At 40.5% G+C, this 288,358-nt stretch overlaps 6 protein-coding genes across 10 annotated transcripts; 3 read left to right on the top strand and 3 right to left on the bottom strand.

Annotated features, from left to right (window-relative positions):
- Positions 1-28,729: 28,729 nt before the first annotated feature.
- Positions 28,730-51,844, top strand: YWHAQ (tyrosine 3-monooxygenase/tryptophan 5-monooxygenase activation protein theta). Its single transcript, XM_059828783.1, has 6 exons — positions 28,730-28,840; positions 30,028-30,412; positions 46,535-46,658; positions 49,049-49,212; positions 49,587-49,682; positions 50,771-51,844. Exons 2-6 carry the CDS (start codon positions 30,119-30,121, stop codon positions 50,828-50,830), a joined length of 738 nt encoding a protein of 245 aa, XP_059684766.1. The 5' UTR covers positions 28,730-28,840; positions 30,028-30,118; the 3' UTR covers positions 50,831-51,844.
- Positions 51,845-76,278: 24,434 nt separating this feature from the next.
- Positions 76,279-112,101, top strand: ADAM17 (ADAM metallopeptidase domain 17). The gene is made up of 19 exons (XM_059830237.1): positions 76,279-76,375; positions 88,617-88,749; positions 90,218-90,351; positions 91,254-91,342; positions 93,409-93,577; positions 94,393-94,523; positions 96,281-96,370; positions 97,468-97,581; positions 98,119-98,263; positions 98,799-98,887; positions 100,799-100,951; positions 101,814-102,013; positions 103,020-103,123; positions 103,806-103,940; positions 104,909-105,039; positions 106,077-106,155; positions 107,337-107,425; positions 108,099-108,155; positions 110,082-112,101. Exons 1-19 carry the CDS (start codon positions 76,279-76,281, stop codon positions 110,430-110,432), a joined length of 2,490 nt encoding a protein of 829 aa, XP_059686220.1. The 3' UTR covers positions 110,433-112,101.
- Positions 112,102-113,812: 1,711 nt separating this feature from the next.
- Positions 113,813-122,247, bottom strand: IAH1 (isoamyl acetate hydrolyzing esterase 1 (putative)). The gene is made up of 6 exons (XM_059835578.1): positions 122,167-122,247; positions 120,500-120,552; positions 119,899-120,047; positions 118,893-119,054; positions 114,878-114,996; positions 113,813-114,137 (listed from the first exon to the last, which is right to left on the bottom strand). The coding sequence occupies exons 1-6, from the start codon at positions 122,245-122,247 to the stop codon at positions 113,970-113,972; spliced, it is 732 nt and encodes a 243-aa protein (XP_059691561.1). The 3' UTR covers positions 113,813-113,969.
- A 1,221-nt stretch (positions 122,248-123,468) lies between these two features.
- Positions 123,469-145,943, bottom strand: CPSF3 (cleavage and polyadenylation specific factor 3). 4 transcript variants are annotated; one of them, XM_059829213.1, is made up of 18 exons: positions 145,861-145,943; positions 144,883-144,946; positions 144,120-144,217; positions 143,067-143,195; positions 141,940-142,117; positions 140,196-140,285; positions 138,840-138,990; positions 136,394-136,569; positions 135,853-136,011; positions 134,936-135,082; positions 133,757-133,909; positions 133,256-133,364; positions 132,393-132,491; positions 131,192-131,286; positions 130,461-130,548; positions 126,714-126,783; positions 126,022-126,118; positions 123,469-123,778 (listed from the first exon to the last, which is right to left on the bottom strand). In XM_059829213.1, exons 1-18 carry the CDS (start codon positions 145,929-145,931, stop codon positions 123,677-123,679), a joined length of 2,076 nt encoding a protein of 691 aa, XP_059685196.1. In that variant the 5' UTR covers positions 145,932-145,943; the 3' UTR covers positions 123,469-123,676. The 4 variants fall into 4 exon arrangements, with proteins under 4 accessions (XP_059685196.1, XP_059685212.1, XP_059685219.1 ...); XM_059829229.1 differs by lacking the exons at positions 144,120-144,217; positions 144,883-144,946; positions 145,861-145,943 and having other exon boundaries at positions 141,940-142,085; positions 143,067-143,170; XM_059829236.1 differs by lacking the exons at positions 144,120-144,217; positions 144,883-144,946; positions 145,861-145,943 and having other exon boundaries at positions 141,940-141,989; positions 143,067-143,170.
- A 162-nt stretch (positions 145,944-146,105) lies between these two features.
- On the top strand, positions 146,106-154,991 carry ITGB1BP1 (integrin subunit beta 1 binding protein 1). Its single transcript, XM_059831978.1, has 7 exons — positions 146,106-146,132; positions 147,717-147,817; positions 148,684-148,762; positions 149,482-149,618; positions 150,823-150,915; positions 153,746-153,895; positions 154,624-154,991. Exons 2-7 carry the CDS (start codon positions 147,746-147,748, stop codon positions 154,693-154,695), a joined length of 603 nt encoding a protein of 200 aa, XP_059687961.1. The 5' UTR covers positions 146,106-146,132; positions 147,717-147,745; the 3' UTR covers positions 154,696-154,991.
- Positions 154,992-155,286: 295 nt separating this feature from the next.
- On the bottom strand, positions 155,287-254,106 carry ASAP2 (ArfGAP with SH3 domain, ankyrin repeat and PH domain 2). Of its 2 annotated transcripts, none has more exons than XM_059829828.1 (28): positions 253,981-254,106; positions 230,154-230,226; positions 226,018-226,163; positions 216,488-216,562; positions 214,860-214,909; positions 204,383-204,512; positions 202,181-202,266; positions 200,715-200,790; positions 200,129-200,215; positions 194,351-194,454; positions 194,165-194,234; positions 188,097-188,184; positions 186,180-186,228; positions 185,904-186,070; positions 184,433-184,566; positions 183,600-183,694; positions 181,717-181,906; positions 181,191-181,276; positions 180,874-180,989; positions 180,329-180,396; positions 177,770-177,883; positions 170,205-170,460; positions 167,593-167,742; positions 166,531-166,699; positions 164,714-164,790; positions 162,948-163,003; positions 158,910-159,032; positions 155,287-157,933 (listed from the first exon to the last, which is right to left on the bottom strand). In XM_059829828.1, the coding sequence occupies exons 1-28, from the start codon at positions 254,104-254,106 to the stop codon at positions 157,859-157,861; spliced, it is 3,036 nt and encodes a 1,011-aa protein (XP_059685811.1). In that variant the 3' UTR covers positions 155,287-157,858. The 2 variants fall into 2 exon arrangements, with proteins under 2 accessions (XP_059685811.1, XP_059685803.1); XM_059829820.1 differs by having other exon boundaries at positions 162,948-163,060; positions 164,723-164,790.
- Between the last annotated feature and the right edge of the window lie 34,252 nt (positions 254,107-288,358).

Genomic DNA, 288,358 nt, shown 5'->3' with positions numbered 1-288,358 from the left:
ATTTATATAGAATTAGTAGGATCAGATAATGCTGAGTTTATCTTTGCTTTATAGCTTTGTGCCTGCTTTTGTCAGTTTTGGGAAAGCAGATAAGAACTGATCGGCCACAAGGTCCCCGGTGTGCTCTGTGGTCCCTGGGACAGCGGCGTCCCCCCCCAGAACCTGCTGCTGGGGCCGCATCCTGCCAGAAAGGACTGCTCCCAGCCAGAGGGGAGGAGGGCTGGGGCCAATATAAAATATAAACATATTTTATAAAATATAGAGTATAATATAAAATGTACATTTAAAAAATAAATAAAACGTAATGCTTCAGTGGTCTGTCTGAGCACCTGGCATGCCCCCCAGATGCATGCTCTCTGTGCCAGCTCTAGCAGGGCTATAAGCACACCACTGCGCTGGAGGAAAACCTGCCTGCTCCAGGTGAATGGCAATTGAGATAGAGGAACATAATTAAAAACATATATAGGGCACACAGTGTAAACGACCTCTGAGCAAACAGAGCGAGCACTGCCTCCAGCAAGCCTTGCTTCGTCAGATCTGGCTGCTTCCCAGCTGGGGGAGCAGGAGGAGCGGGAGGCTGCTTGCTGGCCCAGCACCTTGCTTTGGCCACCCAGATGTGCAGGGGGACGCAGAGGGACACAGAGGGATGCAGACAGATGCAGAGGGATGCAGGCATAGGCAGGAGGTAGGTGCTTACAGGAAGCAGAGGCAGCATGGGCACCCCCAAGGGAAAAGGGACACCCCGCTGGCATGGAGCAATGCGACACGTGGAGCAGCCACTGGCCAAAGCTTGCTCCTAGTGCGTTGTGGGAGCTTATGCCCTGTGGAGAGGGCAGGGAGGACCTTTTGCACAGGGGAGATGCTCACATGCAGTGTCAGAAGGAAACCTTTATTTACTGATCTGTGCCCCTGTTAACCAGCAGAGCCAGGCAGTGGCATTTGCCTGCAGGATGTACAGGGAAGAAAGCATAAAGAAAGCCTGAAGAAATGGGGTTAATCAATTTAATGAAGAATAGGAAAGTTTAGTAGCCTCCTGCAGGAGTGAGGTCTGGAAGGAGGAAGAGCCCCCACCCCATGGTCAGCTGCACTGTCTCTGGATCACCACTCCTATGGGGAAAGCTGCTGCCCAGCGCATGGGGAAGCCATTAGCAGCATTACCTCATCCCACGGGAGTGACTCCGATCAGCAGTATCACCTCTGCATGCCAAACATATCAGGTCAATAAAATTGTTTCAAAGTATGGAGGAAGCAGGTCAGGTATGTAAGAACCCCTCAAGGGAAAAGGAACGGACACAAACGGTAGGGAAAGGCACATTATTATACATTCTTGTACATCATCCATCCATGTAGTAACACGCAGAGGTGATCGACATCTATCAGCTGTGATGCTCTTCCTTCTCTCCAGGAAGAGTGCAGCATACTCATGCTTCAGGTGTGTATCTTCCCCATCCCTGCTGTGCACTGTTATCAGTGAAGACAGGTAACAAAGTTCATCAAAGAAGTTCATCCAAGTTTGGAGCAGACAGAGACACACTCCTAAGGACTTCTAGAGCTGGTTGCACAATGTTGAGCTAGTCCCTGAAAAATCGCAGCTAAGGAAAGAGCCTGTATTGCACTATAAATATTCATCATCGCATTTACAGATCAGCTCTCACGCAGCAAGACCCTTGGGCTCTGTTTGCAGAGCCTGCTGGAGGCTGGGAAAGAGAAGCAAGTCTGATCACAGAGACCCTTCTGGCCTGGATGCAAGCTGGAATGGTATCTTCTTATATGGGAAACTACTCTCTAGCTATCACATAAAAAGCGTGGAGCTGTGCTTTGGGAGTGATGCAAGGAATAGGCTTCAGCTTGCCTCACCTTCTATGGCTTCAGGTGGGAGAAAGCTGTGTCAGGAGAGAGACAAACCCCAAGCCTGATCCCACCCTGACTTTATGCATCAGGACCCCACTGAGCTGCGATCCACGCGTGTGGCACCATTTCTAAGCCGGGGTCATCCCCGCACAGGTGCTGTGTGTTGTCCTCCACCAAAGAAAGCAGAAGGGGACTTTGGTGCACTTTCTTATGGCGAAAGCAGGACTCATGTTTTAACATTTTTACATATAGTAAGGCACTGGTCAAAACTGGCTCAGTGACAGTATAATTTAACATGCTTTTCCTTAAAAAAAAAATAAAAATACAGCTCTCCTGTTCAATGATGGGCATCATCTTATCTTCGATTTAAACCTACCAGAACCCTAGGATGCAGGAGGCAGATTTCTGACCTCAGATTTCAGCTGTTGAATTTTCATATAACTAAGTTGGGAGGCAGAAGCTATTTCTTGGTTCATCTTTATTCACAGTGTTTTCAGCGGCTTTAAAAGACATTTTGCACTTCTTTCGAACCTAGGTTTTCAAAGGCTTGCATACACTAAAGCAAAACCACAGGATTTAATTTTCTTGATGGAATAAAACCAGGATCCTGTATATTTAATAATCACATGAAGAGTACCCATTTTATTTCAGTTTGCCTTTAAACAGAATAAAAAGGCATCGACTCACCCAAAACACAAGCACTACAAACAGCCAAGAGTGGGCTCTCCTCACTGCTCTGTCCCCTGACAATATGACAACTTTTTTGCCAGCCAGATTGAGAAATGGAAGGGGGAATCATTCTGGTTTCTAAGGTGTAGCAGGTCATGACAAACAACCAGGAGAAATGGCCCCGGGGCTAAAAGTCAGTCCTTATTACCAGCCGGAGCTCAGCCTTCGTGCAGAGACTTGAGCAAGTTTCTGTGCGTACGGTTACATCCTATTGGAGCTGATAAAACTAACCTGTCTCATGGGGGAAGATTTACCGAATTCACTAATTCTTTTAGAAGAAAAATGTTGCTTGATGGAGTGAGCCCAGGACTGGGAACCAAGATAAAGGTAACCGCTGGAGAACTGCTCTGTGGTCTCTGGCCAAAAACCTGTCCGGCTCCGACCCTCTCCGATTTCTTCCATTGGCATCAGTGGGGCCAAGATTCCATTTTTTGTACCAAGCACAAATAAACAAGGATGTAAAACTGGGAATAGTAATGTTTACTGAACACTGTCCACTGCTTTGAGGTCTCAGGGATGTGATTACAGCACCGACTTCAGGCTTTGCCCAGCCCTGGTGCAGCAGCACAAAGGACATTCCTGTTAAAATGTCAGAAATAAGGTCCTCTGTTTGGGCAGCTCATTAGCAGCAGACTCTCAACAGAAGTTTAAAAAGGCTGCGAGAAGGATTAACACTGCCTTGAACCTGACACTAACCACGGATAAGGGGAATTACACCGGTATAAAAGAAGGTGTGAATTTAATTAATCATGCTGGCAACCTAATTCCCCATGTGAGCATTTCTCTTCCAATACGAACCGTGGCCATTTTCAACACAGTTGATATTTCTTAGAAGTAGTTTAAACTAAGCTGAAAAAAAAGTCACTCTTTATCCTGTAATAAGAGGATCCACATGGGAGATTATATGGCATAACTGCAGCAATATATCTCTAATTACAGTGGTCTGACTTCCCATGCAGATGAGCCCTGACTCTGGCAGAGTTACTGATTTGTGCTGCTGTGTGTGAGAGGGGCACAAGCCCATTGTGTCCAAATTATCCTCTCTGTATGGCCAAGAAGGAGGACAACAATTTTTGGTAAAGAAGAAAGAACAGAAATTTCCTTTCTCCCCTTTTCACTTCACAACTTCCAACAAAATTATTCGATGTCAAGCCACTTACTCTGTAGGACAGTAATCCTCCCAAAATATCATTTGATTTATGGAGGAAAAGGAATACAGAAACAGGTCGCTTTTTATTTCTCATTTTTTCAGGCACTAATGCAGTCATTTTAGATACTAAACCATGGGAGAAGAGAGAAGCTGTCCCCACCTTTTCCCCCTGCAGCCAAAGGTTAGACGGGCTGGCACTGTAGGCTGAGCCTGGTTTCATGACATCTTCTCTGACAGCTCATTCTCAATCCCTCATCCAGCTGTCCCTGATCACAGGTACATTGCATCAGACCTACAAGCTCACTGGCAATTTATCAGACTACAGAGAGCATACTGTATTCCTATAGACTGTACTCTATATGTAAATAGCATAACATTAAGTAAGTCATATGTAAATGTCTAAACACAGCCTGAACCACCATTAATTTCCATATAGACATATCCAATACGGGCACAATGAACTAGATGTATCAAACGCAGTTTACCCCAAAATAGGATCTAACCCCAAATGCTTGTGAAGTTCAGTGCTGCCTTTGGTAGGACCAGGTTTCATTCCACATGCAGGGGACAGTCCATATGGCAACTTCTAATTATTTGCATAAAAATTTGGCCAGGATATTAATATTAACAGCACAACTTCTGCAAAATAGTGCCACGCACAGACTTTAAAGGCTGTGGACTCTGGTCTTTCATAAAGTCAATTTATGAACCAGTTTCACTACTCTTCTGATCAGGGTCACGGCCAAGTAAATGTAATGACTTGGGCTGAGAGACATTTTGTCTTGGCACATTTACTCTCAAGCAACACTTTTCACCTAAGCTATCGTAAGTAAGCTCATGAAACCAGGACTGCCTGTTAAAACTCTTTCCTTGATGAAATATTTAATACATTTGTTAATTAACAACATACATCCTCCTTATCTTCTTAAAAGAAAAAAAATGTTCTCTGCACAATGAATGAAAATCAGAAAAGGCAAATGGTGAAGGATCGCAGAAAGTTTTATGAATGGAAAACACCGCACTCTTAAGATATTTAAGAACAGGTCTTCCACTTTCTGTGCAAGGTGGAAATGCCTGGCCAAGGACTGCACAGTGGCAATGCAGGACGCTGTCTTTGGAGAAGACCTTTTCTCCTTGCCTGGCCTTACACAGCACACGGGTCACACAGAACATCCATGGTGGACAAGGGGCAACAGGCAAAACCTGGGCCAACTGCGAAGCCAATGAATTCCATTTCCACAGGCAATGTACAAGTGCCCCACAACATGGTCGGGGACCTGAACCATGGTGGCCATGATGATGCCCTGCCCTGGAGTAGAAAACACTGTTAGGGAAAGCAAGATCCTAGGGCAAAGCAAGATCCTAGGGCAAAAGCAAAGGAGGACTGAAACTAAATGGCAAAACACTTTTGGAACTGGGAAGAAGAAGAGCGAGCACAAATGGCATGTTGTGTAGATCACCTGGACCATGTTAGTACATGAGGACACAAGCAAACCCAGACAGAACAGTGCAAGATGAATGTTGGCGTTGTGACTTACTGGGGGACAAATTCCACTCCTGCCATGGCAGGGGGGACCCATGAAAAACTCCCATAAGGAGAATCTTGAGACCATTCTTTCTCCTCGTTTGATCCTCTCGGGTGTCTCCTGGAGACTATATTCCTCCCTTTCTTGTTTAAGACCTGCAGGCTCTCTCTGTTGCGTAGGGGAGCACATGCTGTGCACAGAGGTGCTTTGGGTCAGGCCAGGGTACAGACCCATCGGTGTACTTGCTTTGCAAGCACAGTTGTGTCAGTGACATGAAGCAGGTCTGCAACTTTAGCTGGTCCACTGCCTTCCAAGGACCTCCCTCTGGGACCTCCTCCTCTGAGAGAAGGATCCACAGCAGAGGCAGGGATGACTGATGTAGTTGCATGATTTTTGAGCTGAAGACTAAAGGCAGTAAGCAATAAATGAGAATTTGGTCCTGTCGTGACTGCTGGGCCACATGCACTGTCCTCCCTCCTGGAGTCTCAGCAGGGATGCTCAGTGAGCAGAGGGGCTTGTGTCCCTCCTTTCCTGGGTGGGGTGCCAAGGCTTACACTAAGCTGTGACCAACTACAGCTACTTCAGCTCTCCCAGAAAAAGGTTTGCTTTCTGCCAGTCGATTGCTATGAATCTGCAACTTCTACCCAAGAAACCTTTTTAATGCATCCCCACCAAAAATCAAAGGGACACATGGCCAAGGTATAACCCCCCAGGCATGCACATACTTCTCCCAGCATATTCCCTTACCTACATGTATCCTCCCTGTTCTCAGCCCAGCCAAGTCCCGTTTGCTCATCCTCGGGGGTCGCAGGAGCAGCTGGCATCACTCGCAGCCAGCTTCCTCCATCTTCAGCTTCCCACCAACACACCCCAGCAACCCCCAGCTCCCTCCCTTGCTGCAGGGCTCCTACGCTCGCAGGTCAGCTTGCCCCCCTCTCCCCAGCCTTCCCAAAGCAGCCAGGGGCTGGAGCACAGGGAATCCCTCTTCATCCCTCTCAGCCTGGTTATCTGTTTCTGTCTGGGGGAACATTTTTTATCCAAGCCATTGTTTTCTCTTTCCTGCCTGGCTTCTTTAGTAATTCCAGCACTGCCTCCTTTAACTCTGCATTTCCAGGTAGCAACACAGAACTGAGCTGGGAAAACAAGTCGTAAGGGGTAACCAATAAAAACCACCAAAAATATTTTGGGTGCTTTACCCCTGTTCGAAAAACTATGCAGAAATTGGTGTGCATAAAACCGCAGGGATCTCCTGCCGAGGTGCGGAAGCCCAGCGGGGAGAGCGGTAGAGGCTCCAGCGCTGAGTCAGGCTGGTAGGCAGGGCGCTGGGGAAGGCAGCCTCCCCTGAGGTTTAGGCTTTTGTATGTTTTCCGAATAATCGGACATGTTGAATCCCACAAAGGGGTTAAGTTCAAACCTTAAGTCAGTAGGCTCTGGTGGGAATGAGTCACAGGGTGCTTCACCATCCCTCTACTCCTTGCTCACAGCGAACTGGCAGACTGTTTGGGTTTTTCCCTGGAAACTGCAAAACCACTATTACGCCTTAAACTCATGCCGCTGGAGAGAAAAAACTATTTATAGAATAAAAAATTGAATGAGTTTGCTGGACCTAGTTCATGTTTGGTGACTTCAACAAGTTATATAAGGGCAGATTCACCTTTGGAGAATCCTCAGGCTTTACCCAGTTTTTCTGTTATTTTGCTCGCCTCTGCTGATTAGAGCTGGGCACCATTCTGCAAGAGTATTTTAACTGGTATATTTTTGTTGTTCTCTTTAGGTGAGGGTTCTGCTGCTGTGGCCTGGCCTGGCCTGAGCATCTTGCTCAGAGCCTCGCTGCAGGCAGTGGGATCCAACAGCCTCCAGAAGTCAAGGTGTAGGATTCCCCTGTAGTCTACTCATAAGCCTGACTGTGTGGCGATGATCTTGGAAGGAATGGAAAATGTTTCCTTCCTTCAAATTGTTTAGCATTTACCAAAAAGCAAGTTCTGAATAAAATATTTGGTGTAAAAAGCACTGCAATATAACTTGACCTATTGTTAACAAAAGAGCTTTATTAAAAGATATTTCATGGCTTGCATAACAAATGCAGGATGAATATCATAGTTAAATACATAAATTGAAACTCATAACTGAGCTGACCAGGAATCACGGATGCTCAACGCTTCTGAAATATTAGTTGTCCTCAAAATTGAGATGCAGACAGCTACATTGATAAAATATTGACCTTTTCAGTAACACAACTCTGAACATGGAGACCAACCTGAGGACACAATTTATAATCCAGAGGAACAAAGAGACCTGCTGTCCCATTGAAAACAGCTCCTGCAAACTTCTGAGAACCCCTCACAAGATGGTATCAGCCCCAGCTGCCACTGAAGCCAAAGTGCTTCAAGGGCTCGTGCAGCATCTCCACGAAGCGGAGCTCTAGTTTGCAACCGGTGGGAAACAATCCACATTATAAATAGGGCAGCGTATCCGTATCAGTGTGCAGCACCACTTTCAACTCGTCAAGAAGAAGGATTGCTTTTCTTATTTCAAGATGCGTCACAGAAACACGTAACCTTTGGATGGGACAAGGGGCCTGGTGGGATCTTCAAAAGCATTGCATTGCTTTTTTACATCTCAGTGCCCGGGAGCTCACGTGCATTAACAAGTGCTGCAGCTTTTTACAAGACAGAGCAGCAGCCTAGGGATGGTTTTGGCATCTCTGCCTACCTCAGGTCTGTGTGGCACGTTAGAAAGCAGTTTCTCAGGTCACATGGAAGGTGTGTCTTATTTCCTCTGGTTAACGGAGACAGAGAAGTACCCCCTGGGGACTGTGTGTTAGTTGCAATATTTCCTTTGTTGTAAACAACAAGTTGTGCCCTAGGAAAGGACCTGCTAAAAGGATCTGGAGGGTGAAATGTGCTTCGCTTGTGGCTTGGCTTGGCTTGGCTTAGCTTGGCTTTCCCTCCTGGCATCAGAGTACATCAGCCAGTGCGCCTGAGTAAGTGCCCAGCTCCCACAGTCTTTAATGATGCTTTTGAGGTATTTAACAAGGAATTAAGAGTCTAAACTGCATGACATCTGCTAACACAATCTCTATTTTTTTCATAAACCAAGGCAGTTGTAACATTTAGGAACTTTAGATTTGTGGGCGAAAGCTGAACTTCTGAAACTTGAAAAGGAGCTGAGCAGTGTTTCAGGCCTAAGGCTTAACTAGTGCTTCAGGGTTCCTAATGATTTCAGCTAAAATGATGAGTTATAAACCAGTCCTGGGCTTGCAGTTTAAATATTTTAAATATCTGTCACACCACAATCTCAATCATTTAAATATTGTGTGGGCATACACCAAAAAAACAGGCGAGGAAGTGGATTTTAAACAAAAGCAAGATGCTGCATTAAGTGCAAAAGGAAAGAAATGAAACAAAGTGTTGGAATATAACTTAGATGTTTAATGTTCAGTTTTAACAAGCTCTCAAGCAGTGCTTGAAGCAGGGGTGAAATCTAATTCATGAATCAGACAAAGCTTGAAAAACTCCATATGAGAAACGGAAAAATTTCTTTACTGAGAGAGTGGTGAGACACTGGAACAGGCTGCCCAGGGAGGTGGTGGAGTCACCATCCCTGGAGGTGTTCAAGGAACGTGTGGACATGGCATTGCGGGACATGGTTTAATGGGCATGGTGGTGTTAGTTGATGGTTGGACTTGATGATCTTACAGGTCTTTTCCAACCATTGTGATTCTGTGATTCTGTGATTCTGTGATACTTCTTTAGGCTGGAGGTTATTAGCAGCACATAAGTGACATCTAGGCAGTGGAAGATGATGAGAGCAGGGGCTGTTTCCAACAGCCTCCTGTATCTGCAGCTACTCAGGGTAAGCAAAGCTTTCCCGTGTGCACAAATGAAGCGCTGTATTATGCTCCAAACACTTCTTCAGTAGAAAGATCCTGATGTCCTCCCCAGCTTCTGTAACTCTGGAAAGGGCTGAGATGGAGGCATGGAAGGGACTAAATAAACAAATACAACAGTAATCGCATACCTACAGGGATACTCCCTCTGATGCGCCAAGTACAGTCACAATGACAAAGTGATAGGAGCTTCTCGAGGATACTATGGGCAGAACATCACTGCCTGTTGCACAGCAATGGTTGAAAACACACATGACTCCACCTCACATTATTGCCTTTAAATTGCTTATAGTCTCTTAACAGCTAACTGACACATCTGGGAGAGGCAGGCACGCTTTCACCACCAAACTGCGAGTTTTAAGGTGGGCTCAGCCTCCCTCACGATGCAGAATGAGAACAGAAGGAAAATAGCCAGGGTACTTTGTAGCCAGGGCAGCACAAATTAGTGTGCCAGTTTTGTTACCAGGATTATAAAGCTACTAACAGGCACGATGCAAATCCCTGAAATGCTTTGACAGAGATTAGATTTCAGCTAAAAGTCCTGATTAGTTGATGTCCTTCAGTTTTCTATTCAATTAGGTTGATACAAAAGGCTACGAGGCTTCTGTTTCACTTTGCTTTCTTTGAGTAGGAAAAAAGCAACATTCCCAGCTTTATTTTCCCTAATGGTGGGATGCAGTGTTTTGGCCATATTGCTCCTTTCAGCTCAGAAGCTGGCTTGGAGCAGGTTGCTGTGGTTTCTCAAGCTGTCCTTTGCTGGGTATTACAAAGGAAGTGTCTCTTTTGGACAAATGCTTTAAAGGACAAATGCTTGGAGAAAGCAAACATCATTCAGAGCAGACCATCCTGGCAGATGTATACCTGTATTACCACAGGAACTAAGCTACTCCCAAATATTTGGCAGCAAAAGGTTGCAACCAAAGCAGGAGTGAGCCCATTACTGTACATATAAGGCATACTGCCTGTTGTGTACTTTAAAATATGTGTCACATCCTCCTGGAAGTGTGCTAGGAAGCTTCTGCCCAGATTTGGGGGAGCACAAATGGTACAATTCACATGGAAAGGCAGATAATATGATGTCCTGAGTTCAGGGACCAAATCTACTACTGGTCCTGCCTTTTTCACTGGGGTGAGGGAACCTCTCATCTCCCCATCATTGAAAGGGAATAGATTTGAACAGAAGATATTTGTCCCCAGTGCTCCCTCTCTTTTGCAGACACAGATCCCTAATCCTTCAGTGGAAAGAGTGAGATGCTCCACCTAAGGCACACTCCCCCTTCTCCTGCAGGTGAACATTTGCTGAGGTTCATCCCTGTGCCTCAGGCCAGTGGCTTTGCAGGCGACTCTGCCTGGTTCTCGCTCCAGACCCAGTCCCAACTGCGAAAGAATGCAAAGAATGTGGGGAGATGGAACAAAAGTGGTCTTCTACAGTGAGGGATGAGTCAGGAGAGGGCTTTTTGTCTTCCCCTTTCCATTCCTAACTCCACCTGGATGGATGTCAGAGGGACAGGAGTTATGTATAGTGCTTTTCACAAACTTGCTCTGAGTTTAATAGCACTGAGATGAACACTCAATACACAATAATAACCGTGTCCAGCTGGGAATGGCAATTCCTTCTCCAATGCACTCAGAGATTTGCTTAAGCCTGATGACTAGTACAACAGTGGAACTACAGCTTAAACACTAATACAGGAATGAAAAAGGGCAATACTGCATATTCAGACATGGCTGAATATGGATGGATGCTTCCACATCCATCATAGAATCATAGAACCATTTAGGTTGCAAAAGACCTTCAAGATCATCAAATCCAACCGTTAACCTAACACTGCCAAGTCCACCACTAAATCATGCCTCTGAGTGCCACATCTACACATCTTTTAAATACCTCCAGTCATGGTGACTCCACCATCTCCCTGGGTAGCCTGTTCCAATACTTCACCACTCTCTCAGGAAAGAAAATTTTTCCTAATATCCAGTCTAAACCTCCCCTGGTGCAACTTGAGGCCATTTCCTCTTGTCCTGTCACTCATCACTTGGGAGAAGAGACCAACACCCACCTCTCTGCAACCTCCTTTCAGGTAGTTGTAGAAAACGGTAAGGTCTCCCCTCAGCCTCCTCTTCTCCAGAACAACCCCAGTTCCCTCAGCCGCTCCTCATAAGACTTGTGCTCCAGACCCTTCCACCAGCTTCGTCGCCCTTCTCTGGACACGCTCCAGCACCTCAATGTCCTTCTTGTAGTGAGGGGCCCAAAACTGAACACAGTATTTGAGGTGCAGCCTCACCAGCACTGAGTACAGGGGCACGATCACTTCCCCAGTCCTGCTGGCCACACTATTTCTGATACAAGCCAGGATGCCGTTGGCCTTCTTGGCCACCTGGGCACACTGCTGGCTCATATTCAGCTGGCTGTCAATCAACACCCCCAGGTCCTTTTCTGCAGGGCAGCTTTCCAGCCACTCTTCCCCAAGCCTGTAGCGTTGCATGGGGTTGTTATGGCCCAAGTGCAGGACCCGGCACTTGGCCTTGTTGAACCTCATACAATCGGCCTCGGCCCATCGATCCAGCCTGTCCAGATCCCTCTGCAGAGCCTTCCGACCCTCCAGCAGATCAACACTCCCACCCAACTTGGTGTCACCTGCAAGCTTACTGAGGGTGCACTTGATCGCCTCCTCCAGATCATTGATAAAGCTTGTTGCTTCCTCCTCCACTGAGCTGATTGCCTAGATGAAGGGGAATTACATCAGTCAAAGAAAGCCACAGCTAAAGAAAACCACACCAGTTGGAAGGAAAAGTTCTTTTATTCTAACAGTGCTTGCTGAACAAGGGGGAAAAAACTTCTAGAGACATGTTGCTGGCTTACAGTTTAATTGATGCCCTCAGCTTTGAGCCAGTGTAAATTATTATTATGAGGGAAATTGCTGAGCTCAGGCTACACAGACACTTGCCAAAGGAAAGCAATTCTGACAGTTGCTATAGGGAATTCTCTGCAGCTTTCCTGTCATTTTGCAGTGTACTTCATGCTGACCAGCTGGAATTAAATGAACTTATGCCAAAAGTACTGCTCTCCCTTAGCATGGAGACGGTGCATCAACACAGCTTTGTGGTGGTGTTCATACTGGGAGGCAGTGTGCTTGTGTCTAATCTGGGGCTAGTATTCTGGAGGAATAGGATGTATTTTTCCTGCTCTGTCCTTACCCTCATTAAAAAAAATGATTTTGCCTGCTGGCAACAAGCTTGACAGTGACATCCTTCAAAGTGAGGACAGCTCTAAAGGTGTGCACTTACTAATTTGCTTTTCATGCACTTTGCTACCCCACACCAAAAGTAGCCATCGACCCTCCCAACAGAGACACACACCCTCTGAAGCCTCTCTCCAGTTAATAGCCTTCTGCTCTCCTCTTCCTTCCCTGGGTATCTAAAAATCCAAGCCGTGTTTAATAAATTTCTCCTTGAGTTACCAGAAAAGCACTGTCTTTATACAACAGGCCCAGGGGACCAGCAAAAATTTGGGAAGATGAAATCCTTGTAACTTCAGATTTGTTTAGGTCTGGAAAGAGTCTGTGAGAATGAAGACCCAAACCTAAGGAAAAGGCAAAATGACATCTGCACTGGGTTAATGCCTGTAAGTTGGAAAGTAACTGCTTGTTCTTCTCCTTTGTGTTTCCCCCTGAGCTTCAGTGTAATAAAGAGAAGAGAGACAGAAGAGGGCAGGAAAAGGGCTGATATGCTACAGCACAACAGCTCTTGGGGATCATGGAGGGGCAGATAATCCTCCTGGAGCCCGTGGGTTTTAATACTCCTAACTGCTTTTCAGATGCTTAATAATGTTTTTTTGCTCGATGTTGAGCTCTATGTACTCCCTGCTATTTATTAAAAAAATCATTGGAAGTATCTTCCTATTCCACAGGAACTGCGATTAATTCTGTGCATAAAATAAGGTAAAAGGTACACATGAATCATGGTAATAGTACTCCATACACAAGAAGACATGCAATAAGCTTGACTAATGCTTTACACAAAGGCATATCTGTTTTTCACAAGTGGCTGTTTGAGTCACGCCAGGAGCACAATGCATTTCTGACTCTATGCCCCCGAGAACGTACAGCATTTCTGTGAGGCTCCTTATCTGGCTATTCAGGGCGTTCAGCTCATGTATCCACCGCCTCTTCCCACATCTGCACAAGACCCTCTCACTTGTTTTTCCTTAGAAAGTTGCTGCAAAATGCACTCAGCAGTAAGACACTACTATTTCTGTCCTGCCTCCACCTCAACATCAGTGTTATCCATCTAACCAAGCTTCTTCCAAATCATAATTCATTGTCCTTATAAAGCTACTCAGGCCATAGGACAAGGGACTGTTTCGCTATCAGTGTGCAGGACTGAAATGAAGCAGCATCCTCTGAATAACCAGAATAACGCTACAGAAGTCACCAGGATTAGGCTGATTTGCCCTCATGAGGATCTGTGCTGTGTCCTTTGTTTATCTACAAAATGTACCCTGCACAACCAATTAAGGCTTCTTCAAGCTTGGGACCTTGGAACTGATCTTATTTAATACTTTCATTAACAACCTTGGCACAAGAAAATGAAAACATGCTAATGAAACTAAAGCATATCACAAGATTCAAAGGCTGTGTTAGTGCAGAGAAAGATCAGAGTATTATACAGGTGGGCTAAGAGTAAAACAGGCAGGATAAACTGATCATGGAGTATAAAGTCATGTATTTAGGGGTTAACACCAGGATTTCTGCTATAAGCTTAAAAGCCCATAATTTAGCAGCAAAATAGGAGCACACAGTGTTTCTAGCTAAGCACAATCTGACAACCCCTTGCTAATGGGATGCAGGGCTGAGAAACCAAAGTGTGATGCCAAGAGGTATAAGAAGAGTAATTTTCACCAGTAATAAAGTGAATGTGCTAACACCGAAAGTCCTACTGGGATCTCACTAGGATGATCTAAGACACTGGGCTTTTTGATTTGAACAACAACAAACTCAGGCTCAAGAGGTGCTGAGGCTGCTTTGGTGGATGGAGGGAAAGAGGGAGCTGCAAAGGGGCTAGCATACAGAAGGTTTAGGCTACACTTGTGCAGGCAGTATGAGTGAATCATAAGGTAGGATTGCAGCATTTGCGGCAGATGCAGCCAACCAGGCATGCTCCTGCCTTGAAACGTGCCCAGAATTTGCTCTCGTGCTTCAGTGAACAAGCACAGAGCCTTCCAGCATCCCTCCTACCGCCTTCCCAAAGGCACCCCCAGCATACTTTTACTGTTCGTAATTAAAGACAAACCTGAGAGGGGAGACAGACCTGCAGGATCAACTCCTTCAGAAGCTGCCTTAGCAAAATGTTGAGAAGTAAGTGGATCTTCCTTGCCAAATTGGACTAGATGCAACCATCTCCTTCCAACTAATGAAATGCTTCCCTTTCTTTGTTCAGATTTCTCAGCTGGGACTCCTATCCTGGTGTTTTGATATCTGATCCCATTTTTCCCCATTTGCTCACACATTCTCTCCCCCCACACCCCAACCCATTCCCTCCACAAGCTGCCTATGTGCATCTGAGGGATGAGATGAACTACAGAAGGGAATGTGTCACATTGGGCTCTTGTACTTAAACATGGGCATTAAGTAGCTCTTTTGCAATGAAGCAGCATCAATATTTCAGCAGCATCACAAGAGTGGAAAGTCCATAGCTGATTAGGAGCCAGGCAATCATTTGGGAATGTAAAAGATGCCAGGTCATCCTGTGTTGAAGCTCTGGGAATATAACATAGCAAAGAGAACAGTTTCCAGGGATTGTGGACTTCCATATTACCCTATGCTTGTTGAATGAGCCACAGTGATGACAAGCTATGTGCAGAAATACCCCTTTCTGGTAATGACTAGAGAGACTGATGGAAGAAAGAGAAAAAAAGTACAGAGAACCTTACACTGATCCCCGTGCAATCGAGTCTGCTGTGTACAATCTCCAGTGCACCAGCCAGGCTTATGCATATTGTAGAGAGCAGAACATGCACCCATTACCTTAGCCCACATTTCACCTCCCAACCAAGCGGTCAGCTGCCAACCAGTGGCAGTCTGGGGCAATTAGACTCCAGATAACAAGTGCATGGCTCTGTATGCCGTAGGAAACACTTATCCATGGACTCCACTTGTGCAACTCCTACAGATTTCTTGGAACCACCCTGAGATTCTGATGCCACCACAACTGCTCACAGCATAATTTTTTATCTAAACTGGTTCAAACTTCAACCAATGCTAAAGTCTACAGGGACAAGAAGATGTTTTTTAGCCGTCTTCTCAGCTGCATCAAGTTCTGCTGTTGTCACTGATGTAGGAAAAAAGTGGGAATACAGGTTTTACTTTTCACTCAGGCCAAAGATTAACTGCACAGTGCCTAAAGATGCAGGCTACTACTCGATGTCTTGACTAATGATCTGGAAAAGACAGTGAGCAGGGCAAGTTTACAAGTGACACAATGTTATTTGACAGTGAAAACAGAAGTCTGAGATAAGATTGTGAAAAAACTGCATACAGACCTAACAAATTCTGGTTGAATGAACAACACAAAACAGAGGAAACTCCATGTTATCGAGTACAGTTTTGGAAGAAATCATTTAAGTATTGATGTGGTCAGCAAAATAAGAACATTTGCACAGTGTTCAGCATCACTCCAAAAAGCTGACAGATATGAGGAAGCACTGGGCTGAGAAAAGTCCTGAAAGCATTAAACCACTGTCTAAATCAATATAGTCTCACCTTGCAAGCAGTGTTCAATTCCAAGTCTCCCATCACAAAGATATACAAGAAACAGAAAGTGTCCACAGAGGTATAATAGAAGAATTTCAGAAGCAAGGATGGACTAAATGAGATTGTACAAATCCTACTATGGGCTTACAAGAAAAATCTTCAAGCAATTAATTAAATACAAAAGACACACATTCACAACAGGCAGCATTTTTCTCTGATTTACATCAGACGAAAATCTGGCCTTATCCTTTTAATGTGAATCAAAGGGGGTTTGTGCTCTGTGAAAGCAAAGCACTAAATGACTCTTGATGACAATCATCCTACTTATCAGGCCCTGCAACTACTGTTCACTCAAACCAATTATACAGCTGTGTGCCAAGAATAACAATAAAACAAATTGCATCAGCAATACAGAATATTCGTCTCCACCTGAAAAAAAGCATGACTTTGAATGAAAGTATATGAGTATGATATAGAAGGGGAAAATCTAGAGAAATCAGCCCCCTAAAAAATAACACTTCAAACAGTATGAAATTTAGCCCTACCTGATGACTGCTTATGTGCCTCCTGAGTGAACATAACCTGCACATAGTTAGTATATAGTCTTTGTATTGGTCCATTAGGAGTAAACTTCAGCCATTATGAATATTCATCAAATTGCTGTCATATTTGTAGACTTTGGCTTATGTTCAACCTATTTCACTTTATCTAGTTCCTTAAGGATCTGGAAAGAGACACCTCCAGAGGCTCAGTGGGATGGGAAGAATTGTCCCCTGGAAATGCTTTCCACAGGCTACAAAGAGATGCTAGGGCTACTATGCTCAAAAATTCAGCAATTTGGAATTATGCCTACAAGAAAGAAATCCATGTCTGTCTTTCTGTGGAGTGTCCTAACAAAGTCTTGGGAAGCAGACTTGACATTTCCAGGATAACATCCTTCTATCAATCTGTAAGGGAGATCTTATTGCAGCCTTTCAATATATAAAGAGGGCTTGTAAGAAAGCTGGAGAAGGACTTTTTACCAGGCCCTGTAGTGACGGGACAAGGGGAAATGGTTTTAAACTGAAAGAGGGTAGATTTACATTGGACATAAGGAAGAAATTATTTATGACGAAGGTGGTGAGACACTGGAACAGGTTGCCCAGAGAAGCTGTGGATGCCCCATCATTGGAAGTGTTCAAGGTCATGTTGGACGGGGCTCTGAGCAACCTGATCTAGTTGAAGATGTCCCTGCCCATGGCGGGTGGGGGGTGGGGGGGCAGTGGACTAGATGATCTTTAAAGGTCTCTTCCAACCCAAGCCAGTCTATGATTGTATGATTCTGTAAGAATAAATACATATTCACTAAATATCCAAGGAAGGAGTTTTAATTATTCAATTAAATTGTTCCATAAGACTCCAAAAGGGGTTCTTGAATCCCCTGTAAACTTATCATAAAGCTGGAGAATGAATTATTTCTCAAATGATTACTTGTTGTATAAAGTCTTTGCTATTTCACATCACTACAATATAGACTATGTTTGTCCCTTCTGTGCCTAAATCTTATCTGGGCAGCTACCCAGCCAAGAACGCATCAGTTACAATATTCTCCTATGGACACAACCTTTTTAATTTAAAATTTTTCTGCCCTCAGTAATGACTACCTGCCAATTCTAAAGAATCTCAAATCCAATCACCTTTACCAAAGGACCATTTTCTCGCAAACTTATTTGGAATCAAGACAAGCTATTTGAAATGGTAGAACTATCTTACAGTTCAAAACCCTCTGGTCTGAAGAGAAAGTCGGCCCATTGTGATACCAACTCTGAAGCACAGCACTTTGTGTGATGTCCCACTAACACCATTTCCAGCAGAAATTCCAGGCCTGAGAGGTATAGCTGATGGCCACTTTCTATCTAAAAGAATTTAAAAAAAAAAAAAGAGGGAGAGAATATATGGAGAAGGGCAGAAGAAATTGACTTTCATGAAGCAAGATCTGACGCATTTGGCACACTGGAAAAAATATATAATATTTGGGGAAACAATGTGCACAAGCCACAGATTTTGATGGTTCTTAAGAAGAAGGCATTGACTATTGCCTTGAGAAGGAAGAATTTTATTAGTTTGTTCATAGAAAGTTTGCTTCTGATATGTTCTAGGAAAACGTCTTTCCAGGTTCTCTTCTCACGTAGCATTTTTTACGATCCTGATACAGATTCCAGTATGGGATAGTATAACAGCCACAATAACAGCCACAACATCTTTTTTAAAATCTGCATGCTAAGGAAAATCTACTTGCAATTAATAGCATTACCTTAGCTTTCTGCATTGTATTATATAGCCAGACGTTTCTTTGATTCCATAGTATGGGAAGGATGGAGATTTTATGTCTTTATTTTCTGGGGAAATTTTGGACTGAAGCCAGGAAACGACAGCTGGTCCTGGTCCGGAGTTATCTGCTGAAACATGAGGAGGGGCTGCTGGAAAATGAATGATCAATAAAACTTATACTTTGAAAAGTTTCTTGTGTTGGAGATAAGGAAAAGACAGGAGAGATCACCCTACATTTAAAATAACCCAATTAATTAAAAAACGGCAAAATGGGAACTTGAAAAAAGATCTGGAGCACAAGCCTTACAAGGAGTGGCTGAGGGAACTGGGGTTGTTCTGTCTGGAGAAGAGGAGGCTGAGGGGAGACCTTATCACTCTCTACAACTACCTGAAAGGGAGTTGCAGAGAGGTGGGTGTTGGTCTCTTTCCCAAGTGACGAGTGACAGGACAAGAGGAAATGGCCTCAAGTTGCACCACAGGAGGTTTAAATTGGATATTAGGAAAAACTTCTTTACTGAGAGAGTGGTGAGACACTGGAATAAGCTGCCCAGGGAGGTGGTGGAGTCACCCTCACTGGAGGAGTTCAAGGAACGTGTGGATGTGGCATTGCGGGACATGGTTTAGTGGGCATGGTGGTGTTGGTTGATGGTTGGACTTGATGATCTTACAGGTCTTTGCCAACCTTAGTGATTCTGTGATTCTGTGATCTCACATACCAGGTGAGTGCTTTGATTCATATTGTAGAAATATGGTTCTTTTTTTCATGAGAAAAGTTCTGCAACCTTCTTCTGCAGGGTAAGAAGTCTGAATTCCTGAAGCATTTGACAGAGCAGGACATTCATTTCCTACCCAGCTCTGATGACAGTGGCATGCAAACAGTAGCGCAAACTGGCCAACCAGTACTCCTCCAATATCGCACCCAGGAAAGTAAAGGCACCATCTCTCCAGGAAAACATTTGAATAAAATTGCTAAGAGCGGTGGTAATGTAACACCAGAAAAACAGAGATTTATGAAATATTTGATACATTTAATATATCATTTTATACTAAAGCTTTCCCCTTAATTATCTTATGATTTTAATGACCCATGCATAGCTTTTTAGCACAGGCAAAGATTTATAAAAACATTGCATTTAAACTTACATAAATTAGATCCATTCATAGAATTGCTTGTTCTTAAGAAGGGGAACAATGCTAACTACATAACAATAACATCTAACCTTTCAAAAAACACTTTACTGAAGGTTACACGAACAAGAATAATTTGCGAAGAACAGGAACCACTTAGCTGCCCTGGGACGAATCCCATAAAGAAGCAGAATGAAATAAATAGTGGGATTTAATTACAGCTTTTCTGTGTGTACTATTGGAACATCTCCAGTGTTCAAATACACAGAAATTAGACCTGAAAACTCCTCCCAGCATCACTATTTAACATCGTGAACATCTAGCACCCTCAGACTAAACTCCTCATGTACTCATCCATGGATCAGGTCCACATTTGAATCTCTCTATACAGAAGTACCTCCCACTGCAGAAATGGCATTACCTAACAACACAGCAAACGGCAGTGTGTTACCTTGCTCTTTTTTGGCCTGTACGTTGTAAGCAAAGCTCTTTACCTCAACAGAAGGCTCTACTCTCTCATTAGCAGCAGAACATGAGAAAAGGCAAAGGGGGGATGTCTCTCTCATTCAGGTTTCTCCAGAAGGCAAAACCTCCCGTTGGTAAGTTCATCCCACTAATGTAGGAGGCAACCCATTGCTTAGATACCTCTTTCACCAGTCTGAAGCTTTTTTTCCTGCTTGTAGCTCCATGGATGCTCATCCTGTGTATCTGAGGCTTCCTACAACATTAATGCAAGTAATTAAGTGATACAATTTGCATTAGCACAGGCCATCATTAAGCAGCTTGCTTATAATGATGGCAGATAAGTACAACAGGGTGGTGGGTTGACCCTGGCTGGACGCCAGCTGCCCACCAAAGCCGCTCCATCACTCCCCTTCCTCAGCTGGACAGGGGAGAGAAAATATAACAAAGGGCTCATGGGTCGAGGTAAGGACAGGGAGATCACTCACTATTACTGTCACGGGCAAAACAGACTCGACTTGCGGAAATTAGTTTAACTTATTACCAATCAAAATCAGAGTAGGATAATGAGAAATAAAACCAAATCTTAAAAAAACACATTTCCCCCACCCCTCCCTTCTTCCCGGGCTCAACTTGGTTGCCAATTTCCTCTACCTCCTCCCCCCGAGCAGCACAAGGGGATGGGGAATGGGGGTTGTGGTCAGTTCATCATACGCTGTCTCTGCCACTCCTTCCTCCTCACACTCCTCCCCTGCTCCAGGGTGGGGTCCCTCCCACGGGAGACAGTCCTCCAAGAACTTCTTCAATGTGGGTCCTTCCCACGGGCTACAGTTCTTCACTAACTGCTCCAGCATGGGTCCTTTCCACAGGGTCCTTCAGGAACAGACTGCTCCAGCGTGGGTCCCCCACGGGGTCACAAGTCCTGCCAGAAAACCTGCTCCAGTGTGGGTTCCTCTCTCCCTGGGACCACAGGTCCTACCAGGAGCCTGCTTCAGTGCCGGCTTCCCATGGGGTCACAGCCTCCTTTGGGCATCCACCTGCTCCAGCGTGGGGTCCTCCATGGGCTGCAGGTGGATATCTGCTCCACCGTGGACCTCCATGGGCTGCATGGGCACAGCCTGCCTCACCATGGTCTTCACCAGGGGCTGCAGGGGAACCTCTGCTCCAGCACCTGGAGCACCTCCTCCCCCTCCTTCTTCACTGACCTTGGTGTCTGCAGAGTTGTTTCTCTCACATATTCTCACTCCTCTCTTCCCCAGTTGCCGTTGCGCAGTTATTTTTCCCCTTCTTAAATATGTTATCCCAGAGGCACTACCACCATCCCTGATTAGCTCGGCCTTGGCCAGTGGCAGGTCCATCTTGGAGCCGGCTGGCATTGGCTCTACCAGACACAGGGGAAGTTTCTGGCATCTTCTCACAGAAGCCACCCCTGTAGCCCCCTGCTACCAAAACCTTGCCACGCAAACCCAATACAAACAGTGATAAAATATTTCAGTAAAGCAAAGATGCAGTTTGTTAACTGCCAAAATGAATTCAGTTACTAAAGATACATGTATAGTGTCCTGTTCTTGGCTTGTCAAAGAGCATTTCAGCCTAAAATATGTATATATGCATATATGTGCATATGCCATCCCCTTCTTCCACTGAAGGATTATTTCATTCTATATATAAATCATTATTAATGATGTACCAGGTACATAATCATAACTAGCTAGAGGTCTAACATGCACTTCACGTAGTCCTCAGATTTCTGATCTTTGTACAAAGAAGACAGTAGTGAGTCCTAATTAAACTCATAACCAAGAAAGAACCTTGTCATTACAAATTGTAAGGAAAAATTCAATACATACACATCCTACTGCCACACTGAGCTGATGGAAGAGCAAGAATGGTTCAAAAAATGGTTTGAAAAAATATCTTACCTTTAAACAAACTTCTGTGGCTTACTACAAGGTTTATTTTAGCCTATAAAGTTCACATGAGAAAGGATAGTTATATCACATCTTCCCACAGGTATCTCTGGTTAACCGCTTGACTACCTTCTTTCCATATCTGTCTTTTCTGTCCTCTCCCTTTACTTCCTTTATTCTTATAGTTTGCCTACACTGGGAATAATCTGATAATTATAGTTTGTCGCTATTGCTCCCTTAGCAGGCACTGTATTTCAGAATAAAAGTGGCTTTCTTTCTTTCTAGAACAGAGTTTCCATGTGGGGAATTACCCCATCTTACCTACAGTGTACAAGTATAATTATTCAGGATTCCTTTACCAGTCATTTTCCCTGTACAGACAAACGTTTGACCTTCAAATATCCATCAGCCTTAATATTATACAGCATAGAACAAAAAAGTATGTTTAGCTTATATAGAGAAACTACATTGGGTGCTTTCAGATCAAATGCTTGTCTATTTTTCTGACTGTTAATTCATCTAGTAAGAGATATAACCTCTCTGCACCAACTTTGCCTGTTGACATAGCTAGTCCATCCCAGCTTCATCAGTTTAGCTAACCAAACTAATCAGAGTGGCCTGCAACGACCTGCCTGTGGGACCTGAGGCTTTCTCACAACCTCACCATGCTCCTAACTACACCTCCAACGCCCCCCCTCCAGCCCCCTTGTGTAATCTGGTTGACCGATCTCCCTTCTCCCGTTTGGATAACATGCTCATATGGCAGCTGCAGGGGAAGGAGCAGAAGATAGAGATAAAAAGCAAGAAGTGCAGAGATCAAAGGCATAACAGACAGAGTTCACCCTGAATTTACTAAACAACCAGTTGATGAAGCCTTTCCAAGTACCAGTGCACCTTTACACATTTCTGTCTTGTTCCCCAGTGCCCCCTTCCCCTCCAATACTTCTCACTCCCTTAAAGACATGCTAAATGTGTGCAGGGTTTATGCTCTCTGCCCTCTGCATTTCACTTTTGCCTTGCACATCCATTCCCGCTACCTACTTTCTCATTTGTCATGATCATTGGCAAAACAGCAGAAGAGGCCAAAAATCTATACATATCTATTGCAATATAGACATTTTCTGAAATGAGCAGTCTCATAGCACCACAATAAACTGTTCACGGATGAGTGACTTTAATGGTCCACTCCCATAAATTGGGTAATTTTTCTTAGATAAAAGCAAGCCATATAATTAGAAAAGGGAACTAGTTACTTGTAATGAAAGAATAATCAAATCACCATTAAAGGGAAATTAGCTGCATTTGTCTTAATTCTAGGGGCCCCACTGTTGCCTCCTGATAGGAGACACTTCAGGAGGATAAAATTTACTTGGCAATCTTGGTGACTTTTGCCACTCCTGTTTGTTCATGCAAAAGGGGGCCCTTTATCATGTTTTGGCAGAGCAAGTTGCATTTAACTGAACAAAAGCCATTAAAAGACTATTTGCTTCATTTCCATAAAAAAGACACACCTCAACTTTCAGGGATACCATTTAGCTCCAGCTGGCTCCTCTGTCCTCCCACTTGCAAGTCACAATTGCTGGGACAGAGCCAGGGAAAACAAGAGAGAGGCCCAACGGAGATCTGCAAAAGCTTTGCGTCCAACTAGACCAGCACATGCTACTCCTGGAGAGGAATCTCCCATGGGACTCCTCCATAAGCCTCTCTTGGCTGCTGCAGCACAGGGCTTTGGAGCCACTTCGCAAGAGGTTCACTGGACCTGCCCAGGACCAGTACTGACAAACCTGGTTTTTTTATGCTAACAGCACAAAGAAGGGATCGGTTCTGTTTAGCCAGCCTCCTCCCTCCTTCACAGGCCAACAAGAGGAAAGGAAAGCTGTCTGAGGTGGGGAGATAGCTCAACGCAGATAACACAGGTTTGACTCTGCTCCCCAGAGCCTTTTCCGCTCTTCAGTACCACTTGCCACAGAAGGAAAGAATGCAGAGAAACATTGTTACGTGCAATAAGGTGATACATATTGCACCCCGAGAAAGAAGAGTGGAATTTAACATCAACTACTGTAGTGGTAAAAGGGAAGAAAAAGTGTCAGACAAAGGCTGAGATTTTACTACCAACCATGACCAGTAGCTGCTTCAGTGTATCAGACTACAGCACCATTTACGCTGCAGCAGACATCAATATTCATCAGTATCATCCTTCACCAGCAAAGACCAAACTACTCCCAGCATGGAGATACACTTATCCCGCAGCAAGTTAAACCAGACAAATGGCACTCAGCAGCAAAACTGAGGTTTGGTACCACCCTCCCACGCTGACAGTTGCCTTCCTAACCCAAGTATTCCTTGATTCCTCTTCTCCCACCAGAAGAAAACAGTTTGCATGAAACAGCACCCACCATTAGCTACACAGTCAACAACTTCCTTCAGCAGTTTGTCCTCCCTGAAGCAATTAGTTCAGTAACGAATGAGCCATGCAAGTAGTTTCAAAAATTTCATGCCAACCTCTAGCACCATTACAATATGAACATAAAATACAATAGTGTAACAAAAGATGTCCTCCTTATCCCTTCTTTCCCAAGTCCTCAAACCAAGTGTGACATAAACAAATCTAAGCAATATCTTACTTTATCTAGAAAAGTTGTGACCATTGTTTTAGTTCCTCTCCAAAGGCTTAAATACAGATCAGTCTGTATGAACACAATTAGAATGTTTTTCATGTTTCAGCTAGAATGGTTTAGCTGTTTCTCACAGGGAAAATCAGAGACAATTCCAGTTTTGCCCAGGCTAACAAACTTTTTTTACCATTTTATTGAAGAATTTCAACACCTACAAGCACCAGAGTGTCACCTTTAAACTCATCAATAAGTTGCCCACTTGGAAGTTAAGGCTTTTGCTGGTTTCATGCAAAACTACCCAAATATGAAAAACCTAATGAGAAATCTCAATTTTAGTATGCTCAGTTGACATCTTAAAATTTGCTAGCAGAATTTCCTTTAGACTCCAGCTCTCACGTAAGACTGCTACATGTCCAGTCCTCCTAAGCAAGTCCTCCTCTTTACCCAGAAGTTTTACTAGAAGTTGAGAAAAGAAAAGAAAAGAAAAGAAAAGAAAAGAAAAGAAAAGAAAAGAAAAGAAAAGAAAAGAAAAGAAAAGAAAAGAAAAGAAAAGAAAAGAAAAGAAAAGAAAAGAAAAGAAAAGAAAAGAAAAGAAGGGCAGAGGGTGCAACTACAGCAAGAATGATAGCATGGAAAACAAGATGGGGAGCGTATGGGCAGGAGCTGAGCAGAGAGCAGGATGCAGAAGGGGAGGAGATGGGATAGCAATGTAAATTAGGGGGCAGATAATAAGGCAAAAAGGAGGGCAGGAAGTAGCTTGGGAGCAAAAGAGAAAAGTCCTGTAACCACCAGAGCACAGGGCCTTTAAAAACATGAAGTACGTTCCCTCACCATTAACAAACATGACTAGTTGTAAAGAATCTCCATCCCACTCAAGGAAGGACACAAAATGAGTAAGTTTTTCTACCGCTACCCACGACAGGGCTATTTCAGATGGTACAGGAGTATGCTGCGGATCCAAAGAGCTCAGTCATACTGATGTTCAGTGGCAGCCTGTGTAAACCCTGTGACAGAAGTCTGCTTTTTGGGGTTCTTGGTTTATGTGTTTACCTTAATTCACTGTGCTATGTGTCTGCTTTATAGCTACCTTCACCTGCCATGTACCCGTTGTACAGACCATAGGGAAGGAAGCTGCTGTCTGTACCATCTCTACCTCATTTGCTACAGAGATGAAAAGCATGTGATGGAGGGGGCAGGTTCTGCTGGGAAAAAGAAAGGAGAGTCTTATAGTTCTGGCAAATAACTGAGCCTCTAGAAAACTGGATTCTAACTCTGTCCTAAAGTTTACATGTGAGTCTAAGGAATCTGCATTATTCCTCATTTTTCTCCCACACCCTAATTGAGTAATTTGTGGTGTGAGCTGCTAAGATGCTGAATGTGAGTAGGTGCATCTGAAGTCAGTGGGAGGTGGACTTTCAGTACATGCCGAGTAGCATAAAGCATTTACCGCCCTGGAAATGAAGGTCTCTGATTTAGTATTTACCACTCTGGAAATTAAGTTCTTCTATTTCTCCACATAGGTATCCAGAAGTGTTGATATTTTTCACTTCCTGGACACAAGACAATGCCAACCATTTCATAATGGTGTGACAAGGGTAAAGTCATTAATGGTTAGTAGGATGATAGCACTCCTGAAATGTTCTGAAGGAAATTAATTTTTTTTATTCAATGAAAGATAATGCTATGCAGTAAACTGTACCTTAAATTATACATGGAATAAGCAATAAAAGAAACATTAAATAGAAACACAGAATTGGAAAGCTTCTGGAGTTCAGTCTCCTGCTATCTCAGGCAACTACATCACATAAGCACTTTTATAAATTGATCAGGCTCCACTTTCAAAGTGGATGGGCTTCACAGGGAAGTTGTTGCACAGCCTCATTGCTCTGAAAATTCCAGATCTTCTAATTCACAGTCTAAATTCATTAATGTCCATTTTACACACATTTGTCTTCCATTTAAATAACAATTCTACATCTATGTTTTTTACTCTCCTTTTCAGATAACATCAAATATCTTCTTAACCTTTATTTTGCTAAACCAAACACAACAAATTCTTTGAGCCTCCTCTCATAAAAGCTCTCCAAAGAACATCATTCCTACTTAGCAATAGGGTTCCTCTGGGGAAACGAGCTTATGGCTATGCGATTAAAACCTGTATCACAGAGCAGTCTGAAGTCACATAAGCCCACAGGACCCAAACCTGAAAAGCAAGCAACTGCAGCACACTGTAGGTCTGAAGCCAGACACACAGGCCATGCAGCTGCTCTGCACATATATATCGGACTCTACATCACGCATGCAGTGAAGTCTGGATCCATCTCACAGCTCTATGCACACAGACTTCCTATGCCCAGCACTTCCCAATTTTTAAGATGGTTCTGCATGTCTTAATGCAACCTCTCAGTAGGTGGGAGAGAGATGTGGTCTAAATCATATGAGGCTAATTCTACTATCTTCCCCATTTTTGAGGGGAATCAGTGAAGGAGGTAGCCTTGATTAGGCCAGCTGTCCTTCCTCAAATAAAACCCCCTCATCCGTGCCGTATAGGTGGAATCGTTAGTTTTATCTCTGATGGAGACATGATGTTAATCAAAAAAGGTTTTGTTGTACAATTGGTGAATTTTGGTCTTTACCTCATGTAAATGAGGATAATCATTAGGGACTTTGGTAAAAATGAGAGTATCCTACTAACAAGGAAGATTTAAAAGGCAACCTAAAACTGTAGCATGTACCCCCCATTTCTGGGGTAGAGTAATACATTCCCATAATGCTTTCTGAAAAAGTTTCATTAACTTTGAAAAAGGTGTCATCAATAGGTTTTTTTTTTACAATGGAATAAGTGCTTCCCAAACTCAAATGACAGAGTGGCTTGTTAACAGCATAGATCCAATTTCCACGTACATAATCCCAGTCCCAGTCCAAACACAGATCAAGAGCTTTACAAGTTGAGACAATAACATCCTGGGGTTGATTCACGGAATTCATCATCCCATCTGGATGATAAAGTTCCTCAGCATGACTATATTTGGTGATGCTGAAACCAAAGGTGAGAAATCTCATCACTTCACACAGAGACTCGGTACTGCACAGACATCGGCGAACCCAAACTAGCCTGAGCCCTGACAGACCAGATACATTTGATCCACGTGTGGATTTTGTATGCTGAATGCTGGGACAAACAGCACAAAGCCACTGTGTCCTTACTACATCCTCTGAGACTCAGGCAGCGTGAGTGCAGACAAAATCATGCATCCACTCAGCCAGCGTTTTGGACATACATAAGTGCCTCATGCTTACCCAGTCACGGATGGATATGTTTTATTATTCGTATGTCTTAGCACAGACCCGGAATTCCAGTCTGTGTCCATCTCTGACCTCTTGAAAATTAAGGTGAAATCAAGAGGGGGAAAAAGAGTAAATATATTGATTGTTGCTTATGTGAAATGCTTGCCTCCCCCTGCGCGGGGCCTCTGGAATACGAACTCTTCAGGAACACCTTCCTGTTGCCCCGGTCCCAGGGGAGCGCGCAGCCACCCTCACTTGAAAATGGCTTTTCAGAACCTGTCGTTGGGAAAAAAAAAGGTGTCAGGAGCGGAGTCTCTGTGAAATTCCTGCCGCCTCCACCCCGGGCCGGGCCACAGGCAGGGAGGGCCGACAGGCCGCGCCGAGCCCCTCTCCTCCCCGGCCGCGGGAAAGCGGACTTTGTCCCAGCACTGCCGCTCCGGAAGAGTCCAACGGCCGTCGCCGGACATACCCGCCCCGCCCCGCCCCGCCCGAGCCACCTCAGGGGCAGCCGGGCCGGGCCAGGCTCGCCGCCCCGCTCCTGCGGAAGCTCCCGCCCGCCGGCGGCTGAGGGGAGAGGCGGGCCGAGGGCGCGGCCACCCGCAGGCGGAACACCGGCCGCTGCCCTTTCGGGGGGCGAAAGGCCGCCGGGGTGCGCGGCGAGGCTGCCCCGCCTCACCCGCACCCCCCCTCCGCACCCCGCCGCCGGTGCGGGCACCGCCTCGGCCGGCGCCTCCCACCCGGGAGCTCCCGCCCCGCCACCGCCGCCGCCCCGGCGCGCCCCCGCACTGTCCCGTGCCGCGGCCGGGCCCCGGCTGCCGGGGAAGGGGGGGGAGGGGGGGGACGGCGGGGGAGGGGAGGGGGGGGGGTTGTAGCAGCATCACCATGGCGACAGTGACGTCATCTCACCCTGGATCTAATTGGAGGAAACCCCGTGGCCCCAGCCGCAGCCCACGGGCCAACCGAGCTTGTGCCCTGCCTGCGCTCGCCCCCGCGGCGGCGCGCTCTGCTCGGATTGGCTGTCGGGGCGCGGAGGGGCGGAGCCGGGCTCCCAGGCCCGGCTGCGATTGGCCGCGTGGGCGCGGGCTGAGCAGCGGGTAGGCTTGCCTGTGCCAACGCCCTTTAGCGCTGGCTCTCGCCGGAGACGGGAGCGGCTCTTTCTCTCCGCCACAGCCCCGAGCGAGGCAGCCGATCGGGTGGCGCCCGCGGCCCGGCCTAGCGCAGCGGACTCAGGTGAGCGCGGTGCCGCGTCCCGGCGGCTGGGGCGGGCCCCGCTCCGCCGCTGCCTGCCGCCGCCGCCGCGTCCTCCATTTTGTGATCGCGGCGTGGAGCGCTCGGCGGCCCCGGGGAGCGGGAGGCGCAGCCAGCCAGCGCCGCCATTTCGCACCCGGCGGGGCCGCCGGCTTCCTCTTTCCGCCCTGCCGCCGCGGGGGCAGCGCCGGCCGCCCTCCGTCCCCGCCGCCCCCGCGCCGTCCCTGGGGACGCGGCCGCCCCTGGCCCCCGCCCTCGTCGGGGCCGAGACCCCACCCACTGCCGTGCCACCGCGCTCCCCCGCCGGCCGTGGGGGGCCGCCGCGCCCCCCGCCGCGCCGGGGGCCGCCGTCCCGGGGCCGGAGCTGCGGCCACTCCCGCCGCGGCCGCCGGGGGGAGGCGGGGAGGCCCGCGTCCCGTCGCGCCCCGCCGCCAGGAGGCGAAGCAGCCTGGGCCGCCGGCCTGGCTCCCGGGCCGCCCCGCCCCGGCCGCTCGGAGCTGCCCTGGCCTTGCTCGCCCCGCGGGGCGCGGGTGCCCGAGGGCGGCGGATCCGGGGCCCGCTCTGCCAGCCCGTTGGGTTTTAACCCCTTCCTTGCCTCCCCAGGGACGAGCTCGTCTCGCTCCTTTTATTCTTTTTTTTTTTTTTTTCCCCACTTGTCCCGGCTTTGGCATCCGCTTTTCTTCGGCTTTCACCTGCAGGGCTTGTGGCACAGGGGGGAAGGGCTTTGGGCAAGGCCCCCCCAGGCTTGGTGGTAACGAGGCATCCTTCTCCAGGTCCCTGTTAGGCAGCATATCCGTATGTTCACATAAGACAAGGAAGAAAAGCAGGGTGAGGACAAGAAGTTCGCGCTCATGGAAAAATAGCTATTTCCAGCACTTGGTCTTCAGGCTGCTGTCCCTTGGCTAGCGCTGAGCATGCCTTCCCCAGTTGGGTTTCTAGGCCGTGGTTTCCCTAGGGGAGGACCCTTGAGATGAGTGCTTCTCCCCTTAGGCCTGCGTGGAAGGGCAGGATGCTGCAGTCTGTCTCTCCGTGAGAAGCACCTGGAGGTGGGGAAAGAGAGGCGAGGCTCGCTGTGATCCTCATTTTTTGGTGGGTTGCAAAGGGTGGCATAAGATCGTGTTCTGTAGTGTTTTATCCCAGCGTCATGGTTACTGTCTTCTTTCTGGCAGGTTTTGAGGTGCATTCTCGTGTTGATAGTGTGACGTCCCCAGCTTCTCCTGCTTTTGCTAATATACTGCTCTTGCCCAACTGCCAGCCACCATGGATAAGACCGAGTTGATCCAGAAAGCCAAGCTGGCTGAGCAAGCTGAGCGCTACGATGATATGGCCACCTGCATGAAGGCAGTAACTGAGCAAGGTGCCGAGCTGTCCAATGAGGAGCGCAACCTGCTCTCAGTGGCCTACAAGAACGTAGTGGGGGGCCGGCGCTCTGCCTGGAGGGTCATCTCTAGCATTGAGCAGAAGACAGACACCAGTGACAAGAAGATGCAGCTTATCAAGGACTATCGGGAGAAGGTGGAGTCTGAGCTCAGGTCCATCTGCACCACTGTGCTGGTGAGTGGGGATACTCTTTTTTTTCTCCCTTTTTTTTTTTTTAAGAGTAATAACTATAGTATTCCTGTGTGCTGCTGTACTGGGGAATAAGACTGGGAATGTCACTGGGGAGTATCATGCAAAGTCTGCGGTCGAGGAAGTCAGTGCCATAACTTCTGCAACCATTACATGGGTTACTGTGAAGAGGAAGATCATCTGCACAATGCCATGGGCCACATATGTGTAGAAATATTTGAGATACACACTCAAAATGGAGTGTGTATTTGGAGTATGTTTTTGGATGGAGTGATCCATATGCAGTATTGCACTAGGTAATTGCAGAGATGCAGAGAATTTAGCCTCGTGCCTGTTTGTGCTGTGGTTAGGAAGTTTATCTGTTTAGAAGACAAGCTGAAAATAAAACGAGAAAACCCCTTTATTTCTTCAGATCAGAGCTATTAACCTGTTAAAAGCATTTAAAGTACCTGGGTGTGCATTTAGCTTATTTCTCGTGAAGAAAAATACACTCAAAGGGTCTTTAAGAGACATTTTGAGGATTTTTTTAATATAAAATATGATTTCATGAAGTAAGACATCGCTATTGAAGGTAGGAAATAAAGACATGTAGAAATTGGCTTTGTCAGATTCAAGCTGACTTCTCAGGGGAATCTTTAAGACGAATTTGCAGTAATTACAGAATAATGTAAAACTAAGGTGTGAAGACTGGCATGACACACCAAGCATGCATCAAAGCCCAGGAATACATTTCTCTACAAGCAGCAGAATTCCAGATGCTATCGAGAGTGAAACTCTACTGCACTGTAGTGGGAACTGAAGAGACGTGTGTCAGCAGTGTGGAGGCTGCTGGACCCTATTCTACATGACCAGGGAGTCGTGGCTGCAGGAAGCTGCATGTGTGTAACCCAACAGTAATTGTGTGGCAGATAATCTTCAGTGGTTTGTTTGCTCCTCTTAGTTAATTTTTTTTTTTTGGTGTCTAGTACTGCTAACATGATAACAGGAAGAAGCAAGTCTATAAGGAAATAAACAATTTTTGAGGTAAATATATCCTGGATTGGTTTAGGAGACCTGAATCTAAAGCTGACTCGTTTGGAAGTAACTGAATTTGCTTTTTGATTAAGTGTTCTGGCTCACGTACAAGGGAGTACTTCTTTGGATTGTGCTGAAAATAGCTATATGCTTCCATGCATGCTGCCACCTAGGGTTTTTTTTTTCCTAAATCAGTCAAAATGACTTACCTTTGCCTGAAAATCAGTTGGAAATTTGTTAGCCTAATGAATCAGTTGAGTTAATCCCTTAGCACGTTTAAGAGTCCATGTCTTCCAAAGGAGCTGTTTCTAAATTACAGGAGTAGTTGAGTTTTAAAACTTTCACCTTTGTGAAAATGATGTGACTTGTGTAGGGCACTGATTGTTGTTTCCTGTGGCAAGAGTTTCACTAGAAACTGTGTGACAGGGTGCCAGCATTTGAGCTGTTGTCACTCCTCTTGATTTCCTCTACTCAATGGCCCACTTCAGAACTAACTTCTTGGGACCTCAGAATAAAGTTCACTCTTCAGACTTCTTAATCTCCCTCTGTTCTTCTACCAAATCCAGTTCCTAAGAGAAGGTTATGCATAAAACCTCATACTGGTTGCTGTGCCATCTTGACAATGAGCTTGTGCTTCCATAGGGAGATTGAATGTCTCCGAACGATAAAGGTAGCGAGCCATTTCACATAGTGTCTATACTGAAATTATTCCAGTTGCATTAAATGGTGGACAGCAGGTAGTCTGGTAGCCGTGCTAACACAAACCTCTGATGTAGGGAAAGCGAGCTCTTCCTGTGCTAGCCGAATTTTTCCCTGCATTCTAGTCTTTCTCTGTTCTCAGCCGTGGCCTGGTTGGCAACTCTCCCCTTCTCACCTGGAAGGCAGCAGGAAGTAGTGAAGACCGAAACCTACAGCTGTGCATGCTTTTCCTCTTCTGCTCTGCTGGCAAAGATGTGCCTTCCCTTGGTAGGAGGAGGTATCAGCTATCTACTGCAAGCCTTCCGATTTTTACTCTTCCTTTAAGGGCCATGTGCAGTTACGTTCTGTTCTGCTTCTCTCCCTTTCCTCCTCCATCTACCACTCCTATGATCCATGAGTCAGCATCCAAGAGGTTGGAACTCGCAATGTGCAGGCACTACAAAGGATGAGTTTCCTAAAGCTAAGCCACAAAGTGGTTTTGACTTTTCCTTCTTTGAATGGTAATTTCTTCTTTACTAATTCTATCGTAACTGCTTGTAGCTTTTTTAGATCTCTTAAGTTGAATCTCAGATACACTATTTTAATTCTAGGAAGGCAGCTAAACTGAAACAACTGCTGGCAAGTAGTATGGAAAGGTTGCTTGTCTTCTGGAGTATTTGGATTTAGCAAGGGTGGATGTGTTGGGTGGAGTGTGACTGCTGTTAGTCATACTACTAACAGTTTTTTCAAAAGGCTTTTTTTATTACTGGTATGGCACAGCTTTTCAAAATGAAGTATATGTGCTGTTGTAGAAACCTTCGTTTATAAATACTTTTGCTAGTATTACAAAATACTGCTAATTTTTGATAAAAAGGCAGCAACACTGAATCTGTAATTACTTTTTTCCCTGTAAAGAATGCCTCAAGCCAATTAGGTGAGGCATTGGTTTAGGGCATGGTTTGATAAGGAACTTTAAATTTAATCACCACTAGAATACGATCATCCAAAATTATGTTGAGATATCTATATATAGATACATAATTAGTAAAAGTTTTACTTTCATTTATTAATGTACAACCACCATCAGTGGTCACGGTAGGATATTCCATCTCATGCCAAGCAGTGAAAACATTTCTTTAACTGCCTGTCTTGCAAGTAGGAGTAGATGTGATTTGAATGTGATCTGAACCCCTTTTAACTGTTAATTTTATGACTGGTCTTTCAGGTACCTCTTTAATGAAGAAATGGTATGACTTTGTCAAACAACTTGAATAAATGTTTTATTTGAAAGGTACGCTAGGAGGTTTTGTTGAAGTCCCTGTATTGATTGACTAATTCTTTGGTAACATAGAGAATTAATGTTGAATCATCCCTTATGAATCATAGTTGAAACTGTTCTTGAAACTCTCCTGTCATTGAATAGAGAAACAGGTTGGCAACTTAACTTTTTTCAAGGTAAAGTTGAACTATGTTGTTTCATATACTCTCTGAACACAAAGTTCATGTTTCTTTATATTCTCTTGAGTGATTTCAAGACGGGGTACTAGATAATGTAGAGGGGATGGGTGCAGCAGCAACTTTCACGTAATTAGTGAAATACCATGTGAAACTTTGGAGATGGAATGTACAGTATAAGACTAATGCTTTATTGTATATACACCCTGCTGTTCAGTGACATCAGATTTTCAAAAAAGGTAACTTTTGAGTTGGCACTTCTCTGGGGCAGCAGATCAAACTGCTGAGTTTTCTGAGAGCCTCAGTCCCTTTGCATAGTGATAACTTGTGTTGCATCCAAGCTCCTTTGTTCTTTAGAGAGAACTAGTGTAAAGGAAGGACACCAGCCCCTGCCTGGAAGCAGTTCACTCTCCACCTGCAACTTGGTTTTTCTATGTGTATTTGGTAGCGCTCTGCATATGTTCTGTTTCTAGGTCCTGATGTTGGAGCTCTTCATAGAGCAATAGAGATGAGATTTGATAACTACGTGCCCGCAGTTTAAAATTTAATGAAGATACAGTGGCTATAATCATTAGGGCTTGGAAGCAACCGTTTCTTGATGGTTACTTGCTCTTCATGTCTCTAGCTGAAACTTAAAAGTTTATTTTAATATGCTTTTAAGTTTTTGCATAGAAAAGTTACATATATGAGGCTTTTCAGTTGTTTCCAAACATCTATTTTTGCCATGTCCTCTGTAAACAGTTTTACGTTGCACTGTGTCAGGCCCATGTGGGCCAGTTTTTCTAGAAATGAGCAAGGGCATCGTGAACTTTTAAAAATGGACCAACAGTAACATTACTTGTGCTATTGATTCTTTTCTGTACCCTGTGGCATTGCCTGCAGTGAAATAGTCTTGAGCTGTAAAGTGTATCTTATTTCAATTTTTGCTGTCTTAAGGTTGAGAGGATGCTTGTAAATGTTTGATCATCAGTGAGATTGCAGTGTTAATTGTTGAAAGCATGTATTAGTGTGTTGCTTTGGCCAACTGCCCTTTCCTTCCTTCCTTCCTCCTCCTCCAAGGTTGCGATGTTACTACTTCTGCTTTGCATAATTAAGAAACAATAAATGCTAATAAAAACAAGGGTAGAAATCTGTGTCTGCTTCTGATTTGTATCCATTTTGTAGATCTAGTTCTAAAGTTAATCACTTGAAAATAAACAAAACAAAAATCCCCATACTAGAAGGTAATGTTCAAAGCAGCTTTTTTCAACAGCACAAGTTCATAGTTTCATTGAAAATAAGATGGTATTTTCTCGCAGCAGCAAATAGATTCCTCGTGTCAGCTAAAATATCTGATATCAGATGATGAATGAGCTTTGACCATAGCCCTGTTTTTTCCCTACTGTTACCTTTGGCCTACAGAAAAGTGAAACTTTGATTTATTTTTTTTTATTATACATCCAGAAATTTAGCAGATTCAGTAAGTATCAGCTTGATGCTGCTATATCAACAGTTTACTAGAGTTTCATGTCTTGTGAATCCTTTTTTCTCTGCTTTCCTATTTTCAGTGAATGGCCAGAGTTTATACAGAAATACATAGTGTGTTAGGGGTGAAACTAGCATCTGCATAAAAGGATTACAGTCTTTTGACACTGGGAACTAAGTAGGATGCTGTTTTATTCTGAAGGTTGGGCATACTAATCACTTAAGTTAATACTACTCTTGGACTTGAATTACTTGTCCCGATAGTGGTTGGGACAGTGTTTCAAGTATTACTTTTTTTACCTTTTGTAAATTCAAGCAAATGCTATTGACTCATCCTTTTTAAGTAACTAACTAAAAGGACTAGCTACTTCATGACTCAAAGCCAGACCTTAGGTTGGAAACATTACTTCTTGGCAAATCCAGAATTGTGGAGTGAATGTTTTAATTAATGTTTTAATTTGGAATAACAGTTGTCTTTTTGATGAAAGATAATATGTGGGGAGAGAGTTGATTCTCCTGTGTGTTCTTAGCACAACTTCTAGCAAATGTCAACAGATTTGTGATAAGAATTGTGGAACTTAATGCGTGAATCTTTTCTAGTGTAATATGCTTGAAACTTAAATTTAAGTTTGTGATCTGAACTTGACTTATTAATTGTTGTACCTTCTCTTATGTCAGTTTTTGCCTTTTCATTATAATCTGCTGCTGGAGTACTACACTTTTGTGCAAGGAAAACTGAATCTGTTTCTAAGAAAGGACTGACACTTGCAGAAACAAAGCCTAGAATGCACTGAGGTTCTTGAAGTGGCTGAAAACTGTTAAAGCCCAACTAAAAATAGTTCAAGGAATTCTGATGGTAGCTGAGGCCTCCATCCCATGCAGTCATTGCTTGCTGCCCCCTCCCCCTGCAACTGGATACTGAATTTCTAAAACGTACAAGCAAGCTAGTGAAGGATACAAGATAAATGGCAGCAAGGCATTCTCTCTGAGGTTCTGAAAACTTGCGCCATTATGTTATTTGTGTATGTGGTGTCATTTCCTTTTTCAGAAGCTACTGGGGTGAGTTTAGATCACTGATTTGATTTCCATGGATATCTACATCTTGAGGTAAAGCTGAGAATGGGGTTAACTTATGGCTGTTGAAAGTAGAAAAACCTGAAGATCAATGCCTTGTCTGTTATTAAAAGTTGAAGAAATGACCACCAGAGAACTGCACTTCTGCAAAGTCATAGCTCCTAACAGCTCTGAAAGGCCTGTCCTGAATGTTAACATCCTGTGAGAAGCAGGATGTGGAGTAATTGAAAATAGGAGATAGTAATACTGATGAAGATGATCAGCTGTTGAGAATGGGGCAGCCAAAGCCTCATCCTATATCCAGTGTCAAATCCATCTTTTAATGAGGTTAAGATATAGATTAACTAGCCTGGTTGTAGTCAAGGCTATTAAAGCTTTGTCTATACTATACCTCAGTCCACTTGTACATCTAGAATTATTAAATTTCCTGGAGGACATTTACTGGTTTGGTGGACATGAGAAAGTAGGATGTGCTCACTAGGTAGAACTGGACAACAAAGACACGAATTCTGTTTTCTTGCTAATGCAGTGAACCTTTGAACAGGTTTTGTAAATGACTTTTATGCTTACTTACTAGACAGTTGTCTTGCAGGGATTTCTACTACCTTAGATACTAATATGATAGATGCCTTTTTGAAGTAAAATATAGAAGGCTATATATCTCAGAGATAGAACTTGATGAGGAAAAAACACACTCGAGATTTCTTTATGATGGCACAAATTGGGGTTGTTTAGCACATTATCAAAGCAGCAGATTGTACCAATTTCTGTATGGGTGCAGAAGCTTGGTATTCTGTTTTCGGTAATGGGGGATGCCTGATTTTTCAGAGAAAGGTAGTGAGGAAAATGGTGGGGGGAGGGCTGGTAAAAATGCATGGATATACTTTCTTTGTGAGTTTGGTAGGTGAAGGTGTGTGCTTATCCTTTTTTTAGTTTTATGCTCTTGGTCTTTGAGAATGATGGGCCTAGTGCCTCTAGATGTTACTTGCTGCTTGTGTTTAAGTGCTTTTGTACTTGACCATAAACTTGAAGCTAATTTTATCACAGACTAACTAGGTAAGGTAAGTAACTGTTCTTGAATGCTGCATTTGTGGCACTTACTCCAGATAGCTCTACTGAGTTCATTGGCCTGATATTTACAGGTTCCTCCTCATCCTTTCTGCTTCCCAGGATGCCGGAACAACATGAGAATGCTCTAGCTGAGCATACAGCTAACTTGTAAGCTTGTAATTTGCTAATGCACTCTGTACATCTGAGTAACAGTTCATGTGAACTGGGCACTTAAAGATAGGAGGCAGTAAAAATCATTTAAGTGCTGAGTTTCACATCCTGTGGTTCTGTGCACCCACCCAAACATCAGATAAAAAGACCTATGAACTAGAAAATCCTGAATTAGCTGTGTTTTTTGCTTGTGCCTTTCTCTTAATTTGTTAAAGGAATCAAGGGTTTGATTTACCAGTTTCTAACATTGATAAAGGTTTATTCCTTGCTCTAGCAATCTTTATTCTGTCCTTTAATTCATACGATCCATCCACTGAAGTAGTTGGATATAGGAGTCATGTCAGGCTCTGGAAACAGAAAACTGCATTTGCTATGATAATAAATTTTCTAAATACACTACATATGCTCTTATCAGACTGACAGCCTCTTATTTCCTGGATAAAACTTCTTCAGGAAGTTCTGTTCTGAAGTTGAATACATTTTGCAAAATTCTTGTAAGCAGAAATTGTTTTAAATGGAAGTAGGTAGCAGGGCCTTAGCAAGAAAGTCAAGGTTCACTTGCTGTGAGAAGTTGTTATAAGAAGGTTATCTGAAATGTTGGCTTCTAGTTTTTGTGACTTAAAGGTTAGACTTCATTGTTGTAGGTTGTCTCATTTGGGGAATAACAAATTACTGGCACGTTCCTAATACACTGCATGATAATAATACCTTGCTGGGCTTCCTTCAAGGTGAAGTTGGACAATGCAAAAGGCTCTTCCAGCTGCACTAAGTGATGGGAAGAAAGTGCATCTGTTTTGTTATCTTTCTGGATTTCAGTGATCGCAAGCCTCTGATCTAGGGCTCCCAAACAGAGAGCAGAACTGAAGGAAGTAAAACTTTTAGGCCCTCCAGAGTTTGTTATGAAAGGCTGGCTTTAAAAATCAGTTATCTGCACAAGGGCAACGTACCTTAAACCCACATAACTCCTGCACGCTGTTGTTCATTTTGAGTATGGTTAGTCTAGATATATCTCAGTCATTTAATCGCACCTTCAGGGCTTCTGTAGCTGCAGAGCATAGAAATATTTTTAAATGCAAATTTAGACTTTATTGTTTGATTCTGTCATTATGGAAGATGAGAAGTGGAGGATGCTGGAAGAAACTTCTAAGTAGTCAGGATTTTGATGGGAAGAATTTGATGTCAGTAATGCGTGTTTATTAAGGGGAAAATAACATTTGAAGTGTTTTGAGGAATTAGAAATATGGAAAATGCAATCGTGGAAGAGTGTTAGAATGAATTTGAGATAAATCTGATACGAAGAAAATTTTCCTGAAAGCTTATGGCTGTGTTGTATGGCCATTACTTCAGCAAAAATTTAAAATTATTGAAAAGGGGGATGACATTTTTTTTTTGAAGACTTACTTCTAAATTTGGCAGGGGGAAACTGGAAAACTTCAGCCTCTTCTATAAAAACTTGAATCCTTCTTTGACTTTCACTGGATTGTTGGTTTTGTCTGATGAAAATCTATAGAAAGGAGAACTTGCATTTCCACACAATTCTAGTTGCTAACTTACGTAGTTCCTTGGGGACCACAGAACTTTCTAACTTCTTGTTTTAGGAGGAATGTAAGCAGTGAATGTAAATTCTAGATGAAATTAATCTCAACCCCAGGTGGGAATAGTGTGGGCAGATGTGCTGCAGCTCAGGCTTCCAATGCATCTGTTAAGTGAGATTCCAGATACTTCATTCAGGGCCAATCCTAAACATTGACTGCCAGTTTTTAAAACTATGTAGACAAAGACTCAGAACCAAATGGAAAAGACGAATTAGGTCACCCTCTCTGTTTCCATGCCAGGTACGTTTGTCTCTGCTTTTGACAGTGCTTTGTCAGGTCATCTTAAGGCCATGCCATTACTGGAAAGGCGTACACGTATTTTCCTCAATATATAAACTGAAATACTAATGGTCTTAAGAGGTCTGCATGAAAACTATTTAATGTTCTCCCAAAAGGGGTTGATGCATGGAGCTTGAATCCAGAAGGATGAAGAACTTACTTCTGCTGAATTACACTTTTGAAAGTAAAGTGATCTTACTGTTGCAGCAGGGGACTCTCCCTTTCCTGTCAAGAAAACAACTACTGAATGTTAAAACACACCTAGGTTGCTGTGAGTCATACTGTGGACTTTGGAATGACTGATTATACTTGAAATAGTCGAAGTCTTAATACCAATTTACTAGACGATTAAAACAGGCAGTCATTTGTGAGTAGAAGCCTTATTGAAAGGTCTGAGCCTACACCAATAGTCTGTGCTGTCAAACACTTTGGAACATTTAATGTGTTTAAATTCGTGTTTAACAGTTACATTAAGGGAATGTATTGGCCTGAGCTGCCTCACCAACTTCTTAGCTGTACTTTTTGACTGCAGTTAGGGTGGAAACCATTTCCCTGTATGTTGCTTGTAGATGGTTTTTCTCATATTGGAGCTGGATGGATCTTCAGAAATACTTGTGACTGAAGAATTTTTCCAAGTATTTTGCACACTGCAGCCCTGGCTGAATTTATGTAGTGTCATACACTCTGCACAGCGTGCCTGTTGGATGCAAGCTGCCCATCTTTTAGATGGGACTGTGACGTTGAATCCACGTTCAGGGTGGTGAGTTAACTTGCTAAAAAAAGTGGTGTTGACATGCACTGTGTGCACGTGCATTATTTTTAAGGAACCTTGTCTCAAAATAGGTCTATTGTGAAACAGTTTCTTCACTTGCATGTGATCATTTGGTTCTGTGAGGTTTGGCCAATGAGTGTGTGCTGTTATAGGCAAGTACAGTGTTAAGTAATCAGTTACTTGCTGTCACCCGTGTAACATCTGTTCTGATGGCTAGCTTCAATACTCTTTAACAACAAAGAAAAAAACCACAAGCACTTAAAAGCCCAAAGTAGGGAACACTCAGTGACAGCTTAGGAGAGGAAGGAACACCTAGGAAACAGCAATAAAACTCAATCTAGCCTCTGCGAGACCTGTGAAAACCAGTACCCTGTGGAGTGGTAGCACCTCCTCTGCTGGCAGGTCTGATGAGCACATGGACAGCAGAGAGCTTCTGAGCAGTTTATTTGAAGTTCAAGCTGGTCTCTCTTTTTTTTCATATCATTGAACTTTGCCTCCTTGCCCCATGATGGAAATATAATTTTTTTATATATATTACATGCATTGATGCTGATTAGCTTGTTCTTGTATCAGCAAAGAGTAATACTACCGTTTTTTCTTTTCTCTAGATGCTTTTCATGTCATATGAGTCAAAGCCCAGCAGAGGACTTTGCCTTAAATTACTAAAACCTGCAAATATAAATTACTTCCCACAAACTGTTACGATGTTTGCTTTTAAAGAATAACATTTAAAGTTATATGCCCAAAAGATGAAGACAGTGTTGGAATAAGATGTTTTAAACAACTTGAAGATATATGGGCCTTAGGCTCAAGAATATTGCTGAAACAGTTGGACTTGAAAATCAAACTTTATATAGACTTTATTCACAAAACTCTCTGCCAGCAATTTTGAACATTGGCACACTCCTCCTTGCTAAAGATCATGCAGCAGCTTAACCAGTTCATATTTATGGGGCAAACTTTTGGAGAGCATTGCTGCTTATGATGGTTGCTTTTACATTGACTTTTTTCCTTCTGGCGGAGCAAAAGTAACAATATACTGTACTAAGTTGGTGAGAAATGCAAATGGCAATGTAGATCAGTTTTTTAATAGCATAACATTAAATAACTTTGGTGCTGGTGATGTGACCCAAACATGTCTTAGGTGTTGGCATCTGAGTGATGGTGGCATGGTAAATATTTTGAGTTACTTCAGTTTACCACGTTGAGAACTTCTGTTGGTACCTAGGCACATGTTATCTTTAGCTTGCTTTGAAAATTGACCTTAAACTACTTGTGATCAGTAGATAATCTCTGGAGCTGAACTGGTTCATGTTCATCCTCTGGTATTGAACAGGTAAGTGTGAAGACTATATCTATTAGCTAATGGTATTGGAATATATGCGGAGACTTACGTATTTGCTTTTCTTATTGAAGTCTAATTCTGAATGGCGCAAATGCTGAAGGCAGCTCAAAGGTCAATTTGGTATTCAAGATTATCTTTTTTTTTAATTCATCTTTGCTGATGAATATGTGGGAAGAGAGAACAGCACAGATCAGATAGTGGTGGTATTTTTCTGCCACTTGAACCTACCACATAGTCAAATTGTACAGAAAGTATTTAGTATACACTGTGGTTGAACTTTGTCTCAGTCAGGTTTGCCTTTTAAAATAGACTTAGATAGGGGGAGGTTGGTGGGACTTTCTGTTTTGATGTCAGCTTTTAAAAGAAAGGGTTGTCTTGAAAACAGGTAACAGAAAGCATATGTGGAGGGGGACTGGTACATGAATTGCAGTGGATGTGTGTGGTGTATGTAAGGAGAGGCTGGCTGGATGCATACACAACAAATAATTATGAAGGAGCTGTGTCTTCAGGGAGCTGCTTTGTCTGTATCGAGCACTTCAAGTAAAGATATGGCTGGTATATTCCTTCAGGGCTTGCTTTTCATAAAGCTGGAATAATGGGGAAGTGATGAGAGCAGATGAATTAAACTTAATATTTCTGGCTCAAGTTAATTGTAGTGGTCTGATACTACAACCACATGTCCAACCCTTGTTCCTGCTTAAGCAGAGGGGAAAAGAGACTAAGAAAGGGCAGTTACTCAGTTGGCAAAACACAAAAGTAGAACTGGAGAAGCATCTAAAAAGGCAATTGAAATGTAAGTTTCTCTTGGCATGTAAAGGAATGTCTGCCAATGGAGAGAAAAATAAAAAAAAAAATAAATTTCACCTTTAAAGGGGAAGAACTAGATTGCTGCCAGGCTCCTAGCCTGCTCCCTATGGCTCCTTCAGGCAGCTGCAGATCTGTTCCAGGGACTGGTAGCCCGTTGTTGCTGGCATCTCTTTAATAGATAAATAAATAGGCCTGCCTTCTGTAGGAGGGGAAAAGAATATCATATATGAGAATGTGATGCTATTAGGACAGCAAGACTGTTAGCACACTGTGAAGGCAGAAATAAATTGAGATGGATGAGCAACACTAATGAGAAGTGGGGTGGGAAATCCTGTCATGCTACAGGAGGACCAGCGCGCCACTCGAGAATAATGTACGAGTGTGGAGGAAGTAGCAGATACCAACCACAAACTGTCACGGTGCAAACCTATTCTAATGCAACGGCACCAGGACATGAAGAGTCTGGCTCGAGGACAGTTTTGATGCCTGCGTCTTCGTACTGCTCATGGTTCTGAGAGTCACTCACCAACAGGGCAGGCCAGGATGTCGAACGTCATGTGGCTTTTCATGGCAGCGTCTGAGGCATGTTTGACGTTACAGAGCATGTAATTGCTGGTTATTCAGGTCTTGGTTTAGAAGATGATAAAAACAGTTGCAGTTCTTAATGATGGTGGCAACTGTATTTTGATACATAACTTTTTCTGACCAAAAAAAAAGGGATGGGCATATTTGCTGTATGTGAACATGGATGGCAGTCTACTGTATTGGCCGACTGCATCACAGAATCATACCTGTGGCAGTGCCTGTCTCTCTTTAGTTAAAATTTATCATAATAAATTTTGAGGTTGGCTGAGGGTCTGCTTCATTGCTCAGGGTGCCTGTGTTCATTTTACTTACTATCAACTGAGGTTTAAAATGAGGATTCCTGGCTGATTGCTGTCTGATGGAAAGGTAGAAAAGCCCGAATGGGGAAAGATAGAGAACAGATGTAGGAAATCTTGAGTTTTCCTGGCTATTACTGACTCACAACAGTATAAAGTAAATCATTTAGCTTATTGTGCTGTCTGTTCTCACTGCCCTGCCAACATTTTGTCTGTTAGTTGGAGGGTAAAACACCTTCCAAGAAATGATGATGATGTCCTGAGATGAATGGCTCACTAAGTGTATCAAATACATTATTGATTTGAAAGATAATGTCTGGATAGATAAATAATTAGCTTTACTCAAAGTCTGTTTGTATTTGGTTCTATCCTACATGATTCATAAACGAGATTTTGTTCCATTTAAGGCTATTAAAAAACCAAAACCGGATACGTAATTCAGAACGAGGATGTTCCACCCAAGCTGACAGAGGTGCAGATCTCTCCCTTACCATGTGCTGTGGTCAGGATTAGGAGGCCCTAGAGATGAACTGGGAGTGGGAGCTGCTGACTGGACAACTCAGCTCCTCCAACTGAGGAGTGCCTAGGAAATAAAGCAGTGCATGTAACCCACTCTGTGCTGTCTGAAAAGCTGCAGTTCACTCCCAGCATCCACTTTTTTCTCGAAGTTTCTCAGAAATCTGCACAGAACCCCTGGTTTTCAAACCTGCATAGTGGAGGCAGCACTTCCAGGATGCACTGACACACAGGCTGCAGTGCTATGTGCTTGCGGTAGGGCTGGGGCCATGGCAAAATCCTTTTGTGCTCCTGGAAGAAGTATGTGGCCTACCCCATCTGAAAAAAAAAGAATTGGGCATTAATGCTCTAGAAATGTAGGTTTGAGGCTCAGCTTAAATTAGACACGCTAAACTCTCCTGTAAACCTTATTTGGTGTATACTAGATTCCAGGGTGCTAGTATTTTTAAGTCATAACCAAGCCACATCAGTTACGATACTCTAATGCTAGAGGTACCTCCAAAGACAGAACTTTGTAATAAGATCAGTAACATTTTTTGTGTGTGAAGTTTACAGTAAATCTTTATGTTTTGGAAGGCATAAAAGAAAAATGCCTGTTTGTTCCCTTGTTGATGTAGTTGTAACATCTTGAAAAGTTTTATTTCAGCATTTAAAAGAAAAAATAAAAGATACGGTTTTGTCAAATATTTAAATGTTGAAAATCCCATACAGCATTATCTTTCTTGGTTGTCTGGTCAGTGCTCCTTAGACTGTGGCATAGTTTTTCACATCTAATCTGAGCACATAGATAAATCACATCTCTGCTGCTTAATGCAGTCCTAACCTTAGGATGGCCTTTAGTGGCTGGTAGTTACTCTTTGATTGTGACTGATTTAAGGAACCTTTCTAAACGTAGGTGTACTACGTGTCAGCTTTCATCATTTTGGGCAGTTTCTTGTAAAATCAAACTTCTGTGTTAAACTTGAGGTTACTGCATTGTCGTCTCTGAGACTTTGAAACTGTTTTGTGTAGTGTTGTGCTTTTATGGCTGGTGCTGACATCTGTCGTAGGAGAAAAGCATCAGGAAAACATTGAGCCAAAATGTGAAGTTTTTCTCATTGCAGAAACCTGTAGTGTGGGAACAACTCTTTCTAATATGGGAATGACTCACACAAAATAACAGTATTAATATCGTGTTGAATTACCCATCTGCCTAGTATGTCTTAACTCTTGTTTTGAAACATACCTAAGGTTTTGCTGCTTTTTCCGTAACACCTGTGAGGTGTACCATTCAATATGCTTGCTCAAGCCCTTGCATGCTTCACTGTGTTAAACCGTAATACAAATTCCCCACTTACAGAAAGTCCTAAAAATGTCTGTTTCTGATTTAGTAAGAGGAAGGGTATGTCAGGCTTGGTATCATCTTACCCTCCTGCTGTTTTCTCTAGGGTGGTAATAAGAGTGCTTGTAACTCTTTACTGTTTCTTGATGCCCTGGTATGGGGATCTCTGAAGGGAGGTTGTCTGTGGAGCTATATGCAATATTACATCCTTGGTAAGTACACTGTGTGGACGCAAAAATGCTTTTTTCACCCAACTGGAAGTACCCTACTACAAGTGTTGGTTTAAAATAATTGCCAACACCTCAAATGGACTTGGAATAAGCAAATGCTTTCAGCTGGATTGCTCTGCTACTGTTGATTATTAAAGGAAGTAATAATGGTATGGTGGTATGCATAGAGAGTAGGTTTGTGTCTAAAATTAGCTTGTTTTGTTTATAGTGCTACAGTTGCTAATTAAAATGCTAAGGGGTTTTGCCCTGAAAGCTTACAGTTCCTTAAACATTTTCGTTGTAGCTGCTTCATGAATGTGGATACGTGTTCCTGTAACAGAAATCTTGCTCAACTAGCCACCGTTTGCAAGCTTGGTGGAAGCTTTCTGCTGCTTTTATGACCTGTTTATTTTCCAAGTAACTGAATGCAGATCTTTATCACTTAAATTCTTAGTGTAAAGTTGCTCTGAGTATTGCGGGGTTTCCTTGAGTCTATTGGAGCTTATTCGCATCTTTTCTCAACTCCAGAGAACATGGGTTCGTTGTGGTTATGAGTTGCGTAAAATCACCAGGGCTCAGGGACAAGGAGGTCAGCCAGAAGCTGCTCTCCTCCTTGTCAGTTCTCTGAAGTACCCCCTTCGCTAGGGGAAAATCCTGTACCTCTCCTTTGCCTTCACCCCTATCTTGGAAGGGCTAGGAGGCCTTGCAGCCTTGGAGAGACACTTATGTCCTCTTGCCTGGAGGCTTGTAAACCTTTCTCTGTCCCTCTGGTTATCAGGTAGGAGAGCTGTGAGCAAGGGGAGCGATGTTAGCAGCCGCTCAGGGTGTGCTGGAGAGCACTGCATAGGTCTTCCAGTTCCCAGGAGCGGCAGGGCAGACAGGAAGAATGCTTCCCTGCTGCGCTGGAGCGGGTGTTACTTTACAGCCTTGCAGAGAGCTGGTACGGTTTGGTGAGGCTGGCTATCAACTAGACGGGTTCGAATCCTTGGCTCTGTCCGGTAGGTGGGCTGGAGATTCCTTATCACAAGTCTAACGAATGCAATTTATACAAAAAATAGCAGTTTTTCTTTTTCTTGTGAAGTGGAAATAAGTTCTTATTTATACATAGCTTTGAAACTTTCTGCGTAGTGTTTCATTTTTCCAGTAAAAGCTTACTCATTTGCAGCAATGTTTTTGAAATGAGAAGTGCATGTCCTGAAACTAAACTTGGTCCTGAAACTATATGCCAGTAAACCTTGTTGCTTTTTCTGCAGCCTGATTGGACAGCTGACTGATCATCCTAATGTAGTCTCTAGCTTTGTGCCTTTACACAGTTTGTTTAAAGAAGTGTGCATCTATCTAAAATGCCCTTAAAACTCCTTTTTTCCTTGTAGCAAACATTTGAGTCCATCCAAACTTTCTGGAGAGAAGAAAAAGAGATGGAACTTAGTTGCAACAATGTATGTAATACGTCAATGTCTCTTTTTGCTATTTCAGGAGCTGTTGGACAAATATTTAATAGCTAATGCAACTAATCCAGAGAGCAAGGTATTCTACCTGAAGATGAAGGGAGACTATTTCCGATACCTTGCTGAGGTTGCCTGTGGTGACGACAGAAAACGTAAGTACCTTGTGGTCTTCGGGTCTTTAATAGCTAATGAACTTCAGTTTTGAGCCATGGGAATTTTAGCTGGTGTTCCTGTCTCTTACCCTAAATTTCTGGATAGTTGTTCCATAATGCTTACTCAGAGCTTCTAGAAAACAATTTAGGTGAAGGTCTGCTAACATATTTAATGTTGTTTGTTTGTATTTCTTTGCTCACCAACTTTATTTTAGTAAGAGTAAACAGATCTCTGCAACATTTTTTACTCCATGATGGAGTCCTGTTGATCTAGAAGTTTTAACCATTTCAGTGTGAAGCAGACTTCATTGTAGTCACCTAAGTTTATAAAGAAGCAACAAAATTACTAGGTCAGTACGCTATCCAAAGAAGTGTAAACTGCACTCTGAAATGGTTGATGTTCATGGGGATAATACTGTCCCTGTAATTTTAGTTGGCCTTTTTGGATCCAGCAGAAAAGGCCTGGAAAACTTCACAGCTGGTACTGTCACTTGATACTGGGCATCCTGAGAATGTAGAACATTCCTAGAAGTTAGAACATGTGCATAGGTGGTTGTAAGTACTTCAGGAAGCTCTTCTGGGGAGGATTTTAACTCTATTCAGAGGCTGTATTGAATTCAGTATTAGAACTGTCTTGCAAGGTCCCCAGATACTGTTGTGATGTTAAAAACTCTTGGTATGGCATAAGCTAGTGATACATTTCTACATAACAAGCTAAAATTAATCCTGGAGTGATGCCGTGACACAGAAAGGAGATGGACTGTTGGAGCAGGCAGAGCGCTGAAGTGACTGTCCCTTTGTGTTGGGCATGGTAGGTGTCTGACAGTGTTGGCTAGGTTAAACCAATTGAATTGCAAAGTGGGAGGACTGAGCTGATTGTCACTTAAATAAAGACTTTGTTAGTCTCCTTGTATTGTAAGAGCATTTAAGTTGAAAGATTAAAATATACAAAATGGAATAAAAGTCTTTGGATTAATGAGTAGCATTCAGAAATTCTTAGCCTTTTGCCTGATTCGAATGACAATAGGTCCAAATGTCACAGAGACAGCTTGTCTTTGGCTTTCACAAAGATAATCTGATTTATATTTTGTCTCGAGCAACAGTTATAAATCTGTGGGCTTGTCTGAGCAGAGAAATACCAGCTTATTTTTGGCTAAAAAGACTGCATTTGAAGTGATATGCATGCTGATATGGGAGCTTACTGTAGAAGAGGGACTGATTGATAACCTTATTAGCAGATCTTGGTGTTTTGCTGGGAAGTTACAGTTTGTGTCTCACCGTGCATACATTTTGTGCTTGACTTCTCGCAAACTTCTAGGATTTTTTCTTGAAGCTTTTCTGATGTTCCACCTCTAAGCATCTGTTTATTTTCTCAGCTTCAAATATATTTTATGTACTTAATAAGCTAATTTATTTCCTGCATTTGCTAGGTTTTTTGCCTTTTTTCACCTGTTCTCAACAAATTAATAGTCCATTAGCACTCATTACAGTGTGAATACTGAAAAACCCAAGTCTTTGTTGTGACTCTTTTGAATACTTAACAGATTTTGCATACCAAACTCTTTTTTTTCCAGCACTTTCTAGAGCAATTATGGTATTAGCTCTCAGAGAGCTGTATTTTGAGCTCTGACAATGGCCTTCCTTTTCCTGCTGTCTCCTTCCATTCTGCAGGCATGTTTAGGCTGGCTGTTGGCCCTTTGGTTGTCTATTGGAAGAGAATCTGGAACAGACTATATGTAGTGCTCTTAAAGTACTCACTCTGGCCTGGTAACCTCTTTTCTCTGTGGTATTTCTCCCAGTTATTTTGGGTACGACCGTGTTTTTTTTTATCTTGACCTGTCTACACCTAGTTTTTGGAGGCAGAGTTTCAGGTTTTTCAGAAACATGCAGTACATGCCTTCCAAACTTTTTCAAGTAGTTAGTAGGGCTATAAAGACAGTAGCCTTCTGTACTCTGCACACCTGGCTCACAGGAGCATGTCCATCCTGTGTAAGGAATGAAGAAGGAGTTATGCAGAAAAAGTAATGCACAATATTTATTTTTTTTAATCCAAAGTATCAAAGGCCATTGAGGTAATATAGTCATCTTGGATGTTTGTATTTACTAACTTCTGTGTGTTTATCTGTCTCTTGAATACCTTTGCTCTGTAGTAGCTTAATTTGCTCCCTGTGTTTTGTCAGTGTGGCAGCTGTACTTAAAATGTGTTTAAAATTATTACTTTGATAAAAGTAAGTGCAGTGTTCTGCTAAGAGCAGGCTTAAATAGAGGACTGTTCTGTCTCCTAGTAATGGAGTACTTTAAATAGTCATATCTTAAAAAACAAAACAAAAAAAAATCAAAACAAAAAACCCCCAAAAAACTCCACTTAATGTTTCTCATTCTTTTAACAGAAACAATAGAAAACTCACAGGGAGCTTATCAGGAGGCATTTGATATCAGCAAGAAGGAGATGCAGCCAACACATCCAATTCGCTTGGGTCTAGCTCTTAACTTCTCTGTATTTTATTATGAGATTCTCAACAATCCTGAGCTTGCCTGCACACTGGCAAAGACAGTAAGTTACTTTTTTTTTTTTCTTCTGTATGCCTGCAGGAACAGTGAAAGAGAGTTTATGCTTACAATAATATAAAGTATTATTTCCTAGAGTTTATGCAGGAAACAATCCTATTTAATGTATCTAGCTTCCAAGCTCATATTGTTAGTGGGATTGAAGGTGTACAAGCAGGCTGTATTTACAATGTGACTTAAATTTTCAGCAACATAGCAAGCTTTTATTATGCCTTTATTGTGCTTCTGTTTCAAATAGAGCAATTCAGGTCATTAACTTCTAATGGTGCTTTTTTTTAAGCTACCTTTACTGATAGATTTAGCTTCTGGTTGTTTAATGATCAGTTAGTAGGAGGACTAAAGATGGTTTAATTATTCTAGGCATTTGATGAGGCTATTGCAGAACTTGATACACTGAATGAAGACTCATACAAAGACAGTACTCTCATCATGCAGTTGCTTAGAGACAACCTAACAGTAAGTTGCCGTTTTATGTGCTATCTGCTTCTGTAACCATGTATTTGCTTAGTTAGACTGAATTTGTGATGAAACAAAACCCTTATTTCACTCTAGCACAAAACACAGCGCTGATGCGGGCTATTTACCCTGCTATACCTTTTCATAACTTAGTTTGAATGTAGTGTAAGTTGATGTCAGCAACTTCATGCTGCATAATCTAGAGTAACAGCTTGGGTAGCTCACATTCTTCATTGTTTGCTGGCCTTTTCAGTGGAGGGGGAGAAGGTGCATTCAGCTAACTTAACATACAAGATAGGACAAGGAGTCAAAAAATAGTAGTCTGTGATCTGTCAGGCATTCTTAATCAACCTTTTTGATGACTACCTCAGAAACAAAATGTCTTTCCTGTTGTACATCCAGTGCAGCTTACTTTATTCATTTTCCTGATTTTCATTTAAAAGAAAAGATCCAGAATTTCAATGTGTTAAGAATAAAATCAGTTGATGCTTGAGTATGTATTATAATGATAGATCTTTTATTAAAAAGTGCCTAACAGAACCACTAGGTTCTATTAAAATATGTAACCAATGCAATTTTTTAGGTAATATTCTCTCTGGATAGTCACTGCATTTAAAATTATGGCAACATTTATTATTTTGCAATACTCCTTCAGTAGAAATGTCTTTTATTGGCACTATAAAATACTTAGCTTCAATAACTGAAATGGTAATCATCACTTTCAGGATTCAGAACGCTGCTTTTGAAATTGATGTTACTCATGAAGCTACCATTCAGACTTGTTGAATGATCTAGAATCGATGACATAGCTAGCTATTAGGCACAAAACTCTGGACCTGTTTAGAACACTGTCTGCTCTGCCTCTAATACCTGAGGTGCATAGCTAGTTGTGCCTTGCACACGGGGAACTATTTCCAATTACTTCTCTTCGAGCAAGTACTGGAAGACAGGGTTGTACAGCTCCAGTGCACTGGTACTTTATAGACATCCTTAAGTCTAATTCATTATCATTGCTACAGTCAATAGCTGTCCTTTTTTGAAAGTAAAGCTGTGCTTCTCAAAGCTGACACTTTTTCTCTTCTTTCTAGTTATGGACATCAGACAGTGCAGGAGAAGAATGTGATGCTGCAGAAGGTGCAGAAAACTAAACTGCACGTGGGGCGTCATTCTCCCTTTCCTTCTCAAGAAACCTTTTTACACGTCTCCATTCCTTATAGCTCCACTTGGATTTCCTATAGCAAAGAAAACCCATCCATGTGTATGGAAATCAATTTATAGTCTTTTCACACTGCAGCTTTGGGAAAACTCCATTCCTTGATTTGTGTTTGTCCTGGCCTTCCTGGTGTGCGGTTACTGCTGTAGAAAAGTATTAATAGCTTCATTTCATATAAACATAAGTAACTTCCAAACACTTATGTAGCGGACTAAAGTGTATCTGGTATTTAAAAACAAATCTGAACCAGTTCTTGCCAGTTGACTGTGTTTTGTATTACAGTAAGATATGAAAATGTAGTTAATTGCAACTAAAGAGTGTTCCACATAGCTTTTAATTCTCCACATTCCCTTCTTATTCTGCAGGGTTTCCTTTCCATAATTGGCTTTCACATGCTACTGTGTATTCTTTTCAGTAGGAATATGGAAGTATTGGGCCAGATCAAGTTGAGCATTTCTAGTTTGAAAAATGACAAATTGAGTTGCTTCCTGTATCATGTAATACAGAAGCTTGCGTGTTCGAAAACGGGGGCTTCTCATAATCTTCAGTTGCTGCTGTTTAAGTTGATATCCCTTCCCAATAAAAGTTCACTTACACTCCTGCCTTTGTAGTTCTGGTATTCACTTTACTATGTATTAGAAGCAGCATGTTACTGCCGGAGTACAGGCAGTGCTTTTTGGCAGACTAAAGTGCATGTCATTTCTTAATACACTGGAATGGGAAAACCAATTGAAGTTCACATGTCCAAGTATAAAATTTAGTACTTTTCCATGCAGGTTTGTGCACATGTGAGAAGGTGTCAAGTTTGTCCAGTGATTGTTATTTAGAGAGTTTGGACCACTATTGTGTGTTGCTAATCATTGATTGTAGTCCCAAAAAAGCCTTGTGAAAATGTTATGCCCTCTGTAACAGCAAAGTAACATTAAATAAAATTACATTTTATAAACCACTTACTGTTGACTTGTAACAATTCCATGTAATCGCTTAAGGGCTAAACTTAAATATAAGTATCTTGTGCTAGAAGTGTCTTCCTCAAATCTAGTACATACTTCTTAAAAGTCTGCTCTTAAATGAACTCATTACATATTTGAACAGTGTGCATTTTATGAGAATACCGTGGATAACTTTTCATAGTTAACCTGACATGTGGACTTCTTAATAACTAAATCTACTTGAGCTAATGGCTTCACTTTAATAATGACCTGAGAAAAAATAGCCAATTTCTTGATATTCTTCCATGGCTTGCAAATCTTCTCACCTAAATTACAGATTTTTTTTTGTAATCTCTTGAAATTCTCTGATCTGTCCTCCTGTTGTGTTTTTTCACTGGTGGTTGTCATTATTATTACAGTATTCCAGCTACACTTTTAGAAATGCAGAGGAATTCGTCCTGCTCTAGAACATTAGTTTGTGTGCTGCCACATCATAATCTGCTTTCTGTTGTTCTTAGACTGCTTTTAGTATTACTGTTTTCCCCCAATTTTTGGAGCCTTTTGTAGTAATAGATTGCTGTGCTTTTTTTCCTTCCCCCCACCCCCCCAATCACTTAAGAGTTTTTTCCTAAACCTCTACCTCTTAAAAACCCACCAACATGGGTAACTGAGAATATTTAACTCCTAATGGTGTCCTGGCTAGACAGGATTCAACATTATGAAAATAATTACTAGTCCTTGCAGGCTTCTGATGGTACCTCTTCCACCTTCCATGTTTTTGTTCATTCTTTGAGTGTGCACGATGAGTGTTCCTACAATAAAACTGTTCAGATTATGTGCTTCAATTGACATGCATTGCTTTTTTTAAAACAAAAATTGTATCAATTCCATTTTCTTCATGCAGTCACTTTGAATTGCTCTCAAAGTATTGTGTGGCAGGGTTCTACATAAACTCATATGCTTCTTAATCATGTGTTTTGGTTTCATAATTTCTTCCCCTCTCCCATGCGTTCCCTATTGATCCTTTGTTTCGTAAAGGTTTTTAACTCCTAAGTGCTCTCATTCTCCAGGAAAAATGTTTTGGTGCTGATGTGTTAGCAGTCAGCTCTATCTGCTCATTTAAGAGTTTGCTTTCTTTACTGTCTTCTGGAGTACTGTCTTAGCTTGCACTACGTTGGCAGCTAACACCGTTCTCTTGTTTCCTTCCTTTTGCAGCCTGTCAAGAGAGTTGTTAGTTTTCCTTACAGGAACGGTATTTGCGCCTTGTATCTAGATTATAGCTTAATTTATTAAATGCTCTTTCTAACGTTTATCAAGCTGGGCAAATTCTAGCTGTCTCTTGTTCATTGCATCTACATTTTGTGTGAAAAATGAGTCTTGAAACTGCAACATCAGCTCTTGAATTTTAGTAATACTGAATGCAGCAGCATCTCCTCTCATACTGTTCCTTCCAGAATTTGCCTGTTTATGTGTATTGTTTTGGAGGGGGGAGGGAATGAAAAGTGTATGGGAGTAGGATAATGGTACAAAAAAGGAAGAGACGAATTCCCTAAATGACTTTGCCTAGTCCTGCCCCCCCCAGGTAAATTCTATTATTAGTGCAACACCCAGAGTAACTTGGTGCATTTATGTGGTATTATGGTTTCCAGCTCCAGGACATAATTTGGACTTACTAATATGCTGCCCCACCTCACATAAGAGGACATGCCCCGCAGCTTGGACAGACTAACATCTCAAATCCCAAACCAAGCTTATTCCTTGCAAGCCAGACATACAATTGTCAACACAATCCAAGACACCTTAGTAAAACAATAGTGTCTTTTTAGATTAAGGATGGGTTTTTCAGATGCTGAATACGGTTGTATAGAGTAAGTCCTTTGGGGCAGAGTTACTGTCTTAACCTCTACAATGAATTTCACAGTAGTGTGTTAATCATTTCAACTTCCTTCTTAGTATTTTCAGAACATTAAGAAGAGTTCTCGCTTTTCTGCCAGATGGATGATGGTAGTAGAGATGGCATTTCACACTAAGCCACTTTCTTTTGAGGTATTTGTGCTATAACTCAATTCAGCAGCAAAAACAAGAAGTTTTGTGCTTAATTTCTCAGGATCTTTGTTGAAATGAGTAATGTCAACAAAACAGTTTTCCTCTTAAGTCTAGTTGCAGTATTCTTGGTGTGATAGCAGGCTACCTGCCATACCAGGAGACAAATTATTTTATGATTCTGTAAAACAAATAGAGCACTTGATACTTTGCACCTGACTTTCTTTTGTGCAGTACAAAGCAGTGTGGGGAGACCAGAGTAAGGTTTTTTTGGTTTTTTGGGGTCTTTTTGAAAGCTTTTGACTTAGACACACACGCTCCCCTCAAAAAAAAAAGCCAGTAGAAATACTGATTTGGGTAACCAGAATTTACGTGAGCATACAAAATATACTGAAGTTTTAAATGTCAGTGTGGTTTTCAAAGTAACAGTAACATCCTAAATATGTCTGAGAAATGGTCTCATGCCACCTAAAATTATCTTCCATATCAAACCAAGAGGGTAAACTGGGCAATAAATCACCATAGAAATGAAAAGGACAAACTTAAATTTATTCCCAAGATTATTGGAAGACTACAAACTTGAAATCCCACTTCTACAACTGAAATCCCAGACCTCTGTAACAAGAACTAACTGCCCTCTTTTGTGTGAGTGTAGCTAGATGACACGACTGCTGAAAGCTCCAGCAATTACAGCTTGGCCAGCTCTCAGATGAATAAAATGCCAGTGTGGGAAGGGTGAAATGTTAGTACCAGCTTTGGATTATCACCATATTTTCCACTATGCTGCGAAGACTCTTAACTTGCGAGAGGAATGCCTTTGTCATCTTCTGCCAGAATCCTTAAATCGATAAACAGACATGAGTACATCTCTGATAATAAAGCATAGCCTCACGCTATGTGATCAAGTGTTTTAAAACTTAAATTTCTGTATGTGCAAACTTGTTTAAAGCAAGTTTGTCTGTAGTGTAGGATCTGTGAGTGGACATCAGTGTCAGAATCCCTGAGGTGAGATTCTGTAATGCCATTAGAAGTGGCTCATAAACTCTTTTATTGCAAATTATATTCTCAGTTGTCCAATCTCTTTGCTTAGTTAAATCCTCATTCCTGCTGTTGTGGTCATCTTAATTGTAAAATCCCTCTACTTCTGGAAACAAAAGGACAGTTTGTAAAACCTGTTTGCAGGGGGAAGGGTGAGGTGTTTTTAGGTCTTGGCTTCAAATTAATGTATGGCTGCTGATCTCGTTATTGCTGAGCAGATGCTGGGTATTTCAGATTTGTTGTAAATCTGTTGGAAACAATAAAAGGGGCTCGTTATGGCCCTGTAAGAGGGAGGAAAAGGAGAGGGATAAGAGATGTTTGTTTCTATGCTCTAAATTACTTCAATTGCACTCTCCAAGGAAAACTCCTGATGTGTTACAGCCGGGGAGTGATAAAGTTTGGTCTCAGTGATGACAGCAATAGCAAAGCTGTACATTACAACATTCTTCACATATCTCAGTCTTCCAAAGAGATTTTGTGCATGTATTAGAGATACTATAGCCTCTGTAGTACAGGATGCGTGCATCAGCCTGGTTAAGTTTAGATTAGAAAATAGTTGAGTTTCTACTCACAGAACAAATTATGCCAGTGTGAACTGGGAGGCAACTGAATGCTTTGGGGCTATTTTATAAAATGGCAGAATTGAGGTTTTGCTGCTTTCTCATCCCTTTGAAAAATCCAGGCTGCCATAAAAAGCTGCTTCTACTCTGTTAGCATAATTTCCATTGGTTTCAATGTATAGGTGGTTTAAATTCCAGTTATATGGCTCATTTGATAAGTCATATTTGGAATAAATGGTCTGAACAAGATCTTCCTACCTGATTTAAAAGATTTCAGTAGCTGGTGAACTTTATTCATCACTTAATTCACCTTTAACATTAGAATTAATCAGTTTAAATACAGGACCTGGAGACTATAACTGAATTTTATAGATCAGGTCTTCAGTAGGATTTTATGAAAACACTATTAGCATTAGTTTTACAGGCACCCATGCAAAATACATTTTTATTCTCAGGCTTCAAAGTATATATATATTTGTTAATATGTAGCCATGCCAAAATGTATTAAATAAATGCTAGTGCCCAGTAAATATTGCATCAAGTGGAAACTCGGTTACTCTCGTGCCTGTTTGTTGCTGTTAAGCTTTGTCCTTGAGAGATGGTTGATATTTTTATCACGGGGAGAAACAGGAGGAACTTCTCCAGCACTACCTAAGCATCACTAGAGAAGTTTGTGTACAGTAGTACTACAGCTAGAGGCAGTTTAATCGACTCCATGTTTTTGCTGTTCCATCTTGTCTCTTCCCTCAATTTTTATCCCATCTGTGACAGTTTCAATAATACTCAGCGGGAGACAAAACGATGGCTTTTGCTAGGCCCACTCTTTAATTACTTACCAACTGAGTTCAGAACTACTCTGCTGTAAAACTTCTGTTCCTATAAACGCATTTCTAATGTACTGGTTACTCTCCTGCTCTGCTCCGCTCCAGCTGTCCTTGGCCTTGCTTTCCTTTCTACTCTGTCCTTCTAAGGGTCTGGAGTGAGGGCTGGGCATGCTCTACGCTCGGTGAAGAGATGCTATTCTTGAAGACGTGAGCGGTTCTAATCTCTTGCGCCTTGAAAATACTTACCAGAGGGATGGTCTCTGCACCCAGGTGCAAGGTGTGTAGGACCCTGGAGGGAAGAAGGTAAGCTAGATGGTTGCTACTGAAAGCGCACTGTAAGGCAAGAGAAGCGAACGGAAGAGAGCCCATAGATCGGAGCAGTATTGAATGCGAACACTACTGTGTCTTCTTATTACCTCCGAAGTGGAAAGGACTTAAAATATCTTGTCACTTAAAATAGTGATGCGTGGACGTGCAGAGGCATGAAGGTCTTTTCTGTGGTCAAGGCTGAAAAGAGGTTTATAGCTGTGTTTGTGTGGCACTCCATTCTTCAACAAGCAACGAGACACTACGTTTTCATGCTGTTCTGTAGCAAGAGTGCACGGTCACCTCTGGTGAGCGGCGGAATGTGGTTCAAAAACAGCAGCTTTGATAAATAACAAAAAAATATTAATTTATAGAAATAATAATATAAATGGTTCCTAGGGAGAAGAAAGCCTTAAGTGTGCCAACCTAACCAATTAGAGACTTTTGCTTTGAAGTGGGACAATGTATGCTGTGGTTTATGTACTTAAAATAAGACTGGAGGAGACCCCCTAGATCATCACATCCCACTCAGTCCCATCACAGGCACCACACAGCATGTTTATCAAGTCTTATATTTAGATTCTTTTCCTCCTTTGCTACTTGAAGCCTGTTCCAGGTCCTCACCCTGCTGATAGCTAGAAATCCAAATAAAAAGCTTACTCTTAGCCAGTTTATACCCACTTGTTTTTGTGTCAGTGCTGCTTGTTGGCTAAAATCCAGTAAGTGTTCTGCTGTCAGGAGGGCTGCACAGAGAGAAATCTTAGATTAATAGATCAGAGTGCTCCAGCAACCTTTTGCGGTGCACGGGGATGACAGGAATTGCAGACCTTTGATAGATCTATAACAGTAATTGGTTGTCAGAGGCAGGTCCTAATGCTGCACATCCTTTTTATCAAGGTTTTGCTGATTTTAGTGGGATTCTGTTTGTAGATGGTCTGCAACAGTTGGATTTGTATTTTGTCGATGATTATTTGGTAGAAAGGAGAGCATTTTCTTTTGGTGTGCGTGTGTGCAAATCTATATTGCAAAGGGAAAAAAAACAGCTGAGGAAGGAGGAATCTCTAAATTCTCATTTTGGTTGCCTAGTAGAATGATCTTTAACAGCATGGGCATTGACATTTGAAAGAAATAAACATTTTATTTTCTTTTTCCAAATTGCTGCTCTTTACAAAGGAGGCTCACTCGTTACTTCACTGTCTTAAAAGATAAAAGTTGTTAGTCATTGGCAGGAAATGTTACTTATCTGTCTGTCTTGATTGATGGGTCAACTGCAAATACTATTTCTGTCCAATTAGAACCAGAGGAGAAAGGGTAGATGGTTCTTTTCAAAGGCGCTTCAATTTTTAAAAGATGCTCAAGCCTTCCAAATGTAACATAGCACTTTTTTTTTTCAGGCAGATACAAATATGACATCGATATCAGCATCCTGGAACTTCATACTTTATTCCTATACTTTCTAAATTTCACTTGTTGAGACAACTAGGCAGGCATCATTTCTAATTAATAAATCACTAGAATTAAACAGTGCAGTAGGAAAAATAATGGTAATGAAAACAAGCTGACTGTTCAGTGGATTTGTAATACTGGAATTTTTTTTGTTTTCTCTAATAGTATGAAATTGCTACACCCACAAAAGCACCACAATTTAGTGTGTTCTTCTGTTAGTAATCACATCTTTCCTCATCAATTAGAATCTAGAAACCTGTTACTTCAAGAAAAGCCAATTAAAATTGTCAGAGTGGATCTAGTAATTTTTATTACAGTACAGCTTCACAACCATGCTGTGGAGAGCATTACATACACAAACATCCAGAAAAGTCATGTCCCTAGGAACGCACACCTGACATGCTAACCCTGCTTTCATGACTGATGGCTTTTTGGCAATCTTTGGTAACTAGCTGAGTGCTTCAATGACTACCTAAAACCATGGGGTAAAGCCCTAAGACCCATTTAAATTAACACAAGGTCAAGCATTATTTGTGTAAAAGAATGAAACACAGAGTGCCCTCATGCACTTCAAAAGATGAGTAGCATGATAAGAGCTTAACAATGACTTCTGGGTTTACAGTAGAGATGGAATAACCCTGTCATCTGTTTGTAGTTTTGAGTCTAATTTGCTGGAGACAAAAGGAAAAGCTATGTGGATTAATTTGCAGATTTAATAAGGCAACTGTAGAGAGTAACCTGTTTAATTCCTGAACTCAGAAGCACCTGAGAGCACTCTTCTTTCTCTGTTGGAGAAGGGAGAAAGGCGTCTTTCACCAAGAAAATCTTATGGTTCCTCTGGTGGGACATAAAAACCAACCACATGCACTTGTACTTGAGGTTGCAGTGGTTGTGATCTTTTCAGAGACGTTCTAGAGAAGAAATTACTCATTTTGTCATGGTGAGCTTGTTTCTGAACTGTTGGGTTTCTGCTGAAGTTCCTTAAATGCTCTTGGGTCCTCCCTAGTGAAAATATTGCTGCAAGGTGCAGTGCAAACAAAATTCTCCAGTGAAGGATGATGGTCTAAAAACTACAAGAACTGATGTAGATAAGCATGTGAAGGCAGAGAAGACTGAGAATTTGGTGGCAAAAGGGAATGCTATAGCAAAGCTGAGTAGAGTTTGGAGAATCCCTGCCTAACTTAAGAAAGTGAATCCTGAAACCAAACTACACGGTGGCACCTCCTGGTAAAATGAAGCAAACAGGGAAAGGAGATCAACCTATAGGGAAATGTTTGGACTGCCACTTACAAGTTCAAACCATTGGACTTACTTGATGAGCATAGTGATGTAGTCATGGGGCTAAAAGAGGGGGGTTATTCTCATTTGCAGGCAGCATGGAAGTTAGTAACGCTAAAGCTGCCAAAAGGGAAGTAGTTTGCCGTTTCCTTACATGTAGGTTCTACCACTGTTTTTCCATTTGTGTTCATTAATTTTTTTCCTTAATAAACTAATCCTGCCCTGTACAGACTGAGTGCTTGCACATTGAGATGTTCTGCTGAAGGATGGGGATCCAAGCACTTGGAGTAATTTATCAAGACAACCTGGAATACCTACAGTCAGCTAGCACTAGTGCCGAGTCTCCTGATGAGAGGCTCTGCTCAGAGCATCACGAGTATTGGCTGCTTCCTAAACTACTCACTGAACTAGTTGTTTGATTTTTTTAGCAGGAAACCTATTGTTTAATTTGTAGAATTGAGTCATAGAAACTATTTCCTCTCTGAATGAAAACAGTGTCCCCGATTATCCCAAATATTGCACAATTTTTCTATTAAAAAAGATATTACTGAGAATCACATTCTGAGATCTGCTTTTTTTTCTTTGAAATGTATTTAAAATTGTTAGCTCTGAGTCTCTCATTAAGCATTTTTGTCCAAATAAAAAGTCCTCAAAAGCTCTGGTAGTCATAGCCAAATGGGACTCTGAATTGCATTTCCATCTTACAAAAGACAGTTGGAAAGATAACTGTGTGGGAAGTGATACACTGCAGGGAACAGTCATGCCCTGGCAGTGAGGATGGACCAGATGACCTAATTTCTCTTTTCCATTAGAGCTGTCTCTGATTCCCCAGCTAGTCATGCAAGCACATGACTGACAATAAGGATAAAAAGATATGGAAAACATCTCTCCCAGCGTAACAAATAAATCCTGCTGTTCTTGATCCCATCACCTTGCAAGCAGTGATTAATTGCACGCCATATAGTCTTCTACCTTTATGTTGGTCTTTTAGATGAAACCTTCAGAACTGACTTGCCATCTGCTCTGCGTGGAATTCAGAACTGCTTTCTCAGCTGCACGAGACGTCTGCTTGATGCAGCTGATGGGTGAATATAAGCAAGATTTGAGAAGAACAGCTCAAAGAAGCAGTTGCAGGGGTATGATACTCTATGCCCTGTTTTAATAATATCCCCCACAACTCATCTGCAGCAGGATTTTGGAAGTACAGCACTGCACTGACTACTTCTACGTTATTACACCTTGTACACAAATGACATGGGCTTGCTGTGCCACCTCACACCGAGGTGTGAAATCACTGTCTGCATAGTTGGTTAAACTGGTGTTAAGACTTCTTCTTGCTGCTGTTTGTAAATCGTCCATCATCTGGCTGTCATGATCCAAAGGATTCTTTTTTTTTTTTTTTTGGCAAGTAAAATCTTCCCTGATCATTTGCCAAATTTTCCTTTCCCATCACTTCTTCAGTCAGCATCTTGCTGACTGACTGCTCCCCCTCAGCCACGGAGCCTGTGGTCTTCCAGTGTCAGATCTTATCTGGGATATTAAGAATTTTGAAATCACCATTTAGATAATGCACAACAGTATCACTGGACATGTCTTTTAAATACATGTTATTAACACGTACATGAAATTTTATTCCCATCTCATGTATCCCATCCGTATCATTCTCCATTAACATTATTCATGTTGTACCTACAAACAAAATCACCTACCGAAGGCCAAAGAATCCTGAATGTAGCATTAAGATGAGAATGGATTACAAGAATGCACTTAGAAAGCCTTGCATCTAGGTGAAGAGAGGTGAGGGTGTACAAGATAAAGAACTTTAAAAAGCAGAATATACTGACCAATAAAACACCATTGTTGTTTTGATGGAAAACTATACAAAACCACCCTATTTTCTGAAAGTGGGTGTTTACCCTTGAGATTCCTTACAACTCTGATCTGCAAATACTAGATGGATATACTAGCTCATCTAGCCAACTGAGATCCAGGAGGAAATTTGCCTCTCAGATCTATTTTGGCAGAACTGTTGTAAGTTTTATTTCCTTCTCTGTAAGAAAGAGTGGAGCAGAGTGCTTCCTGCTGGAACTTTATGTCATATACTTTCTACTACTGCAGAAACCTAGGGTCTCTGCAGTGCCCAATCTCTCCTGACCTCTTCTTGTGGCTTTTTTTTTTAATAGTTGTGGCTTTCAGTCTTCTTCTGTAGGTATTTTCTGTTACAGAATGTTGAAAACCGGTTTTGTAGCCTAGATTTATGGACTAAACGTTTTGTGGAGCCTTCTGAAGCAGATGTCTGCTACATGCTTACTTGGATGTAAAAGGTTGGACCAGTCCTGTGTTCCTTTGGCACTGGTAATCAGCTCTTTTCTCCTCATGTGAGCCAAAGAAAGAGCTCTCTCCACCCTGCCATCTACAGAGCCAGAGACAAGGACAAGACACAGGGATGTCGTTTGTTTTCCATGCCCTGCATTCCTCTTCCTAAAGTATTTTCCTTTACAGAGTGATCCCAATTTCTAAAACAGACAATGAGAAAAAAATCTTCAAGCTCTTAAGAAGTATAAATAAATATATGTGGATTATAAAAATCCTATTGGTTAATAAGAAAAGTACTCTGATAATGAAGAAAGTTTAACATTCAGAAATGAGGAATGTCTGACTACTGAGGGCCCTTTGTGGAAGAAATGACCAAAAATTCAAAATCCTACATTTAACAGCATATTTCCTGTCTGTTGCTACTTGTTTTTTCCCTTGACTTATGAAGTTTTTCCATGTTTTCCTTTTCCAAATGGAATAAAGAGATTGTTGCTGTTTAGGGAAACTGCCTCAGAGACCTACATCATTGAGACAAAAGTAACTAGTAGATGTAGTTTGATGTATTTTCTTTGGTTTTCATCCTTGTCACTCAGCTTTCATATTCACTTCCATCCACCCGTTCCCAAAACTCTTATTTGCTATTAGTAATTTGTTTACTTGGTTTTTTTTATTTCAAAGATCCTTGGCTTAAAAACACTACACGTTGCTTTTAAACAATGTTGTGGGATGAAATGTATCAGTCTGAGCCTTACAAATCAGAGCAATACAAAGGCTATACTGATTTATACTCACTGCCAGTGGTGTCTGAGGACTGTTTCATTAAATGGGAATTGCTATGGTACAAAGCTCCAGCGGCAGCCTGTGCTCCTGGGCTATGCCTCCTATGCTGACAACCAGTTCCTGCACTGGATACAATACTCGGAGGATCCCTCTGAGGCCGTAGTTATGTGGTCAATTCAGTCCAACATAAACCCACACTGCCTCCGAAACCTTCTGCTGTTTTATCTGTGCTTGTCCCTAGTGCCTCCCTTAGGCTGCCATCAGGCAGCCTGAATGTAAAACCGAATACAAAGGTGGACACTTACCACTTCCCCAACCACATGCTGACCCACACACAGCCTGGTTCTGCCACAAGAGAAATGGGTGACAGGAGAGACCAGGAGGACTACCCCTCCCCGTGGCAATGCAGATTATGTTGGACTAATGAGGCTACATAACAAAAACCTGAGTACGAGGAGTTTTTGGACTATTTGTCAGACTCAAGGCAGGTTTATTTGTCTGGTTTCCACTGGATTCTGGGTCTGGTCTTGCAATGTTTATGTTGGCTTAAAGTAAGTGATACCAGGTTCACACTCATTAGGGCTGCATGACAGGGGTCTCTTTAGGAGTAACAGTTTCCAGTAGTGAAAGCTCCCGAGCCTCAAAAGCAAATTGCACAAAAAGAAGAGTTGTATGTAAAAGACAAAAATTATGATCTTCACCAAGGAAAGAACCTTGGTATCCTTAGCAGAACAGTCAATCCAAATGACACCCTAGAAGAACACCAGCATGGTAAGCAAACGTGTCTTACTACAATTTTCATGTATTCTGTATGATCCAAGTGCCTTCCTACCTTTGCAGTTGGGTTTAGGGGTAAAAACAATTTTAAGCATCAAAAGACAAACCTTGTTTTCTGTCTTCCCGTGCTTTATTGTGTGGGAGGCTGTTTCTGTAATGTTCCAGAACGAAATGTCCTGGTACTGATGCCTGTAATTAAGGAAATGGGAGACTATGGGATTAATAAAACAAACAAGCTGATCTGATAATTATCCCCTGAAAATTAGTTCACTAAAAAAGTTTAACTGACGAAAATGAAATAATCTAGGGCAAGACTCCTATTAATTTCAATTGGGAAGCCAAGAGTATTTGGAATCCCCACATTAAATTTATAACCTAAAAGATGCACCACATTTGTGGGAAGTAAAAGGGTGGGAAAATAATAAACAGTGTGCCAGCTAGTTTCAGTTGTGCTAGTGTGTGTAAACTGAAATATATTCTTTATTTATAAATATTATATTATATTGTATATATTTTTATTTGTGTTTGTATATATGTATTTATTTATTTATGAGATGTGACCATGTCTGCTTGCAGAAGACTGGCTCATTTCATTTTGGAAATTAGTTATAATCAGATGGTAATAACTTTTGGTTACTAAGGACTTAGGCTGAACCCATGCCAGTAACTACACATAATCAACTGTAAGTCTGCAGTCCTCTGAGCAACTCATGCCTTTGCATAACTCAGATTTCTGGACTCCAATAGGGAGAGAAAAATGTTGTTAAAGTTAAAATTTTGCACCAAATACATTACTTCAATTATGGTGTCTTAGGTCAAGACTATTTAAAACATATTTGATGCAGTTATTACTGGTCATGTTGTCTGGAAAAACAGAAATAAAAGTAAAAATCCTTAATGACAGAGATAAACTATTTTCTGTATGTTCTTGTAGACTTACATAAGAATAGCAAGTTAAATACCTATTTTTTAATTAAATTTAACTATTTAACTTGTTATAGGAAATACTAAAGGCTTGTATAGTAAAAACAATGATGTAAATGTCTAATAAAGTCATACAATATAAAAACCTGCTAAGGTTTACTTATTATCATACATGCAATATCTTTGCATTAATAGGAGCAAGACAAGAAACGCACATTTAGAGATCTTATAAAAACATCTCCACGTATTTAAACTGTTTCTCTACGTTGCACAAATTGCACATGCATTTATAAACTACGGCCATTGGTTTATGGTTTTATACTTTACTGATTATAACTTTTTATAGATTAACATCACACCTGCATTGTTTTTATCATTAGATAGACAACATTGTCAGCCACTAACGCAGCAAATATTTTAATAAAAGCAGCCTAGCTTCACTAAAGCTTTAGAATCATAAGATCATTAAGGCTGGAAGGTACTTTTGGATATCACCTGGTTCAACCCTCCTCTTAGAGCAGGCCCAACTTCAAAGTTACAGGTTGCTCAGGGCCTTGTCTTTGAAATACACTTAATGCTAAATAGTCCTAAAACACTACATAGCACTAAAAACATTAACATAGTCGGTTGTTCTCACTAATCCACTAACAAACAGATACATTAGACCTTTCCTGTGTTAAAACTCAGCCACTCTACTTATTTCATCTTACATAAACAGCAATTTTGCTGTTTTTCTCTCACATCTTAACTGCTTTTATTTTTAGACTATCTTATTTTTATTTTATTTTAGACCCCTTTTTGCAAAAAGCTGATAAGTACAATTATGTTTGTATAGACAGTGGTGGTGTTCTTATTGTTGCTGAACTATCATTGCATTCTGAAGAGTGGGGCTTGGTGAATTACACTTTAGACTGCTATTACTCAGATACTAATAAAAGCCAATAATCTGTACTCTTAAGGGAAAAAGACCTGTGGTAGATGAGAAAACATGTCCAACAGCAACACACTAAAATTCAACTGATTTAATTTTGTTCTAATCACTTTAGTGTTTGTAAAAGGTTCTGAAAAGTGATGTTTTCTTTAATCTCAGCATAATTGCATCCAAAAAAGTAGCAAAGCATCCTTGCTTACACTGGCTCCAGCAATGTTTCTCATCAAAAGATGTAGAAGAACTGTCTTTTGGACCACAAGGATGGTTTAATTTGCAGGGGACAGTCTGATGATCTTACTAATTCCTACTGGGAAATGACTCCTACAGCAAGGCCTCTTACAGTACAGCTGTATGGTGGCATGTACATCTGATCAGTCTGTAATCCTGCTGAAGACACCCAACCAGAACAACCATCATTATGGGAGTCTAGAGACCTCGTGACACGTACACTGCTGCCCAAGAAGTTGTAACGAAAACAACTCCTATCTAAAAAGTAAGTGGAGGCCCACGGTATTCCATCACAAATGTTACCGCCTGTGTCTGATTCTTCTCGGTCAGCTGTCTTCGGGGAGTCTTCCAGACAACGCAGGAATTGGAACAACTGTAGACCTTGATTCTGCATAACTATTTACACCTTTCACTCCTTTTTGTTACCCATATTTGTGAAGAACACAAATAAGTGAAAAAAACAACCAGCCAACAAAATAAATTATGGATGTACCTCAGAGTACAGTGCAGTTTAATTATAAACACATACAAGGACAAACCATATTCAGCACCATTTAACTGGTCAAACTGGAACAGTTTTTGTGAAGTTCAAAGGGAAAAGGAAAGGCAGAGGAGAAGGAGGTATCAAGGGGACAAGTGCAAGAGCAAAAGCTCTGATGGCAGTACAGAGTTTGATTTTTTGTCTCTTAAACTTTTTCCTGGTCACCTTGTTGAACTCCTCATCTTTCATGGCCCTGTTTATGGCCTGTTTCAGAGTCCTTCTTTGCCCTGGTCCCATCGGGTCAACTTTTCTCAGCATCCCAGAGAACGCAGGAACAGTTACCCACTGCTGGTTTCTGACAGCAGAGTAAGTTTGATTCAGCTGAAGCCAGGTATACAAGAAGCATAAGATCAGAATCAGGCCTTCTGTGTGTGTCTTAGAGATATGAACTGCATCCTTTGAACTGCATTCTTGATGATATGTCACACATTTCCTCAGCAACTTCAAAAGAGTTTGAGTCCTTTGATTACAGCACTGTTTACCTACTATCTTAACTAACAGGCATTTGCTCAGAACAGATATTCACTCAAACACTCCCTTTATTATCTTTTTCCTCAAGTGCAAAAATACTTTCATTTACAAACAGCCACATTAACATCCCTGGTTAAATACAAAGCAGTATTCTTTTGAGATCAAAAATATTAAAAGAGTGATAATTGAGTATGAGTTTCTGTCCTAGATTTGCAGTAAACTCTGTGCCTGTGCTTTCTGCTTTAGGGACCTTAGAAACTTCCTGCCTACCAGTTCTTCACCATTAACAGTATGCACTCACACGCGAGAAACAGGAGCTCTAAGTATCAATCTCACTTTTCATAAAGAAAATTGTCTCCTGTCTCTAAGATAATTACTTAAAAATGGGTGTAGCACGGTGCTTATTTTCAGGTTATTTCCCAGTTCTTGTAAATTGGTGCTTTACGTCAGCAGGTGTATAATAACTATGAATACTTGGCACTTACGTTGCATACTTAAAGTATATCAATATCCACGCTCTACCATTGGAAAACTAATTCACACACAGAAAGGTGAAGAGACTTAGCCAAAGGTCTCCCCACTTCTCTAGAGGTACCTTGAGTTACTTACAGTTGAAGAAGTATTTTGGTCAGTGGTTTCCTTGCTGTGCCCCATGAGCCACTGGTATGTGCTCTGCAGGACCATATGAAAACATGTTTTCAAGTAGAATTTTAATAATGGGGTACAATAAGTTTTGTGAGTTGACTACACTCCAGTGGTCCAAACTGTTTGGAGACTACTGACCTAGTTCTGTGATTACAGAATGACCAAAGTGCTCCCAGGTGCCCTATGATAGCATAGCTATGTTACCAGTGCAATCTAAGTCACAGCTCAATGAGTAAGCTAGCTCAGTGGCATATTTGCTGACCCAGAGGGCAGATCTCTCAAGGATTTTTACTAGCACTACGTAGAGTGTATTTCCAACCAAACCTCTCCAGATAGGACCGGAGAAGGATGAGAGCCTGCACAGGTGTAGCAAGGGAACATGCCTTCTAGCAGCACTCTCCTGAGGCAGAAGTATCCCTTGGAAGAACACTTCTCTTTTTGTCTTCTTGTTGTGTGTCCCATACCAGATCTAGCTGGTGAGCAAATCACAGAGGAGTGTAATCAGGTAGGACTGGGGAGTGGCAATTGTATGAGTCACTTTTTCAGCATATGGAACTGAAAGGCCTGCTGCGGGGGTAGAAATGAGGCACCATGAAAATGAGACATCAAAGGCATATAAATACAAAGAGATATAAAAATAATGGTTGAAATCTCAGCTGATGGGCAGGTGACTCTTGAATCACATGTAGGTCTTAAACAGGTCAAGTGTGGTTCCTGCATCAAAGCTCCATCATGAGGATGGCCAGTCTGGGTAGTCTGAACCTCAGCTGTTAGATGAAGTGAGCCAGCTGGTGCTCCCGAGCCCGACACTGGTAGGTCATCCAAGCCAAAGACACATGCAGACGCATTTTGCAGTGGTGAACTGGTGTTCCTGATGCAGCCTGCTTACAGAGATTTCCTCTTCTCTTTGGAAATAGATGGCATGTGCAGATCCTGGTCACATGAAAATTTTGGTATAGTGTTCACAGACCCAAGGTGAACTTCTTTCTTTTGCAAAGAAGTGACTTAAAAATGAATCCTCTTGGTCTCGCTCATATAGTCAGCAGGACTATTTTGTCTGAGAAAGAACTGTGAGGACTTGGATCCAGATTTCCTGCTCAGTGCAGTCACTTACACCTACTCAGAGCGTGAAGTACTTGCTAGCCTGGAGCAGTAATGCTTCACGCTTAAGCTGCTCAGATACCAATGAGTTGACAGGGTCAAAAATAAATAAGGAGAATGAAACCTCTGAACAGGTTGATAGCTTGCTGACACTGAGGACTGCATCAGCTCAGCAAAAAGCTGCCTGCATTCCTTCAGTTCTGGAGTGAATGAGTTCAGCCAGCCAGCGGTGCAAGTTAGGGTAAATCTGCCCTGTCCTGCTGCAAAACCACCAGGTCACTACAGGAGATCAGAATTTCTTCTTCCTCTTGTCCTGGTCTTGTCCCCTCATTGAGGCTTTAAGATGGTACCCAGAGGAGCATTAAGACAGACACACAACTTCTCGTTGTAAAGAAGGAGAATCACTGCAACATCCAAACACAGCAGATTTTTTTTCAAGAGCACCTGATTCTGCAAGAGGCTCTGGGCTCCTGTTTCCACCATGGAACCCAAGGAAGATGCATAGTCTTATTTGCTTGACTGAGGCATTTGTCTCTTTTCAAGCAACTTTCAGCAATGCCACATTCACAACTGTGGTCTACTACAGCTCTAATGAGGAATACCAAGCAAAGTCTAATGCTGCATTCCATGTATTCCATGAATTGCTCTCTATTTGAGATCTTGCCAAAAAACCTAGATGGCACTAATCCATTCCAGCACAGCCTCTTTCTAGCCCACTCTTTCTCTATTTCTTTGTAATGCAGATTGTACAGCATTCAATACATTAATTTTTCATAGCATGTTTAAGTCTCCATTTACACTTAAATCCCATATTGCCAACATAGCTTGTGAGAAAAAAAAAACAGGAGTTCCACCTTGCAACTCTCACTCATGAGAATAAACCTCACTTGTGAACCCACTGAATACTGATGTCAGAGTTTGCCCGAAAGAATTTAATTTGTCTCTTATAAAGCTTCCCATGCAGTTCTAAGCCTATACAGGGACTGTTCATATGTATGTATAGATATAGATATGTATATATACACACATATATATGGCCAAAGTAGTCAGCATAAGGTAGATTCCTAGCAGACCTTTCCAAATCCAAATGTGTGCAAATTCAATCAGTTAAAATTTCTACTTTTTTTTTTTTTTTTTTTTTTGTTCAGTAGATGTTCAGTTGTCCAGTTGCCAGGTTTTGCTTGGGTTGCTGGAGTATACTGGCAATCAGTTCCCTATGTGTCTCATACATCAAAATGGTACAGTTGGAGACTAGCCCACATTTCATTACTTTCCAAAAGCTCCACATTAGCTGCCTTTACATTAACAATACTTCCTGCAGGTATATTAACCTGATCAAAAATATTGCCCAGAAGAAGCACATTTTATGTTACCTAGTACTTAGATTCTCTTTTCTCCTATTATATTTCAAATCAGAGAAGCCTTTTCTTAGGAGAGAAGAGAGAACCAATAAAAATATCCAATGTCCTCTGAAAAGCAGGAGATTTGTGTCACAGATGTTAACTTTTACCAGTGTCTGTGATATCTGTTCTGTGGTTAAGAGAAATCACCAGGATATATTTTAAATTACCAGGATGTATTTTAGAACCAGAACATAACAAAACCTAGCAATTTGAAACTAGGTCCAGTTCTTTTTCCTTTTTTTTTTTTTTTTTCTTTTTTACTGTATTACCAAACAATTGCACTGGTGAAAAGAAAATCTGGTAACACACAAACAAAGCTAAAAAATGGATCCTTTGAACTTAAAAGCAAGTATGTTGCTCTGCGACATTTATACATTATTTATAAATGTAACCCCTGTCTTGACATTAGATTAAAAATTACTAATAAGCTATCACAGTGATCAAACTGAATAGAATGTGTCCCTCTATTACACACTGCAAAGTCTTTTCAGGCCAAACTCTGTGAAGTGTGCACAGTGGAACCAGGGGCTGCAGGACCTGTTCACATCAGCATTAATGCTAACAGAATTGCCTAAACTGCCTAAAGTGATTTAGGATGAGATTTAAAACCCCATCCTGCTTCCATTTAAAGCAGTATCAAAGTTCTGGTTCTCTGAACAGGTCTGCGATGCCTGTGAAAGCATGAACCATCTTGCCAGGGTGCATCCAGAGATGTCTGTAAAGGTGAGAAAGGCAGGTGTGAAACTACCCAGCAAATCATAAAGATGAGTGTTTTATATTCATCATCCTGTCACGGAGCACTAGAAAACTCTGGAAAACTCATGAATGGCTTTATCATTGACATATGATGGATCTTAAATACGTATGTCCAGTTCTAAGAAAGTAGCAAGCTTTAAATATGGAAAGGTGTTTTCTTTTTCCCTTAAGATTTCTATCAGGGCAAAAGTGCACCAGTCAGATGGCAGAAGTATCTTTGTTACTTACATATGTAATTCTACATAAACATGTGCCACCTTTCCTAAGAAATGGAAAGGAATAGACGGAAGACTGGCAGCACCATCTCCTGGCAGATATAAGAAATAGGGACCACTTTGTCTCAGAAAGTAGGGCCAAGTAATTTCTTCATGGGTTTTAAAAAGACTGTAACAGGAAGTAACTTCACAAGAGTATATTCCCTCCCTAGGAAGATTAACTTTGATATGCTTCAGGGAAGAAAGCATTATGTGTTATTATAATTATGGAGAACACATACTCACAATTATGAAGAACAAATTCAAGTTGATTCTGCCTTTAAAAAGCTCTCTAATGTTGGCCTCTCTGTCTTCCTTTATATTGTAGTAATAGCAGATTTCGAAATTAGCACACCAGGTAAGTTAGTCCAGTTGCAGTGTCTTAATGTAGTCTTGGAAGACCACAGAAGTTCCCCATACTCAGAAAATAATGGAATATGTAGGTTTCCAGAGTTGTAGCCAAGTTTTTGTCTTGCCGAGTAAGTAGGGAAAATAGCGGGAAAAGACTATTAATAATGTAAACTGCTGGATCATTAATGTGGAATGCTATTATACATATTTAGAAAGTGACAACGGGCCAAACAGCACTAAGTGAGGGTGAGGTCTTCGGAGTAATGAAAGGTTGTATGGGAAAAAAAACATCTATGGAGATAAAAGAGAGGAGACTAAGTCAGATGGCTTGGTGAAAGACAGCCATGGAAGACAACAGAGGAGAAAACAAAAAGAACAAGGTGAGGAAGAGAGGAATTCTAGAAACTTCTACAATTTTTTCTTGAACAGTACAGAACTGGTATGCCACAGGAGTCTAGATCTCATTGATCAGAACAGATTCAATCAGCAAGAGGGAGAAGACTTAACCTCAGCGATCAAGATCTAAGTATAGCAGTCGTCTTGTTAACTCTTGCAGATATGTTTTTGCTATTATGTCCCATGTTCCCTGGTATTAAACAAACACACAGTCCTCCTTGTGCTACACAAACACGAATGATGGTTTGCTGTTGGGTTTTTTTCCATGTTTTGGAGGTTATTTTACTTTGAGAAACTCCCAAGTGCTTTTAAGGAATTTTTTTTCATATTATTATGGAAGTGGAAGAGACCTATGAACTCATTCCTTCCATCCCCCTCCCAAAGGAAGAACGCTCCTTGTAAGACATCACACTTCCCAGACTTCGCCCAACTTAGATTCAAAAGCCACAAGTAAAAGGGGTTCCAATAATTCCCATGGGAAAATATGCAGCTTTATGCAGCCTTCCATCTCCCACATGGGTGGGGTGGGGCTCTGCTTATCTCTTTAGCTCAGATCCAAGATCAGGCCTTTTTCCTCAGGGCACCATTTACTATTCAAACATTCACAAAACAAAGGTAATCCTCAATCCTCCTCCAGGGCCTGCCACAAAATCCAGCTTCCTTTCTAAGCGAATTATTAAATTGTGCATTTTAGGAATCACTCTGGTTAGTGGGCAACCTCTTTCATCAAATACTTGTTCTTAAAGGAAGTCTTCTTCTGAACAGGGTTAGCTGTCCAGTTAGCTGCCTCTGGACTTCTCTAGCTTTCATTATTAAAATAGGAGAACACATTTTACTGGCTATATACAGTCAATTCTTTTGTTTCTTTTTTTATTCAATGTGCTGTACTCGTGCTATTCCTCACCAAAACACACTGCATTCTGTTACCCATTAATTTCTAATCATATCCTATGCATTTATCATATCCTTATTTAGGCCTTAATCACATGAATAAAATGGCTCAAATTCCTTAATGGGGGAAGAGAAGAATGCATTCCTATCAATACTGGGTATCAACACACTCCCAAAGTGCTCTTGTACTGGACACAAAATGATATGTTTGTATAAATAGATTAAAAAAAAAAAATCACACCCAGACATGCCATCAAACTAACCTGCTGATACAAAGTAAATTATTGTTATTAACATGGAATAAACAGCATTGCTAAATCAATTACACTTTTCCTAATTACTATTTACTGTTGTGCTATTATATTGTCTAAACACCTTAATCTAACAACTCCATTGTGATGGGCTCTGTCAAAACACAAATCGCAGTCGATAAACCTAAAAAAATTTACAAGCAATCAACTTTTATTGTTAAGGTGTCCTTGTGATTTAAGAAGTAAATGGAAGAAACAAACAGATTCAGTGGGAAAATTTAAGTGATAACAGAAAAAGAAATCTTTTACCTGGCTTTCTGTATCTTGTTTTGACAAGTTACAAAACAGCGAGAGACAAGAAAGTCCACCCATCAATAAAAAAATGGATCTGTACTGGGACCTCTGATGTTCAATATGTGATCTGAAAATAGGGATAGATAGTTTGCAGATAAAACAAGACTATTCCAAAAAGTTCCATCTAAAGTTGATTCTAAGAGTTGCAGAAAGATCCTGCAATATTAAATGACATCTGATAAAATGGCAAATAAAAATCGATGTTTATAAATGCCAGGTATAACCTTCACCAAATACCTACAATGATGAGCACTTGTTTAGTTGTGACTACTTTGGAATGAGATCTGGGAAAGCTGGTGGAGCATCAACTCCCTGATATCTCAACTCTGTACTCAACGGAGGTCAAAAAATAGAAAAGTCACTAGAATTAAGACATGAGCAGAGGAAAAGGATATATTATATACTTCAGAATGGATATACTATATCTAAAAAAATACAGAAAGAGGTAACTAGAATAAGCACAAATGAGAAATAATTCCACACAAGGGAAGACTAACAGAAATAAGACTTTTAATTTGGGGAAAAAAAAAGCCTCAGAGGGTTATGGCAGAACTCATTAATGACATAAAAGGAAAGAGTTATAAAAGGTATAAAACTCAACAATAAATCCTTTTCAAGAGGATTTGAGAGGATTTCAATAATCTCCATGTACCAAGTGCCAGAAGCTTGCTAGGTTCTGAAACCCACCAACGGAACTGGGTATAAAAGCAGCACTTGGAGATGATAAGGCCACAGTGGAAAACCTAAGAGAACTTTCTGTGTCCATGTTCCTCTGCTGGAACACTTCATCATCAGCCTTCTCTTTGATCTGTTTCAAACTGAAATGTGGACTTAGAAAAAGGTTCATGAATTAAGAGTAGACAAAATGAACAGTAACAGATTCTCAAGACTAGCTGGTGTTCATCCAAGAAACTCAAGGATGCAATAACTGAAATGCTAACTGTGGTGTAAATTCTTGCTTAAAACTTTCTTGGCATCTAAGGAGTGGATTGTATCAAATGTTACATTATTTTTAAAAAATGTTTCTAGGATAAAGCTGGAGAGCTACTGACCATTAAAACTGACACCTGTTCTGCACAGATTAGTAGCAACTAGAATTAGTGCATACATGGACAGGCGTGATTTACTAGGGAAAGGTCAACATGGGTTTTGTCAACATTGTTTTTGCAAAGAGAAGTCTTGCCTTATAAACTTGTTATGAAATTTTCTAAAGGTGTCAGCGAGGACTTGGATAAGAGGGACTGGAGAAATACACTTGCCGAGATTTCTGAAAGACTTAAACAACTTTTTTGACAAAGGCTCTTAAGGAGACTAAGCAACCACAGGATGAGAGAGAAGATCCCTGCATGGATTAAAATGTGGTTAAAAGACCAAGAGTAAAACAGTCAGTTTTCACAGTGAAAGGAAGTCACTAACGCACCTTCACATGTCCGTGCTTATTCATAAATAATTTGAATAAGGATGTGAAAAGTGACGAGACAAAGCTTGCTGATGATACCACGTTATTCATGGAAGAAAAGACAAGGCATGGCTGAGAAGAATTGCAGAAAGACCTTTCAATACTCAGGGCTCGATTACCCACACTCATGCTCTGCGATATGGGAGACGTCTTAATGGTTCTGGCACATTAATGGTTCTGGCACAGGACCTAATGGAGACCCATGCTCTTCTGAAGCCTTGGTAAGACACCCTATGTCATCTGAAATAGCACTGGACACCTACATATGGGCAACCAAATTGAGCCTTCAGTGACTGGCAGTAAAATGACAGGCGATTGTGAGTACAGATAGATGCAAAGTGATGCACGTGGGGAAAACACAGTTCTACATTACATGTGGAGTAACGGTGTCTGAACTGACCATTACACTTCAGGAGTGACATCTTGGAAGTTTAATGTTATTTGTAGGACAACGGCAGCTCAGTGGAGATCAACAGCACATTGAATGTCGGAAATATTTAGGAACAATATTGAGAACAAGATAGGGAATATTGTTATGCCACTTTATAAATCCACTGTATGTCCCTATGTTGAACACTGTATACAGTTCCCATCCCACCACCACAAACAGGAATAGTAGAACTGGTAAACTTCATAGAAGAGCAACAAATATCTTCCATCAAAAGAACAACTAAGTTTCACTTGGACTTGTCAGTCTGCAACAGAAGCCTTGTCAGACTGAAAGGGGATCTCATGGATGCTATAAAGTGATGACTGACATAGAGAAAGTTCACTGTCCTTTCCAAAACAAGAAGCAGGGGTCATCAAATGATGTTGGGAAATGTCATGTTAAAAGCACAGAAAGTGATTCTTCATATATGCAATTACCCTGTGGAACTCCCTGCCGCAAGATATTATGGATTCTACAAGTTTACAAGCAGTAGAAGGTCAACTGGGCAAACGTCTGGAGGAGATACATTGAGAGCTGCTAAGGAAGAAGACACTGCCTCTGATCTAGGGAGCCAGTAGATGCAAATTGTTGGAAATTCAAAGCGGACCCACTGAAAGCTTCACCAGTGGTTTGGCCTCTTACAATCTTTCCATCTTTGGAGACAAGAAACTGGGAGACATAGAGTCTTGGTTTAAGCACTATGTCTCTCCTTATGTTCTTACGAAAAACTGAGTAAGGAATAACTTCATTCACTTATTTAAGTATTTCAGGTTAACTAATGAACAGTGTGGTGAGGGTTTTTCTTATTTTTTTCTGGGTATATAATTTGCAATCATTTTTGCTAAAGGCATCTGCGAATAGGTAGGAAATGAAACTAATTCCAGAAAACATTAACTGGCACGTTACAGCACAGTTGTAACCCAAGTGTGTTTTTTTACGTTTTTATCGCAATAAGGTGTGCTGTTTGGGAACAATTGACTGACGAACCCATCACTCATTATATGTATCTAGTGCCTCAATCCTCAGTCGTGCTAAGAGAACTATGCAAAACCTCGTGAAGTCATCTAGTAAAGTCACTCGCATGGACTGAGAGGGAACTATCTTCTGTGAGTTGCCAAAGCAACTGTATGAGACATCGCTGTGCATGCGAGAACATGTGAGAGCGCTGGAATCCCCCCCCCCCCCCCCGCCCCAAGGCGGGCCTCCATCCCGCGCTCACCCCAAAGAGGGGCTGCAGAAACACGGAGCCCCCTCCCTTTCCAGGGGGCGGACGGGAGGCCTGTTCCCCCTCCGGGAGACCGTAAGGGCGCCGAGGTGAGCATGCCCCAAGAAAGCGAGTGCCCTTGGGGGAAGGAATGCTGCACCCAGCGCCTCATGCCCTCAGAGCGCAGCCGTTGCTGCAGAGAGCAGCCACGCTGCCACCGCCCACGTCGCACCGAGGGCGGGCTGCCCCCACCGCCGCGCCGCAGGAGCCAGGCCCCGGCCGGGCCTCGCCTCCCCTCAGCGCCCGCCCCCGCCGCCTAAGATGGCGGCCCCGCCCGCACCCACAATGCTCCGCGGGCAGCCGCCGCGCTTCCGGGTGCGGGCCCAGGAGGGCGGCGGGCCCGGCGCGGCGTGAGGGGCTGCGGAGCGCGAAGTTTCCCCGACCGGATGTGAACGAGAGGGCGGACGGAGCAGGAGGGAGCCGCGCCCGGACCATGAGGCTCCGACTGTGGCTGGTCCCTACGCTGGTGTTGCTGTTGGGGCCGGGCGGGCTGGAGGCGCTGGGGCGCCCGCTGCGCCGGCAGCGCTACGGTAAGGGGCAGGGCGGGACGACGGCAGCCGCGGGAGGGGGTGTGAGGGAGAGACCACTGCTGCGGGGTGGGGGGAGAGGGGCGCGCTCGCCTCCGCCGAAGGGTAGCGGTGGGGAGAGACCACTGTCGAGGGGCGGGAGGAGAAGAGGGGCTCCCAGCTACCGAAGGGTAGCAGTGGGGTGAGGGAGAGACCACTAAGGGGTGTGCGTGGGGGGAATTGGGGAGAGACCACTGCTGTGGGGCGGGGGTAGAGAGGCACACCCGCCTCTGCCAGGGACTAGTGATGGGGTAATGTGTGAGGTGGGGGAGAGACCACCCCATGGGGGGGGGGCACACCCACCTCTGCCAGGGGGCAGCAGCTGGGGGGAATGGGCAGAGGCGTGTGGGGCAGGGCCGGTGCTGTGGGGCACGGGAAGGAGCTGGGGACCCTGTGGCCTGGCTGAGCCGCCGCCTGAAGGCTGCCCGGTGGCGGTGGGCAAGGCCGCAGCCCGGTCCCGTGCCTGCCTCTGGGTGGGTGGGTGTGCGCTGGGGAGCACCCGCGCAGGGGTCCCTGGAGGCCTTGTAGGCCCCGTCCCCTCCCGGTGTGGCAGTGGTCCCCCTTTAGCTGAAGGCGTCACTGATGGGCAGTGTTTGGGAGTCATTGCTCTCTGCAGGGGGGTGATGAGACCACTTTATCCTCAGGCTCTAAAGAGTTTTCCTCACAGGAATTTGCATTATGTTAAGGCAGGATAATCATATAAATGGCTTCCCTTCATAGTTCTGGTTGGAGAATCACCATTGCAGAGAGGGCCTGAAGCTATTGGAGCTGAATGTGACTTAACACGGAGGAGAACCGTTGCTTTATTTAACTTCCATAAACTTAGTTTTGCATTTAAACTTTTACTTCGGAGTGAAGAAGTTGCAAACTTCCGTTCGATAAGCAAAAGCTTATCACTGAAATGGCAGACGAGCTCTTGCGAGAGGTCGTGTCTTACCCAGTCAGATGTCCTGTCTCCAGCTGGTGTGGCCAGTGGTGACTACTTCAAGTCCTCTTTCTTTGCTTAGATCTCTCAGCAGATTTCCCAACAGGTGTCCAGGCTGCGCCTCTGTTCTCCTCTTCGGCACCTGAGGTGGACTTGTGGTTCTGTGCAGACCTCAGCAGTTGGTGACTGCAGGAAGCTGGGAAGGATAGGGTTCAGTGGTGGATGCTCCAGGAAGTGTAACAGAAACAGAACAAACACAGTCTGTCCTTTCAACATTAGGCAGGTCAGGGAGCTCCTCAAACAGAGGTTGCATCTTGGGCTGTCAGATTTTTATGCCTTTTAAAGGACCTATCTGCTATGAATTTGTGTAATCTTTATCTGATAGCTTTTGTGTTGGCTTTCGTACCACCATGCCTGGACTGTGAGCTCTTCAATTTTGTGAAATACTGCATGGAGGAAGAACTCCTTTTTTTCTGTGTCTAAACTTTGACTATTTCTGTTGTCAGAAATGATCAATATGGAAGAATTACTCATTTTCTTCACACCTTTAGTGACTTAGACCTATGTAATTTGTCTCCTTTGTAATCTCTTTTTTTTTTGAGTGGAAAAATCTTAGTCTATATAATTCTTAGTATGGGAAAAAAATAATTACGTTATTGGTCTTTGTTACTTTTGCCTATATACTTCCTATTTGTATTGGCCTTTTATTTTTATTTATTTGAGATGTATGACTAGGACTGTGAGGGAGTATTTATGATGCAAAGGTACCATTGATTTATAGTGATGAATGCTTTTGGTTTTGTTTTCTTTCTGAGGAGTTTTTTGGCTTTTTTTGTTGTTTAATAGTCACTCCAAGATCTCTTTTCTTTTTCTTTTTAAATTTTTTTTATTTTTCAGTTGTAATAACTGTGCTGAAATACTTTGCTGCATAGTTATAGTGAGGATTTATTTTCCTCGTGTTATTTCACACATTCACACACTGGATTTCATCAAACATTTTGTTCTGTTGTTCAGTAAACTAAATATATAAAAGCTTTTTCTGAGGGAGCTCGAAAAATCCAGCTGTGCTCTATTAACTGTGTTACATTTATCCACACACTTCATTCTTTCAGAATGCTAATATATATGAGGCACAACTTCCCTAGTATCTTAGGTAGCCACAGGTCTAGTAATTCACACTTTGTTGTTGTTATTACCTGTTTGGTAGGTAGGAACATTGAGCGTATTTGTTGATCAGGCCCCTAGATCATACCTGGAGTGGTCCTGCATTTACCACCTTTCAGGCCACCTGCAGCAAGACCAGTGGCACTGTACTTGCATACCACGATTAGTAGTTGACCAGTTTAATTTTTTCAGTGTTTTATAACACTTGGGTTAATGCATTCATGTCCTGTTGACTTATTGCTCATTTTCTTGGCTTGTTCTAAAGCCCCTTTTCTTGACTCTTTGAGGCAGGTTTTTAGAGTCATCCTATCATGACAATCTTTTGGGGATCTTTTTAGTCTCCTCTGCAGTGAATGCTAAGGTCAGTTATTCTCTTACTTTTTGGTAATGGCCTTTAGCATCCATTCTTGGGGTCGTCTTTGCAGCTTACTGTTTTACAAGCCCCATTGATTATTTAGCTGGGTGGTTTCTTTTTATATAATACAAGCTATTTCAAGTATTAGCTTTGTGCCTTTTATAAGCTGCTCCTCAAAGTATCTTTGCCTACTTTAGTGTGGTTTTATGTTCATCTTTTGCTGGAGTTCTGTTGCCCTCATCTTACACACAGCTTGGTTTTCTGAAATACCATCCTTTCCTTCTAATAACTTCAACTTTGCTATTTTGAGAGCTCTGTTTAACCACAGAGCTTAAGTTCTGTGAACCGAAATCAGATTTCTGGCAAGCAGTATCTTTAAGGAAGTTTCAAGGATTACCATTTTGTGATTTCTATTAAGAACCTTCTTGCTTGTGTCTCTAAAAGTTCAGGTTTTTCAGGAAGGAAGAAAATGATTATACAATGAAAAATAGAATTTGACAAAGACTAGAACAAGTAGATAAAAAGACGTGTGTCATTTCCCAGCATTTCTCAGCTGAAGTAATCTTAGGGTGTGGTGCTCCAGCAGTCTAAACTGATCTAAATTGGGACTGCCACAATCCTGGCCTTAGCTTTCTGATCCCTTCCCCATTCCTGTGAGCACATTCATGGAGCTAAGCTGCCTGGAAGCTAATAGCTTTTTTTTTTTTGGTAAGGGGTAGGGTGTCTGTGTTCGTGTGTTTTCTGTTTGTGGAGTCCGCTCCCTGGACTAGCTCACAGCGTGACTGTCCAAGTACCTGCCCTGAGTGTTGGGGGGTGGTAGTGGTTTTGCTCAAGGTAAGGGATGAAGGTAGGATGGTATCCACTGCAGTTTGTTGCCTTTAGATGATCTGGAAGCGGGGCTCTTTTTAATAACATTGACAGCAGGGATTAATTTCTGGGAGAAGTGTGACTCTACTAGTCAATACAATGATTTACTATAGTTTTGCCTCTGAAAAATTAATGTCAACTCTTTTAACATTTTTCTCTGCATTGTTGTTTATCTCTGAAGATAACCTTTTATAACTATTAAATATGAATGCTGTTTGTCTTGGAGCTCAGACATACCTGAATAATAACAGGGCTTAATGTACTCGGAGAGAGTAACAGTGCCAATACCCAGCTTCAGTGCTGTTGAACGTATCTGAAGAACTTCTTGAATCTGTTTTACAACACAGTGGTATTAGTAGTGTGCTGCCACTAAGCAGCAGTATCCAGGATTGCCCAGAATAGAGTCTATATGTAAAATGTGTCTTGCTCTAATGTTAACTGTTTTGAATGAGATCTTTTTATCACAAGCTAGGGAGGGAACTAAAAGAAATAAGATAGCTGTTCCTATTCTGGGCAGATGATATTCTTTGAATCACTCACTGGTGGTCTTTTCCTACCTGCTATATTGCACTAATAAAATCTGAGGCAGGTAGCCTGGGCTTGAATTGTTTTTTCTCCACACTGTTCAAATACCACACAGAACTCAAAACAAACTGCATGAGCTGAAGAAATGACCCATTAAAATGGGTCAGTACAAACCTATGTAATACACATCAAAACACTAGAATTTACAAGTTGTTGAGTGATGAATAAACTGGGGGAGCTGAGTGATACAGAGGGCAGCATAAAACCATTCGCAGTCAGTTTTGTATTCTACTTCACACTTGGTGTGACAAAGTGCAGGAAGTCCATAAGGCCAGGAATGTAACCAGCTGGCTAAGAATTAAGGGGTTGGAAGTTTAGCTCAGTGTCAGGAGTGTGCAGTGAGATAATTAGTGACAAAATCCTTATGCAAGATTAAACTTCATCCTTCTGGACTGAAGCATCTGTTGGAGACTAAGGCAAGACCTAGGTAAGGGCCAAATGACTAATTTCCCTACTGTAGTCTGCCTTTTTTGTTACTGTTTCTTATCCCATTTTAATATCCTTCAAAGCAAGATGACTATTTTGGATTGAGCTGGTTTTGCAGTTTGACTCTACAAGCTGAAGGTTGGGTGTGTATCTCACCATGTACCACATGGAGGAGAATCCAAGAACACGCAGCCTAATATAATAGCAGTACATTGCAGCATGTGATACCTGCCCCGGATGCTGTGGGATTATTTCAAAATCATTACAGGAATCTGTAGATGCAGTGTTTCCATGGGTGGTATTACAGGCTAAGTGATACAGTCTTCTGTGCATTTTGTCTTCATATAAACAGCAAATGCTTCATGTAGACATGGCCCTATTGAATGCAAATTGTCAGTGTGATTTTTGTGTTGTGAATTGGCAGTCTGTTCTGTTGAGGTACTTAACATCAAGTTTTTAAAGTACTTTTCTCGGGTTTGTTTTCTTTTGTTCATGTGAATTGGTCAATGTTTCTGTTTCCAACTGAAAAAAAAAAAGTGGTAAAAGTGTAATACCTGAGAGAAGTACTCAAAGTCAACAAAATGAAGAATGTCAACACTAGATTAAATTCTAATTATTAAGAATTACCCTTAACTATTGCAAGGTTTTTGTAATGAGAACATAATCAAGTGCTCAGTGTGAGTTTGGCCTTCAGTGGTGCAAATTTGGTTTGACCTCTAAGCAGCCAAAAAGTAAAATTCTTGTTTGCATTCAGGATTTGGTGTGGTTTTATTTTCCTTTCCCCCCACCATAAAAACTGACAACTTCACCACTGTTGTTCATTGCTGATAGCAGCAGTGACTCATCTGTTTTACATTTCTGCCACTCTGGAATTTTTTTGTGTGTGTGCAAAAGCCCTGGCTTGGCTTTCTGCTCTGCGGCTGGAAGGGCTGAGCGAGGAATCGCAGCCAGCCAGCGCAGGGTTCTACTGATTGCACTCTTAACATTACACCAGGATTTAATTATGCGTTTAGTAGTCAGTAGAGATTTATCTTTGAGATAGAAGTTAAATATAAACTTCTGTTATAAACAAGCTGATTTCCCCCCCCAGCTTTTTTATAAACTGCAGGAGTCCAAGTTTGCCTGTTTCCCAGACTGATGGAGGGAAGTCCTTTGCTGTGTGTAATAAAAGGTTAATGAAGAGCCAGGTTCCTTTAACAAAAAGCAGTGCATCCTGCTGTCCTGTTCTACAGATTTCATATGCTACTCTTCAACTTGCTTGTTTTGGGGTATCCTGCAACCCTCTCAATGGTTCTGATGGTATTCCAGTACGCAACTGTACTGCTTGCCAGCCTGCAGCTTGTATGCTTTTTAACCTATGTTTCTGTCACTCATATCCTGCATGTCTTCACAATATCCATCCTTGTCTTCCTGTGCTGCTCTTAATATGCATTATTTGTACTTTTTTTTCCTCCTTGATACTTGCATTTTTAACCTACATAGGTACATGGACTGGGGGGGTGGGAAGGGGGCTCTGTTATGCAGGGAGGCACCTCTAACTGCCACCCACTTGATGTTGATCCGTAGTTACCGAGGTGTTGAACAAGAACATGGTATCCCTTGCATTCCCTGGTTTCCTTTCTCACCTTTTCAGATTGTTACTGAAATCCTAAAGTTCTGCCCCTCAGTACCTGTGACATGCCTTGAATCTTGAAGGTCGTGTCTGAGTGAGTCCAAAGTTGCATCCACAAGGAGAAGAGATGCAGTCAGATGGGGAGGAGGAGTTGGTCTCACAAGTGTTGCCTAGACAGTAATTAGTCTCTACCTAGAATCAGCTCCACTCAAACTTATTTTGTGACACAGCAGGATTTTGTGGTGTGGTATCTAGGCACAGTAGTGAGGCTGACAGGTTTTGGAGAGCCAGACAAATGATCTGTTTCCAGAGAAGACTACATCCTGTGACTTGGCTGTTCTTGACTGCAGGATATATAAAAGCATGTGATTTTGGGGGGGTTTTTTTTTGAGCATCAAGTCATATGATGCTGTTCTGGCTTAAGATGAGACAGCTGTATTGCCCTTGTTTCACTTTGAATACGAGGATCTTAATTCAGTGGGCTTCCTTATTTTCTATAATGTCAATATTTGAGCATTTATTGCCTTTTTTTTTTTTTCAAAAAGTGCTTTCTACTTTAACTAATAAGACAGACTAAGTTATTAAATCAAGTAGATCCAACAGAATAAATTTTGTTCCTCACTAGTCCCTATTTAGGATGTGTTTAGTGAAGGAGAAAATTTGCAAGGTTGGAAGTGTGTGAGGTAACATGTAGGAGCCATTGGGGGTATTCAGCTGTATTCAAAACCACCAGAAATAGCTGTTTAATTATCTGTATGCTTTCTGCTAAACAGAATTTGCACCCTTAAGGAAATATTTGCACTGTCCAGAAACAGATCTCTATTTTACTCTAGGGAAAAAACTGTGGAGTAGTATAAAGGTGCAGCTATATGAAGAAGTTTTTCCTGAGATGAGCTAAAGGGTGTTTTGTAGGTTAAGTTTTCACAGTGTCTGTTACTGGGCACTTTTGAGCATGTGGTAAGTACAAAGTAGTTTACCCTGTGTAACTGCAGGAAAAGTATATTATGGAGTAGCTGGTAGACAGTAAATCGGCAGCCTACCTTACCTCCCAGTGTGAGATCTGTGTAACCGTACCCTGAGGCTTTGTCTGCGCTGGTGACTAACTGAATTCGGGCACCTTGTTTTCTCACGTGGTTTAGCAAGTTTGGTGCAGTTGGGATCGAGTCAAAAACATGCCTTTTAAAACATTCAGCAATGCTGATGTGGCTGGCCAGTCTTACTAACAGGTTCGTCTAGAAATGTGTTTAAACAAAGTGTAAACCTTTATCCTGTTACAGTTTATAAGCAGGCTGACATACATTCAGTTCTTGCTTTGAACCTGTTTCTCACACAGCTTCTTCTGTTCACGTATGCTTGATGAGCAAAGCAGCAGCCACTCTTTGGTGGAAACAAGTAAACATGACTTATCTAAACTGTTAAAAGCATGGGCTGTTTCGCATGGGGTAAGCATTTCAGTTCACTTTGTTTTCTGTCTTTGGCAACGGCTCTGTACCAGATGTACTGGAGAAAGATGTAACAGCACGTGTGATGAGCTGTTACGGAACAGCTTTCCCACAGATGGATCTTCTCAATGCCTCCTCTTCATCAACAGTCTCCTAAAAGCAGTGTAAACTGTTAAGAGGAGGTACCCATAAATATTTAGGCATGACTGCATCGCCTCCTGCCTGTGCCCAGTTGAGGTATGAATATATTGGCCTTCTCCATTAGCACTCCCTGGAATGGTGCCCCAGTCAAACGATCCCACTATATTGCAGCCGGTAACCGGCTGTTACCACAAACACGAGGGCAGCTGTTTTATGTAGGGTGATGGAGACTTGCTTTAGCTCATATGGTTAAGGTTGGAAAGACTTCAGTCTGTGTTTCCTGGTCCAAATTCTGACCAAGGCTGTGAATTATATTTGAAGTGACTATATTTGGTTACTTTAATTAAAATATTTTTATGTGTGAAGAGGAGTATCATTTGAAGAACAACAACAAAAAACCCCAAAACAATAAATAACATGGAGCCCTTCAACCATTCAGTCATTCCCCAGCTGAATCAGAAAAATAGTCATTAGTTAGCGGCTCAAAAGCTTTTGTTAAGCATTTGATGTCCATTGAAAATCAGCTCAAGATCAGTACCTGGGTTGTAGTCAGTGAGTGCCACACAAAATACAGGCTGGAGCCTTTTTTTCAGACTTGGAGATGCCAGTGATTTAACAGTCACACCGCAAACTCCTCCCCAGGTGTGTTTGCTGTACTTGTTCTAGGGCTACTGTCTGTAGGCTTGTCATCCCATCCCATTGCCTTTTCACAGGAGATTTATTTCTGCTTTTATTCCCTTTGGGATGGTTGAAGCAATAACTGCAATCATTCCTGCAAACCCCTCTGATGCTCTTGTGGTCATTTTTAAATCCTGAAAATAATACTTTTAAATATTGTTGGATCTTGTGTTTATATCTTCTGGGTTAAAACTTTGTGCTTCTAGATAAGCTTAACCTTTTTATAAATAATGCAGTTCAAAAGAATGCTTATGAAATGGCTGACTTGCCACATTTACTTATTGCTTTCCAGGCAGTAGACTAGGCATGAGATCATGGGAATTTAATGTTCTGCTTACGAAAGCTGAGCTGGTTGGAGAAGGATGCCACTGGTATTTGAATTGGTAGCTGAGCCTCCAACTCAGTGCGCTAAGCTGTTGCCCAGCATATTCTTGAGCTCTTTGCTGCTGGAGTAGCCTGCTGCAATGTGTACTGGCCCATAATTTACTTAAAAGATACTTTCCTGTGTCTTGTAAGTTGTGAAGTCTAGTGGCAGTAGGCTTTTAGCCTTGAAACAAAGTAGAAGAAAAGGATGAAACAGTTGGTGAGTTCAAAGCCGGGGGGGGGCAGAGGTAAAGTCACTGCTGTGGATTTTTTCTTGAGGACTTTAGGGTATCGTCTTTGTCACCGATGTTCCTTTCCTGTCTCTCTTACAAACCCGAGATGTGTATGTTCTGGCAAGATCCCCCCCCACCTCAGGGGAGAAGGTGCAATGAAGAGAAGGCTGGTGATAGTAAATAAATAAATATTTGGGATATCAGGATGAAATTAAGGTGTCTTTCTCCAAAAAGAGAGGAATGCAGACATCTAGGAGGGGCTGGAAGGGAAGGAATTGCAGAAAAGTGGTTTGGGAAAACCTGAGTCAGCTCGGTGCTGCTGAAGCCCATGGGAAATGACTCTTGGACCATAGTGAAGAAAATGAGGAAGGAATGCCAGAAAGATTATTAAACTTGTATAAAAAATAGTCAAGTATATGCTTGCTGTGGCTCCCATCCACAGACTGCTGTACAGTTGGACTCTGTATAGTTCTGTTTTTTGTTTAAAATAATGACACTTCATCTTTTATTTTCAATAAGCCATGACCACAGATTCATTTTTCACAGTATGAAAATTTTACAGAAAAATTTTGGTTTGAGTGTGTTACCAATATATTTTTTCCACATCTGTCTGATACCTGAATTAGTTCACAGATTTACGTCTAGCAGCAGCATGTCTTAAGTCTTTATGTCGCAAGTAAAATTAGAAGCAAACAAATTTAGGAAGGGTAAGAGGAAATACGAACAAGTGCATTCTTGTTTCAGGGTTACAGGATCTAGGAGTGTCCTGTGTTTCATTTGTTACTTTAACAGAATCATCTTACTCATCTTCATCAACTCTGTAGGTCTTGTTCTTACTACACTTCCCATGTCTCTGTGAGGCATTTCCAGAAGGGTGTTTGTGTGTGTTGAGGTGAAGCAGGACTTCTGAAGTTCTTGCCTACCAAATAAAAAAACCTAATTTCTTTAGCAGACTTCTCAGTTCTCTTGCCATGAAGCTGAGACATTTTGTCTGGCTATAGTGGCAGCTGCATCTTGCATTTTGGCATGACCTTTCCCTGGTTGTGGGCTGTACTTTGCAGGCAGAGGTAGAAAGGGGCAGAAGGAGCAGTGTTTTCAGCTGGGGTTGTGACTCTTGGGCAGACCTTGTGCTTGGCAAGTCCCCGTGTCAGCAAGTCCCCAAGCAGCGCAGCAGTAGAACCACACCTGTCTTGCTTCATGGCCCACATACCATACACTTGCTCTGTATCATGAACCAAGGTTTGGTATCCCACGTATCAACATTCACTTTAACTGAGGGGTCTGCTCTAGCTGAGTGTGTTGAAAGAATCTCAGGTTTAATTAAAAGAATTTAGGACTAGACAGTTTAATGAGTTTTTTTCAGAACTGATTTTCCCTGCCTGTCCCTACCCTCCTCCCAGGTGGTTCTGGATGAGGGCAGGTACCAGGCCATAACCAATGAATTATAATGGGCTTTTTAAAGAAAAGGGATGTTTTGGGATTTTTTAGGTATTTGCTCACTGTGTGGCTCTAGTGAACCAGCTCTGCAACATGCGGCAAGCTAATGATGAAGGCGCTGCCTGACATGCAGCAACTGGGCAAATAAGAGGAAAAAAAGCACAACACGAAGGAAGGTGGTAGAAACTTGCCTTTGCATATAACCCGAAACGCATGGTAATCAATTGCAGGTGCTCTCGACCTGTGGGTTGTAAACAGAGATCAGGAAATGGCAACTGCACTGCCCTTCCTGTGTTGCTCAACGGCAGGGGAGGGGCAGCCAGGGAGGGAGAAGCCTGGGAGCCGCTGCTCGGTGGCTTCTGCTGTACCAGGAGGCAGCCGTGTCACCTATCCATCACTTTGCTGATAGGTCTCGTGCAGGGCCAAGAGGGCTGTGAGGGTCATCTTTGTTTCTGCAGCTCCCTCACTTCCAGTGTATGCAAACACATGTGTGTGCATATGCTGGTGGTTAATTCTCCTCACCCGGTCCCTCGCAAAAGAAAAAGCGAGGTGCTTGCCTTGGCCCAAACAGTGTGCCTATTCTTAAAGGCTTTCTTGGGGTTTAGAGGTGTGTATTTGGGGATAAATGATGGTACTGAGTGTCAGGTTTTAAAAAAAAAAAAAAAAAATCTTTCAGGAGCTGTACCATGTAGATTTCAAGTTGGCAATCTTGGCTTGTTGCACAAGAGCCAGTAAAACTCCGCTTCCTAGTGATGCTGCTCATTCAAAGGCACAATAAAACGTGTGAGGTTACTTCACTGGGTGGTATAAGCTAGTGATCAGGGACTCTGAAGAAGTGGAAGGCCATCTTCATTAATGAAAACCCACTTTGGTATCTGGCATGTCTGGTTTGAAAGCACAACTGGAAATGGAGGGGGGGAAAAAAGGGGAATTTTTTTAATAAAAAAATAACTGGATGGGCACTTCTGCCTCTTGTAAAGCACAGCTGACTCCTCATTTGGTGCAGTGAAAAGAGTGAACGCCTCTGGCAGAGAAGGAAGACAGTGGTGTGGGAATAAGGGCCTCTGTTTAAAGCTGTAAATAGCAAATGAATCAATCGGCGCTGGTGGAAGCGAAGGTGGTTGTCGGGTGTCTCACTGGTTGGTGGGTGCTCCAGAGAGGAGGAGCGTGAGTGGATGCTCCTGGCAAAGGGATGCCTTACGAAGCCGCAGGAGTCTTTATCAGCAAGAGTCAAATACTGTTGGCAGCTGGCATTGTGCACTTTTTAACTGTGGAAGCCTCTGTAGAACATTGATCTGAATTTGTAATTTGTGTGCCGCTCCCATAGGGGTTTGGGCCCTTGGTCTCCCTCCTTTGAACAAGTTTTCATGTTTGGGGTAGGGAAATCAAAGGTGTTTTGCGTGATGATAAGGTACTGAGAAACTGGGGTACCTGGAGGTGCCTCATATGAGGTGCCTCATTTTTTATTTCTGATTGATTGAGCTGTGCAGCCATCTGCTTTCTGGCTGTTGTCAGACAGAAAGGTAATAAATGCAGTCATGATCTGCAGTGAATTTGGTAGAAGTTTCCTAGGTTAAGTTATTTTCTTCCTCAGACTTGGATGGGGACCAGCAGATGAGGAGAAGAGTGATTCACTCCAAAGAAGTGGGGATATTCTCCTCCGTTTAGTTTCCAGGGGGCAGCCAGGGAGGGCATTGGCTCTGCACAGCTGTGGCAGTAAAAGTGATGGCCTGGTTGCTCTAAAATCGCTATAAGTGAGCTAAATTATTTGTTTGCCTCTCAGACTGTGTCTTGTCTCACACTATGATTTCTACTTGCCTACACAAAATGCACCTTTACAGAAATGTACAATAGTTATCCTAAAATTAGAGCAAACTGATCTTGCTGTTGAAATGGGAGGCTGTTTTGCTGCTTTATGTGTGTGTGTGTGAAAGAGAGAGTCTCTTGAAACTAAAACTTTCCTTGTTGTTCTTCCAGACACAGTTGAGTCTATGCTTTCAGACTACGACATCCTTTCTCAGTCTAGCATCCAGCAACACTCACTGAAGAAGAGGGACCTCCAGCCTGAGACGCATGTAGAGAGGCTCTTAAGTTTTTCAGCCCTGCAAAGGTAATTAAAGCATCAGCAACAAAATAGTGTAATATTTTCCTTCAGTTTATGTGATGAATAATATGCAGTTCCAAACCCAGAAATAGTTATCTGGTTTTCTGTCGTGACTGGCCAGTTCTTGTAAGTTAGTGATTTGCATGGTTATGTGACTTCAGAGAGGCTCAGAGGAAACAGAAAAATAAGTTGAGTTGCATTGTATTGCTCTGTTTGCTGAAGTGGCAGTGATTTTAAGATTTCTTTTGCTTTGTTCTTAGCTTTAGCTTCATGTAGATTACTTCCATTGGTTGGGTTGGATCCCACTTCTACCTCGTCTTGGCAACGTAGTCATACTTCTGGACTGTCCTCTGGTTCTTGAAAATCTCTGCCTTCAGTTTGGGGAGTGCATGTGGTCTGGTGCCCAAGAGTTTTATTTTAATCTTTTTTTTCATGAGGATTTAATCCTCTTCCTACCACATGGAAATTTCCCATTCAATAAACTACTTTCAATTTTTATTTTTTTACAAGGTAGGGAATAGAAGCACAGGTGAAAGGGGAAGGAGAGGTAGAGGAGAGCAAGCACAAAGGTTGTAGGGATGCTATTCTGAGTATCAGACAAGTGCCTGACAGGTATCTGAGTACAGAAATTGTGAATCTGAAATGGGGGAGCAGGGTGAGAATAACGCTTTGTATTAACAAGTGTAGATTGATTTTGTTCATCTGACATCATCTACTGTGTTCTCATGTGCCTTCCCCATCTGTCATCTACAACTACAACTGTCGTGCAAGTTGTGAATATTTTTTAAATCTTTAAATGTTTGGAGGTAGGTAGCAAGTATAAAAGGTTAATGGGATCAAATGTCTGGCTATCCCTGTCTTGCACTCCCTCATGCACTCTGACTTTGTGGTGAGGTTGCAATACTGCCAGTGATAATTACAGAATAATTGCAGAGGGGCATACCAATAATCTTTGACCCAAAGCCCACATAAACCAAGAGCCCATGTGGCTTCTTCCGGAGAAGGTTCTCTACTTGCTTCTTGGGATAGCCTTAAGTTTTTGTGATACTATGTCATAAAAATCTACAGAGTTCAGATTTCTGTTTATAGTCTTCTGACTATATTATTTTAGAAAATAAGAACTTTAAGATAATTTAACTTAAAATAGATGAACAAATTCCTTGGTCTGATTTTCTTTAAATAGTTACCGGTAACTGGTTTTGCTTGACTGCAGATGGAGAAGGTGCATCATGAGCAAACCATAACTGTTTGGGGGGTAGGGTATGTGTGGATTTTTGTTGGTTTTTTTTTTTTTTTAATTAAACATCTTTGACACTTTAAAAATGTTTACAGTTATGAATTACACAGTATATGTTTTTACAGCCTGATTATCAGAGTTAATGCTTTTGAACTTCTTTGGGACCCTCAGTAAAATGGAGACTGGATGTGTCTGTATACTTTGCTTAAAAATAAATGGAAGTAAATTCTTTTACAGGCACTTTAAATTATACTTAACTGCAACTGCTGAACACTTTTCAGAAAAATTTCAAGCATTAATTGTGGATGGTGAAGGCAAGGAAAAGGAGTATCGTGTTCAGTGGCAAGACTTTTTCACCGGACATGTTGTTGGTTAGTATGGACTAGACTGTTTCAGTGCTGAGAAAGCACAGCTTTACATGAGTCTCTTGGCCAAAGTAAATGGTATATTGCCCTCATTTTCATCAGGTATGATTAGGATGAACAAGTAAACTTAATTCTCATGCCCGTCAGGTTTTCTGGTTTTGTTTTTGTGGGCTTTGTTTGGTGGGTTTGGGTTTGGGGTTTTTCTGAGCTATTGTACCAAGGTTCTAAGATAGGACTCTTTTGTTTAGTTTGGCAGAACACAAAGGTATAATTTACTCAAGCAGCAGCTTGTGATGTGTTTGAAAATTATGATGGTGGCTTTAATTACAACTGGAATATAGGACTTAAGCGTTCCTTGTCCCAGAACACAAAGCCCAGGTAGTGATGATGCAGCATTGCCTAGGTTGTTATATTAAAAGTCTTTAAGATGGTTCTTTGCAGACTACTTTTCAGTAAAGAAAGGATATCTTGCTCCACTTAAGTCCAGCACTACTGCTTCTGCTAAGTTGTTTTGATTTTTATGTTGCCTTTGTGATGTGGTGAAAGTCTTTTCCACTGGAATGCAGGCTGACGCCATGAAACTGCTGTCTGATAGTGGCAAGATGCAAGCTGCTTTTGTTGGCAGAAATACTCTGTGTCCCATTACTAATCCCCACAGCCATCTCAACACCTTCTGCAAAATACCAGTTAAATCTAAGTCTTGATGACTATGACCATTGTAAGGTTGGGGGGTGAGTGCTGCTTAATTTCTTTTTTTTTTTTACTGTAAACTGGACAGCATAGTGTTCTTCAGAGACTGAGGAAGGCAATTTGACTTGAAGTTTAAAGCAAATTAAAAAAAAAGTGTCTATGCAGGAGTGCATGCAAATAGAGCTGAATTAATTTATTTTTCCTTGCTTATGTTAAAGGAGAGCATAATTCCAAGGTTGTGGCTCATATTGGGGATGAAGATTTTACAGTGAGAATCAATACTGATGGAGAAGAATACAATGTAGAGGTATGCTTTACTGTGGAAAGCAATATTCAAACAATCATCTTTTTTTCCCTGTGGGTGTTTCTAGTTAGTCACATTGACAGCTCTGTAGCTCAAAATAGATTTGGTGGTGGTGTTTGTTTTGGGGTGAGGAGGGAGAGAAATGTGAAATGAGTTTGACTTTTGCAAGTGTTAAGTTTTATTAGTGAGTGACATTCTCTGACATTTGCATGTTTTGGATACATCAGGGAGAAGGTATGTTTTAAACAGGAAAGGGTTTTGGAAACAAATGGGTAACGTTAGTAATTAGTGGTGATCATGTCCTCTAGAATAACAAACTGTGCAGCCTTTCAGAGTTGAGGTCTGTTGAGCTCTCTAAAATTTTGGCTTTGTTACATCTTGGATTTTTTCCCACTCTTAAAGCTTTATTTGAAAATCTGGTATTTTTCCCTGCTCCCTTGTTTCTGTTTTTCACCATTGTCATTGCTTCTGTTATTTTAAACTATTGGTTTAAAAAAAATATTCAACAAATATATAATTAGAGACTATCCTAAGGAGTTGTTCAGTGCAGTATATTCCCAGACACACGCTGTATTAGAATGGCTGAATAACAGTAATTATGGCTGAGTGTTATATGGATACTGTAATTGTCTCCAAACCCAAGGATATGCAGAATTATGGGTAAACCTGGGAAATCCAGTCATGTTAAAGTATGAAAATGTGATTAGAATACCCAAACTGCTGTACTTGTGTTTTGCATTAAGAGCTTATAGTAGCTGTTTGATTGTGATTTAAAGCATTTTTTGCATTTATGGTCCAGAGTAATGTCTCAGTTCCCTGCACAGCCAACGCCCTTGCTCCTCACTGGCTGTGTCTGTACAACTAAATAAAGGCAGGCAATGGTGTGAAGGCTCTGGCTTGCCCACACTGCCCAGCTGTTAGCAGGTCAGCTTCAGCCCCTAACCAGCCTTGGGTAAGATGATGTCCTTGTGCAGTCAGAAATGGTGTGTGCTAGAGACTGTTCCCAAAAGGCAGTATGGACAAAGCCACTCTGCCATTGTCTTCCTTTGCTTTCATGGTCCTCCTGCACCGTTCAGAAAGGCTGCGAACCTTTGTATAAACCCCTGGTGCCATCATGCCTTGCCTTAGAATGCAAAATGTATGCCCTCAGTTTTGCGCTGCAGACGCAGGGCTGCTGGGCCAGCACAGCTTTCATGTTTCAGGACCTTTTTTCTGTGAACCGAAAGTGCAGTATGCTAAATAATAGTTGTCTGAATTTGAAAGACCACTGCCTAAGGGCCAGAGGAGACCCAGACCCAGGCACTCTGTGGTGTGGACGTGGGTGGTCTGTACTACTTGGCCTTGCCCAAAGAACAGTTCCTGGCCGTGTTGTATTTGGTGGTGTTGCTGTAGCTGTTATGTACAGATAATAATAGGGACATGCTGGTAAAAAAAAAAATACGGTCAGTATTCATCTGCTATGGGAATTAGGAAAACTATCGGAGTTCATGATTTTCTTGTTTTCTTTGCTTTTGGAGAAATTTTCATGCTTATAAGTGACTTGGGTAGCTATTGAACATTGAAGAGCCTGCCTTCTGCTGTGAAGACTGTGTTCTGCTGTACACTTACATATTGTCTGTTATTTGCCAGCTCCTGTGCTTCTGGTCAGTGTGTTTGTTAGCATAGTCTAAGCATCTCCTCCCTCGCTGTGCCAGTCTCCATACTGTTATGGAGGGAGTGGAGGAGCCTGAGGTGCCTCCTCAGCTTGCTCATATTCTGGAAAGGAAGAAAAACTCTGTCTCTTTTACAGCCTTATCAGGTGGCTGCTGCTGCTCTGTTGAGATGATCTTAGATTTTTGGATGCTTGTGTAGCATAAAAGAGTTGAATTCTGTTGGCTTTCTTGGGGATGTAATTTTATCAGTAGACTTACTGCTTTGGTGAAATTATTGTAGTCTGATGTATTTGTGTGTGCACACACAAAGCTGTGGAGATTTGATGGTGCATAAATACAGTTTTTTTACCTATATAGACTTGGTCTATGCATTCACTGTGTTCCTAACTAACTGCATTTCTGTTCTTGTGCTGTCAGCCACTGTGGAGATTTGTAGATAATGTGCAAGATGGAAGACTGCTGGTCTACAGATCTGAAGATATTAAAGATTTCTCACGATTGCAGTCCCCCAAAGTGTGTGGTTATTTAAAGCTGAACGAAGAAGAACTGTTGCCAAAAGGACTGGAAGACAGGAAGCAAAGTGAAGGTGAGTGTCCCTACCTTGGGAGAGCAGCATCTTTGAAATGATGGCTTGAATTCTGGCTGTGTAGGCAAGTAAGATCAGAACCTGGGCAATAATCTGTGTTGCTGTTTCCAGTTTAACTATTAGCTCTTTAAATTCGTTGGGGGGGGTGGGGGCAGAAAGCAGTACTCTTCCTCATGCCCACTCCCTATCCAAAAAAGCCCCAACAAACTGCTGAAAGGAAGAAACTGTCACTCAGGGCATGTTTCTTCCTGGCTTGTTGAAAGGATGTTTGGCCCTACCAAAGCATAGGCTAAGGAGAGGAAGTTATTTCTTCGGGCCTAAGTAGTGTTTGTTGTGATAGCTGGCAGCAATGTAGGTACACTTTCTAAGGCAAACATTAAAAAAACATTGTACTTCTGTGCACTGTGTAGCAGGACCTGTTTGGCCTCGGTGGTCACTCAAAGAATCCATCTTGAGCTATGATGGGTTTTTGAGAGTTTTCAGTCCCTCTGTCCTTTGCTGTGTCAGCAGAGGATGGCATAATGACTAGGAACAGGAGGAGGAGAGGTGTTAAGGCTGAGATGATGACCATAAAAGGCTCTATAGGTAAATCTGTTTAATAACTCAATTTCACTACTATACATTCCTTTCCTTACAAGTTTGAGGACTGTTATGAAGACAAAATTTAAGAATAGTTATTAAAAAAAACCCCCAAAACTAAACATCCCCCCAAAACCTACCCAAACTCACATTTGTGTCTTAGATAAGGATAATAGACACAGCAGTGACAGTTCTGCTGAGTGTTTATTTAATTGTGTTTAAAATTTTCACATTAGTAAGCATCCATCGGAAGAAAAGAGCCGTTCCAGAGAACTCCAAAAACACGTGCAAGATGTTGGTAGTGGCAGATCATCGTTTTTTCAAGTATATGGGCCGTGGGGAAGAGAGTACTACTATAAATTATTTGGTAAGTAAATATACTCTGTTACAATTTGCTGGAGTAAATGGAGGAAGAAAATAGTGATTCAGTAGTTAAAACAACATACAGCTTATACTACTTTTCTACAACGTACATATTTACATCATGGTTGTGTGTGCTTTTACCTGGAGAAGTGCTAAATCATGCTTTAAAAATATTTTCTAATGGTGATACTGTAGTTAAATAGTCTTCAAGTTTCATTTATAAACACATCCCTTCACTTCACGTACTTCTTGTGGCTATGCTATTTTTTGCCTAAGAAATTTTCTTTTTCCAGTCAGACCTTTAGAATCTCCTGGATTTTGAATTCCCCTGCAAATGATCCAAGCATCTTTAAAGTTCAAGTATGTTAAAGCTCATATGAGAGGCAAAAGCGACTTGTATGGGGTGGGGTTTTTTCCAATTATTCCAGGATTCTCTGTCCAGAACAATAAAATTTAAGCAGGCGCGATAAACAATTCATTTGGTTGTACATGGGTGTTGTGGGTTAACCGCGGCAGGTAGCTCAGCCCCACCCTACCACTGCTCGCTCACTCCTCCCCTGGGTGGGATGGGGAAGAGAGAAGGGTAAAGGTGAGACAACTTACAGGTTGAGATAAAAACATTTTAATAGGTAAAGCAAAAGCTGTACGCACAAGCAAAGCAAAATAAGGAATTAATTCACTGCTTGCTATCAGCAGGCAGGTGTTAAGCCATCAGAAAAGCAGGGCTCCATCACATGTACTGGTTACTAAGTAACCCAACCAAAACTAATATGATGGGTTTGTCTACTTGACAAGTTTTTGTGAAATGGAATGCCTGCCCATAGCCTTTCAGCAGCAGTGGAGAGTATGGGTTTGGAGACTCAAGACAAAAACAAATGAGACCGCTTTTGGAGGCCTGTTGTTTATCAAGAGTGTCTTTCTGAGCCTGAATCTTTGAAATGCTGATCACTCTGTTCCACCTTTGCTGGCTTTTTGACCTTTATGTTCCCAGAAATGTTTACATTCCCCAGGTAACGGACCCTCAATTAGTGTATTTGCAGAGGTGCTATTATCTCAGTATCTGACACGTGACTCTTCCAGGCTAACCTACTGTTGTGTTTCCTGGGTAGATGTGTACTGTAAACAGTGATTGGAAAACTAAAGCATAAACTATTAGGGAGTGGCTCTGAATGTCACTTTCCATTCTGAGCACGTTTGATGGTTTGTATTTAGTAGAAGGTGGTTTTTAAGAAGATGAGAACAGCTTGAAGGAAGGTATTGATAGCACTGAAGAGAGACTTGCTGGAACCTTGTGTTTGAACCATAATGAGGAAAATAATAGGTTTTTGGCTGGGAGAGGGAAGCAGGCCTCAGGGGTCAGTTAAACTCATTAAGCATCGTGCTAAAACAAAGGGGTAAAACCAACTCCCTCCTCTGCCCTTCCCCTCAAAGAAACCTGGAAAACTAGTATATGAACAAAGCGTTTCCCAAGATGTCTTGTTCTTAATATTATTGCTCTTCCACTGCACAAATGCAAATGATAAATCGGAAAATTTGTACTGCTTTTTTATGATGGAAAATTTTCAGGGATATTGGATAATACTCTCAGGATCCAAGTGCTGTTGGTTTTGGATCAGTGAGTATGTCTCTTAAAATTGGACCTCATATAACATAACTTGAAGTGACTGTTTCTATATAAGTATGTTGCAGCTTCTCTGAGTGTCTTGAACTTTATTACATGAAAACTCGGAACTAAATACCTTGGTTTTCTTTTCTACATAGATTGAATTGATAGACAGAGTAGATGACATCTACAGAAATACTTCCTGGGACAATGGAGCCTTCAATGGGTACGGCATACAGATAGAGCAGGTATTCACTGAACTATGCAAAGGGTTTCTAACTTAAAGGATAAGAACATGTTTTGGATATCAAGGTTTATGATTATTTTATCTGGATTAGAGCTAAAATAATCAAATCCTACATTATTAACTCCAGCCAGGAGCATGCTGAAATAGCATCTTGCCAGAGGTGGTATTCATGATTTGACAGAGCATGCCCATTTTCAGTTCCTCCGAGCTTTTGAGATGGGACTTTTCAGGGAGAATCTTTCTATATTTAACCTCAATTCAAAGGTGTTTTTTTCCCAAATATGAGCAATTCTTGTTGCTGTTAGACATACTCTTATGCATGTGTTTAATCTTTGTGTCTATGGCTAGTGCTTAGCTTACAAAGCCTGTGGGCCCGAAACACAGATGAAAAAACATGAATCCTGCTTGAAGAGCTTTAATAACTCCCCTTAGACATCATGATATCATGGTAGTGTAGAGGCTGGTATAGGGTGTACGCAAGGGATGTAGTGACTACAATTTATATGATGGCTGCTGAAAGCTAGTGCACAGAAATCTGGAAAAGGGCATTAAAAAGAAGAGGAATCCGTTGGCTTGGAGTACTGCAAGAGCTGTGATGTGGAACACAGGGACTCATGGTACAAGCTAGCTGCCCCTTTGCTGGGAAAAGGTCTGCAGGAACAAGGAAGGAGAGTTAATTGGTCAGGGAGGGGGAAAGAACATGATGCACTAATTCTAGGGTACTGGGAAAGTAGCAATCCTTTAAAATATGTTTTTGTTAGCTAGAACTCTGAAACGGTTTGGGGTTATTTATACTAGATGTAAATCCTGGTTGTATTTGGGTGGTCTTTTTGGTAAAGTAACATGCATCTCAAAGCAGAATGTTACCGTGAAAACTGTTGATGTTGCTCTATAAAATGGCTTGTGTAGTTGCTTATGATGTAGTCAGTGTATCTTAACTAGCAACAGGCTGAAAAGTTAATACTGGAAGCATGCTGAGTCTGAGTTTTTCTCCTTGCAGATCTATTGAGACATTTAAGATTACATTGAATGCTTTTCTGTAGCCGTAAAATTGATCAAAATTCCTCTACATTGTTGTTGCCCTTTTTTGAAATGTAGATTATCATCCACAATGAGCCAAATTTTGTAAAACCAGGAGAAAAGCATTACAATATGGCAAAAAGTTACCCAGATGATAAGAAAGATGCCTGGGATGTGAAAATGCTGCTAGAGGTAGGTTGTAACCCTTGAAAAATATTGCCCCTTACAGAGACTTACTCATTCATACAGCTGCTCTGTATAACAGATGAAACTCCTCTACTTCCTTCACATGACGTGTAGATGTTACACAAAATCAAACTAGCTGATGTGCCCTGTAGCCCATAGTAAAGGGTTCCATTGCATAATTACAGAGCACATGCCAATTAGAATTATTAATATGTGGCCTGAGTCAGAAAGGCAGTCCTGATATGTCTGGCCCTGAGACTGGCTGCCTCGTGACCTTCATGAAGTTATTGTACTTGGTTTTCCCCTCTCTGTGAAAAGGGGAAATGAATAGACAAGTTATGTAAATGAATACCCAAGTACATTGTATGCATTCATTTAATTTTCTACAGCTCTGTAGGACAGCTAAACAGCTCCTTTCTTCTGACTTAACCAGATCTAGAAGGTGCTTGTGTGTCTCCTTGGATAAATGTTCTTATCTATAGACTTCTAATATGCATTGTAAAGTGTCTTACAAAGATTTGACTTTTTTTTTTGTCTTTAAAGCAATTTAGTTTTGATATTGCTGAGAAAGCAGCTCACGTGTGCCTTGCTCATCTCTTCACGTATCAAGATTTTGACATGGGAACGCTTGGATTGGCTTATGTTGGCTCTCCCAGACCTAACAGCCATGGTGGCATTTGTCCTAAAGGCAAGGCTTCTTTTTCTTCCATCCTTGTGGTAGTTGTGGGTTGAAAGCTAGTTTTTGTTACTTCTGTTTAATCCTCTTCTCCAACTTTCATGGAGCATGATGTGTTATTTGCCTAGACTCTAGTCGTTGGTTTTTGGGTAGAACAGATGGCCATTTTCTTGGCTGAAGCTAGAAAAAGAAGGGAGGGAAGGATGAAAGTCACTAAGCTATCTGGAGTGAACAAGCTGGCTAGACCAAGCCCTAGACCCAGGGCTGCTTTGTGTGGGTGCATCTCGTGGCGGTTCTGGAATGGCAAGTGCTGTTGTCTTGGAAATTTCTTAATTTCCCCCGTTAGTGCAATACATGAGCTGTTTGTTCTGTGCTTGAAAGATTCCCCACTGCAAAAACTGGCAAGAGGCAGGGTCTCACTGGTGAGCCTGTGAGAATAATAAAGGTGTTCATATCCCCAAACAAGGATCCCTCTACCCCAAAAAAACCCCTGAAACCCGAGAAAAATGTTTGTCAATTTTGATTTGTTTCTTTCTCATATCTATAGCTTATTATAGTCAAATTGCAAAGAAGGACATCTATCTGAACAGTGGCTTAACCAGCACCAAGAACTATGGGAAGACCATCCTCACGAAGGTAGGAGAGTATCCTCCTCTGCAAAGCATGAATGTTTGGTGTATGTATATGTTTGTTGATGTGTGCTCTAGGATTGTAGCAAACTTCCATGCTCTCTCAGAAACAAGCTGCTGGCTTTCTGATTTTGATATCCAAAGATTAATTTAAAGGTTTTTCCTTTAAAAAAAAAAAACAAACAAAAAGAAAACAAACCCTCAACAGAATTAGCAAACATGATATAACAAGTAGACTTACAATAAGAATAAAATTAGTCTGCTGACTCTTAAATAAGAAAAAACCTTGTATTTGCTATTATGTACAACTACAACATCCAGATGAACGATTGCATATGCTTGGTCTGTTCCATTTGCAAGGTAAAGCAATGAAAGTAGTGCAGGCAAAGTAGGACGTTTAGTTTGGGCCTTTTAATGAAATTCCTCTACCTGATTTGTGTGTGTGTGTGTACTGAATAAGTAGAGCAGAGAACAGTATAATAGACGCAGGGCTTATTAGTGTTAATACTAAGACTAATGTAAATTGATGCTGTCTGGAATTTTTTTTTCATACTTGATGAGATAGTAAATACATAAAGGCCTGAGTATGAACTTTGTCTCACTGGTAAAGATACCAGAGCAGTGCCTGTGTTTGCATCTACCAAATCTTTGCAGTTGGGCATATTTCTCTTTTGCTGACTTCTGCTGACTTCTCAGCTGTGCTTTTTTGTAGCCTGATTATAAAGGGAATTCATAATCGATGTGTGGGCTAAAACTTGGCACAGAAGCTGTCAAGAAGCTAGAAAAAAAGACAGTGAAGCTTTGTTTGAGAGGGATGTTGACAAAGAGCTCTAGCCGTTGCCATGCTATTTGCATTTGTTGTTCAATCTCCAAGCTGGAGTTCTGCCTTGTATTACAAAGAAAATTGAGTTTGCTGTCTTCCCAGTGGCAGGCACAAAGCTTGGGATGAGGCAGCGGGAGCATTACAGATGGGTTTCACAGGGGAAGTGCTGCATAGTGTCCACTTGGGTTTAAAAAAAGAAAAAACCTGCTTAAAACCCTTCCCCAGATTAAACACAGTGAAGCACAGGAGTGATCTCTGGGCAGCTCTCCTGTCTCTGGCTCTCATATTAGCTATGCCTAGACTGGTGCTGCTTGTTGCAGTGCTTGGTCCTTCCTGTGCCTGCACAGCAGCAGAAATGACGGTTAGCATGTCAAACATGCTTCTCTCTCGTGAACTGCTTGGTCTCCTTGTGGTTAACTTTTATTTCCGTGGCAGTTTTATTTCTGGTTGTCACCTTGTGAACTTGACACCATCTGCTGGTCGAGGCACTGCAGGGAGGTGCGCAGTGCCACGAGGCAGAGCCGGTTTGGGATCCTCAGCAGAGGGAGTCCCGTCTTGCATAAATGATGTTGGAAATCCATCCCTCTTGGGCCACATTTGTAGATGTCTTTCCTAGTAATCGTGCAATAGCAGAGCTTATTCAGCACTCCTAATGTCATCATCCATTTAGAAGAAATAATTCTAATGGCAAAGATATGTTAAACAAGAGATTGACTAATCGTAGTAGCTCGTGTTTGTTTGGACTGGTTTTTGTTTCAACTTTTTATGCCTTCCAGCTATTTAAAAGCAAATTTTGATATTTTAGGTGTCTGCATTGCATTGAAAACAAGATTGAATTGATATTCTGGGACAGCATTTTGCCTTTAAGAGTGGTTTAGTATTGAAACCTAGTCCTGGAACTTGCCTTTGGAAATGGACCATGATTTTACTTGCCTTTAGTTCCCCACTTCTGAAAAAAAAAATGTTCATAGGGAAATCCTGTCCCATCTTAGTGTATCTTAGAATTGCTGGTGGCTTGGAAGTAGCTGGGATCTTCTGTCCTCTCCTGCTCGGACTATCTTTTTTTCAGCATTGCTTTTTTTATGTTCAAAAAAGGAGGCTGACCTGGTTACGACACATGAACTCGGGCATAACTTTGGAGCAGAGCATGATCCCGATAGTCTGCCAGAATGTGCCCCCACTGAAGACCAGGGAGGGAAATATGTTATGTATCCAATTGCTGTCAGTGGCGATCATGAAAATAACAAGGTATAGTTGCATAGTTTTGCTTCTGTGTACAAGTTTCTGCTATGGTCAATGACCCTTTGAATGGAAAGTCTATTTAGTTAATGATTCCTGTAGCTTGAAACGATCAGGAATGCAGTGGATTAGCCACAAGAAGAAAATACGCTTGCATGCTGTTGGGTTCTCTGCAAGATAAGCTCATCTTTGGGTTCTGAGTTTCACTGGAGCTCATGGTGTGTCCAGGTGCTTTTCTAATTAGTTGTTTGTAATTAACTATGGCCAAATGCTCCTAAAAGCAAGTCATCAGCAAGAGTCAAATACAGGACCTTCAGCACCAAATAGCGTTCAGGTGGTCCATAGCTATTCTTGTTGGAGAGAGACTGCCAGACTCCACAGCCATGGTGTTTGCCACTCAAGCTTGCACTGGCAGCGTGGACTTGGTGTTGTGCCTATTCTGCAGATGAGGAACCAAGATTATTGAGGGAATGATTACTCTGCAGTCTAGTCTGACTTGTTGTGGTTCACGCCTAGCCCTGCTGCCGAGTGGCAGCTCAGTCTCTCCCTGTTGCTACAACTTCGCAGCTCTTCCTGGGGATGGTTGCTAGTAGCCCTGAAGCCATGGGAGAGCTGGAGTTGGTTCTGTGACCCTGAGCCAGACTGTGTGCGGGTGTCTCTGCATTTTAACATAGCAATGGCCTTTATGGACCCTTTACTTTCCCATCTAAAAATTTTTCCAAAGTATCAAACCTTGGCAGTACAGAGAGAATAACTGCTTTCTGAGACACAAGAATTTGGAGGTGTAAGGAGGCTGAGGCTGTCTTGAATGCCACTCGCTGACAGAGAGGTACCCTCTTCAGTGCTGCTCTTTCCCCTCATGACTCTCCAGATGTTCTCAAGCTGCAGCAAAAAATCCATTCATAGGACCATAGAGATCAAGGCCCAGGAGTGCTTCAAAGAGCGCAACAACAAAGTGTGTGGGAACTCCAGGGTGGATGAAGGGGAGGAATGCGATCCTGGCCTCCTGTACCAACAGGCTGATCCCTGCTGCTCTGCAGACTGTAAACTGAAAGATGGTGCCAAATGCAGGTAAGGGGAAATAAGCTGCAATCTCTCTTACATGGGAGAGAACAGTGGGCTGGGCTGAAAGCTCCTAAAGCCACCTGCAGTGTCACAGGCCTGTTCCCTGGCTTTAAGGCTAAACGTGAGAGCTGAAGACAATAAAGGATTCCAGGAAAGGCTGCTGTGTGCATGCACTGTTTGCATACATTAATTTTTATAGAATTCTGTTGCTTTTTCTGATAAGTGCCAAGAGCTACAGGCTTGAAGATTGTTATTGTTGTTGTTTTTGCTATTATTACTATTATTATTATTAAGCAAACTTAGGCAGTTTCCTGTGCAGACTTCCTGTGGCTTTAAACTGGGATCACATACTGGTATTTTCAAGACTGCTGCAAAAATGTGTTTGAGCTGACAACACAGTGACTGTGCTAAATGAGTCCTCTTTCTGTTCTTCATGCTCTTTGGGGTGTTCATGGCCCTGTTGCAATGCAGTATCCAATCTAGTTTTTCAGAGTTCAGCTCTGCGACATGTAACAGTAGAGAGCGCGTGCAACTCTTGTTGCTTAGCAAGAAATTCCCTTGACTTTAATGACTATACTAAGGGCCTTCTTGCATTACATGCAGAACAAAGAGAATAAAGAGTGTGCAGAATAGAGAGTAGTAAACCTTCAGGACAAACAGGGGATAAAAATGCATGGGGAGAAAGACAGCGGAAGATTGTGTCCAAAGTTGCACAAGTGACAGGAGGATCCAGGTGCCTTGAATAAATACAAGGATCCCTGTGTTGTCTCTCAATATGTACTTTCTACATGCTTCTACCTTTGGTAAATGAAGAGTGAGTGGGTGTGTTAGAAAGGTGGTTGTGGGGAGGGGGTAGAGAGGGTAAGGGTTTTGAATCAGTGAGTCAGTCTCCAAGAAGTAGCTTTTTTTAGTTTTTTTCCTAAACATCCTTTTTCCCTGGCTTTGTCATGCTTGTACTTCTTTTAAAGAAAATAGCTTAATATTTCTTCCTTTCATTTTGATCTTTCCACAGCGATCGGAACAGTCCCTGCTGTAAAGGCTGCCAGTTTGAAAGTGCACAGAAGAAATGCCAAGAAGCCATAAATGCCACTTGTAAAGGAGAGTCTTTCTGCACTGGTAGGACATAGTTCTGTCCCCTTTACGTCAGCTAGCCAAGCGCTCCAGGCTCAGTGTCCTGTTTGGTCTGCTTTCAAAGTAGTGCCCGTTACTCATCCGGTACATGTAATTTTAGAGACCAGTTACGCATCAAGAAATTTGCGCTATTAAGAGTTCCATTATAGTTCAGGAGTCACTTGGTGGTTTACTGCCCAGAAGAATATGAAAAATGTTGATTTTTCTTTCCCTCTCCCCTTCTTTCTTTCTTTCCCTTAGAAAAAGCAAAACAGGGTGTGTCACTGGGAGGGGACAGGAATGAGCTGAGTCTTGCCATAGAAAGGGTGGAATTACTGCAACTCTGCTTCACTTCCCCACTTGTTTACTTCCTCCTCATAATCTTTCCTGGCGGCAAGGAGTCAAGTCAGAGCTGCTGCTGCTTTGCTGATGGCACCTCCAGGGTCTGCTACCTACTGCCTGGTCGCTGGAGTGCCACAACGCCCGAGTTGTTGAAAGCCTCCAAAGCTTCTGCTGCCTCTCAGAGGAGGTGGCAGGGACCCTGGAGATGAAAGCCAAGAACAAGCTATTGGGATTCCCCCTGGAATGAGTCTGGATTTCCTTTATTGTCCTTTTTTCTTCTGCACACTTAAGTGCTCTGCCCTTTGCTCTAACACAGTCCTTCCACCCTGTTGACCCCCATCTGTAGGAAACAGCAGTGACTGCCCCCCTCCAGGGAATGCTCCAGATGACACAGTCTGCGTGGACATGGGGAAGTGCAAGGATGGGGAGTGCGTCCCTTTCTGCGAGAGGGAAAAGAACCTACGGTCGTGTGCATGCAATGGTGGGTGACATGGGACTGAACTGAAATGTGTGCTTCAGCTGTGCTCCTCGGAGAGTGCTGGCTTCACTGTGGGCTTGCCTGTTGAAGGGCAGAGTTTATGATTTCTGAAAAAGTTGGAACCATTGGTTTTTCAGGGCTAGAGTTTTCTGTTTGGAAAACAAATGTAAATGTCCTCTTGTCATCTGGTGGTCTGGGTTTGAAGATATTAAGATGTGAATTATGGTCTGGCACCCCAGTGAAAGGAGAGGGCACTCTCCCACCCTCCACCTCCTCTGCCACAGGTGGACGGGAGGGAAAGTCTGACTGTTCTCTGATTGTAAAGAGATCCCAACCAGCCTCTGGACCAGGCATCTGGCAGAGGAGTGGTGGCCTCCAACAAGTGGTTAAAGAAAGATTTCAAAGGGGTTAAAGTGCCTTGAGAACATAGGATCCTTGAGTCCAGTCCCCTGCTACTGCAAACCTGCCTGTCGTATACTTCTGTCAATAAGCTTTACTGTTTGCTTGCTCTCTATCTCAGCTCTTAAATCTGGTAAAGCAGCTGGGAGCAGGAGGAAAGCTTCACAGGGGCAGTGCAGGAAAGTGCTGAGTCCCACTGTTTGAGAGGGAGGGTATAGCCAAGGAGAAGAGTGCCTAGAGGACCCAAAGTCCAAGAAATATTTAAATCTGTGTCTTGGACATGTTTGGAACTTCTTCACCTGCCTGTTGATTCCTGCAGTGTTGGAGTATCAGCCTGGAGAGCTTGGTCCCACTGCGTCCCCTAGTATGTTGCACAGGGCATCTGTTTGAGTTTCAGGCTTGGTCATCAGAGTGCCTGACATCTGGCAACTAGCACAGTCCTGCCTTCCCCATGGGGAAGCTGGGCAGAAGAACGGTTAGCTGAGGGAACACATGGGGTTATGCATCTGCTGGTTGTGCTTTGCAGGTGACTCTTGGTGCTGCTAAGGAATGAGTTTGTTGCTTTATTACAGAAACGGATAATTCCTGCAAGGTGTGCTGCCGGGACGAGCAGGATAGGTGCATACCCTACATAGATGCTAATGACCAGTTCCTGTTCCTGCGCAAGGGGAAGCCTTGCACTGTGGGCTTCTGCGATACAAATGTAAGTTTTCCCAGATGTCAATGCACTGCATGCTCTGTGGCTGGGTGTTTGAGAGTCCTCTGTGACGAGGACTGTGCTGGTAGAGAGAGGCCGAAGCTTGACGTGCTGCCGAGCAGGGTGATGCTGTGTAAGTACCTCTCCATGGCGTAAACACTAATCAGTGTCTGAGGCTGCAGAGGGAAGTTAGTTCTGCAGAGACCTGTGCAAGGTGAAGCTGTAAACTTCTGCTGTTGCTTATTGCCCCTTTTGCTGCTACCCACAGCTCAGCCAGCAGATTGTGTGAAGGAGGTGAATGAGCGCTGCCATAAGCTCAGCTAGCTTTGGAGTGCTTGCTATTTCAGCTGTCACATTAGCCCAATTAATTTTGATTAAAATAATTCAGGTCAGGGAGCAATTGCATGAAAATCTAGCTTGGCAGTATCTGAAGGGGGCAGTGAGCCTGTGGCAGGGAGACTGGTGGGTTGCTGGCACTCAGTGACTGTTTCCGTGGTACAGCTGCATGGACAGTCATGTCACCTGCAGACCCCAATGGTTGAAGCTAAACTGGGTGTTGGCAGAAGCAAATTTGGGAGGGCATGCCCCAGCCCTTCCGCCGCCAGAACTGAAAGACCGATGATCTGCTGCGTTAAATCAGCACAGCCAGATCTGGGAGTCTGTGTGCAACCTTGGGCTCCTGAGAGCTGCAGCCTTCTCGGTGGCTAATGTGAACTGAGCCTTCCAGTGCTTAAACCTCTCAAGAAACTTCAGTTTTACGTCCCCTAACATGGGGCAAGGGTGGGGTGGTTTTTGCACATTTCCAACATTAGAACTTCATCTGTTTCAGGCAGCAATAGAATTGAATCTGTTTTGCCAAAAACAAAGGCCATAAAAATGGACTGCTGCTACTGGGCATGAGTGTAAACCTAGACTCAGAATGTGGGTCAAGTGCTGCTGTATCCATAGTTTTTATTTCATTATAATCTTTGTATCTTCTTCCCTCTCCATCTTACACTTAGATAGTGTAAGATTGTTTTGTAAATAAGTGTTTATTTTTGCAGGGTAAATGCGAGAAGCAAGTACAGGATGTGATTGAACGGTTCTGGGATTTCATAGACCAACTCAGCATCAATACTTTTGGTAAGATGTGCAACCATATCCTTTGGGGTTCTTTTAGTTCATGACATGAACCTGTAAAGCCTCGGAGGGAGTTAGCTGGCTGCTTTTATTCACCTGTATGCAAGGGTAGCTAGTAGCTGTGTTTCTGATATATATAAATACATTTTTGCCTAAAATTTGACAATACTGATCTTGCCCTTTAAAGCTGAAAGGATGGGGGAATCATTTTGCATTCTTCCACTCTGTTATTTTCTAGGCATCTTCCAAACTTGTAAAGGAGATGATAGCTTCCTGTCTGAATACCAAGAAGTAGGTCAATTAGAGAAAAGTAAATAACAGACAGTCTTTTAGAGGTCAGCTAGATTCAGCGTATTATAAAGTGGGCCTCTCGGTGGGATTTAAATGTCAATAGACTGAGAGAGGAAAACTTCATTTCTCTCTCATTTAAGAAGACCACTGAGTTCATGCATCTCAAGCTGTGTGCTTGTACTGAGTGACTGCCCAGCGATTGTGAGTGGGCCTCCTTGGTCTTGTTCCCCACTGTGCAATCCAAACAGGTAGCCCTCCCCGGTGTAACCCCCCAGTGTCTCACTCTGTGTTACTGGAACCATACAAAACCTGCTAATAAGCTGGTGCTGTGTAATGACTGGGTAACTCCATATGCTCATGGTAGTGCTGTGCCTACACAGTGTAATTATCTGGGTTTGGGGCTTTCAGTCTTGAGTACTATGGTCAAAAAAATTGTTTCTTGGGTAACTGTTAAAGCTATTTAGCCTGCTCAGGTAGAGGTGGTTTGTAGATCTTTGATGTTCAAGTACTTTGTTTGTGGAGGCAGCTAGTTATCACTTGACTGTAAAATCAGAATTTGGTAACAGACTCACAGTGTGTCTTGTGTAATTGAGGGGCAGCTTGGCTAACTAAATACACCCTGTTCCCAATCAACTCATATTAAATGTTACCGCCTGTCAGCATTTCTCATCAGAGAAGAACAGGGGAAAAAAAACTGTTATTGTTAGCATATTGGATACAATTTTCTAAAAGTGCGTACTTTCTTTTATCGTTGCCTAGTCCTGCAACCTGTGCTTCTCTGAGCAATTCTGTGGCTTGGCTTGCATGAGGAGTGGCTGCAGAGTGGGGATAGCTGTGTATGTTCATGAAACAGTATTTGGTAGGTTACTAACAGATTTGAACTAATTTCACAGGGAAGTTCCTAGCGGATAATATAGTGGGCTCTGTGCTTGTCTTCTCCTTACTTTTTTGGATTCCTCTCAGCATCCTTGTGCATTGCGTGGTGAGTAAGCTGTCTTTGAGATGACTGCTCTGTTGGCTTGAACTGCAAGAGAGGACCCTTTATATATGAAATGACAGATGTCTGTGGGAGAAGGTGATGGGAAGCTTTTAGCAAACCCTGGGGGGGAATCCAGCATATGTAAGACTTGCTGCTCCTTCAGTAGGCAAAACTCCTGCTGAACTCTGCTGGGCTCTGGCAGACCCAGTGCTGCCGTGATTATTGCCTGGAGCCCCTCCCATTCTTTCCTAGGCAGATTTTCTACCTCTGCCTCCTGAATTCTACCCAAGTATAATCTTGGTAACTTCTATTAGAGTCAAAGTTTTCTAAAGTCCTGCTAAGAAATAAGACACCCACATTTTGTGGAGAGACCCAGAGCGGGAAGTGGTCTTGGTTGAGCTTGGGTGGATGGGTAAAGAGAGAGTGCCTACAGCAACTGAGAGCGTGGGCACGTCATGTGATGCTGACAGCAGTGTGGGGTTAGAGCAGGGGGTTGCTGCGCCCACGAGCACTCCTGGGATGGATGGAAAGGCATGGGAGGTAGGGGAAGGGAAGAGTCCCACGCCCTGCTGTGTCCCTGCAGGGAAGTGGGGACAGGGACCTTGCAATTGGGAAACTAACTTTCTTATTTTTTGTGTGTGTGTGTTTTGGTTTGCTTTTGTTTGTTTTCCAATAGGACAAGAAATTGGACAAGCAGTATGAGGAGAACACAAAGTCCCTGTTTTGCCCCAGTGTAAGTTGCTGCCTGAATATGAATTGGCAGAAAGCTATCCAGTATGTATTAAAAAATCTGAACCTAAGGTGTGTGCAGAGTATTTATCAAAGAAGTGATAATAGACGGACCTGAAGCCCTATGCCTCATGCTGCAGGTGGATGGAACAATTTGAGGGGAAACTGTTTTCTTGAACAAGCCTGTGTTTGATAGATCAAGCACTGCAGCTTGGCGGGGTCTGATTCTTCCTTCCTGTAAGAGCTGTGCCTTGACCTGGTTGACAAAGCAGCTGTCTTGCAGCAGCCGCAGCTCCCAGGGCAGGAAGCTGCTCCGCTCTGCGGAGCACCGCTTTGCACAACAGGCACCTGTGTATGGGGTCCCCTCAGCACAGGTCATCCGGCAGCTTCAACCACAGACTGCTTGTTCCCAGCCAAGTGGTGTCAACAAAGCACAAGGCTCAGTGGGGTGACACTGCAGAAAAATCTCTGCAGAATGTGGTGTCTTTGCAGAATGGTTGTTTGCAGGAGTCAGCTTCTAGTGGCCAGATGTGCTAAAGCCTTCCAGTTGCTTATGGGAGAGCTGGCCTCAGGGTGCAGGGACCTGTCAGTAACACTTCTCACCTTGTAGATAGTGAGTTGAGAGAGGAGGAGAGCAAAAAAGTGCCTAGATAAATTTTAATTACAGTCCAGCACAGGGCACCTTCTGACATAGATTTTCTGGGTGTCCTGTCCAGTGCTTTGACAACTCAATTCTTACTAATAACTGAAACATTCAATTAAGGAAATGTCATTTTATAATGGGAGGGCAAAAAAAGCCTGGCAGAGCACCTGTACAAGCACTGAGGGAAGCATACTGGAGTCAAAGACTGCTGAGGCAGATTGCCTCTGTCATCTACTCTGATGTAACTGAAGGTGATCTTAGTTGGAGTCACCCATAGCTGGTCTTCATTGCCATAAGAAAAGTCACCTTAGAGCTTTATACCTGAATTCAATTAATAAAATCCCAGAAGCAGGTGTAGCAACAGAGCACGGGTATAGTTAATGGGCTCCTTGCATCAGCAACAGTTTAACAAACAAATCTCATGTCTTTGGGATCTGCTTGAGGATTGAGCAGTTGGGAGGTGTGGTACTGGTAGCAGGTGAACATCTCATCCTGCCCAGTATTAGCATTTACTAAGGTTTGTGGGGATTTTTATACCCAGAAATCTCTGGATATTTTCCAAACCATGCTCAAATAGAAGCAGAAATCAATGGGCTTTAACTTAATCTGGGTTGCAGAATTTAGATGTGATCACAGTGGTCCCCTCTGGTCTTTGACCCTGCGTTCAGTGCAGCTTCTTGCACGTGAAACAGGGAACTCTTCAGCTTGGAAGAGTGGAATAAGCTGTACCTTTGACTGTTTCCCTGCACTGAGTTCTCAGTGTTGTCTGGCTTGAGCCTGCATTTCTAGCCCTAGGTTTTGCCAAAGCAGTGCTGGGCCCCGGGGGAGATGGGGCTGAGCAGTCAGCTCTGTCCCAGTGCGGCTGTAACCCATGGTGCTTTATGTGGAGGAGAAACTAGCAGAGATAAAAGGGCCTTTCTGCCTTTGGTGCTTAGCATAGCTGGATTTCTTCAGGAAAATCCAATACAAGAACTTAACTTGTGTTGGATGTTCCCTTGCTCTTAAGTAAGCATAAATGTACTGTGAAATCCAAAATCTAACTCCTTTTCCAGCACGGTGCAGTGGGTTCAGCCCAGCTAGCGCAGGGTAGCCTGTGGCAGCGCAAGGGCACTCAGCACATCTCTGCTGGGAGTGGAGGGGAGGATGCAGTAGCCTTTAAACAGCTCTAATGTGGGTGCTCCTCAGCAGGTGCCCGTTGCCTGCTCCCCTTGAAAACAGTGCAAAAACTGAACCCTGGACTAGATCCTGGTTGCTTCTCCCACTGATGTGGCTGCTTGTCTCTTGCAGAATGTGGAGATGCTCAGCAGCCTGGACTCTGCCTCCGTTCGAATCATCAAGCCCTTCCCCACGACACAGTCGACAAGCCGGCACCAGCCGCTGCAGCCCATCACAGCCATGCCCGCCGTTGCTGCGGCACCGAAACAGGACCACCAAAGAATGGACACTATTCAGGAGGACCCAAGCACTGACTCTCACATTGATGAGGACGCATTTGAGAAGGACCCTTTCCCGAATAGCAGCTCGGCCGCCAAATCTTTTGAGGACTTGACGGACCATCCTGTCATTAGGAGTGAGAAAGCTTCGTCCTTTAAACTACAGCGCCAGAACCGGGTGGACAGCAAAGAAACAGAATGCTAGTGTCTTGCCTTCTCAATGTATGACTTGTGTCTGCAAAATAAGGATCTAAAACCATTTCATTTATATAAATATAAATATATGTATATATATTTTTGTGAGGGAGTGGGAGAAATAAGGAAGTGACCTACTGCAGATGCTGGTCATGTGTATGACCTTCCTTAAATTACATTTATTAGAGCATTATATCTTTTAAAAAGGAAAATCCAAACTAAAACTGGCTTGTTTTTGAAGCTTTTTGGATTTGTTTTTCTATTTCCTTGACCTTTAACATTTCCTTCAACCTGTGGTGCAAAACCGAATATCCTGCTGGATATTGGATTGTGTATATCGGCCTTTTTTATAATTTAATATTTTGTAGTCTGACAGCACTGATTAGACAAAATTATAAGGGGCTTTTAAAAACAAATTAAAACACTGCAGTATGTTCCATATAGAGTAGATCATTTAGCAATTTAAAGTACATGTAAGCAAAAGCCTAAACAGATGCCTTGAGAACAGAATGAGAGTAATAAAACAGATAAAAATATAGTCTCACAGCATTAAATGAAGATGCGTAATTGGAACCAAGAAGCTTAAGATATACAGCTTTGAAATAAATAAAAATAAAAGGGTCATGCAGAGGCTGTTATACAGTGCATGGAAATGCTCCTCTAGCATGAAACTGTTTTGCCTCTAGCAGTGAGGTGGTCTTGTCTCTGTGGCAGAGGAAGGTTTTTGTTGGGAGTTTCCTACTCTGCACTGAGAGGCTTATGTGTCTCAGGTGTCTGGTAGGAGAAAGAAATGTAAGCGGATAAACCATTTATGCAGATGAGGACTCTTTTAACCAGCTGTTTACAGCGGTTGTTTTGGTGCAGAGATGTTTCTCTGAATGTTATTTTGAAGTAGGTAACACTATTGTTGAGATGTTCAAAGAGCTGAGCCTCAGTTTTCTGTGGTCTGTGTGGCCTTTGGAAGCTCCTACTGCATAAATAAATGGGGGGAAAAATTTCACTCCCTTGCAGGGGGGGGCCATTAGTTTAAAAAGAGTTGTGAATTTAATCAAAAAAGAAATAAACCTTTGTTAAACTTACAGGGCAAGTATAAGGAGGAGACTTCATAAATTCAAATTCCCACACAGGTAGTACAATGTGATATTTAAAGTTGGTAATTTGGTGGTGTCTGATTTGATTCACCTGGAGATCCTGTGAGGTGAGCTGGGACTGGCATGTGAGCATTGTTTTAGCTTAGTAGCAGATGGACTGACACAGTGGAGTCACAGAGCAACTGTTGTGATAGTAAAGCAGCATCTTAATTCTGCATCTGTTTTCTCCCATAATAATCTGTTGATAAAACTGATGCAAAATGTGACCAATGGTAGAACCCTTTTAACTGTTAACAAGCCTGCACTCAGCCACAGGGGAACCGCGGCTGCGGAAATCCTTTGTGTTTTTAAAGGTGAGGGGAAGGAACCAAACCTGTGCTGAAAGGATTGCGGGAGCACCCCCCTCTCCTCCCCACCCACGGATACTTGTTACACTAATACTTGAACGTGTGCCTTAAGGTATTCCTGTCTGACTCGCTAGTGTGTTTTATATACTGGTTTTGGACTTTGTGTGTGGGGTTTTTTGTTTTCTTTTTTTGATTCAGTGCAAAGTACATGTGTGAGGAGTTAATTTAATTCCCAATACAATAAAAGCTTTTTATATAAAAAAAAAAAAAAACCAGTTAAAGAGCAGCTGTTTCTGTGCAGTCCTTTTCTAAAACATCTAAATTCTTCAGTTGTCAAAACCTGAGTTAAAAGTCTGGCATGCAGCTGGGCTTCAGCCAGTTATTTCTCACTGCTCCCCTCTCAACCTCGGCTGCTGGGGAGGCCAGACCCTGCAGGGCTGCCCTGCTTCCTATGGGGGATGGCGTGCGTGCGTTCGTCTCACCATGGGCCCTGTGGATTATGGTCTGTTCTGACAGTGAAATTCATATCAGAGGTATGGGTGTGTGCTCAGATGCCTTTTTAGGTAGCAAATCTGTAAGTACCTGTTCTCAGCACTAAGGTTGTTACTTCCCAGGTGAAAACCAGGCAGTGGCAGGCACTTGGGAGCAGGAAGACATGGGTTTGGAGCAGGCCTTGGAAATCTCAGACTCCATCCCTGAATCTGAGCCGTATTCCAGAAACTCTGAAATCAGTACTTGCACGGTTTGTTTGTAACTTCTAATGCAGGGAGATGCACAGCCTCCAGGGGAGCCCCTTCTGCTGTTCAGCCAGTCTTTACGGTAAGCATTTATTACAGAAAGGACAGTCCAGTTTGATTTGTAAATATTTATGAATATTAAACTAGCTTCTGGTCTAGCTCCAAGCACATGAAAAATAACTACTTATGCTCCAGTTTATAACACTGTCACGTAATAGATGACAGGTCTTGGCCAACTTGTCTTATTTAAGGAAGCAAAGGCAGCCTTGCGCCCACACCAACGGACATCCTGATGCACTCTCATCAGTCTCCATCTCAACCAATGCATAATAAATACATCACTATTGCCCTCATCTGTTTTTTTTGCCAAGGTAACTGTTACTACAGCCCAAAATTATACAGCAGTTTTATTTGCAGTGATTAGCTATTTATTTGGTTTTGATCCATGGTCCAGTAGTATCCTCATTTCTGCTATCTGGCTGGCTAGCCAATTATTTTCCAAACCGCTTTTTTTTTTCCATGCTTGTTGAATTTCATCTAAGGTTCAGGCAATTTTTTGCAGTTTGTAAAAGTAGTTTTGTGGTTTGTGTTCTTGGCCAAAAACTATACATGGTATGCAGTCCTCATCTGTTACATCAGTTGTTACATTATGGGTGAGTACCAAAGCTCACTTGAAAGGTCTCCTTAACTTCATGACAAATGACGTATGAGCCAAGCTTCTCAAAATGCATCACCAGTTTTACACTACCCAAGACCATGCACTGCATTGCTTTGAAATGTGTCTATAGGCAAGAGCCAGGTGTAAAGAAGCTGCTGGTGGTGCCAAAGTAAGTTAAGTTTAAGCCCCCCCTACTGTGAACTACAACATCTCACTATCAAAAGCCTCACTAAAGCTCAAGTAACTGCTTTTACTGCTGTATTACTTCCAAATAAATTAATCTGGATTGACATGAATGGCTCTTAACAAACTCCACACTACCTCTTATCAGCTCCTAGGCATTTAAAGCTAGTAGATGATATTATTACTCCAGGTGTAGTCCCCAAAGCTCAGCTAGGCCAGGAACTCATCAGGGCAGCCTCTGGCACTTGGTCACAGGGCAGCTGAGACTCTCATCTTCCTCCAAGCCTTCCAAGGAAAGAGAAGCTCATCCCCACAGATGGTCAAACTACCAGCACAAGAGCATGTAGACAAACCACCCCGACACACCCTGAGTGGTCTCATCTTTATTCTCCCACGGACCAAGGGAAGGGGACATCCCCCTACCCCGTTCCCCAGGTACGCAGTGTTGGTCGTGTGCTGCTGGACAGCGGCTGTTTGTGAACAGACTGGCTGTGTCAGGCTCGGCTGTTCAGCTCCTTACTGCAGGGGAGCTCACAGAAGACTGGCCTCGGGGGTTGTATGGTCCACATCACGCCAATAAGGAAGCAGTGAAGGAAGAGCAGACAGTTTTTTTTCCAGGTGTGACCAAAGTTCTGCTGCTAGAAAGTTGTTGCCTTTTGTTGATAAATGCAGCCCATCAGACAAATAGGAAGAGAAATCCTACAGGGGAGGTTAAAACCATGTATTAATACATTTGCTAGTTGCAAACAAAAGGTCTTGAGTAATTTCTAAGTTTTTCAAAACCAGCTGGTATATAGACTGATCTTCTTTTTCACCCTTTGTAGTAATATCAAGAGAATGTTCTGATGGCCGAAGTCACTTCTGTTCATTAGGAAATGATCATGGAGTGAATGATGCAAACAAAATATTGAGTCTACTGCACTACTGCGTGTTGCACTATTGAACAGTCTACTGCACTAGCAAGTGCAAGGGAGAGAAAAGATTCAGTGTCCAAACTGGAGTTACCTGCTTATGGAAAGTCTGCGATCTCTGTTACACGGATGAGTTTGGGTATTTGGTCAGAAGCGTCAGCAAGGTACCCGTGCAACCTGATCTAACTTTGAAGTTAGCCCAACACTGTGCAGGGGGTTGGACTAAGTGCCTCCAGAGGCCCCTTCCAACCCAAACTTTTCCATGATTCAAAGTCCGAGGAAAAGGTTATTTACAGGTAATGCACCCAGGGGACATTTGCTAACCAAATATAATGGTCAGGTTGTATTAAGCTTTATTTCTCATTCCGCACTATGAAGCATTCTGGATTATTTTTTTCCTTCCCCAAAGTGTAATTTGGATATATTTTGTATCATTTCTGTGATAATGCAACACTACCGGTTCCTCTATGCTAAATGATGCATTTCACAATTCATGACAGTTTCAAAGTCTTTCTCATGACATCATACCTGATTTTTTTGCATCAGAGTCCAGAGGTCAAGTACATCCGTTCCACAGTCCCCAGCTACCTGAACACAGGCCTGGGCATATTCCCCAGTGATGGCATTGTGGCGATTTAATTTGTCACCTATCAATCAGAAACAAAGGAAACATTTAGCAATCACAACTGATACAGCTTGATTTCAGTCTTCTGTGGCACACATGATGCATAAGAGTTTCTTAAACCAGCAGAAATGACCAATTACAAACTAAATCCAAAGCATCTCAATTTTAGTGGCTGGCAGCTATAGCTCATTTAGTCTCTTTCAGGGCACCTTTTGGTTTTGAGGCATTTAAAAATATGCTTCTTGTTAACAGATGTGTAACAGGTGAGAGAGGCAACGGCAACAAACACACAGCATAATGCTTGTTTCTGTGCTGCTCACAGCTTTTGCCTTCTGTCAAGCTTCAGGTGAAATCAGTGCATACATTTAAAAATCTTCATACACCTGCTACTAGCATGTAGAATAGAGTTAAGTAAATGTAAACCTATTTACAAGCTTGCCTTCTGCTTCCTGGATGACATCAGACATTCAACGTCTCCTTACAGTAGTCTCCTCATTGTAACACGCTGGTGAAACGGGGGTACGTTTAGGTGCAAAGCTTTATTAGCACTCGCGACTGCTACATTTGTGCGTGCAGTTACACTGGGAGCTGGACCTTCAGTACGTGCTCAGTGCCAGCTACTGTAAGCCAGCAGTTTTGCACCGACCACAGTGAAACTTTGGGGCAGGATATTACTAAGCTATGTTGTTTGGTTTTGTTTTTTTTAATGGGACCTATAATGCAATTCATCAACTCCTACTCTATTCCCTCCTTGCATCTGATGATTCCCACTTCTTCACACTGCCACCTCTTTCCTCCCATCATTTCTTTTTGTCATAAAAATATTCTCTGCAGCCTCAGCAGTCATTCCCCACCATGGTACATTTCCAAACTCTTGCTTCAACTTTCTTCTAGGTTCAAGTCTCCCACAGACTGAGCAGCCCTTCAGCCCATTCTGGCTCCACCAGGCAGAGCTCCCTTTGTTGCCAAGTTCCCTGTATTGATCACAGCCTCACCTCCCCAGGTGATGTCCTGCAGTCCCGCCCTTTTCCCTTTCTATGACTTCTAATCTAGCAGAGTTGATAATTTCTTATGCTCCCTTCGCCTTTTCTTTCACTGTTGGGATTACTTCTCAACTGTTTCATCTCCTCTTCCATTCTGGAAGCGCACAAACACATGCCTGCTCTCAATGTGCAGCTCTGCAGGAGCATGTGGCAGGCCTGTAAGCTAAGGGCAGCAGCCAAAGGAAGCTCAGGGAATATGGGGGTCCCCTGAGGGACCGAGGAGGCAACTTAGTGATTTACCCCGACCTCTGCATGTACCCACTCAGCTTGGGAAGGAGGACGGCCAACAGTGGGGAGCAATGGGTTAGGGGATACTCAGAGATGCCAGATGCATCTGGGTGGGTGGGATTCACCTGAAGGAGCTGCCTGTTGCATTGGTGAGACCAACAGAATCATAGAATCATTCAGATTGGAAAAAACCTTTAAGATCATCATAAAGCTGACACTGCCAAGTCCACCACTAAACCATGTCCCCAAGACCTCATCCGCACCTTTTAAATACCTCCAGGGATGGTGACTCAACTACTTCCCTGGGCAGCCTGTTCCAATGCCTGACAAGCCTTTCAATGAAGAAATTTTTCCTAATATCCAATTTAAACCTCCTGTGGTGCAACTTGAGGCCATTTCCTCTTGTCCTGTCACTTGTCACTTGGGAGAAGAGACCAACACCCACCTCTCTGCAACCTCCTTTCAGGTAATTGTAGAGAGCGATGAGGTCTCCCCTCAGCCTCCTCTTCTGCAGACTGAACAACCCCAGTTCCCTCAGCTGCTCCTCATAAGACTTGTGCTCCAGACCCCTCACCAGCTTTGTTGCCCTTCTCTGGACACGCTCCAGCACCTCAATGTCCTTCTTGTAGTGAGGGGCCCAAAACTGAACACAGTATTCAACGTGCGGCCTCACCAGTGCTGAGTACAAAGGTAAAAATCACCCACAAAAATTGATGGCTAATGGGAGATGCACGGCGACTGGTAGAAGGTTAACATCATCGCATCCATTTTTAAGAAAGGCAAGAAGAAGAACCTGGGGAACTGACAATTACTTGGCCTCACCTCAGTGCTGGGATACTACAGTTACCTCCTCTTGGGGTTCATTTCCAGACTCATGAAGAAGGAACTATCAATACAAATTTAGCAAAGCCAGATAGTGCTTGACCAACCCAACTGCCTTCTGTGACGAAATGATGGCTATACAGGCAACGAAGAGCAGCTCTGACTTTGGTAAGTGCTTTGACTCTGTCTCCCACAGCACTCTTATTTGGAAGCCTCTTTTCACACCTGGATGAACGTTCCTGTGAACATCATCAACCTCATGTTCTCTCCTTTGCTCTGATATCTATCTGACAAAACTAGAAATAAGCAGAACATTTCTCCTGCATACTGATTGAGGGCAGATGATCTGGTACTGCTGCTTACTGTGCCCACTTTATTTGTGGTCCATGGTCTGAGATCACCGTCTTTTGTTCCATCCCCAGACAGCAATCTCTTTTAGACAGATGCTGGCAGATTCAACACTGTAAAGGCACGTTTCCTCCCTCCCTACCCCATAAAAAGGATAGCTTTAATATGAAAATGAACTAACAACATTTAAAAAGCATTACTTGATAGCTAGGAACCAGATAAGCATGGTATGCTTTCCTAACAGATCTCCAAGAAGACAATACGGGTGCATGTTTTGCAAACTACAGCTGTAGCAGCTTTAGTGAGAGCTGGGCACACACAGCAGGAAGGGCTGCTCTGCACCTCACCCATCCCTTACGCCCTACCCAAGGATCTACTACTGTCACATACACAGTACTGGCCGTATCTGATGTTGATCTGACCTGCTACAGCTGCTACTGTCTTATACAATTTCTGAGCATTACTTTAGGACTTTCTCTCCTTTTCCAGTTGAAATATAAAAACTACCCTGCTGGATGAGACTGGAAGTCCATATAGTCCAAAATCTGTTTTGCACAGTGATCACCGCCACACAGCAAAGCCCCCTCATGGAAAGTCATGCAATAACATAGTCCAATTTAATACAGTTTAAACATTAGGTCATCTTCAAAACGTTACCGCTTTGATTGAGTACACAACTCAGGATATGCAATATCACCTAAATTTGAGAAAACCTTGCAAACACTAAGCTGACAGCTCTGTATTTACCTGAATCTAACTCAAAAGTCTTTTATAAATGTGCAAGAACTGGATAAGCTGTCCCAATGGAAAAGAAGACGCGCTTTCATGAGGCATAAACTGTCGCTGCTGGAGTCAGAGGGATTATGGCAATTTCCACCAGCTGAGTAACACAAAGTAAGCAGTGCTGTTATGCCTCTATTTTTAGAATTAGCTTGAACAACATAATGAGAAATCATTTAATCACCTTTGGCTTCTTTTTCAGGTACTTTTATTAGCATCCTTAGAATATGATATTCTCTGGGTTTTTTAAAATTCAAAATAAACCTGGCTAGGATATTACTGCTTATCCAAAAAGATGTGAAACATGCTGTGACTATTAGAAAATTTTCTAAGGCGCACAATGACAAAATTTCTTCCATTATTCATGTTATTTTGGAAGCTGCTAGGACATGACGTAGTCTGCCTAGGACATCTTGGCAAAACCTGTGTTCTCAATGGGCAGCCACTTCTGTCAGTTTTATGCAGGAACACATCAATCAACACTTTCAAAAGCATGTTACTAATTAGTTGGTAGTTACTCCACAAGCTTATCCAAAAGCTGTTTAGCAAAACAGCTAGCAGTCTTTTTCCATCAACTCCAAGAACACAACTGCGATCTGGCACAAGCACGAAGCTAATCACCTGTCAGCCTGGGATCAGTAACTTGCACTCTGCCAGTAAAATGTGGAAATTCTGCCCATCCGTATCATTCTTTTACCTTTGGCAAGACACTCCTTTTCCCAAGCTGATTCCCAAAGAGGTGGTGGAGTTATCAAAATAATCCTGTCTTCAGTAATGTCTACTGACTTCAGATACTGTATCATGCTCTTTAAGTTTGCAGCATACTCCTCCAAAGGAACGTGTTGCTTAGGGTTCAGATCTATTAGGGAATGGAGCACGTGCATTAGCGATGTAAAACTGCTTACAGATTTATTACACAACATAACATGCTTTTTACACAGTGTATGAATGTGGGCATTCATTTTCAGTATGCAGTTCACCTCAACCATTGACTCAGGAGGTGTGGTAGGAAAATGCTGTTTCTCAATAGCCAAAGCAGACAAACCAAGAGTTTAAACACAGCACTTCCAACTAAGACAAATAAGGCCTGGGGGCTGGGGGGGAATAATCACCACCCACCCCCCCCTTTTTAAGATGCTTTTTCTTAAAACTCCGTATCTTAGTACTAGATCACATAATCACCTCAAACGTCACCTGAAACAAAACCTAAGATTTTTAACTCTCTTGGATGCAGAGAAAATTTTGGAAATTCCCATGGACGTACATTAGTCCTTTGTGCACTGATGTTATCATTTTGATTAGACTAGCTCTGTGCGCTGCTATGTTTATCTTAAAGAGAATCCAAATGCCACCTTCCCTCATTTCCTCAATCCACCTGCCAAGAATTCATCAGACTGCTTTAAAGGCAGAAAAATCAGCTAGATGCCCAACTCCAATTAGGTGATGGATACACGACTAATTCCTGAGCACTCTGAAATCTACTTTTAATATTAAAACTTGGTGAGAGGGAGAAAAATAGAAGGCACTGCATGGTTTAAACACAAATAAAATGATTGAAAACAATCCACTGTAAAAATGAAAAAAGGGCAACTGCTTCATAGAGAAGCAGCAGGAAAAGTCTGTGTAATGTTCTGCCTTTTCTGCTAAACTGTAAAACTGTCTTAAGAGAACAGGTCATAGAAAAAAGAAGAAAGCTACTGTACCTTTCAAAGCACTGTCATTGGCTCCAAAGAAAATAGTAACCGCAACAGTACTCTCAGCACTAGTACTTTTACTGATCAGTCTTGGAAGGATCAGTTTAGCCCATCTGGTGTTGTAGCCCGAAAGCCCACGGTTCACAACATCGCATTTTCTGAAACAAAGACACGTATCAAAAAGAACATCTCTCCTGTGCCCACCAGAAGTTGGGAAGTTCTGAACTATTGTCAGGATACCTGCCTCCACCCCTCTCAGAAACGAGATGTCACAGGAGTTTTCTGTGGGATTATTACTTTATGTTTTGAAAGTGCACCCACGGTTTACATAATTAGTATTTACCTGTCACTTAAGCTACAGAACTAGAACAACAATCTTGACAATTACTAAGCATATTTTTTTTCTTTCCACTCAAGCTTTGAGCAGAAAGAAACACCCAATGAGTATTTCCACCACTACTGGGCAGGTTACCACTAAGGCGGTTCCACTTCAATGAATAAATAAATGTTAATAAATACACATGAAATATTAACTTGCTTTGGTTTTCTTTCAGAAAAGCTGCACGACTTCTTGCATGCTAGAAATTCCTTTTGAAATTGAAGCTCTTACCTGACCAGTCTCTCAGCAAGTGATGCCCCCCAGCCACCTTCCTGGAAGGAGAACTGAAAGCAAGGAACGCGGTTAGACCCTCACTGGAAGAACTCACTCCCCAGCAGCTCAGTCCCACCACCGGCACCTTCCCTCCTCAGCAGCTTTTCGTGCATGGCCTCTCGCACTGCTGCAGCAGCGCTTCCTCCCTCCCTGCCAGCCTGCCCTGTCCCTGCAGAGGTCGAACAGCCCTGGTCTTCCTAGATACACGACTGGCATCAGAGGCAAGACGGGACCGTACCTACAGAGGGACAGACCCTGTGGCCCCTTCGTAATCAAAACCGACTGCTGTCAAGCTGTACTTCAATTTTGGCAGGTGAGGCTTTTTTTCTTTCCCTTTTTCTACTTTATTTCTAAGATCCTTTCACTGTGCCTTCATTTTGGAGAGCAGCTCTCAAAAATCACATGCTGCTTTGGAGTGCAGTTTGGTACCTACCTCTTCTAGTAGTGGAAAAATTAATCCCTTCTCCTTATTCCCACTGCTGCACCATCCTCCCTGTTACAACACTCCGCCTGTTCACAGAGCCGTGCACTGCATTTAGACAACCAATCTCCCATTAAACATAGCCTTTGTCTTCAGCCAACCCTTTTTTCATCAGAGGAGCGCTGTGACCATGCAACCCACGCAGCAGAAGGCAGGGACCCAAAACGAACAGGGAAAGGCTGGTACTGCCTCAGAGGAGATGTTCGCCCAGCCGTCCTCCGGTCGCACCAATGCGGAAGGTGTCTGCGGGGTGGGTGAGCTTGCTTGCTGCAGGGAGCTACGCGGAGGGGCTACCCCAGGAGCCGGGCACTGGGACAGCGATGGGGCGGCGGGGCGGAGTGCGGGGGTCAGTACAGGCAACAGGTTGTCCTTCCCGCCTGGAAAACACCTCTGCCACCAAAATACCAGAAGCTACAGCTCTACCAAATCACGCTTCTAACGTGGGAACTGCACAGATTTCTGCAAAAAGGCCCTAAATGTCATAGAAGACCATCAGGCGCGAAAGCTCCAGGCGGGAGATGCCGCAAGGACTATGCCGGGCTGCACCCCCATCTCACCGCCCTCCTCCCGCCCCACGGCGCCAGGCCGGCCCCCGCCACCCGCCCGGCCCCCGCCAGCGCGGGTTTTTACAGCAGTCCTGCGGGGACGGCTCACCCGCCTGCCCGGCCGCAGGCTGCCACGGCGGCCGGCCCGCCACAGCGGGCGGGCGGCAGCGCCTGAGGAGCGCGGCTCACGGCGGTCACCGTGACCCCGCCCGACACGCTGCTCCTGCCCCAGCCGAGGTGGGGACGGGCCGGCGAGGCGAGGCGAGGCTGGGGCCACGCCGCCGGCACCCGCACATCCTCTCCCGCTGCAGTGGCCGGCTGCTCGTTTTTCCTTAGAAATTCATAATAAGCAAAGCCGTGTGCTTGGCACAGGCGCTCAGGCCAACGCCGGGCTGCTGCTGGCGCGGTGTCCAAGGAAAACCAGGGCGCAGACCGCGGGCTGCCGCCCCCGGTGCGAGGAACTGGGATGTTTATGGGGCTCCGGAGCTCCGGGCGGGAACTGCGGGGCCCGCCGGTCCCACGGCGGCGCGGAGACCCCGGCGGGCCTGCAGCCGGCGGCGGGAGGGGCCGGCCGGGGGGCGCTGCCGCAGGGCCGCTACCTCAGTGATGGAGTCTCCGAAGAGGACGACGCGCGGCCAGAACAGGAGCCGCCCGCGGGCACCCGCCTCCGCCAGCGCCATGGCCGCCGCCGGACGTCCGCCGGGGGAGGGGGGGAGGTAGGCCGCGCCGCTTCCTCTGCGGCGGGAGCTCGGGGAGGGACCGCTTTAGATCCGCGTTAAAAACCGGCTTCAAGGTCCAGTGTTATTTTCCTTTCCCCCCTCCGTAAAAGGCCTGTTACTGGAAGGGAAGTACGTCCTCCTGCGGAGCCGGGGGCCTGGAGAAGAGGGCGCTCCCCGCGGGGCGGCGTCCTCCTGCCCGGCGGCGGCTGCGTCCGCCCGGGACAGCCCGGGACAGCCCGGGACAGCCCGGGCACGGCGGCGGGGGAAGAGGGAAGGGCAGCGTTAGGGACCCACCCCACCGACACGCTTACACAACCCCCACAGTGACTGAAAGGGCATTTAAAAAAAACATACATGATTTAAAAAATAGGGGGTTTATTTCTTCCAGAGGGAGACTTCCTTTTTAAGAAAAGGCAATTAACTCCTTTAGAAGACTTCATGCTCTTACTTAGTTACTAATGACATACAATCTGGGGAGGAAAGCTGTCACTAATTCTGCTAATACACTAATACTGCTATCAAGATTATCAGGTGCCAATTTAATCAGCCAAGAAAAGGGGAAAAAGAAGTTGTGCATACAAGAGAAAGTTCTTCTGCAGAAAAATGTCTGTGGACATTCTTCACAATGATTTACTGTTCGGCAACAACCCCAGCCAACTCGGAGTAGCGCATGTGTACTTGAAATTCTCGACGTACTGCAGCTCCTGATACCCCATTTCACTTGGCCCAGGACGACCATCTCACCAGCACCCAGTGCCGGGGCAGTCAGCGGGAGCAGATGGGTGCTGACTGTCACAGTGACAGCAGCCATTTGCACTTGAGGGCGTAAGCACTGACTTTGCTTGAAGCTGATCTAGTCCAGTTAATGGCAATGCTTGCATGCATCCTTTTAAAGCTCCAATTAACCCCAGTATGCAAACACAGATTGCGTTTTAAAAATGTTCAAGCTCCCTTTGACTTCAAGCAGATACAAGCATGCAGGCAATGGCTTCCCTGACAGGAACGAAATCATATACAAGCTTGATTCTGAGCATACACAAACCCCAGAAACCCAATTTATCCTCCAACTGGTCATTAATCTTCATAAATATAAAACTCTCTCAATTTAATTTTTGTAATGCTACATTTAGGTTAAGATTTTTTTCTTATATGTGCCATAAGAAAAAAGAACATACGCAGACTTTGCCTGATTTTATTATGATCTATATGCACAAATATAGTTGCTATAAGGTTGCTCATCCATCATTTGAAATAACTCAGCAGTTTCACAGTCACAAAATTGATACATTTGACTTACTGAAGAAAAAAATTTTATTTACTCTTAAAAAATAGTCCAAGTAAATTGAACATTTAAAAGATTTTTCTGATGTGTCCTAGGTATCTACAGAGGTCAGTATACTGGGCTGAGGGCATCATAAAGCCTCTGTGCAGCCAGTTCTACCATTTCACGAAGGGATTCGTCATCTTCGCTTCCTGGCTCACAGTCAACTGTCTGGGAACAAAAAAAGAAGTATGTTAGAACAACTAGCACTTCATATTCCTTTTCAGCATGTGAAGAATGCTCGTAAGGGGAAAAGAAAAAGTAGTCATGCAAACTGAAAAGAAAGTTAATCAAGAGCAGCACTGTATGTTTTTAAATGGTCTGCCATGTAGAAGAGTTCAGAGAAGACTCATGCAAGTCCTCCTGAGGAACAAGAAGCTTAATCTTGAGTTTTATGTTTGATTAATAACTTGTTTCAAAACTACAATGTAAAATGCATTAAGTTCTCTAGATGACATTTAATTCAAAATCAAATAAAAACACACAAGGTTCAGTCCTCAGAGATTTCATTTTATCTGTGAATTCACCTGCATTGTATTAGGTTAATACTGTAAAACACGTGCATTCATCACAGAGGTACAGGCACCTGTAGTCAGGGAGTCTCCACATGGATGTTCCCACACCCATAAGATAACATTTACATCAAAATAAAACCCCGAAAAGATTCATTTATCACTAAAACAATTTAAAACTTGTTCCTAGAGAAGGACGCCCACCCCAAACATGCAAGTTCATCAACATTCAACCCAATCCCCTAACCGCTCCATCTCAAAAACAAAGGGCAGCATTTGCATATTAATACTATTCTTGATCCTGTGGACTTTTTAGGTTCTAAGATTGGACCATCTCTAATTTAGTATTTACTTGTTACTCTTCTGAACAAGTAACTCCATAAAGGTTTTGGGGAAAAAAAAAAGGCATTTGAAACAGCAAACATGCATTTAATGTTACCTAATAATGCTGTTAGAAGCACGTTAACTGTAAGAGCACTCTGTTAAGAGTTAACGTGGAAAAAATAAATCCACATGTCCCACCTTATAGTCAGATCTATACTAAACAGTTTTTTATTTTATTTTAAAGCTATTAAAGTTTTATAAGAAGATACATATGCACATAAAGAAGGACAGACCTTTCTTGTAAAACTTGGTTCACAATGGCATAAGCTTGCCACTGCCAACGCAGTATGTAAAATAAGTATTACAAAGATATACACTGTTGCAGTTGCCATTAGGGTTTCTGTCAGTACAGAAGTCTTTTAACAATAATGACAGTATACTATTATATGAAAATGTAACCTAATTTCTTGATTAAGCAGTATGCATTTTTTTTCCAGTCCTGTTACTTTCTTCTATACTGCAGGAGCGCTTTTCATCAGTCCTGTATTTTTTTGTACTATGTGTACATTGAGATGTAGCATATGGTTATTAAAAACCTGAAAAAAGATAACACAGCAAGCATTGTGTGTTAACCAGAAGACTGTAACTCTCTAGCCTCTTAAGATAATTAACATTCACTTGTTTTGTTTCAGTAGGTAACAAATTTTGGGCAGGGACCAACCTGTTCTTCTGGGTTTGCAGAACACTGAAAACATTTGTTGTGGTGTCTAAGGACAGCATCTGAGAGCTACTCCAGCAGAATATATTACTGCTATGGGTAGTGGTGATACATTATGTATTTTTCATATGTTATTAATAAGGACAGAACATCAACACATTAAAATGCTTAAGGACACAAAGGACAGGGCTTTAACCATTCTTTACAGTTCCACATTGTTCGAATAACTAGGTGTGATAGCTTCTTAAAGGAGCCTTCTGACATGCATGACATCCAATTCTGAATCTAGATAGTAAATTAATAAAGTATTTCTTTTTGTGAGTATTTCAGGCTTTCAATTTAGCTACAAAAGGATCAAGATGACCAAAAAAATTTTATTAGCATAATTCCTACTCTGTGATTGTTCAATTATTCAGACCAGAGCCTACGTCTTAAAAGCATTCAAAAAATCCCTGTGGGTTAAATCAGTTTCTCCTCTACAATCGTTACTCATTTTTACACAAGCAGAGAGCTGCTGAAAAATACCGGGTTTTCTTCCAAATTTACTGCATGTGTTACATAAACATTGCTAGCATTTTTTTAATGAAGAAAACTCTCTATCAAATGCTTCTGTAACAAACTCAGTAAACTCTACTTGCAGGCTGGAGCAGTATTTCTCTCAGAAAGGATTGGTACTGATCGGCTGATGAGAATGTGAAATTAATGAAAAGTGAATAGGCTTAAGCTGTTACGATGCCAAATACAAAAACATTTCCTTTGCAAATGGGCATATGATATTCTAGGCAGCACTGTATACTAGACTGGAGCCTCACCTCTGCTAAACATAGTGCACACAAAAGCAAGTGCTTTGCTGTACATACCCGACTGTCCAGTGAAATGTTTGCAGTCTTTCCGTCAACCGTGATGCACAGGACAGAGCCATCTTTTGAACTCACACAGTCTTCTCCAAACATATCCCTAAAAGAAAGACCAATGCATGTAAGATGTGGCCAAGCAGCAAACTTATGTTTTTCTTTCTATTAATCTTAGGCTTCCAAAGGCATTTTGTTAGCAGAGTATCTCCTTTCAGCAGCTATCATTTAACTGACTCAGATACAATTAACAAATACCAATCTAAATTATTATGAGTGGGTATCACATAACAGTAAGTATTTTACAAAACAAAAAAAAAAATCTCATCATAAATGAAGGGAAGGATTCCTTTGATTTCAAAAGAGGTCAGAGTTCTACCTGAATAACAGAACACACATCAGAATAAGTTTTAAAAGAGAAATGATCCAAAACAGTATTTTCATAAGCGTTCATAACAAAATTTTGGATGAGAACTTAAAAATTCGCTTCTGGAAGAAATAACTGGGCTCTGTATTCAAAATCTTAACGATACTGAGAACTTTTTTTACTGCACCTCTTTACTTAATTCCTGGTCTTCACAGAAATTAGACTGAATTAAATTTGCACGAAGTATTTTTAAGTAACTGTATTATACTAAAATTACTGTATTTACACAATTAACAGTGATCACTTTCCTTTAGAAAAATATATGCCAACTTACTGAAGCATGATCTCCATTCTCTTCCTATATACATCCATATCTACTTTTTTGGAAATTTTATGTACTGCAGCTGAAAAGAAAAAGTCATTTTACTTTCACAGACATTTACTGGGAGGGAAAATTGGCTAATTGATACAATCTAGCTCCTAATTCACTTTCATGATAAACAATCTAAAAGCTATACAAGATATATATATCTAAACATATTATAAAGAAAGTGTATTAAAAAAAGATGGAAGAGTCAAGGAAGTACATGCATTTAAAATTTATGTTCCCTGTACTTATCACATTTTAAAGCAGACAGCTTCGCAAGTCTAATTCTCACTTCTCAATTCTCCCTTTTATTGTTAACGCTCATTACTTCTCACATTTCCTTAACTTGAAAGTGAAAGTAATCCACTTTCATTTTTTTTTAATAATCCCTCCATTTCCTATTATTACAGGACAATACTGCATCATGGACACTAGGAGCATGCAGAGCATATATGAAGTAAAACTGGACAGCAAGTGTGAGGAGTAGTAATAGGCACAGACAGTCCTGGAATATGTTTCAGGATACAGAGTTTGAAATAAAAATAATGATACTGGTTTTATACTTGGTTTCAAAATCAAGAGATAATTTAAAACAAGTAATTTGCTTTTGAAAATTTAAGTATTTGATCATTAAAGGAGTAAGAAGTCTATAGGAAGAGCTACTTGAGAAAAATACTACCTGTTTCACTGATGAATAAACAAAATAGATCTACAACTAGAGTTTATTTAAAAGAAGGCTTTTTAAAAACTATTTTTCAAGATTTCTAAATCATCTGAGGCGTTCAGATGAACTCAGGAACACAATGGTAGTTAAGAACTTGCACGAGACCAAGCAAGCGCATCTTAAACATTTAGGTAAGATGCAGTAACTGAATGTACTAAGCAAAACAAATTTATATTGGAAATGAGGTAAGAGTAGGCACATGCTCAGCTGAGGAACAGTAACTTAAGATACTTAAATTCAATTGCTTGTGATCCTGTGAACATACTTAAAATACACAAGTGCCAGAACTATTTGGAGCACCTTTCCTATGAGGACAGGCTGAGAGAGTTGGGGTTGTTCAGCCTGGAGAAGAGAAGGCTCCGAGGAGACCTTATAGCAGCCTTCCAGTACCTGAAGGGGGCCTACAAGAAAGCTGGAGAGGGACTTTTTACAAGGGCAGGTAGTGATAGGAGAAGGGGTAATGGCTTTAAGCTGAAAGAGGGCAGATTTAGATTAGATATTAGGAAGAAATTCTTCACCATGAGGGTGGTGAGGCAGTGGAAGCAGTTGCCCAGAGAAGTTGTGGATGCCCCAACCCTGGAAGTGTTCAAGGCCAGGTTGGATGGGGCCTTGAGTAACGTGCTGTAGTGGAAGGTGTCCCTGCCCATGGCAGAAGGATTGGAACTAGATGATCTTTAAGGTCTCTTCCAAACCAAACCATTCTATGATTCTATAATGTGTTTTTACCCCAAATAAGGCAAAAAAATCCTGCAAGAAGCCACACCTGAGATTAGCTGATAGAATCACCACCATGAAACAATATGAGAAATAATGCAAGAAGGTATATAAAAATAGAAAAAGGAATTAATTATAGGGGGGAAAAAGCTACATATTGTCACTAGCAGATTGTACAGATAAAGTGGGGACTACCAAAAGTCAGGCCGAGTCAGATATTACAATAAGAATTTTAAAAATTAGCCAAACAGTGCATGATTTTTTCCAGCCATATAAAGAAAGATGGGGGCGGGGGAGAGGGGAGGGCGGTAGGGGAAAGGAGGTCAAAGTATCATCCAAAAATAAAATTTCTATTTTTGGTTAGTTTCAGTAGGACACAACATGAGGGCATGGCTAGAAGGGCTGATATATACTGAAAAGTATCACAACCAAGATAAGAAAATTACACTCTGAACTTGCCAAAACCTTATACCAAAACAAAAGAAGAACTGCTATGTGAATTTATGAACTCAGGAGAAAGAATTTTTAACAGATGTCTTGACTCAGGTGTGGGACTAAGCACCTAAGGAACAGCGATTGCTATTTTGTGTATAATTCTAAAAATAAATAATAGACAAAAAGAGTAACCCAGGGAAAATAAACACCTATTTGTCCATATAGCTCTAGTGCTTTCCATGCTGGTTTGGAAATAAAAATCTACTACAAGTGTTATGAATAAGCTGTCACATGGGGTTCATAAGAGACAGATCAAGCCAGATTCCTCACTATTAGTCTCCAGTAATTTGAAAACATCAGTAATTTTAAGGATACATTGTAGACCTAGACCATCAGACTTCAGTAGAGGATCTGATACAGAATGACATGAAAAACCCTTAGGTAAGATTAGAAGATGTAGAACAGTACAGAATTTTTAACATTGGAACTGCTTAAAAGGAAGATGATCACAGAATGAGTTAACAGAGGCCGAAGAAACGATATGTATAGCACAGGCTCTCAGACTGCTTTGAAGGCTTCTGGGTTCAAGTGCACACCTCAGATGTGTCCTTTGTTGATGTCAGAAGGACCTCATCACCTCCTCCCCAGTACTCTTATTTTCCACACAAAGGAAAAACAGGCACTAGGGTCACATGTGTCACTGGTCCCCTATTGAACGGCACAGAACTTACCTACTGGGCATTACAAACACAGCTCATGAGTTTTTAAGGTGTGACCTTGGGACTAATTTAATATGATCACTGCTCATATTGTCTTTTTGCTGAATTAAAAAAAAAAAACACAAACCCCAAATGTTATTACTTTTACATAGCACTCAGGGAACAGAATTTTGGGTTCTGCTTGCCTGACCACATCCAAAATGGAGATGAGTAATGCTCTAAGATGGATACACAACTGTCACTTATTTCACTAGGTGAGCAAGGGTACACAAAGGCAGAGTGTATTAAGATCATTGTAAGTAAAATAATAACGTATATTCCAAGTAACAATGCAGGTAGTGGCAAAAAAGTGATTTTAAACCCTATAAAATTGAAAAAAAAAAAAATCCCTTATTTTATTTTTATACATGGATTATCATTAAATTATCTGTGCTACTGTGTTGCCAAGCTGCCAACATTTATCCTCAATGGCCAACCCAATATTCAATACTTGCTCCAGATTCTTAGCACAGTGATATACATGTTCAAAAGCAAAACAGTGGAACAAAACATATAAACTATCATCACTAGTAATCCCAACAAAATTGCTGTGATTCTTGAACAGCAGCATCAAACCCAGTATCTGATGATGCTATCACCACCCAATAGTATTACTTGGTTACAGGGTCTGCATAAGTGTAGTTGTGAAATTGGTCTGACTTTTTTTTCAGCATTGTCTACCTAACTCTTTCTATGTACAGTCATAGCAATACCACTCATGAGTGGTAATCATAACTTTCAAATGAGAAATGGAAATATTTAAATGACATATCATAAATTGTTTATATACTAAAATCTGAAGTGAGTAATATTTAACTTATTTTAAATAAGGTCACATTTTCCACAGTCAGCTACCAGTTGCCATATAAGAGAAAATTTCTAAAAAAGAACGTGTTACAAAAAATGAAGACCAAGCTGTAATTCTGTTTTCAAGTAGGATATCTTACTCCTTAAAAAATTTCATAAGGAGAGGAAGTACAATAGTGGGATTGCAATCCATTGCAAGGCATTATAACCCTCTAAGCTTGATATAAAAAAAATAAGAATTGCCTCAGTTAAATAAGCATCCACTAAACATACTACCTTTCTGTATTTTGGGATTTGACTGAACTTCCAGTATCACTGTTGTCACGGTGTCTGCATACATATCATTAGCAGGATTTGCCACCCACTAGAAGACAAAAAAAAAAAAAATTCATTGTTTGAGCCCATTATTTGGGCTGAATGAATAATGCAACATAAAAACAATGTAACATTCATTGTATTCTCCTATTTGCTTTTCTCTGAATTCTAGTTTCAAATGACTGTCATACATTTTATACCAAATTATTAACTACTTTATACTTGGTATATTCCAGTAACTTCCCATGAAAAATTCAAGATGTTGAATGTTTCTAAACACATTTATGAAATCTGTCATTAATTACCACAACTGTTTGGGGGAGGGAGGAAGGAGGGAACACCATTTGACATTATTTCCAATTATTATTTGCCAAATAAAAAAAAGAGCACTGAATCTGCCATTATACCCTTCGAGTCATGGCAAAAAAGAAACTAGCAGTGGCTAAATGAAACAACATGCATCAATACAGGACCATAGCTCAAGGGGAACTTTGTTCTAGTTTTCTACTTGTCATCCCCTGCTCATTGCAGGGGGGTTGGACCAGATGACCTTTAAAGGTTCCTTCCAACCCAAACTATTCTATGATTCTATGAAAAATACTTAAAACAGTTAATACTGCATGGCATCTATGTGATACTATTTTGCAGAAACTGGAGAACAAAATACTTCTTTCTCCCTCACCAATGCCCACCTCAAGGACTACCATGCCTGGTTCCTGGATCACAGTAATATTTTTGAAAACCTTCAGGGCTGGCTTTTGTTGGATTTCTATTTCTTCTACATCACCTAAGAAGGGACAAGAAATGGTTAGCAAGAGTAGAATGATACTGAAAGCAAGACTAACTTTATCTGCAGAAGCAAGCAGATTTTAAGAATAAGAGGGGTTGTCTGTTATTACCACAACTGCTCAGAGCAACTCACAAAATGGAAGCACATACTCTCTTCCCTTACCTGACAATATTATTTTCTTTGTTCTGGATCGTTTGGGTTTTTTTAGTATGCAATATTGGCCATTTTACTTGTTTTGAATTCTCGTATTTGACTGGCTTAGTACACTGATGTGAGTACACCAATGAAAAAGAAAACAAATGAGAAATGTAGTGCTCCATGTGCAGAATTAACCATCTCCTCTTATATTCTTAAAGGATAACCCATTGCTTACATAAGTATAGAGCTTAAAACAAAAGCATTTATGTGCCAGGGGGCACTCAGGTTATGAGACCTGAACATCAACTGAATACAGGTTTTCTCTTCACTAGTGATATGAATTAGATTCTGACACTAGAGAAGAAAAAAAATTCCTGAGCTTTACATCTGCAAAGGGATCCTGCAAAGTGTGTGTGCCTTTAATGAACTAGGACAGGAGTTGCTCCTAACCTTTAAGAAAGCTGGACAGAGGCACCAGGGATCACACTAGTGGCAGATTTAAATGGCTTCTGACTCAGAAAAAGCCAACAAGGTTAGATTCTTGCCTCTTGAGGAGGGACAGAAGAGGCTGTCTGTCACAAAGGAGGACAGAGCTTTTATTTTTATTAATTGGATGGCATTACCCATTCTATTTTGGGGCTGAAGATAAAAGATCAATTAATAAATTTTACATCACAGTGGCTATAGCACTTGGGAGCTGACAAAAATTGGCCTTGGCTCTATGTTGCTATATGCTCATGATTTTGTAATACAACTACAGTAGAATCCCCCAAAAAGGATGTGTCATACTCATGAACTGGATCTGGCAGAAGCTGCATAATCTAATGAAAGTTGTAAAATATGAAACAAACTGTGGCACTTCAGTTACTGGCAAAGAAACTTCCACTCAGAAGACCTTTGAAGCCTGGAAGTTGTTTTAAAAGTTGACCACTACAAATCATGACCATGTCTTCCCAAATACGCACCGGTCAGTTTTTGTAGCTGATAATAAAGCAGATTAAAAGGGCCGGTATATGGAATGGCTTGTGTCTGTGTTACAGTGCTCATCGCCAAGTCTGTATAATCTGAAAGAATTTTAAAAAGTATGTATTAAAAATTATCCCCTTGAATTTCCTTCCTAAAAAATAAAATTGCCACTACAGATAAATAATGGCATCGATACATTTAAGACAGAGGGTTGAAAAGGACAATTTGTAAAGAGGAGGGTGGAGCGTCTATTGTAAGATAAATAATGTATTTGTGGTTAAGAAACCAGCCAGAGCTTGTTATTTCATCATACCCATGAGAGACAAACAATTAACTAGGACAGCAGAATTGCTTTCCCCCAAGCTCTTCTCACCTTACATTTAATTATTCTTCTATTTTGAAGATATTGTAATATTATTTGTGATAAATAGCATAGGAGCAATACACAAATATTTTCACTGTACTGTAGCTTTTTACACTAAAAAATAATGACATTTTAGAAACTGGCAGGACAACTGATCAAGGTGCTCTTCTGTTCTCACTGGCATGTTTTATGCATATTCATGCAGAGGAAGAAGTTTTAAGTAACCAGAAGGGAAATGGAATTTTGCTTCTTTTCTTTTACAGAAAGAATAGAAAAGATTTTAAAGGTCAGTGGACAGTGAATTGAATGCCTTTCTTCTCAGTATAACATTTCAGAACTTTAGGCAAAACAAAACCAAAATAAAACCAAGATGTTCACTAATTGCTTATCAAACACAAAATTACAGAAAAAAAACCCAGTATTGTATGCGTTTTAATGACAAAAGAAGGATACAGTAAGTTTCAATTACCTATTGAGCACATCATTGTCTTTACTTACTAGAGAGGTCACATGGAGAAAGGATGTGATAGTTAAAATTTCTTTTAACTAGGATTCCAGAAATTCTCTGTCCTTGCTCTGGTTTCTTATCTGCTAAAGATCCCATCACCTGGAAAGAAAAAACATACATAGTGCAACAAGGCCATCTGAAGTATTCATAGCTTAAAGGTAACTATGGGGATGAGTTTTCTCAGAAAAATCAAACATAGTATAAAATTAACTGAAAATGAAAGAAGGTGAGGGTAATCAACAAACATTCTGAGATGTAACACAAGAAAAGGTTGGAAGAGCGAAAAGCCAAAAAAAAAAAAACCCACCAAAAAAACCCCCAAAGCCAAACCCCAAATACAGCACTAAACACAAAACATTCACCTACTTTGAGTCCCTGGAAAACATACATAACCCAAAACCAATTAAAAATAGAGGCTTGAAAGAAAATGTGTATTTTTTTATCCCAGAGGAAAATACTGTTGTACAGATAAGAAAATACTGATTCTATACCTTGGCAAGCTTTTCTCCTCTGAAGTTTAATGTCACAGCTTCAGTATTCCTAGGATTATGAACTTCTATATGAACTTCATCATTATCCTCATATTCCCGTATCAATGCTGCTTTCAATCTGGCCATTTCATTCTGCTCACCATGAACTAAAATCTATAGGAAAGACAGTTTTCTTTTTAGCAGAAGTTATTTGTCCAACCAGACATGTTTAATAAATTATCCAAGAAAAATGCCATCTTGTACCTCATCTTTATAAAAATGTAATTTCATGAGGTCACAATATATGAAACATTAGCTCAATTATATTACATAGTTCTATGTGTGTCTTTGAATTCTATGCATTATTCAAAGGCCTAGATTTCACAACCCTGAGTATTCGTAGAAAAATACATGCAAAAAAGCAGAATGCATTACAGAAATTCCATTTAACTTTTCATACACATTGTTATATTATGAAAAGGAAGCATTAACTTATATTCAGTGATAAAAGTTAGTTAGCTTTACATTTTTGTGTCTGCATGTAGATAAACATATACATAATAAACATGCAATTCAGAGTATGCTTATTAAGTTTACAATTTTCTTTGCCAAGTTAAACCCTATTTTCTTCTGCTATGATTTGTTTTATTTCTTATCTGTGCTTGCACACTGATTCTCCCCCAGTCTCAGCAAGTTTCAGATCCTAGTCCCCAGTTTAATATCCTTATCCTTCACACCTTCTGCTCCCTGCGATTGGCTCATGCTTTTCCCCCTAATCACTGCCTTTGTCGTTTGCTGCCTGCTACATACCTTCTTTCACATTCACATTCACATTGTCAACCAATATTTTCTTGTTTGTTTGGGGCAAATTCCAGTGAATTATTCCAATAGCAGTGTCCCCAACTTAATGTTGTCCTATACTGTACCTTACTTGCGCTAAACACTGCTGAAACAGGTTATGGACCATATCGCTTTCTTTAAAGTCATACCCAGATATCTCACATGCAGATAGTTGAGAGCAAGTTCATCTTCACTTTGCTAAGGTAACATGACGAAAAATGGTTATAATCTCCACCTTTAATTATTCAAAGCAAAGGGATACTGGCTACTGCTAGACACCAGTACCTGCCTTGATGACTCAAGGCTGTGAACTGGTTTGATGAAACCCACTCTGGAGAAATGGGCACCATGTATACTAACCACATGTGGAGGTTTCAGGGCCCGGATAAATTCACTAGTTTGTTGATAATCTGTGTGAGCAGAGAAAGAAATGTAATCCACAGACATCTTCAGTGGGAGTTTTTGCCCTGACATAGTTGTTATCTCTTCAGGTTCAGACATGATGTGCTAGAAAAAGAGAGCACTTTAAATAAAAAATTGAAAGCCTCCTACAGACACCCTATAACTAATGCTTTACATTTCCAAAATCAATGAAATAATACTGGCAGCCAGGTTAAACGTGAAGAACTGAAAAAATCTCTCATATTTCACAAAACACACACTCACAAATGAAAAAAGCATGCACACCACACACCATTTCATCTTTTGCATCCCCAGCAGATCTGGGAGTTCATTCTTCTTCCAATCTCTCTCAAATTTGCATTGAAATCATAACAAGTGTGTGATTTCTATCTCTAAAGGCAAAACTAGATGCTCTGGTTGCCCTTAGGTGCTGGAATTTGGAAGGAAGGATTTCATTCTCTACAACCAGACAGCGGCACAACATGCACAAGGCAGTATGACCTCTGACACATAAATAGTGTTAGATTTAATATCAATTCCTCTTGAGAATTAGAGTTGGGGTCCCCTCTCAAAAAGTTAAATGGTGGAGGGGTCTAAAGATGAAGAAAAGTATCAATCATTCTTTCTCATGACAAGATAACTGCTCCTAGAGAAGATTTTTTTGTATAACGTCACTGGAAATGGCCATATGCAAGTTTTCTGTACTTTTCATTAGTATTAGCCAAAAGCTATTAGTTTTGACGACATAATTATGTATACCTGACAACAATCTTCTCAGTAAATCCAAATAAAGACACTTGCTACTAGTCAATTCTTTTCAAACAGAAGATGCATACTACTTTGTATTAAGAACTTGTGGTGCATTAACAACTCACCTTAGCAAGCGTTCCTTCAACGCAGTACCCTGCTATAATTACTCCATTTCTCTTATCTGTGCACCAGCTCTCAAACAACTCTCTGGATAAGCCACTCTGCATCATACCTGGGGAAGCCATCACAACACTTGGGCCAATATCATCAAAATGGTCCATACTCTAAATGGACAAACAGCAAGAATATCAGTTACCATAACTCACTTAAACGAAGGACAGCCTAGCTGCACCCTTGAACAATGTACAAGTAGAGCCTTATGTTCACAGATTATACACCATCCTCATAAAAAGTGCCCTTTGCAGGAAAGTTCCTCCTACTGATGCCCATAAGGAGCAAACTATAAGCACAAGGATCTATAGTGGCAGGAAAGTTGGGGCATTAGCTCGCCTCAACCAGCCTTCTTAACACTGGGATAGCAGATAACTCAGATATAAACCTGTAACTAATCAATCTATTAGGATAGTAAACATGCAAACTATTCAGCAAATATGAACTCTTCTGTCACCCTTCCTCTTTTGTAAGACAACTTTATCGCAAGCTTACCTTCAGATTACTAATATGCTTGAAAACAAATGGATTGTTGATGTTAATTTGCTTGCGGATTTTGTCATTCATGGCGTTAACATACGTCTGGTAAACTGCCATGCATTTCTTTGCCAAAGAGGAGGCATAGTATATAGGGATATCATGGAGTTCAGGATGATTCTGCCAGTATTCATCTAAAAAAAGAAAAATAATAAAGAACAAAAAAACCCAACCGCCAACCAAAAAAACACACAACCCTCCCCACAGCATTATCTCCAAAATGCACGCTTCTCAGAAATGTTAATACTTCTTGTAAAACAGATTTAGCAGTGTTTTTTCTTCATTATTACAGAAAATCACAATCACAGACTTTTTTCTTTCCACCTGCTCTACTAAAGAAGAAAAAGCCATCACCAACTAAAAATGTGTATAACTAGTACAAACAGGCAAACAAGAAAAAAATGAACTTCAGGGATTTTTGTCAGGTCAAATTCCAATCAATCACCAACTTCAGCTACAAGGTATAAAGTATACATGATACTACATTGCAATAAATCTACATTTACAACAATGCAAGTTTTACCACACACTGCAATAAAGCTAAAATGCCTCTGTCAAATATTAATTACACATCTAACAGCTAAGAACACCTGCGTATAGATATGTTGGTGAGAATTCACTGTATTAAAGTTCTGTAAAACAAATCCATGGAGCTCAAGGCGAGAAAGGATCACCCAGTTATCAAGCCTGGCTTTCCATATATCACCAACAGTTGTATTTTACAAGCTTAACTGAAACAAAACCAGGAAAAAAACCTCCATGAACCACAACTTATTTTATCACTGATGACAGTAGCTATGACCTTTACTAAACACAAAGGAGAGATGTGAATGCAGCTATACAAATATAACGTATTTGTTTTCCCACTTTAGGATACAGCTCTGCTAATCTAAAACATAATTATATTCTGTAACTGGAGAACATTGTCCAAAAAGAGCAGTATGCCCTTTTGGCTGTATTTGTACTTTTAAAAATGATATGGCTTTAACCTAACAGCTTTGATCTGCAGACAAAGCTTTTCAGAACATGTCACAGAGGCTCACTGCCATCAATATCTTAATAAGCTCAAGTGTGAGGCAGAAACAGCCAATAAAAAGTAACTACTATCAGGACTTACAGTAACATTAAAAGACTGCACCCATCATCATCATTTTCTATACCATAATGCAGTATTTTCTTTTTTGTCAGACACTTATGGAAAGAAGAAAAACAAACACAGAAGCCTGTGGGTGCAATTGTGTAGGCACGTGAGATACAATTACATTTTCTACCTAATTAAGCATCCAATTGCATGTCTAGCTTTACTAGATGTATTTTCAAGCTTATCTTTAGAAACTCACTTTATTATCTACACACAGCAAGGAGAGGCAAACGAATTACAAACTAATGGCTACATGAGATTTAAAATGTTTCAGTTTTATCTCCTCTATAAAATAAAAAAACACCCAGTCAATGATAAGTATTAGATAATCCTACAACATCAAAAACTACCCCATGCCTAGATCCAAGTTTCTTATTAACATTTGAATAGACCAGCAACACATTTTGAAAACAAACTAGTTTTTAACGTTGAGCTAAACTGAAATGGAAAGTGAGAAGAATTTCAAGTATTTTAGGTAACACTTTGGATTCAACACCCCTAAAAATAAGTATTTTAACTTTGAGATAGTTATCTTTTGATCTTGCCAGCATTTGCATGAGCAAAAAGACTAGTGAAAAATCACATACATAGCATAAACTAAATGTGCTAAAAGGGAGCAAAGAAGCCTGGAAATAATTTATTTAAAAGCTGTTTTATCTGAAGTACCTGGTAACAACTACCTATATATTTTATGTTAAGTGTCTTGTTATGATCATGTATAATTCCCCTCTTCCCCCCATTTTTGCTCTTCTTAGCAAAGCCTAATTTGCTTTCCCATTGTCATTAGAACTTTAGAAATGCTAAAGTTACGGTCTTCTCAGCTTTTCCTATAAAGACTTTTTCATATAGGTTTGTGAATTAAAGGGCAAAGATAGTGAAACTGTGGAACAAAATATTCTTTTTTTCAGCAGCACAGTTTAAATAGAACAGTTGTTGCGATTGCTTACTTTTCAATCTGTAATAATAGTCCCTATTTGCTGAAATCCTGATTCAACAAGATTCAAAAGTCAAGCACATACTACCATGCCATTACCCTCTCCTTTCTAGGTCTCCGTCCTGCCTCACAAAGCTGAACTGCCTTCGTTGGTTTATTGAATTTTTTGCATTTGAGCAAACATGCATTATATATTCTCAGATAATTAACATGCTGGAAAACGGATGAAGAGTTGTTTAAAAAATTACTGTATCTGAAAGACTGCACATGAAAACATTCTCATTTAACTTTGTATGCCTTTTATCAAGAGGAGCTGGGAAGGTACATACCTAAAATTAAAAGTAGTTCTTGAGCTCGACCCAGGGCAAACACAGGAATAAGACCTCTACCTCCTCTATTTACAATGTCGTGAACGGTATTACAGAATCTCGCCTCTCGCTCTTCCCTTTTTTCATGGATATGAGTACCATATGTAGATTCCTACATATAGAGAAACCGAATACTAAAAGTACTGACACAGAGACTAATTCTTGATCTCCTCCTCTGAATCCAACATGAAAATGCGGAAAAACATATTGGTGTTAACATGTTGGGAAGGGGAGGGAGAGGGGTGAGGTGAAGGGAAAAATCAAAACCACCCCCAAATTCCTCTAACCACCTCCACCAAGATAAATAACCAAAATTTCCCCTCTCCCAAGCCCCTCCCAGTAATTTGGAAAGACAGATCCTGTTAGCAAAAAAAAAAAAAAAAAAAAAGTTAGAACTGTTAATTTTGATGCTTCTTTTAAGAGGTTTCAAATTTAACATACTTATTTTCCTAAATGGAAATGCTGCCACTGCTTTGATGAAGGGGTTATCACATTAACATGGCTCACTAGAGGTACATGTGCCACAGTTTAGAAACACCTAGCCTAAAATATAGGAATTACACAAAGATTTTGATGTGACTTAAAATGAAGTTAGCAGTTACAGAAAGCAGTTAGAAGGGACACAATAAATGAAATAATTTTAAGTGTTACTCTGAAAGATCCCACTGTTAATTTCCAGATAAAACTGTTACTTTTAAAATCTCGCCTGAGCTTCTGATTTTCCAAACATGGATTCAGAATAAAACCATTTCACTCAGAAAACAAAACAAGCCAAAAACATGAAATAGTACCCAGGGCACCTCCACCCAGGACAAATTCTCAACATAGTTGAAAGTAGGTTAGGATCTACTAAAGAAAGATATCTGGCTAAATTGGGGTTTGTGGAATTTGTTTGTTGTGCAAACACAAGTTGAAACCTAATAAATCATAGAATCATAGAGTGGTTTGGGTTGGAAGGGACCTTAAAGATCATCCGGTTCCAATCCCTCTGCCATGGCAGGGACACCTTCCATTAGACCAGGCTGCTTAAGGCCCTGGCCTTGAACACTTCCAGGGATGGGGAAAATCTCTCATCTTGAAAAGGTTTGTCTAGAGGCTTAGGGAACTTCATCAGAAGAACTGTAAAATGAAAATTAGACTTTTTACTACAATGAAAAGAAATGTTGGAGTGTTCTGAACACCCAAGCGTTTGGATATTTAACACAAATCACGTACTACCCTTAAATCTCCACTGTGTTTCTCATTCCGTTTTAGCTTTAAGTAATACCCTACACATATTTAATTACTAATATAAAGAATTAATTTTTTAAAACTTACAATGATAAGAATATCGGGTTTAATATTGGGAATTTCAGCTGCCATCAGATGTCTGTCTTCCTGTCTTGAGAAATCACCTGTATATAAAAGCTATTGGAGACAAAGAGAAGCAGTTATTCTGATTACAGCTTCTCCCAGGTCAGCAGTCTTTAAAAAGCTGTTGTATAGGAATGATATTTTTAAGCAAAGATGATTTTAAGGAATTTATGATAAAAAGCTCACTTGTACTTTAACTAAAGACTCTTCTAATGTGGACAGTGCTTACAGTATTAGATCAGTAGTACTACAATGCAAATATTTTAACCACAATAAATAAGTAAAGGTATTTCAAACAGTACCATAATTCCAACAGAACTAGATAAACAATTAAGATGTCATTTTTTGTTTGGGATATAAAGGTGCCATTTTCAGCCTTTTGCATACATGCACTGACCATTAGGAAGTAAAAATTGACAGAAAATATAGCAGGTCCTAAGCGGAAGTAAAAAAGTAGAGAAAACTGCATTTACATATCAGAATGCAAATATAATGAATAATCCAATAAAATTACTTATTAAAAATTCTCCTAAGATTTTCTGATGCTAAAAAAAAAAGCCTGTAATCTAGCAGATTTTCTAAATAAAATGATCATGTTCCCTATTACACCAAGAAGTAATTTGTAACTGTTAGTAATTTTTAATGGATTCTTAACTGCAGGGTGGAATGCAGCACTGTGCCCAAAATGATGATTTAAAACCAAACATTTTTTGGTTAACAATCATTCCACTGATGAAAATATGAATAATAACAAAACATATTTCTGCTGCTGTCAGCAACAGTAGATAACTGGTCTACACGTAGCCTACTATCACATTTCTCATTTGCTTCACAGGTATTTAAAGGAAATAATGGATATTAAAACCCAATCCATTTGAATCATGCATAGTAAGAGGGAAATCTTTCTCCATCATGCCTTAATTAGAAAAAAAAAACAAAGGCAGTAAGATATCTAAATTTTACTGTAATAATTGTAAATTCAGTTCTATTTCTATACTTTTTTCAAACTTTTAAATTCTCAATCATTATAAACCATGAACAAAGTCCTACTAGACAGCAAGCTTCAGGACCACCATCTCTCTTTGCTCTTCAAGGCTGCATGAAACTTTTCTTGGGCGGTGATTAACCTACTGAACTCCAATTAATGAGATTAGTTTCAAATATCTGGTTTTGACACAGCACTGCCTGTGATTATATGATGACCTATTCAACCTCTCTGTGACTAAAATTAATAATAATCCTATTTCTTTAGGTACTTTAGCATAAGAGTGTTATGAGAAAAATATAACTCACATACTTTGACAAATACCATTTAAGCACTCAATACAGGCAGACATGGTAAAACAGAATTACAAAAACAAACATCTGTTCATAGATTTTACTAAAATGCTGCTTCCTTAAGACTGCCTCAGCTATCAGCTACCTCTGAGTGGACCAGCAAGGAAAACTACATGTTTACTGGTTCCAAGCCTGAGTCATAACTCACTTCCATAAAATCCAAATATTCTACCTGTTCCAATACATGTGTCACTTGCTAGTTCTAATCAATGAGAAAATACATGCTCTAAGTCAAGGCCTCCCACCCTGACTTAAGTCCAAGTCTATCTGACAGCTCCAGCCACAGCAGTGGGACTTAACAGACAATAATAAATTAATGACTAAGTTAGAATTCAGGCATGATTTCAACTCTATAATAAAAAGAAAATACCTTCACACCAGCTATTTCAATCATAAACATGGCTGCTCCCAGAACGTGGCCTGCGTGGTAACACCAGAATTTGATTCCTGCCACCTCCTTCACTTCATGGAAGTTGATGGTCTCAATCTTGTCCATGCTTTCTTCAAGGTCTGTTTCTGTATATAGCATGTCATCCGCTGATATATTACTGGATATAAGTGAAATGGCTAAATATCAGCTCATCTTACCAGCTTAGATTATGTAACAGTTGGAAAAAACACTTCCTGGATTTTTCCCCACTGGCAGTAAGACTTCCATTCAGTAACGCTATATCTCCTACATTAGAAATCAAGTCCAGGTACTTTAATGTAGTTCACTTAAGCGGAGTTAAGCATCTTTCTTTTGAAAAACCATGCTAGAGTAGTCTTTTCAGTTCAGGATCTGCTCTGTATTAGTCTAAAAGTACCAACAGATTCCCAGCCCTGAACAGGGATCTGCCACTTAGCTTGTAACAGTACTCAAAAAACAAACTAAACCGCACTTTTCCCATTGGCCCAAAACAAACAAGTTAAAAGAGGACTGTTTATCAGGTTTCTGACCCAAGCTAGAATCTGCTGAGTTGAGATATGCTCAGGACCACCGCATTCACATAGAAAAGATGTGTCAAGGCATGTAACAGGAAAAAAAAAAAAAGAGAGAAAAACTCCCAACAACATGTACGTAACAGAGCACTCTCTGTGTATTTAATATTTAATCTGACCTTGAGCTGAAAAGTGATTTGTATCTTTAGGGGCTTAAAATTCACTACTTCTGTGAGGATTAAGAAAAAATAGACATTAAAAAGCATAAGAACAAGAGAGTGTCTTAGGAGAGACAGATGGGGAAAAAAGGGATACTATTAAAAGTCCAAATAAGGCAAATGAAATGAATGAGAGGAAAGAAGGGAAGATTTTTTTTTTTATTGACAGGAAATTATTTGAGAGACACATTATCTATGAGGCAGTAAGATCATTACTTCTAACCTGGTTATAATGTTGTTACTTGTGGCAACATCCAGGTTCAACCAGCCACCTTTGGTGGCTTCATCTTAAGTTTCCTATTGGGTATATAGGTGAAATAACTCAGGAGTGGAAGAGACAACCCATGGGTCAGCTTACCTGACTTTGACATAGTCTGAAAGAAGCCATCTGTAAATAGCTTTTGTGGCATGAGTCATAAACGTCCTTCCTTTAAAACTTGTTTTCTGCAAAAACCATGGTAAAGCCCCACAGTGATCTAAATGGAAACTTAAAATAGACACACAAATCCAATTAATACATTAACATTACACAACTTTAATATATATCATATAATTCACTACTTCACTGGATTAACATAGCACCATGAAAATCCAGAAACAGAATTTTCAATCCCATTAACTACGCTCGTCTATATTCTATACACTAGTGACTAGAAATGCAACCAAGAAAAAGTAAGAGTAATACAGGAAATTCTCCATTAATTGCAAAGGTTTTACCCACATAATCTCAGAATTAACTTTTTTGTAATTTACATATAAATTTAGAGGGAGAAAAATAGCAGGAACCAGGAACACAATAAATGTCAAAGATACAATAAAGCTAACAAACGTGATCCTAAGTTTTCATGGTGGACACTGTGGATTAAAACATGAACTACTAACATAAAATTATTTGGCCACACTTCTAGTTTGACCTATCTTAAGGAAGTACTTTTGAAACACAGGTAGAACAAGCATATATCACAAAAACTCAGGATTTTGTAGAGACCCGGTTATGACTGGTTAAATCATTTAGCAATGGCTGTCCTCATCTTTCAGCCACTAAGCAGAATTTATACCACATTCAAAGATTGCGTAAGTCTCTGAGAATCTTTTTCATTCAAAGCCAATAGAGCAAAACCCACAATTGATACTTTTCAGCAGTCTTTATGTAGAAAACATTCTAGAAGCTGTCACAATGGTGCTAAAGCAGGCCAGGTAATAAAAAAGTCAGACACCACAGCGAGCTCAGATGAGAGTTGTAACGTCAAAAGTGACTAAACATCCTTAATTTTAAAAAAGTGGGAAACTAAAATTTTGCTATGCCATTACCATTTATATAACACCTATTTTCAGCCTCTCTTAATAATCTACAAGTCAACACAGCTCAGACCACGACCTCAGTATATTTGTTCTTTTAGGTGCAACTCACTGACTAATTAGGAGGAGATCAATCTCAGCAGGATCTATCAAATCAATGTAAGGAAGAGCATCCATTCCTTCCAGTCCAGGATGGATTCCACAATCAAGCTGAAAAATGAAACAAAATTAAAGCTTCTAACAGAACATATAAAAAACCCTCTTCCATTTTGGTCTAAAATATAGTTACTAGTAACTTCTAGCAGCATGCAAAAAAAGTATTTTTTCCTTAACACTGCTTTTAGCATTGGATTTCACATCTTGGGCTTCTGTCTGGATGACTTATCTCCACTGGGAAACTAAACAACTTTCAAAAGATCCCAGTCTTTGTTTATAATTTTGTACCTATGCAAGCCTTCATTCACACTTCAACAATACCTGAATATACAGAACCAGTGCATGCTAGTTATTTCAGCCACCATCTGAGAAGACAGCTGGAAAAGGGAAAGAGAACATGTATGTGTTTACATGTGACTGTTTAGACATAACGGTAGGTAAACATTAGCCTTAGGTTCCACTGAAACCTACTATGTGTAAATTTTAGAATCTACACTTAAGACACATACATTCTGTTTGGGGAGATGGACTTACTTTACAGGACAGCCTCTGTAATGCCTACTGTCATATATGCTATATCATTTCAGAAAGCTACAATTGTGCCTCTTCTAGCACAGTGGCCAGCTTCAGTGAGGAGGCTGAATTCAACCCGTAACATCTTTTTGTTATCTGAAATACCATAATGAGAGGGCATACAAATACATTCAGGCAATAATTACCATTATTTTTCTTCCTTTAAACTCCAGAATAATGCACGACCTTCCTACTTCTTGGCCAGCACCTCTGCAAAAGGGTATCAAAGTCATAAAAATTAAAATAACCCACAACGTATAGATGTAACAGTATATTGGATGCCTGTAGTGGGATTATTTTTCTGTGTAGAAATAATGACTACATAGTTCTTTTAAGCTCAGATATTTAAAGTAACTGAACAGTTATATTTATCTCACTGGAAAAGAGACCCCATTTAATGCAGCAGGAATAAAAAGAATCTGTTCGGGGAAATTATTTTGGTCGCTTCTGTTTTTTATTGCATGCCTGCGCACTTGAGTCTCAAAGTATTGAGATGTATAATGAATGGAAAGTTCACTTAAATAACAAATTACCTTGTGCTGAATAAACTTGAAGTAGCATCTTCAAGCTGTCCAGAAGACAACTCTTGTAATGCTACCAGAAACACCTTAAAACTGCATCGGTTTCTTTACCAGCGGAGAAGATTGAACTCCAAATACTACAAAACCCACAATGCTGTCGAAGTGCAAAAGGCAAAAACCAAGTTTTCTGCTCAGACAACACTTCAGTATTGCACAAGGAAAGGATGCAATCCCAAGCCAGTATGACAGCTATCCCGGAGACTGCAGGCTGCCTGCTCGTTGGAGCAAGCAGCAAGCAAGCAACGAAAAACCAGAAGGGACCAAAAAAAAGCAGCCCGGGATTTCAACGCCCCGAACAACGCTTCACTTAGGCCGCCCAGGGCACGCTCCCGCCTCACCTGTCGCGATGGCACAGCCGGTGCCTGGGGGAGGCGCCGGCCCGGGGGCACGCACCCGCCCACCCCCGCGGGACGGGGCTGCTACCCGCGCCTCGGGCCTGCCCGCCTGCCGCCCGGCGGCCCCCAGCCCCGCCGCCCCCCGCCCCGGCACCCCCCTCACGCCCAAGGCACGGCTCCCGCCGTCGCGCCCGCCCCGTGCGCTCACAGGGGCCGGATGAGCAGCTGATCGCTCTCTTCCGCCGGGATCAGGGCCTCGGCTTTCCGCTTCGCCGACATGGTGGCGAGAGCCCCGGCGGCGCCCGGCGCTGTCCCGCGCCAGCACCCGTCCCCCCGCCCGCCTTCCGCTTCCTCCGCGCCGTGCCGTGCCGCGCATGCGCCTGCGGGGCGGAGCGACCCGGAAGTGGAAGCGTGCGTGGGGGCCACGGGCTGAGGTGAGGCGCTGGCCGCCGGCGGCGAGCGGGGCCCGGGCGGTGCTGGGTGAGGTGCTCACTCGGGTGTTGAGGTCGCGGAGGTCCCGGCAGCGGTGCTGGGAGGAAGGGGCTGAGGCGAGGCGGGGGCGGGGGGGCTGCAGAGGGTCGGTCTGCCCTCGGCTGGGGGAGCCAAACCGCCGCTGGGTGCCGCCCGCTGTGACAGGTGCCGCGCTCCCGCCTTCCCCCCGCGGCGGCCACCGCGGGCTCCGCCTCTCGCCTTTCCGTAGGAAGCGGGTTTGCCGTTTTATCGTTTATCAGGTTATCATTTGGGGCTAGGGGTAGAAACAGGAAGAAAAGGATAACGCGGGACGCGGTGCTGCCCGGCCTGGCTTCTCCGTGCTCACCCCGCCGCAGGACCCGGGGCCGGAGGCAGGACGCGATGCTTCCTGCATCCCTAGTGGAAAAGATGCACCGCAGAAAATGCGTGTGCTAAGCAAGGAGCTGCTAAGAGCTTCTTAATCATCTAATGTATTAAAAAAGCTTGTAAAGTAGTGTATATTAAGTTGTGCCTTCCTCAGAGGCTACCGGCAGAATCGGCAAATTTGCCCGTGTTCTAGCAGCTGCTGCGCTGAAGGAGGGGCTGCTAGATCCATGCTGGTGGCTGGAAGGAGCCCAGAGGGACGTGGGTGTGCTGGGTACCGCGATGCCTTGCTGCACCACTTGTCGCTGAGGGTGGCTTTTGGTCTGCTAGGGACCAAGTGTTTGTTTAATGACAAACACAGCAGCAGTTTGGGGACCGTAATCCAGCACTGCATCACACATCTAAGCTCCTCCTTGTGCATCTTCCGTTATTTTCTGCAGTGTGAGCTGTCTTCAAGAGGCTGTCTTCCTCCTTTGTCCTCTTCCACCTGCTCAAAATTTCTGAAGCTTTGTAATTAAAATATTCTTCTCTGAAGCTGAGAAATAGGATTTCAGCACTCCCTGACTGGGAGCCAGCTTTCTGCTTCGTGACCCTGGCTGGCCAAATGTTAAGTGAAGCAATTGAAGTAGTTGGGCAGATACAGGAGAAAAGCTTCTGGAATACTCTCAGAACTCCTAGTTACTCGGTTTTAAGGCAGTAAATGTAACATGCTTCTTGCTTTAATTTTCAGGAACATTAAGTAGTAATGGCTGCTCCTAGAAGTATTAAAATCAGTAGTTCTTCAGAAGTAGGGTGTTTTTTTTTTTTTTTTTTTTTTAATGAGAGCATAATCTTTGGAGCAGGGATTGCATTGGATGCACTTTGTAGGGCACTTAGATTATTTGTAATGACAATGTAATGCTTTTAAGTAGGAATATAAATTTTGAATTTTGTCTTGTTTCTAAATCTAAATCTTTATACGCATTAGAAACTGACCTTTGCAACAGTCTGTAAAGTAGGTAGCAGCATTTTCTTTGATGAATCAGAAGGATAGGGAAGCTTTAGCAGAGAGCTTGAGGGACTTTCCCCAGTCACACATGAAGAGCACCAGAGGGACATTCCTACTCCCGTTCTCAGAGTCCTTAACAAGTTTCCAGTTTTTGTCCACTTTGGACACAGTCAGTCTGGTCTTTGCCAGGAACTCCTTCCCTTGATGATATGACAGCTTTAATTTTTATTTTTCCTACCTAGAAGATCTTCCTTGATCCAATTATGAAAAAATGTTTAGAAAAGGAAAAAAACGACACAGCAGCAGCAGTTCACAAAGCAGTGAAATCAGTACTAAAAGCAAGGTAAGCTGAATTTGGTATATTTTCTGTTTATGGAAGCACTTCCGTTTGTTACAAGTTGACAGTTCAGTGGTTCGCTTGCACTGATGATAGGGTGTGATTTCCATAAAATGCCACATTCCAGAAGGAGAACTTTCTACTTCTACTATTTCTCAGATTGTGTTATGAGAGTTAAAAAACCCTATCCATTATAAAGCCCTTGTTTTCCGAGATGAATGCTTGATTGCCTCCATAGTGAAGCCCACAAACACAAGAGTTTCTGGCAGCACATAGTAGGGTTTGGAAGAAAAAGCAGTATGTTTGTTCTGTAGTGGTAAATATTGTCTTTAAGAAGGTACCTGGTGCTAGGTACCATGAATGAGTTTATTCTTCAGTACTAGTTGGTTACTCAGTATCTCTAAAAAGTATTCTTCATTTTGAATAATGTGTCCATTTTGTCTGATAGGTTGAATATTCTGGATTTTCCAAGGTGCCGTTTCACTTCCCTTGCACTGCTATGTTATTTCAAGCATTGGTGACAAGCATGTAGTTGTCAATTTCTTCAAGTTAAGATGCAGTACCAGAAAAGTCTGGACATAACCTTAAGGTTCATTTTCTCTTTTTCTTTTATTTCCTCCTTCTTTGAAAATATCTGTGGACTTCTCAAGGGTTCCTGCTGAATTTATATCAGTCTAATCTACATTGAGGCAGAAAGGTAACTTCAGGGAAGAAGTAGATGTTGTTTTTTTCTCCTCATTTTGCAGTGCTGCTTAAGTAATTAGAACATAAACACTATTTTATTAAAAAAAAAAGACTTGAGGCAGGGCATCTAAAAGTGAATTGTTAATATGTTCTCAGTAACTTTCTGATTATGCTAATTTTTTTATTAGTCTGTAGATTCCAGTCTTGGGGGACTTTCCAGGTCTAGTACTGTGGCTAGTCTAGATACAGACTCCACGAAAAGTTCAGGTATGTAATCAGAGTTTGAGCAGATCTGTATGGAGCAGGATTAACTTTATGTGTGTTCGTATAAAAAAGCAGAAAATGGAAAAGGTTAAAATATCTATTTTTAATAATAGTGAGTGAATCTGTTATCCTGTTGACTAATGCACGCATAGTTCTAGGCTTCTATAGTATTATTAATTATTAATCTAGGATTAAGTCGCTGTTTTCGAAGTAAAGTGTCTGAGTAAGAAAAACTTAGTTGTGTTACCAGTCTGTTACACAGTATAAATCTGGTATAACTTTCTGGAAGCTATGCTTCCTGCTTTTATAAGTTTACATTTGCACTGAAATAATGGAAATAAAATTTGATTTTACTTGTTCTTGCTCACCAGATCACAGCGCATCACTGTTGGACCAAACAGTTCATTTAAAAAATATACATATAAAAGTAGAACCAGCTTTTCTACGTTTTCTGATTTAAGGTTGTTAACTCCAAATTTGAATTCGTATAAACAATGCTATATCATGGATTCATATGAAACTGTTGCCTTTACTAAGGGCTGTTCTGAATCAATCCAGGACAGTTCATTAAAGAGAGGAGTTAATATACTGTGGTAAAGTTAAGTGTTTGATGAAAGTCTGCAAAAATTACGGAATTTAGTAAGTTAGCCCCATTAACGCCAATTAGAATAGCATTACTGTTCTGGAATTCTTCAGAATTGCTTTGTTTTATTCTGTTGCAGGACAAAGCAATAGTAATTCTGATACATGTGCAGAATTCAGAGTTAAATATGTTGGTGCCATTGAAAAATTGAAGTATAATGAGAGCAAAAGTCTCGAAGGGCCATTGGACTTGATAAATTACATAGACGTTGCACAGGTAAGTGGGTTACAAAAGACAATACCAACGTCAGACCATCTTAAGCTTAGGTGTATTTCTTTCATATTATCATGTTGTTGTAAATTTTAGACTTCCTAGAATAACGTAGCTTACTTGAAAAAACATTAAGCTATGAATCTCAAAAGCTGTCACACTCAATTCCATCCTATTGAGTAACTGGAGAAGATGCACCCAAAAAGCCGTTCTGAAGAAGCAGACTCAGAGCGAAGGCCCTTTTTGTGAGTCACTACTAAACAAGATTCCGAAATGAAAGTTGTTATATTATCTTCAGCACTGTTAGGATTAGTATCTGGGAAAGAATATCTCCTCCGTGTTTCTTCAGTAGTGTAGAAGTTTTCCCGTAGAGGAAAACGTCAAGTTTCTGCTTACAATCACAGATGAACCTGTGACCAAAGAACCTGAATAATATTTGGGTCATCCTTGCCCAACTGTGGTTGCCTGTACTTATTTTTGTACTGAAATCTGTAACTGGTTGTTCTCATTAGGTAGTTGATCGTTTGTATCTTTGAAAGCACAGAATGTCTGTTTATCTTACAGCAACTTGACATTACAAGTATCTGAATATATGCTAAAACTATTTTTACAGCCAAATAACAAAATCGCTGCCAGTGTGGAGCATAGATCACCCAGGGTCAGTGTAGCACGACGGAGCATGCATTATTTTTCAGCCCATCTGATCTGACCACAGGGCCAAACTGCCCCCTGAGATGATAAATTCCTTTCTGGAATCATGTAATACGTAGACTAGACTAGACTAGACTATTTCAGTTAGAAGGGACCTACAGTGATCATCGAGTCCAACTGCCTGACCATTTCAGGGCTGACCAAAAGTTAAAGCATGTTATTAAGGGCCTTGTCCAACTGCCTCCTAAACACTGACAGGCTTGGGGCATTGACCACCTCTCTAGGAAGCCTGTTCTGATGTTTGACCACCCTCTCAGTAAAGAAATGTTTCCTAATGTCAAGTCTAAACCTCCCTGAATATATTTCACATAAAGTTAAGGGATTGGATGAGTGAAGAGTGGCAAGCAAACTCCACACAGCAAGATATGGGCAGGGTTAGTGATGTTGCTGATGCAGTGGACTGAAGTACACATAAACGCATTTTCTGTTTTGTATCTGTATCTTCGTTGTTCATGTTCTCCTGTCTGCACTAAAGGCTTTTGTTTGTTTCCCTCCAAAGCAAGATGGAAAGTTACCTTTTGTTCCAGGTGAAGAGGAGTTTATTATGGGAGTTTCCAAATACGGCATTAAAGTTTCAACATCTGATCAGTATGTAAGTGATTCACAACAAACTGTCTTTTTGGTGAGAGTTGAAAAGTGCTTTTATTCATTTCTCTCCTAGATGATCTGTGTGACCAAAATGTCACTTCTGGCTTTAAGCAGAAGTAAAACAAACAAACAAAAAAAGCTTTCACAGCAGCACTGCTTCATGTCATACCTCCTCAGGTCTCTATATTTTCCTGGTTGGATTGGTTGGATTTATGCCAAGAATCCATTCCTTTTGAGACAGAGCACCAGACAATAGGCAAGCAAGCCTTTATGCTCTTTGGGCGCATCTTCCTTTCTCTGTGGCTGTCCTGCCATCCTCTCACATTGAAAAGTAGCATGACTGTGGTGGCCAAGACCATAGGTTCCTCAGCCTGAGTTAGTAATGCAATTTCTGTTGATGCTATTGTGGAGAGGAAAAAACAAAGGATGTTTTTTTCCAGAATACCTGAGTTGTCTTCCTCTTTAAAGTTCCAGCCTTGCACTCCTACTCCAAGAGTGGGAGTTCACTCCAGCATTAAAGGCTCATGATTCTGCTTTATTGATAAAGTCTATTTCTTGATTGCATCATTTCCTACATGTAGTTTCTTTTCCTTTAGCACACTTCAAGTAGCTTTTTTGCTAAAAAGAAAAATCTGGTCTCTTCCCCAGGGCCCTCCAGTTGCCTTTGTGTAGCTTTGTGTTGGAGTCATGTGGTTTCCTTCTGGTTGCCCTCAGCGCCCCAGATACCATAAATACTTGGCCTTATGAAGTCATGATCCATCAACAACCCAGCAATGCCTCTTCATAAAAGCCTCAAGTATGAGGATGGTGAATAGCATTGCTCAATAGCTGCATACTCTGAAGAGAGCCAAAAAATCCGTTCAGAAAATAAAACACTTGTTTCTAATGCCTGGGAAGAAGTGTAGTAGTTGTTACTCAGACTCTGAATTCTTTTGGGTTCTGTTTTTGCTGTCCTCCTAAATTCTTAATTCTCACTAAGAGCATAGGTTCCACTATTATTTAAATTCCTTTGTACTTTGATAAAGATCAAATAGGTAACTTTAAGACTTTTATCCAACATTCTTCTGGCTTCAAGCTGAAAGCATGCACAAGCTGATAAAGCCTTCTGTAATTAAGCTAGCTTGCAGTTGCATTTTACTGCATTGCATTCTGTTTCCCAAATTCTGGCTTTTTGCATCTGTGTCACTGTTGACATTTAATCTGTCCTTTAGTGTGTTAGTCCATCTAACTCTTTCATAGAATTACAAGATGGAAAGGTTTTCTCTGCATTCATAAAAAGAATCCAGTCTTTTATGACTTTAGGGAAAAGGTGAGAGTTCTGTGATTTGTAGATACCTTTGCAGGTGAATAGGCAGCTATTTATTTCAGATGCCAAAAAGAGAATTGACTGAAAGATACAAAATTTTTCCCCATGGATTTCAGCCAACGTTTGAGAAATTATTTCATTAGTGACTGAAATATGTACAGATATGTAATTCATTCATACATTTCCATTGTTTGTGGATGCAACCACTAGAAACCAAAGGTGAAGTATTTACAGAAGTCACACGGAAGCTTTGGCCGCCTTCATACTCCATTTGCGTGTATCTGTACATTATATATATGTATATACATGTATCACACACTTCGTCCATCTGCCATCTCATTTCTCTCTCAAATGTAGAATCCCCTCATAGCCAAATATCGGATGAATTTACAGGGGAATTCTATCCTCCCTCTTTTAGTGATAATCCACGTGCACATTAGTACTGTAGCAAGTTCCAAGCAAGTAACTCTAGAAAGTTAGTTACAAGTAATTTGGAGGCAAATCTTGGCATCTTTCATACAGAGACTGGAGGGTTGATCCAGTAAGTTCCGCATCGGCTCCAGCTGCCTTCAGTGTGGTATGATAGTTGGTGATGGTATGAATAATTGTGAGTGATTGCAGAGTGAGTGTCAGGGATGGAGATGTTTTTCAGCAAGGGGATCTTACGAGCTCTGGTAGAAGGCTCTCCCTTCTACAGCTTCTGTATCACAGTGGATATTTCTTTTCATCCTTCAGCTACTGATAGGGACAAGGTGTTTGATGCCATGAACATAGAAAGAGCTGTCTTGAATTTGTAAGACCCTAGAGGTGGTATGACTGGAATAAAGCAGATGAATATTATTAGGTGGGTAGGATAGCTTGAGAAGAAAGGTCTGCAGAGACCTTGTACTGGATGACATCAACCAATCCCTTTTTGGAATGGCTAAGATCAGAACTGTTGAGACTATGGTGAAACCCTGCAACTGCAGTGGAGAGTAGAAGTCTCCCAGACTAGCTCTCTGGAAGAGTCAAGGCCCAGGCCACAAGTGGCCTGGCTACATCCACATGGCTACCCCCCCTCCACCCCAAAGCAACTAGCCTTGTCCATACCCTTTTCTGGGAACAGTTTCTCTTGTGTACCCTTCCTGGAATTGACACTGGGGATTGTCTGGAAAAATACTGGGAAAGTAAAAAGTTGTTTTAAGTTACCTCTATGCCAGAGGTAGGTACAGAGTGTACCTACTCACAGCGGGTGAGTGAGGATAGGAGGGAAACGAAGGCATGCTTTTGTAGGCCAGGAATATTGTCGACATACAAATGCAATTCTAAACTAGAAGCAAAAATTAAAGTTAAAATTGTTAAACCACCATGTATTTTTTAAATCTTGACTAAAGTCTCAATTAAAAAATCATCATTTTACCAAGGAATACTTTTCTTCTGTAAATAAATCTGAAGTATTCTTTTGTAAGAGAGAGAATCAAAACAGGTGGAAAACTGAAATAGCTGTTGCACTGTTCCAGAGTAACTTTTATTTGCCACATGGTTTCAGGATGTGTTACATAGGCATGCTCTCTATTTAATTGTACGGATGGTCTGCTATGATGATGGTCTGGGAGCAGGAAAAAGTTTACTGGCTTTGAAGACAACAGATGCAGCCTCTGAAGAATGCAGCCTCTGGGTATATCAGTGCAATAGTTTGGTAAGAGTTTATGTTTACAGTATTTAATTTAGGTATCAGTATTTTGATTGTAAAGGGAAATTCTAAAACCCAAGGCCTTTGTGAAGGCTTTTTGACAGAAGGGGGATTGCTCAATTAAAAAGAGTGTAAATGTGCCCTGGCTGAGGAGGGGAGAAAAGCCCTGCTGACTGCATTTGAACAGCTTTGAGGAAAAATACCTACATTCCCTAAAATTGCTAATGAAAATTGGCCTGACAAAGCTCTTTGCGATCTGAAGAGTGCTATCGTAGCTGCTAAGGACAATCCTCCGTTTGTGTTTTCAAAACCAAACCTCTTAAGATCGGACAGAGCAGGGAAGGATTGCGTAACAAGTCTGGTAATAGAGCATGCATTCATATTTATAAGCAAGGGAAGTGATCTCTTAAGAGTGGAAGATTTCATTGTCAAGATACTGTAATATGACACACACCCTTAGCAGCACTGGGGGAACACATGAACTGACTTCCTGGATGCTAGTGTCGTGCTATGATGAAAGCTAACAACTCTGACTTGTTTCAAAAGAGCTCATTTAAAACAGCTTCCCACATGTCATTGCAGACCACGGAAATCAAATTAAATCTCACTTGTGCTACTCCATTTTGCATGTCTCTGCCAAAAGAATGATAAAGGTCACATTCTGCTTTAAATGGATTTTGAGACGTTTAGAAGTTCTTCAGAAAGTGTTAATGTGCCTGTTTGGATTCTTTTAGGAACAAGCACAAGCTATTTGCAAAGTGTTATCTACAGCCTTTGATTCAGTTTTAATGTCAGAGAAGTCCTGATTTTCTTCAGCAGCACGTGACTGCGTAGTACAAGAGACCTTTGTGTGAGGAGGAAATGGGGCTCCTGTGCGATACCACAGACTGGCTGTAGCTACACACAAACCTAGAAAAGACTTGCTGTGCAAAGAAGAGCCATGCAACCTTGCACATGGTACTTTGTCATTCCCCAACATGACTTGAAGAAATGATTCCATCTTCAGTTTCCAGGACAATACAGAATTTTATACTTAACATTATTTTTTTTCCTAAATCGTGTTTTGTATATTAATGTCAATATTGTAGAAATGTAAAATAAAACTGACACTTGCTTCTATCTCTTTGTCTGAAAATGTTAATACAGATTTCCGTTCTGCTTAACATAGATACATTAGAACAAAACAGCAAGAGCAAAGTGCTAATATGTGGTGCTTTACACCTCTAATTTAATCTTAGGTATGCTGTCTACACAGTTTTGATGTTTGACTAAATCCACAAGATTTACATTGATTTTGCTCAAGTGCTACGTGTTTGTATTTCTTGTTTTACACACTAAAAAGAACAATCTTGCTTAAGCAATGCAGAGTAACAGAAGAGAAGTAGCCAGTGATTTTAAAAGTAGTTTTATTTTTCCAGACATTTGACTGGTTAACAAGAGTAAAATTTATTAATCATGCTCTAATTATAAATCACTGCATCCAGGACATTGAAAATAAGAGTTGATTTTAGGTTATACAATATATACAGTTGCTCTGCAACTAAACAAAATAAAAACAACTGAATTGAATATTATACATCTCATAGCATTCTAAGCTGCATTTTAAGTGTCACTTGCTCCTTTTTAAACAGTTAACACAGCAACCTAATAGTCTGTCTATTAACAGGTTTTTTGAATCATCATTTTAATCAGATTTGAAAGTTGTATGAAATATGCCAAAATTTTGGACTTAAAATTCTTAATTTTATATTATAAATAGTTATCTACAGGCTCTAGAATTTCTTTTTCCTCTGCCAGAGGAGCAAACTTGGAGAAACATTGAAAATCTAGGGATAAATTTTGCTTAGCTGCTCTTTATTGGTCCTCAAGATTTTATCTGTCTGCACTGTTAGTGCTATTAAGTTGTATTCTACAAGTTTCCTAGTTCCTAAGTGACCAGTGAACAAGGTTGTGACGTTTTAAAGTGTATTCCTCTTCTAGCAGAACTCAAGGAAAATTTGCATCATTATTTAACTTTACGAGTTGTTACATACACTATAAGATTCTGTGTTAAAAATACTGTACATTAGGAGATCTGTGCAAAATAATATGCCCATTTACTCTCTAGACTCTATCAGGGATAGAAACATACAAAATAGTGTTGCAAACTGAACATATCAGTAAGTGAATAAAACTGTAGTGCTAAACTATTACTCTATTGTTTTACTGGGAACTTTGAAAATACGGACTAATTAGCTTCAACTTGCAACAAAAATATCTTGAAACATTCCAGTTTGTTCCCCATTTACACTGCAGCAACAGCATCTAGGAAATTAAAGTTATGCATATACTTGGCTGTACCCACACGTTGGAGAGGCTATCAACCAACTGTACCATTTAGGAAAGGCGATACAAGGCAAGATCAGTGTTGCTCTTCCAGCACTAACGCAATGTGATTTTTCTCCAAATAAGCATGTATGGTCGTGGCCCATTTTCCATTCTGTTCAATATGAAATGGCCAATTTAAACACCGTTTGTCAGAAATTCAAAGTTCTCTTGATAAATCTAGAGATACAATGTTCACGAAACGTGATCAAAGCCAATGTGACCTAGACATTGATTTTTCTTATCCTATGCCATCAGTTGTTTCCTGTAGCATAAGCAAAAGATGGTACAATTTCACAATATACAAGCATCAAAATGATGCCAGATTTGTAGTGGTGTTTTGTATTCCATCAACCTACTGGGAACCATCCATGGCCTAGCCTTTGTTCACAAATTAGTAAAACAAATTTTAACAACAGTGTAGCTACCATATTTGTGGGTATATTATATAAATACAGAGTGAGTTAGCAAACTATCATTGTTTGCAAGGTAGTGGCACACAAATTTTATAAAGCAGAACATAACGTAGTGTACTTGTGAGGTGATACCTTATTGACCAAGGATAATTATCTAAGTGTTCCACCAAACGCATTCCCTGTGTGAAAACATTGCTGGATGATTTAAGAAAATTCAAGAACTTAAAACCAAAGTCTAAACACTATAATGAGACAAGCGTAAGAAATGCTCTGCAATCCATCATCATGGTTAAGTACATTTCAGGAAGTGCAGTTTTCATATCCTTGAGTTAAATGTATTAACTTGTCAATATTGCCATAGTTTAGTTAACCAGCAGTAGTCACATTAAATGACCAAAATGGATGTAACATACATGAAGAACATTCAAAAAACAGGTTCTACACACGTGCAGCATAGAAAAATGAAACAGTCTCAAGCTCACAAAATCAGAACCAGAAAGTTCAACGACTAACACAGATTTCAGATAACTTTAAGCAAATATCTACATCCATTCTGAAAGAAAGAAGTTTCTCTTGTGGTAAACTGAAATACTTTTTCACTTTTACCTGGCCAAAGACACCCGCTTAAAATAATTTCTCCCGTAATAGTTGACATCCTGGATGACAGCCAGCATGGCAAGATACTGAATGAGTCCAATTTAGAACTACGCAGCAGCTTGCATGTTTTGGTTCCAACACTTCAAATGGTATCGAGAATTGGATTAATTCACTGCCCCATTAGATGCACACAATTTCTTTGACCGGGGAAGCAACACTGAACTGTGGTATTGTTATAGTACAAAAGGGAGAATAAAATTAGAGTGAATTGATTGAAAAAACATTCATAAAGTTGTGATGTTCACACACTTACATGGATTTTGATTGTTAAAGCTTTTCAGTTCACCTCGAAAAATACAGGAAGAGTTGGGGTTTTTTGAAGTGTAAACTGCTTATGAGAAGTTTCCACATAGAAAAAAGTTTTAAAAGTCCCAAAATCAGAACGATGGCAATAAAAAAGTAAGCTACAGTACCTAGGACTTGGGCAGTGCTCTGGCAAGGTGTCTGCAGATAGGTAGATGAAATGAAATAGAGCAAAACTTATTTCTATGACTGCTGGAAATGAGAAATGTCTCCACTTATCAGTAGCAATTTAGTCAACAATAAAGTGCACAAATGAGACAGGGAAAGCTCCTTTCCGACTGGGATCTCCATCAATATGACCAATCTGAAAGAGTCCAGATATTTTTCAAGTTAATCTCAAAAAGGCATTTCAGTATCACCAAAATGAATACCAGTGACCTTCCTGCGTGTAGTACAAGCCTCTCCCTACATCTTTTCTGCAGTGGTTTTTTTCTTTTGTGAAAGAGAAACATTATCAGAAAATTCAGTCCTAGAAGTGCATTTGTTACTCAGCTACAGACATTTTTTTTTTCCAAATTCTGTTTTATCCAGTTCTTTGAAAGTAACACCTCTTAATGCATTACCACTGCTTACATCATTTCATTTCAGTGCATTCTGCAATGGCTGGCAGCCCATATTCTGCCTCTGTTAAGTTGCTTCTGCTTCCCCCTCTTAACAATCACTGAAAAGTAAAAGGATGGATCAAGTTTCAACAGTTCTGGGGTTTACATGAATCTATTTGTGTTTACACAGCATTCTTGTCACTTTAGATGCAATTTGAAGTTCTATTCTTTGCTAGCTAACAGAGTAAGTCAACTGTTTTCATGCATAACAATTTCCTAAGACTTTGCTTTAGTTGATGAGGCTCTGGAGTGTAAATAGTTGAGATGGTTTCCCAGCTCAAATAGACCATTTCTCAATCTCAGTCAGCGGAAGAATTAGGGCAATACAAAGCTGTCTTCTGAGGCCCACCACACAGCATCTTCAAGGAAGATGAAATAGTAGCAGATTCTTTAACTGCTGACATTCCCCCAAGAATTTCTTGAATCACAGAGACCATGTCCCCTGTATACTGTGAACCCTAGTAATCAGTTGTTTGGGGTTTTTTTGAATGAGAAAAGCCAAAAACTTATCTGAAGTTTGATTTCTGTACACAAGAAATTTCTGGAATCAGGTTTCTGTGAGATGAAACTTTTCTTGTTATTTGGAAACGCAACAGGGGATCTTCTGAAGTCAGTGGCAACCTCTAGATTTCATTTATTTCTTTCAAGGTACATTGATGGAAAATGCAAAATACTCACCCACCACTCCTGATCTTCCTCACCATCAACTACAATAATATCTCCCTCTGAAAAAGTTAGCTCATCTGGGTTATCTGCTACACAGTTGTAAATTGCTTTTACTCTCTTGGGTTTAGTTTTTGACTGAAATATAAAAATAAGTAAATGTTAATACAGCATGGAAGAGCCAGAATAGACTTGGAGTTGATCTAAATAAAGCTTCAGAACTGCTTCCAACCATTATGTTTCATAGGTTAGAGTTCAGTTACATCTTTTATGGTGGGTGCTCATGCTTCAGGCTGAATTCGGCAGCATTCAAAGCCTTTTGGACCCACTGTGCCACCAATGTGGGCCAGGTTTCCCTTACAATCTTCCATTTTGGCTTATCCAAACCTCTCTTCAGAGATCTACATCACTGCAGCAAGTATGATTTTATTCAGAAGATGGGGTGATCAAGATCAAGTGCTACACAGCAGCAGCATTATCAGAAAGAGGCCAAGGCCACCTGCCAATACACCCCTTCTTAATTTGCTAAACACATTTCAGCAGTGTACAAACCCTCCGAAACATCCTCTGCCTCTCTGTAGTGCTTTGAGGACTGCAAGCCACAGGAGTGGTTTGTCAACTCTTCCAGTAGGAAAGTTTAGTAAGGAGTCACAATATTCCAATATTGCAGTGGAACTCCAATCCTAGTTGTGTTCTATTTGAAGTGATGCCAAAATTGTTTTGCTCTGGTATCACAGTATCCACTACCCTAATCTCACACCTCTCCCAGTGCAACACAGCTTGCTGCTGCATTTGTTTTCAGCCTCCTCATTCTCTATTGCAGACCAACAATAATGCTACCTACATAGTGTTTCCATGCAAGAAGTGGAGAGGCACAGGACCTGGAGGCAGAGCATAAGCTTTCTACCTTGAGTCCACTTTTCTCCACAGTTTGCCCAGCCATAGCTAGCAAAAATCTCTCCTTTCTATCCTAAGATGCCAGAGCAGTGCTGTAAGTGCCATTTAGGTCAAGAGATGTCTGTTAATGCAGTAGGTGCTTGGGACAGAGGCTCCAGATGGGATAAGGAAAAGAAGGTCTCATCACCATCCTGGAGTCCCCCAGGGACTGGTCCCAGTCTCTAGTTAGGTCAGCCATGAAGCAGGAAGCTTGTGAGGGGAGAAGAGACTCCATCCACAAGTCTACTTCTCTGCAGCAGCAAAATGCTCTGCTGTGGACAGTACTGCCCAACAGCCTCTTAATATGCACTTTGTTAGAGCTGAGTGCCATGCAGAAAAAGATGGATGTGGATGGGGAAGGAGGGAGGTAGCGTGATTGTTATGCTCCTCTGTAAGCATCCATTTGCATTTTAGTATAAAAAAACCTGACCTGCCCAGACCAGGCATACCCTTAGGCTCTATCTGTGGGGCACACCCCTGTGAGCTGGCAGCCTTGCACTGCATCATAGCAATTTTGCCAGATGCTCCATTTCAGTCAAGTTACAGTCTGAACCACAACCACCTTTTAGGTTAAGAGGGAAAAGCTTCACATCAGTACAACAGTGATATAATTACTAACTTCAAAGTGCAGTAATTACAGATATTTCTTGTTCTTTACAAGGCAAGGAAATTAAAATACATCCTATTCTCGGAAGACTAAAATATTCCAGGAAAGCTTCCCATGTATCTACAATATGGTTTCAAAAATCTAAAATATACATTGGGGGGGGAAAAAAAAAAGATGCATCAGGAATTCCCATCTGAAAACAGGCAACTGGGCAAATAAATGCACTGTACAGGAGAAAAGCCACTGGCTACATGTGCATGTACAACTAGATCTCTCTTTTCTTTACTCAAGGAACACTTCTGCAATCATTTCCTAAATCTTGGCTGGCCTCTGGATTCTCTGGCAGGGCAAAGACTAAGCAAAAAAGGCTGGAGTACAAGGCTAAATGGGGCGATTTAGCCAAAGTACTTTAGCTAGAGTGATCTAGCTCAAGCTCTTTAGCTGAGGAGCCCTTGACTAAATCTCAGCTAAGATGCTTTTGCTAGACTGACTTAGCTAAAGCACCTTAAGTAGCACACACTCTCTGAGCCAGGTTTCGCTTACTTCTCTGTCCTATGGCAGAAGAAAATAATCCAGCTGATTTTCTCAGTCTCACAAAATTCACCCTACTGAAGCCCTAGAGACATCTGGAGAGTCAGATTTGTTCTTCATATTATGTACAATTAATATTAAATTGTGGAGACACTGTGACTGTTCCTAAAAACCAGCAAGGATACCCCATTCACTCATAAGTAAAGCAATTTGTCTCATAAAATAAAGAAGGAGAGAAGAACATAGAGAACTACAACCTTAATTTATACAGAAAGCCAGGTAAGGAGCTGTTTCAGAACTGACAGATGTGTTGAAAGGATGTAGCCAGTGCTCACACCTGAATGCCAGAACACACAACAGAAACTGTCATCAGGGTCCAACAGCTTCACAGAGTAAATGTGGCAATTTCCATTGGTGCATGTAAGCAAAAGGGGTAGATATTCCATTTTACACTAATCAGACCATTTAATTTTATTGTGGCTTAAAATGTGAAAGTTATTTAATGCAAGACAGACAGTAACTTGGTTGAACAAGAGTGGGGGAGGTAAGAAAACAAGATTTTATACTCCCAACTAATGCAAGATGAACTCCAGATGAGAAACAGCTAATAGGAGTTCTAAGAGCTCAAAACAAAAGTGCAAGGCTACGCAAACAAACACACTCAAATCTGTCCTGGAAAGTTAATATTTCAGTAGACATGGTTAAGGAAAAATGGATGAAGGGAGAGAGACAGAGGGTTGAAGAAGGCAGGTCTTTTTGTTGCAGCCCATTAATAAGACAATAACAGAGCCAGGAACAGCACGTCTCCTACCTCTCAGTTTATTATTTACCTACTGAACCACGGTCCTACACAGAATGTAAAGCATGGAACAGCCCAGACCTAGTCACACAGAGCATCTCAGAAAGCATGGACTCTCTATATCGTGATTTGCTTACTGCAGAGAAATACTGTAATGAACAAGCATATGGACGTTTTATGTCTATCATACAAAAGAGCAACACAAATTTGGAGCAAGGACCAAAGACCCAGCTGAACTACACGTAATGTAACAGCTCAGCTGACATCTAGAAGTACATCCCTTTACCTACACCAGTATAAGAATACAGGCGTTGACACTAATATGTGTGTTATCATTCATGGTCCTAGATTATAAATAATAAATAAGAGTATAAAAAGGCCACACAACCTGATCAAGAGTCCTCGATCAAGAGTTCATCTAAATCCAGTACCTCTTTTCTAACAGTCACTGTAAGGCTGGGGGAGGGTGCAGAAGTAGAATATACAATACTTCCAGCACGACACTTCCAGCCTTCCCCGTCACCCTTCAACCACCTTCTGGTTGGGGATGTCTCAAGTCAGATGTGGTTTCTGCGTATTTACCAAGAGATTTCTCTCCTGTCATCCAGTGAATACATGACAAAGAGGTGCAAAGAGAACCAACTGCACAAAGAACCAATTTCTTTTGTTTTGAGCTTGACTCCTACTAGTCTTGTCTGAAGCCATTTGATCTACCTATATGAACAACTGTGACTGTATCTACTTCCATTACAAAAGTAAGCACAAAAGCTCCCTTATTACTTCCCTGAAGTTTAAGAATGAAGTTACATATGATGTACAAGTGACTCACTCACCAAGCTTACCTAACTTCAGTAAGTCAAACCATACATTCTATGGATTGTGCCAGTCACATTTGGATACATGCAAAGAATCCATACTTCTTTTCTTTGGTTTCTCTTGTTTTTTGTTGTTGGCTTTTTTTTAAATTTAAAAACACATACTATCATATAGGAAATGCAAGAAAAGAAAAGTTTTCATAAATATTTAGTACAAGTCATGCACATATTTAAGACTGGATACAGACTTTGTATTTTTCATCATTCTCACACCTTCTCCATAACAGGATATGCTATTATGTCAACAGCGTGTTTGACAGAATACGGAAATTTTAATAAAATCAAACCCCAGATTGTCTACTTACTATTTGTGATTTCCTTGGCATTGGTGCTGGTGGCTGGATCTGTGCCAAAGTATTTGTTGTAGAACCAGTTTGCGTTACTGGAATTTCGCACACAGAAGACGACTCTCCTGCTGCTAAGGTAAGTAAAACAAGTAAATTTTAGGCATGCTTTAAAAAAAGTAAGAGTGATGATACAAATTGAAACCAAATTAATTATTCTTTAAAGGATACAAATGATTTTATATCCCATGAGTATTTATTTTCTAATGGTTCTCTCTAAATAACTGAACAGAATTTTTCTATCCTTTTCCTTACAAAAAAGGCCTCTTTTCCCAAAGAGCTAAGACCTTTAATACTGCAGATATGCTAAAAGAGAAAAAAGCCTATAAAATAGATGAGAGCAGAACCAAATATCCCAAATATCTCATTACAGACTGTGGGCTTTTAGAACCCTTCTTTCCTAGTAAAGACCATCATTATCAAGATGCTGTATCCTTCACAGGACACTCCTGACACAGACGGCAGATAGTCATTAGCAAATTCTTCTTGGGTTTGTCAAGGGGAAATAAAAAAGAATCACAGTAAGAACCAATGAACATAATATACACAGTGCAAAGGGAAACTGGGTAGGAGAAATTCCACTACAACCACCACAGAATCCACACAAACTTTGCTTTCAACGTTTTATTGAGATGACGTTATTGTAATGTCCCAAAGTAGTAGTTACTTTGAGCAATGCAAAAAGCAGAATGAATAATGAACTCTGAAAAATGAACTCTGTTCATTTTCATGAAAAGAGCACTATCAATTTGCAATTTAATTAAAAATGACACTATATGAGCTTTAGATTTTCAAACTAGAAACACATTTTTCTATTCTAAAATGTGTATCTGTTACCTTGTTTATGACACATACAAACTAGAGAGTAAACTAACTAAAGTCTTCATAATGCATTCTTTGTTCGAGTGGGGTGTAGGTGAAGTTAGGAAAGCTAAAGCCCAACTGGAATTGAATCTGGCAAGGGATGTCAAAGACAACATAAGTGCTTCTGTAAATACATAGGTAACAAAAGGAAAATTAGGGAAAACGTGGGCCCATTGCTCAACGAGATGGGGGATCTGGTTACACAGGACATGGAAAAGGCTGAGGTACTGAATGCCTTCTTTCCCTCAGTCTTTACTAGCAAGACTGGTCTTCAGGAATCCCAGGTCCCAGAGACCAGGGGAAAACCTGGAGCAAGGAAGTGCAAAGTCCTGCAGCTGGGGACACACAAGCCTATGCACCAATATATGCTGGTGGCCACCCAGCTGGAAAGCAGGACCAGAGGCAATGGGCACAAACCGAAACTCAAGAGGTCCCACATGAACATCAGGAAACACTTTGTTACTGTGAGGGTGACTGAGCACCGGCACAGGTTGCCCAGGGAGGCTGTGAAGTCACCATCCTTGGACATACTCAAAAGCCACCTGGACACGGTCTTGGGCAACTGGCTCTGGATGGTCCTGCTTGAGAAGAGGGGTTGGGCCATATAACCTTCAGATGTCCCTCCCAACCTCAACCATTCTGTGATTCTGTTTCTTATTACATGGCCCCATTATTTACATTAATTGGCCCATAAATCTGTACATGCAAAAAGAGCTTGAAGCATCAGGACCTAAACAGTCAAGAAAAGAAACAACAAGAATGCTGGTAATGACTGTATTCACACGTGCAAGGTAAATTAAAAAAACCAACCCACTCTCCCTTAGGCTGTTATAGCTTAATTACAACAAAATAAATCTCTAAACCACAATTACCAGTTTGTTGTAGAGACCCAAGTCCTCTGGAGTGCCCTTTGTTAGTTAAGCCAGATGACTTCTCAGTCCTGTGCAGGAAGTTAGAAATTCATCCATTTAAGAAACAAACAAGAACTTGGAACACAACAATACAGAGTATTTTCCAAATTATAAAATTCTTGTCATGTCATCAGTATATTCTGGTGACAGCTATTTTGCTTTTAAAAAATACTACTTTGCCTCCATATTTTTGACTACACCAATCATAAGTTGCACTTAATTTAAAAATGTAAGGCAGAATAACAATATAGGTTCAATTACTGCAATTTGTGTAGAGCAGATTTTCTTTTCCTAAATTCTGAAGTTCCTTTCACTGCTATTTTAAAATTCTTTGTTAAAATTATATATCCATATTAGTCTGTACATTATAGCAAGCTCCAGCAAGTTGATTCTCCCTTTTACTTAGTATGGTATATGCAATCAAAGGAGTAGAAAGGGAGCTCAAAGGTCAAAGGTTGTTTACCTCTTTCATTCACAAAGGATCAACCATATACATTATTTATCTCACATACTCATATACATGTCTCTGTATCTTATAACTATCTAAGTTTATATAGGCTGTACTCTGCCAAATTTTCAGTGTCAGAGAATCCAAAAACTTCCCAGACAAGTTACTATGGTATTTCCCTATGCTTACTTTCGGAAAGCTTTCCCTAGTGTCTAACTAAATTATTCTTGCCACAACTTAAACAAAAGTTGTCTTTTTTAGAGCCATCATGAGATGTAAAAAGGAATGGCATAACCCAACACTTTGTACATATTTGAAGATGTGTATCTATGCTACAATTTCATTTAAAAAAAAAATATAAGAGAATCTTATTTCTTCCAAAATTTTCTCACAGGTGGTATTTTCTAGACTTCTCATTACTTTATTGATCTCCCCTGGTTTCTGCCTCACTATTTTGTATCTTTATTTTAGTGCAATACCCAAAACTGAACACAGTAGTCCATCTGAGGCATCAATACCCAAAACTGCACACAGTAGTCCAGCTGAGGCATTACTGATGTTGAATCAATTGGAAGGATTAATTCATATAGTTTGCAGGCTATAATCAAACAATACTATTTCTCTTTGCCTCTTCCACAACAGCATGAGTCGTCTGACTTACTTTTACCTATGATTCAGTATGTCCTTGCAGATCCTTCTCTTAAGGACTTTTGCTTAACCATACTCTGCTGTTCTCCATGCTTCATTTTTGTAGTTGATTGTTCTTAAGTACTAAGTGTTGCTTACTGAATGACACCCCTCTTCTCCCTTGACTACTACTCCAGTTTCTCAAGGCTGCTTTGGTTATAAACCTGTTTTCCAGTACACCTGTCCCTCCTAACTTTGTTTCCTGCAAATTTAAAAATGGTATTTTCTGTTCCAGGTCTCTCTACTCCTGCCATGAATGAAAACATTGAATGGAACTGAACCTACGCAAAGCATGTGAACAATAAATGGCACAATCAGACATACGATCCCGTTACCCTTTCTTTGTTATTAGATGAGAATTAGAAATGGATTATTCTTTGTGGCTTCTTATTTCCATGGCAGCTAAGCGTTCTGTAGATATTCTACACGCCATACAATCTTAAATCACTAGGCTGTCTCGTTTTTACTGCAATCTGCTCCCATAGTGTCTGCCTTCTGTTCATTCACGTACTCTAGAACACATCATTGGCAAAAGTATGCATGCTTTATAGATGACTTGCATATTATACACCATAAAATTGAAAAGTTACTAATAATTATGAAGTATATTAAATACTAAAATGACATCAGTTACCCAGGAATAGGCTTTCTTTGAGAGATTCTACTAGGAGGTTGTGGGGGTAGTGGTGGTGGGGTTGGCTTAGTTTGTGGAGGAGCTGGTTGCTGTTTAGATTGCTGGTTCAAAGCTTCTATAATGCTGGCTGTCTTTGCCACTGGAGGCGGTGGTGCTGGAGAAAGCACATCTACAGAAGAAAGTTAGACAGTAAAATGGAATTGAATTACTATTTACCATTTTGTTTCTTAGGTTCTCATCCACAGGTTTTCCTATTACAGGATTTACCTCCATCCAAGAAAAATGCTTTACTACATGTAGTTAACAACTTAAACAAAGCAATCCTTCCATTGGAAGGAGGACCTCTTTGGAAAGAGGTTTACCTTGTGTTTCACCTAGACAAGGTCAGAAAGCTCACAAGTACTTCAATTCATAAAAGCATTAAAGTACAAGCAAAGAAAATCCTTACCAAAGTAAGAATTCTTGAAAATAGTAGATCAGAATATATTTAATAAAGTGCTAACGTTGTTTGCTCAATCAAGGCCTTCAGTTCATATTTTATGGAAAAGTAACTAAGTGAATAATATCTGAGAAATTTTATTTAGAGGAACATCTTTTCTTAAAATCCTGTTATGATTAACATCTAACTGCACATTAGGCTTAGCAATTAATTAAAATTTCTATTGAATTCTTGAAACCACCACAACAGCAGCTGGCAATGCATTAAAACATCTTTTTGCATTCCTATGTCTGCAAGAATCAAGCACAATGTGGAGACATAGCTGCAGGCCTACATGTAACACTCATCTTTACAACTAGTGAGAAATGCAGCATTAAAATGATACATAAAAGTGAAGAGCTCTTTAGCTCTAGTAGTAGATAGTACTTCCTGTTGACCCTACACTACACCATACAGTCCTCACTGGAATATCAGAGAAGACAGTTCATACAAAGTTACTGGATGGGAAGGACAGGCCAAAGCTACAGTCACCAAAAGAGGAAGTATGAGTTGTGGAAATGGAAAAATAAGCCAACTATGATTAGATACAGCAGAAGGGAAAACAGGGGAAAGTGGAAACATACTTGTAGATGTTACACGCAATGGCGGCACAGGGGGATGAATAGCTGGTGGATCTGATGAAGACCTCTGCCTGCTTATACTTTCCACTCCTAAAGAATTTGTCTTCCACACTGCATTAGATGAAGAAATTGTCTGAATACCACTGCCAAGAACTGAAGGCTGAACTAAAAAGAGAGGAAAATACTGTATTATTATTATTGCTTACCCTAAGCACAAAGTGTTAATATTCACACCTGTGCTTTTAAAAATGGTGCAGCTAGACTGCTATATTCAGCAATAGGAACCACGGCCATCCTGCTGGAATGCCAGAGCAGAAATCAGAGACTAGTGTAAAAAAAATCACATAGAAGTTTCAGGGTCTTACTAACACTTCACCTAAGTAAAATTTGTCTCCAATCATTACTTTAACATATGTCAACACTTGAAAAAGCAGAAATTTCTCAACAAGAAGGCAGAAGGCAATTTTTGCTACCTTCTTTAATCCCTTGACTGATAGCTGTAATCTTCTCAGGTATGCCAAGAAAAGGACCTCACTCTCACACGAGCATTAGCAGGCATTAGCAGAGGTCGCTGACTCAGAGTGAAACATCAGTTTTGACTTGAAATTGACATAAAACTGTAATTCTGAATTTCACCCAAACAAGAAGGTATAATGTCATGAAACAGTTACAAAGTACTATCTCTTCGGGTCCTCCTAAATGACTCCATTCTTAGCCTGAAGAGCTGCCTCTCCATTTCATAAAAACACACTACAGGTTTTCTTCATAAAGCCAATATTTTGCACATATCATGCCACTTCTCCCTACTCAGTGCATGAGCATCATATTAAGAAAAGATGAAACAGAGTAAGGTATGAATAAATATTAGGTTGCAGGGAAAAGCATAAAAAGCTCAGAAGACTTGGAGAACAGCCTTAAGCTAAGAGGATAAAGGAGTAATAATACGTCATAACATCAAAAACATCAGCAATCAACAAGAAGCTAAGACTGATGATACTATTATAGCTTTTAACTAAGAATATAAAATAATAGGCTAACACACTGCTAGAGTAAAGAATACGAGCTAATAATCTAAGCCAGGGACCATGCTTTCTTGGTGTGAATTGCACTACACTGGTGCCAAGAAGTCTGGGGTTGGGAATGAAATTAAAATGTCACTCTTTGAAAAGTGTCATTTAATCAAGGGCAAACAGTGGGTAAAATAGTATGTTCGGCCATGATTAAAATAATATCAAAGGGTAAACCAGTCTTTTTAACTATCCAATTGTATTACTAATTTAGAGACAGAATCTAACAGTTAAATAGACAACGCAAGCTCCTTGGGTGAATTTTCCTGTTTGGTGGCAGAAACATTCCTTTCCATTAAGTAAGAAAAGTGTCTAAATATTAAGCTTAGACTTCATGCAAAAAACGTTAGATGAAAGGAATCCCACCTTGATTAAGTTTTACATGCCTTTTTGAAGTAACCCAATACCATGCTGTTCTATTGTTCTCAGTTTTTCTGCCCCCAAAGTAACATATTTTCATCTGACTTTTATGCTGCAGCCATTCCTGTGAGACCAATAACTGACTTATCATATTATACAGATGTTCAATTTGCCATCTCAGACACAATCTTTGGTGTATGGAGTCTTGCATTCTGACCTCTGCACAGTGCTCCCAAAGCCAGAAGCCACTCATCTGTGCCTAGAACATTCCCCACTCGTATCTCCTCTTACAGAGTCTGAATTACAGCACCATAGAAAAATCATGTGTTTACACAGTCATTTTTCTTGAATTTAACTTTACATAAATTTAGAATCTATGAAAGCTGCTGGATTAATAAAGGTATTAAAACAATGAAACATAGTGAACATGTACTGTACAAAGAGGACCTATACAGATTTCTCCACACTTCTTTAATATGATCCAAACAGAGTATATATGAAGATAAGAATGAAGTTCACAGCATCAGCTTTAATGGTAGATTTTGCAAGCACACTACCCTTCTGAACTGGGATGAGAAGACCTGTACATTTTACATTGTTATGCTGATCAGTGTATAACCACTAATTGGCAGTTACATTTTCAGTCAGCTACCAGTTCTCTAAATCATCCCGTTCTGCACATCATGACACTTATACTTTTATTTCAACAACCTTGAAGCATCTATTTATTAAGAGAAGACTTTGCAGGGTCAAAATCTCTCATGTTCTGCATACATTCTCCATTCTTCCAGGTCTTAAACAATTTTCCACAGCAGCCAAATGCTATTGAAATTGTACGTTTAAATTGAACTCTGACAATGACATCTTCAAGAAACAGAAGTATGAAAAGATGGAATATAACAAAAAGAAATATTGCTGAACTAAATTGACTGCAGCCCTCTTTTTAAGAGATTACCTGGCCAGTGTTTTCCCAAACACTATTGTGTACTTTCTTGCAGGTATACTGAAAATCAAACTCAGAATAGGTTGTGCAGATTCACTTCAAGTATATAAAATGAAGTCATCGATAAACTGTTCCTATACTTACCTGTGCAAAATAACTATAAAAGAAAACCTAAAAATGTAATAATAAAAAAAATGTTATGATCCCATTCTTCTAACATACAACAATATTTTCCGGTATAGTACCTTTGCCAATATTCCTTGGAGGTAGAGGAGGTGCACTACTTGTTACAGGTACTGAAGGCTGAATGGGAGGTGGACTGCCACTGAGTATTGCTCCATATGTTTCATTCTGCAATATACTTGGCATAAATCCTCTTTGCTTGTCCTTAGCAATGTTCGCTGCATCCCTTGCCAAGGATGCTACATTAGGCTGAAGTTGATTTGATCCAAGTTGATAGAAGCTGACAGGCCTGTCCTCTCTCCGATTGGGACTGGGTTGCTTAAACACAATAACAAAAGTAGTCACTGATACCACATCAGTTGTACTCATTTTATTTATTAGTTGATAGAAAGTTATTAGTTTCTAGAAAGAAAAAAGGCTTCTAAAATGTATTTTTGTTGCTTTTAATATGTAATCTGACACCTACATTCCGCCCTCTTCAAGACAAAGTAACTGTGCACATTAACAAAAAGAAGATTAAATGTGAATTGCATTTCAAAACAATTATCATTTTCTCAGATAATACTGTATCCTTATATACATGGGACTATACTCCTATAGATAGTCAATACAGATCACAGAATCACTAAGGTCGGAAAAGACCTGTAAGATCATCAAGTCCAACTATCAACTAACACCACCATGCCCATTAAACCATGTCCCACAATGCCTCGTCCACACGTTCCTTGAACACCTCCAGTGAGGGTGACTCCACCACTTCCCTGGGTAGCTTATTCCAGTGTCTCACCACTCTATCAGTAAAGAAATTTTTCCTAATATCCAGCCTGAACCTCCCCTGGCGCAACTTGAGGCTGGATCAAGTAAAGTTTCCCTGCATAAAAATACCAGGCAATATTTTCAGAAGTAAATAAACAACTGAAGAACCTAAGCCTCATCTGAAATTCAGCAGCGTTAGATCCCAAATAGATGATCATGATCTCAAAACCAGGACACAATTGCATCTATGTATTCTACCTGTAGCTCAGCCTACAACAAATTAGGAGCCAAAACTTCTCATGAACTCTTTTTAGCTAACTAATATTGCTGGACAAGTTCGGGAGATTACTTCAGTTGGCAGCTGGGACGGAACATTGCTCATCCCGGGCACATTATCAAATGAGATCTAATTAGTTGTCTTTGAGATTTACAGCAAGTCATCTGCTTGCTATGCACACTTAGCATTATTTTTCCTCTTTCAACAGCAAGCATAGTAATTATTGTTATCAAATGATAATTAAAAGAGCTGGAGTTACAAATTCATGTGGCTAGTACAGGAATGGGTTGTAACAATCCACAGCTCAGAGAGCATAAATATGCCTTTAGAAATAAGTGTTAGATAAACACATCGCTGATGTACTGTTTGTATGAAATTAAAATAACCATTTATAGTAATAGCATTCAGGCAGAGTAAAGACTTAACATCAACAGTATCACAGATAAGCAATTGATTTTCCTCTGAATATATTCAATGCTTACTCTGGATTGATCATGTAGGGCCTTTAGACATGTTATAGCACAGCATTATAGTTCAAAGATTTATCAGACTGATGTATGTGACAGCCAGACACATTAATCCCTACCTTTACTTTGGCTTAGCAGCCTCAGTCCTCAGTGGCTGATACTCTCCATTCCCTGACCACTCCACTGTCCTGGTTCTGGTATTTGTTTCAGCCCACACTTGCTTCTGCTTTCTAAACCAGCAGAAAATTATTTTTTGTTTTGTTGATTTAGCTTTTCACTGCTTTACCGAACTGAAACAGCTCAATACAGGGACAAATGTGTGCCAGAATCGAGGCAAAAGGTGAGGTAGGACCAGGCAGCTGGGGTGTGGAACAGCAGCAGAAAACAGTTGGCTTGTCTTAGCCTTCTTTTAGGTTAGACTGCCTTTTATATGAAAAATTCTGGACTAGAAGAACTTCAATTTCAGACATGACCTTTCCTGACAAAGATTACAGAATCTATTCAATTGCTTTACCAGAAAGAGAGACAAGCTCAATAGCTTGACATCTATAAACAGAACTCTGATGCGATCCTAAGCAACAGCAGTATTCACCAGTCCATTCAATGTAGGCACAGACACTAGTCTATGATTAATAGTCCTTAATCTCCTTTCAAAAGTCCCTGTGGTATAAGCCTATTAATAGTGGGCAGTGAAGTAGCAGTTTCATTACTTTAGCCTCACTGCTGAGTAGCAGATATCTTCCCATACGAGGTGGAGCTCAGGGACTAGCCAAAAAGAGAACGCTCAAATGCAGAAGGCAACTGGCAACAATGAAGGAGGTGAGAGAAAAAACAGATCAAAAATACAAATTTAGAGTGTCCCAGAAAGGGACTTCCTAGATAACTATTTGTAAAGTACCCAAAAGGTTTTGCAGCTGGAAAAAATGAAATCTCTAAAACATAACAGAAAGTTTCAAGCTGCTTTATCAAAAGGGTCATCGTTACTGCTGTTATTATCTGGATGGTGATACAATATATAGGAATACATAAATACTGGGATATAATATGAAAGCTCACCCAGAAGAACTGGATTTAGCAGCTCACAGATTCCAGATTCTTGCACAGATACCAAAATTCTCAAGAAAAATCTGAAGAAAATTCTCAGAATGTAGCAATTGTGCTTTGAAAGTGATGGCTTGTGACACATTTTTGCTCTTTTTTGCTAACTCTAGTCCAAGTCAAGCACCAGAGGTAATAGCTGTCTTGGATGAAAGAGACAGGACACGGGGAGAAGAATCCTATGCAGACAAGATCTTGCAAAACCAGTACTTTGCAACAGAGGAAACTTACTGATGTCAAAATTAGTTTCCAAAACATTAAGCCAATTCAATGATCTGATGGTCTATAATTTTTAAAGACATTCTGTGAAGGCCAAGAAAATGAACCTGTAACTGTCAGGTTTTAATATTTCTGAAAACAAAGAAAAACCCAAACATACAAGATTCGGTTTTACATTATTAATGTAAAATTAATTAAATGTAATTAATTACATTATTCAGGGGGCTGCCTAGGGTGAGTCAGTCTGCCCCACGCATCAGGCTGTTGGTTTTGCAGGTTGGCAGCGATGAGATTGCACAAAGTAGCCTAAAAGTGATCAAGAGGGACTTCAGAGCACTGGGGAGACTGGCTGAGGGATCGGGAGCGCAGGTAGTATTTTCCTCAATCCCTTCAGTGGCGGGGAGGAACACTGAAAGGAACAGGAAAGCGAACCTGGTTAACATGTGGCTGAGAGGCTGGTGCTGTCAGAGGAATTTTGGTTTTTTTGACCATGGGGCGGTCTACACAGCACCAGGCCTGCTGGCTGCAGATGGAGTTCAACTATCGTCAAGAAAAAAGAAGGATTCTCACTCATGAGTTGGCGAGCCTCATCGAGAGGGCTTTAAACTAGATTTGAAGGTGGAAGGGGATGAAAGCAGGCTGCCTAGAGATGAGCCTAGGGGTGGCATGCTGATGTTGGGGGCGAAATCGATAGCCCAGCTCAAGTGCATCTACTCCAATGCACACAGCATGGGCAGCAAACAGGAGGAGCTGGAAGCCGTCGTGCAGCAAGATAGCTATGACGTAGTTGCCATCACAGAAACATGGAGGAACGACTCGCATGACTGGAGTGCTGCAATGGATGGCTATAAGCTCTTCAGGAGGGGTAGGCAAGGAAGGAGAAGCGGTGGGATGGCTCTCTATGTTAGGGAGTGTTTTGATCGTACAGAGCTCAACGATTGTGACGACAAGGTTGAATGCTTATGGGTAAGGATGAGGGGGAAGGCAAACAAAGCGGATATCCTGCTGGGTGTCTGTTACAGACCACCCAACCAGGATGAAGAAGCTGACGAAGAGTTCTACAAGCAACTGGCAGAAGTCTCACAGTCGCAAGCCCTTGTTCTTGTAGGGCACTTGAACTTACTGGGTGTCTGCTGGAAATATAACACAGCTGAGAGGAAACAGTTCCAGAGGTTCCTGGAATGTGTGGAAGACAACTTCCTGACACAGCTGGTAAGGGAGCCTGCCAGGGGAGGTGCCCTGCTTGACCTGCTGTTTACAAACAGAGAGGGTCTGGTGGGAGAAGTGAAGGTCAGAGGCTGTCTTGGGCTTAGTGACCATGAAACGATAGAATTCTCAATTCTTGGCCAAGTAAGGAGCAGGGTCAGCAATACCACTACGATGGACTTCTGGAGGGCAGACTTCAGCCTGTTCAGGACACTGGTTGAGAGGGTCCCTTGGGAGATGGTCCTGAAGGGCAAAGGGGTCCAGGAAGGCTGGGCCTTCTTCAAGAAGGAAATCTTAAAGGCGCAGGAGCAGGCAGTCCCCATGTGCCGTAAGAAGAGCCAGTGGGGGAGACGACCGGCCGGGCTATACAAGGAGCTTTTGCTGAGACTCAGGAAAAACAGGAGAGTTTATCACCTTTGGGAGAAGGGGCAGGCAACTGAAGAAGAATCCAAGGACCTCGTTAGGTCATGCAGAGAGGGAATTAGAAAGGCAAAAGCCCAGCTAGAGCTCAATCTGGCCATGGTCGTAAGGGATAACAAAGAATGTTTTTACAAATGCATTAACAACAAAAAGAGAGCCAAGGAGAATCTCCATCCTTTACTGGATGCGGGCGGAAACACTGTCACCAAGGATGAGGAAAAGGCTGAGGTAGTTAATGCCTTCTTTGCCTCAGTCCTTAATAGCCAGACCACGTATCCTCAGGGTATTCAGTCCCCTGAGCTGGAAGACAAGGATGGAGAGCAAAATAAACTCCCCATGATCCAGGAGGAAGCAGTTAACGACCTGCTATGCCACCTGGACACTCACAAACCTATGGGGCCTGATGGCATCCACCCAAGGGTACTGAGGGAGCTGGCAGAGGAGCTTGCCAAGCCACTCTCCATCATTTATCAACAGTCCTGGTTAACAGGGGAGGTCCCAGATGACTGGAGGCTTGCCAACGTGACGCCCATCTACAAGAAGGGCCGGAAGGAAGATCTGGGGAACTACAGGCCTGTCAGCCTGACCTCGGTGCCGGGGAAGATTATGGAGGGGTTCCTCTTGAGGGCGCTCACAGGGCACGTGCAGGACAACCAAGGGATCAGGCCCAGCCAGCATGGGTTCATGAAGGGCAGGTTCTGCTTGGCCAACCTGATCTCCTTCTATGACCAGGTGACCTGCCCAGTGGATGAGGGAAAGGCTGTGGATGTTGTCTGCCTGGACTTTAGTACAGCCTTTGACACTGTCTCCCACAGTATTCTCCTGGAGAAGCTGGCGAATTGTGGCTTAGACAGGTGCACTCTTCGCTGGGTAAAAAACTGGCTGGACGGCCGAGCCCAGAGAGTCGTGGTGAATGGAGCGAAATCCAGCTGGCGGCCGGTCACAAGCGGAGTCCCCCAGGGCTCAGTTTTGGGACCGGTCTTGTTTAATATCTTTATCAACAACCTGGATGAGGGGGTTGAGTGCTGCCTCAGCAAGTTTGCAGATGACACCAAGTTGGGCAGGAGTGTTGATCTGCTTGAGGGTAGGAAGGCTCTGCAGAAGGATGTGGACAGGCTGGATCGATGGGACGAGGCCAACTGTATGAGTTTCAACAAGGCCAAGTGCCATGACCCAAGTGCAGGACCCAACAACCCCATGCAACGCTACAGCCTTGGGGATGAGTGGCTGGAAAGCTGCCCCACAGAAAAGGACCTGGGGGTGTTGACTGACAGCCGGCTGAAGATGAGCCAGCAATGTGCCCAGGTGGCAAGAAGGCCAACGGCATCCTGGCCTGTATCAGAAATAGTGTGGCCAGCAGGAGTAGGGAGGTGATCGTGCCCCTGTACTTGGCGCTGGTGAGGCCGCACCTCGAATCCTGTGTTCACTTTTGGGCCCCTCACTACAAGAAAGACATTGAGGTGCTGGAGCATGTCCAGAGAAGGGCGACGAAACTGGTGAGGGGTCTGGAGCACAAGCCTTATGAAGAGCAGCTGAGGGAACCCCGGTTGTTTAGTCTGCAGAACAGGAGGTTGAGGGGAGACCTTCTCGCTCTCTACAATTACCTGAAAGGAGGTTGCAGAGAGGTGGGTGTTGGCCTCTTCTCCCAAGTGACGAGTCATAGAACGAGAGGAAATGGCCTCAAGTTGCGCCAGAGGAGGTTCAGGCTGGATATTAGGAAAAATTTCTTTACTGAGAGAGTGGTGAAACACTGGAATAAGCTGCCCAGGGTGGTGGTGGAGTCACCATCACTAGAGGTGTTCAAGGAACGTGTGGACGAGGCATTGTGGGACATGGTTTAATGGGCATGCTGGTGTTAGTTGATGGTTGGACTTGATGATCTTACAGGTCTTTTCCAACCTTAGTGATTCTGTGAACTATTAGCAATTCATGCCCTAGCTGAGATGGGGGACTTCACGAGAGAAATATTAAAATGCTAAAAGTTATAGAAAAGAAAAAAGTCCAATTTCATTATCCAGAGGAGAAAAGGGTTTTTGTTAGCTACTTTCAAGAGGAAAAAGAGGTTGTGCTAACATCTGAAGATTAACTAATATAAAGCCTATTGTGTATTCCTTGCACTTTATAAAGGAAGCAGAAAAGGCATAAGCAATTATAACACTGCACACACAAAAAGAACAAAAACATGTGTTCAATCCTTATGTGGAATACTTCAAATTATGAAAGTTTTAGAAGGTCATTAGTATTTAGGAGCCTTATCGTCATTTCAAATTACTTGGCCCCTAGAAATCCAAGCCGTTTTTAAGTGTTGCTCAGGTATCAAAACATGGTATTTTCTTCCCTGTCTGTATGTTTAAGTGCTTAAATACTTTTTGAAGTTGGTCCGAAATTGGGAAATTAAATTTTGAAAATGCAATGAAGTTCCTATGCTACTGGAATACTTTGTAATACTTGTAATATGACCATCCTTGGAGATATTCATGAGCCATCTGGATATGGTCCTGGGCAACTAGCTCTAGGTGACCCTGCTTTACCAGGGGGTTTGGACCAGATGACCTCCAGAGGTCCCTTCCAACCCCATCTATTCTGTGATTCTGGACCCAAAAGCACCACAACAACACCAGAAATTTCAAGTATGAAAAGGGAGAAAAACAAAAATATTGTTACATGAAGATTCAGAATTAAGACCCTACTCTGCTATTAATGGACGTGGCTTATTTAATGCACAAGTTTAGTTCCACTGAACACAAGCCAATGTATAAACTGTTCCAAAATTAAAGCCATCGACCAGAACTGTTTCACAAACATGAGGAGATACTATAAGGTGCCTCTCTTTGTAAAAGCAATTTTCCTAGCTTATGTTAGTTTTGCTTCATGGTCAGAAGATCTAAATATTCCTGATGTATTGAAACAAACTGTTGACTCCATTAAGAAAAAGGTATCACATCTGGCTAATCATAATTTGATCATCACCACATGGTCATACGTTTTGTACCTTATATTAAAGAGGAAAAAGAAGACAAACTATAATTTACGGAACTAAAATTTAAGCTACTACATTTTGCTACAGAACTTTATTTCACAGTGTCTTCACACCTATAGTAAAAAGTAGTGTTATTGAAATCATCATGAACATCATGCTTACACAGATATGTGTACAGAAAAATAATAATGTATTGATACAAACCTGCAGCTTTTCATCCACATCATCATCACTTTCGTCCAGATCTTCATGGAGTAACCGCCACTCATATTCTACATGAACATGAGAATTAAATCTTCCGGACAATGCTTGAGTAAGCTAAGGAAGAAAAGATGACTGTTGACACCTATGCTATGCGCAGTACTTATTTTTAAAACAACATTTAAAACCAAACAGAAATCACATATAGAAGGAACCTTGGTTTCAAAGTACAAATATTACTTTTATTTTAAAAACAGATTTCAGTAATTTGGAAAGTTACTGCACTGGGGTAAGTTTTAAGAATTAAGCTCTGTGACCAAAACCAACACAAATAAATCAAAAGCAACTAGGGTTTTCATTAGCCGTTGTAGATCCATTCTCCATTGCAGGTCCATTCTGAATTTTCTGACAATAAGCACCACATCCTATTTGCTTTGATTTAGAAATTGCAAGTCAAAGAAATTAACTGCCATGACTTTTTTTTTTTTTAATCAGACTCACTTATCAAGAAGCCTTGACCCTACTAATCCATTTTTCTTGCTTACTGAAACTAGTGATGGTAGCCAACTTCTCTTCATAGAACCACAGAATGGTTTGGTTTGGAATGGACCTTTCAAGACCATCTAGTCCAACCCCCCACCCCCCGCCATGAACAGGGACATCTTTCACTAGGCCAGGTTGCTCAAAGTCCCATCCAACCTGACATTGAACACTTCCAATGATGGGGCATCCATAACTTCTCTGGGCAACAAGAGAATGGCCTTCACCCATAAAAAGTACTTTAGGGATTAGATTTCAATGGGACGTCAGACACTTGTGCATCTGGGACTAATAGCTCAAACAGAATCATCCCCTGGCCACAAGAAGATTAGCATTTCTAAAGCATCTAAAAAGAAATATAATTTTCTTCTTAAAAGCATATAACTTGATATAAGCATATAACTATTTATAAACCCTGAAGGGAAGATGGGCCCAAGAAAGCTGGTTAATATTCAAGGATCACCTCCTCCAAGCTCAGGAGCGATGCATCCCAACAATAAGGAAGTCAGGCAAAAACACCAGGAGGCCTGCATGGATGAACAAGAAGCTCCTGGACAAACTCAAACACAAAAAGGAAGCCTACAGAGCGGGGAGGCAAGGACAAGTAGCCTTGGAGGAATACAGAGAAATTGTCCGAGCAGCGAGGGATCACGTTAGGAAAGCTAAAGCCCTGATAGAATTAAATCTGGCCAGGGACATCAAGGGCAACAAGAAAAGATTCTATAGGTATGCTGGTGGTAAAAGGAAGGCTAGGGAAAATGTGGGCCCTCTCCAGAAGGAAATGGGAGACCTGGGATATGGAGAAGGCTGAGGTACTCAATGACTTTTTTGCCTCAGTCTTCACCAGCAAGTGCTCAAGCCACAGCACCCAAGTCATAGAAGGCAAAGGCACGGACTGGGAGAATAAAGAACCGCCCATTATAGGAGAAGATCAGGTTTGAGACCATCTAAGGAACTCAGTATTGGGGCCAGTTCTGTGTAATATCTTTATCAATGATCTGGACGAGGGGATCGAGTGCATCCTCAGTAGGTTTGCAGATGACACCAAGTTGGGTGGGAGTGTTGATCTGCTTGAGGGTCGGAAGGCTCTGCAGAGGATGTGGACAGGCTGGATCGATGGGACGAGGCCAACTGTATGAGGTTCAACAAGGCCAAGTGCCAGGTCCTGCACTTGGGTCACAACAACCCCATACAACACTACAGGCTTGGGGACGAGTGGCTGGAAAGCTGCCCTGCAGAAAAGGACCTGGGGGTGTTGATTGACAGCCGGCTGAATATGAGCCAGCAATGTGCCCAGGTGGCCAAGAAGGCCAACGGCATCCTGGCCTGTATCAGAAATAGTGCGGCCAGCAGGACCAGGGAAGTGATCGTGCCCCTGTACTCGGCACTGGTGAGGCCGCACCTCGAATCCTGTGTTCAGTTTTGGGCCCCTCACTACAAGAAAGACATTGAGGTTCTGGAGCGTGTCCAGAGAAGGGCGACGAAGCTGGTGAGGGGTCTGGAGCACAAGCCTTATGAGGAGCAGCTGAGGGAACCCCGGTTGTTTAGCCTGGAGAAGAGGAGGCTGAGGGGAGACCTTCTTGCTCTCTACAATTACCTGAAAGGAAGTTGTAGAGAGTTGGATGTTGGTCTGTTCTCCCAAGTGACAAGTGATAGGACAATAGGAAACAGCCTCAAGTTGCGCCAGGGGAGGTTTAGACTGGATATTAGGAAAAATTTATTCACTGAAAGGGTTATCAAGCATTGGAATGGGCTGCCCAGGCAGGTGGTTGAGTCACCATCCCTGGAGGTATTCAAAGGATGTGTGGATGTGGCACTTAGGGATATGGTTTAGTGGTGGACTTGGCAGTGTTAGATTAATGGTTGGACTTGATGATCTTAAAGGTCTTTTCCAACCTAAATGATTCTATGATTCTATTCCATCTGGAATATATTCATTGAATATTCAACTGTAAACTATTAAATATTCAGACATGATTCTGCTTATAAACGCACAAACACACAGAAAGATGCAACACTTACCAACTCTTCACAGTGAGTATGTTTTAAGCGTTTAGCTATATCAAGTGGCGTCTCTCCTGATTCATTAGCTATATTACAGCAAAAAAAGAAAGTTATGATGATAGGCATCACTATTAACATGTCCATTACTAAAGATACAGACAGACCTGCAGGTACATAGCGAATTACTAGACCAATTAACTCCAAAATTAATCTCTTTCCTTCATACGTAGCTCCACCTCATACCAACCCTCTGAACATGACCAGCAGTAGCAACTCAACATGCCATATATATGGAACAATAGCCATGAAACAGCAGTACATAACTCAGCAACACGGTATCAGCTGAAAATCTTGGTACTTATCTAAGTTTCTTTAAAAAGCAAGTGTAATGTATAAGTCAATTTTAAACTTGAAATAAACAGTGAATATTGATTTTTTTAATGAAGATTATATTCACAGAATTATGGTAAACAATTGAGGAGAAAATGCACTTACTCCACCTTCACTGTTTCTTATCTGAAGCAGTGACAGATGTGAAATTGAAGTACACATTACCCTTTTACCTATTTCAATAGAAGCCTTCCCTCTCAGCAGCAGTTTGAGGCACTCAACGTTGTCCGTCAGACAGCAGTAATGCAGGGCTGTGCTACCTTTACATGTTTGCTTATCTAGATTGCCACTATTGGAGTACAAGAAAGAAGAAGAAAGCTGATTAAACTCAGTTTCCTACCCTATATTAATAAACCTCTCTCATTCTCAAAGAATAAAATTACATTTGCAAATACTAGAATTAGTTTTAGTATTTGCATTCATTTAGTATTTGTATTACTTGACAGAAAAGCAGTATCAATAACATTTTAATAGCTTTCCATACACTTACCTGTTCTGGACTAGAAAGTCAACTATATGAAGGGATGTTCGATCAACTGACCTAACAGCAAGGTGAAGTGCTGTTTCATCTTGCTCCTAAGAATACAATAAAAAAAGACATTTGTTTCTTCTGATCTACAGAGAAGCATAAATTTTATTAAGACAGAAATTAGATCAATTAAAACATTTAATTTCAAAATATTCAAACATGCTACCATTAAAACATCTCTTGTGAAGGCTTTTATTGCTTCCCTTTTGTTCCTTTAAAGTAAACAAATAAATGGGTTGAAAACAAATAGATTATTGAATGATTTCATGTTTAATGTTTTAATACATTAAAATATGATAGTCTTTGGAAACAATTTTAGATTAAACTATTTAGTATCTTCTTCTGTTGTTGCTCAATTACATCATCAAAAGGATGTTCAGAACAGTGTTTCAAATCTTATTTTCAAATAAGAAAAAATAGCCCTTTTTAATTAATGAAAGCATTTTGCACTTACAACAATTTGTCTAATAAAATTTACAACACTTACATGGCCATTGGCCAGTGGGATTTTTTCTGTGAGATCCACACCGTCAGCATATACTTGGACTAATCCAAGAATGTCTCTTGATTTGACAGCTTCACAAAGAGCATGTAATTTAGCTGCATTGTCAGCATGCTTCTTCCTTGCATATTTTCTCTCAATATACTTGGCAGTAATATAATCTTTTCTTGCATTCCTGAAATTGAATATAATTTACTTCTATAACTTTTAGCAGAAGATACACATTAGAATTTCCATAAATACAGTCATTTGAAATAAAATCTGGGAAAGACTATTTCTCATCCATTATGATAATTTTTCTTCTTAAATATGCACATAAGACATGCAGTCTCATATTTCCAGTATGAAATGTAGCTACAGAAGAGGAATCAAATATCCAATAAGAGGACAGACCATGAATTTTCCCTTCTGAACTCTGGTGTGAAGTTGAGATCAAGATTACCCAACTCTATGTACAGAAGATACACCAAAGCTTCGTAATGCTGGTTTGCTAACTGCAGCCTGGCAGGTTTATGTTTACCTGACTTGTACTCCTACACATGCTGGAAAGGGATGGAAGGCATGGGATACAAAAATCTGTCTTATAACTCTGTACAGACTATCCAGGCCTTAGATCTGTATTCACAGCAGTTAGTATATTCTGTAAAGCAACTCTTCACCACAACCATAACAGGGAGGATGTATTGGAGTTTTTAGTTTCACCCCTAAACTGAGGTGAAAACTTAGTACACTTGAAGCAGCACGAGTTATCACTTTTGCTGTTGATACCCAGCTAACAAATGGCTACTCCTCTTCCCATCACAACATGACAGGAGCTTGCATGCCTCCCAAAGGCATAACTCCTTACCAGCTCTTGGGATGTACACAACATGGCACAGAAGACATTTAGCAAAGCCATACTTTATCATCTAGATACTATATAGTGGGTAAAAAGAAAAAAACCCTAAATAATAATAAACTGAATCAATGGAAAGCTTTTGTTCCTAAAGCATATGACAGTATTCCTTCATAGTTTTTAAGAAGTGTTTGTCTTCAGGTTCTCATTTCATTAAAAAAAAACCAAATTTGATATGTAGATGTACCAAACTAAATGATTTTTTTAAAAAATCATTTTTTAGAAGTCTTCTTATGCTATTGATTTAGCATTCAGTAAAATTATTAGTAATTTTAATTATTAATACTCTGTACTATTCTTGTAGTAAAAAATAATTTAAACTGCATGGTTTAACACTGGTTCTGTCAGAATGGTGAAAGTCCAGATTAATGTAAAAATCAGCTTTATCTAAAGCCAATTCTTCTGGGTTTGTTTCTGCATCATTTACTAGCTCTTTTACGATGAAGTAGTATCCAGCCAAGTAGGCAGCTGTCCTTGCTGTGTCTCTGCCATCACAGTTCAGTGTTTTTGAGGAATTAAATTAAATGTTCTGTCTTTATTTCACACAGTTATGGACTTAAGTCCTAGGTGTAGTTTCTAAACGCTAGGTGTTCAGTATCTTTCACGTGGAATGTGTACCTTATTCCAATTTCTATTTTGTGTTTAAATAGCACAAAATTAATAGCTTTTAATCCCTACCCTTGTGTGTCTTTAAAATTCCCAACAAGTCATGTTTAATTTGTTTTTGTCCCACAAACCATGATTCAGAGAGTTGGTAAAATAATCCTTACTATTAGGGAAGGTACAATCAGACAAAAATTCAATAAAACAAACATGAAAGCATCAGAAAAAAGGTTCACTCCTTGGCTATAAGGCTACATATAAGACATTATACATCTTCCATGGCCTGCTGGTGCAAACCGTAATGGCACAACCCATCAGCAATATTAAATTAAATGCCTGCCTTTTTCAGAAGTAGTGGCTCTTTACTTACATATCGCTGCTTGGATTAGGTTTGACCATCTCATCAACTGGCAGACAGAATTCCATAATCTCATTAAACCCAGCATTCCCAATATTCTTTGCAAGCTGTTAAAAAAACAAATAATCCACAGCTCACTTAATAAACATGTTCGGTTATTGGCCATGCACATACTAGTGGGAGGACACAGGAAAATGGGGGTTGGGACTTTTTGTTTCTGATTCCCAGTTCTGCTACTATGTCAGCGATCATGAACAGATTAGGTACCTTTTCAGGTGTCAGTTTTCAGCTGCAATTTAATACACAAACAAGTAACTGCAGAATAATACATCAAGACACCAGTTCATACAATAAATGCAAAATACTTTGTGCTGGGTAAGAACACACATATAAACTGTCACAGAGCAGCTGATATGTGGTAATGTCTTTGTGTAGCAAAGCTGAATACATTTTCTTCTTTTGAGGATTAAAGTTCTCTTCTAAAATAATGCTAAATAATTAAAGGGATAAGTATTTGTGAAGTCCTTCAATTTTTAATTTGAGAGGCACATTTATATGTCATACAGCTGTGTTCTTTTAAAAAGCAACCAAGGGTAAAAAGACTTGGAAACACAAAAAATATGAAGCCTCTACTAATTTAAATTCTAAGATCAGGCAAAGTTTATAGTAAGACACTATGTTCTAGGAGGTTCCCTTAAACCTGAAGAATTAAGCTTTCTTAAATTATGTTTATCCAGAGGCAACTTTCAAGATTAGAACAACATATCATTAAAGTGAAAAAAATATACTTGTGTTTTAAGTATTTTATAGTACTATTTTTACGTTAATAAAAGCAATTTGATTACCAGAAGTTCAGATGTTCCCAGCACATCTAATGTAAGTGATTGCATTCTGGAATAGTGAACACCAAGTTCTCTATGGATTCCTGAGCATTCAATGCAAGTTAGAATTCCCAGATTTGTTGAAAGCCAGGTAGGATCTGAAACAGAAAGCACCCACAGAATTAGAATTTGTTCAGGTAATTATTTCTTTCTAGAAAATGTAGTATACATAAATGAAATTCTGTAAAATAAGATTCCTGTACGAGAATTTTCAGTTTTTTTAATTTATGTCTTTACATTTACTCTACTGGGAAACAAACCAGGATTTTTTTAATGGTGAAAGAAGTGAAGATGCAAAATTTTTTTTATTTATTTTTTTTTTTAAAGGACATCACCCTCCAAGCGAACTGCTCCAACAGTCCAGCTTGTCATTCTCCACATGGCTTTCAGGAACTGCATTTTTCCCACCACCAACATAATGGTGTCACATTCTCAATTGGGGGTATAGGTGCAGTACAAAATGAAATAAAAATGCCTAAAGGGGTTTCTTTTGTATTTCAAGTATAGACTTTACTTTAAGTGAGGCAGCAGTGATTCTGAAGTATACATACAGCACCACACTACAATGGATTCTCACTCAACTATTTCAAACATACTAAGGCTCATTCCTCTCCTTTCGTTACCCCTGCTTGTCTTTTCTCCGGGTATTTTGCATTCTTGCTATAACATTCCCTCATCTTCCACACAAATAACTAATTTCTGAAGATTTAGACAGCTTAGAAATTAATTTATTTGATAAAGGTTTGGTAGTAGCTATTTAGAATCTTCTCCTTCAAAGACAACAGGATTGACTCTTCCCATAGTTTTATACAGTATCTATTGCTGGAAGTTACCATTGATTTATAAAGTGCATACAGCTTCAGTTCTGATGTTTTCAGCTACTGTTTTATTTAAAAAAAAACTTAAGTCCTGCAGTGTCTCTGTAACATAAAAGAACACAGGAAACAGCAGGATTTAAAAAATAATTTGAAGAGGATTAAAGTAGAAAATCATCGATCAACAAAACCAACACTGCAAACCAGTCAGCAGGTGCATTCTTTGCATTCTTTTCCAAATGAGAGCAGTCTTAGACATATTCCCTGGCTCACTCTCAAAGTCAAACACAAAAAGAAAAAAAAAAAGTATTAGGAAAATGCTTGAAGTATCTTACCTAAATACGGGCTAATAGAATAAGTTCAATCGATTTAGATAAGCAAAAGTTACAATTAGCAAAATACATGGGAGAAAAATAAGCTTCTTGGTAAATTTTCTCCCCACTGACAATATGCATATAGCAAATCAATCTTACTAAAGTAGTGCAATTAAATTGTTAGCATATTCTACTGTGTGTATAATCTTTGCGAGATAAGTAGAAGTGAAAGCATAAAACATCAGCTTAAAAACTCTCACAAGACACAGAATTTTTACCAATTAGAAATATGCTTAATTGAGTCACCTTGTGCTCCACAGTCACAACATACATCATTTCCAGTCATCCTCTGGACTTCAGATATAATTTCTTTTGTCAGTTCCTGGACAATATTATTTTCTCCTGTGTTATCATCTCCTTTGAATGCATTATTTAAAGCTTCCTCTTTGCTGTTTTGTAGCACAGATGTCCATCTAAAATGGCAGTAATATTTTGCTATTAAATGTTTCAGCACTTCTAAAGTTCAAGGTAACGTCTCAGTAGAACACCAGTATCAGAAATAAAATTAGCAAAGTAACTCACATTTGACATTCCTGCTCATCCTCTGCTTGAAAGTGGTATGTCCTGTCGTCTGCACAATAAATAATTCACATTGTGATTACAAAAAATGATTGAAAAACTTATTTTGCAGAAATCTCTCAGAAAAATCTAGAATTAATTGTTGTGTGACTCCTGAGGTCCCTAGTCTCATCACTGAAGTGTTCACAGGCAAAAAGTCTATTTAGTAAGTTTCACTCATACCACCTACAGTTTATCTATGTTTATACCTATGTTTACACAAGGTGGCTTGTCACTTTTTAAACAGAAACTGTTTTCTTCAGTGCTGTGCTTCTATCACATAAGCAGCAGGAGAGTACAGTAATTTTTCCATGTTCTAGATATAACCTCAGTAATCACAAGTCTAAAGTTCTGCTGGGGGTGGTGGTGTGTGTGACTAAAATATAGAGTCCATATTTGAGTTTATTTGTGTAAATAAGAAAGATTTAAAGTTTCCAAATGACCTCTTAAAACCACAGTAATCAAAAATGACAAAACAAATTTGACAGCCACAACGTTCAAAATACAATCAGGATAAGCCCCAAGCTGTTTCAATTAAATTGAACTAAAAAATTTCACTTTACTACTACTTTTGTAATTCTACGCATTGTTATCATAGTGTACTATTAAAGAAAAAAGGATAATACATTTTAAGTCTATGAAACGAGATATGATACAGTTTGGTGATTGAGTTGGAGTTAAAATTAGTATAGTTGATGAGAACAGAAGTAAAACTACTAGCAAAAAGATATTCTAGGTTGAAAATTCCTTAAGTTTGAAAAATATTCAGGCAAAAAGATATTAAAAGATAGTTTCAAACATGGTGAGGATACATGAAAGGACAGAAAGGAAAATGCTAGATAAAGAATAAGAGATTTTATCTTGCCATGATACAGCAATTTACAGTTTTTAAGAAACAACAAATGTTTTTAAACTCTATAGTAAAACACAGTGAAAAAGTGATCTGGAGAGGCTAAGAGGCCAGTTATGCCTTGTCATATGCATGATGGGACAAATGATAATGTTGTGATAAGCTGATATTGGGCAAAATGTGACATGGTAATCAACAAAGAAAGAAAGTGCAAAAGTAAACAGGGAAGACCACTTGCTTGTGCAGAAATGGAAAAGCTGTATATTGCATACATAAGTACTAGTCTATTAACGTACGTAGCATATCTTACATTTACAAATAGAAAAGAACTTTATGCTCTGACAAAGGAACAAATGAGGAATAGATTTATATTCTTCTCACCAAATAATTTGAAATATATATATTAGTAATGTATTTTTATTGAGCCCATAAATATAGTACTAAAATGTACCAGTGAGAAAACAAAGGAAACATTCTACTATACAATTGCACATCATCCCGTTCAGTTCCTCAAATTATTCAGTTTTGGTGTTTTTAATATGTAGACTCTTTATGTCACCTTTATAACTATTACAAGATAACAAAACTAAAAAAAGTTCTCAGTATTTTCTTCACAGTTCCATAGCAACCACTGTTCTTAAAATTTAAGAAGTTTTGTAGTGTTTTAAAAGCTTCTTCTGATCTTGTACAAAAGCCATAACTTTCCAAGATGATCAGCTATGACATTTTCAATATAAAGAGAGATGTCACAGCAAAAATATTGTTACTCTATTGTAAGGCAGCACAAAATGACACAGAATGAAGGAGTAAAGATAGCTTCAAAACCAAGTGGTTTTCCAAAGAAACAGGTACAGTTAGTTGCATTATGCTAAAATAAGTGAAATGGTAAACTGTCATTGGAAGGGCATTTTATAAAGGGAAGCACTCTACAATTGTGAAAATGTTTAAGTGGATTATTGACACATCTATAGAAATAATGCAAAACCCTTTGATATTAGCTGCAAATAAAAAGACCTAAACAACAAACCTACGTGATATGAGGTCAAAACATTTTTTCTCCTCAGGGTTTGTTTTCACTTGGCAGGTTAACAGATTGAGCTTTGCTGGAGGTCGGTTAGCCTATTTGAAGATAAAGCATACACATTTTAGTATATTAATACTGACTGAGTCCTGCAGTCCAAAAACATGGGATAACATTCCCCTGGCCAAAAAGACTTGACAAATGGCTGTTATTCTTATTTTTATGGTACCCAGGTTTTGATTCATGTTTTCTTCTGCATCATGGTTTGTAAACTACATTTTCTTATATTTGTCTGTTTTGTTCACTGATAACTGGATAGACACTAGAATTTTGAAAGGGGACAGGGGTAAAATCACTTTAATTATCACTGCTCTGATCACCTTACCAGTAACACTTATCTGAAGGAATCAGGTATGACAAAGTGACAGATTAACTTTACATACGTTTAATCCTCTAACATTTAGAAATACAGTTTAAAAAAAATTAGTTGTCTGGGTTTTCAATAATCAAACAATTTGACTCCTGCTAATGTCTTTGAAGGGAGCCTAGATAACCAGTTTAGAACAAATGCTCAATTTTTAAATCACTAAAGGGACACACTGAAGGAAAATAAGAAGTTTGCACAGAGAAGTCTTGCAACAAACATATGCAAAACTAAACTGAGATAGTTCATTACCAAAAAATGTAGGGAAACAAAATGTATTCTATAATGATATATGTTTTCTAGTCAAGTTCCTCTCAGCTATTTCAGTTCCTTATTGAATGAAAAGTGGCAATGTTTTACTAAAAGGAAAATGCACAAGCAAACTTCTTTTTGAAAAACTCTCATAGAGGCTACAAAGACTTTTCAGATAGCATCTCTGTGCTACTCTCTTCTTTCCCTTAACCTGTCTGTCCTCAGACTTGGGGTAGGACCTAGTAAGACATTGTTTGCAACCTTGACCTAAGGAATGGCCTGCACTTGCTACAATGGATAACTAGTTTCATTCTTATTTTAGAATAATTAAATCAGAAAGCAGATTTAACTAGAGAGGCTCTGCTCTACACAGTGATATCCGAAAAATAATAATTTGTTTAAATCATTAGGAAAGTACTATTATAAAGATAGCAATATACAGAAACACATTACCACACCTATTGTTGCGTTCTAACAATTTTCATCTGTCAAGTCGCTAAAACAAGATTTAATCATCTAAATAAGAACTATTATCTAATGAAGCTGAACTACCACATAATGTAATTAACTTGCAATGAATCGTAAGAAACGTACATCATCTCAATCTCTTCTAAATTTATCTATGAAACATTTCATTCAAAAAAGGAGGGAGAACAAGTCTGAAGAGTACAGATTTCCTTGAAACAATCTGATAAAACAATGTAGCTGGCCAAAAAAGAACAACATCATCATTATGTCTGAAGACCAGTAAAAAAATCAAAACCATGGAAAAACATAAGAAGGGAAACAATTACGTATTTTTTTCCTGTTTAAAAAAAAAAAAGGGGAGAAAAAAGAAGCATGGTGTCCTTGAAAAACAGCATGCCCATGCTTTGCCCAACATAAGCAGCAGACATAACAAAGTCATGCGTGCTTTGAAACAACAAACCTGCAGGTCGCTTGCTGGGCACTGTAAAATAAATTGTACCCAAGAGAGGTTTTGGAGGCAGCAACGTAACAATTAATTGACAACTACATTATTTACTAAGCAGAGAATACAGCTTTTCAAATTCCAGACATCCCTTTTAGTAGTAAAACTGCATACAGTTTTCATTATTTTAGCCTATCAACAACAAGAGTTCTTTGTAACTAGAAGCATACGAGAAAACATCTTGAAAATGCCAGCTTGGGCCCATTTTCTTGGTTATATTTACATATACTTATTATCCACAGCATTAAAGTTTCCAGTGTTTACATTTTAAATGTAACTGTTTGTCCAAGAAGTGTCCAGAAGCTGCATATAATGAAAATACAAATTAAAGCAAACAAAAATCAAAATACAAGGTTTGGTAAACAAGCCACCGGGCAAGTCATATATACCTTTCTCACAGGCTCTATGAGAACGTAAAAATGCAAGTAAATTCAAGTTAAGAAAGAATCCACTTGCCCTGGGAACTTTGGATCTGAAGCACATTCAGGACCTAACTAGTTTTCTATAACTTACGAAATATGAAGTTGTAAATGGATCTACTGAAATGCTTCAGAGAAGTCTGAAGGACCAATATACACAGAACTCACCTCTCTGGAGAGGAGACTGCAGCATAAAGAACTCCGTATCAGGATCTGAGAACCCAAAGAAATGGCTGCAACAACCTAAAATATCGTGGGCCAATGTGCTGATCTTGGAATCCAAACATATTCCAAAGCTTTTATCGGAGGACCTCCTAACCTGAAGTCAGCATTAACAAGGGTATTAAAAAACCCTGACACCTTCGCGTGTGGTGGATACCACCGGATTCATGCTTTTATTCTGTGGCTAAAGAACAGCCTTTCCCCACCTGCCTCACCAACACACGTCCACTACTTGGCAGACAACACGCTTCAGTTACACAGCAGATGCTGCTTGGGAAGAAGTTAGAGCCTCCAGACAAAGGGAGGGCAAGGCTCTATAAATTCCTTAGCCACACTAGGCTGTAGTAGATCCAGACATTTGGCAGGATTAGGAAACACTAGAAGTAGAAAATGGTAACAAATGCGTAATTGCTATTACACTATTTGTTTGAAACCTCTTGGTTTCATTTTCCTGCTTGAGTCTCTGATTAGACAAATGTCAGACTACTAGTGAATTTTTGGACATCCATGTTAACACACCAACACCCTGAAAAGATGTGCTGTCACCTCTCATGCCACACACGCAGACTTCAGCATCAACTTGTGTTCCTTCCTGGAGAAATTGTAACCCTCCATCCACCAAAACTGACTTCTTATATGTTCTGGCAACAGACAGCAAGTGCAGGAATCAAAATGTTAGGCCTCTAAGACAATACTGAGGAGAGCCATGATACAGAGCTGATTTTTACAAAAGGCACGAGCAAATGTGTCCGCTTACTGAACAGACTGGTTGGCTGATTTCATCGTGCATTTTTTCTGGCTATCACAGTGATTCACTAAAGAATCAAAAGATTAAATCTGATTCTTTTGCCTTCAGATTGCCCTGTTAATCATAATATCCGCTCTCGTGAGACCCCACCTAGAGTACTACATTCAGGTCTGGGATCCCCAGCATAAGAAGGACATGGACCTGTTGGAGCAAGTCCAGAGGAGGGCCACAAAGACGATCAGAGGGCTGAAGCACCTCTCCTATGAGGACAGGCTGAGAGAGTTGGGGTTGTTCAGCCTGGAGAAGAGAAAGCTCCAGGGACCTTATAGCAGCCTTCCAGTACCTGAAGGGGGCCTACAAGAGAGCTGGAGAGGGACTTTTTACAAGGGCAGGTAGTGATAGGACAAGGGGTAATGGCTTTAAGCTGAAAGAGGGCAGATTTAGATTAGATATTAGGAAGAAATTCTTCACCATGAGTGTGGTGAGGCAGTGGAAGAGGTTGCCCAGAGAAGTTGTGGATGCCCCAACTGTGGAAGTGTTCAAGGCCAGGTTGGATGGGGCTTTGAACAACATGGTCTAGCGGAAGGTGTCCCGGCCCATGGCAGGGGGGGGTTGGAACTAGATGATCTTTAAGGTCCCTTCCAACCTAAACCATTCTATGATTCTATGATTAAAGTTTCCAGCAGTAAAGAAAGAATGTCTCTCTTATATTCCTTTTTTGCTGACAACTAGCAAGTTCCATTTAAGCTCTTTAAACACAAATCAACTTTGAGGAATCTGAGGTTCTTCAAACGTAAGTTTTTCCCTTGTGACTTCTTGATCTGGAAACCACTTAGGAATTCCTATTTACATGGTTCATCCTACTTCTATCGTTGTTTTTTCATCCATGTACGTTAAACTGCAGTCAGGTAAATGTCAGAAAATTTCCAACTGCTAATAATTACACAAAGGAGCAGTGTCTGGTTTTCCATCAACCATTACCTTGCACGTTGCTCTATGAATGCTAATTTCTTTGAAGCTTTGAGTTGTTTAAAGTGTAACTTCTGCACATGTGCCAACGCAGACGTGTATTCAGCATTACAGCTGGGTGACTGACAGAGAACCATGCATATTCTCTGCATCCATACCAGGAGAGCACTTGGCAGGCAAGTTTAAGTCAGAATACAGCATCTGCAACTGCCTGAAGATCGCTGTTCTAGAAACTAACTGAAAAAATAGTCCCTCATAAAGAGAGGCTACATGAACAAAGAACAGAAATCCATGAAGAATACTTAGCCTTTAAAGGAAAAGCATTTACAAGTTTGTATTTGATAAAGCAAACAAAACTGACAACTGAATTTCTGAGAGGTGGTTCATTTTGATGAAGAGCTGGGAAGAGAGAATAACACATCATATTTTAGAGACCAGGAGGTATCAACCCTGAGAAAGCTTGGAAATCAATGTTGTTGCTTCAGACGTCTCAGAAGACATTCAGAGCAGCCCAGAAAATTCTTAACAAACAGAAATCGCTTCTACCCCTTTCAATGTCTATGAAACAAGCATTAACTTTTTACTCAAAACTGCCATCAGTACATACTGAGCAAAGAAGTAAAAATACTTTTTAGGAATGTATTTGAAAACAGGAAGGTACTCTTTTAATTTTGTAATATTAAAAGATCAAGATCAAATCTGTGAAACCCACATATCTAAACTCACATTTAAGTATCTACCTTAGCAAATGTTTTCCAGCTACAGCTCCATCGACTTCAGTGGGAACTTACTGCTTCTAAAAATGTTAGACCATCTGGTAGACAGCTTATAAAAAGAGAAGTACAACAGTATCTTGATAGACTCAGTAACTGTACTTGCATGTGAAAGATTTAAAATTCTGCTCCACAAATGGATTTTGTAGCCTCTGCCAGCTCTGAGCTGCCCTAGCTGTACTCCTGCTGGTACCACTACAGCATATCCAATGCCAAGCGCATTTACAGCACACAGAAACACCAGTATAGAAGAACTAATAGACTCTTCTCTGACAAAGACACACTCGTACGCACTCAAATGAGCACAGGGATAAAGTGGTGGACAATTCCAAAGCCATAGTAATGACTGTACTTTGCAGGCCTGGTTTTGCACTCTTCCTTAATTCCTGGCTGTCAATTCAGAAGGCAACAGCTTGTGGTTAGATGCACAAATGAGAGATTGATTCATTTTTGCTGCCAGGGTCAACATGTAGTCATAGCAACAGGCACAACAGGATAAAGAACAGAACGGATCATAACCGCATCAAGAAACAGGGCTGTTTATTAGACCAAGAATGGGAAATACTGTCACTGAGTTGATTTTTGCCTTAAGAAAATTATAATAAAAGTTTTGAGAAAGCAATATAAAAAGAGCAAAGTTATGGGAAAGCAAAAACAGCTGAGTTCAAAGCCAAGTGTAAAAGGTCCAAAATATGAAGGTATAAAGTTTTAAAACTTTAAGTATAAAAATTAAAAGTTTGTTAATGTGTTTCAAATATTGGTAGCAAAGAAAGAAGGACTTCTAACTCTTTATCTCCTGTCATTCTGAAGTTGCCTTCAGAGTTGATTTTCCCCAACAGCTACTCCCCAGGAAAGCTACCTTCATAACAGAATACCATATAGCAGCAAATCTGGGGGAGAGAAGAGATTCAGCATTCTCTCAGTTTGTCTTGTAAATATAAAAAGTTGTTTAACCCATATCTAAAAGATGGCTTAATGCCAACCATATCTTTCAAAAAACAAAGTTAGAATTTGTATTTTTAGATGCTCTGGTAAAATATGAACAGTTTACATGAACTAAATGAGTCATTAAAAAAGCCATTTTTTTCCATTAACAGTCATGAGCATTAAAACAGTTATATTTTTAGATACTGTGTATGTCTTGATATATTTCTAAAAGAGTGCCTTAAAAAAATGTATCCATCACATTCAAAACACTGCATCAGGAATCTATCTAACTCCAAATTATAAATATAGACCAGCATAGCTTGCCTTTTTGTATTAGCAACCATGTACATAAAATACCGTAAACAAATACTTACTGTACCATGGGAAATTGTAAGAAAACCATTTTTAACTGAGCATTTCCTTTTCTGCCACACTTTTCTGATTCTGTTTTAAAGAGGGGGGGAAAAAAAAAAGTGACTCAGTTTTTAATATATTTAGCATTACATTGCTTCAGCTGTTAGGACCTAATTTATTTTTCAGTAGAATCCAGTAGTACTTACCCATCACTTTTCTTGTACAGACTACCATTTCGTTCAGTGCCATGTTCCTTGTTTCCCTGAGGCTGATGTAAACTGTAAGCTGTACTCTGACGAATCTGAGAATCCTGAAATATACAGAACAGCAATTTGTAATGCATTCCACACTTTCAACCAAAATATCCCCCCTATTAACAAGTTTCAGAGCCTTTCCTTCCTGCTCTAATCCTACAGGCCAAACGAAGCACATTTTTCCTCCTTAATGAGAGAGAACAAGATCCATTTCTTTTTTCAGAGGGCACAAAAAACATTCAAGAAGTAACCATTATCAGCACCTGCCAAAACCTTCTTACTAGCTTTTATTTAGCTTTACTATTGGCCTTAACATACAGGGTTTTTTAACCCAAAAAGTAATTGAGCAGTGGGCTTTCCAACTCATGCAAACACTGCAGTGTACAAACACTAAAGATTGTTATTACCTGCAGTTCCTAGTGCCCCTTCCATTGTAAAAAGGTTACATAGAAATATTTGAAGAAGTGGTTTTCCTTGTGGAAACTGAGTCAAATTATTCTCTGAAAAGCAGAAGAGGCCTCCTGAAAACACAGTTCAGGAGGCATACAGGAAAATTGAAAAGGTATTTCCATAAGAAGAATAATTGAAAACAAAATATCTTGAACAAAGTAGAATTCTGGGACAGGAAGTGACAAGGATTAACTAAACCCTTCTCACTGCTCTCAGAACTACTCAGAGGCAGGACCCACTGCTGCAAGAGTCCCAACTTCTTAAAAAATAAGAACCTGATAATGAGGAATGTGAGGTGTCATGCTGTATTAGCACCAGTAACATGATGCAATGGACTTCTCAATGCACACGGTAACAATTACTAGTACTTATAATATTTATTGTTTTTTCTATTATCTTCACTCTGGATGTAATACACTTGTGTTATATATGGCAGAAAATAAAAGTATAGCGAGGAAAAAAAAATTAAAAAAGCAGCTCACTTAAATGACTAACTGCACCACTCTAAGCGAAAACTTAAGAGCTATTAAGAAATAAACTTACTAATTTGATAAAAAAATCTCTTTTGCTAAAAAGATGAGATAGTGCGTCTCATATACTAGGAGTATGATCACAAGATAGATAATTTTGGGTTTTCAGAGTGTACACGATAAAATAAAAGATACAGTGATCTAAAAAGTATGACTTAAGAAGATAGTTTCTCTCTAATTACAATTAGCTTCGTACACTTTATTAGCCTAAGACATCTCTGGATATAAGCAGGGGAAAAAGGCCAACTAAAACCAAGAACACACTTAGACTGTGCTTTTCCCCAGAGAATGCCAGCTCAGATGGAATGCTGCTCCTTTACAAGCTCCAGCAGCACATTCTGCTACTAAAGCTACTAATGCAGCCAAAGCTGTTCAGGATCCTCCTCAACAGTAGTGGCAACACATGATAGGTCCGAAACATGATGGTAGGGACAGAGCTACCACCTACACTCCTGTTCAGTGCACTTAAAACTCCACATCTTCAGGCTGCAGGATTTCAGGCTCATGCTGAATACAGTGCTGGAGCTCAGTAGTCCTGAGAACCATGAGCCAAGCTCAAGGCAGGCTGCAGCACTCCTTGGTGCTCCTTTTCAGCAGAAGCAACCTATGCCCACTTTCCTGTCTCTCAGCTAGTGATCTAGGAAGCCGTATCAGGTAGCTACAACATTCATCTGAGGCTTTTAAAGGCACTACAAAACCACCACTTAAATGTCTGTGCCTGACAAAGCATCCCTTCAGATTTAAACCAGTCTGTTTGTCATTCCTGTCCAGCCTGTTTACACAGAATTATTTGGTTTTGCACTCTGACTGCCCAACATAAAAACAGAAGAACATTTAAAAAGAATTCTCGTCACTGATTAAGAACTGCTGCACGCATACATTTATTGACTTCTGAAGAAAATCTGATCTGACACTGCCTACTGTGCCTTGATCTCTGCCTCCCATTAGTCAGTAAAGGAACTCCATTCCCAAGAAGATGAGAAGCCTTACAGGAAATTAATTTCAGTTCTCCACATCCTCAATTATGTAAAGATTTCAGATGACCTCCAACACCTGCCCATAGCACTATTCCCATTACTTAAGACTGTGCTGCTACCTTTTGTGGAATATCTTCTGCTGCGTTTTGGCTACCTCCCTTCAGCTGTTGTTTACGCTCGACTGCTGTGTTTGGCCAAACTGGCAAGCCAATAATACAAACTTCCTGCCTTATTTCAACCAGAGAGGAAGCTGCTGTAGCTGACGTGTATTTCCACACATTCATTATTATGAACAGTATCTTTAAAAAAAATTAATACTCTTTCATGAAAGGCAGTTAAGGACAAGACAAGGAGATGTTAAATTTTAAATCCCCGTTTCAGGCTGCGTCCAAATCAATAGTGTCCAACGGAACTGCCAGATGATGGTTTTCCACAGCTCTCTGACAAGCAAGTTCACGATTTTGCACAGCTCCTAACAGACAGGATGCCGTACCACAAATCACCATCACAATTAACATCCTTCCACGCAATTTCAGAATGCCTTTTCCATTTGCAGGCTCCCCAAAGTATCCTCCCTAATTTCTGGTTTGCATATTGCACATAACAGGATTACAAATCACAGGTAACAGGGTCAGACCCAATGGCCTCATCAGAGGAGCAGGAACAATGTACATTACCTATGGGAGGAAACAGATCACCGCAGGATATAGGATATACCTAGTGCAGTCATTTTAAATCTCTCTCGAATATAACAAGATCAGAACAGACTGAAGTACACAAGCCTAAGAAAATGAACTTTGTCCACTTTATCAGCTTTGAAATGCAGATAGGCATACAAAAAACAAGGTGAGTCATTTCATTGCAGTATGTTTATAGTGAATCACTTCACTGACCATAAAGAGGTTTGAAATTATTTCTTCCAAAGACCAACTGACTTCTAAGTCAAGCTGAACAGCACAGTAAAAATCAAAGAAATGTGAGAACAGTATTCTGTAAAGACGGTCTGTGACTACTGGTAAGAGAGATTCTAAAAACCTATTTATCAGCCCCACTATTTGAACACAACAGAACTTTCCATACAAGGTGCTTTAATTTATACATGGAAAATGTTGGCTAGCCATCCCATGGAGCAAGATTTTAGACTGTCCGGATCACTCCTGTGCGTAAAGCTGCCAAAAAACCCTTAAAGCTCTCCGAGAGCCCAAGCATCTCTTGCATTTGCAGGATCATTGCCAAGAGGATGTTTCAGAGATCCATCCCTTGTCTATTACAGCCCCACAGAACCTCCAACAGATGTATCTCCCAGAACCCCCTGCAGGCAGCCTCTCCTATAGCACAGCTATCGTAATTCTTGTTCAGAAACACAAAATGTATCCTATTTTGCAGTAGCCTAAATAGATTATAGGTTTTACCAAACATGTAGAAGAAGCAGAAGCAAATCTAAATACTACAGCAAGGCTACCTTCAGAGACGACATGGGAAAGAGAGAAATGAAGACAATAGGACTCTAAGGTTGACCCCGAAACTTGTAGGAGCTCTACAGTTTGAAAAATAAAAGTTTAAAAATTAAAAATTACCAAGGTGTACACACAATGACGTTTCAAAAATAAGTTTCAATACAAACCAGGTTTGAGGAAGTTCTGTGCAGGAGGAAACTATGTATACAGGCACAACGAAAAAGGTTCACTATGAGTGTTTGTGTCTTTTTTTTTTTTTTAAACACAACAGAAATAATATTTGTCAACATTCTATTACTTCATACATGAAGTCCATTTTAATTAAAAATACATATATCTTCAAAATCTTGCAAGAACATCAAATCAAGCAACTGGATTTAATTCCCAAAAGAGAGTGAAAAGGAAATCACCAATTTGTCTTACAGCAATTTTCCTTCCCAAGAACAATCTGATAACTTTTTTTTTTTGGTAATAGAACAAACAGAAGAGGAGAAAAAAAGAACCAGTCTTTTCATACCAACAGAAAAAAGCTCAGAGGAAAAATCCAGTTTCTTGAAATCTGAATGGAAATCATGCCAACTATTTTCATTAAAACATAGTAACACTTACTCTCCTAGACTTCGGTCACAAAATGTAAATGCATTTCAGGAAGGAAAAAGAAATCAGTTATAGTAAAGGAAATTACAGTGCAACAAGACTAATATTAGTGGGTCATACAGTAAATTATATCAAGATTGTTTGGCACCCCACTAATTAATTGATGTTTTCAAAAAAACTTTTAAAATAATTATAGTACTTCTCATGCTCTGCAAGCAAGCACTGATATCTAAATTTGCAGAATTAATAAATAATGAATATAGCATAAAGCATTTTGTACACTTGTATTTTTAAATGCAACAAAAACAGTACAAGTAGTAAATTTGTGTGTACTATTACATTTTTCAGTCTGTGAAAAGATGTGTGCTTATCACATCTTCCATATACATTTAATATCAGTATCACTGATGAACAGGTAAACATAGAGAAGCAATATTCCCAGCAACCATGAAACCCAGCTGCTTCTATTATCTCTCTGGAACAAAGACCCGAATAAAATAGGAAGCCTGCTAACACAGCCTGAACAGCAAAGACTCCTTATTGAGAGTGGACAATCAATGGTGGATGCAAAGCAATCACTATTTCCACTAGGATCACTAGTCTTCCATTCCACAGAGCTCAAATTTGGAAGTTTTTAGCAAATGCACCCCTCAGTGAGTCCTAAATGCCAGGTAGAACCTAAGAAAGTGCCTGCCAACTGTATGGTCCTTATCACATGGTAACAAACAGCACCTCAAAGTGAAGAGCGTTTAAGACTACTCCATGACTTGCTGATAGGCATTTGAACAACAGAATGGTCTGGGTTGGAAGGGACATTTAAAGATCATCTAGTCCAAACCCGGGGTTCATGGGCAGGGACATCTTTCACTAGATTAGGTTGCTCAACAACCACCATCTGGCCACCAGTAAGAGCTAGGACTCACTATAATCTTTATGGGAAGATGAAAGCAAGACCGGAAAAGATCAAGGAAGTCTGAGCTCTACAGACTAAACTGTTTCATTGTGATCCCTCTCAGAAACAGAATCTGAAAAGGGGGGAGGGGGTTCGTTCATCACTTACTCATGGCCCAGCAGCCACACAAAGGAAGCTGGCTGGCATTTATTTGTATGAAGAGGAAGCACTAGCAATCTGAAACAAAAGTAGACTACTTTAAATCTAACAGCAATCACAACCGAAACTCAAAAAATACTTATTTGTTAGATTGCTGAACTGACCCAGCTCTTGCAATTTTGAAAACTGGTATCTTGCAGCAGAGCAGCAAACTTAATTGTCATTTTTGCAGATGATGACAAGAGGTTATTTTGGGATTTCAATTTCAGTTTTACATAACCTTTATACAGTTTGGAATATTATTGTGAGATAAGATTGTACTAATGGGGTCTCCTTGATACTGCCAAAGTTCTTCCACTCCCAGTTTGAGCAACATAGACACCATTGTCTGTTAGTTCACAGACAGTGCACCATGTTAAGTATTTTGCAGTATTGGTTACAAAAAGAAATTATTTTGCAATAAGTCTCATATATTTTTAGTGGGAATTAATTTTCAAAAAACACCTGCCTTTGTCAGAAACATTCAATACCAGCATCAAAACAAAGATGAATAAACAAAATAAATTAGATGGCTGATAAAAGTTAAAACAACTCTATTTCAAATACTAACATTACATGAGAAGTAATTAAAATGGGTATTCCAAAGTTAAACCACCTTATATGCTCACCTCTTTCTGATCAACCTGGAGTGCTGATTTTAAAATATCTCTAAGCTGTGTTAATTGTCTTCTTTCCTCATCTTGTGCTTGTTTAATCTTGAATGAAGAAAAACACAGGTTAAAAACATTATTGTTTCTTTTCAACGCAGTTCTTCCAAACTTGCTACTTAATTGGTTCATTTTTCTGACAAATGTTCAGCAAGAATGAAAACACAAAGAGAAAAGATGACGTAATCAGTTTATTTTCCTTTGTATCTTCAGAAAACTTGATAATGGCTAGGATGTTGCTGGGTTAAGACTTTGATACTGCCACACGCTGTTCTTGCTTCCTTGTGTTCAATTTGAAACCATATGTTATTTTCCACTTAGTCAGCAAAAATTTAAGGGCAAAGGCTCTTTTCCTAACATTTTACACAGTGGGGTCCTGAACTGAAACTAAGGCTTCTGGATATCACAGTAAAACAAAATTTTACTCAAAAATCTACTCAAAACCTTAAAATGTTATTAAAACAGTCGGCCAACCTGAACCAAAATGATCACAGTTCTACTGTAAAAAACTAAGTTTACAACACAAACATGACAGGTTGCTACTCACTGTATAAAGATCTGTCGAAAGTGTCTCAATTGAAGGCTTGAGACTTTCAACTGCTTTTAACCCATCCTGAAAGAAACTTAAAAAGAAAAACAAAAAGCAAACTGTTATTAAACTTTACTTTGTATTTTCTGTTTAAAAAGTTGCCAAAGGAAGACGTGCATATTATTATGCCATGCCATAAACTTCAAAACATTAAACATTTTTTTTTTCTGTATCTGTGACTGATCCACCTCTTTATTTCCATCATAGGTTATTCTAACATGCAAAATCCTCAATGAGATTCAGAACTGCCACAATCCACTGCCACATAAGTTTTCCTCATTCTCACCTCAAATACAGGTTCTCATCCCACTTTTTGAAGGCCCAGAACAAGCAAGATTCATTTGTAGAACAGCAAAAGCTCTAGTAGATATAAAATAATTGTGACTTCCTGAAGCCAAATAATTTCACATCTCATGCAATCTTCCCACTAAAGGAAAAGCCCTTTGTTTCCCAAGCATTAATTATGGCCTATATGCAAACTGAATATGCTACATCTTACTGTATCATATGTATTTTTGTATTGGCACAGTAATGTTATCCATGCCAAGTATTCCAGCTTTTAAAAAAAAGAAGTGAGATTTAAAAAAATAAATTTAAAGTAACCACAACTCCATGCACATTTGATTAAAAATTGCTGCACCATTTGCAACAGAAAATATTTTCACTCTGGGAAGCAGACATGGAAGTGACAACACAACACAGCATTTATGTTGTTGAAATTTTATTAAATGGACAGAGCAGATGAATGACATACTAGAAGTGAAACTGATTTTAAAAGCAACATAGCTATATAGGGAAAAAACCTACATAGATGCAGACTGGTTTTTTAAGATGAAAACTTGCTGGTATGAACAGGTTAACAGCGGCTCTTTCAAGTTTATAGCTATGACTTTATTGCTATATTACTGATCTGCAAGACTACCACAAAAAAACTACCTCATTCTAATGAGAGGTTTGTGCTTTATTACCGAATCGTCCAATTAATTAAAAAAAAAGTGATTCTTTAAATATAGTTTTAACCCACTGCTTATGCAATTTGTTTTTCTTGAGCACAGAATTAATTTAGATCGTTGCTAGATACACTCAAAAAAGCCCATCAAAACTAACAGACCACTAACAGACAAAACTAATAGCTCTGTTTCAAGAGTAGTTTATGAAATATGTCAAATTATTGCATGGTACTCCTTTGGAACAGACAATTATATTCTATGGGACTAGCTCAACCTCATTACATGTTTCGGAATACAGTAACAAAAGCAATGACAAATCTATGACAAAGGCAATTTGTCAAAAGATATTAGCAAGAACAGTTGAATCTTAGATTCATTTTGAAAAGTCTAGAAAAGTGTAATGATGATGTCAAAAGTTTAAAACAAAACATTGCTCCAGTTATTGTGTAGATATACAGAAAAACTAAAACATACTTGCACTGAGCATGAAAATACTTGATCAAGTTCTGAAGCAAGTCCACTCCTTTTTTAATCTTGATTTCATTGACTTTCAGCAGGTACTGTTAAATCAGTAATTCACAAAAGAAATTAGTTATTACTGCTACAGTATTTTTTTAACATTTTATTTTCAGTTATATTTCAACAAACTTTAACAGTTGCAGATTTAGAAGACCTAAAAGAGCACGCATCAAACAGTGACTTCAAGGGTTAATCACACAAAAGCAACTGTGGTCACTCCCGTTTTTTGATACCCTGTGGGATATATTTCAAATTGTTAAAACATCCTTTATGGCTCCTAGTGGAAGCCTGTGTTGAAGGAAGCATAAAAGTGTTTGTGTAGTACATTTAGGAACCCATTCTTAGACCTAGCAGCCCATCTAGGTTTCCATCTTACTAGTTGTTAAATTCATTGCTAAATAGATGTCATTAAGAAAGAAAGCAATTTACTCAAAGTGAGGGACTATTTTAACCATTTTTTAAATCTGCCTTCTGATTTTATCGTTTTCTCTATCAATTCCTTATACACAGTAATTACAGCAAATTACAGTTTAGCAAGAGATTTTAAAAATCTACTGTCAAGCTAAAAGAAAGTGTAATTAGTGTCCTTTTGCATTAGGCACAATCAAAGTCCATATTAAGTGACAGCTCCTCCCCTGAATGCCATAGTACAAAATATGTCAGCCATGCAAGCAGAAGTAAGACTGACCAAATATTTGCAGGAGTCCTTAACTGTCCATTAAATGACAACAATTTTTAACCCCTGCTTAGACAGTGACCTCCAAGCAAAGGAGTGAATGTCTTCTTAGCAATGCTGTAATGCACCTGGTTTTCCCCTAGCCGCAGTATACCCTAAATGTTTCAAACCCACTATAATAAAGCAGTATCCAAGTACCAGCTTTCAACGTTACAGTTTTTTATGCTGGTTCAGGTGAACAGATTATTAGCCTAAATGTAGACATGTACTCTGGATAGTATTTAGAAGAATCACCTCTCTAGCCTCTGTTAATTTAAAATGGAGCTCTAGGCATCTGGTATTTGGTTCACTTTCACTATTTATAGATAACTAGCCTGTACTTACAATACAATTTCAGGATGTCACACTTCTGATTTACTAACAAAACCAAAACAAAGTCCTCTTTTATGACTATTCAGAGGTAACTGAGTATAAACTTCTTTTCCCAAAAATCAGAAGAAATACAGGATATGCTTCAGCTATTCCACATTGAAGGTAACTGGATTCAATTTCACAGGCTTCACCCTGCATTTTATTATCACTACAACTGACTAAAGTGAACTCCTCTTTTACTGTGACACAGGAAGAGAGAAGCATCTGTTCCTGGTTGTTTCTTAGGAATGATACAGATGGGCAATTAGCTGGCAACATCCATATGTTTATTGGGTACTCAAATCCCTTCATCAGTTTTGAATACTTTAGTCTGACTCCGTATAGGAACGCAAAGCTTTTCTACTAAGTATCAGTGCATGCAGTTACTAGAAGTGGTATTCAGGATAACTGCTGTTAAGCTATGTTGGCATATGAGTCAAATTAGCTCTAATCATCATAGTAAAAACAAAAAGAAACACCTATGATATATTTTTGAGTTAATGCATAGAAAGAATGAACACAGCAACTTGAATTCCCAACCACAGAACCTGACATGCCCTTAAATGAATCAAACCAAAAATATTCACATCAGGTTTAACATACTGCAAAATCTCAAAGATGTCAAAGTAGAAACACTCTCTCTAAAGACAACTGGCCTCCATCCTCAGCACTTTCTTTTCAGCACCAGCCCAACAGTGTGCTAGACTGGAGTCTCTCCTCATAATAACGCAACAGCTGTCAGCACACAGAACAATTCAGAGAATGATCTAGGGCTTAAAATAACTTACAGTGAAGTAGTAGTGTAAAGGTTTGTTTATTATAATCTCCTACTGTTTAATTGAGCTTTGCATTATTTATTTATTCTACAATTTACTTGTTAAGTGAAATTAGAAAATATCTGAATTCCCTGCAAAGTTAGCACATGAGGATAAAAAAAGTTTTTTAGCAAATGGAGTCCACTAATAACTTGGCATTTCCCTTTAACATCACAGTTGCCATTAACAATTGTGTTTTTTAAAATTTTCCTAAAAATACTAACAGAACAATATGAATTTCATGTTGAATCTTACCTCACACATCTGTAACTGGAAGAACCTTCTTTCTTTCTCCATCTCTTCTGCAATTTCAGCTCCACTTATTTCTGTACGGATCATCCCATGCAGCTTGGCATGCTCTTTTTTCTCCTTCTCTATTTTTGTACTATAAGGCAAAGAATCAGTCAATGAAGTGAGAAATCCACAGCCTCTCAGGAAATCTGATTATTCGCAAAGTCTACTGACAGATGCAGAGCCAAACTCTTGTAGCTTTGCATATGACTTACTTCCAGATGACTTTTCATTTGAAATTTGACAATGACTAAAGATCAGCAATGACATACAGTAGCTGAAATCTAATTCAATCATCTGTTAAAATAATGTCCTGACAGATATTCCAAAAGAAGATACTAAATGAGAGGAAGATACTAAGTTCTTGCATTGAAAAAAAAATAATCCAGAAACAAAAGAATGCATTTTAATTGAAAAGGTAGGGAGATGTTCAATCCCAACTGACCAAACACTGGTTAACAGAGTTCAATTATGTCACCAGATTTATTGAGTCTTGCCTGTCATCAAGTCATCTTCTATATATACAGGGTTTCCTAAGCCAAAATCACAGTTGCCATCTCTACTTGCTACTGAGCCAGTTGGCACTGGGAATGCCGGCCAGCTGGCTGTGTTGCAGACTTCAAAGTCTGCTAGACCAGCTGTCCTAATTCCCTAAAAGTTTCCATGAACATTTTCCAAGAGCTCTGAATAAAACAGGTTCTTCTGCAGAATATAAATGAATAATCAATGCCTGCCATACAGTATAACTTCCCTAAACGCACTTGTGCATTTGTTACAGTTATTCTCCATACTATTCCTAAAGGCAGTAGCATAATTATACTACCCAGTTAGACAAGCCTGATATGAAAAAAGATGTTAATAAAAGAAAATACACGAGGGTGTTTACTTTGTGGAGAAAGACTTTTAGTTTGCCACTTGTACCATTTAGAAGCTGAAAATTCTGGAAGAGCTTCCTGAGGAAATGCTATACTGTTTTTGAACAAGAGGAAGCATTACACAGGAATACAGGAAGCAGATGAGAGGAACAAATAACAGACGCACTGTCGTACCTCCTCTTGGGCAGTCAAGTGTCTCTCAGCTCTCTCTCTGAAAAGATGACATGTCTCAAGTGCTCTCTTAACCTGATGTTAACATTACCCCAACAGCTTATGGGAAAATGTCTTAGATGGTCTAAGGACTTCCAGTCAACAATATATTCTGTACTTATACTTCTCAAGAATGAGAAACTGCCTCCTCTTACACCTCAAGCAGCAAGGGAAAACTAGAATTAATCCCATTAATCCCATCCCGTAACATTCCCACAGGGAAACATTTTGAACACCAGTTCAAAAAGCCCCACTGTGCTCTCAGTACCGGCAGACACGGCAGAGCCAGCCCCGTGCAGTGTTCCAGCAGCCAACACTGCGCTCCTTCTCAGCCCATCACGTCCTGCCAGAAGCAGACGATTAGAGGGAAGCTCCTCTCCTTTGACATAAATATTCTGAAAACCTTCACTCACCTGAATAAAACCTTGATTCCAGAATGCTCTGTTTTCACCAAAAATAAGTCTGTACTCTTACCCACCTACTGCCAATTATGCTATTTTGTTGCCACTGAATAAGAGTCCAAACACAAGAATTAACCAGACATCAACCATGAACAAGGAAGATAAACCATTACAAAGAGATTCACAGAAAATTACAAATATGCAGCTCCTTTCTAGCACACACACTAGGAGAGTTTCCATTATATCATACTAAACATCTAAAACAGTCAAACCTCAGAGCAAAGATTCAGAATAGTTTTAGTTCTCTCAACTTCCACATTAATCTAATCTAATTCATGAGGCCAGAGAATTCACTGAAATGTGACTCAAGTCTAATAACGATGAGTTGCTATTGTATTGTATTTTCACTGTTTACAGAGAACAATACTCGAACATAGGATGACATAACCACCTCTAAAATTTTAAGAGCTTATTAACATGTCATCAGGTGTCTCTAAATGCTAGTTAAACCAAAAGACAACTAATACTGCCAAAGAGTCAAACATTATGCACAATATTACAGCACACATTGTTTTAAGAAATTGAATTCCTTTTAAAGAGCGAGCTAGATTTCAGTGAAAGAGTCCGTTCTACTCTTTAAGGGATAAATCATACCCCCCAAGCAAAAAGTAGTTAAACCAAGACTAAAGCATACCAACGTCTATCAAGTAATTCAGAGAAATAAGACATCCTTGAAGCCATTTGCCGGAGCTTCAGGCTCCATGGCTTTAAAAACTTCAGAAACGCTTTACAAAAAACCCAAACCAACTCTCGGTGACGAGACATACATGATGGTGCTTTTCACATTTGCATTTCCTTATTATTTATGCTTTTAGTCTCTAACTACATTTTCAGCTTTGTAATCCAGAATTTAACCTGTTGTTTTGCTACAGTAATACGCTGCCTCCTATCTGACTGATACTACAGGGCACTTTGTTTCTAGTGAAACAAAGAAACCACATACAGCAGCATTGCATGCAAATCTTCTGAGTGCTAAAGGCTGGCTGTGTTTCCTATCCAAATGCAAGGATCAACTCAGCTTCAAGTGTCACTCTGCTGTGACATTAGCCAAATCATTTTGGCAAAGACAGTTCTACAATGTACCACTGTGGGATTTCCAAATATTGCAGGGTATTCAGGTTTTCCAGGCAGATCAATTAAGCAAAATTAATAAGAAAATTGGGAAAACTCTAGAAAAATCCTCTAGAAGCAGTAAGGAGGCGGCAAATGTTTCGTAAAGCTGCTGTTCTTGAAGCTTATGCAGCACATATCACATATATAGTCTTTGCTGACTAAGATTAAAATCAGAGCACACTTCAGTCCATTTGCAACGCAGCTGCACATGACTAATATACAGTGAGCTCAGATTTGTGTAACAGACAAGTAAAGCTGAAATACAGGATGAAGAATTACAACAGAAAAGTCGATCAGATACAAAATAAACGGTCTTGCCCATTCAGTTTCCACTATTTGACTATTTTTTACAGCTTCAACTTGAAGAGCAACTGTTTTTCAATATACATTTTAACTTGTATTTCAAAGAAATCAGTTTTGTCATACAGATCATGGTACAAATAAACAAAGTAGGCATTTTAATTTTTTTAAACTTTAAAAAGGACAGAACCTATTTTACTGTTTAACATGCCAAAGACTGGTCTTTATTTTTAGACAGTGAATGAAGGCGAACAACTAGAACACCCTGTGTACACGCAGCAGTAGTGAACTGGCTGACTGGGCAGCAACTCTGTCTGTCTTTCCCTCCATCCCCATATAGCAGTAAGCCAGGCTGAGTCTGGGTACTTACATGAGAAGGTGCAGAGACTGGGAAAAGCACCTGGAAGGCACAGACTTGAATGGGGAGCACTCTGAAAAATGGAGTGCTTCCAAGGGCTATTTTGTTTGACAAAATAGTATTGTACATTTTCATTTCAAATATCCTTTCTTTGTCTAGTCTTCCTTTTCAGCCTGACTCTCCAACTTCAGCTCTGGTATCCTAGCCTTCCATTGAAAGAGCCTCCATCTTATTTTATCCTACTGTCTGTCAAGGCTGACAGTAAAGCATGACTCTCTCCCTTATCACGCACATCCTGAATGGAGAAGTCATCTTTTCCCTTTGGAAATGCTGAAAAGCTTTTCCCTTTCATTCATCCTGCACTGGAGGATGGGGGAGAAGAGGGCAGAATGAGCAAAATGTGTCCAGATCTTTCCAGCATTTCATCCATAATATATGCAGATTCATTCAAAGCTTTTTCCATTTAATTTGCAGGTAATCTCTTTCAAAATAAAAATACTTAATACGAAATCTCAGGCTCAAATAAGTATATTGTGGATGTTGTTTACCTGGACTTCAGTAAAGCCTTTGATACTGTTTCCCACAGCATTCTCCTGGAGAAACTGGCTGCTCATGGCTTGGACGGGCACACTCTTCGCTGGGTAAAAAACTGGCTGGACAGCCGGGCCCAAAGGGTTGTCGTGAATGGAGTGAAATCCAGTTGGCGGCTGGTCATAAGTGGTGTTCCCCAGGGCTCCGTATTGGGGCCAGTTCTGTTTAATATCTTTATCAATGATCTGGACGAGAGGATCGAGTGCATCCTCAGTAGGTTTGCAGATGACACCAAGTTGGGTGGGAGTGTTGATCTGCTTGAGGGAAGGAAGGCTCTGCAGAGGATGTGGACAGGCTGGATGGATGGGCCGAGGCCAATTGTATGAAGTTCAACAAGGCCAAGTGCCGGGTCCTGCACTTGGGTCACAACAACCCCATACAACACTACAGGCTTGGGCAAGAGTGGCTGGAAAGCTGCCCCGCAGAAAAGGACCTGGGGGTGTTGATTGACAGCCGGCTGAATATGAGCCAGCAGTGTGCCCAGGTGGCCAAGAAGGCCAACGGCATCCTGGCCTGTATCAGAAACAGTGTGGCCAGCAGGAGTAGGGAGGTGATCGTGCCCCTGTACTCGGTCGGCACTGGTGAGGCCGCACCTCGAATACTGTGTTCACTTTTGGGCCCCTCACTACAAGAAGGGCATTGAGGTGCTGGAGTGTGTCCAGAGAAGGGCGACGAAGCTGGTGGAGGGTCTGGAGCACAAGTCTTATGAGGAGCAGCTGAGGAACTGGGGTTGTTCAGTCTGGAGAAGAGGAGGCTGAGGGGAGACCTTATTGCTCTCTACAACTACCTCAAAGGAGGTTGCAGACAGTTGGGTGTTGGCCTCTTTTCCCACGTAGAATTGAGAAGATGAGAGGAAATGCCCTCAAGTTGCTCCAGGGGAGGTTTAGATTGGATATTAGGAAAAATTTCTTCACTGAAAGGGTTGTCAGGCATTGGAACAGGCTGCCCAGGGAGGTGGTTGAGTCACCATCTCTGGAGGTATTTAAAAGATGTGTAGATGTGGCACTCAGGGGCATGATTTAGTGGTGGACTTGGCAGTGTTAGGTTAACGGTCGGACTTGATGATCTTAAAGGTCTCTTCCAACCTAAATGATTCTATTATTCTATTCTATGTTTCTATATTAAAGCTACCTTGTTTAGCACTTTCATTCTATGCCACTATTTTCAAGATGTGACCTCCACTTTGTCTTATGTACATGCTTTAAAAGGAAACGTGGCAGACATATCTACTATCTATGAATTTCAATGATCTACTGAATCAAGTTAAAGCTCTGAAGAAATAATTTGAAAAAAGCTTGCAGAATTTTCAGATAGATTTTTTAGATATTGTTTAAAAAACGAGTTTACTATACTGGAAACATCATCACTTAATCAAATAGCTATGCAGACATCTTTACAGAACACTGTAATAAGTATTTGTTCATTCTTCCACTGACTTTAAATGGTTCAGAAACAAATCATTAATGATAGAGCTTTATCTAGATATGTGTTTGCATTTCTGCACTGTAACGCAATGCACGTCAGCCTACTGCCTTGATTTTATAATCCCGTAAGCACACTCAAACAACTTGTTCTCTTCACTCAGTTGTGCATTACAGACCTCATGCCCAGCTTTTAAAAGGAAAATGGCAAAGGAGGAGAGGGAGCCAGCCTTCCCAGGAAAAGCTCGTTAGTTTTCATTAAGCTTTTATGTTTCATAGCATTAGCACAACACTTACTAGCAGAAGACTTCTGAAGATAATATATATTTACAGGCCTAAAAAATAAGACACCTTTATTTAAAAAATTAACATTTCTTTCTTTTCAGGAAAGACAGGCTTATGTCTGGAATACAGACACTACTACTCAGCTAAAACATGAGTAAATAATATGCTTCAGTAAGTTTATGCTTCTGTTTCCTGTGCAAAATTGATACAATGTCTTTACCTCAAAATCTACCACAACAGGACTGATTAAACTGAAGAATGTGGGTGAAATCTGGCTCGCTGCCTTGTTGAATACGGCCCGCCTGCTGGGAGAATGAGCAGTTTTTGTGACACATGTACTCCTTCCCCATATGCTCCCCCGGCGTGTCTGCCATTAGTGTTTAAGTACATGGGGGAAAGCAATGGCCTCATAATGAAAAGAGCCCAGTCTGCACCAATTCTACCCAAAGGACACAGACAGACTAGTCCCGCAGCGGTGGGGGCTGTAGTGGCAGGCAGCATCGTCCAGCTCTTACATGGGAAACAAAGACTGTAACTGAGGTCCTAAGAGAAATGCACTGCTTTTAACTACTTTAAAGCTTAAAAACATTATAAAATCTTTATGGCATCAACTGAAGCATGTTAATGACTGATGGTGAGAAAAGATTAATTATTCATGAATGCCACCTCAGGATGTTCCCTATTTTTGATTGAGGTAGGCTGGCATAAAGCTATGGGTTACTTGTTCCTCTTACTCCCTTATTCAGGAACACTCCCAAGGTGTAAAGAAAAATGGATCCAGCCTCACTCAGTTACTTCAGCTAAGGTGATCTTCAGGAAAATATTCCGAGAAGTTAGGTAGCTACAAGGCAAAGAAGTTGCATAATAATCGACACTGATGGTGATCCAAGAGCCTAAGAATGGATCTTAATACCACTCTCCCAAACAAGACTAGATACATAGTAATTTTTAATCACACTTAATTACATACAGAGCTTGAAGTAGGAGCTCAGAAATTGTTATGGAGAAAAAGCAAAACAAATGGCATGTTTTAATTAACCTCATTTCTTTTCAAATACTTCAAACTTGGGTATATTAGCACCTGATATGTCATCACAAAGGTGCAAGTAAGAGAGATGAGATACTGAGGCAAATAAGCTCCAATTCTTCCTTATAAAGACAGCCTATCAAGACAGAAATCAGGATGAAGACACTGTCACTTCTCCACAGACTACAGAAATACCACTTTGATATCTGGCGCTTAGCTTCACAGGTCTATACTTGTGACTAGAAAATGCAGATGAAGGGTATGATTTTAAGCATGTGATACAGAGGGATATGCAGACAAAGAGCAGCCTAGCAGCCTTGAACGGTTTCTTTTCCCTTGAAGGGAAAAGAAAGGAACAAAACAAAAAAAAAAGAATAAAAAGAGATATTCACATATTTGAAGAAGTATCACTGGAAAAGATAGCTAACTAAGCATAAACCTAGGACTGGTTTTAGGCACAGTCCAAACAAGCAGTCATCTAAGGTAACAGATTGAAGAAGGCTGAGCAAACCTCTGGCTATCAACGCCTACATCCACCATCCCACTCTGACAACACAAGCTGTAGGTGAGACTGAGGTTAGCTCTCCCAGTCCCTTTGCCCTTTTCGTTAAGGCAGAGACTGTGAAGATATTACAACAAAGAAATTCAATTCGTCATTAAGAATTCTTGAGATGACTCTGCATCCACCCACTGCTACAGATGACCAAAATGCACAGGTATAAGGAAGCTCAGATCTATTTGGGACAGCCACAGAATCAAAACAGTTATTATCTCAAGAAACCTCAGTGGCATACATAATAGAAACCCAGAAAAATCTCACTGTTTTCCTATGTCCAAAATTTAGTAGATGATAAAGCTGACCTGAACAGATTCAGGCTCAAATTAATATTCTCACCCTAGCTTCAAAATCACATCATTAAAATTCCCATCTCTGATTCGAAAAGACCAACATCTCAACTTATCTGGGAACTGATCTTATGCACAAGAGGGTCTGACAAATCCCGCAGTCCTACTGCAGGGGTGGGGATCTCAGGGAAGTTCCAATCTGAATTTAAGTCAACAGAACTATGGAAAATTTGTCTGCTCCTTGGTAGAAGTGAGGCAGCTTGCACCAAAAAACAATATTGTCTGACTGTCAAACTTAAGCCACAATAACTAACTTCTGTGGTTGTAAAACAACAAAAAAAAAGCGCCCCTTGTTTTAAAGACTTTTCCTGTACATAGAATTCCCAGGCTCCCTATCCCAAGCCTCAAGCAGATGATCCTTTGGTCTTGATCAAAGTGAAGGAGTCCAACAGGCTAGACTAAGAGCTTTCAACTCTAGAACATTGATGTGGAGCTTTCATCTAACCACTTAAAAAACACAGCAATTGTACCAGCGTGCCACCTGGAAATATCACAGAAAATGGTAATGGATCTAAAAGAATTTCCTGATGAACATAAGCTACCTTCAGTTTTTGCATGTTGAATAACCTGACACATAAATGGCTTAGAAATAAGCATTGTCAAGGAGGTGTGCTTCACTTGTAAAAACTACAGAAGTAACTCGGAAAGAGGTATCTCCTTACAGTGGAAAAAGGAACCTGTTCTGGATCAAAACCCAAATGTCTTATTTGAAAGCAAAATCATAAAGCAGGCTTTCTAAAGGACTGTTGGTTAAAAGGAAAAAAAAATATCTCATGATACCATACAAGCAGCATTGGATTCAATCCCACAGACAGAAAATAAACACGTCAACATTCCATTTTCAGGTCCTGAACGAAATAACATACACAACGTTTCCAGGTATCTACTGTCCTTAAACCCAAATGAGAATCCCCAAATATACAGACTCAAATACATTTTCTATAGGCATTTTTACTTCTCAAGTACTTAACTAAGTTAAAAAACAAATGAAAGTATTTCTGGAGTACCTGATTCTGAAACAGACCACCTGCCCTGACCAAACCAAGGATCAAAGTACAAATCTTTACATCACTGCAACATACTCATCCTGATAAATATCCTATCAGAAATTCTATAAGCATCAAAGATCTTGGTCCAGTAGTAACAGCGTTCTTGGTATATGTCCCAGCAGTGTGCAAATGTATTTTAAATTCTGCACATAAACTTTGTGGGATGTCACTATGAATAAGTTATACATAAGTAAACAAGCTTTCAGATCCAGCAATCAAGCACTGGTAGACAACAGCAGACTAAATTACAGGACTGTTCTTTATGGCCCATCCTCAGAGATCAACTACTGCCATGGGCAATGATTAGAAACCCTAATTAACTTCAACAGCCGATAACTGACATGGCACCAAATGAGATTGTTCACTGGTACTAAGAACACGAAACACTGGAGCCATGACAGTCTTTCAAGGATTCAGATTGTCAGACTGGAGGTTTATCTCAATATTTCAGAATGTCTTGTTATGAAAATCCAGCTATAGCTAGGCAGATTCAAAAACCAAAAGCCACTCAGGTCCTCCTCACAAACTGAGCCTAGAAAGCAGTAATTAGACCATTCTCATTGTTATTCACAAAAGGAATAATGAAATTTAGCTAACTTGCTAAACTTGTTGCTTTTGCGAGTAAACCACCTACAGGAATAATTTCTGAAGACTGTTTGCACACAACTTCAGATGGGCCGACTCAGTGGGCACCAGAGAATCATTATAACTTTCTGCAATTAAAAAAATTTTTTAAAAATGGTGCTAGATTCTCAGCCAATCTAGATGGCTGGGGATCTGAAAGCTATTTACGTTAAACAGTGTCATCATATGTGATTCTTCTGGACCTCTATCATCACAAATGCATCACAAACTCAGAAGATCAAAAGATGCTGGATGTGTGACAGGAAACTCAACTGATAGTCACAATCCAGGTAATACTGGAATAAGAAATAAAACCCACTACAAAATTCTACCTCAGAGACTACCAGTTGTGCTGATACAATTAACTTGGCCAACCCAGGAAACAACTGTTCCTGATGTAGGGCACTAAACCACTTGAAGATTTACAAGGCACCAAAATTAATTATGTTTGATCTTAGGTGCAGAGACATTACAGACTCATTACAAAGGTTTTAAGCTAACGAATTCAGAACTAAATCTTGACTTGCATACTCTTGGTATTTTTTGTTAAGACATTTCAAAACACTCAGACATAAAGTATATAATTTTTTCTGTGCTCTTCAGTTAAAGAAACTTGCTAATTATAGTGAATTAGTCACTGATGAGAAGAAAAAACCAACAACAACAAATGCTTAAAAGGACATCAATTACAATTATGTTGCTACACTTTTTGTCGTTAAGGATGAAAAGACAGCGTGGCTAACCTTTCAATTTATATAGTAGTGTGCTCCAAAAGTAGAGGAAGGCAGAGAAGGAAGTGGACTTTCACATGTAGTAGATTACAGGGTAGTAATATGGATACTATCAAAAATTTAAAAAAATTTCTTTCCCAATTAAAGCAAAACTTTCTCAACTGAAGTAGAAGAATATGCAGCAGTAGAACATGCACTGGGAGATTATGCTCCTTACTTGGAACTTCATTAAGCAAAGAGGTCTACCACAGATACTGTTGTGGCACACAAACACACGCGCACTCAAAAGACAATTTACTCATTAAATAAGTTGTACATTACAGAATTTGAAATGATTGTGTCTATGCACTTTTATTTTCACAGAGCTCCAGGTTTTAAGAAAATAAAAAGGAAAAAAAAAAAAAAAGCTCAGCTTCCCAGCTAGGACTTCTGGCTGGGACCTTAACAGGTTTTAGTTATACTTTTAAAAAAAAGTTTAAAAGATACATACACTTTTGTTTCATAGTCCTTCCAAGCTTTATCAAAGGGTTTTTTCAGGTCCTGCCAAGAAAAAAGAAAAAAAATACAGTCATTTACTTACGTGAAAAATACTGTGGATCTAAAAATGAAGACTCACTTTGGCCATTTGCAGTGCCTAGTACAATTATAGGCTCCACTCTGTCTTGAATAGCTCACCTAAGGATTGTGTAAAAGCAATCTTGCACATAGGAAAAACAATCTTGTACACAGAATTAATACACTTACACTTTTAAAAGCATCTCTAGAATGCTTTTTACAGCTCCATTTTACCCCTTAAAAGGCACAACCACATGCCATCCACAGAGCACACTATGCAATTAATCAAATCAGGTATTTTCTCATCATTCCATCTCTGGCTCCACTTGGAAAAAAGTGCCTGTCCTGTGGCTGTGGTATAGCCTTGGCTAAGGACTTGATTCATCCCACTAAAGTTAAAGAAATCAATTTCCCACTGACTTAATGGGAATAGTGTAGGCCATACGGCTCGACATAAGTAATTTAAAATTCTCACAGAGTTAGTTATGTTCCAAATTCATTTATTTTTTCCCTCTGAAGAAGCCAATTTGGATAAAATGGTCTTAACAACTTGTAAAATTATTTCACTGATGTCTAAAAATGCAGCAGTTGAAATTCTGCTGGAGGTCAAGAGATCAGCCAACTACAAAAAAAATGTTAACTGTCAGATGCTGGAAAAACTTTGCAACTACAGATTAGGAACCAATTCTTACATGTCAGCTAGTTATTTTGACAATTATAAAACCAATTAAAGCAGGATTTGATTATTTTCTCAAGTCAGGAACATGGGGCAACACTGTATTGTAATAAACTTATTTATTCTGATATAGAAAAAGAGAAGAACAACAGCAGTGAAATGTGGTAAACAAGCAACACAAAGATAACAAGCCTATCTTACTAAATAATCTCTTTATCCTCCAGTAATTTACAGAGACCATTTTTAGTCTATGTACATTTTTCTTCTTCCTTCGATGTCCTAGAACAATAGCTGCCAGTTGCTTCCTCTTTGCTCAGTAGTAAACGAAGCGTAAGCCAAATAAGTTTGTTGGCTATAGGCTTTGAAATTTATTATAAACAGAGCATCATTTGAGTCCTAAGTTATTATTATTTCAAATAGGAAATATCCTCAGAGCACAAATAGATTTCAGCTTTGTTAAGAAAAATCCTATGCTCATGGGGTCTAATGTGTCTTTCTTAATAATCTGTATAGTTCCAGGTAAGTTTAGAATGCTAAATACATAAATAATAATCCTTTTAAATAAAGTACTACCCCCTCCTCAACTAAGTAAATACGTAAATTCTTACACCTCTTTCTCTGCTTATCTTCTATATCTCAGGGCTGCTTTTAAAGCTTCTCAAATGTTGTTTCATATACATAGTCAAGAGCATGTTGTATGTGAAACCACAAACAGAAGGGATGACTCAATTCACAAAAAACCCCCCCAAAAACGAAAACCTCTTCTTTATTAAGCTAATATGTTACCTTAGTATCCCATGACTTCCATTAAATAAGATTAATACACTAGCCAAATGTATTTATTGTGCCAAAAATAATTTTAGATATAAATAAGAACATAAACATACCCCTTTTACTCCTTTCAGATCTCCCTTCAGCAAACTGTCCAATGGAAAAGTGATTATGTTGTTCATATTCTGAATCTGTAACAAGAACATTACATCAAAACATTTAATATATTTTAATGTAGAACATACACTGTCTCAATTCACACATTCAAGAAAGTTTCACAAGGAAATCTTATATATTATTTTCCTAACCCTGCTTTATGAATATGTTTATCAGTACAGCCACTAATCCAAGATGGAGGCAACATGAATTAATTAAAATTACTCTGGAAACACTATAATCCAAGCCAGCAGGAAACCTGCAGAAGTACTGCTGATGACAAATACCTCATCCAACAGTGACTGCAAAGTAAGACCACTCGTTTTTACATTGCCCGATTTCACTGTTTAAATTATATGAAAACAATCATACAATTTTTCAGCACCTACATATTTTAAGTTCGTAGGTATATTTTAAATTAATCTTGTTGACCTATTCCATAAAACGTACCTGCTATTCTCACAATGCATGGCATCTTACTCTGACAGAAGTTATAAGGATAAAGAATGCTGGCTTCTAAAAAAGCCACTATTCAAATATTTCCTATGTATGTTTAAGAAGTAATACATCTGCCGTATTTATCTCATACGAACTTTGAAATAAGGACTTTATGAGGTCTTGAGTATGCAAGTAATGCAAGAGTAAACAGGTAATTAAAGAAGAAAAAAAAAATTTCAAATGAAGACAACAGTAAAATAATCATGGTTTTAGATAAGTATTCGTATGATAATACTTTGATAAGGAAAAAGAATGAAGAAAGAAAGACAGTAAGTAGCATACACCAGGAAAAGAAAGACTTCATGTCCAATCCTTTATGAGTCAAGGAAAACGTTCAAGGTATGGGCCATGATGTCTAGGCACAGAGTTTTAACTGTAACAATTCAAATGGATTGCACTGAAGAGTAAAAACCAGAGTATTTTAGACCCACACAATGGAAAAAAACCAGAATAACTTTTGCAGCAGTTTGGTGAAGGTTGCCTTTGGATGTGTTTCTTTTTTTGATGTTATTGTTAGCTGTTCTTTTAAAATGTGATTTTTTTCAAGAAGCACTGAAATGCATATATGAAGATGGATTTCAAATGTTCAAAGTACAGAAAGAACTTCTGCATCACGTAGCAACAAATGCTTCCGTTTCTTGAGGAACAATGTCAGGAACATCAAAGACCCTTTTAGTGTAACCTATCCAAAGAAGAAAGGACACTAACAGGAACTTCAAGAAAAAAATATTTCCAATTCTGATGCTTCAACCTCCCAAGAATGGAAAAACACAAAACATTATCACCCTATAGTTACCTGGTGGCCTCTCTAGAACAGACTCAGGGGTCCCATCCCCAGTGGTACTCAACAACTGCTATTAAAACAAACAAAGCCCCCAAACCCCCTACCTTCCTCTTCAGAGATACTACCTTACTGTATTTGCTTGACATTTCAGCCAGCAATCAAAGAGAAAGTGAACATACATCAGTTCTAACCAGATTGCCTCTGCATGGGAAGTCTGAAGAAATATGGAAAATCTGGTCTTTTAAACTCTTACCACAAATCGCATTTCCCCTCCTCCACCCTACTTTTCTTCCTCTCCAAAAAGCTGCAGGACTCAACCACAGCCCTTTAGAATTAATAAGCTAAATTTCAACTCTCTGTGTTTTTTTAAAAAAATAATTCCTATAAAAATTGAATGGGCAACATCTACACATGCTTAGCAGTGCTGGAAACCATCCACCTCGTAAGTTCTCAGCAGTACTACAACATCTGCTTATCAACATAACCATGCTCAAAGTTAATAAAATTATATGTTGTAGATATAAGAGATAAGTGAAAAGGTTTAAATCACACAAAACTTAAGTAAAAACATAAAAACGTCTCGAAGACAGATGGAACACGTACACCTATGGACACGCACATCCAGAACGGCTATCCAGGTGGAGCAGAAGAGGTCTCATCTAAGATACCATCCTATGCAAAGTTTTCTACTTTCTTATTCCATTTTATTAGTATGATGCAGCCAAATGTCTAACATAAAGATCAATACTTTCATAACCTCCATTTAATTATTCTTCAAATACAGATAAATAGGCACAAAGCAAGAACAAAGCATTTCTCAACAACAGACTCAAGACAACTGTTTTTTCCTTAAGTCAGAAAAGAAAAAATGTCAGACCCTGAATTATTATCCCAGACATATTCATGTAAATATCAATCAGCCTCCAAAACAGTTCCGGATGTCTTCTAGAATTTCAAGTCATGGGGCCTGAAATTTACAGCAACTTTTAAAAAACGTAATAGGAGGAAAAAACCCAACTTTTTTTAAAAAGTTTGGAGAATGTTTGTCTATTCAAATTAATTCCTTCTGTGTGCTATCACCTGTGTATTACTATCAGTCTACTGTATTCCCTATGCTCCTGTTTCATTTGCAACAAAGGTAAACATACATAATGGATGAACTTGTCATTATTAACCTAGTTCGATGAATCATACTTGCTCATATTTATAAATCAGCAAGCAATATACAGAAGAAAGATCTTACATGTTTTTCCCCTCTTTCTTGTGAAGCTTAAGCTGAGCTATCTAAAAATATAGATCCATTTCTGGCATGCAGAAAAGCATTAATATGCTTCAGCTCCTACTCTGTGCGTATACAGGCAGCTAAAATGTATACAACTGCCTCTACATTATGACTCTCTTATGTTTTAAAATATTCTTTAAAAAGAAATATGCACAAAGGTGCAGGAAAGCTTCACAGAAATTAAAGTCATCCTGTGTCAGAGGAACACTAGCGAGTTCCATGTGTTTTTAAAAACAAGAAAGAAAAAAACAAAACAGTTGACCTGGTTTCCACTTCCAACGCTGCTGCTTTGGCAGACTCGCAGTTTTCCTCTGACAGCTTCTAACAAGGTAAGATGACACAGACAGGGTAATAAATTAAAACTTCCTAAGTTGGAGAAGGCTCAGAGGAGGAGAAGAAGAAATGGCAGGAAGGAGAATGTAAAAATAAACAAACATGTAGCTGCCAGAAGCGATTGTAGAGGCAACAGGCAAGCCAACGTTTGCGAAGGGGAAAGAAGATTTTCAAGTATTTTAAGAGCCTATGGCTAACCACTGAAGCTCTTCATTTGCCAGCCCTCCTGATTACTTTAATGAGTCTTTTCCAGAACAGCTTTGGATACTGGTGCCTGCAGTACTTCAATAGGTTTTATTTTCTAAATCCAAGCCAAAACAACAAAAAAAAGGCCTTTTCACTACTTCAGAAGTTAAGTACTTCGCTTAACACGCAGATAAACAGAGTGGACCTGAAAACATTTTCAATTTAAACTAAAATTCAGGCAGTTGAACAGTGTATTATATAACTCTATTGCCATTACTAAATTCTAGATGCAGTCCATGTACTTAGCTGTGGGCTTCTCAACCACCAATGAACTCAGGTGTCCGCAAGTGATAGTAGTACTGCCTGCTGACAAATCACTGTTTAAGGTATTTTCACTTTTTTTATGTCAAGTACTATTGGATTTAATACTTTCCAAGAGTTTTCCCAGTGATGTCAGCTTTAGTAGGACAAGACCAATCAACACAGCAGGAAGCAAGTGGAAATCAGAACATCCACTATAGATGAGACGCAGTTTGTTTGTCTGAACTTTAAGCTTTTAGCATCTAACCCCAAGACTTCAGAAAATCACGTAACAAAGACTTGTAGCACAAACTTTGATTTTTGCACCATGCCTCCGTCTCGCACACAAGGAAACAACACTGCCTTTCTGCTGTCATCACCCTCTGCCCCACCTGCAGCGCAGCGGCGTGTCCCATAGCACAAACCGTGTCCCACCAGGCAGGTGGCAGAGGTGGGACATCACCCAGCACCCATCTATGCCGTACAAAAGGTGACTTCAGCAAAGCAGGAGCTGAACACGACTAAGTGCCCATGTGGACCTGCTGGCTCAGCTGCCTAGAAAAATGCCTTCACACAAGGTATCAAGTGTTGCCACCATGTACTACTTGGAAACAACCCCTGTACCACCACCAATACACAAACTACAGGCTGGGAACTTCTCTATTAGGAAGCTCAAACACAAAATGACAGGAAATACATTTTTAAAGGTATTCGTAAAAGCACAAAGTGAAGAATTTTGAAAGCAAAGGAAGAAAGAGACTTGAGGTTATTCCAGCCCATCTTCCCTGCCAGTGGAGGAGAATTCCCAATTGCACATTTTCTAACCTAGGTTAAAACACCTAAGTGGTAAACTTCTATTGCTTTCTCTAGGACACCTCATCTAATATTTTTACAGTGAGATTCCATTTATATGCAATTTATTATTTTTCTCTTCCACAATCACAGTTATCTGTGAGGCAAACCATACATTTCCAATTCTTCTAAGCTTTCTTCATAAATCAACCTATTCAAGCCCTGATCATTTTTTGTTCCTGTCCTCTGAATTTGTGCCAGTTGGATCAGTGTCTTTTTGGCAAAGAAATAAAGATAAGGTTCCATGTGGAGCTGAACCCATGCCACTAAGGAGGAATTATTACATCTTGGTTTATATCTTTACAAGCATAAATCAAAACAGTAGTCTTATTTTTTTCCTCTCACCATTAAGCCAATCTTTCCTCAAGTGTACCAGTGAAAAACAGAAACAACACAACTTAATTCATTAAGCTGCACACATAATACTCCAACCTCAAATATGGATATCTGTAGGTTTTTTAATGCACTTAACTAAGATGAGTCCTTCTAAACAAAATATACTTGTGAAGGTTCAGGCACCAAACATTTTTTTTAAAACCTTAGTCTGAACTATAACCCTGGAAAGAAAATTCTAGGCATAAATTTCTTCAGTTCATTATATAATGCAGAAAAGAGATTTCCTTCAGTTTTCTTATTTGTTACCTTTTACATTTAAGCAAATCTCCTGTCTTACATTTAAAAAATGAAGTAAAAAATATGGTCAGAAAATATTATCACTGTTCTTCCATTTATCCTGGCTAAAAATCCAAGGATTATTAAAAGAAAAACTTCTCACATGGAATGTCTTCCTCTGTATTGGGTTTGCATGGCAAAGTTTTGGTAGGGGGGGGCCTACAGGGGTGGCTTCTGTACCCATGCTGAAGCAGTTCATGAAGAACTGTAGCCTGTAGGAAGGACCCACATTGGAGAAGTTCGTGGAGAACTGTCTCCCATGGGAGGGACCCCACGCTGAAGCAGGGGAAGAGTGCGAGGAGGAAGGAGCGGCAGAAATAGTGTGTGATGAACTGACCGCAACCCCCATTCCCTGGCCCCCTGTGCTGCTCGGGGGGAGGAGGTAGAGAAAAAAAAAGGGGATTGAAGTTGAGCCCAGGAAGAAGGGAGGGGTGGGGGGAAGGTGTTTTTAAGATTTGCTTTTATTTCTCATTATCCTACTCTGATTTTGATCGGTAATAAATTAAACTGATTTCCCCAGGTCAAGTCTGTTTTGCCTGTGATGGTAATGGTGAGTGATCTCTCCCTGTCTTCATCTCAACCTATGAGCCTTTCATTCTATTTTTCTCTCCCCTGTTCAGCTGAGGAAGGGGAGTGATAGAGCGGCTTTGGTGGTCACCTGGCGTCCAGCCAGGGTCAACCCACCACATCCTCCCAGCTACCTTCCACAGACTGGAAATATCAGATTCCAGTCCTCTCGATTCAGCATGTTTCATTAACTTTAAATTTAAATAAATGAAAAAGAAAGGACAAGAGTATGTAGAAGAACAATAAATACAGAAAATGGAATTTGTTAAATAGCTACTTCATCTTCACAGATTAAATCCCTTTTCAAGGAGTGCTGACAAAGATGACAGGCAACTACAGATTTTATTTCTTCTTGGTGTAGCAATCTAAAAATAGGATTTAAAAGAAAAAATATTTAAAGTGCAAACATGTTGCAATGAGCCTTTCCTTGTCCTAACATTTTTCATATTAAGATTCACACCTTTATCACTTGGCACTAAATTTATTAGGAAGACAGAGTAATTAACACTATAAGAAGTGCCATACAGACCTAATCTACCTGGGAATTGTGGGTGCTACCATTCCATCAGGAATTAGCACCAAGGTTACCATCAAGAAGCAATACCGTACATGCCACAAAAGGTATCATGTTACCTCTGAAAATGTCTCTAGTATTTTGTGATAGTTCGCTACCAAAAAAGACATACTGATTGCTTAATCTTCTTAAAAATATTTCTAATCCAGAAGAAATTGAAGAAAAATTTGTAGCTTGATATTGGAGCTATGGCAAGAGAAAAAAAAAAGCACAGTAATAAACTGGTCCAAAAGATGTGTTAGATAGGCTAAAGTGAGTAGTTACAAGGACCTGATATACAGTAAATGTCAATTTATTTCTTATCTTAAAGATGTGTTTTAGAAGTCACTTCAAATGTGAAGAACCAAAGTTCTTCAAAGCTTTTTTTGAGTTTTATGCACTATTTGAAAGTGCACACATAAAAGAAGTGTAGCAAAACACATATAAAAAACCCAAGACCTGAACTTTCATTTAAATAGTTTACAGTTGAATAATTGGATTCCAAGAAAAAACTTCAGCTGTTAATGAAATATTTTAAAACACTGATGCCTTGATAAGTCCATGAAAACAGCAAAGTCTTTTGGGAAACCTTTAAAAATATTAGAGAAAACAAGAACCTAAAAACCCCTGTTAAAGTAAAACAACTTTATAAAAGCTCTCCTTTACCCTACCAAGGACAAGTTTAAGGAAAATCTTTTTGCAGAAGCACTTTAGAGCTACAGCTCTAAATGCCACCCAGGCCAAGAGATGACAGAACACATCAGCTTCTAGAAACAAAAGCAAAATATATGACAAAGCAAAACTTGACAGTAGCCCTAAAGCTTTGCCAGTGTTAACAGCTTTGGCATCTGTTCCAGTCTGAACATGTCCTCTCACTTCCTTGCACATTCCCCACTCATTTCAGCTAAAATCTGTGGAAATTCAGCACCCTATGAAACTGCAGGGATAGGTCTATTTAAAGAGTATCTTTCAGAATGTTTTTTTAACAGCAGCAGGTTGTATGGTCCTGGCTACATTTCTGATGAAACTATTTGCAACCAAAATATGTTGGGTGCTACAAGGAAACACCAGAGGAGAGGGATGTTTTTACTGCCAACACACTTCAAGCATTCGGAGTTAGACACTTCACCACACTGTGAGAATGCTCGGGGCTTGTTTCACATAGGGCTATGACTGTAAAAAAAAAGCACCCCAAATTATTTCCAACTACTGTACAGGACTTTTTGCACTAGTCGATACCCTTGTAACCTCTTAGAAAATGAGACCTCCATCAGTGAACTTACGAACAGATTTTCAAAGTGACCAGTTACCAACAATTTATTCTAGTGTTATTAACTTCTAATAGGCAAAGTTACATAAAACTATAATTTTGTCTTATAGTTCTTTCATAGTTCTGGAATTCTTGCTTATAAATACAGTGTTTTCAAGCAATAATGAAGTTTACAACTTTTTTCCTCTTTCTGGAGGAAACTATTTTCCTAGAGAGACACCAAATTCAAAGACCATTAGGTACCTCTATTTCTTCAGTTTTCCTTTGCTAGTCAGGAGAAAACAAAAAACTTCAAACCTCAACAACAGGAAGCGTATCAGGAAAGAGCAGAACCTTAGAGACCTGTCCTTCACCAGACAGTACTAAAGAAGAGAGAAGGTGCCTATGCTATTGCAATGTATTACATTCATACCCATGCAAAATTATTTGCTTCGAAAATAGAGAAAATCAGAATCACAAACTGAGAAAAACTGAAGACTTAACTACTATCTCATGACATTTCCTTTTCTTATACAAACTGAAGCAAAAATACATAGTTGCTAGAGACAAAGCAGTACACAGCAAAAAGATTTAGAAATATTCCTTGGAGAAGACACACAAAATGCTTACATGGGTAAGAAAAGGTAACAGAAACATGCATCCCACTTCCTATAGGTATTTATTTTGTTTTTATTTTCCTTTCCAGTTTGTGGAAGAAAAGTTATTCTTGTCAGAAACATTTAGCAAAGATAGTCATTAGTGTTTTTAAGAGAACAAATAGCTAAGATTTTTGGTAAAATGGCAACATTTTTTAGCTTTTAAAAGTCTTCTTGAAATATAATACATTAAAAGGTTTTTCTGGGGAGGGGGTGCAGCTTTTAGTAGATTGCTTTTTAAAACCACCTAAACATCACATTTCCCAGATCCATTTGCCTAATGAAGTCACCATATTGCAATTAATATATGATAGAGAGGGGTTTTTTTTAGTCAACAGAACGTATCAATTAGAAGACCCATTCTATTTCCCCTTCCATATGAGCAGCCTACCTCTATATGGTTGGTAGTTTTCCTGTACTCAGGAAAACTGACTGACTCACCCTCAATAAGGATGTCTATTCTGATACGTAATCTCAGATAATATTTGTACATCCAGAGATAATTCAAATCAATATGACCAATATGAAATATATTTCACTGTTGATAAATACATTTGGGGCTAGATTCTCTCTCATCGATATCACGATCAGGTAAAAAGAGAGGACAGCATCAGGGAGTGAATGGGACTGCCCTAAATCCCATCAGCTGGAAACATTCCCCAAAGAACCGATTATGACCAGCTGGCTGCAAACTACAGACATTTGGTCTAGACTCACAAAAAAAAAGCATTTGACATGTCTCCATCCCATTGATTTCAGCAGGCACAGACTTTTAAATGCTTGTAGGAATCTGGGTCATCTCCCCTTGCTAGCCCCTGGCTTAAGAGTTCTGTAGTTTCAAGTAAATTTGGGACTTATTCAGACATGGGAAAGCTCTAGCTAGTAGGATGTAGTCAGAATCCGCTCTTTTTGTGCCCACTGATCAATGTGAAATTGAGGCTGAAAATTCTCCATTCATAATTAAAACTCCTGTTCTTCCATTTGGCTCCATCCCATTTGGCTCACTGAAGACTGCTTTTAAGCCTTACTGGCTTCAGTTGCAGGATTGGTCCCCAGTGGACACTATTGTCATTATAGCATTATGTTTGATTTTGTTTTCCTGACTGGCTTCCCCCAAGAAGCAAGAGACTCTCTCTTCTAGGGACACTATAATCTCCCTTTATAAATACAAATGGGAAGTGTGAAAAAGTAAAGTAAAAGCAACATGAACCAGAGTAAACCAAGTTGGTTTTTTTTGGTTTCACAATTTTAAGGCAAATTGATATATGTGTTTTATAGTATAAGTACTGTGGGAAGCTTTTAGCCATGAGAATTGTTGGAAGAGGGTTTTTTGTTGGGTTTGGTTGGTTGCTGTGGTGGTTTGGGTTTTTTTGTTGTTTTTTTGAGTTTTGGAAGGGGAAAGGGTAGGGCATGAGACATTTTCCTAAGCCGAGACCTTTTAAGAACAGTGGTTGCTAAAACACAAGTTGTCTTCAACATGAAGAACTGTTATAATTCAGAAATACAGCCTTTGTAATGGCGTTAAAATTTCAACATGTTTTTCTTAAGTAATTCTTACCAAATTTTTGAACAGTGCAGTTAATTCCTTTGTAAACACAGAAAATTTTAAAAACGCTGTTCCCAAATCTGGGTCATCCCTGCAAACACAGTTGCCTCCGAATTTCTCCAGTGCTTGTGTATACTGTTCTTCATTTTCCACGTGAGCTTCAAAAAGAGCAAAACATGAAAATATCATCAGTAGATAAAAGGTTATTGAAATTACAATTGAGATTTTTTATTAAAAAAAACCCCCACTTTTCAGAAGATTTCTTGCTAAAAATGTTTACTTGATACAATAAACATTTATTATTTATATTTTAATGCTGATATGCCAGACATATGACGTATCTCACTAATTCTGGTTTACGTGTATCTATCCACACGCTGTAAAAAGGACAATGTGTCATCAAGACTAGACAATCATCTGACAGGTATCCACTCTAGAAAGACCCACAATATTTCTGCACTGTACTGGAGACTGCATAACAATTATCAACTCCTATAATGAACTTTTAGAGTCTTTTATTAATGCTCTCTAATTTTAACTGTCTGCTGTTATGTTTAACTGTGTGCTGAACAAAGAAACAGAGGAGATCAAGTGTGTTGTCAGAGTCCTGGATCTCTACAAAAGAAGGCAATAGATCAAATAAGACTCTCGGGTCATCTTAGGAAATGGGACTACAAACTACATTACAGATGAGGACAAAACCCATATCTATGTTAGCTCTCTGATTCAGAGCAGCAGCGGGGATCTGAAGCAAATCCTAGCAGTCTGCATTTACCACAGGCCACTTCAGTTCTCAAAGCAGTTTTGGTTCATGACAACTAGGTTCCTTTCTGAGACAACAAAACCAGAAGCTCTGCCCCAAAAGTGGTCCAGTGCTTAACGGAGACAGCAGGTTCTGAATCACTGTGTGGGCTGCACCAGCGCAAGTCATCCAGCACACACCTAACACTTCTGTCCTTCAGGAAGCTTTGAGCTGCATGTGTTAGGGGGTTATTCAGCCCAGGGAATGAGATGAAATCCAGGCCTAAAGGAAATTCCCCTGACTCAAATATAAAGGAAATCTGAGGGGCCTAAGTCTTAACTACTTCAACCTACTGATTCACTCCTATGACACCAGATTACTTGCTTGTGTAGACAGGCATAGAAAGTCCCTGTCAATTTGATCTGCGGAATAAAACAGAAAGTCTTTCTGAACCCAAGCTTAGTGACCATGTCAAGCTTGGGCACATGGACAAAGCACATCAAGTTGGCACCTGACAAAGTTAATGTTGCTATTTCTTATTCTAGCTGTGGTGAATTTCTAACTCTTCAAAGGAAGTCAGGAAAAATCCCCACACTCTAGATAACAAATTATGCATTAATAAGAACAAAGACTCTTTCTTGGTCATTACATGAGACCAGCGTAAACCCTGAAGATTATTTAGAGAGGATTAATCTGTTCAAACAAGCAATGATCCAGTTTCATTTCAAGCCCATTTGTATATATCAATACATTTAATATCCAAAGGATTCTTGATGCAATGTCCTTTCTCCAAATTCCTATGAATTAGTTATACAACCTGTTCAATAAACCTAGCGCACTCCAACTTAAAAACAAGACTGTCTGTTCACATTCCTACTTGGACAGCCATTCAATAACTTTATTTCTCAAGTAGCTACAATTTTTTTTTAATTTCCAATATATGAAACTAAAACCCTGTGGAGCAGCGGTATAATGTTGTGTAATTAAAGACCATCTTAATGCGCATGCAGAATTCAAGTTACACAAATGGCATTAATTCTACAAATTTCTACCTTAAGTGCTTGCATTGGCAGCCTGTAGAAGACAGTATTTAAATTGAATGGCTATATGCAAACTAAGCCCTAGCACTGAACTGTACTTGTTTTTCCTCAGCACTTACCAAACTTCTTGCTACGTCAGCTGTAGGACGAAGTAGGGATGTTCAACTAATACTAATGTGTGACATACACACACCTGAACAAGCTTTGAACGAACTGGCACAGACAGCAAAAAACAGGACGGGGCAGGTCGCAGCTCCTCTAGTTCACACAGCTACCCAGTAAGGTGAATCATTTCCATATTGTTTTCTACATTCTTACTGCTTCATGCATCCAGCTTAGCGTATTTGAACCCAAGTGAGGGTGGAGGTCAGAGCACAATTCATACAGCAAAAAGAGAAGGCTGCCACTGCATGGAAGCAAGGTGAAAAGGCTGCTACCATTAATTATTGTAGTTAGATTGTGCAATCAGCAGCTGAACCATGCTGACTTTTTACGTTAGGAAACAAGAGCTTTCTATTCCATACAGCATCCCCCAGAGTTTTCTATTCCCCAGCATCCTAGGGACTGTTCTTCTGGATCTATGGATCAGATTAAACAAAGCCAACAAACCAGCAGCTCACCAGCAGTTCTGAGACATTCCCCAGAATGCTGATGGTAGTTATGGCAGCAATACTACTAGCTGAGCTGGTACTCCACAAATGCTTCTGAAGAACACGAAATTATATTTTTTCATTGAACCGTCCAAAATACTCTCCCTGCTCTATGGTTTCTCCCTGATGGATTTCAAAAGTTTCTCTACAAACAAAAGGGTTGGAATCTACCAAAAAAAGAAATCTGAGCCAGGTTTGTTTGAGGGCTTAGAGGCTTTTTTTAAAGTAAGAAACTGAATTATGTACAAATTGGAGTCACCATCTAATCCTCCACAACAGTTTCTAAATTCACACAGTAAAAAAGAAAGCCAAAACATGTACACTTAATACTCAGGGAACCTGTATTAAAAATCCAGTAACTGTATGAGTACAGGGCCACAGTTTTTGTTTCATCAAAAGAAACCCCAAGGGCTGGCAAGTGGCTGGGTTAGTGATATTTCTGCTGGTAGAAGAGAAATGCCTCCAAACCTTTATTGTCAAGATTGGGCAACATGAATTTAAAAACTAGGCAAGGTACTGATTTTATGCAAAAACTGTAATGATTTGCTACAATGCTTTAACAAGTACACTGATTACACAGCATAGTCAAGCACTCACAAATTACAAAAAAACCCAAAAAAACCCCCACCAAAACCCAGAAGAAAGTGTGTCAGATAAATATGTAACAGACAACACAGCTCCAGATGAATCTTAAACTGCACCCTCCACAATCCAAAGATAACAGCTTCATTACGTTAGGCAAGAATGAACTTCCTTTCAATTAGCTGATAAGAATTATACCACAACAGCAGTTCTTGTTATAACCTTATATCTGAACACGAACATGCCCACAAGTTGTGTCAGATATTGGTGGCTCTCCAAGGTCACCAGGCCTATCTATTTTGCATATAATATAGGTTTTGTTAGCTCTAATTGCTATGAACTGTGAAGCGAGAACAAAAGCCAACAAATGCTGTTTCTTATCCACAAAAACAAAAACTGTTTCTTATTCACAAAATGCTGCTGATCCACAAAAACAAAAGCTTCAGTTATTTTTTCAAAGAAGATAAACACACAAAACTCCATGAGATTGGCACACATACAAAAATACACGCAGCAATAGTTTTGTATTTTTATTAGCATTGTAAGAGAAACATCTGACTTTGTGCATCATGACAATAAAAAATTGCAGCTCATCAGTTCTGTCGTGTCATGAAGTTCTCAACATACATAACTGGAAGCCACCAGGAAGGGTGAGGTTTCACAAAGCAGTAGAGCCAATGTAGCTTCTTATTGCTGCCAAAGAGAGCAATTTCACCCCTCCCATGCCCTCAGCTCTCGATGATACATATACCTTACCATTTCAGGTGCTCATCTAATCCCAGTTAAGTTGATTTCACTGCATATGCAGCTTTATATGAGCTAAAAATCTCATCTGGGGATCTGCCAAGCTCCACGGGTGGCAGAAGGAGCAGGTAACTCAGACCTGGTGGAAAGACGAGAGCAGGGCTTCCCCCCTTCATAGCAGTCCGCCAGCTAGATAGGTTCAGCTACCACATAAAATTTCATCCTTACTGAGCTCATGATCAAGCACCTAGTTCAAGACTGCTATTTAAAATGTACGTTTTTCTCTTCTCAGAGTTACCCATATAACACTTTCTGATTCAGTAAGACGACTGACTGTTTAAATCCTCCAATTTCACCAATATAAAATACCAGGAATTATTATGTACTTACCCAGACCAGATATATTTATGGCTTTGACAGATTTCTTCATTTTATAGAGAACAGTTCGGTCAACATCCAGAGCCTAAAACAACAGAGAAAAACTAAGTGTGAAATACTGGATTGTCCTCTAGTAAACCTGTGCCCTGGAAACCTTCTGTAATTATAACACTATCGTGTTAGTTAACTTTATTTCTGGAATTAATAAATTACTTGCCAGTTGCTCCCACCACCATCCATACAACCTATTCTGTCCCCTTGTCCACAAAAATACATCTTCTCTCTTTTGCTGGTGACCAGCATCATGTATACCCAGCACCATCTAAAATGAAACTATTTACACAGTATCTTCTTCCTATGTTAAATTATTAAAGAAGCTTAAAACAGTTTCAACCCATCGTATGTTCTGGCACTGCTGAAGAAACAAGCAATATCACTTCCCCAGGCAGAATATTAAAAATGGAATTTAATTTCAGTTTTCCTGGATAATTTAGTTAATTAATTGCATTCCCAACCATATGAACTTTCTCACTGCTATGCTGAACAAAATAAATTGCGTATCTCTCAAATATCTTTCACACATTTTATCACCAGGCAAAGCTTTCACCAACGCAACATAAAATTCAAGTTTAAATCCTGTCCAGAATACTCAAGCAGTTATAACCAATTTGTTTCAAAGAAAGAAGTGGAAGCAGGCAACCATTTTGCTTACTGAAGTGAAATATGGGCAGACCCAAAAATGTACAATTGTTCTGGAACAGAGAAGCAGAATTATGGTTATACAAATGATTTAAAAAAAAAAAAAAACAAACCCAAAAAAACAAACCAAAAAAACTCCCCAAATCCCCAAACAACCTTTGTGAAACTGCAAGAAAATTTGAGTTCCAGAGATGGTGATGTCTTTAGACCCCACTGAAGAACAATACTGAACATTACAAATTATATTATGCCAAGAGCTGTTTAGCATATTTGCTAAAAAAGCAAACAAAAGGCACCAAATTCATTCCAGTTTTCATTCAAAAGATTTCACTGAATCGCAGCAGCTACACATCTGAACTACCATTGTTTTATTGTTAATAATTTGTGTAAGAGAAATGATGCGGAAAAGTCAGTCCCTAGGACCCTATCCAATTATTTTAACATACTGAATGCAAAAAGAAATATTATCCCTCGTGTTTATTGGAGTATTCTTAAACTGAATCCATTCAGACCACAAATAGCTGGGCAAAATCCCTGCAGCATTCCATGGAAACCAACAGATTTAGATGTTGCCTTAACATTAACATTATAGTGTCATGGTACTGCTATATCCATTGGAAGTTTTACCTCCAGCATCTTTGTAGTGCACATATTAGCAGGAGAAGTGCAGAGACCTTTTCACCTGGAATTCTGAAGTACAGAGGAAGGGAAAAAAAAACCACTAAGAAAGCCCACAAAAGTCTCACACAGTTCTATTCACCCTCTTCAGCAATTTGAATTGCATCCACTATAACAAACCTGTATACAGTGTGATCTCAAAGCTTAGATTAGTCACCTGTCTGGATGGGAGTACACATAGTAAACTCCCTCATTGTGTATTCAGTGATTTCTAAAAATAACCTCAGAAAAGCACCATCCAATCAGCTGACTACAGAGGAATGATAATTCCATCAAAGATGATATCAAAGGGCAATTACCCTCTTGGAGACAAAGCGAAAGGAATGTCTCCAACGACAAGCATTACAAATCACAGTCCAAAGAGAAGGCTGACGGCCAGAGACTTAAAAGTTATAGATTCAGTTCCCAGCTAAGTCTCAGATTTGTGTGTTCAGTTGATAAATTATTTAATCTCTGCACCTTAGGTTGGGGGAGGGGGAGAAGAAAATAAAGACAGTACTTCTTAAAAAAGAGAAGTGTTGGAAGGATAAACGCATTGGATGAATTGTGAACCACTTGCACTACTGTGTTCAGGGATGCAGACAGACCTTCTGGCCCATGACTGCCTCAGTCAGAAAGCAGAGTCCCTCACTAAGGGAAAAACTTCAAGTCCTCTTTCTCAACCAAAGTCATCATTATGGTTTGCAACTTCTCTCAACCAACTCCCGCTTTCACTGTGATTAGGCAGTAGAAGAGCAAACCTGTAAGGCACAGCATAGCTAGGGTCCAACAGAAATGATAGCTAATGCCCCCAACACACCAGTGACGACAATTCAAGCATCTAGCTATCTCAGCCAGGCGGTCCACATAAAAATTCAAAATAAGGATGACAGGAAAAAAAACCCTCAGACAGTACTGAGGGCAACAGAACAAGCAAAACCTAAAGCTCTAATGTGGTGAAAATGTACAGGACTGCCAGGTCAAACTTCCTTGGGTCCTCCCTTTCTCCCCTGCCTGCCTTTTCAGCTGTGCCAGTGCAAGTGCTTGCAGGGATGTGTCGTAAACCGCAGGAGAGAAACGGTCCATGTATAAAATGATGCAAGGGAAAAAAAAAAAGTTATTTTTCAGTTGGATCAACTTTCCAACTCTGGCTGTCAGGCAGCCCCTTGATACAACATAACCCAACGGAAAAGACAATGGGAAAAACAGGAATAAGTAGGAGGACCGACATACCCAGGTGCTCCTGCTGAAGAATCCTCCAGGGACATTTCTGAACAAGAATTCAGTAGCTGCATGAGCTCGGCCAGCACTTTTACTATGCTGTTATCTCTACCAGCTACATTTTTTTTTAACCCTTAGCATTACATTAGTCTCAACATTTCTTCACATATTCATTCACCACAATAGAACAGGCTTTGCAAGTTCAGTTTGTCTGGAAACTGCTACCACATTTTTAGGGTGATAGCGGACACCGAGTCTGTAGAATGATGTTGAAACATCCAGGCTAAACGAAGAAGGCTAAATACCACCTTGACTAACACTGACTTAACACTGACTTTGCTAGCTGAGGACTCAGCTCAGGTTCTGTTCAGGTCGATGATCCACTCCAAAGCCATAAAAACCAGAGAAAAACTAACCCAGTAGCAAAGTATCCTACCTTTGTAACTCAACTTGTTATTTCTTCCCTCCCCCAGTCAAAAAAGAAAAAAACACAAAAAGGGAGGTAATTAAGTAATTTGTGACAGTCAGTACTCCATGTAATTGTATTTGCATATAAAACCTAAAAGAATATTGTAATTAGCAAAATTAACAAACTGGCACAAAAATAAACTATGCTTCATTCTTTAAAAATATGAGTGTTTTACTGTTGATTCAATTCATTGATGTGATTAATGAGAATGGGAAGAAATTCAACAGTGAAGACTGCAAAGTTGTGTATCCAGAGGAAAAATACATATATGAACTGGGAGATCAGTCAGAAAAAACTAAGGAGAATAAAGGGGTTTAGCTTACCAGATGATTGCAGAATCACCACAGGGTGCCAAAGTGATATAGTCATGAAAAAGAAAAACATAAAGATCCAGGAGATCTCCTTCCACCAAAGATAAAGAAACAAACAAATGAAAAAAAGTCACTAAATACTAAATACTCTTTGAAATGCAAAAAAGGTGTAGGTCCAAAATGTTGGTCTTGACGCCTTGCATGTCTCTCTGAACCACTGGATTTTTGACTCTGATAAACACTGATGGAAGAATTACATGTACAAAACGGGAGGCAATGTAAGCGCTGCTTTCATCCACCAGTACATGAAGTATGGAATGGAATAAAAAGTCTTTCTTGAACTGCTCTGGTTTTGTAATTAGATTACTGGGAATAAGCTGTAGCAAACTTAAAATCAGCTAGCTCAAGGAAATAGCTAAAGGGAATTGGAATGTGCCCATTACTGAAATATAAATAAATAAAAAGCACAAAATGCTTAAATAAATAAATAATTCTTAAAAATTAAAAAGTACAAAACATAGCAGAACAGGCTGCCTTCCTGAAATAATCCCCAGACACCCAAGGTTGTTTGGGCTCTTATCTAGGCAACTAACAATCAATACAGTTTTGTTTGGATAATATGGCACTGATTGCCCATACCTTGTGCTTATTCAGTTACCCTGACAGGCTTCCTCTCTCCTGAATGGAAAGGGTCCTACCTAAATTCCCTACTGGTGGTAACAAAGAGGAAAAAGGGATAAACACCAAGAAATATTTAAGCTAAAAAATAACGTTAGCATAAGAATAGCTGAGTAAAAGCTGTACCTGAACAAACTGCAACTAGGAACTGGGACAAACAAATCAAATTCTGGAAGGCTTTCCAAACAGGAGATAAAGGGTAACAGATATCTAGCCATTTAAGATGGACCTCAATGAATTTATGAAAGATTATTATGTTGTTTCCTATTGTGGTAAGAAACTAGAGTTAGTCCCATAGAAGGTTTCTTTTAGTCCTCCCATTCCTTTGTGAAATCTTTTGATAATGCTGCATTTAAGAGTAGCTATGTATGCCTACAGACTAATGGACAAAATACGGAAAAACTTTGCATCTTTATTACTATATTTTGGTCTTGCTTATAGACCAAAAAATTGAGAGGGGGGGCTTTGCCTTTCTTTAATTGAAAGACATTGGTGCTTATTCACAACTAGTGTTTCAAAGGAGTAATTTCAGCATAAAACTTGAAAATGTCGGCTCTTTGTCTTTAGTACTGTTATTCATATTTTCTCATCCTTTTCTTTGTCCAAATCTTAGCACTTAGAAATCAGTTTAAATACAGCTGTAGCTTTATTATAATTTGAATTCCTAATCCTGCATTTGTTTCATATATACTCACTACATTGATGCACACACACACGCCAAAATGCTACCCTCCCCTAATTCAACTGCTTTGTGCACTTTCAATACAGTGTCAGCAGTGAAATTTAAAATGGCTTCAGATGTTGCATATTCTAGCATTTTTTTTACCCACTTAAAATGCCCAGTAAACTTCTGAACCAGAAGAAAAGTGACCATGTAATTCATATGGTGGGATCATTTTGTCCTCTCATGTAAAGCTTCTAGTTTTGACTCAAAAAACTCTATTGCAAGACTGTTTATTTTGGCATCTGTTTATTTCAGCACAATGTAGTCAAAAGGGCCATATAAATCATTTTCATAGTCCCACTCAGTTTCTACTGATGAGTGCTCCGACTTCCCTCTTGTTAAAAACAGTAAATACAGTTTTGATTTAGGGAAAAAAAAAAGCTAATTCTATACAGTACATTAGAAAAGAGGCTACATTATCGTAGAAGTGGTGCTATGCATCATGGACTGAAACATAAACTCCAAAGTGACCTTCTTGAGCATGCCCTTGTCAGTGCAATATTCTTCCAAACACAGTATTTATGTCTTCTGTTCGTTTACTTTTATGTAACTTCTAATATTAATCTTGTGAAACCATTTTTAAGGTAAATTACTCTTTACATCAGAATCTATGTGGTGTTGCTGTAGCACATCTAGAGATCACAGAGATCACTTGTTCGACAAACCTAAAACAAATATGCTATGATCAGACTGGTATTGATCTTGTTCTCTTGACATGACTTTCAAGGCTTCTAAATAAATGGCAGTATTGGATTAAAATATATGAATGTTAGGAAATTTATTATCAAACCTGGTGCTCATATCAGTATTCTTCTTCAAAATGCATAGCTAATCTCTCTTAAAATGGCACAGAAACATGATTTAGTTTGAAAACTGTTGTACCTTACAACCTAACGCTACACAGTGAAAATGATTACAAAATACGTCTATTTGCTACACTTGAAAAATCCGTAATTTTTCATTTTTCTTGCTGTATCTTCAATTAATTTATCTCTCTTTGCAGTTACCACACATGATCATATACGCCACAAAAAACCCAACCCTAAAATTACCTGCAATATGCCAATTATTTTTAAATTGCAATTCATGTTGGTTTTTTCCTAGTAAGTTAAGGCTAACATTTTTGCACCCATCACAAATATGCTTTGGACACACTGGTAATATATTTTTCACAAGGTATTCAGTAATACAAGCGTTGGTTAGTTGGGGTGCCACAGGCTGAAAATTTCAAAATTACAATAATGAAGTAAATGCATTTCTGAGGCCCATATAGAGTGTAGAAGAAGCAATTCAAATCATTACAAAAAATATTTTAAAGGTCTATATGCCCGATGAGAATTTAGCAACAAACATGTCTGTAATAAGTATACTAGGGAGGGGGACAAGCATACCAAAATAAACAGAAGAAAACACAGCTTTTAAAATGAGCACTAGAGAGAGGACTCAACTATCAGTAGCAAAGCTTTTTTCCTTATGTAGGAACAAAGTCCAGTTTCACTTGCCAAAGGCCAATTTCCATTTTAACTGCTTCAAAGCTTTCTACTCTGAACAATAAAATGTGCCGACTAATTAGAACCAAACCCACCTTACTAGGAAGAAATCAGTCCGAGGTTACTGAAACTTCCCAAAATGTTATTCTACATCCTACTTCATATGCCACAATCTGCTCTGACACTTAATAATAATAATAATAATAATAAAGCTGTTCAAGTATGTTTGACATTGCCTAGAAATATTTAAGCCCACTGGGAAATACGATGTTCAAACATTTCATTGCTGCTTCCCCCAAAAAAAGAATCTCAAAACTAGCATCAATCTAAAAATCTATATTGTCTAAATAGATCTGTGCAATATACAGGCTTCTTTCTGCTGGAAGGGGTATTGGCTCAAATCAGTAAGTACATTTAATACATTTCAGGCTGGCACAAAAAATGAATGTATTATTTGCTCTTTTCAGTGGAGCGGGGGGAAAACAAACTGTTCTATTTTTGTCATATTTAATTGTGGGAGAAGAAAAAGCAGGAAGGCAGAAACTGAATAGCTGAACATCCCGAAGATCATTTTGGCACCTTTTACAGAACCAAAGGGTATGGGGAAAAACAGGGCAGTAGCAGCATAAATGGAGAGTCCCAAGGCTCTAGTGGTTAGATGTTCATTAAACATCTTTTGTGCCAAACTTACAGCAGAAGTCTGGGTCTTTATCTTATGCAAGTGTCCTTACACCAGTGCCTTACTTCTTTGTGGCCCAGAAGATATTTATCTGTAGAGGAACAGAAAAATAGCCATACTGGGTCAGATGAACACTCCATTTAACCTGATATCCTCTATCGGTAGCAGCCAATAGCAGATGTTTAGGACAGCAATCAAAGAAAAGCATGTACACATCCTTCCCCAGGATAATCTCCCCGTTTCCAGCAATCACTTTAAAAAGAAAAGAGGGGCTCTCAACCAGAAACACTACATAGCCCAAGAGGCTATTCTCAAGAGAAACAAAAAGCCCAACTTTTCTAACTCCAGACAAGGGAAAGAAAAAAACTGAACTCAACTGCTTGCAGCTCCATGTGAGTGCCTTCATGACTGCACTACAGACTACTGTGGGAAGTAGTGAGGGAGGAAGGGGAAGGCCATCATCTTTGCTCTATTTTTTATTTAAAACAGTTGAAAGTCTCTAATAACATTCCTTTCTCCTTACCCACAGCAGCTTCATTTTAGAAAGGCTAAAATTAACTATTTCACATTTTTGGTTATTTAGACGGGTTTTTTTCTGAAAGTATTCACAGAACTGGATCTGAATTATTGAAAAGTCTCAAGGTAACCAATTTTCTTTCTTTTACCGTTTTTTTAAGAATTAAAGAGTCCATTGGAACAACAACAAAAAAAAATGCTTGGAAGTACTGCTAAAGCAGTAATAAAATTTTGGGAAACAAAGCTTCAAATAATTTGAAAAATAACGGTGGAGACAGGAACCTATGTGTTCTTCCCCATATTGCATATCTAACTGACAAAGAAACAAATAAAATATTAACATACTGACTTTAGATTCAATATAAACAATTATCTTAACAATTACATCTTTAAAACAAAATCTAATCTCACTCTCAATTTTAGCAACTTGTATTAAAATATCGGGCTACTAAATAGCCATAAATTCTTCTGTACCTCACCCATTCCAGTATTTCAGAATAATGCCAGAGGCTGCTGCAGATGCTGAACACAAATAGGAATGTCCTTCCCAAAACCAAAAGGATGCAGGAAGAAACTTGGTCAATTAGTAAGAAGTGATCAAATAATTACTGTAGAGACAGCAGAGCAAGAATCAGCTCTTGTGCCTTACTGGTCTGGTCTCGTTTAAAAAGTAAGAATAGCAAATTTTGAATACTCATACCTAGCAAGCACAATCATTTGGCTTTTCTGGTGTATCTTTACAGGCAATCTGATACTTGCTGTAATTAATCCTCTCTGACTCAAAAGATCAGAGAGATCCACTGACATCCTATCTCAGTTTTTTTCTCTTAGAAATGAACTGTCTATACTGCTGACTTCAATCCACTTTTCCTTACAGAAGGTGGTAAAAAACTCCCCAAATTGTGTTATCCCCCTCCAAAAACCTCTCTCCATTCTCCTACTTTTATGTCATTTCCTCCCTCCATGTATTAGTTTCTTTTCTAAAGCCTCTCCAGTTTTCTTCCACTGATCACCTGGCACATTCAGGGAGGGACTGATACAAAGAGTGGAAAAAAACTTCATAGGCACAGTCTGGGGCAAGGCATTCTAGCCTCTAAACGTATTCTAGATTAAGAATAATTTTAAAAACTTTAATTTGGGGTAATTACTTTATTTGGAGTGTGCATGTGAAGAAATGTTCCAGAACATTACATTCTACAGTAGCTATGACAGTTAATTTGTATAAATAAGCTCTTAGGCGTGAGACCTGTCTACTTAAGAGACTGTGAAGGTACAGAGACAGACATGCAATAAAAAGGACAGGGTTTATGGCAGAATTGTCTCTGCAAAGTCCCTTTCCACAAAAGCATTATTTCTCCAGCATCTGGGTTTGTGGTTCTTGTGGGCACAATGCCAAGGCAATCTGTTTGAACAAGCACTGGTCTATCTGGCAGAAAAATGTAGTAAATATTTCGGCTGTAAATCATTGTGCATACAGCTAAAGGTATGCATGGTGGAAAGAGGCAATACCACTGCTTTGGGAAATTAATACTTGTAAGTAAAAGGTAATTCTGTTGCAAAGGTAAAAGATGGGAAAATTTGATACTGCTACATGTTGTGTACAGAGTCATTATGCTCAAGTATGTTTTTGTGTAACAACTTAATTTTTTATTAAAACAAAGTGATGCCTAAATATCAGAATTCTCTAAGGTTCAGAGCCTACAAAATGTTACATCATCAACAGAAGTCACTACTACATGATACTGTTGCACACTGAACAAAAAAGGTGCTGTATCTGTGTATTAATCATTCAATTTCCACATGCTTCCCTCACTACATAAAAGTTGGAAATGCAACAGATACTTAAGGAGGGGGCACACACCAAGCATTTTTGTGTAATAAAACCTCTTGCCTAAGAGAAAAGAATGGAGGCTGCTTATGCCAACTATTTCTTCAAAACACATCCACCTCCTGCATGAACCAATTTTTATAGTGAGAAATGTATCTTCCTTCTCTTTTCATAATTTCACCACCAACTCTGCAGCTATCTGCTTTCAAAGACAAGATGATGGACTTTAAACACAGATCTCATAAGCAACGTAACAGACTTGATGCACTTACTCTTTACAGTGGCTCATTTTTAAACAAAGGGTGTGTAAATAAAACTCCCTTATTTTTTATTTAATTGTTGTTTAATTTTCCAGTTGCATCAGCCAATTCTTGCTCTCCATATCCATGTATTTAGTATTACATGCTTCAACATTCTAAGATACATCATTATGTAAAACAAAGTAACATAGATAACAAAGTTCCAGTGACAACTGTCTTGAATAGCCAAGTAAACTTTACCATCCCTTTAACCGTGTCAAAATTCTCTGGTCCTCAGCCTGCAAGAGACGTTTCTCTAGCTTCTTGTTTTTGCATTTCTGTCTGCTGTCAGCATCCATCAAAGCCCTTCGTGGTTCAGAGCCCAGCTGTTGGGAGAGGCTGATCCTTACCCTGTATCACTCAACAGCATTTGTGATGAGCTAGGCTGATGGGATTTTCCTTTTGCAGATTTCTCAATTCAGTACTTTTTTCCCTAGTATTAAATCCTTTTATACACCATCAGAGCCAACAAGAATTAATCTTGCAGAACATAATGCCCTTTTATTCTGCATATGACAAGCTTTTTGAATAGAGAATTTTTAGTTATTTATGGGAGTAATCAACAAATGAAACACTTTCCAGATACTCAAAAGTTCCCCTATCAATGGTCTGATTTGGTTTTAGTAGTCTTCAAACCCTCTACTTGAACCAGGCAGACATCCCAGTTGCAATCGCTATAAAATGATGAAAAACTAAACAGTAAGTTTTCCCCATATATGATGCACTTACTTTACCGTAAAAATGAAAACCTTTGTGGTACGTGCACAGACCAACTGGGCGCCATAAAATGACCAATCCCTCCCCATCCAGCACTCTTTTGACTTTCTCTTTATTTATCCAATAATCCTAGGGAGCAGAAATTAACCAAGAAAAGAAAAGAGTCCACAGCAGCAAAGCACAATCAAACCTCAGTCTTAACAGGCCTCTGAGAACATCTTAACAGAAATAAATAATAAAATCTGTATTACAAACATCTGTAGCAGACATATATATGAGATGGCCATTCCAAAAGGGAACAAAAGGCACACAAACTTTATCTAGTTCACCATACACCTGGAACTTTTAAGACACCATACTCCCACAACAAAAAATGGCAGTTAACTAGAGGGCTCCAAAAGAGACGAAGACAAAATCACCTCAAATGTACCAAGTATTCCTAGGGAAACACTAAACCAGCTGTCAAAATTAGGATAAACAGAGGTAAAGCAATACATCAGCCATCACCTCTCTATTATTAGGGTAGAAATTTATGAAAGGCATCTACCTCTAATACTGGTGGCATATTAATTACTACAGCTTAGTTTTCTTCAGTGGAGAGATGTTTCCTTTTACAATTTAATACATTTTGTATAGTAAACCTTTCAGTTTCATTCGCCAGTTCTCACATTAAAGCCCAGTGTCAAATGATAAAACTCATTTTCTCTTGAAACACTGTATAATTATTTATATTCCATAGTGGCTTCCAGACTTCAGCCTTTGATTTTCACTCCAAACTCTATAAAACCTCTCTTTGGTTCAACAAGGCCAAGTGCAGAGTCCTGCACTTGGGTCACAACAACCCCCTGCAACGCTACAGGCTTGGGGAAGAGTGGCTGGAAAGCTGTCCTGCAGAAAATGACCTGGAGGTGTTGATTGACAGCCAGCTGAATATGAGCCAGCAGTGTGCCCAGGTGGCCAAGAAGGCCAATGGCATCCTGGCTTGTATCAGAAATAGTGTGGCCAGCAGGACTAGGGAAGTGATTGTCCCCCTGTACTCAGCATTGGTGAGGCTGCACCTCGAATACTGTGTTCAGTTTTGGGCCCCTCACTACAAGAAGGACATTGAGGTGCTGGAGCATGTCCAGAGAAGGGCAACGAAGCTGGTGAGGGGTCTGGAGCACAAGTCCTATGAGCAGCTGAGGGAACTGGGGTTGTTTAGCCTGGAGAAGAGGAGGCTGAGGGGACACCTAATCACTCTCTACAATTACCTCAAACGAAGTTGCAGAGTTGGGTGTTGGCCTCTTCTCCCAAGTGACAAGTGACAGGACAAGAGGAAACAGCCTCAAGTTGCGCCAGGGGAGGTTTAGGTTGGGTATTAGGAAAAATTTCTTGCCTGAAAGGGTTGCCTGACATTGGAACAGGCTGCCCAGGGAAGTGGTTAAGTCACCGTCACTGGAGGTATTTAAAAGACGTGTGGATGAGGCGCTTAGGGACATGGTTTAGTGGTAGACTTAACAGTGTTAGGTTAACGGTTGGACTTGATGATCTTAAAGGTCTTTTCCAACCTAAACGATTCTATGATTCTATAATTCAGTATACCACCTTTGAAAATCTCTGCATGGTCTCTCACTATCAATACATTTTTCCCCATTAAAAAGTAACTGCATGACAACATAATTAACAGCAGCTAATGCAAATATAAGATTAGCCAACTTATGGCAATCAAACATTTGATAACATCAGTATCTTCCTCTTTTGGTTAATTGGAAAAAAGAAATTGCACTAATTTCATTCTGTTGATGCTTTGTCATGCTGTAGCTATTAGTAAAGACCTTGAGTTCTTGTTGCATAAATGCATAAACATAATATTCTATGAATTTCCATTTGGGAATTTGGTTTTAAATGAAAGAATGCGTCCAAGCTGTCATATATTGTCATTCATTTTACGTGCCCAACTAGAGAAATCTCAAGACACTATTACAGTCTTGAAAACAATGATCTTAAATTCTGCTGGAATTTCCACTGCTTTAAGTATATCTAAAGTTCAAGCACTCCTGTCACTAAGGACAGCTTCCTAGAAGTGTAAGTGAATCTTAAGTCACACAATTATTAGTGTACCAAACAGCAGATATAAACCACCCATTTACATCATATTTGATGTAGAAATAAAAGCTTTCCCCCCAGGGTGACCTTTGCCAAAATAATTAGGGAGCTCACATATGTAGAAGATACCTATAAAATGTAGTAAACAGTACTTCCCTATACCACTGAGCATTAGGAAGGTAAATTCATACGCAGTTGCTACCTAAGACAAAACGCTGAATAACTTCTGCATTTAAAATTGAAGCAGTTTAGAACAGAGAAGCAGGTCCAGGCCTATCAGCACTTTTATTGTGTTCTTAGAAGAAATAGGAAACAGCTACTGAATCAACTGACTGAAATTGAAGAGACAAACACCTAAAACTATATGTAACCAAGCACCATGTGTCCTTGCACCATCACCAGATCTATATGGCTTGGGGGACAGGGAAGACAGGGAAGGCAGTGGCAAACACTACCACTCCATCCCTAGCACAGAGAAGACTGACTGAAAATACTTACATGAAAAGCTTGTCATCCACAACCAGAGCAGTTAAACAACAGAAGAGAATGAAGTAAGCAAAAGAATGAATGAAACCAAACAAAAAGCAGCTTACAAAAGATTTACTACTTCATTGCTTCTTCAATGCTACTCTCTTCAGTGCAGCTAGCATCTAGTCTACATGGAGCTCAAAGTGTAGGAGGACTCTGCTGGTATTTTTCCTGTTGTTGTGTAACATACACCTACAGTTCTGGAAAACAAACAAACAATTAAAAACATGTGCTTTGCAAGACTCTATACTGTATGTTTTGCATGTGACAACAGAGCAGGGGCTCTGTGTTTGCATGTGCTAAGGAAATTTCCACTCCTATTGCTATAGCCGAACAGTAATCCTGTTTGATTGAAGGGGCTTAAAATGATTAGTAAATGCATTTGTTTCTAAGTTGACTGAATACAGTCTAAGTTCCCTTGAAATAGCATATCCTAGGAAAGAAATCTTTCACTAAGAAAGAACAGAAACCATAAAAACGTGACAAAATAATCGGTATGAATGTTCACATCACTACTTTTTTCCCTTCCTATATGCCTTCTAAATGTAGAACAAAGCTTTCAGGAACATAAAAGTAATTTGTTCAGCTCTAATCACTTCAGCTGTTTTGATGGATCTACACGCATACTTAGCATAATGCCTAGACAGAATTATAGATTTCAGACCAGAACTACATTTATAATCTGATCTTTAATCAGAGATAGCTGAGGGGTCCACAAACAGCAGATGGTTCTATACACCATATTGTTCCAAGACAATAAGGAACAGAGTTTCAGCCTTCCCTCTCAATTCTCTATTTCTTCTTTGTTTAACAAATCAGGTGCTAGAATTTATACTATAGGTTCTTCCATGTTAACTTTTACAGACACCTCTTAAGGAATATACTCCAAAGAAATACACTTCACTGCACAATATGTCACTTACATAGTAAATATTTTTGTGAAACAGAGTTCACGTATACAAAGAAGCAAATTTTTCAAATTCTGTCCAACACCTACTCACTTGAAAACAAAGCCTACTACTCTAAATGAAAAGTACTGAATCACACTACCCAAGATTATTTTCTGCAAAGCAGCATTGCTCATAAGAAAAAAGCTATTCAGTTACAGCGCTGTATCTCAGTTCCTCCATCAATAAAGTCTCCCCCATAAGGTAAATTATTTTCTCTTTCCAAATAAAATTGAGACATATACAACAGCTAATAACATCTGCATAATACTTAGTATTATACCCCGTTCGCTGGATATATAACATGCAGAACTCTTCTTCCACTCTCCTAAACTATAGGGCAGGATGTAGCTATGATATCACCCTTATCTACTTTTCTCCATCACTATCCCTTCCCTATACCCCTGCCTGCCTCCTTACTATACTGATCATTTTCACATTAGCCCTCCCTCCACATTCTCTGCCTGGCATTTTCATCCTACTTCCTGCAAAAACACTGCCGCACTCCGCCTTCCTTTGCAGTTCCTGTCAATTCTGATTCCTCTGAACTTCCTTAGGCTTTTGATGCATTTCCTTATCCCCTCCATAATGCTTCTGCCTATACGCTAATTCCTGACCCTCCGCTCCTCATATACCATCACAGTACTTCTGCCTCTGGGTGACTCTCCCAACTCTCAGTTTGTCTTTAATTCAGATTCCATTTTATTGCTCTTCACTTTTGACTGATCCTCACATTACCTCTTAGACACTTCAGCTATCTATTACTTTCTGAGTCTTCCTTTTTTTTATGTCCCCATTTTTTGTTGTTTCCTAGCCAAATTTACTCCTCCACTTAATCCCAACATCGATGTAAACTTAATGAAAGAAGTCTGGATTTAGTCCAAATAAAAGAAGCTGGTCGTCATCTCAATCACAGAAAATCTCGTATCTAATACCAAAACTCTTTCAGCTTATGTCTCTGTCCCCACCAAGAGCAAATACATACATTAAGCATTTTGCATACAGAATAGCTTGAGCTTGGTGCTAACAAATGTGAGATTGTGTGGGGAAAAGGCTAGGAAAAAAAGAGAAACAATCCTACTATCAGCTTGCAATAAAATCAATAGTTGCAACACCGAACTTCTGTTTGTCCCATAACTTGATCTGCATTTTCCAGCTGGGTTTAAGGAAGGGAAAAGAAAAATCTGCCTCAGTTAAAATGGACCAAAGCAGAGATTTTAACTTTACGTGAAACCTGGGTGTCATCACCCTCTACAGCTTTACAGTATGATTCTCAGTAATTCTGTTTTTTCTGTAAGAAATTGCCAGCACCGATGCAAGAGTAAACAAGGAGCCACACAATTTCTCCTGATGTGAAGTTCTTGCACATCTGACTATGCTACAACTTAAAAAATGAAAGCAAATGTGAAAGTACTGTCTTCTTGCATAGCAGTGGCAGTTGCTGTAAATACTTGTTTACAGTATTTTTCAAGCATTTCTGGAAGCAGAAAGGGGAACTGGTTACTTTGCTAGCCTGCCACTCACACACCAGGGATACTTGCAATCTTTGAGTAAAAACATCTCTCCTCAATTTAACAGTCGTGGTCTGCATTTCTGCATCCATTGCAATCATATTTACTTACTGTAAATACTTCTCCTCTTCTCTCCATCCCTGCTTTTTTAACCCTCTGTGCTTAAATCAGATATCACGCTAGTCTTCAGAGGTTTTGTTAGGAGTATTTGCTAGTTACCATCCAAGTTCTTTCAGAATCCTGGAAAATGAGTTAATCAGCCCCAACAAACTGAGTGCTTTAAGCTCACAGTTTTGTTTACTGCTTTGCTTACTTGCATCTCTGTTCCTGCTATCCATTCTACCTCCTCGCTCACTTTGAGCTCAAAAACTGCAGCAGAGCACTCATTTAGATTTGGCAATACCTACATTATCTTCAATACTACTACATTCTAACTGTGTATTATCCTTTCTTTTTCTCCTCACAACTCTATGTGCTTAAAGAGTGTTTTTGTTTTCTTTACTGCCTGCTGTCATTCCTAAAGAAACTTACTTTTGCAAATTTGTCTTTCATCTTTGCACATACTCTTTAATGCAACACTTTCCTCTGACTACCTGGCTTTTTCTTCCCATTTCTGACAGGATCTGCTCATTTGTGACATTCTTCTTGGGGCGTTTCAAGTCTGTCGTTTTTCCCATAATTTTCCCCTTTCTTTGGATACTTCATGAACATTCTTCATACTTTAGTACATAAACTCTTCAGTTCTGCTGACCTCACCAGCTCTCAGTTCAATGACTTTTTCCCTAAATAAAATTTTTTTACTTGTTTTGCCTCGTTTTTGCTTTTAATGTCTGTTTTGCTTTTAGTACACAATGAATTGAGCCCCAACCATTCAACAAACACTTCACTTGTTTCCAGTCTTATCCACAACACCCATTTGATTCCTGCCTTTAAATCAGCAATTGTCACATTAGCTTCTCCTGCTTCTGTTTCCTTCTTTAAAAGTTAGCATCTTGGCTTGTCACAGATGGCTGACCATAATGTAGCTGAAATACAGCTCTTATTTATTCCTCTTGCACTCTTCCTCTATGCTTGCAGTGTTAGCAGACAGCCTGCTTTACCAGACCATAACCAACAGGTTCTCTTAAACTGCATTGTATCTCTAAAATATAGCCTTTCACTCTAAGCTAAAGTTTTTATCCATGATCTCATAATTTAATTTTGATTATTTCAACATTCCGGCCTTGACAAATACAGTCTTCCTCAGTCATGACACTAAACCTTTGAGTTTGTCTTCTATGCAATGAATCCCTCTCCATACTTGTAACATGACTCTCCTTTGCATCAAATGTAAGACAGTGGTCTTTGATTCTGATACTTATTAGCAGGCAACACCAATCATCTCTCATTCACTCACCACTCCCCCTCCCTCCGATCAGACTAACTCCAGCCATGAACACCCATTTTCTTTTTTTTTTTAGATTCACACCTTCATGTTTACCAACATAGTTGGTATTTATCTTACCAACACTTCCGTTTTATATCATCCACGAACTCTTCTGAGCTATACAGATCACCAAACATAGAATGGGAAGGGGAGCAATGACAGAAGGTATTCCCACAGCTGGAGAAGCTGCAGGAAGATTTCACCCAGAGAACTCTCTAGCAACTTCATGAAGAATATAACATTTATTTAGAGCCAGAGAGGACTGAGGGCAAGTGAAGACTCTTGCTGCTAGCCCATCCATGACAGACACCCCAGCTCAGCACAAAGCCCATCTGAGTCCCAGCCATGACTCTAGTACCATGGACAGGGCTGGGCCAAGGCTGCTGCAGAGGGGACAAGGCTTGGGAGCTCTGGGGAGGTAAGGCAAAACACCGATAACCTCTGTAGCAAAGGAGTTTCAAGAAATTAAGAGAGATAAGGAGATTGTAAGCATCGAGAAAGTATAGAGAAGCTTGATACCCAAGACTATAGAGGGAAAAGCTAACCTAAATAGGGCTAGGCCCAACTTTTCTGGAGCTTCAGGTGCAAAGGTTATTTGTTTCTGGGGAAATGGGGCAGACAGATCATGTGGGTTGTTAAGAGTGAGGCTCAGAAGCTGGGATGCAGGAGTTTAGATAAGCAATGGTTGTATGTAATATATATGCATATATACACACACATATGGAAGGTGAACATTATAAAAAAAATAAGATTTAAGAGTTGAACTAAAACGTTTAACAACCACTATTCTGATGCATATGACTAAAAAGAAACCATTTCACAGTGGTTCAGCTACAACAGTACACCAGTCAGGTGCACCAAGTTTTTTTGGATTCTCCACCTGTATTCATCAGCCATGTGCACTTGACAGGACTGTAACTGCTTTGGAGCATGGATTAGGCTTTTGCCCTGTGACTTTGCAATGCCTTTCAGAACGAAGGCCTCACCTTTACCTAGCATTGCCATATATTATGGTACACAGAGAACAACAAGAAGATGAGAAGAAGTGAAGGTGGGTTAAACCTAAGCAGAATTAGCCACTTTCCACGTCTACTCTCTTTTAGCATCAGCATGAAGTACACTAAATCCAGATAAGATGGTTCTGAGAAATGCAGAAGCACCAGGGAAAAATCAAAAGACAAAAGCCACAGTCAGTAAAATACTTCAGAAATGTACATATTTTCCATTGATCCTCCTATGGGGAATGGAGGCATTTGGTACTAGGAAGTAGATGCATCACTGGATGCACCAAGGTAAGGTGCACAGCAATCTACTTATATGGCTTGAAATTGTTTTAACTGACTGCACATTGTCTGTACTTTGAAGGTTTAAACTCTGTTTCTTAAAATACACACAAAGCTCCAGCTGAAGACCTACAGTTTAGCTCCTGTATTTCGGCAACTTCCATCCTCTATATTTCTCTCAAAACGAAGAAAAATTCCCACACTCCTTTTGAAACCATCATGCCATTTGTGTCATAATGACTTTTCCAGAAACCTCTCTGGATGCTGATGACAGAAAATCACGATTCCAGAAAGGAAGCAGAAGTGGAACACAAAAAAAGTTTTAAACAACATGTATTTATGGAACTGTATTTAGTAATGAGGTAAGAAAAGTGTGCAAATATGTTCTACCAAAGAGCACGGTATAGTGGGCACAAAGATATATTTTATTAAAAGGTAATATACAAATAATAGTAGTAAATTTCCCAAAACACACTAGAATACCTGACACTTCCTAATGCTTCTCAAAGTATACGAAAACACCTTCTTCACATAGCTTTCAAAAGCAAGTCACATTCACGTAGTATAGGAAGAGAGAACTCCAGTCCTAAAGACTTAACAAGCAAAAAATACATGATGGGGAAAGTACAAATTTTAAAAACACACATGTGTATGCATGTATCCAGTCTCACCTTCGCCCACCCTACCAAGCTGTTATTACCTCTCGCCCTCATTAGCTTTGCAGAACTAAAATGCCGCAGAGAGAATTACAGAATTTTAACGTACAAGAGGGAATGAAATTCAGTATGCATCGATCACTTACGGCCCTCCAAGCCAGCTGAAATCTGTGGGATTGCCTTAGGTGGCAAGAAGTTGTTACCATTTCTGACAAAAAAAACTTGCATTATAAGTGACAATGAGGAAGAAAAGGATTTGATACTGAAATGACATGCTGCACTCCTAGGAGTGGAAATTACCAAAAAAACCCCCAACTTTTAAACTGTAAAATAACAGAATCATTGAGGTGCAATAATCATGGAATAGAACCTATAGAACAAAGGCAAGTAGAAACCTGAACTTACAAGTTATGGCTTTAAAATTAATTTCACGGATTTTACAGAAATTCCTGGACAGTGTCGTTTAAATAGACCCCAAGCAATTAAAATCTACTTCTATCCAGAGAACTAAGACCACCTTTGGTACCACTACACTGTTTCTTTTGGTTGTATGTTTTACATCTTTCCACCACATGTCCGTCCCGTCTACTTTTTACAACACATTCATCCCAGTAGCAAGTGCTACTATGCTGGGGAGGGTGTTCCAGTAACCTGTTAAACTTCTCTCAGTGTTTCCATTCTCCTCTCTTTATCGGGAAACCTGTGCATGCAGTGAAGTTTAAGTAGGCAGGGTAAACTTTGCACCTCAAGTCCTGACTTAGGTGGAAATGTCTTCAGCATGTGAACTGTCTGCTCCTTTCTGTTTACACAGTAGCCTGCATAACAGCCCCCCGCCCTTCTTTCTTGGTCCACAAGCACTGGACCACAATAAACAGGTAGAACAGAAATAAATAGGTAGGATTTCTATGGGCTTCAGTTCCAGTCTTTATTGTAAAACTTAACCCATGCTTCAAAAAAAAGTGGCACACTTGGATTCTAGTCATTAAATCACCCTATAAAATAATCTCTAAAAATCTTTAATGATCACAGCTATTAGGACCACTTTGCAGGCTCCATTACAGTTTAGGGATTATTTTATTTAACTTACAGCACATAAAAGAGAGAAGTGTATGTTCTAAGTAAAAGCAGTACTAAAATCACATTTGTAAGCGTTCATAGCTTAAGAATGGTCACCACACATTTTTAGGTCCTGGGACCTTTAACAGAAACAGTCAACTAAAAAGACTGCATTTGTCAGACTAGCTTACTGATTTCAAGCAACCCCTCCCCCAATCATGTGACTATGCTCTGCACTCCATCAATTAAAACTTGTTTAATCTTAGTCATTATCATACATACAAAGATTAAACAGTAACCTGTAAAGGCCCGTGACATACACTGCTCACTTGTAATTTTGTTTTAGCAGAAGCTAAAGATTCCCAACATCTTGCTAAGCAACATCCTCATCTGAGAACAATACAGAAATTATATTATCCCTTTTCCTTTGAAATCACATTGTGCTCCATGAGCATGCCTTTCCTAATCCCTTTTCCACTACTGAGAGCAAAGGATCAGATTCTATTTCTCCAAGTGTTTGAACAGGCACCAGTTCCCAAACTGCAATGCAGGAGCTTCTGGTGATCTCAAAGGCCATGATCTGGAATTGGTGTATACAATCACATAAAACAGGAAAACTCGAAGTATTTTCAACTGGTACTAAAAACCAATCACATTCTGCAACTGACAGAGATCAGTTAATCCAAGTTCAGAAAACACTGATTTAAGGCAATACCATCACCCACAGAGACATATCGGTAAATTATACACATGTAACTGTCCAACATCTTATTGATTTCCTCACTTAACAAGCCTTTTCGACTCCATCACTGAAAGCAAGGCCTCATTAACTAAACTTTTAAGACACTGTTAGATACCTGCTAATTAACTAAGACAGAATTACAAAACTGGTAGCCAGCAGTGTTAATGACAAGTGCAGAAGACCTCCCATTGGGATCTGGAAACAGATACCTGTGTTTGCACAGAGCTGAGCTCAGGCTAACAAGTCACAGTAGCCCACACCTCCTGTGCTCCTGCACTGCCTCCCCATGTGCCTCTGCTTCCAAGGGAGTGTGAGGCTTGGGAGACTCAGGCAGTTGCATAGTCCATTCCAGAACCAGATTTGCTGGGAAAAGCAGTTAAGAGACATCCTCAAGGTATCAGTATTAACCGGTTAATTTGTTGGTTTAATACATGTATACAATATCCTGGAAAATGAAAACTTAACTGTCTTCAGTTAATAAACTACCTCTTACAGTCACTTGCTAAATCAATGCATGCACAAAGGCAGCAGTCAGCACGGTTTCAACTTACCTATTAGCTGTTTTGAGTAACACATTCCCTACATCATACACAGGCAGACTTCCTAGTTTTCAGAACCATACTGTCTACTGCAACAGAGCAGATCGCACTGGAAACTGATGCTTCACAGTACTTGTGACACTGGAAACGCAAACAGGTTCTTTGTATTATCTGTACATTTTTTAGACTTTATTAAGTCTTAGTTCATAACGAGCTGATGAACTAATTCTTGCCTAGCCTTTTAGAAAAAAATGTGCTGAGCACTGACTTCTCTATTACACAATTTATAGACAACTTTTTATCAAAGGATCCCATTTAACCTGAAAAACCAGGCACGACATGCTAAAGGACCTGAGTATTTCCAAACCAAAGAAGTCTAAGTATGAAAAAAGATTTCATGCTTTTGAAACCATGAAAATTTGTTTGTTGCTCTTGATAAATCACAAAGAAAAAAATTCACTAGTCATTTCAACACGTTTTAGGACAGCAGCACAAACAGGCAGCAACTGCTGTTATTTTGCCAAAAGTGCTACATAGACCAATACTATTAAGAACAGCTATAGCCAGAGCAATCTCTCATCTCCTGCCTTGCAAACTTTACTTAGATCTGTAAGACACTAGGCACGTTCTTTATCATTATCATAAAAGATAATTTTTGTACCTAAGCTAGCAGTGTCTAATATTCGACATATGCAGAGATACAAAGATTTGACATACTGATTGAGTTTCTTTAAAAATCAAACAGCAGTATATCAGAGATCTGTCACAAAACAAAATGCCAAGCAGACAGATTAAATAAGGAATCCACCATATTCAAATTTTTAAATGCGTATCATTCTCCTAATGTAAAAAAAGGTTTTCGAGACACAACTTACTGAGTTGAATCTTTAAAAGACCTTAAGATACATGTTATAAACTTCATGCCATCTTATATAAATTTTGTATCATCAGATACGAAAATGAAAAAAAAACTTTTTTGCATGTTTTTTTCTGAAAAACGATATGACAATTTTGCAACCATACAGCTTTAGAAATTGAGGCTTAGAGAAAGATCAATTTTTGTGAGACTTGTAATAAAAATCTTTAAATCTCGCAAAACTGCTTTTGACCCAAATGCTTACACTAACTTCTATTTTGTGTTAATCAATTATTAGGCAGCTCTACCTTACAACTAAAATAATTCACTATTATAAATATTCTTTAAGAAAAAGTAGCCTTTGATACAGAATTGTTGCTCTTAAGACTATCAGGTTAATAAGGTATAATTAAATCCAGGCATTTAAGTGCAAGCTTGCAGGGAAGAACATTACCTCAGGAACAAAACAGTAGTTCCTTCTGTGCACGTTATTTTGAATTCAACTCCTTGCTTTAGTGGTTTTGGGAACTGGCAAAACAGGAAAATCTTGTAAAGGGTGTTTAAAGACCTAACCTGGGTTTTGTTCACTTAAGACATGTTAATAATCCATTGCTAGTGGCAGTTCTTTGTAAGAAGGGACATCAACTACTGACAAGATTCTTTTTGCTGAACAGGCTCTTTTTAAAATACATGCTTACTGCAAAACCAATCAACTAAACACACACTGTAAGAACTGATGTAACAGGTAGATGGAGCAAATTAATCTGCATCACAAGTAAGATTCCCCCCCTCCCACAAGTTACTTCAGAGAAGCTGCTAGAGGAATCAAGATACACAGACGCTTCTCATTTCATTGTGCGTATATGACTGGGATGTGGAATGCGCTCTCACTGTGTTCAGACCTGTCCCAGATTTCCCTCTGATCTGAAAGAGGAGGGAAAAGAGTCTCTCTCTCTCCCCAGTGCTGGCAGCTACCCTCCGTGGTAGGGAGGGCTCTCACCATCAGGCTCAACGGCACGTTTCCAGTATCTTTAAAGAAAGAAAAACAAACAGCTCTCTTCGCGAGACAAAAGCGGCTCACACGAAGTATCCGCAGCCCAGGCTGCCCAAGAGGAGGCAAAAAAGAGGGGGCTCAGGCTCCCGCGCACCGCAGGTTAGCTGAACCGGCGCCGCTTCGGGGGCGGCGCGTTCTCGCCTCCCCGGGAAGGGCAGGCATCGCCTCGCCACCCTGGAGAAGCCGTTCCTGAGGGAAGGCTACCTTAAAGCACATGCCCGAGGCGGGGAGGGTGTTTAGGTTTCTATGCGCGGGGACTGGACAGGGGATTAAAGCCCACCTGTGCCAGGAGGCAGGCACACACACACGGGGGAAAGGACACTCCAACCTCCCGCAGCGCCAGGGCCCAAGCCCCACACGGCAGCTGGCGGGGCGGGAAGCAGCGGCGGCGGGGCCGAGGCGTTGCAGGTGTCGCTGTGAAGGAAGGGGCAGAGGAGGGAGGCTAGAGAGTTCAAGTGGTGTCGTGTTCCCCCCCCAGGTAGGAGAGAGGGCGGGCGGAACCGACCGGCTCGGGGCTCCTCGGGCGCCAGGAGGAGAGAGAAGCGAGGGCTCGGGCTCCCCTGCCCCCAGGCCGAGAGCAGCGAGTTCAGAGCGGGGAGGCGGGCGGAGCGCGAGCCCCGCGGGCCGGGGGGCAGCAGCGCCTCAGCCCTTCCCCCCTCTCCTTTTCTTTCCCCTCTCCACCCGGGCGAGCCCCATTTCCTCTCAGCGGCAGCCGAGGGCGCTCCTCGGGGCCGGGCGGGGAGAGGGAGCGGCAGGAGCCAGCGCCGGTAGCGCCTTGTTCTCTGCTGCCGCCGCGGCGGGCAGCCAGGCCGGAGGGGGCTGCGCAGCCCGCTCCCCGCCCCGCCGCGCCTCCCCTCCCGGGGCTCACCTCCTCGATGGCCGCCACCGTGTTCCTGCACTGGGCCATCCGGGTGGTGAAGTTGGAGGCGGTAGGTGACTTGTAATCCTCATTGGTCTCGGACACGAATTCCGACACGGAGATCTGGTCCGGCATGGCGGGGCGGGGATGAGTGGGGCGAGGGGAGGGGAGAGGGGAGGGGGGGAAAGCAGGCGGCTCCGGGGGGAGGGGAGGGCCCAGGGGGGCTCCCCCCTCACATCGCTCGGCAACGGGCGGCGGCAGCGCCCTCCTCGCAGCTCCGCCGTCTGGAGCGGTGTTGTTCCTCCGTCGCCACACAAGGAAATTCCCCGCACCCACACTCCTCCTCCTCCTCCCCGCGCGGTCACGCAGCACCGGGGGCCGGGCACACGCCCAGCGGCGAACGGGGGGGGGAGGCGGCGGCGGGAGCTGCCTCCACACCCCGCCTTCCCTCTCGCTTTCTCCCTGACACACACAGGGCGGAGGCGGGCCGCGGCGCGGCCGCATGACCCCCGCTTCAGTCTCCGCACGCCCGGAGGAGACCTGCCGCCACGCACTCGCCCCCCGGCGCCCGCCCTGGGAAGATGGCGGCCCCCTCCCTCCCGACCCCCGCCGGGGAGAGAGCAGCGGGCGGGGGGGGGAACGGCGCGGGTCTAACGGCGGGCACCGGCTGGGTAATCCCAGGGACAGGCAGGACAAATCCAGCCGTGTAATTAAGATCGTATTTAACAACAACGAGCATCCAGGAGCAGGGGAAGCTGAGGTGCGATGCCTACCTGATGCAAGGAGGGACGCGTGGAAGCCCACAGGGCAGGTCTCTGCACTGGCCCCTGCGTGGCTGCCCGGAGGTGGCAGGGACAGTCTCTTCCCTCACAGTTCATAATCCATATTTCTACAGTTTAAATCTTTTTTACGAGTTCGCTGCCTAGTTTCGAGGGAGCTAAAGTTGAGTAATGTTGTTGTTCCCAAGAGGTCTGTGCAAAAATACTTTTAGGCTAAGTAACATTTATATCTAAATTCATAGAAAGCTTTTCCTGTACTCGAAGAGGAAGTGTTATCAGAGGAGGAGACACGTTGTTCTTTAATATAAAGCCACGAGGATTAATCAAGGCAGAAAGTGCAAAACTTCGCCCCAGCAGTGGCGTTCGTGACTGATGCCGCAGAAGGGAGCTTGGCAAGGTGTCATCAGGCAGGCGTGGTACTTGCTTGTGTTGGGAATACAGGGATGTGATCCACGATGATGGTTTCTTGTGGCCTCAAAGCCCTTAGGACTTCCAGCCTGTTAGTGCAGAAAGCTTTGGAAGTCTGTATTTTGGCCCAGAAACTCTCCCGTGGCTCTTTCACTTCCCTCTGGTGATACAGTTACTAGCTTTCTATAAGTGATTCTTTATTACTGTGATTTAAAACTCTCCAGGGAATTCAGATGAGTAAGCAGGTACTCCTTTGCTGCAGCTTGTAAAATGTCCAAATAAGTAACTGCTGGCCTACCCAGATGTTACTGCCCTTTGCAGTCCTTGTTACTGTTATACAAAGTTCTCCTCTAACATACATCATGAAGCTTGTCAACCATATTTATTTTACTGGTTGTAGCAAAGCAGATGAATGAACAGTGATTATCTGCATGTTCTTTCCTTATTCTAATTCTTGCTAGTTTTTCCATTCTAATTCTTCTTTATTTTCTTTTTTTTTTTTTTTAATCGATTGGGGGGGGGGAAGCTATGTATGTCAAGGAGTGTTTTGATTGTCTAGAGGTTAACAATGGTGACAATAGGGTTGAGCGTCTGTGGGTAAGAATCAGGGGGAAGGCCAGCAAGGCAGATGTCACGGTAGGAGTCTGTTATAGACCACCCAACCAGGATAAGGAGACAGACAAAATATTCTATAAGCAGCTGGGAGAAGTTTAATGGTCCCTAGCCCTTGTTCTCATGGGGGACTTAAGCGTACCAGATGTCTGCTGGAAATACAATACAACAGAGACAAAACAATCTCAGAGGTTCCTGGAGTGTGTGGAAGATAATTTCCTGGCACAGCTGGTGAGTGAGCCAACCAGGGAAGGTGCCCCACTGGACCTGTTTGTGAACAGAGAAGGACTTGTGGGAGATGTGACCATTGGAGGTCGTCTTGGGCACAGTGATCATGAAATGATGAGAGTTTCTGATTCTCAGAGAAGTATGGAGGGGGGTAAGCAGAACTGCCACCTTGGACTTCCAGAGGGCTGACCGGCCTGTTTAGGAGCCTGGTGGACAGAGTCCCTTGGGAGGCAGACCTGAAGGGCAAAGGAATCCAGGAAGGCTGGACACTCTTCAAGAAGGAAGTCTTGAAGACACAGGAGAAGGCCATCCCCATGTGCCGGAAGATCAGCCAGCGGGGAAGGCGGCTGTCCTGGCTGAACAGAGAGCTTTGGGTGGAACTCAGGAAAAAAAGGAGAGTTTATGACCTCTGGAAGAAGGGGCAGGCAACTCAGGAGGACTACAAGGATGTTGTGAGATTTTGCTGGGAGAGTAATAGAAGGGCCAAAGCCCAACTAGAACTTAACCAGGTGACTGCTGTAAAAGACAACACAAAATATTTCTATAAATACATTAACAACAAAAGAAGGGCTAAGGAGGATCTTCATCCTTTACTGGACACAAGGGGAAACACAGTGACAAAGGATGAAGAAAAGGCTGAGGTACTTAATGCCTTCTTTGCCTCAGTCTTTCATAGGAAGACCAGTTGTTCTCCGGGCACCCAGTCCCCTGAGCTGGAAGATAGGGATGAGGAGCAGAATGAAGCTCCCATAATCCAAGGGGAAATGGTTAGCGACCTGCTACACCACTTAGACACCCACAAGTCTATGGGACTGGATGGGATCCACCCAAGGGTACTGAGGGAGCTGGCAGAAGTGCTCACCAAGCCACATTCCGTCATCTACCAGCAGTCCTGGCTAACCGGGGAGGTCCCAGTTGACTGGAGGTTAGGAAATGTGACTCCCATCTACAAGAAGAGCCAGAAGGAGGATCCAGGGAACCACAGGCCTGTCAGCCTGACCTTGGTGCGGGGGAAGATTATGGAGCAGATCATCTTGAGTGCCATCACGTGGCATGTACAGGACAACTAGGCGATCAGGCCCAGTCAGCATGGGTTTATGAAAGATTCAAAAATTTGCCATCCCACTGAAACTGCTAGGCCTTTTTGCTTCACGGACTGCGCATTTCACTCAGCCCTCCTTTTTCTGAAGGTAAAGTCTTGTGCTTGGGTGAACCTTCTAGAAGACATCTAGTCTTGATGTAAAGACTCAGCAGTTTGTAGAAGCCACCGCTTCTGTTAGTGTTTTATCACAATGGCTAGTCATGATTACTGTGTCTTCCAGCAATTGCTTGTTATTACAATTTTTTCAGTAGGTTAAGGAGCTATTCAGTACTCAGACTTTTCTCCCTATGAGCATTCTTGTACACTGTAATGAAATCACTTCTCAGTTTTGTTTCTTGCTAAACCAAGCTAATCAACTCCCCTTTTTTAAAGAGGGCAAAGCTAATTTGAATTGCTTTGCATTGGCCACAAACCAAGATTGAGTACACAGATGGTGACTGTGGGTCAACTGACATGTGGCAACTCGTTACTCTGCAGTAATGCTTTTATTAGTGTGTGCGAGTCCTGCGTCTCTCACTGAAAGGATATTTTCTCAGCCCTTGCATTGTTTTTATAGAACTAACACCTCAATAAATTATTATCCTGGTTCTCTACTCCCTCACTGTTACATTCAAGAGTGTCATTAGACTTTCTGGTCCCAGTATCGTACTGGCTCGTCTACCTGTCCGCTCTGGCATATAGGTATTTATGAGTAACACATAATTTCAGCATCCAGCCCCATTCTTTGAATCTGTGAATAAGTCTTGCAGTGGATGGCTCGATAATGAGACAGCTGTGAACAAGTCTTGCTTATGCAGGATCTAGTACTACTGTTTTGTCTGTAGGTTTTTCCTGCTTGCTTGCTCACCATTGCTCCTTCTCCTCTGGCTTTGGACACTCGTTTCTTTCTTTCTTATCTGCAATTAATACTAGATAAAATGTCACTGTCTTCTTTGACCCAGTCATGCAGTTAGAGGTCTTCTACTAAAGAGAAATAAATAACAAAAACACTTCCAAAGATCCAAGCTCTGCACATTGGTCTGCTGAAAAGCTTCTAGTCTTGTGGATATGCATAGACTACAACTCCATAAAGCAGTGTGAAATATCAGGGTTTAGGTCTCCTTCCCTTGCAGAAGATATGCAAATCAGAATACTTGATTTGTACAAACATTTCTTCCTACACTAACTTTAAACCACCACTAATGACTTCATCAGTCAGTGTTGTTAGAAACATGTCAGACCTTCAAAATCATAAGATAGATTTTAAAATAGCTAATTTTCTTCTCCTTCTGGTTTTTGAGCCTTTAGAAATCTTATCTGTATGTCAAAATATTTATTTGCATCACTGCCAGTAAGAAAGAACCCAAACCAAGGACCAGGTGCTATACAAACACAGAACAATAAGGCAGCCTCCGGAGATCTGAGCATCTAAAATTAGCTAATCGAAAGGTAATTGAGTGGATATAAGGAAATACTGGGCCATTATTGGTCTGTATGACAGTCTGTGATCTTCTCACACTGTTGCCCAAATGTTTCTTAAGACATTTTAAGTAGGGTTTTCAAGAAGGATTATGAGATAGGTTGCGATGTTATAGGGGGAATTATTACAAGAATGAGGGTCAGGATGAGAGAAGGCACACAAGATCTTGTGTCCTTGAAACTTAACAGTTCAGAGTTGAAGGTTAACGTCATGGATCAAACAGAGGCAAAAGTTAAACTCGGTTTAATGAAAGGACATGCTAAAGGAGTTGTGAGAATAGCAGGGAGAGAACATCATGAGCTGGTTAGCATATCCGATGATCCCTCAAGCAGCTGCCTGGGATAGGAGTCAAAATGTGTAAGGAATTTTTTTTTTCCACAGCAGTCATGCAATTATTGCCCTTCACTGACTAGCTCAATAACAGATTGTTTCATAGTATTTGCTCTGTCTATCTTTCTTTGATATCAATGGTTCTTTCACAGAATTTCTTTTTTTGATAGCTTCAGATAGTTTGAGGAAATATTTTTTTCTTGGCCTTCTTTGTATGTACTCAGTATTTACAAGGATTCTGAGGTGTATTTGTTAATTCTATTAAAGGTGATTTGAGGGAACACAAGAAGAAGGTGGTTCACAGAAAATCTCATTACTCTCATTGCTTATCTTTGAACTTAAAAAATAAGCATGCAAATAAATGTAGTCTGTCAGCTGCTGATTACCAGATGACAATATTCAGACAGGTAGATGTTAAACTCAGAAATTTATGTAGTATGTATCAGTCACAGCAGATCAGTAAAACACTGTGTGATAAGCCTTGTTACTGGGTCCTGTTGTTTTATCTTACGATATTCTTCTTAAAAGTATCAGTCCCTGGTGTTCAGTATTCAGATAAACACTTTCAAAACAGATTCCACTTTTGAAAATTAGTTCCCACAGTCTTGGAGAAAGGCTTCTCATGATTTCTAAGGGTGCAAACCCCCAAAAGAGCAGATATTTGGTTATTTTTAAGTCTCTCTTATAATTTTGGAGGTCTAACTCATGTTTTAATGATACTGATTACACCATGTAGCAGCTTTAGAATAGCAAGTGTGTCTGCTGTTTAAAAATGAACTCATGGCATTATTCTGTTGAAAATAATTCCTAATTGAAAATGTACTTGCTGTTGTATGTGTATTTCTAGAGATTTATTTCTACAAATAGGTGCAAATTCTGCAAATTAAAAAAGTTAGTTCAGAAAAGTATATTTTTAAGGTCCTTTTGCATTTGGAAGTGCCTACTTGGAAACCTCTGTTACAAGCACATGCTTTTCCCACTCTTACCACATAATTGTGTTCCCTTGCATTGCTCTTACAGACTTTAGTGGAGAATTTACAAAGGTCTATTTTCTCTAGTATTAATAGTAACAACACCAACTGCAACTGAAGTGGTAGCATGTAGACAAAGCCAAGAAAGAAAACACAGAGAAGAGTGTTGGCATTTTGTGCTGTTTCCCTCAAAACTCCCAAAATATATTATTTTTACCAGTAGTGGGAGAGTATGCCACTTAAAGGGTGAAAACGGACAGGACTGAGTCTGTACACCTTTCAGTGTAGTGGGAATATTGCTTACTGAGGTTTGGCAGAACAGCACCATTTTTTAAATTTTAATTTGGTAATAATGTCTTATGGTCACAGTATTTATAAGGTAAGCCCTGGATGAATGTGTGTACTCCCGTGTGTTATATAAGAAGGTTTCAGGTTTTTGGAATCCAGTGTTCGCTTCAGTGGGTCAGACTGAATATGTCTGCATGGCTCTTTCAAGGTGCCCTCAAGTGCTGCCCCACTCATGGCGCCTCAGGCTGGATTGTGTTGTGTGGATCAAGCTGCAGGCCCCGGGGCCATCTCTAGAATGCGCATCAGATGGGAAGCCCTCAGGGATACCAACTGCTGAAGAGTTGTCTTGCTACAATCCCAGAAAGGTTCTTCTAATATTCACGCTGTACAGATTGTGTTTCCCCTGGATGGCCTGCTACTTCACTCTTTGTCACTATCCCTAACTGCCACAACCTTTCAGGTAACATCAGGAGAGGGAAACTCAGTCTTTCTAGTACCTAGGCAATCGTAAACACCACTGCAATCACAATATTCACACGAGCAAGCACATTGAGGGTCACTTATCAAGCCTCATGTCACCCTGAACCACATCCTTCCTGTAGGCAGCTCAGCTGTGCCTGAAGAAAATAACACAATGGAGGTAGACTGCCTTTCCGTAGACATGTCTTTTTGATCTTACTTTGATCCTACAGCTCCAGATCACCAATGAAAATAGTCAAGACCAGCAGTCTGTGGGCCACTTTCGCACTCATCAGACCGTATTCAGTACACTGCACTCTGTTGCGTCATCTGCCTGATGTATAACTTGGGATATGGTGATTTCTTTTCTGAGAAATTACAGAACTGCAATTTGGTCCCAGAATCAGCAAAGTTTCAGGTGACAGGACTTACATGGAAGACAACTGAATCGTTTTTAGGTATGAAGAGACATTAGTTCCCATGGGCACAAAGTGAAGAGACAATAAGAATGTTCTTGGATTCAAGAATTTTTAGAACGAGGAAAAAAAAAAGCCTATATTGTTGTCAAACACAAAGCACCTTTATTTCTTTCATAAATTTGCTGTCAAGGAGAGACTCCTGAAAATCAGTTCAGAAAACAACAGTGCTCCGTTGCCCCACTGGAATTTGGAAACTAGAAAGTGGTGTCTCTTCAAAAAGACAACTTAGAATAATATGAATTAAGAAATTAAATGCAATTTCATCTGGCTAGGGCCTGAGCAAGACAGAGAAAGAAAGACTGTCAAAAAAGGGAACTAAGACTAACGTTCACCTGGCTTTAACATGGAAAATAAGCATAGAAATTCAAAGTTTCCTCATTGCAATGAGGCATGGCTCAAAAAAAAGTAGAATTTAACAAAAGAGCATAAATCTATTTTGTCTCCCGGAGTCAGGCTTCCAATCAAGAGTGAAGCATATGTGATCACGTACTTCATGAATGTCTGTTAAATAAAATATGATGACCTTTAAAGTGTAGAATACATTTAGAAACAAAAATAAGTCTTCTGGCCTGAAGTCTTCTATACTTGTATGGTAAAGTCCTCACCTATTGAAACTTATGCCAGATCACCTGCCTTGAATGGGAATATCTAGCAGTGATGGACTAACTGCCTTGAATGCCTTTCATGGGCCATCCTTTGCTGCATTGGTTACTTGCCTGCAGCTGATTATCTGGAATCCATGGGAAGTGGTAGGAAATGTTAGTTTACTCTGCGGGACAACTGCTTGGTGGTGGGGGACATGGCAGGCCCTAGGCAGTGCAGAAGGGAACTCCCTTCAGAGGTCGTGGTTCTGCTCTTGAATTTTGCCTGAGCAAGGTCCTGCTCTACAGGTGCTCCTGACACTTGTACTTGGCTAGTTTGCCATTTCAGACCTACAACGGGCCTGCATCCTACTGGAGGAAGTGATTATAGCAGCTCTGAGTAGTAGGGAAAGAACCTACAGAATCTGTACAACTTGGGCCAACCCGTGCCTCAGGAGGCTCTCAGGCAGGAAGGATTCTGTGGAGAAGGTCATTCCGTCGTTATACCAGGAAGACATAGTTTGTATAGCACAGCACTATGACTATATGAATAGGTCAGAATAGAATATTTCAGTTGGAAGGAACCTACAATGATCATCTAGTCCAACTGCCTGACCACTTCAGGGCTGACCAAAAGTTAAAGCATGTTATTAAGGGCCTTGTCCAAATGCCTCCTAAACACTGACAGGCTTAGGACATTGACCACCTCTCTAGGAAGCCTCTTCCAGTGTTTGACCACCTTCTCGGTAAAGAAATGCTTCCTAATATCCAGTCTAAACCTCCCCTGACACAGCTTTGAACCATTCTCACGTGTCCTCTCATTGGATACCAGGGAGAAGAGATCAGCACCTCCCTCTCCACTTCCCCTCCTCAGGAAGCTGTAGAGAGCAATGAGGTCACCCCTCAGCCTCCTTTTCTCCAAACTAGACAAACAGAGTCCTTAGCCACTCCTCATAGGACATGCCTTCCAGCCCTTTCACTGGCTTTGTTGCCCTCCTCTGGACGCATTCAAGGACCTTCACATCATTCTTAAATCGTGGGGCCCAGAACTGCACACAGTGCTGAAGGTGAGGCCACACCAGCACCGAGTACAGTGGGATAATCACCTATTTTGTCTGGCTGGTTATACTGTATTTGATGCACCCCAGGATGCCGTTTGCCCTCTTGGCTGCCAGGGCACACTGCTGACTCATATTGAGCCTGCTGTCAACAGCAGATTCAATGGATATGGATAATGACGGAGAAAAAAAGTTTATAGCCAAATACTCTAAAATTTTCTTGGGGATCACTAAGATGTGCCTAGACTATTAGGGAGGAATTCTTGCATAGCTTTCACAATTTTTTATAAAATACTAGGACAGCTGTAGGTGAAAACTTTTGTAGGGTGCAAGAAGAACCCCGTCTCAGAGCAGAGCTCTTCCTTTTATAGTCAGTAAGGAAATACTGTCTTATCTAGGCAAGTTATCTTAGGAAAGCAACATAACACAAATGTCTGCTGGTTGCGCACAGTCAAATTGACTGCTGACCTTTGTCAATGGAAAGCCCCAGTTCTCATTTCTGAATCTAATTGTCACAAACCTTTTTTGGCTATCTTTTGAGGTTACTCATACTTTTAATAAATTTCCATCCATAGTCGTTTTTTCTTGATTTTATCTTCTAGTACTTGGCATACTGAAACGTGGAATAAGTATGACGTGTCTTGATGGCCTGCAAAGTTCAGCCCAGGAGTTAACTGCTGGAGAAAGGGGAACTGAGAGTGAAGACTGCGAGTGGACAAAAATTAGGATTAGTTTGTCCTTATGGATTAGTGCTGTCTGCACTGTTGCCGATATGGCCTATTCTCTGTGCTACTAAGGTGTCCCAGCAAGGAGGTGCTTTACCAGGCATCACAGTGTCAGAATGGTGATGACACCTGGTTTAATATACCATGATACCATGAGATTGTGGAGTGTGAGACATCAACTTGAGCCAAATACCAAGCCTGCCTGCTCTGCCTTGGCCAATTTCCCAAGGGCCGCATGGCAGCCCAAGCCTCAGGCTCCTACATGGAGTTCCAGCCTGATTGCTCAGCTCCTTCTTGGAAATGGACTTATGTGATCTGAAGGACCTCACAGAACTTGTACCAGAGTTTGAGGGGTAATAGCCAGTAGTATTGAATCGTGTGATAGCAAGGAAGTGGTCTTTCAAAAAGGTCAGGAGGTGAAAAAGAAGAGGAAGTGGTGATGATAGAGAGTGAAGATGAAGGAGTAGCATATCCTGTCTTGTCCATCCTACAGGATAAATCATGCTAATGCAGGACCAGCTGATGCTTAAAACTTAGAGCTGAGCTGTCTGTAGAGTTTGGCAGCTCTTGGAAGGACAAAGGAAAACTTCATCTCATCTCTACAGTATATTGCCAGTTCATGTCTGTGCTGGAGGGTGGCAGACTCAGAAGGCTGATCAGCTCTAGGCCATGCAGTGCATTCCCCTTGCAGTACAGAGGACGTTAAATCTCGACTTAATATCATATTTTTACTTGTGTGCTCTTGTGTTCTTGTGTACTGGCCACAGGCAGAAGTAGCAATTATTCGAGTGTGATCATTGCCTATCTCAGTTGCTCCTGCTTGCAGAAAGGGAATTGAGGCAGCACATCACAACAGACAGGCTTCTCTAAAGCACATGGTATAGAAGGCAAGTTTTGAGTGGCTAGCAACCTTGGGCTGAGATGAGTGTGGGTGTAAGGGTCTGACATTTAATGTAGAGGTATTTTCTCACTGGATTAATCAGATTTAGTTGATTTGACCTTGATGCTGTCTCTGAGGATGATTTTACAGGGTAGTATTGGTGCAGCCATTCCATCTTCCATTTCAGACTGTGCTTTGTGTATCAGGATTTTAGTTACAAAACTTTGATTCAATTGTGGGTCTGATTTTATGGAGTTATGAAATAGGAAGCACTTCCAGACTGGTGGGCAGTGGATTAAGGATTGTGAATATGTCTGTCTTAAGTTTCCATTAATAGCCAGTTAACACCTGGAGAGTTTGGAAATTTTTCTTTTACATCAGGGAGTTTGTCTTGAGATACAGAAGTCAACAATTCACGTCTATGGCTTACGTGAGTTCTCTGCCTTCTAGACTTGAGACATTGTCCCTCTTTTTTGGAAAATGTTTAAGTAATTGATGCAACTGAACATAATCAGGAGGCAAGACTGAGAACAGCCCACTGAAAAACAGAGCATGGTGCACCTCCGTTGAGAGGAACAGCTTTTCACATCTGTACTGGTAAGTTAAAAGTACAAAAATACAGCACGGGTCCTGGAGTGCAATCAGCCATACTGCTAAGTTGTTAGAACAGACCCTGGCATAGGTTTTGAATTCTTGAAGTCTTCCAGAAAATGTGTAAGCACACTTTGGGAGATAGGACAGTGTACTAATGTACACTAATATACACTACTAAATGTACCCTGTGTTTTAAAATCCCTTAAGACAGACGAGTTTGAGAATGACTATAAGAATGTTTTAATCATTGGGCTTTAAAAACAGCCATGTCTTCTGCACCAGTTCTGTGAGTCTAACCTCCCTTCCTTGGTATTTAGTTTCTGGAAGTGAAACATTCTGATTCCAATTTAAAAACAAAATTAATCTAAGAAGACATTTTTAATTTCCTTTGAGAAAAATGAAACAAAAAGTACTTTGGTCAGTACAATCGCTGTTCTCATGTAGTTCAGTTTAACTGCTGATATGCCTACCCATCTCTTTATGTCTGATACCCATAAAAAGGCAAGACTGATATGCAGAGATGATTGGTTCTTCATCCTTTCCCTCTTGGTGTCGTGTTTAGGAGCCTGGTTTTGAATGTGGATCTCTCCCAAACTGTCAGGCTCATCCTAAATATGTTAACTAATGTTATGGGTGGCACCTCACTTTGCTAAATCTAGCTGTGTCAGTCACAGTGGCCCTGCACTCTGTAGGTTTGAATTTAGCATTTTGTGGGGTTTAAGCACACCATTATATTTCCTATGCTGTCATCTAAATAATTATGCAGTCTCATTGCACTTATCATAGCACTACAGTCTTAACTTTGCTTGCATCTTACCTATTTATGCACAACCTATTACTAAGTCATTACCCTCCAACACTAGTAGCTATCCATTTTAAAATGCAGTCCTAAGTATGGAATTGCTGCCAGGCACTTTTAGAATTCATGGGAGGGTCTGGCAGTGTTCCTGAAGTTGCAGGACAATGGATGCAGGGACTATACTTGGATAATGCTGTTCAGTGTTAAGTTAGACTTGGTATGATAATGGAGTTTCTTAGAGTACAATTATAATGTTTTGAAGTACATAATAAAATTATGTGGGAAATGGTAAACAGCTGAAAAAGCAAAGCATAAGGATTTAAATCATCTCTGAGGCTGTTTCAAGAACAGCAGAGGCGCTTAGGCAGTAGAAAGATGCGCATGTCAGAAATGAATAGATTAGATAGGACCTGAAGGCTTATAGACTTCAGAGAGAAAACAGAATGAACTAAAACTAAATCAATACAGCAAGATGTATATTAATTTTCCAGTCTCCCTTATTACTTATTAAACACAGTTTAAGGAAACAAAATAATTTCATTAAACAGGGAGGACTGGGTTAACTAACTTTAACTCTTTGAAGATAACATTTATAATGGTAATAAGAAATCCACTACAGGCAAAACATTCTAGCTTTGAACTTTATCAATTAAATCATTATTTTGCCACTAAAGAGAAGGCCAAAAAACCAAATGGTTATTTATGAGGCATTATTGTGCATAGAGGATTAAATCATAAGCATGAATTGTAAATGAAAACATTTGTGATTAATGGAAATAACAGGAAAAAAACAAAGAGAAAAATACAGATTTGTCTGAAGCTCTGAATTATATACACAGTTAATGTTTGGTAAGTAAAAGACAATCTGAATAAGGCTTACAAGGTCTTCAATATGTGCAAAAACCCAAGAGTGTTATAACAAAGACCCTCTTTCATTGGTGTTATCAGCAGCTGATCCCTACTGAGCTTTGTAGGATTAGTGGCAGACAGCGACGAACTTCGGTAGAAACGTACAGACTTGTGGATGCCACAAAGTTCAGTCCTTTTACATCAACTTTATCTGTGTTTGAGCAGAGTTGCACTAACTCTCTCAAGGTACCGGCCAGTCTTTCTTTTGGTGTCACTATCTAACAACTAAAAGGTAGTGAAAAGTGGTAATGAGTACACAGTTCTCAGTGGCTAAAAGAATGTATCATCAGTACCCAAAGGAAAAAGAGAAAACAATCCATTGTTAAAGTCTAGATAGGAAGAAAAAGGGACACAATCATTATGAGCCTTAAAATAACAAAAAAAGAGATTGCTGCCTCAAAAAATGGTTTAAATAGTCCATCGAGAAAATACCGACACTGAGAATCCAAGGAGATAGATGTAATACCCTGTGCTGTAAGTAATGCACTTTTCATGCCTTGGCACAAAAAGCTATGAGCATATTATTATCAATGAAGAGAAACAAATCACATGCCAGTATGTTGCTTGGTGTGTAGTAGCTACTAAGTTTATCTGATTAAAAATAATTTTTAAAATCCTTCATTTATGTTAACATTAACATTTACAGTATCATATGAAGGAGATAAAAAAATAAATACTAACAACTGACTTGCCATTAAGAATTCAAATGCAGTAGTGCTTGTATGCAGTGCAGTTGCTTGTTGTGATGCATGTAAGGAGCCTGAGGCAGCCCCTTAATTCTTCTGCATTAGCATCCGAAGTAGCGGTACATGAAGAAAATCTAGCCCCACACGACTAGACTGTCCATATGGGTCAGAGTAAGCTAAGCATGAGAATTTGCCCCATACTTGCCATGTGCGTGAATGGCGTTGCGTGTCATGGAGCGTATCTTCACCGGATTGAGAGCTGATGCAATCCACGCCCTCCTGGGACCAACAGCGGGGCTGCCCAGGAAATTCAGGCTCTCTGAGCTCAGCTTATTAATTGACTGTTAGCTTTTCCTAGCCTAAATTAAAAATGCCTGAACAGTGTTTATATTAAACTTACAGACCCAAATCTAAATCTTTCTTGCTTTGTTATCCACATGACCAGTCTCACTCCTCTGAATTAGATTATCTTAATGAATTAAAAAAGCAAGATTTGATGATTATTTCTGTGTGATTCATTTAGGTTTAGGTTAACAGTTTCTGTAAATAATGTAACATAATCTGAAATTCATTTCATAAAAACAGAGCCACCACAGTTTCCACAGCTGTGAATGGAGCATGTGGTTTCTGAACACCTCTGAAGTGAGGCTGCTCTGGTGCAAACTGCAAGCAACCTAATTTGACATTTATGGCTTTACAATCTAATTTTGTCCTTTAAGAGAATAATAGATTCTGCAAAAACTTATAATAAATTCCAGTATATGCTTCAAAGCAGATACGCCATTTTGAAAGCAGCTCAGACTTTTTCTGAAGCATTTTTTAAATGTTGGAAAACTTGTTGAGTAACCCTCTAACCAAGGGAAAAGAATTAGTGCAGTAATTTGAAAATAATTTATGAGAGTCAATCAAGAGATTTAATATAACATTCCAAGGAAGTCACATGATTTCCATTCACATATTTTCATTATCTTTACACTAACAGACAACACAGCACTTTATTTCCAAAGCTATTGTCTTAGGATAACTCTCATAAGAGAGCCATTATAGTACACAGTTGGTTTTGGCTGAAGGTGGAGATGATTCGCTTTATGATGCCTATCTTTTTGGAAAAAAAAAAAATTGGAGGAAGTGTTTTAATGCAGGATGTCTTACTATTTGATCACAAGTGGTCTGTGGTCCTTCTGGCTTGAGTAGCTCTATATATACATTTCCACATGTACAACTGCAAAATCAGAACAGGGTAGGTACACTCTACCAATGAAAATTCTTCATTTCCTGCAGTTAGTAAAAAAACCAGCCTCGATATTGGCAGGTCCTTTTAAAAAATTGAGAGATACCACTTCCCCCAAGTAGGAAAAGGATAAACATAGCTGCAAACACTTTTTCAGCTTCTATAAATGTACTCAAAAAAATGGAAAATTAAAATAAAAATACTTAGCCCATATTTATAAATCAGTTATACACAACAGTTTATGGAAACCCAGAAAGTGGAGTTAATGTTCACATACATATATAATGAAATTTAAAGTGCATGTATGTTAAATATGTATCATACTGTTGGATTCTTTATAAATGCATAAGAGAGAGATTTATTATTTATATTGCTCCAGGACTGTACTAGGTTCTTTTCAGTAAAAAGCAGGATGTTATGTTTCCTTCCTCACAGAATATAAAACTCCACTTAAGCAAATGGATTGGATTCTGTACCTTTAAATTTGAAACAAGCTATTTTATGGGGATGGGATGGTGTGCAAAATGAAACGTAGCCATAATTGTTAAGGTTTGTGACATACTGTGTATGGCTAAAGCTGTTATATCTATTCCTATATGCATTCAATTAAAGAGCCCATCTTCAATGATGTATTCTAGCACACTCCTGGGAACTGATCCAATGTCTTTAGCTATCTGTTTTACATGAAACCAATTATTGTAATATCTCTAATGTCTAAGTGGTATTGTCATGAGTGCCATTTTAGCATGGTCTAAAGTATTTATTTCTATGAGATTATCTATCTACTCTTCAAATTTATTATGCTTTCAGGAATATCCACAGAGTCACATTAGCGTTTTTGTATCCCACAGCCAAATGTTCAAGCAAAATTTAATATGAGATAAATAATCAGCTGACTAAACTCAGTGCTCTCCACTTCTATGTACATAAAATGACCTCTTGCTGGTGCTTAACCTCTCTCTATCCTCATTCTTAGTTCCCTGTGACAGCCTATGTGCATTATTTGTTATAATCCTCTGTTTTTCCCTGGTGCTGTGTGATGCTAGCTCAGCTCTGCTATAGACTACAATCACTGTCTGGAAAACTCTGGGAATGAGAATGAAAGCAATGTTATAGGAGTTTGCAGAAGAAAGGTTTTGTCTCATGTTACCACAAATTATCGTTATGTTACAGCAATAATAAAACATACCCACAAGCACTGAGGTCTCAGTTGAACCACTATTTGACCATATGTCTAGTGCAGTTCTCCTTTCTACAATTCTGCCTTTCCAGAAGTACAGTGGGGATCATTATCTAGTCAAAAAGAATGTTTAGACTTTGTGCATTAATATAATGTTCGTTTGTTGCAAAACAGTATGTCATTTTCATAAATAATTATTAGCAGGTTCTGACTTCCTATTTGCATGAAAAGTGCTGTTTTTGTGGAAAACTTCAAACAACTGTGAGGTAGCTAAGCATCATTTTCATTACTGTTGCCATTGTCATGGTTTGTTACTGGTAGCTCACTTTTACTAGTTGACATTTTATAACAGGTGCTGTATAAGCTCTTCAGTGACCTAATATAGCAGTCCCTTAATGACCTCATTTTATAACAAAACTTTCATTTATGCCAAGAAGTTATAAAACCTATCATCAGAACAAGTGGAGAACTTTGGTTAGGTGATGCTTTAGACTCACTTTATAAAAGGAAAATAGCTAAAATGTAGTGGAGTGGTAAAACACAGTACTTGCATCTGAGGCACAGGAATGGGAGGTATGCAGTGATTCAGTGACAAGGTACAGTGGGATGACCTGTTTTTTCATTTGAGTGAATTTCCTGTATGTCTCATGAGGAACTTGCCAGCAAAGGTTTAAAGAAAGACTGTGTGTTAGGGTCTGGCTTGTTAAGGAGGTCCCAGGATGATTTAAAGCTTTTCAGATGAGACATGTACGTAGAGCAAAGTGTGTGGTTCAAAAGGAAGAAAATGTACTTACTGGTATGACTATGGGGAGGCAGTAGTAAAACTGCATTGATGGATGGATGCCTGCATGAGTAGCATATTAAAGGTGGACTACAGCAAGACTGAGTATCTGGCTGGAAACTCATCTTCTAAGCTGCTCTTGTCACCTGCTAGCCGAGACATTGCGCGCCACAGTCATTCTAGTATAAAATCTATCAATGCACTTTTATTTTCAGTCTGAGAAAAGGAAAGAACAGTTCTGCCCAACGAATACTAAGGAATCTTCTGTCTTCTGAATGGGCAGGACACATCAATTTTTTTAAAGATCTCAAAAATCCTGAGATCTTGTCTGTTCTTTCTGAGGAGTTTTCTGTTGCAAAAACATGCAGTTAGCCTTTCTTCCACTAGGACTGGAAGTCCATTGAGTCTGCAAACTGGAAATCAGCCTCGAGCTGAATCAGACTTACTGACTCAGTATCAATGTGAAATACACTTCTGTTGTCTTCTTCTGTTATATGCTTATCAAAAATGCTATTACATTAAGAGTATTTTGATTCTGTATGCAATGTGTAATATAAATAACAAATTCTTTGACTTTCACTTCATGCAGGATTGTGTATACTATATAGCTCAACTGTAGCTGCGTTTGCTTTCATTTTCCTAATTTCTGTGAGTTAAATTCTTAATCACTAGCCTGCACTAACAACTTCTTGAATTAAGCTTCCTCAGGCTGGTGGTGATGGTGATTTTCAGCTAAAACAGTAGTAAATATGCATTGGAATAAACGTTATACAATGGTAGATTTTAACAGAAAGGAAATGATTATTTATTGAGTGTTGCTGGAGGGACTAAAATAGTATAAATAAACAGAAGAGAAGACAAAGACTGAGGGAAGTACCATCTATGAAGCTAATTTAAGCATATTTGAAACCTCTGCAAAATTCAGATTAAAAATTAAAGGATTGCTTTATGATATTCTTCTCCACTTGGCCCAAAGTCCTCCACTACAGTAAAAAATCAGGATTTATCAGCACATTCAGCAAGGGTGAGTATGTTGTTATGTATAGAACATTGTAGGATTCCTCATTTAAGATTGACTCTAAGAAGTTACTAAACACTTTAATGGAAAAAAGCAGCTGAAACAACAGCAGGCTCCACCTGAAAGAAAGCATTTATCAGCAGAGGAATTTGTTGGGTATTGCTTTGTTCTTTTTTGCTTGTCTTTACAAAAGGAAGCAGAAACACCACTCGGATAAATAAATATGGAATAGGGCACACCCACAGCAGTCTGATACTGTGACCTCAGAAAAAAACTGAGAATAAAAGAGATTTTTAATCAGGTTTTGGATGGGAGGGATTTGGGGATGGGAGCTGTGGAATTATATACTATTATTTTGATTTTTCTTGTATTTAGAGAGAGAGAACCTGTTTGTAAATAAAGGAAAGAAGCACAGTAATTGCTACAACATCAGCTCCTGCTTCTCCCTGGAACGACCCACTTAGAACCCAGAAAACTGGCTAACCTTTTGGATCAAAAGGCAATAGGAGTGTGTGTTTGGAAGCAGGGGATAGGAAATATTAATAGGATCCAGAATAAACCTGCAGTGCGCCAGGATGTCTGTTCTTCCAGGATTCATTTTACCACCACAAAATGTGGAATTGGATGATCATAACTTGTATTCTGCATTGTCATTCAGCACTGGAATATAAGCAATAGCAAAGCACTAAACAACATTTCAGCCTGTCCTTTTGGAGGCAACCCGGACTGCTTCTGGGCTTCCTCCTCCTTGTAGCACTGTGTGAGCCCACCCAGACAGTTGAAATGAAACAAGCAATGAGATTCAGGTACACAAGTGCACCAGTGAAAGGACCAGATGTCGGCTAAAGGACCGGCAAAAAGAGGAGAAGCTTAGCAAAATGAACATTTCCATAAAGGGATTTAAGTGAGGAGTCAGGGATTGTTGAAGCAGTTCCTGTGCTGATCTTGTATTTCATTGTTATCATTACTTTGCATAGTCAAATCAGATCATGCAGGTAGTTCAGTAAAATGGGTTTGATTGACAGAGTAATTACTGGAACCATTCTGATGCTATCTTAAAAGACAGGAGGTGATTCCGGAAGTATTTCTCCAGAACATACTTGTTAGTGCAATATACTGAAGAATTTAAGAAGAGCTGAATGAAGAACTTAATGTGGTTTAGCAGTATTAAAGCCACAGAATAGTGCCCAAATAGGTGGCAACATATTCTATTTAATACAAATACAGGTTATAAAATAGTTCTGGTTTTGGTAAATATGAGTAATTCTTTTTTATTTTAGTAAAATTAATTAAAACAAATTATAATAAAGGTAATTAAAAGAGCAATTGAATATAAGTTGAAGACAGAAGAGGAATGGCATCGGTAGTATGGCTTGCAGAGTTGTCTGGGCCTCTGATTTCTGAGCAAGAATGCTTTCAGTGTAGTAAGAGGGGGCTCTGATTACAGCAATATTCTTAAATAAATCCCTGTAATCCTCTTCCATATCTAATGAATCTCTTTATTGGTTTGTCTGCTCTAGGATGCAAATGCAATGATGTGTATTGATTATAAAATCATAGAAATTTAGGCAGAGGTGGCACAGCCCACCAATTCATCCCAAGATTGTACCACCATTGTTCCTCATGGGGCCTTGTCTGAGCAGCTCCTAAAGACTTAGTGTGTGATCACTGCAGACAGTTTATTCCAGTGCTCTATTCCTCACCATTAGAAGGTTTTGAAGACTATTATGAGGCTTTCCTTTGTCTTTCCTCCACAGAAAAAAATATTCTTCCTTATTCTTCTAATCTTTCCTTATGTTTCTAGACCTCCAGTTGCTCTTATTGCTCCCTTATGGATTCTGTCCAGGTGATCAGGTCTTCTGTGCTTTTGTTGAAGTGAGAGCAGATGATGGAGAGTTAGTGCCAGTGGCCAAGAGACCACTGCATTGCCTGCCACATGCTGCGTATCTGCAGCATCCTCCACCCCGCCACCCTCAGCATTTCTGCTCTAAGTTTGGCAGTTGATATATTTTCCCAGAAGACCAAGATTCCTTCTAGTGCTGAAAAATACCTTCTATTGAGGAACAGCAGATTTTAAGGGTCACTAGATGGGATGGATGCAACAGGACACATGGTGCAACACGCTAAGTCTGGGATTTAAACGATTGCAGTTGCCCATACACCCTCCGTCTTTCAGAACTGCAGTTGTCTTTGTGTAGCTCAGCCCTTTGTTACATTTTAACAAATTCTGTTACACTTTAACAGATTTGCATTGTGTTTGTACTTTTCTTTTGCCAAGCAGAAAAGTTGCAATAGTAATCTTGGGGGCTATTAAGACAGTATTGGAAATAGTCAGTGAAATAACAGCCTCTGGGATATAGCTGTGCCAGCCCTATGCCTGGTCTGGCATAGGCTGGGGGTCTGGGATGCAAAGCAGGGCAAGCACCATTAAAAAAAGACTGGGAGCAAGATTTGCAGAAAACAATTGTTTATTGCTTTCACTCCAGCATATGCATCATTTCACAGCACAGCAAGCAGCAGTCAGAGATTTTGCATAAAACAGTCGGTCAGGGCATTCTGCACAATTTGCCCCTCCCATTTATCGCGGGTGAGTGAACAAGCTGTGGCAGGCACAGGTGGTGACCGTGGCTCCATTTGGTCTTCTCGCTCTCTGCCTTGTGCCATCTGCTCCTCTTCGCTCCTGCAAATACCATGCAGAAGACAGCAGAGAAGCAGAACCCTGTTAAGGTTAGTCCGAGAGCTGACTCTCTTTCTGTTAAGGGCTATTCCTCTGGCCTTCAGGTGATTAAGCACATTTTCTACAGCCAATCCCCCCATATTTGGAGCTTATCTCATAGCTATGAGACATCTCTTATGGGACAAGATGGTTTTGGAGGGGGAATCTCTTTATCTTCATGGCTGGAGTGAATTCTTCACAGAGAAGTCTTGGCTGAGTCCTGTCTCTTTTTACAGTGCTATGGTACCTGAAGCTGATCGCATCTGGGCTGCTGTGGTCCTGCTGTCCCCCTGAATCCCAGTTGCATGTTCCTATCCCTTGTGTTGCACAAGCTCATACAATTATGTGGTGAGCTGGCTCTGGGAGCTGCTTTGGCTGAGAAATAATCACTTTCTTTGTGGAGCCAGCTGTCAGCCCCTTGAACTGTCTCAGCATGTGGTTGCATTAGAAGCAGTGCTAGCAAAAAGAAAATGATGGGAATGCAGCTGGGAAGTGAGGGTTGGCAGGACTACAGCAGCCCGGATTTAGTGCCATTGACTGCCATACAATTGCACTGTCCATTTCTGAAGGTACTCACCTTGATGTGTGTGATGTACGTTGAATGGGTCCGTGCCTCTTCACACAGCTGTCTGATGACTTCCATGGAGATACCCAGCCTTCTGCTGCTGCTTCTGCTGCTGCTCGAGGTAGAGGTGAAAGTGGTGTGTTGCTCATGCATTAATATGTTACAAATGATGGCGTAAAACATTATATCTGCTACTGAGCTAGGTGCTAATGGTAGGTGATTGAGCAATGCAGAGATCTCACACTTAGGATGGTGGAAACATGGCCTAGATCTCACACTTACGATTGTGAAAACGGCCTAAGTGTACAGCTTTGCATCACTTCCTCTGAATTCCCTCTCATACCACCTTCTGAGTATTTTTCCAATATGTCAAAATCACTTCAAATTCTAATCCTGTCAGCCAATATCCTCTCCCTTGCAGTTGCATGTTGTCTGCAAATTTAATAGAAATGTTCTCTAGTCCATCATCCAGGTTGCCAATGAAACTTTGAATGAAACTGGACCTGGGCCAGATTCCTATAGCCCCAAGCTTGATAGAAAAATGTCGCTTAATCAGTCCCTCAATTTTGACAGTGGTCCATTAATAATTACTCTTAGCATATTGTTATCCAATTAGGTTTTGTACCTACCTTCCATTAGTTTCAACTAAATGTCTTCTAAAATTCATCTCTCTCAACTGTGTCCCACCTTTGCTGTATTAATGGTTTCTCATATACCAAGATGATGGGCACTTTCAGGGACAGTTTAACAGACCTCTGAAAGCAGCTTATTTCTACACTTAAGGCCACCTGAACGCATAGTATCTAATCCTCCCACAATGGTGGGAAATTAATATGGTGATTTCACAACAGAATGACAATAAATAAATTACCTGTCACTAGACTACATTTTCTGTTAGCATTTGCAGAGCCTGGAAGTCAGCATCTTCCCCTACCCTTTCTTTCCTGTCTGTGAATGAGAAAGATCTGCTGACAGTTTTCATAGAAAAGCAAAAAAAGCAACGCCTCATTAGTAGTGACTATTCTCCATAGTTTCGCAACCAGCAAGGCCGTTTGTGCTTTTCTTTGTGGAGGTGGAACATGAATGTGACATCCCCATGGCAGTAAAGCTCACAAACCATTTAAAGCAATAGCTCCTTTCACACATTGATAGACAGTTGGGGCTGCAAACCCCAAGTAAGCCTTTATATCTACATGCTATGATACAGCATCTTCAGTGTTGGCCTTTAAAATACTATGTTTGTTCTTTTATCTCACTGTTTTACAGTTCCCTACTTGCTGCATGTAATTGTCACTAAAGTGAAGGAGATGGCAAGTGATCCCTGCCACTCTCTGTTTAGCCATTCCTTTCAGTGGTAAACTGAAAGCCAAGGAAGAAGGTGCATGGCAGTGGAACTACAGAAATATGGCAGTGAAACTATAGAAATAATGTCAATTAATAATAGCGAAAGAAAGAAAAAAGGCCGTTCAATCTTTCTTTCCACAATTTTCAGAGGAAAGCTTAACTGAAGGCTTAAGACCAATATGATTCAATTCCATACATAAACAAGTTGCCGCCCCCATTTTTGCCCAGAGGCCAATGCTTGCAGTCTGGCTGCAATAGTTTGTGTCTAGAGGCAGCTTTGGGTTTGCTTAGAGAGAATGTATTAGTTGAAGTGTGCACACGTATCCAGCCAACCTTGAAGACACGAAATCTCCTTTACACATAAGCAGACAATCATCTAACAGAGTATAAAATACTTAATTAGCTTATCACAATCACTTTAAGGTGGTGAGGAAATGTTTTCTGCCACTGGATAGCATTTGTATGGTGATACAAGTTCACTGTGGTGATCGTAGTCAGCTCAGAGATGTTATTTTCTCTCTTCTTATACAAGAGAGAAATTGTAGAAATCACCAGATTTTTTTCCATTGTAACTGAACCATTTAGCTGGTTGTGATAAAGAAGTCTCTGTAATAAGTTGGATAGAATTAGGTCACGGCAACATGCAGTCAGTCTCTGAGTCTGCCAGATATTTCAGTTTTGACCTTTACTCGAGTTAATTATGACTAGAGAGTACTTACCATTTTTAGTCTTCACAGAAATCTCTTAGCCGAAGTGTGTACTAATGATAACGTAGTGTCTGTTGGTAGCTTGTACTTTTTTTAAGACTGTGTGGCATCTACCACTGTTGTAGCAGACCATTATAATATGACCTTCAAAATTGCCTTACGTTTAGATGTTACATCTGGAAATCACTTAGCACAATGATACTACGTCTGTATGGTATAGAGGACATGAATTCCCTTTGCCCTGCACCTTGCTAGGTAATACATATTGCTAGAAATTCAAGGTAAATGTGATACCGCTCTGATGTTTACTCTTTTATATTCACTTTCTGGGATATAAATTAGTACCTGGTTCAGGGCAGTGATGAAAACGTCTTCAGACAGGAAGACATTAAGTCTGTATCTTCCCCTATGGCTGGCCAAAAATCTGTGGTGCGTGATACTGCATGTCTAATTGTGACTTAGCACTTTTGAAAACTGCCAGAGGACTTCCAGAAAGATGTTGATCCTGTCCCACTACTTGGAAGTAGTAGGAAAAAAATAACAGGAAAGGCAGGAAAGTCCCAGTCACCCACAGAAGACTGCTATCTTGAAATAAATAGAGAAACTTACTCTCACAGCACCAAACAGGAACAGATCTTTCAGAAAAATGTTCAAGGTCTCTCTCAAGGGGATGTCTACTGTCCCCTGCAAGCAGGAAAAAATCACAGTAACAATAAGAGCTGCGTGGGAGGTCCTTCACAATATGCCTTGATTAAAGAAAGATGAGTATGTGTTTAATTCTAATTTTACTGTTTGAAAGAAGAAATAAAATGCTTAAGAAAAATGTATTCCTAAACTCAATGAAATCAACCACAGTCTAATAGCTTTAATGCCCAGATATCTGCCAACAGTCTAATCAGGGAGATGTTTTATAAAGCAAACAGCTGACACTACTACAGCAGTGTCAGCCAACTCTTGCTTGACTGAAGCAGCCAATAAAGCTACGTAGCATGTAATTTAAAAATTCTCTAAGCTGCCAATTTCACAGCTATAGAGATACTTCTCCTTAAAGCAAAGGAAGTAGGAATATTAGTAACCGCTATTGTAGGTTACCACCCTTCAGACTTTTTATGAGTAAGAGCTAACATTTCAAGCTTTAAGCACTCATTAATTTGTTTTAGCTCCCAGGAACTACAGTACCCATTTTATTAAAAACCCTTTCAAGCTTCTCAGCAAGTTTCCTCATGAATTCCAGCTGGTTAATTCTGGTACAATTAACTAATATTCTTTTTTTCCTTAAGGATTTACCCTTCTTTATCAGTTCAGATAAATATCTAATTGACCCAAAGCATCACAATAAAGCAATGATGCATCCTGAATGAAAAGACAAAGTGTAGAGAAGGTCTCCTGTAAAGGGGGGTTAATTTTCACAGTCATAGTTTCTCCTCCCCCCCAATTCTTATTCTGTTTGTTTAAACATTTAAGGCATTCTTGTTTTTTAAAAAGACTTTTTTTCCCAAAAATTCAGGCCTTGAGATAATAAATCTACAAATTATGTCAAGGTAGCAAACATACTTCAGCTACAAGTTTCCAAGGATGTATTATACACAGTTGTCTGCAGAAATGTTGTTTTAACACCTCTTCTTCATAGACATCCTGGATACTCATGTCACATATTTATTGTCAATAAATGTTTGCAACAACTTGCAAAAAGATTTGGGCATTTGCCCACAGGGTAAATTTAATGCAACTCAAGATACAAGCATCACTGGTTTAAGCCTTTGCAGTATGTTAGAGACAGCAACTAGTTTTCCAGTGTTTGTTTTTATATGGTTCCCTACAGAGACTGAAGAGACTACTTTCTTTCCCCAAGCACAGGAATAACAGATGGTGTCAGTCAGGTAGACCTGCCAGGATGCATATGAACAGACAATCAAGAGATGAGAAGATTTACCTTGGAAACACAATAGAGAACAGCAGTTAAAACATCCCTTTTCATAATTGCTTGGGCGAGAAGCTTCTCCTTCCTTCTTCTTCTTCTCCTGAGCCCTTGACAGCAGTAAGGGGATCAGCTCAGATGTACTTGGATGCAGCTTGAAATTTAAAAAGGGAGGTTGGGGCAGGGACTAAACTGAAGGTCCTGCAGAAGGGGCTTGAATTCTGAACTGTTGAGCAAAAGGGACTCTCACAAACTATGAAAACTTTGCCTTTCCATTTAAAGGCTTCTGATAGATAAGTAGTCAGAATAACAGAGATGATAAGGCCTTTTCTGTCTCTAAAATCTAAGAATATGTTCAAGTGCTGCCTTGCAAAAACACTCTTCTGTGTTGCAGCAAGCTTCTCTTGATCGTAGAGTTCATGGTAGTTTTGTGTCCAAGTGGGATTTGCAGTCCACCAAAGATGTCCCTGTGGGAGCTTTGGGTCAGTTAGAAGCTGCTCATGAAGCCAGTCACCAGTTTCCAGGACAGGTGGGCTACTGTACAAAGTAGTGGCTTAGGGTCTCATGCTGAGAAAGAACAAGTCTGGAAAATACGTAAAAAAGGTGGAAAAATCAACTGGAACTGAGGCAGTGTCCTACAGCATTTGAGGTTTTCTCACATTTACATTTCATTCTTCACAGAATTCCTGACAGAAGAGGTTATGTGAAAAAACATGTTTTCCAAGGCATCGGTTCATAGAAAACCATAGAAAATTGGAATACGCAAATCATATGCATAGCTTTTCTCATGACGAAAGGGTTGGTGTATCTCCATTCATGGAGTGTTTTGAGCAACAGCGTGAGGCTGCTTAACCTGGTCTGTCAAAGCCCTTCCAGCTTTTGCTCATAGCTCTGCCCATTTCATAGCTGTATGACCCATTCTTGATCGACAAAAAGGGTCTGATTTCCCATCATGGTAGCTCAAGCTGGGGCATATCTATTTGTGCAGATGTAGACCACAGCCACACAAGGTGCCTGATAAGAGCCCAGCGTGGTGGCTGCATGGTGATGGTGTTTGAAACAGATTGCTCTGTTTCAATACCCTCTCTCTAAAATGGAGTAACATCAGGTTAAAAAAAAATAAAATTACTTTTCAGTCGAAAATTAAAAAAAAAAAATTTCAAGTGAATATTGATTTGTTCTGCCTCCTTGAAAGGTTAATGTGTTAAGGAAGGAAATGTTACAGTGCCTTTTTGTAACTTTTATATTTATAATTATAATTCAAATATTTTAGAATTTCTTATTTTAGAAGAAGATGCTACTTTTTGTCCTGATTTAGGGCAAAATATTAAAAAAGTCTCGGTGGTTTTGGTTTTGACCAGCTCTAATTATTTATGACATTATCAGCATCTATATATGGGAAAAGCTAATTTATTTTCAAGCAGTCTTGTCAGCTCTTGGAGGGAACTGTGAAATGAGTGAGGAGGGCATAAGAGACATATATTTACAGAGCTCAGTTCCAAGTCGCCTTGAGCCTGTGACAGCAGCGCACAAGACTGCCTGGCCCTGAAATGCTCACGCAGGACAGCTGGTTTGTTGTCCAGCTGGAGCACTGTATTCTGACACTTGAGATCACAGGATATTGAAAACACAGTTTGCTGGATGTGGTTCCCCATGACCCACGTGACAGCGGGTCTCTTCACATAGCTACCGGCCTTGAAATTCCTGCCTCCCCAAATTCCCTCTCCCCCGAAAAAGAGCAAAGGCACTTAGCCCCCGTTTGATAGCCTGGGTAACTGTTCGGATGCTGGGAAAAGAGGGAGCTCGAGGCAGAAAGTCAGGTAATAAGTAGCCTTTGTGGCGGATCAGTCACAGGAGATTATTGAATACTGCTTGCTGCAGGGATTCCAGGGGGACTTAAATTGAGATTAACCAAGACCACTGACTGTAGTTCAGATTTACGCTGGGCTGGCTGCTGTTCTCGCTGTCTGCTGCAGGAAGGATGTAGCTCTTCCCACGCTGCTGCTCTAAAGCCTCTTGCAGCTCTTCCCAGAGACCATAGTATCCTGCTTGTTATTACAATAAATTATGTTCTAGTGTACACAGGCACATGTATAGAAGTATAACTTCTTTTCAAGTAGATGTGAGAAAGACAACCCATTCTGAGCAGGAACATTTCTTCCATTCACAGTGTTCCTCTCCTTCGCAGAATCACAGAATCACTAAGGTTGGAAAAGACCTGTAAGATCATCGAGTCCAACCATTACAAAAAAAAAACCAAAACAAAACAACAAACCACACACCCACACCACACACCACCATGCCCATCAAGCCACATCCCACAATGCCACGTCCACACGCTCCTTGAATACCTCCAGGGAGGGTGATTCCACCACTTCCCTGGGCAGTCTATTACTCTCTCAGTAAAGAAATTTTTCCTAATATCCAGCCTGAATCTCCCCTGGCGCAACTTGAGGCCATTTCCTCTCGTTCTATCACTCGTCACTTGGGAGAAGAGACCAACACCCACCTCTCTGCAACCTCCTTTCAGGTAGTTGTAGAGAGCGATAAGGTCTCCCCTCAGCCTCCTCTTCTCCAGACTGAACAACCCCGGTTCCCTCAGCCGCTCCTCATAAGACTTGTGCTCCAGACCCCTCACCAGCTTCGTCGCCCTTCTCTGGATGCGCTTCAGCACCTACAAAGCTTTAGTCTGTTCCAGCTTACCCAGAAAATTTACTCAAACCCCTGAACCAGCCAAAAAACCCCCAACCCAAGACAAAAAAAACCCTAAAACTCCTGAGGGAAGCAAACTAGGTTAGTCATCTCACTTCTGAATATCACCTAACGCTTTGGTATTAAGCGGCGGTGCGGAGGAAGCAGGAGCTGAGGACCTTTCAGGAAGTTGTACACGTACCTGGCCTCTGCTGCCATTGCTTCCTGAGGACTCCAGCACTCATGGGGCCATGAAGAGCCCTGAAAAACCCTGAGACTTCAGGGTTTGTATTAAAATTCTAGTTTCTTAGGAATACAAAGATCATTTTTGTAGACCTCACCCTTCATTGGCATGATGATTTATAGCTCTGCCTGTAGCATCAGTCACAATGTTTTGGAATTTATTTCAGTAACTGTTGAGAGCTCTGCTTTCAGATGTAAAGTGCAGCTGAAAACCACACTAGTGTAAAGAATGGTTTTAGCGATGGGTAGGAAGAGCAGGGATTACCCGGGCTACTGGAAAAACTTCCTCCATCCTGCAGTCAAATTCCTCATGCAGTCAAAGGGGAAAGCAGAGTCAGTATAAATTAGCCTGGCAACAGTAACTTTAATTATGGTACAGACACCAGACAATTCTAAGTCCACTTCATCCTTCCTTTCCAAAAGTCAATTCAGCTTTCTTCTGAGAGACATATATTAAAGATTTTAAAAACAATTCCGTGTCCCATTTCCTGTGTAGGACGCACATACTCATTGCACTCAAAGGTTATTTCTGTCTTGTTTTGACACTACAGATTTAAGGAATGAGATAATTTCTGTTGGATGCCCAGCTGTTTAAGAATCTGCATCTCTTTTTAAGAAGTGCAAGAGGAAAACACAGTGTCCTTGCCAGAAAAACAATCAGATAATAAGATTGCATTTTATTTAATTGGGAAAAAAGAATCCGACATGATGTGATGTGTGGATGAATCAGCACAGAGAAGAATGCCTGTGACCCAAAAAAAGTTTAATCTTGAAGTGACTACCATACTGTGTGTGGAATTACTTTTACCTCTTGCATTGTAGTTTTCCATCTTCACGGCATAATATTCATAATATGACAGATTTCCATGCTGTGCTAATTCTGCTGATTTTATCACAAGTCTTAGGACTGTTGTTTATCCTCTTAAGGCCCAGTTCTAGAAGTGATAGAGGAGGAATCTTGGATATCACTTTAGTTAAAGGTTAGTTTCTCCTCACCCTGGCTACAGGAAAAAGTTAGAAACGTAATGAAGATCAACCTATTTCCGTGCTGCCCATCGCTTCATTTTTTTCTTTTTAAAGCTGGGAACTATCAGAAGAGCTTATGTGTTTTAGAACCTTACACAATTAAAACCACCAGTGGAAGTTAAGCAGGAGTTGCAACGTGCAGCAAGATTATTATTCCAAATTTTATACTGGGGAAGGTGAAAGAGAAAGGCTATGTGGTTTGCTCAGTGGTTAACATACAGTCACTGCCTTGCTGTTGCTAGACATTTTGGATGGAATACAATGTGGTCACTATGTTTCCAGAGAAATTATCTTTTTCCTCCCTTTACCATTCCTTCAGTCTCTTTCTTATTTAACCATTGTTTATGACTTTGAATTTAAAGGACCATTATCAGAGTCTGAGATACAAATAATTATAGTCATTTGAACAAATTTCGGCATGTTGATTGATTTATTATGATGTTTGCCGCACAGAAAGAGTGTTTAATTATAGCAGAAGGCACTTTTCCTTTACATGGAATTGTTCAATTATGAATTCTGCGGTGGCTCTAGAAATGGAAAGAATGACTGAATTTGAACAATAAAGCAAAAGACAGACACTGCTAATGCTATGCTGGGAGGCAGTTAAAGGCAGAGCTCATGGGAAAGCAAAGTACTCGCAGAAATACAATCATCATATCATCAATTAATTATTATTCAGAATGTTTTCCACCAAACTCTTAATGCTGATGAATGAAAACAAATTCTGAAGCCATCCCTGCTGGTATACCCTTACCCTTCTGAAGGGATATGCCGCTTTATTACAACTGCTGAAGGCAGATACAGAACAGTCTTACATTTGGTCTGCTTTGATGATGTTGTGATGATTTGCTACAGTGGCAAACAGTTATACAAGGATATGTTGGAAATTAAGCAGAATTTCTAACAAACACCTTTGGTATTATTGTAACTAAAATGCTGTTGAAATTAAGAAAAGGTAACGTTCCACTGAACATTTTTGTTATGTTCCTACTCTGTATGTTGACAATTATAAATCCTCCTCCACCTGAGGAGGCTGAGCCATTTTCCTGTTCAACTCTTCTCTATAGGTACTGAATTTTGCATCTTGATTCTGCCACTGTCTCCTACCTACAAACTGTCACAACTGAGCTCTCACGCTTAAACCAATAAAAGACACTTTTTTCCACAATGTTAAATAATGTTAGGAACTTTCAGCCACCTGAGGCCAAAATAACACCAGGATTTTAAAAGGCTAACAAAACCTTCTCTCACAGGGATAATTAGAGCTTTCACGGGCACGGGATGTGAATGCTAAGAGGATATAAATCACCCTGCATTTCACCTTTCTATCCTGAACACCTACGGAGCATGCAATGTGCTGAAGTGCTTTTCAACTACTTGTTGTCACACACTGCTGTATCTTTACTGTGCTAAAGTCATACCTCACGTCTTCTTGACCTCTGGTCACGATGCCCTTTGCCTCTGTCATAACTCTTCTCCTTTTGGAAAGCAGAGAGTTTGCCAGAGGATGGTGAGCCTTTCATGAGAAGCTGGGCATGACACGCTGGTTCAGGCCCCTCTCTGCAGCACCGTCTCCAGCAGTGGCACTAAGAGGGGGGCAGGCATCTTGGTGGCACATCTTGGTACAAGTCTGAAGAGCAGGTGGAGAGAGTAACTCGGAAGCCTAACCAGTACCTGCCCGTGATCATTTGTGGGATGCTGATGTGGGAAAAGAACCGGGAAGGAGATGTGTATAAAAATTCTCAAAGGCCTTTGACTGAAGCTGATTTTTTTCTTAAAGTTAGCTAGGAAAAAATTGAATTGGAAACAATAATAATCTTCCAGTTGAAGACAGCTGAGTATAGCCAGATGTTATAATAGTTAATGCCTGCCTCATTTTTGGGGTATTTCAAAGACAGTAGCTTTCCCAAAGAAGAAATTCTAAATAAAATTTGGTAAGGAGAAAGAACTAGGAAATACTTTAAAGACAGCTGGAAGATCTTTTTGGTGAATTTAGTAAATGGCCAGAAAGTTATGATTCCTCACTTGAGAGAAAAGACAACCTTGACTAACATCCTATCCTGGTTCAGGGAAGACAAAAAATAAAAAGAGAAGAATTGTTTGTGAGAAATGTAAAAAAAAAAATAGAGATGTGCACAGTTGATGAAGGAAGCCAAAGGCATTATAAAGAAAATCTATGGTCTGCAAGGCTTAAAGCAGTACTTAATTTTACCTGGGGGAAAGGTGGCTTGCACTGACTGAGGAGGACCTTACTCATAGAGACAACCCTTAAAAGATTCTTCATCCACAAGAGAAAGCCTATGCAAAAATCAGTCATGAATGGGAAATAGAAGGCAGAAAAGGATAGGTTTCAATCTGATGATCCACGTAAGCTGAAGCAACAACTGCTGCCAAAATGGACACCCCTACTTGCTCCCACACTCGTGCTGCAGCTGCCTGTTCCCGTGCCTTCCCTTGCACTGGCGCTTGCCTGACCACCTAGCGCATGAGCTAAGGGAGGTGAACTAGCAAAATGTACTGACTTGTATTTTTTTAATTGGTAGCATGTTTTCTGTCAGTTTAGCTTTTTTAAACTGGCTTGGGATAGGATCAGGCAAGCAGCAGCACAAGGGCTAAGGCAACGGGTGGGGAAGGGGAAGGGGACTGCATTTTAGCAGCGGCTTGCCATTGGAACGGCTTTGCTGTGTTTCAAACCACACCCTTAAACTCACCTCTTTGGAAAGTGTTTTGCTTTATAATTCCGACTTCACTAACCACAAAAGAAGAACATCCCTCCTCTAATTCAATTGTTAAATAATGTGCAAGGAGTGGGAAGCAGTAAACATTGCTGTGGTTGTAACTACTGCTTTCTCCTGGGTTATTTTGCTTTATTTCTTCCTGAAGAAAATGATACGAAGAACCTGTAGCTACAAGACCTTTTACAAATGCATTTTATCTCCTTTTTCTTTCTTAGAGTTTGTGCTTTTTTAAATAATGGAACAAGAACAGTTTCAAAAGACACAGCTGTTAAGTTAGCTGTTAACAGGAGAATGGTGTACAGAGCAATTGTGACAAACTGTAAATCGATTTAGTTCAGGTTGTCATATTTTTACACGTCATACACTTCTTTTAAGAGATGGATAGTTTCTTGCTTAGATCAGTACTTACAGCCATAGATTTTTCTCCCCAGTTCTTCAGGGAGTGAGGTACTACTTGTCCCTGTGTTTCTCTTCCTCTTCTTAAAAACCATCTTGGAAGAGCCATAAGGACCACTTGCCATATTATAATCTAATATTTTTATCTTTGGGATTTCCAGAGTGTCCCCAGCAGGGATGAAAAGAGCAAAACTAAATCAAGTGTACTAAGCCCAACCTATGCTTTCTAGACAATGCATGGCTGGCTGCACCCTGGAGCTATGTGGCGATTCCAACATTTTTCGAGAAGTATGTGAAAAGTCTGTGCTGCACCTATACTGTAGAGACTGACAGAGAATATACCATGGTTATACTGTCCAGTCATGTGCATATGCAACAGTGCCAGGGCTTTGATCAAGAATAAAGCTATTATACATGCAGAAATCACAGAGAAGAACATGGGCAAAAAGGAAAGTAGCACAGTAGTACTGGTACATACAAGTAGTAGTGCTTGTAGAATCACAGAATGGTTTGGGTTGGAAGGGACCTTTAAAGATCGTCTAGTCCAACCCCCCTGCAATGAGCAGTGACATCTTCCACTAGATCAGGTTGCTCACAGCCCTGCCCAACCTGACCTTGAATGTTTCCGGGGATGGGGCATCTACAACCTCTCTGGACAACCTGTTCCAGTGTTTCACAACCCTCATTGTAAAAAATTCTTTTAGTTGGGGGTCTCCTGTAGTGATCAATGGCTTCAGAAATACTCAGCTAAGGTGAATTTTACCTGACACAAGCATCAAAGCCTCAGAAAGGCCCTCCTAATGGATTTTATGGTATGAGCACCATTCCTGCCTCCCATTTACGGTCAACTTGTCCTCTTGAGCAGTTCCCTTAATCACCAAATGACACCTCTGGGGAAGTTAGGGTGTTTTTTTAATTTGAAAAATGTTGTTTAGGAATGTTATTTGTCTTCTAATGATGTTAATCCCAGCTGGGAAGAAAAAAAAGTAAAATACAGTGGGGCCAGCAGCTTTCTTCAGTGACACTGTTTTGAAACTACTGTCTTAAGCTGTGCATCCTCTGTTCAGGGCTGCAGTATATGCATGGTTTATCCTGTTATGTGAAGTCAGTGATGGATAGTATTCTTTCTCTTCTCCTAAGTAACAAACAGTTAAAGGTTAGGTCCTTCTTCTTTTTTATACCTGCTATTGATTTAATTATTTCTTTTCAAAAGCAAGGGCTGGTCTGCTAAAAACAGATTGAAGAGAAGGGTCTTAAAATTTAGTGAAAAGGCAATAAAGCTGTGGTCATTCTAGTCTTGAACTGAAAATGAGTTTTACAGGTGCATTCACCTTCCTCACCTTCAAAGCATCCTCGAGATTCCTACCCTGCTGCATCCCAGTCCACATCCAGCTTGCTGTGAAGTCTGCTGAGAAACCTCCTTGCCAAGTTAGAACAAGTTGTACCAGCTGGGAACAGTAACCTTACCTGTATAAACAATTCTAAAAATATTTATGTGTTTTTCTGCCTTACCTATGCCCCTTCCTGAAACTCTGTCTTTACAAATACAGGAGTAAAATATTGCTTGATGTGCTCTGTGTATCATAGTGTAAAGGCACTGTAAGCCTGTCCTTAGATCCTCTCATGAAAATGGAGTTGACTGTATAGGTCTAAAATTCCTTTTAATGTGAATTACCAGCCTCAGTCACAAAAAATCTGCTGTCCGTATCATCATAACTTTCAGAATAATTTCTGAGATAACAAGTCCAGCACTAAACTTTCCATAACTGAATGAAAATACAGGACATTTCTGAAGGAAGGTACAGGAGCCACACAGTAAAATGTATTTTTTAAGCTGAAAGATTTTTTTGTTTTTTGAAAGAACAGTATTAATTCAGACATACATATGGAGAGATAATACATACAACTTCTACCATAAAAGAAGTAACATCTGTGTATTGCAGGTATTTAGTCTTCACCGCACCTGACAGCGTGGTGAGCAAGAGCAGCCCATGGCCCTTATGCAGCAGCGCCTCTTAGTGATGGAAGTAAATTCTGCATTTAGTTGGTATAGGAGCAGGAATGTTTTTGCTTGCCTTTCCTTTCACGTGATTCCAAAGTCACTAACACAGCAGACAAACATTTTAACTTCCAATAGCTTATATCTGAGAATCATTCTTACTATTCAAGCCATAGTTCTTGTTACATTTATGGCTATACATGGACTTGCACTGCAACTCCCCTTCAGATCATGAGTTGACATTTACCATTTTTTTTTTAGCTCAGATATACTTTTAAAGTCTGAGAAAAATCTATTATGTTATTTTAAAAAAAACTCATCTTCAATGTATTAATTGATTACGAGGTGTTCAATTTGCTGACCATTAGAATTTCAAAAGAGATTGCAGTCTGAATTCTTCTTTAGTCAGGAACTTTATACCAGCTAAACTGGCTGAAATTCAGTGGGAGCCTTTTATTTATTCACGGGTATTGATATTATGGTATAA

This window comes from Gavia stellata, chromosome 2 (assembly GCF_030936135.1).
Source record: "Gavia stellata isolate bGavSte3 chromosome 2, bGavSte3.hap2, whole genome shotgun sequence".
Lineage (NCBI taxonomy): Eukaryota > Metazoa > Chordata > Aves > Gaviiformes > Gaviidae > Gavia > Gavia stellata.
Note: the sequence above shows the minus strand (reverse complement) of the source record. Positions and strands in the feature narration are given on the sequence as shown.

Bases quoted from the DNA above. Each gene is read 5' to 3' on its own strand.
- YWHAQ (XM_059828783.1), top strand. From the start codon at position 30,119: ATGGATAAGACCGAGTTGATCCAGAAAGCCAAGCTGGCTGAGCAAGCT. The intron at 46,659-49,048 runs GTAAGTACCTTG...TTCTTTTAACAG, and splicing joins CTGTGGTGACGACAGAAAAC to AAACAATAGAAAACTCACAG. The intron at 49,683-50,770 runs GTAAGTTGCCGT...TCTTCTTTCTAG, and splicing joins TGCTTAGAGACAACCTAACA to TTATGGACATCAGACAGTGC.
- ADAM17 (XM_059830237.1), top strand. From the start codon at position 76,279: ATGAGGCTCCGACTGTGGCTGGTCCCTACGCTGGTGTTGCTGTTGGGG. The intron at 97,582-98,118 runs GTAGGTTGTAAC...TTGTCTTTAAAG, and splicing joins ATGTGAAAATGCTGCTAGAG to CAATTTAGTTTTGATATTGC. The intron at 103,941-104,908 runs GTGGGTGACATG...GCTTTATTACAG, and splicing joins ACGGTCGTGTGCATGCAATG to AAACGGATAATTCCTGCAAG.
- IAH1 (XM_059835578.1), bottom strand. From the start codon at position 122,247: ATGGCGCTGGCGGAGGCGGGTGCCCGCGGGCGGCTCCTGTTCTGGCCG. The intron at 114,997-118,892 runs GTAAAAGAATGA...TCTGATTGATAG, and splicing joins AAAGGAGTGTCTTGCCAAAG to GTGACAAATTAAATCGCCAC. The intron at 114,138-114,877 runs GTATGATGTCAT...CCTCCCCTGTAG, and splicing joins CTCTGATGCAAAAAAATCAG to GATTTCTCTTCCTATTTGTC.
- CPSF3 (XM_059829213.1), bottom strand. From the start codon at position 145,931: ATGTCGGCGAAGCGGAAAGCCGAGGCCCTGATCCCGGCGGAAGAGAGC. The intron at 142,118-143,066 runs GTAAGCTGACCC...ACTTATATCCAG, and splicing joins TCAGACTATGTCAAAGTCAG to TAATATATCAGCGGATGACA. The intron at 140,286-141,939 runs GTATTTTCTTTT...TGTCTCCAATAG, and splicing joins TTGAAATAGCTGGTGTGAAG to CTTTTATATACAGGTGATTT.
- ITGB1BP1 (XM_059831978.1), top strand. From the start codon at position 147,746: ATGTTTAGAAAAGGAAAAAAACGACACAGCAGCAGCAGTTCACAAAGC. The intron at 148,763-149,481 runs GTATGTAATCAG...ATTCTGTTGCAG, and splicing joins AGACTCCACGAAAAGTTCAG to GACAAAGCAATAGTAATTCT. The intron at 150,916-153,745 runs GTAAGTGATTCA...ACATGGTTTCAG, and splicing joins TTTCAACATCTGATCAGTAT to GATGTGTTACATAGGCATGC.
- ASAP2 (XM_059829820.1), bottom strand. From the start codon at position 254,106: ATGCCGGACCAGATCTCCGTGTCGGAATTCGTGTCCGAGACCAATGAG. The intron at 200,216-200,714 runs GTGAGTAGCAAC...TCTTCATTCAAG, and splicing joins TTTCGACAGATCTTTATACA to ATTAAACAAGCACAAGATGA. The intron at 157,934-158,909 runs GTGAGTATTTTG...GGACTCTTTCAG, and splicing joins AGGAAGATCAGGAGTGGTGG to ATTGGTCATATTGATGGAGA.